This window comes from Trematomus bernacchii, unplaced genomic scaffold (assembly GCF_902827165.1).
Source record: "Trematomus bernacchii unplaced genomic scaffold, fTreBer1.1, whole genome shotgun sequence".
Classification (NCBI taxonomy): domain Eukaryota; kingdom Metazoa; phylum Chordata; class Actinopteri; order Perciformes; family Nototheniidae; genus Trematomus; species Trematomus bernacchii.
The window spans coordinates 46,739-287,500 of record NW_022987582.1 but is presented as its reverse complement, the minus strand read 5'-3'; the positions used below and the strand labels follow the sequence as shown (position 1 = coordinate 287,500).

Genomic DNA, 240,762 nt, shown 5'->3' with positions numbered 1-240,762 from the left:
AAAGCAAGGAATGAGATGGGATGGGATGACTGGAAAGAGATAGGTGAGATGGTCATGGAGACACAAGCCAATTACCATAGAAAAAACACGGTGATGCGATGGAAGAGAATGACTGACCAAAGATAACAGATTATCACCCCTATATAGGGTGTTGGGCGGCAGCGAGGCACAACAGTGGGACAGGAAGCGATAGGGGCATGTCACAGGAAAGGCAAACCCCTTTAATCAGACCCTGATTCAGTGACAGTGAGTGTGAAGACACATATTTGTGGCTGGTGAATCTTTGGGTTTGACTGACAGCTCCTCTTTATGACTCACTTACCCGGCTTTTCTACTGTCTCCTTATCCAGATTAGCATCCCCTCTACAGTGACCTGCTAAATCTGACTTTACCTCAGCATCTACTAACAAGTCTTCCTCCTTTTTGTCTGGCTGCTGGTGCTGATTTGGGGGCAGCCGGTCGTCTGTAATTGTTTTGAGCTGCTAAATTGCACCAGGAGGGATTGGATTACCTACCACCAGGGTAGTCCCCCCCTTCTTGTTTCCCCTGGATTACATCATGAGTTCAGGCTCCTTCATCTGTGAGTAAGCACATACCTCACAGTCACAGGGGAGGCCAGAAACATGTCTAATGTGTTACAACAAAAAGTTGGTTAATGGGATATATGGAGGAGGGCAGGAAGTGTCAACAGTCCTTCCTGCAGATGGTTTTCTATTCATCTCCAATGAAAAGATAAGAGATGTTAAGGACGGTTGATGGTGATCTAGTTTCTGTTTATGCATGCCGGTGTGTGAGATTGTATGTGTCTGTTCTTATTGTTCCTTTCTGGCCTAAACCCAGCCTTTTCAGTATTCAGATCATACACAATGAACTACCCAGAAGGAAATGAAATGTTATCCATATAAAACTCCCCTGGGTGTCTTATCTTCTGTGACAATGATTTATTCCAGTAATATCATGATCACAGCATTAACCTTGGCCAATTACAGTAACAAAATCGAGATAGATAAATAATATTCCGGCCACAGTCTGGGCTTCTTCTCTCAAAAGCTACGTACTGATTCATCTTCAAAGTGAAAACCATTTTTGCGTGACAAAGCAAGTCCTGTAAGTCGCCACTCAGGGAACACTTCTGCAGGTCAGATCAACATTGTAAAGCTCAATAGAGGTACAGTAAAGGCAGACATTGTGAGGTGCAATGCATGAGACTTTAATTGTACTTTATGGTGTGGTTGTACAGAACAAATTGGGGTCAGAATTTGATCCAGTGAACGCGGACAGTTCGGCCTCTCTCTTGTACGTTTAGGTCAAAACCTCATTTAATGACTTTGTGCGGTTCCCTGGCTTTTCGACCCATCTGAAACAGCTGACACAAGGCAGTTAGGTGGGTGTGTGAGTTTTGAGGTGAGGCAGTGAATGGCACATGCAGACAAGGAGAGGTGACTCTGTGTTTTTGGTAACTCCATTAAAGAGAACCCCTGGGAGGTTTGGACGACTGACAGCTGAGGTGGAGCCCAGGGCAGCCAGGCAGGAGGGAGAGTGTTTTCATGTGTTTATGTGTGTGTTTTCCTTCACTACTGGGACTTATATATATGGCTGCAGGGCTGTCTCTCAGATCTGCAGCTAAGTGTGACGGGGGTTCACTCAGGGGTATAGGAAAAGGCCCCGGGGACGACCTGTGGAATAACCCTGTTATCCTCCGGGGAGTGATCCTTTTGAGGTGCGGTCCCCCACCACCCTTCACCTTCAATGTGCCGAATCAGTGGAAGCCAGAAGCCCGGAGAGTATCCCTGACACTAATATGGAAAAAAGCCTGTTTGGAGCGAATATAAGGGCAAATATTATTCTTCCTGAGCGTAACCACGGCGAGCACCTCTGACCTGGCAGTGAAAGTGCTGAAACAAAAAGCCCAAAGACTTTTTCTGCCCCATCAAAGGAGAGCAGCATAAAATAAACATGGCCATCAGATTACCACGCTGAACACGGGGCCGCGTTAGCCCGCGCCGACTGCCCTGCTGCCCAACCCCATAGCTCTATGGGAGTTAAGTGTGGGGTCCGCTCAGTCAACACCATGACGCAAAATGGAACAAGCCTCTGACAGAAGCCCCGGGCTGATGGAATAAGGCCCCTACCCACAGGCCCACAGGCCCCCCGGCCCGAGAGAAACATACTGAGCGAGTACGAGAGAGGCAGGAAAGCGGGAGGAAAGAAGACGAAAGGAGGGAAAAGGTAGATGAGGACATTTTTTGAAAAGAGGAAAAAGACCACCAGTTCCAAATTTGGTGGCACTGGTCCTGACCCAAACTGAAAAGCACACACATTACATACACATACACAACGCTCTGCTGCCCCTGAGAAGCAGCAGGCCAAGACAGAAAGCCGCCAGTGGAGAGAAGGCCGGGGCAGGGCAGGGCAAGGCGGGTGCAGTGGTTGGTGGTGGTGGTTGTAGCTGCCAGTGAGACTGTGAGGCTTAGCTGGCTAGTTATACTAACAGTGGACAGCCTCAGCCCGGTGGATCTGACCTTACAGGGCTTCTTTTATATCCCCGCGTGTGCCTGGGTGCATTTGTTTGTAGGGGAATGCATGTGTGCACCCAAAAGAAAGTGTGTTTGTGTGTGCATTTCTCGTTCAAGTGACGTAACCAGGAAAACAGATCTGTCCCTTGAGGAGGACCAAGGCTTTTCTCTCGACCTTTGAGTCATCTGACTGAGGCCCCGTGGTCCATTTCATCCACAAGGCTCCCCATCTCCAAACTCAGCCACAGTCTGTCGTCTGTCTGCATCTGACTGATTTCCCTCACGGCACCTATGACCTTCTAACCACTCTTCTCAAACCTCTCGTAGATTCCTACACCCCCTGTCTGTCTTTTGGTCTGTCTATGACCTAACAGAGATTCCTCTGCTCCATTGTTTCCTTCTTAGCCTGAACACAGGACTGAGCCCGGAGTCATGCACCATGTTCCACTAAAGCTTATTCTCCGGTGACTGTGATCCTTAAATATTCTAAAGCATCAGAATGAGATGTTTCTTTATTTGTTTGGAGCCAGACTCATAAAAAATAACACAGCCCCCCCACGATTTAGTCCCCACTGGTATGAAAACCAGATTCTGTTATGTTTTGGTAATTATGACTCCTTTGGACCCACATACTTTCCCCGAATATCCTGATAAAACATGTCTCACAGCTACTGTTCCATCAGTAGCCCTACAGTCATGGTATTCTGCTCTTTCCCCTGACGTATGACTTGAAAAACCTCCTTATACTTCGGGCTTTCGGATGACGCAGGGCTCAGGTAAAGTGTTACCAGATTACAAATAGATCCTGAGGCCGTTCCAGGTTGTAGCTGTTAGTGTTAAGTGTGAGAGCCATGGGCCCTTTCTGGTTCCTGAAAATGACTCCTGTGTGTAACAACAATGAACACAATCACTGTGGTCCACTGGGCCTCACACCAGCAGCATTGCATTACCGTGCTCGCCTCCCTACTGTTCTCCTTTTCTTTTCATCCTTCGCTCTTTTCTCCTCTGACTCAGCTGTTTTGTAGGAAACTCCGTCTCTTTGAAGAAGGGTAGAATCATTCATTACTCGACAGCAAGGAGAGAGACGCAGATGATAGGGAGAGAATAACTGCCCCATTGTCTTCACCCTCTCCACCCCTCCATCCAATGATAATTGTGTTGGGCTAATTACAGAGAGCTGCTACAACAGGTGTGGGACTCTGCACCTGGGTAAAGAAGTATACGTAGTGCGATTGTGTGTGTGGGGAAAGAGAAAGAAAGAGGATTGTGTGTTTGTATGACTACGCAATTCCTGGTGAAAGTGTGTATGTCATTTTGTGCGTGTCAGTGATTGAGATCACAGAAAAACCGTGTGTGTGTCACAAGCTTACAAAACCTTACATGGTACTTAATGGTACTCAGACATGGGTCACTGTATTGTATCACAGACTACTGTAATATCATACAATCACCATAGACCTACACCAGTGTAAACCCCATCTGTGGTTAATTATAAAGCTACAGACCACATCTGTTTGACATTACTGGAAAGTTGAAATTAGCACACAAACAGTCTCACTCTCACTCATACACCACATTGAATTTCAAATGAGAGTGATTACAATCACTTAATTGATAACTGTGACCACAGGGAGCCTCTTCTTATGAATCATAATCTATAAGCGGTCTTTGTTTTTGATGTCAGCACAGTAAGAAACTTGGGAGACAGAACCGGAGGCAACAGTGATGATGTAAGCAGGGGGTCTCTCACGGGACTAATGGGTTTTTTAGCTTTTTACCGTAAAGGAATTCAACTGAGAGGCTGACCAGAAGAAAGGAAGCCATTTGGTCGGGAGTATGATAAGTTGAGTTTGTGTAGACGTCATAGAGCTTCACTCTCAAAACAAAGTAAGCTGGGAACTGTTTTTTAAACAGGGCTGGTCGACTAGACGGGGAAATTGACTGAATGTTTCTAAATTGTAAGATTTCAAGTGAAGCTGTTACTCACTCCTGTTGATGATATCACCTGTCTGCTGTCTCATAACAGCCACTTTGTAATTTAGGCTTAATGAGCTAGGTTTTTTTATTGGGCCAAGGGATTGTCCCACATTAATGAAATCGGAAACCCTACTAATCAGACCACTTGTGTGTGTCACATCAAGAAAGGGAAATGAAAATATCCCCTGCTCTTGAGCCTGAGGCTTTGACCTTTACGACAGCTCACCTTGATAAAGGTAACCTTTGTGTGTGGTCGTCGCAGTCTCATTTGCTTGCTTGAGTCATGCCCCCTTTCCCAAATGCTACCATGATTACAGGAAATGAATGAGAGTGAGACTTCAAATCAGACGATAATGTAGCAATTCTACCTGCAGACTCATCATTTTACGTCAAAGGGGAATGCATGCTGCATCGCCACCGTGTGGAATATTCCTTTGGTGTTAAAGTTGATGCCAGTGCCAAGCCCAAGGGGCCCTGCTGTGGGAAACAAGCTTGTCAAGGATCACACGGAAACTGTAGGCCTTTAGGACTAGAATTTTATTAAAAACAAGTAGTTTAAAAACATGCATGGAAGCCAAGTAAAACAGTCACGTAAAGCATAACATCGTGTGGCCCCACAGACACGGGGTTTCACTCCTTGATTTAAAATAAAATCTATAAAGACATACCAAAGCCAATACAATTATTTTACTTGAACATTTCTAAATGGATAAATGCATTGATACGGAAATGTCATGAAAATCAACAACCAGCTAACAAAATGCAGACAACATGTCCAGTTTGCATTTTTTTTCTCACTGTGTACATTTTGCTGTTTCTTCTGATTTCCTTTTCACTTTGTGGACAAATATGGGCTTCTTTAAAGCCGAGTCCTCTGATTGGCAGGTAGCTCATCCTGGTCAAGTCCCCACAAGAAGGTGCGGAGACGTGTCACTTCCTTGTGGAGCTCAGGGCTCGGGATTGGCTGGGAGAGGTCGAGGTGTGGAGTCTCATTTGGCAGGATTAGAGGAGGATGGTCCAAAAAGCTCTCAAAGATGTCTAGATGAGAACAAGAAAAGAAAGAATTGACTCAACAGAAAATGTCAATGGTTGGATTCTCACTGTTTTTTTGTTTTGTATATTACCTCCACTCAGTTCTGTGCCTGGCAGAGGGGCCCAGGATGCCGGTGGGGCTCTGGTTGGACCCAGCTTGTAATGGGTGAGCAGGTGGTGCAACTGGGAAGGGCTTAACAAGACATGATCCTCCTGTAGACTGGTCCAGGATGACTGGAAGAAAAGAGGTTATAGTCACTAAATAAGACTTCTTGGGCGGGAAGGCTTTCTGATCATGAAGCTGTATTACCTGGATAAGTCGAGTCTTGGGTATGCACAGGAAGTTGACTGTGACTGACAGTTTCTTCATGAACTCAGAGGCTATGTCTCCTAATCCCGCCCCCTGTAGCCAGTCCAGAACCAGGTCCAAGTTTGTACGGATCTGGACCGCTCTTGACCAAGAAAACAGACCATCTTCAGAGAACAGAGAGAAAATAATTTGTTTCAGAGAACGCTTAAACAGGGGCTCTGACCCTTAAATTAGACCTCCTTTTTTGAAAGAAGAAACAACACAATCTTCCTTTTACAAATGAAAAGTTTAATTTATAAATGAAAGACCAAGCTCAATGTTTCAAATGTTATGTCTTCTTTTAGGTGTATTTAACAAAACAACTTGGTTAGGTTTGAGAAAAGATAATTGTTCGGGTTTAAAAGCAATAATTCTTCACGTAACACAACTTCACGTAACACAACTTCACGTAACACAACTTCACGTAACGCAACTTCACTTACTGTAACGCAAATTCAGGTAACACACCTTCACGTAACAGAAATTCACGTAGCGCAATTTTACGCAACATATCTTCACGTAACAAAACTTCATGTAGGACAACATTGTGAAACACAACCTCACGTAACAGAAATTCACGTAGCGCAACTTTACGCAACATATCTTCACGTAACAAAACTTCATGTAGGACAACATTGTGAAACACAACTTCACGTAACACAACCTCACGTAACGCAACTTCACGAAACGCAATTTCACGAAACGCAATTTCACGAAACGCAACCTCACGTAACGCAACTTCACGTAACGCAACTTCACGTAACGCAACTTCACGTAACGCAACTTCACGAAACGCAACTTCACGTAACGCAACTTCACGTAACGCAACTTCACGTAACGCAACTTCACGTAACGCAACTTCACGTAACGCAACTTCACGTAACGCAACTTCGCGTAACGCAACTTTGCGTAATGCAACTTCGCGTAACGCAACTTTGCGTAACGCAACTTCACGTAATGCAACTTCACGTAATGCAACTTCACGTAACGCAACTTCGTGTAACGCAACTTCGCGTAACGCAACTTCGTGTAACGCAACCTCACGTAACGCAACCTCACGTAATGCAACCTCACGTAACGCAACCTCACGTACGCAACCTCACGTACGCAACCTCACGTACGCAACCTCACGTACGCAACCTCACATACGCAACCTCACGTACGCAACCTCACGTACTCAACCTCACGTACTCAACCTCACGTAACAGAAATTCACGTAGCGCAACTTTACGCAACATATCTTCACGTAACAAAACGTCATGTAGGACAACATTGTGAAACACAACTTCACGTAACACAACCTCACGTAACGCAACTTCACGAAACGCAACTTCACGAAACGCAACTTCACGAAACGCAACTTCACGTAACGCAACTTCGCGTGACGCAACCTCACGTAACGCAACTTCAAGAAACGCAACTTCACAAAACGCAACTTCACGAAACGCAACCTCACGTAACGCAACCTCACGTAACGCAACCTCACGTAACGCAACTTCACGTAACGCAACTTCACGTAACGCAACTTCACGTAACGCAACTTCAAGTAACGCAACCTCACGTAACGCAACCTCGCCTTTTTTTGTTGTTGCACCAATCATAATCATCATCAGACTACTAACTTTGAATCTTATCCACATGCGCTCCTGTTACATTTCAACAGCCTCACTTCAGCCTGAGCCCTCTCACCTCTCTCTAGTAAAGTGTTGAGCAGGGAGGTGTTGGTGAAGAAGAAGAGGTAGCCAAAGGTTTGGGAGGTGAGAGGTGGGGAAAGACACGCCTCCCGCGACAGCATCAGGGAACAGCGGTACACTTCCACCAGCCCGGCAACTTTGGGTGGTAAAGCAGACACGTCATCCTCCTCTCCTTCACCTCCTTCTTTCTCTCCTCCCTCTGCAGCCCGAGCTTCATCCTTCCCCTTCTCCTCCCTGGAGAATGGGTTGGATTCAAGGAGAGCTGGAAGAAGTGAGTACAGTGTCTTTGTGGACAGAAAAGAGAAAAGATTAGTTACTGTACTGTGTTCAGGAAAATAAAACAAATATATATATTTCGCCTGAATGTAGAAGGCAACAGACTATATTGGGGTAAAATATGATAAAGATTGATAGAGGAAGTTCCACCATCGTCGTGCAGGTTAACAAATGTCTATAGGATGGATTGCCTTAAAATGTTGAAAGTCATGGGGTCAGGGTCAAGTCACTCTTCACCATATGTACTGCCATTTCATCCCTGCACGTTGTGCATACTGCATTTTTTTATTAGATGACCACTGTGTGGCTTTTGTAACCCTCTGTAACGTGACATAGCTTTTCATGGTGAAAAATGTATTGAATGCTGTTGGATGGTTTCAAACAAAGTGGATCTGGTGAATTAAGTGTCAGCTTGTTGGGAATGTATAGTGTTAAGATCAAAACCCTTTTAAAATAGCATTACCTTTTCATCTGTAGGCTTGTAGGGCATGTTCAAAGCCCATTTTTAGTCACAAGTGATTGGTGTAAAAGTCCAAGTCCAAGTGTTTTTTGATTTTATCAACTAGAGTCTAAAGTCATCAAATGTGTTACTTAAGTCCACACCTTTGGTTTAAGGTGATAACAGTGAAAAGAGTGACAAAATGAAGTATACTTAAATCAGACATTATGTTTATAAAATACAGTCTATTTTCAAGTGTGCTGTAGAGTCACAATATTCTCCCAGAATGCAAATCACAAAGGGAAGGGAGGAGCTCCTCACAGCTTGAAATTATTAAAATTAATTGTGGTAGGTGGTGACAGGGCCCCCAATAACAAAATATCAATGAATTGTTTGTCTAATATGTAAGTGCTTCGTTAGACATTTCGTTGTCTCTTTGTGAAGTTGAATTGGCAGTGGTATTCCTGGTGTCACACGCATAAAGCCTTACAGTATGTTTATAAGTATACTATTGGCTCAAACAGCATAGTAACAATAACAACAGTGGGTTACTTTTCAACTGTACCTTGGTGAGGTGATACACACACTGTTGGAAGGTGTGCATAATGACGTCATCCAGCTGCGCCAGAGCTTCTGAGCAGGTGTCCATGTCAGCTGTCAAAACTGGGTCCCCCGGGGCTTTAAAGAAAAGATCGGTAAGAACAATAAAGATTTTGTGCCCAATTTAATCTGTCCATCTTTGTCAAAGTTATTAGGTCATTCATTAAAAGGACATACTTCTTAAGGTATTTTTTGACATGAATAAGTGATTTACATTTTATTTAAATCACTCTCACCTTCAAACTCCCACTCTTTCTCCATGGTTTCAACTTTGACCTGGAAGAAGTTTAGGAGCTCTGTGGCATTTGACATCCAGAACATCAGGGGTCGAAGGTCAGACGAGAGTTTCTGAACATTGGGCGTGCTGATCTCACATTCTTGCTCTGTGGAACTGGACACATTTGCACAATGCTAAAGTTATGTGAGCTGTAAAATAATTGTGAGCATTCTCCTGTCAGTGTTGTGTTTATGCTTTAAAACAGAAAGACACCATACTGCGTGTAAAAATAGCTGGAGTATTTATAACTCGGCAATATTTGAGCCAATGTTCACCATCACCGTCTTGCAATGCTTTCATCATACCACAAAAATGTGCCAAAGACATAACAGCTCACGCACAAATGTATCAAGAATCACTCAGCAGATGATCTCTAAACAGACGAATATGACATGGAACAAAAATGTCCTTACTTTTGTGTGGGATGCTTATCGCCAAACTCCTTAATGTTGTCCTGTAAGAGACAGACAGAACAGAGGACAGACATCGCGGGTGAGTGTGGGGGTGGAGTGGAGTCTAGCCTGCAGCCAGGACAATTACAGCACATTTTCCAGCAGGAGGGCAGTGACATCAGCTCATCCTCACTCCTCTCCACGACATAGCAGGCCCCAATGAACGGCACATGTCTGTCTGCTGGTTTTTCTGTCTGATCTCAATCTGTCTACATGAGGTTTTCTGACAAGCTGGTTTAAGAAGGACATATTCTCAATAAAACTGTCCCAAAAATTGTTCAATGCTACACGTTGCTCCACAGATTGAACCTAAACTAACATAAAATATATTTTGAAATTGTAGCTTTAAAAAATGGATATGTTGAGCTGTGTGGTTAGAAACATGGCAATCACAGTCAGTCCAGCTTTAAATATTTAAACTACTTAATGGAGTGACATTGATAGTTCCTAGTACCACCATTAGATGATTTGATTCAGACATTTACTTCTTATATTGTAGTAGCTATGCTGAGCCCCTGACCTTTAATCTAGCACCATCATCAGGTCAACATTAAAATATGTCCAAAACTTTGAGCATATAGATGTAGCATCTAGCTAAAAGCATAGCTGTGGCTGAGTACGTTTATTTTGTATTTATTGGACATTGTTACGCCTTTATTATAGAGCAACAGAAAGCAACTCAGAAATGAGCTCATAAAGAGAGAGGGCGCAAAGCTGAAGGTTGTGTTGGTTGTTGTGGTTCATGGTTGGCACAATATCTCCAAGGCCAGCAGGGCCCCCGACAAATACTTTTTAATTAAAGATTTAGAGCTGTGTTTTTTTCTTTTTACTTACCCAGACAATTTCTTTAATTAGATTGGCTGACTTGAGTAATATCTGTGGTGTGAGCGCGGGGTCCAGGTGTTTGGAGGCATGATCGATCATGATTGACAGGAGATAAGCAGGAGCTAAAGGCCCACCTCCAGAGTCTGGGGAGGAATTGTTGGAGATTATCTCCTAAGAGAAAAGTGAGGAACAAAACAAACATGTCATCACCGCCATTTCTCTTCGATAACAGTTACATCGATTTTAAGACTTGATCTTCCTGTCTCACCTGTAACAGAGCATCTGTGTGACGGGGATGGAACTTAAGCACCGCCTCAGTAGAACCAAGGTACTGCCTCAAAGCTTCCTGTCGGTCCACCAACCCTGAGGGGCAGCAGGTGGTGGAGCCATCAGCCTGCCATGGCAAGGTCAATGCCAGCGGTGGAGCTGGACTCACCCGGGGGTCTCGGTACAGGAAAAGGAAGTGGTTCCCGAGTCCAATCACATCCCCAGGCTTTAAGACTGTCTCCCTGTAAAGAGCCACCCCGTTGTGTGTGACTGCGCCTCCTCTGAAGGGCCGCATCAGAGCTGTGATCAAATAAAGTAAGAATAAGGTTAGAGCTTCAACACACATTTGATATCATTATAAATTAATCAGAAAATTGTTTTCTAGATTACTCGTTGGTTTGGTCTACAATATGTCAGAAAATTGTGAAAAACGCATTCCAAGTTCCTAAAATCCAAGGGTATGTCTTCATTTCTTGTTTTCTCAGTCCAAAACCCAAAGCTGATTTTGTGATTTTATAAATTATCGAAATGGTTGGGATTATTTTTCTGTAGTTCTATTCATCGTTAAGGTAGACTTTGAAACAAGAAGTGCACCATGAATCTAAGATGTGATGTGGTTAGTAAGTGTTTTAGTACCTTGCCTGGTGGATGACTCAGGAACAGCTGAGTCTCTCCTGACCAACAAGTGTCTGGCCAAGATGTCCGGAGCAGACAGGAAGGTGTCCACCTTCAGAGGTCTCTTCCCCTTCCTCTCCCTCTCTCTGTCCTTCTCTCGCTCCCTCATCGTGGGCTTTCTTCCAAACATATGTGTATGTCCCGCCATGATGTACAAAACAAAATCCTAAACAAAACACAGTGGAGGGCAGAAGAAAGTCAGGGAGGTCTTTTATCTTTAAGTGCCATAGTTTATATCAATCTCCCATCTCAGAGATGTTGAGTTGAACAGAAGACGGTTGATAAGGTATGAAGTGTGTCACAGTTTTCTACAATGGAGACCTGTGTGAGCTACACAGAGGGGTTTTATGCTTTTCTTGGATACATTGTTGGGGCATTGTGTTGCTCTGATGATGTTTTGTGCAGGATGCTGAATGGGAGAGGCTTGTCGAGGGATGGAAACCCTGATGGTATGTGGCGATTACAGACATGCAGGTATGATGTCATGTACAGGGTGTGTGCACGCGTGTACATCTGCACAAATCCCCTGCCGGTCTGCATACGTGCACATCGATGTGTTTTTACGTTACTTTAGAGTATATTATGGAAATGTCCATCTGTGTGTGCCTGTGTTTATATTGTGTGTGTGTGTGTGTGTGTGTGTGTGTGTGTGTGTGTGTGTGTGTGTGTGTGTGTGTGTGTGTGTGTGTGTGTGTGTGTGTGTGTGTGTGTGTGTGTGTGTGTGTGTGTGTGTGTGTGTGTGTGTGTGTGTGTGTGTGATATCATCTGTCAGCGTGTCTCGCCTTGCTCTGATCGTAACCCTGCAGCAACAGAAAATAGGGCCGGTCTGTGGGTGGAAGGATCAAACTTTGTGACATCACTTCCAGGTCACAGCTGGAGTAATCCTTCTCGTCCTCCGCAGACTGGTTCGTCCATCCAACCTTCGCTTCAGCTTTTGAAGCTCTAATCTGAGGGGGAAATAATAGAAAGTGTGTTAAGACAAGATGGATAGAACATCATAGTTTGTTTGTTCTCCAACACATTATCGCCCTCACCTCTCCTTGCAGTGGGTGGATCATGCTCACAATGTTTTTCCTATCCTGAACTCCTCCGTTGTTGTTAGGACGGTTTCCACGTGGGTCATTGCCGACATGGTTGCCTTGGCGACGCCTCAGACTCAGGTTCATGTCACTGATGCTCCTCCTGAGCTCAGAGTTTCTAGCACGGTGACCTCGCTCGCTCTCCTCAGGTCCGCCTCCTGATGACTTCCTGCCCCGCCAGCGCACACCTGTTGCCCAGACAACCAGAGCATGGTTCAGTCTGACCCCGGGTCAAAGAGACCTGCAGCCTGTTGAGTCTTACACATACCTTGATATGTCTCTCCCTCCCTCTCACGCTCCTTCTCCCTCTCTCTCTCTTCTCTCTCATAGTCTTCCTTTCTCTGGATTTCAAAGCGCCGCTCGAACCCGTCCTTAGGCCGCCACATGTCCACTAATAACAAGGGACATTCCCACGGGGCAACGCTTCTCCGGCTCTCTGTCTCCCATTTGATAGCTCCATCTGGCTGCTGAATGGGCTTTCCAATGACATCACACAACAGGAAGTCCTCTGGGCTGTATTTCTGGAGAACTAGAAGGTAATGGAGGAAGGGAGGAGGAGAGGGGGGGGGGGGGTAATCATTTTTCCACAACACTGCTGTTTGTGTTTACATTAGGTCATTCCCAATTGGTTAAAAATATTTGAGCAAACAATTCCAAGTAATGGGGCTGCAGTGACGGTCAAAGTTTCCCTCCCTCGTACCTGCGTCATCTGTCTCCTCCCTCTCCCTCTCCGTGTACCGAGTGATGACCTGGGCGATGAGCTGCTTGGCTGTAGAGTTACTGTTGGCCAGCAGGGAGCGATAGTTGGCCCCACTGGAAAGGGCATCCCCATAGATCTTGATCAGGCCCGGGGCAGAGGAAGAGGCAGGGGGCAAGTAGTGGTGGGAGGAAGGAGCAGCTGAGTGAGCCCAAAGCTCTCTCTCCCTCTCCCCCACCGCCCGGTCCCTGTCGCTGTTTGAGCGCCCTCGCAGGAAGAGGTGGGAAAGCCGTTTTGTGCGGGACTGAGGCCCAGCAGGCCTCGGCCTGAGGAAGGCCGGGGAAGGAGATGGGGATGGGGTAGGGGAAGCCAGCGAGAGGGTGGAGTTAGAAAGGGAAGAGGAAGGAGCAGAGGGGGCCTCGTGGAGGGAGGCTGCGTCAGAGCTGGTGGTCGACCTGGGAACAACAGAGGAGGGGAAGACAGATGCAGGAGAGAGGAAGGAGAAAGGAAGGGACCAGTCAGCTGTGAATTATGACTGACTAAACAGGGACAAACAACAAGGACTAAAATAAAACAGGGAAGGGTTACAGGGTTGAGGGGATACTAATGACGTGGAAGTAAGATAAAAGCTGTTCATTCAATCAGGTACTGAATCTAACTAAACAAGTTTAAAATTCAGACTGACTTGACAGAGATAGCGCTGGGCCAGCGACCCCCAAGCTTGGCAAAGTGTTTCCTGGGCGAGTTGATCCACAGACCCACTGGGAAATGGAGCTTTCTGAAGCGAGGACTGCCAGACCCCTCCATCTGACAGAGGGAAAGACCCACAAATAGGAAATCTGCAGTTTTTAACTCAATAATCTGCAGTATGTCTAGATACTATAAATGTCCCGATTAATCTAATCTACTAAATCGGCCTCCACATTGTAGAGGAATGTGTGTCAGCAATGCCTGGATTGAAACAATATAACAATGGCATGATGTCACCATCCAAAAAATATCAACAGGATATCTACAGCAGGTTGTCAACATGGTGAAAAAAACAAAAATAAATAACATTAAAACACCCCAATCAGCCCCTGAAATTCATAGAGTGAATTCCCCATTCCCAAACAGGAAGCATCTTCGGTGGGACTCAGGACCAATTGTCGCACTAACTTGGAAATACCCACTGCAAAGGTCACTGCCTGTCCTATTCTTTGTGTTACTTCGATATATATGACCATCAAAATGTAGGTTCACATTTGATAACCTCTTTTAAAGGTTGATTACTGAGAGACTAGTTTTCATACTTTTTGATTCTAGACTGAAAAGACATGCATACTGTCCTAGATGTTGGATTATTTTGAAAACCATGAAATCAAAACACTACTAGACAGAAATACGATTGCTTTTAGTGGATAGATTTAGAATACACTTACCCACTGTTTCTTCTGATCCTTCTTTAGCGTGTTATGATGATTCTTCACCACCGAAATGCAAATACGCAGCTCAGTGTAATCTAATATCCTTGCATGTTTCCTTTTTCCCGTGATAAAATTCCATTTTCAAAAGGCCTGAACCTCGCACACATCAACATAAACATCTTCTATTCTTTATATACATAAGGCTAATGCAGTTCTCTTTACCTAAATACCTTTTTCTTTTTCTTTTCTCTCTAACTGGACACGATCGGTTCCCTCTGTCCCTCTAGCTCTCAGTCTCTCTGGGTCTATAGATAGAGAAACTGGCCCATTGTTCTAAGTGACAGAATTTCCTTCCTTTGCAGTGGACAACACCTATATCCTGACTGAGAGAGAGAGAGGGAGAGATTGGTAGAGAGCAGGATAAGGGTGAATTTACACACACATTTGGGCCTTTGCAACCTTTTAAGGAATTTTACATATACGTTATTAAATACCCGAAAGCATTTTAGAAATACACATTTTGGTCTGGATTAAAAATAAAAGTGTGGCCATTGTTTCATCCTCATGAAGTTTCATTATATTAAAAAAAATGTGCCCAAACAAGGTCTCAAAGCACAACATATTCTTAAGAATGTGGCCATTTAACCTGGTAAAGCGTTGATTTCTTTGTTTGGAAAAGATATTGGGATGCATCTCAAAACACACAGAGGGCCCAAGTTTTGCTGGAAAGAGGATGAAGGAAACACACAGAGTGAGACAGGAAGCTCGAGGCAGCGACAGAGACACCTGAAATCTTTGACCTTTTCTTGGACAGGAAGATGGTGATGATCGAAAAGAGACCGTCACTGTGTCCCAGTTCAAAGTATGATCTTCAAAAATCTGCATTTCTAGATCGCAAACATCAACAGAACAATCAATTACCCATTTCAAAGACTGCACTGCATCAAAGTTTCACTTTGGGAAAATAAAACATTAGTTCAAGTAAGAAGCAGACAATATGTGCAGTTGAAGCATCATATTGATACAGCACATTACAAGAAGTCAAACTGATATTGGCCTCCTGGTGAATCTTTGTTTCATGCAGAACAGGCAAACACAGTCTATATGTCTACTATGGTTATGTTGCCAAACATTATAAAGCAATTGTTGATCAAGGGAAAGTAAAACAAATGCTAAAATCATTACAGTTGAATTAGAATCGGAGGGATGAAACCCTCTTTAATGGTCACACATGCAGAGCACACAGCACACACAGTGACATTTGGCCTCTGCATTTAACCCATCCTAGTACCAGGAGTCTACTAGGAGCAGTGGGCAGCTATTGTACAGCGCCCGGGGAGCAATGGGAACGGGGGGGTTGTCCGGTGCCTTGCTCAAGGGCACCACGGCAGGGCCCAGGAGGTGAACTGGGACCTCTCCAAGTGCCCCTACTGACTGAGCCACTGCCGGACTAATTCACTGTAATAACCAAGCAAAGCCCAAAGATTAAAATGCATGTAATGGTGTATAGACTAAGCTAACTTTGTAACTAGGCATCTGTTTGACATGGCAAACAGGAGAAGTGTATTCAATCAACAGTCTACACTATAAAAGAGCAAAAGTATGTAACTACTAACCTTTAAAATGTAACACAACCACTTTATTAAATCATGGCTAAGAGAGAAACACCATTGCCTTCACACCTTTTACTCCAGACTTCTGTAATTTATGTATTTTTTGAGGATGTAATTGATTATGTTTTTAACTTTAACATTATCAATCTTTAACTTTTTTTAAACTAACCCTAGGTTGATCAGGTGTTGTAAATCAACAACCCTAAACCAACTGTATCGTTGCGCATACAGGTATATCACAATTGAAATGCTAGAGTGATGTATATTTAAAGTGGACCTATCATGCTATATTTAAATGATATATTGTAGGGCCATACCTATATAAGGTATATTTATACGTTTCTGTTAAAAATACCAAACAGATCATGCATTTTAGCCATGCCTCATTTCGCTCTATTTGCTGTTCTCCAGCCCTGTTTTTGTAGGGGGCTGATTCTGTGAGCTGCAGCTGACCACGCCCCCCTGCAGGAGAGGGGAGCGCACTCTGATCAAGTCAGAAGAGGGGGAGAAAAATAGATCTCCGTCCTCCGTGTTTTATTATAGCCTATTATTAGGCTGAGTCGTTATTCATTTATTTTAAAGCTCAATAAATAACAAAGAAGACCATTGACCGGCACTTTTCTAATTTTGTCCGGAAGATTTCAACTTTAACGGACATCTTGACCGGCGAAAGAAAACCTAACTGAAACTCTGCCGCACGGTCCCCTCGTTCCTTGGAAGAGGCGGAGAGGTGGGTGTTTGTCATCTGCTGGTGGACTAACCGGAGAGAATTACAGTGCTTGCCTCGACGGGGAGGGATTGCATTGAATTAAAGCAGCAGGAGCAAACGCTTGCCTCGGGGAGGGAGAAAAAAAGCCACAGCGGAGAATAAACAGAAGGGTAACCATGATAACCATGCGCGGGAAGTTTTCTTCGCTGCTTTTGTGGCAGACTACAGCGCCACTTTCGAGCGGCAATGGCCGGCCATGGCCCAACCCCACATTCCCCTGATAGGTGGAGAGTTGGCCCAATAGCCGTAGCGCCACCGTCCTGACGTCAGGACAGTGTTCAAATCTGGATCAGTTTTTATCAGATCCGTTGCAGCCCCTTTTAGAGATTTGGGTATGGAGGAAAATAGAGAGGGTTGTGTTTTCTGACACTTGGTGAGTTCCCTGGAACACCGGGGACACATATTCATGTATAAAAGATGTACAAAAGTGCATTTTGCATGATAGGTCCCCTTTAAGTTAATACTTGTAAGTAACATAATATAATAACTGGCCTATTTTGTCTCTGTTGAATTGGATTTGTGAAATGAACTAATGTTTGTAAAATAAGACAGGCTAGATTAGGTTCGTCATAGCTTAATATTGATAATTAATAAAAACATGTTTGTCAAACTTAAAGTTGAATTTAGGTTCATGTCCGGTCAGTCGATATCCCAGCATCCTTTGCGCGTCGACACGAAGGAGCGTATTCTTCCGGAGCCCACCGAGGACACATCGAGAAACCTCCCAAGGTTAGCAGCCGGTAACTTCCTAACTTTGTGTGCTGTTTACAAACGTTGCCTTTGATATTCAAAGGGTTTTCTGTTGAGTTCACCTACCGGAACTCACGGAACAAACAGACGTTCTCAAATGTGTTGGCTTACAGAGTCAAGAGTTAGCAACGACCTAACAACTAGCATTAGCTCACTGACAAAACTGTGTCAAACTATGCTAACTTGTATTCAAATAAATGTGACCGTGGAAAAAGTGTTTGTGTCAATAATCTTATCAGAGTTGAACTGTTATCATACATTCTGATTAAGGAACTAACAATGAGTAGCGTAGACAGAGATAACCTACATTTAACTTTGATCAGAATGCTATATTTAGCTTAGCATAGCCACATAACATTTAGTTGATGTGACACTGACAGCAGTGTTTACTAAACCTGTATCAGATGTGAGTTAATCCACCCTGTTTCTTTTTTCAGTATCGTTAAAACGTGAGATTGAAGCTCATAAAGATGGCTGATACTGTTGAGACAAAGATCCAGAACTACAGGACGGCTCCCTTTGACGCCAGATTCCCAAACACCAACCAGACCCGCAACTGCTACCAGAACTACTTGGGTGAGGACAAGGATCGATATGTTGGGATAACCCACTCATAACACTTATTTTGGACACAGTATTCAAAGACAGGGCAACATGCCTGCACACTTCATTCTGTCCACATCTTTGTACTTGTGCAATACTGTTTCTTAAACTACATGACATGTTTGTTAAAGCACAAACAAACAGAGAAACGCAGTTTATCTTTTAACACTGGTGCCCTAACAAAATGTGCTTTTATCTACAGTGAATATATTGTTATACCTTTGACATATTATGTTTAAACATAAAATGTATACAGTGTACCATAAGACAGCTAAGAGATAACAGAATCTTAAAAATCAGACGACAGCCGTAATTAATTATTAAAAATATTTGAATTTGAAAATTAAAATGTGATCTCCATTATGACATTGGTGGGATAAATACTGTAGTTTATCATGCCTTTTTACACCAGTCAATAAGGAAAGAAGTATTATGTTTAAGCTGTGTGCATATTTCTCTCTGCCTGTCATTGAAGTGTGAACATGTTGTTTTTTCCCCCTTTTAATCTCTAGGGCTTTTATTGTGTTTTAAGTGTGAACATTGTGTCAGATGAGTAACCTTGAACCCTTCTTTGTTTTTGCTCCAGACTTCCACAGGTGCACTAAGGCCCTCTCGGCAAAGGACCAGGATGTGGCTCCCTGTGATTGGTACCAGAGGGTTTACAAGAGCCTCTGTCCCACGAGCTGGGTAAGTTACATGTTTACAGCTCTGATAGTTCCCTCTGTATGTTCAAGAGTCCTCGTGTGTATTTTGAGACATATAAAGCTAAAACTATTACGTTTATATACTATATGTGTATTTCTGCATGCTGGTCTCTAAAAAGACATACAATGTGTGAATGGGATATGACTGGAAGCTGACACGCATGTGGTTCCAATGATCCCAATGGTATTGTGTGATCGTGTTAGTCCTCTTAGTTGGCTTTCATTAGTACCTGAGACATAATAAAAGGGCGATGGCCGTCATATTCTTCCATCACAATGCCCCTAGCCCTTATATACTTTCTAAAATATGTTTTTACAGATTCATGAGGAGAAAACTTAAGACACACTGCTAAGCTTCATATCCTGGCATATACTGTTGACCTTTAATTTCCCCCCATGGTGCCATGTCCACCTCGGATAAAAGACATCTCTTTGGTCTCAGGGTGAATGCATTTCACCCTTTTTATTTGCTTATTGTGTTTCTGTTCCCTCATATTTATGTTAACTATTGTTAACAACATAGTGCCACAGCTGTTGCATTGACAGCTTGTCTTTGCCTTTATTCTCAAGTTTCAGATAGCTTACTAGGGTGTTCCATTTAACATTGTACTTTTATTGAAATTGCTAAAACTACATTGATGATTGATCCAGAAAACTAACAACCATTTTTGAGACAATTAGCCAATGGTATCAGGTGCAACAGATGTAGATGTTACATTGAAAAGCGTACTGTTCCCAAGGTCAGGAACTCTATAAATCTTTGTTGTTGCTGTCTTTTTAAGAATCCCAATAAACTACTATGAATGTAAAACTGCAGTTCTGCTTGAACATTAGTTTGTGAGACTAATGTTTTCTTTAATTTCTCCCCCAGGTTGGCAGATGGGACGAGCAGATAGAGGGTGGAAGTTTCGCAGGGAAGATCTAAAATCAGCCGTTGGTGATCAGGACAGTCCCCTGCAGAACCTTCTGTTACCGCACCTTTACCCCTGTAGTGTGCCTAAGGACATTTTCAAACAGCTAACGCATTATCATCATTGATGTTAATGTTAACTTTAAATAGAAATACGCACAACTTTTTACCCTCCATGTTGAGGTCTTAAGTTTTTTCCGTGTCAATTTTAAACTTCTCTCTGGCTTTGCTTTATCAATAAATAAAGTGCAGATTGAAATAAAAGGATGTGTTAAATAACAGTTTCAGCACTTTGTCTTATTGGATTTACTTGTATGTCATTTCTACAACCACACACTTTTCCTATTAAGCAAGCCTTGTTATAAATTGTTCCTGTTCAGGGGTGGATTTAACCGTGGCCTTTTGGATTTTCAGCCTAACTTGCAGATGCATAACGTCTTTGGAATGCCAAACAAAATCTTCAGCTATCTTTATTTTTCAGTTTCATTATCTCTTCATCAAAGACTATATTTTACACCAACCATCAAGGGTTTTAGTTTTCTCTTAGACACCCTTCAGACCTGATTACTGTAAAGCTCAACATCACTAAAACAAGTTCTTCCAGAGGGTGGTAGTGTTGATAAACCAATGTTTGTTTTGATATCATTCTCTATTTCCACCACACTGTGGCGCAGTTGAGCTTTGTCTCTGTGCAACCATGAACGTTACAATCAAACTCATTGATGTAACTTGCAAATGTAAGTCCTCAAACCACAACAATTGTGTATTTCCTCAGAAGTGCATATTTAAAAGTGCATATAATTAACTTGACATCCTCTGCTTTCTCTAACAGAATAATGTAATGTCACAGATAGCCAATACAGATGTAGAGAATATTTAGCAAATGAACCAGTTAATAACAAGGTTAAAAACATTAGGGGGTCAGGGACGAATAGTCCGAGGGGGTCAGGGACGAATAGACGAATAGTCCAAAAATCAGCTCCTAAATTCTAACCCTATCGTCTATTCCTTGACCTCGGAGTGAAACGTCACGGGGTTAAGGGATAGTGGATAGGAGAATTCAAAAGGATTTAGGAGAAGAGACTGCGGTACTTTAGAGAATCCGACTGCACTTTCACTATCCGACGTGTTTATGATGCGCCAGCGGAGGTCATAAATGTGCGTCTGCTGCTGTGGGGAAACTATGGAAACTACAGTTTTCTATACAGCGGACTACAACATGGATGTTTAATAAGAACGAGGGACTACTGTAAACTCATCTAGAGACTCTGCACCGTGCTCTGATGCTGTTATGCTTTATGAACGGGGACAACAGAGAAACATATTCTTCATGACCAAAGTTGGAATTGAAATAAAAAAGGAAAGTGAAACTTATGCTTGTCACCCTCTCCCTCCGGTCCACATTAATACAAATGATCCCAATACGTATGATTGTATGAAAATATCTTAAAATCAATACAAATGCATTTATTATAAACGTTAGTCCTTAACATCTATCACTGTGTATATCACCATTCAAACATCTTTTAAAAGTTGAACAAACCCCACACAGCTCAGTAAAGACTGTGAAATGTTGACTTTATTTGATCATTTCAGTAAAAACTAACGTTCATATTTCTCTTTTTGATTATAATACTGATGAACGTTCAAAACAAAGCACTTTGGCAACTTACCACATACGTTTTAAAATGCTTAATAAGCACCGTAACTTTCATGATATAATGTCTCGTTCATAATCGGTTGTTTCCGTGAACGGCCGACTGTTGTGTGACGGCAAATGCCGCGGCCGCAAGGCATTGTGGGGCAGCATTTTCTCCTCTCCTCTCGGTGAGGGAGGTCCAGTGGTTCCTAAGCTAAAGGAGGTTATAAAGGAAGTTTGAAACCTCCTTTCCTTTCATTTAGAGAATTCGAACGGCACTTATCATGGCTGCCACTGAGGGACTTCCGGGTCATTTCACTCCGTTAGGAAGGTTCCTAAGCTAAATGGACTATTCGACTGCAGCCTGGGATTTCCCCTCCTCGACTCCTCGGTCCTCCGGTAGTGACCCGGAAATGAATTTCAGCGCGCCATGTTGAAGGACATCTCATTTATCTAAATGCACTTCGAGGACCGAGGATCGAGCGTCGAGGAGGCTCTCTGGAGGAGCTATAATCGAGGATACACCGATGGGTCCTCCACGGTTCCTCCGTGGATGCATTTCCGGCAACAGAGATGTTTTAAAGAATCGTGACGCACGGCCGGACTGATCTCAGCCAATGACAGCTCTGCATGCATCCCCTGGATATTATTTTATTAACTGCTTTTTTTACAGAGAGAACAGCTGTGAGGTCCGTGCAGAAAGCAGAGCAGTGTGTATAATATATGTCACTCAGTATAACAGGCCTACTCTATTTGCTTTAGTTTAGTAGATATCTACAAACAAAGAGTCGATATTTTTCTAAAACCATTTAGTGCTTCACATAATAAAATACACAACGGCTGTAGCCTGATTATATGCTTTAGGAGCTGTAGGTGTGTGTGTGGTACAGACAGTGTGTGCGTAGATACAGCGGACAGACAGGTCTCAGTTGGTTTGGTGTCCTCTGCTTACTTTTAATACTTGGCCCGTAATTTATTTTCCTCATTGTAGCGACCAGAGGGGAGAGGGGGGGGGGGTATATCCAGTCTCTGATAGTGTTACGTTATTATGAGAGTGCTCTCATACTTGTTTGATTCTGAAATTGTATATATTTATATAAATATATACATATATGTGCGTGTGTGTGTGTGTCCGCATCTGTAGCCTGTTATTGTCTCTTTATACCGCACTGTGAATGAATTAAAAGTAAATATATAAGTCATCATGAACACATCTGTCCATCAGACAGAGGGCTGCTGTGCCTCCTGGACGTCTCTTTAATATGGCCGCTCAGAGGAGAGGAGTTCTCATTTCTCTGACCGCCTGCTGCTTCCCTCCTCTCTCCTCGGCTCCTCCGCTCGCATCTCCTGTGGGCGGGACTAAGACACGAGGATAGGAGTCGAGAATAGGAGTCGAGGAGGGGAAATCCCAGAAATTAGATACGGCCATGGTTTCAAGGATTTAGTCTATACTTCCTGTTAAGTAATAAGACACAGCACCTACACAAACATCTGATTTAAAAAAGGCAGAATATATAAATCTTCCTAAAAAATAAATTAAAAAAAGGATCTCTGAACAACCCAAAAAAATATACAAAGGTTGTCTTTAAGGAAGTTGGTGATTCAGTACCTTGTGTTAACTTTGATCTTTATCAGGGTTTTAATACTTGCTCATTGTCACTGTTAACATGTTCACAGTAGGGGATTTTGACTTTTAGGGTGTCAAGTAACAAGCAGAGGTTAAATTCAATAAATAGCATATTGTTTTGGGTTGTTTGCAGTAAAAAATACTGACACTATTGACTAATCATCAGATCAACACATCTTCCACTGTTTGCCTCAGCTATGCTACAATACGCCCTGACACGCCAGAGAGGGTGTGTTCGCCTCTTCTGTTTTGATTTCCTCATCCAGATAAATTCCCCTGGTAGACAGTCATAGTGTGTGAAACTGTTACAAAAAGGGTTGATGAAAAAACTAGGAATTAAATAAGATGGCTAGAGTCACAAAAAATGTATCCTAAGTGCTTTTATTAACAGCCAAAATGCTGAAAGAACACAAAGTAACAAGGATCTACAGTCCAAAATACAAAGAAAAACCTCAATATATATGTACAGGTCGAAGAAATATCACTGGTACCTCTCTGCTCTACAGCCACAGTCAGACTAACTCCAAAACACTTGTGGCTAGAGGTTTATATATGTTAAGCCCCTCCTGATAGGACAATCAACTATGTATACCCTTAATTACTGTTATTCTTATCATCTACAAACGTATTCAAAATGTAGTTCAAACTAATTAAACACAATAAATCAAATAGGTCAACATATTCTACATTTCTGACCACAGAAGCCTTAAACAATAACACTTTTACACTTGGAAGAAAATTGTCACCCGTGCCCATGGCATACACTACATGGTATGCTCCAATTGAGCACAGGTGTTTCCACTGATTGAGCATCTACTTAAGGCTGCAGTTTTCTGTTGCTCTGTTTGGACTTCACAACCTTGAAAGAGAGGGTAAGCAGGTTACTTTGGCACAGCATTGTTATGTATGACTTCAAATAAAGCGGTCTTGAACAAATAATGACTTGGGTTTTATTTGACCAATGTCCAGCAAAGTTATTAATGTGTTTCCCTCAGTGTGCCTTTTACCATGCCCCTATGCCAACTGTGATGAAGGCGTCTTCTTCACAGAAACACAGCGCAAAACATAAAGCTGTTTATGTGACTTCTAGAGAGCTGTGGAAGTTATTGTAGGACTATTTCTGGTCAAGGTTAACGCGATTCAGTGTGATGGCATCTCAAAAGCACAAGGGGGCACTGCTGCATCAAATGTACATAAGAAACCCCTCCAGTAAACTGTCTGAATGCTCACTCCCTCTGTTGACCCTGAACCACCAGATTATCAGCAAAAAATGCATGTTTGTAATGTTTTATCCCAAACATGACCCCAAATATACCCAAAATGTCAAACTGATATAAAGAAAATGTGTTTACAAGTTGAAAAGAACTGTTGAAATATTTCTGTTTGCTGCAGTGAAGCAAACGTTAACCATGACTTGACTGTTAAACATTTTAATCTATGTGAGGAAATATTCAAAATGTATTTAGTGTACGGGAAAAATACGTTTTCTCTTTAAAGCTACCAAACAGAAAATGTCCAGGGGAAGTCAAAGGGTTAATAGATTATTTACATTTGTCAATACTTTATGTACTTTTCTGTTCAATCATTGTCCAAGCAAAACAAGTTGTAAATTGGCTGATATATACATTTTCTTTTTATGTAAACGCTTCAAAGAATATATAATGTGAAACCCTTCGTGTGAGCACTCATAATATGCATTTTTTGACTTTATGTTAAAGGCCCGGACACACCAGTCCGATTTTGGGAGTCAGAGGCCGTCAGAGGCCGTCGGAGCCGTCAGAGGCCGTCGGAGGCCGTCAGAGGCCGTCGGAGGCAGTCGGGCATCCGCGGCGCCCTACTCAGGTTTGTGTGTCCCGCACCGTCGGCGTCGGGAAAGTCATGTAAATTTCGCAAGAAGTGGCCATTATTCAGATAGTGTTTCTGTCTGCCCCTCTATTTTTTCTCCCATTATCCTCCACAATCTGCCTAGAAGTATTTTAACGTTGTAGCTGTTCAAGATGGTCATTTTAAAATGTGTTAAAAAATATACTGTTAGTAGTTAAACCAATAATAATGTGCGGCTGGCCGGCTACTACTGGCAGTTATGTAGGCACATTTTTTATTTTTTATTAACGCTGTGTGATTAAAAGAATAAACACAAATAGCAGGATAGGCAATACAAAACTTTATTTCGTACCTTGATACTACAGCCATTGATAACACAGCATTAGACATATTTGGCAAACTCTTTTTTTTATTGTATTGCACACTATTTTTATAGTATTGTAGTCGATTGTTGACATTGTACAGTTCTTTAGACATATTTGCTATATCTTATCCCACTGAAAAGGCACTGCACCGACACAGTTAAAATATTGGCATAGTTCAGTGAGAAAGACCCGAAAACGGTTGGCTAGGATGCCAAAGGCATTTTCTACCACCCTCCGAGCCCGCGACAGCCTGTAGTTGAAGATGCGTTGCTCTACAGCTAGCCTGCGGTTCGGATAGGGCTTCATCAGGTGCTCCTTCAGGGGAAATGCCTCATCTGCCACAATGGAGTAACAAACCGCCTGGCCAGACGCTGTGTTTGTTTGTTTATATCACTCAGTCTGTTCTTCTTCTCTTGGTGTATAAAAGGCAGTCTGTCTTCCGGTTGTTGCCTCTTTTGAATGACGAATACACACTACCGCTGCCTGCTGGTAAGGACAGTTATTGCCACTCGTCGACTGAAGTATTTGCGGTGTGTTCGTAGGCAGGCGGCGTAGCGGGCGACGTAGCCGACGCAGGCGACGTAGCCGACGCAGGCGACGAAGCCGACGCAGGCGACGAAGCTGACGTAAAAGTCGGGACGCCTTCGGTACGCGTTCTTTGGTCTCAGGTGGGTGTGTAGCGGCCTTAAGTCTATACCAGGGGTGGGCAAACTTTTTGGCTCGGGGGCCACTATGAGTTTTAAAATGTGTCAGACGGGCCGGGCCAGTAGCAGATCGGTGAAAAAATATTTAGCTGTCCACTCATTAAACACTCTGCACTCAATGTCGACTTTTCTTTTCTTTGGTCCACTCATTGTTACAGATGCAGGTTCAAAGGTGAATTATTGCGTCATCGTTTGCGTCATGACATAACCATTTACGTGCCTTTTTATGACCCACACGGCGTTTTACGTCGTTGATTTTCTCCGCAACACCGCTCACAACAACATCATTAGAGGACTGCGTCGGGTAGTTTTTAATCATACAAAGCTAGATTAAATTAAAGAACGACTTCTCCAACCATATACTTTTCTCCAGAGTGCTGTGGTTCATTGTTTATTAATGTGGTGCAGCTGCATTACTGCCTGCTGCAGTGCTGCTCGTCCACCGGAGTTTAGTCAACTGTTAACTCGTGGCAGCGGCCGCTGTAAAGTATTCACTGTCCGACTGTCACACAAGCAGCTGATAAATATCCGCCATCCCCATCAGTGAATGTGTTTCAGTCTGAATTGACGCTGTTTGGCATCACAACGCTGTTATGAAAGTTTCTCTGGCATTCTACAGGTGATGTTAGCATAGCAACCGAAGCTAATCAGACTATCTTGACTACTTGTTGCTATCATTTTGTGGCATAAGCCGTTTTCTACACGCATATTTTACCGGCGTAGTTTTCGTTATGATTTTACTTGTGATGGCCACATGTAGCCCATGTATTGATTCCATCCGATAGCTGCAATAATACAAAACAGGAAAACGTCTGCCTCTTCACAATGATCAATAACAGCGAACGGATGGTCATTAAAGTAAGGTAAAATAAACAGAATCACACTAAGCCTGGTTAGTGTTGCCTGACTTTATATAAGTGTTTTTAATAAGTGTGTGGTCGCGTTCTAGTCACTTTGCTCAGCGCTACTGCTTGGTACAACTTGTATTCGCTGTACTCGCCATGAACTGTTATTGCTCAGGTTAATCTCGACCCCCTCCAACGTAAACGTGACGTATTTGGTTCTTTGACCTTGCCGGGTTGCCGACTCCAGCAAAGGTCAATTGTGTCTTGAGTGCGCCATCTAGTGGGATCAACTGAAATGGCGGGTATTGCAGGAAAAAGGCAAAATGAATGCGGTCTTTACTATCATTTGGACAATTTTGTACCAATATTCAGCGGGCCGTATTAAAAAGCCCAACGGGCCGCATATGGCCCGCGGGCCTTAGTTTGCCCATGCCTGGTCTATACGATCCTGCAGTCCAGGAGAAAAAGTCAGATGAATTTGCATTAAGGGCGACATTTTTATGTTCGATTAAAACATTCGCCATAAGTCCACCACCCAAAGACGTGTTTAAACGTTCTGCAGGATGTGGTTTGTGTGTGGAAGACTGAGTGAGGCACTTCCTCACTTTCTCTCTCTGTGCCCTCTCTGTCTTTCTGTCTGTATCTGTGTTTGATTTTCACAGATGTCATATAATTTGATTTGCTCACTCAGGCAGGTCACCAGAAAAGATGCTGCGGGATCGGTTTCCTTGGCAACAGATCACAGGATCCAGATGGGATGCTGGGATAGAGAGATGCACTCTGAAGGAAAAAGTATGTCATCAAACGCATCAGGGCACTAAACCTGAACATCTGCACGTCCTTCTCTCCCTCTGTGAGTTCCTTTTTTTGTTTTGTTACAACAAAGTGTATAAAATGATGGCGATTCCACTATTACGTACAGAAAGGGAAGGAGCCACATGAAACCCAACCTGACGTTATTGATGCAGTCACTGTTACGACAGATTCCCTGTAATCTCTTTTCACAGAATATCAACTTCTTGATCAAACACATTACTGCTCACAGGCCTCAGGAAATGTTTGATATAGTTTGGCAGTAGATTTCTCAAAAAGATAAAATGACATTGAACATTATTATGCTCAAAAAGTTCACTCTGTGGTTTCGAGGTCAAAAGCTACCTGGCAGAATATGTAGTAAAAAAAAATGGGCTTCACTATAACCGGCGACAAAATTAGAGTAGTAAACACATTACTGCATCTATATAGCTCTAGTATACGGTTGGGTTGCAACCATTCTGAAATGTGTCATTCGGCATAATGAATACATTAATGCTTTAAGTTTTTTTTAGATCCTACAACTTCCACCACTGGTTGAGGATTGATCAGGCCTGAGGGCTTTGAATATCTCCAGGAAATAATTGTTTACTCTTTCCTGTTTTCACCAAAGTGGCTCATTTCCTGGCACGCATGACTCATGAGTCAATTGTCTGAATTCTGATTAAATGTGTTTCGTTTTTAGTCACATTGATCACAAAAGTTGAAATAGCTGTCACCAGAATGTGACCTCTATTTACCAGAATGTAATGTGAAAATACACTCCCCTCCATGAGGTCAGATGCGGTTTTAAAAACTCTAACTGGAAACACTTTATAGGAGAAGCATAAACGAGTAAGTAAATAAATAATAAAACAGTTTTTAGTTTGGATGTCAAAGCCAAAATGTATCTAGTTTGCACACATTAAGTTAAAGTGGACCTATCATGCTATATTTGAATAATATAGTGTAGGACCATACCTATATAAGGCATATTTATACTTTTTTTTTTTCAAAATACCAAACAGATCATGCATTTTAGCCATGCCTCATTTTGCTCAATTTGACCATTTCTAGCTCTGTTTTTGCAAGGGCAGATTCTGTGAGAACAGCACCATCTACTGGCCTGGCATATGTACTACAGCGTCTCCAGCGCTTTCGAACGGCAATGGCCGTGGCTGTCTCCTCCTGATTGGTGGAGTTGGCCCAATAGCCGTAGCGCCACCGTCCTGACGTCAGGACAGTGTTCAAATCTGGATCAGTTTTTATCAGATCCGTTGCAGCCCCTTTTTTAGAGATTTGGGTATGGATGAAAATAGAGGGGGTTGTGTTTTCTGACACTTGGTGAGTTCCCTGGAACACCGGGGACACATATTCATGTATAAAAGACGTACAAAAGTGCATTTTGCATGATAGGTCCCCTTTAAGGAATACATATTTGTGTCCGACATGGATTGTTATTTATATTCTACAGTTCACATAATTACATGCATGACAAAATACTAGAGAACCACCTTAAAGTGTTGAATTGAAAGGGTAGGTAAGACTTGAGTTTGATTGGGTAAAAAACCTAAACTCATAACTAATCCATCATCACTGCATATTTATTGCATTATAGCTGCTACTAAGGACACAGAGGCCATGTCCTCGAACTGGGAGCTAATTCCAGCTTTAAATATTTTAATTGACTACATTATGCAAAAATAATCCTTCTACAAATTTACAAATTGAATTTATTGTGTACCTGACTGACTGTAATATTTTTATGCTGGTACAGTATACAGTATAAACTGGGTCAGAAAATTCAGATTTGTGTATTACATTTCAAGATTACCAAACCACAGGGTATATTTTATAATCATGGTCTTACCCAGGATTGTTTGACCCTTTGAAAATTAATAAATACAGCTTTTTCTAAACTAGAACAAAATATCTTTATATTTTATGCTAAATGCTGAATTATCATACAAATCTGGGATCAAACTTGTGATCAAGCTTTCCAATTAAATGAAAACATGTAAAAAATACTAATAAAAAAAAAAAAAAGCATTCAAATGTGCACCCAGCCTGTTCACCAAGTGGATTTAGAAATGCCCTTGGCTCACTCGCATTTTTCTGGAGAACTTGTCAAATTCCAGACCGGGATTTAGGTGGGCTGTGAAGATTAGACATAGTTGATGAAGATTTAGTTGGTCTCCTCGTTTGTTTGCCACCCACTGAGCCGGTCTTATGATTTCTGCATGACCGGTCTTTGTATCTGAACTCCGTGCACATTGCCTTTTGTTCTCGCGCCCCCGGTGGGCAGCCGTCGGGCCAGCAGCAGCAGCAGCACAGAGCCTCCTTTCACCGGCACCGTTTGTTCCCCATCTCCGCTCCGTACTGTACGCTCGACCGAGCACGTCCACCCCCCCCCCCACACCCGGCACCCCCCAACCCCCTCATCTGAGCGGATATTGCATCTGCGCTGCTTTCACGGCCATTACGACATGAGAGCCCGAAGTTAATCAGCCGTTCTGGAAATTTTGCATGCGCTTTTTACGCACATGGGTATGACTGGGGAGCTTCCCTGCGCGTAATAGTTAAAAGAATAAGGCTGAGGCTGCAAGTGAACATGTACCACTTTTTATAAAGACAACAATGAAGGGGGGGCGAACATTTTTCTGAGCAAACACGTCTGATTGAAGATACAGAGGCTGACATTCACATAACGGTAAACAAACATTCATTTTAATAATGCGGTTTTGTCACTGTCAAACATGTGTTAATATTTTGATTATATTTCTATGTTATTATCACATGATTCGGGATTAAAGTAGCGTTCTGTACGTAATCAATCTTGTTTTAAACGAAATCCAGTTAATTAGAGCATCATCAAATAATATTGAAGTTTCTGCAGCCCATTGAGAAGGTGTTGTATTGATCAAAATGAGCAAAGCGACAGTAATTTAATTTGAACACAAGGAGTTACATCACTTTGTTCCTCATTTGATTTCATGATTAGTGAGAGCAGAAGAGGAGGGTGAACACGGAAGCAGAGGGTGGGGTTACTGTCATTTTGGATACTGACTCCTGTTGAATTCAGTGAGTGCCGAAAAGTGCTCCACTCTGCCTGATCCATTAGGTCTACTGGTCTATCGGTATGAACTTTATGAGAGTTCTTTAGATTGTTAAAACATGTGTTCTTTATCAAGTTACTGAATGTAATACATTATTCTTTTGTTTGTTTATTTTCAGGTTTTCTGAGGACTGTTTTCACAAAGGTGTGAGGTTGTGTGCATAAGGAATAAGAGGCATCCAAGAAGTTTTAAAAAAAACTTCCTGTAGTTTTCTTCATCTGAATCTTCTGTGAGCCGCAAAGATGGAGCGGATGCAGGACGAAAAGGTAACTGTTTCTTACTTCTATTGGTTCATGGGTTAGTGGTGTTCTGTTATTTTCCATGGGTTAGTGGTGTTCTGTTATTTTCCAAACTGTTTTACCTCTAAAATCCTGCACAGATGAGTTTGCCGTACATATTCTGAAGTATTCTTCTCGGGTACAAACACATTATAACAAGCTTTTTGTTATAATTCCCAGCAGTCCCAGAGGAAGAGCGCCAGTCCTTTTGGTTTGTTTCATTCTGAGCCTGTTTGGTGCCAAAACGTCCTCATTAAGAGTGTTTTTTAAAAGTAAGAGGAAAACCTGTATATTTCCATTCTGGCAGGGGCATGAAATGGGAGTGATATACGAGAATTCAGGAGATGACTAAGGCAGGGTGGCAAGTTTAGACTTGATCTGGTTTTGGTTCTTACTTCATCTGCATGTCCCTTAGAAAGGCATGAGGGAATCGTACCAGTCATATGAAGAAAGAACTGTAAAAGTGCAGCAAAGACTGACAACTTGCAACAGTCCAAATATAGTTAACACTTTAGTGATACCATGCTACACAGTTAGTGTTATCACTCAAATGGTGAACTTTGAATTGATTGCATTACATCTTTTAGTATTGTAAAGAGTATCTAAAAAGACCAAAATGTGCCTGCTATCTGCCCTCACAAACCTTCCCTGTGGTTTGGCTTTTGAAACAAGCAGTTACACACATTTCATGGCTGTTTCTTAAGGTGTACACATCATGTGTGTTGATGCAACTACCCCCCCACCAAGCCACAAAAAAGGCATGCACTCTAAAAAGTCATTCTTAAAAATTATAGCACAAAATTAGTGTAACCAAAAATGTAAAAAATAAAATAAATATCTTTCCTTTTTGATGAAATTATACTAATAAATGATACTGCAGAAAAGGTGAAATGGAACTGCTGCAAAAGTCACATTAATGATGAAGACACATACGAAAGTTCGATGCAATATTAAAACATAGGGAGAAAGAAAACTGACTTTCTAAAACGGCCATGCGAGATATTTTGAATAAACACAGAGAATGGGATGAAGATTAACACAAGTTAAATGTGTCATTTGAGTGTCGAAGAAAAGGTGTGTCAATAATGAGTCTTTCTTCCAGATTTCGAGAGCGATGATTAATAATGACACAATGAACCAAACCAAGTACATGAAAACACAACTTTATGAGAATTAAGCATTGGACAAATATAACCTTAATATTACATCCCTTTTAGAAGCGGTCTTTTAGCTTTTTATAATATTTCATGCTATTCATAAGCATCACGTCATTGAATTGTGCATGTACAAATATGTATATACTTTAACCACTTGTAAACGTAATTGTATTTGTATTGGTTATGGTAACATATTGATCATAACTTTTTTTAAAGCAGAATGTCATGTTGCTACAACAAAAAACTGTATATTGTAGTACACGGTTGCAGAAAATGATTATATGCTTGGCTTATACTCCTTAGTGTGCAATGTGAACAAATGCAGGAAATTGTGCAATTATTCACAGCATGCTGGTACAACCTCTTAATCTGCCGTATTCAATTCTTAAAGTACCTATAATGCACATTGCGCAGTGGGCCACTCCCTAATTAGAATAATTGTTCTAGCTAGAGGCTTAACAATGCGAATGTTTTGTCTAAGTCTTACTCAACATCAGCATGTCACTACAGATGCAATTGGCATGTCTACATCCACACACATTTGTACAACCACACCCCCACATGCAGTTATCCTCATCAAATCCCCTCTCGTGCACCCTCTACACCCCAGAGACCCCTCCAGGTCATCTGTGCCAAAAGTCAAACATGAAATGGAATTTGTTGTTATATGTTATATGTAATTATTTATCACTTTTGTGTTTCTCCCTTTAAATGTAACTGTTTTCTTTATTACCAGTCCTCTTTATTACCAGTCCTCTTTATTTCCCCTTCACTATCAAATAATCGTGCTTGCAGCACTTCCTGTGTGTCAAACCGTCAAGAAGTAGAAGTATACACAGAAGTATATTCGGCTTGATTTAGTGTAAGAATATGAGACAAGGCCATGATGTCCCAGAGAAACACGCAGTCACCTGATTACAACTGATTATCACTATCTGCTTATGTGTTGCTGTTCACGGAGTAATTTTTCAATTCCTCCTTTGTGTTTCATTCTGACCTGTGGGTGGGTTTACCTGATAGAAACAGATAGAAACATGATGTACTTAAAGCCCATTGTTGGTAGTTTTGTTATCAATAAGGAAGCCTGAGTTCTCAGCAAATCAAATAGTTGATCAGATTAAAGGACAGAGGGTTTGTTTCTAGAGGGGGAGACTCTTTCAACTGCCTCTTGATTTCCCTCAATGAACGTACTGTTTTGTGACGTTTGAGTTATCTGTGCAGATAGTTATATCATGTAAACATTGGGACAGAGCTCATTGTGCCTGTCTTTCTGTCTGTTTCCTGACTTAATTAGGATTACAAGTTGTGTAAAACAATGTATTAACTTGCATCATGAATTATTCACTCATGTTATAGTGTCGAAACAGGGGCGGATTTGGAAAACACTGGATGATTAAAATGGATTTCCTTTCATTAATGAGCCTGTCTGGACCAGTAGACTTGGAAAGCAAATAATGACCTTTGTAGAGGTTCCCAGAAAGCTGTTGTAATGCAGTTAACGTAAAGAGATGTAGTAACTAGGTTCCTTATTTGGCATGGTGCCGCCACATAGTAGACTTGGAACCACAACTTCACTTAAACCCACTCAGTTCTGCTCTGTTGGAATTGTAAAAAAATGCAAACTCCTACATGCCGTGCCACACGAGGGATTATTGTCAGGTGTATTAGCTTGTTATTATGAGCTAAGCCCACTTTAATTTGAACCCTGCAGGGAAAAGCACTCACAATAGGATTCATTTATTCTCTCGGGGTTTCTTTAGCTTCTTAGCTGAGAAATACCTCAGAGCTGCAAATCATGGATCCTGTGCAGTGTTGCGAAACCTAGCTTTCACAGTGCTGCAAGTGACAGAAAACTGAAAACAGGGACTCATTGTGTTTGTAGTTACCAGTGTCAATATAAACAACAGGAGCTTTGTAGAGCCAGGGACAGGACATGTCCACCACACAAACTGAGGGGGGGATTGTCCATAAACTCCATCCGCTCATTGTTTTAATCCTTCATATTGCTCATGACATTTTCTCTCTCAACAGCCGCCGAAGAAGGTGACCTTATACCTGCTCTTCAGCGTTTCAACAGCTGTCATCGGCTCGCTACAGTTTGGCTACAACACCGGGGTCATAAACGCACCAGAGCAGGTGTGTGTGTGTGTGTGTGTGTGTGTTGAATTGTGTAATAGACCTTTAATGTTTTATGACAGCGGGGACAACTATTATGAGAGAGATTAATAATAGATGCCATTTTATATCTTCTCCCTTTTTTGGGATATTAATATTGTAATAACTTAAATAGACACTTAACGCCAATTCTGGGCCTCGTTTTAGGACTTTCATGTTGCTGTTCGGATGTGGTTTTGCAAAGAGGCCTAGATACAGTTAGGGTGCTAGACATGATAAGACTGCTCTCATTTGTGACCACAACATTGCAAGGTGGCAATGCTAAAAGCTATACTGCCCTCATGTGGATGTGTCAAAAACTCCCAATGAAGCATGAGCTCTGACATCAGTTACACACAAAATGAATAGTTTTGATTGTGAACTTAGACAAACACCTACTTCGATGCAGCCATTCATCACTCTTTTTCTGTGGGTTGACAGAAACTGCGTAGGTTTTTCCAGAATGTGTCGATGGAGCGGCACGGGGAGCCCTTCAGCCCAGGAGCCAACACCATGGTGTGGAGCTTTGCAGTCGCCATCTTCAGCGTGGGAGGCATGGTCGGGTCCTTCTCTGTCGGAGCCGTTGTCACCAAATTTGGCAGGTAAGAACATCGGGAGTAAACAGTATGGTGCAGTAAATGGTTTCATGTATGATGACAGTTAATCAACCGAACCCTTACTAGTTTTTAAATACACCTTTCCTTATTGTAAACTCCACAACTTTTCTGCCCATCTCCGCTGCTACTGCACTGAAACTGTACTTTGAACACTTTAAATATATTATTGACTTTTTAAACTGTATACACCGGTTATCTAGGCCCTTTTTGTTTTGTTTTATGTATACATGTCACACTGTAGGACTGCGGGAAACGATATTTCGATATTTCTGGATGTATAACACATGTAGAATTTTTGACAATAAAGCTGACTTTGACAATTTAGTTTTAAAGCCTATCTTTGGTTTTGGACTGTTTGTTTGACAAAATCAGACGTGAAAACTTCTCCTATGAGTCTGTGAAATTGTGATGGAAAAGTTTGCATTATATTTAATTGGTCAACATAATCTGCAGTACTCACCCACTAACCATGTCCTTCTTCCCTCATTGTCTCTCTTCTTCAGGCGTAAGTCCATGCTATTTGCTAACATCCTGGCTATCATCGGGGGGGGTTTCATGGGACTGTCGGCCCTGGCTCGTTCTTACGAGATGGTCATCGTGGGCCGGTTGATCATCGGTGTGTTCTGCGGTCTCTGCACGGGGCTGACACCCATGTACGTGGGTGAGATTGCCCCCACTGCTCTCCGAGGAGCCTTCGGCACGCTGCATCAGCTGGGTGTGGTGATTGGCATCCTGGTGGCACAGGTATGATGTGGTGATTACGTTACTGAGATACTTTTGTTTTTTATTTAGTTTGTGCAAAAGCTCTGGATTTCTGCAGAAAAACGTGAACTTGTGAATCAGCTTTGCTTGAAGAATTCAAGCAAGTGCCTCAAAATCAAATAAATAAATCACACTTCACACTATTATTTTTCACCTCATAAATGTTTTTCAAAACTTTTATAAGAGTTAGATGCTGTCATGTGACCTACAGATCATCATAAGGACACATTACGGACAAGAAACAACATTATCAGCTCTCTTTTAGTACAAATATTGTTTTTAAATAATATTTTTAGTCTGTTGGGAAGCTGTACAATATATAAACGTATAATTAGCTAATAATATTACAAGCATCTTTTCAGATTATACTGTAGAAATAGAACATATCCCTTTTTAAAGTATTATTTTAACCATATTTTTCAGAGCATAGTATACTCAAATCTCTCCCATCTCTTAGTGTTTATTATAATATCAATGTAATATAATAAAACTAGGAACAGAAACTACTACAAAAAAGTGATTTGACTTTATCAAAGATTAAGCCATGCAAGTCTAAGTACACACGGCCGGTACAGTGAAACTGCAAATGGCTCATTAAATCTGGCTGTGTCTGCACAGTCCTGGAGAAGAGCTGCGAGGCTCAACTCATTATAAGTACTTCATCCCGTGTTATTGATGCATTTCAGGTCTTTGGTCTGGAGTTTCTGCTCGGCTCAGACTTTCTGTGGCCTCTGCTGCTGGCTCTCACCATCCTGCCGGCCATCGTGCAGAGCATCCTGCTGCCATTCTGTCCTGAAAGCCCCCGCTACCTGCTGATCGTCCTCAACCAGGAGGAGGAGGCCAGGAAAGGTCGGTTTTGAGACGTTATGCAAATAAGATTGCGACATCAGGTTTTAATGAGACTGAATTCAGAATTGCTCTTGAAATTTTAATGAACCTTAGATGAAGCGCGGCCCTGCGATTTATTAAAGTTTTACAACATAATGTTCTAAGACCCTTCCAGCCTTACTTTACACCATATTTGCACAATAATGTACTTACTCCCTCTCCTTTCATCCATCCCTTCTTCTCTCTGTAGCCATGGTGCGTCTGCGCGGCTGTGAGGATGTGAGCGATGATATTAATGAGATGAAGGAAGAAGGGAAGAAGATGGCCTTGGAGAAGAAAGTGACCATCCCTGAACTCTTCCGCTCCCCAAACTACCGCCAACCAATCATCATAGCCATAATCCTGCAGCTCTCCCAGCAGCTGTCTGGTATCAACGCTGTGAGTAAACACCATATCCTGTCAGGGAGCAGAGTGTTATAGATATCATTATATGATAAATGTCAGTCCATGTCATCACTTGCATAAATCTCTAAAGGAGCTGAAATGATACAAATGTGTCTGACACGCACATGACGAGAGACGCTACTCTGCCCCAGGCAATGTTCGATTGAGCGGAATAATTTAAGCCAGTGGGGTCATTGGTAAGAGACAAACAAAGTGGTATTTGATAGGTTTTTGTTAATAAGGTCATGTCACCAGGCTGACTGAGTGTGTTAGCGTCCCCCCCCCCTCTGACCTGACAATCAACAGTAAAGCTGCGGCAGCCCCCGGCTAAAGGCTGCAACATCGATTTAACTGACAGATATTCAACATTCATGACCCCGCCCACTCATCAGCAGCTAGTAGCACCAACTGTACTAAGCTCTATGTAATGGAACACATGACTAGGTGTAATGTGAAAGAGGTTGCTTGAAGTCACAAACCTGATGTAACTATAACCCAACTCTGCAAATCCTCGGAAGTTTACATAGCATTTTAGGGTCAGTTAGCTCACTATTTTTGTTTTATGGCCCACAACCTAAATCGAAAAGTACAAAAATCATCTGCTCCCAAATCCAAAACTTGAGAGCCATCAACTGTAGCCATATCTTTGATATCATGAGACCCCTCACACCACAGCCACCCTATTGTTCTCCACCCTCCCCTCAGGCAGGCTCAGAACCACATGGACCCACAGGCTAATAAAAAGCTTTTCCCCCAGAGCCGTGGACAGGCTGCTGAGCCCATTTCCCCAAAAACAACTAGCACCCTAAGAGCAATTCCTCACCTAACCTAAGTTGTAATGAAAAAGACTACCCTTATTTTTCTTTACTCATACTAATAACTCTTCGTCTTTCTCTCCTATTAGGTGTTCTATTATTCTACAGGTATATTTGACACAGCTGGTGTCACTCAACCCATCTACGCCACCATAGGAGCTGGAGTTGTCAACACCGTGTTTACTGTAGTTTCCGTAAGTGTCTGACTAAACATTTGTTCTTTAGATAAAAGGCGTGGTTTACATTATTATTAATAATTGTATTAACAATTTCTTTGTTTTAAATCCAGCTCTTCCTGGTTGAACGGGCGGGGCGAAGGACCTTGCATCTGATTGGTCTGGCAGGAATGGCTTTCTTTGCCCTCATTATGACGATCTCCCTGGTTTTGGTGGTAAGTGATGTTTGCTTGCTACCTCTTGTTCTGTGAGCTTAAGAAAACAACATCTTCTTGTACTCACTCTTTGTTTCTCTGTCTGAGCAGAAGACCCACCCGTCCCTGAGCTACCTGGCCATCGTGGCTGTGTTCGGCTTTGTTGCCAGTTTTGAGATGGGTCCAGGTCCAATCCCCTGGTTCATCGTGGCTGAGCTCTTCTCCCAGGGGCCCCGGCCTGCTGCCATGGCCGTCTCCGGTCTATCCAACTGGACCGCCAACTTCCTCGTGGGGCTGGGATTCCCTAAACTTGAGGTAAGGGAAACATTTACGTCTTTTACTTGTATTGACATCAAGATACACTTAATGTAGAGCCACCTAAGGTAAAAGTAGACATAATGCATAAGGGCTCATACCATGAAAATATATATTATTGGAGAAAATAATGAATACATAACATTTTTCATCACTAAAATATTGCAGGTGGTAGAGTTGGTAACTGGCAACAGTTATTAACAGATTATAGTGATGTAAAAACAAGAATATTTCCCTCTGATAGTATAATGGATTAGGAGAAGAAAGTACGTAAATCTCAAAAAGTACTTGAGTAAATGTACTTAGTTACTTCCCATCACTGCAAACATTTTCAGAAGTATGTGCAGTTTGAGTCATGTAGTTACACACCTCTCTCTCTTCCTCCCTCAGGAACTTTGTGGTCCTTACGTCTTCATCATCTTCATGGTCCTCCTCATCGTGTTCTTCATCTTCACCTTCCTGCGAGTACCTGAGACCAGAGGCAGGACCTTTGACGACATTGCTCAGGGATTCGCTGCCAGCGCAGGAAAACCCTCCGCGGTTCCTGAGCCGATGGCCGTCGGCCTGACCGAGGGAAAAGAAGGTCCTCCAACCTCCCCCACAAGCAAGGTCCCCATGGTGGATCTTCCTTAGAAAGAAGAAGTAAAAGAAATCCGGACACAACACAGACAAAAGGTTTTAAACACATAGATATAAGGAGCTATATTTCATAACACACAAACAGTGAAAAAGCAGTAAGGAAGGTTTCAAGCATTAAAGGTTCCCTCGTCACAAACATGCTTTAATAATTGACAGAATTCCCTGTAATCCTGTTTTAAACATGGGCCAAACTTAACTGAATTACTAGTACTTAATAATAGTTGACATTCCCATTGCCAGCCCCACGCATACTGCCATATAAGAGGATTAACATATGTTCAGCCTTAAGTCCCAGGTCTTCAGCTACCCCCATGTTAAAAGGTTGTGGGATTTGGGGGGGTTTATGTATTGAGGTCAAGCTTGAAAAGCTGGTTTTGGATCCTGGTAGTTTGACCCAAAAAAGAACGACTGACTTGCTGTCCTGTCTGCATGCCTGATGTGCCTTGCTGCCTGGGGGAGGGAGCCATGTTGTCTTAAGTAGACAGAATGAGTATAGAGGTGTTACAGCAGCCCCTCTCCCATTTAAGTGTGCAAAAAAGCACTATAAACTTAGAATAAAAATATTTAAGCATGTAGCAGAATATAAATATGTATTATCATCCTGTAGCACAACATCTCATGAGAGTAAAGGGTGTTTGTGTTGGTGTGTTGTTTGAAATTATAGAAATAATTAAGACAGGTCTGTACAGCTGTCTGTATGAACCACGTTGTTGAGGTGTAGGCTAACTGTCAGGCCTTAAAAAGTCTGCTCATAGGCTTTCTGCTCCTAAAAAACACAACCTAACCTGTTTTCAATGATTTCAGCCAGTATTTTGTAGTGCAGTCGTTTACAGTAAGCATTACAACCTTAGGATAAAAAACTCACGTGGCTACATTTATCATCACTGTACTTGAAACTCTCTTGACATCAGTATGAAGCAGTAACTTCTGCATCCTAGGCTAACAACATCATCATATTGCCATCTCTAAAATAGCGTTACATTAAATCAAGTGCTCATCAGTGTTATACAGTAATTTGTGGTAAATGTTTTGTATTGAAACACTTTAAAATCAACTGATAACAACAATACGCATCTAACATGAAAGATATTAGATATTGGAAAATATTACATTGATGATATTAACCAAGAGGTATAGTAATGTTGAGTAATAACACTAAATGAATTGTATTTATTTTAGTAGTTAACGCACAAAAAATGCCTTATTGATTGTTGTTCTTTCTAATTTTCTGAAATGATGTACATAAATATTGTAGAATCTTCAGTAACTGAATCAGGATAAACTATTACAACATAATATACATGCTTATATATGTTGTGTCAATGTTTGTACAGTTGTACTTCTTCTTGGATGCGCGCACACTCATATGGAAAACATTTTCAATGTTTGAGCTTAGCAGCATTTTATCTGCACTTTGGCAGTCGGACTACTTTGTAATAATTGTTTATATTGTGCGTTTCTCTGTAAATATAATGTATGCATTAGGATGTTTGGTTGTGCCTCATAATCCTGTCTAATCTGCTACATTTACTGATTTGTCTTGCACTGTCACTATGGTGGATGTCACTGTGTTGCTTAATGGTAATGGTAAGTCAGGAGTGTTAGAGCTTGAGTGTGCGTGAGAGTCACAGTATCATAATGTACGCCTGCAGTAATAATATTAGTGACTTGCTTTGAGAAACTAAAAAAGGAAATAAAGTTGTCCATCTTTAAGGGAATGTGTGACTTGAATTATGAGCATAAAAAGCCCTTTTTACTGTCTGTAATGCTCGAGTCAAAGCAATGAATGTTTAATGTGATTGCAATCTCTGTGCTAAAGTGAGAGTGTGATTACTGTGGCAACTCCATTTCCTTTTCTGCACCGCGGCTAAACCTCAGTCAGCTGTGCTGTTATACACTGTAGAGCTAACCAAACCTCAGAAACATTGAAATAAAGCCATAAGTTAAAGAACAGAGTTCTGTTTCTCTCTGCGGCTGCTGCTGCTGAACAGTTTGGTTTAAGAAGAAATGTATTCATGGTTGTGATGACGCTTTTAAGGAGTGAATGCGGGAGGAGCTTTGAGGTCAGATTTTGTCTTGGATCACACAGCTTCAAAAGCCAAACCAGAACACATGTAGAGACGCAAGATAATAATTACCTCAAAGAGGAATTCCCCTGAAAAGACGTACTAACATTGCTGCTTCTAAAATTACAGGTCGTGGCTGTTGTTTTATGAGGGAAGTGGTAAGTGAGATACTGTTCAATTCATTTCTTTAGGAAGGACACCAAAAGAAACTAATGTCTTAACAAAATGATTTATAATTGGTTCCTAGGGCACATGGTGACAAAATAACCGTACAAAACCTAAAGTTTACTGGAGCTGATGAGTCGAGTAATCAACTTTTTGGGGGGGTTTTGGACTGACGGAACACTTTTCTTTCCTAATATGTTACAAAGCTTCTATTGGATGCTATAGAAAATATGAGTTAGTTGCAGCCTTAATTTCCCAATAAGAGGAGTGGGAAAAAATATCACATTTGTGATGCTGGAACCAGTAGTGTTTGTCCATATTTCCTTTAAAGAAATGAAGTAATAGATTGAGCAAAAGTTAATGATAAACGGATGAATCAATCTTTCACTTCAGCTCTAAAAAAACAGACACTTTTTATATAAAGTGGCACAGGGAATATGTGCTTTCAGGACCAACTGAAAACTGATTACGAAGTTTTAAGTCCCGGCTTAATGACGGGAGGACCGGCGTGATCCATTTGCCTCTCCACTCTGCTTCTTGGAGCAAAGAGCCCAGGGTAAAGGCCCCCGGCTGGCTGGGAATGGGGCCATCTAATTGTGTCAAGCCAATAGGCAACATCTCCCTGCAAAAGTCTACTGAAGTCTCACTCAATGCAGTGAACTGGGGCATGAAAGCCCATCAACAAGCTGCAGTACTGCGGTCTGACCAGCGAGTGGCGTGCATGAGCCAGAGGGGCTCAGCTCTGTATTTGCATGCCTGTGTGTGAGTGCGTGTCTAGAAACTGTCTGGATGAGCAATCCTGGGAGGCGAGGAGTGTGTCGAGAGACGGAGGGGAAAGGAGGAGGAGGAGGGTGTTAGGAAGAGGCAGGGTGGAGGGCATCCAAAAATGTGTCCAAATGATATTCATTTTCCATAAAAGGTAGAACAGAGGGATCCAAAAACAAAAAAAGGAAAATAAATTGGGCACTCTCACATGCCACAGCTTGAAAAATGCAAGTTAGCACAGTGTCCAGATATTTGAGGGATGCCACAGTTTGATGCAGTCTGCCAGGCGGCCCGCTGAATTTGGTGTGAGGCGTTAGGGGAGAGCTGGAAGTGATGTCGTTAGACATGTCTAGACAGTTGTTTTAAAGACTGGACTAACTAGTTTATTAATTTTTCCACCTCCCTTTCCCATTGACACTTTTTCTTGTTAACTCTCTCTCCTTCTTTGTCTCTCTCTCGAATATAAAAAACTCTCACTCTCACTCTTTCTCTCTCCCCTCGTTTCTCTGACAACAGTGTTTTGTTTACTTCTCTGTTGGCACTGTGCTTATTGTATGTGCTGCTCTGTAAATATTTTTTGCCTTTCCTCATCCATCCTCCCCCTCTCTTTCTCTCTCTCCCTCTCTCAGATAAAGGGAGCAAATAGACTCCACCCCCTCTCTCACCCCCTGCTCCCTCTCTCTCTCTCGCTCACTCTGTCACACACACTCACTCTATCTACTTCTTTCATGCTCTCTCCCTCCCTCTCTCTGTCAGTGTCATTCTGTCGTGGAGATGTGGAGTGTCTTTCTGTCTCTCTGTCTGTTTTTCCAGCCTAACTCAGCTGAGGAAGGTAAGAATTTAACTTTTACTTTATTTTGAAAATTGCGTGTGTGTGTGTGTGTGTGTGTGTGTGAGTGTGTGTGTGTGTGTGTGTGTGTGCACGCGCAAGGGTAGCAGGACTGGGAGTTTGCACAGCGCTCCCATCATGTGCTCATAATAAGCCCACAAGTGAAGGATGGACACTTGGTATGCTTCTGTTAAAGAGCTCTAAGAATGTCGCTCTCTGGGAATGCTGGGTACTTTGGCAAATCTGTGAAACTGTGGCACGAAAGGCCCAAACACCACGAGAAAGTCTGATTCATTCTAAAATGTTATGGGACCCACCTACAGCTTGGGAGCCTCTGAATAATTACCACTTTTCCCCCTTACTACTACCGCCCTGTGTGCATTAGTTTGTGTGTGTTGTGTCTGAGTGCATCTGTATGTTTGCATGTGTTTATGCAGATGCTTGCGTGTGCCACTGTGGAAGCACTTCAGATAGGACTTAGTTGGCATGGAAGTGCCAGGTGCATGCCGCGGCCTAACAAGCTCTGCCAACAAAAGAATATGGAAATTAGGTGGGAGACAAATGAATAATAACTTGCATAACTTGTTTCTCTTTGCCTATGTATTTGGCACCCCCTCCCGGGCCTTCAAGTCACTCATAATCTCACAGATGTGACAGCACGAGACCCCTGTCCCCTCTCCGGTACTGTTATCAGTGCCCCTTATGTCTCCACAACCTCCTCAATGAATGTGTTTGCAGTTAACGATACACACTTTGTGGAAATGTCTTAAAAAGTGCAGGAGTGAGTGAGCGAGTCTGGAAAAGCTGAATTAACTCCATCTATTAAGTGGATGTTCAGATCAGAGTGGGCTGACATTAATTTGATGACTCAAACTGTCTTGAAGTGTGTATGTGTGTAGCTGTGTGAGTGTGTATTCTTATGTGTCTGCCTATACATAGCTCCTGCTCCTACATCCTCTATCCAACACTTGAGAGGGTTTCAGCAGTCAGCACGCAAATTATTTTCAAAGGAATTGACTGCACGATGGAAAGAGCTGCACCTGTTCACGCTCATCTCCCATTGGCTTTAGTTTACTGCGAGGTGTGTGTCAGTAATAGTCTATAACAGAGGTAACTTATATGTCAGCCTCATACCACAGATTTGAGCTGTGTTTGTAACAGATGGCCTGGACTAAGATGAGACAGAATGATAGAGAGGGAGAGAGGCGGCCCAGCGTTAGTGGCCTACTGACTCTGTTTGTGTAATTGAAATAGAGCTCCTCATAATACAGTATTAACCCAATAGCATGACCGTCCGTCCATATAAATCCACATAAATTGAAACATCTAGTTATGTCACGAAGGGAGCATCTGCCTCAGCTTTCACCGCTGTAGAAGTCTGTCTGGACTGACTAGCTATCTGATATGATTGCTGTCTGTCTTAAAATTGTTTATTGTCTGTCTACTGGATCCACCACTCACAACCTCCTTTCTTGTATGCTTTCACACCACAAACCATGAATAAGTTGAATTTTTGCTGTTAAGAGTATAAAAGATCTGCCGAGTGTTTGAGTGACAGGGTGCGATGTATCGCTCTAACTAGCTGCCTGTAAGTGTTGAAGCAGTCGCCCACATGCATTGTTGATATGAAGTACTGATATGAAACCACATGGTGCACCTCTTAATTGTTGGGTCAGTGTCTAGGATTGCATGTTCACATTGCATGTTCACATTGCATTAACACACCGCTCTGAAGGGAAGGGCTGTGCAGAAGGCACACCTGATGCCCCTCCAGCACTTCCCGTCATGGATGAGTAAATTAATAGTGATGCTCACTGAGCTATGCATATCCTCAAATTAACCTTGTATCATTAGTGGAGCTTATGTCATGCCCTGAAAAGGAAATTAAATTAGATTTCGCCAAAAGGCAACAGTCTGCACAAACTGTAGACTAAAATGTTTACCAGTTACAAAACTGATTTAATGTTGTATGACTTTCTCTGTATAAAAGTCTGGAGAAAAGTTGGTTGTGAAAAGTAGGCTACTGCACTTGAATTGACTCAGAGAGGATATTGTGCTTTTTTATATTAATTTAATTTATCTGATTTTGTAGTGTTATTAAACCAATGGTTTCCAGTGTTGGGCAAGCTAGCCAACCAATACATTAGTTAGCTTTTTTACACATAAGGCCATATTAATTGAAAAGGTTAACGTGCACTTTACTCATAACTAACGCTGAGCAGCAAAACTAAGTAACGCGTTACATTACTTGTTTTATAACTTCCGTTACTTCCCAGCACCGTAAATGATGTAAAATCACCTGTTGTGTAACAATTAAAAACAAAACACAAATATGTTGCTTTGAAACATAAAAACAAAGACATTGTGTTTTGACAAGTAGTCAAACAATTTTAAGATTCACTTACCATCCAGCAACTAGCCTAGTCCCGGTGACTGCACACACAAACCCCGAGGAGTCCGGACTTCAGCTTCACGGTTATACCGCCTTAAATGTTGAACAAACCTTGGTAAGTAATTCCTGACAGTAGGCATACCCGTGGCTAACGTTATTAAGAAAGCGAAGAACATATAAGTTATAACATATAAATAGGTAAACTGTATAATTACCAGGATTCGCATTTCGCAAGGTTTAGGCTGAAGCTAACCGTCTCAAGTGTCAAGTGTCAAGCCAGCACCACCGGAACCGTCTATCACCTGAAGGCAAAGAGGCCAAACTGATATTAAACACCACCAATACATTTTCAGGAAATTCAATTGGAAACGGAAGATAAAAAGACAGTGGTGTAACTCAAGTTCTGTAACAATTTCCCAAATTGGGATCAATAAAGTACCATCTTATCTTATCTTATCTTATTAGGTACACTTTTGAGGGACTTTGCTTGAGTATTTCAACTTTTTTCTACTTTGTACTTCTACCTAACTAGGGTCAATTGTGTACTTTTACTTCACTACATGTAGGCCTCTAAGTATACTCTAAAATGAATGTATTACCTAAGATTCACAAGCAAATGCAGGCAGCAGCAGACAAAGTAATTAAAATTGACTGCACCTTTACCAGCTTTGATAACACTTTAATGCATCAATAATTATAATTCAAACATATAATATTATTCTGAAATTGGCCAATCTGCATAATGGGTACTTTTACTTCGGGCACTTTAAGTATATTGGAATCTCATACTTTTGTACTTTTACTTGAGTTACATTTTGATTGCAGGAGTTTTACTTGTAACAGAGTAAACTACACTCTGGTAGTTCTACTTTTACTCAAGTAAAATATCTGCGTACCTCTTCCACCTCTGGAAAAAGAAAACAAAAAATCAGCTCTAAACCCACACAAGAATTATATTTTATCAGTTAAGGTAAAATATTTTGCATAGAGACTTTTGCATTTAATAGTGAAATATAGATCCACTATTGACAACAATATTTGAAAGTTTAAAAAAATCTGATTATGTATAGGCCTATTGGCTGCTAGTAAATGAAATAAAATACAAACATGAAACTTAAACAATGCTGATATTATATTTGTAGGTATCATTGCAACCATTGGCCTACTAAAAGTTGGCCTTTTCGGATTGAAAGATCAACCTCCTAGTGCTCTCTGGTGGACACACTTTGTTATGAAGGAACGGAGTTACCTCAAACCCATTTTGGCAGTACAAATTTTGAGCAATGTTGACATTCTCACTTTAAGGTCATTCAGACCATCCGTAGTGGCGTCGATTGTTTCTGGCTTACTGGATATGAATTAAGGCAGATTACTATCCTTGATCCTGGGTGTTGTAAGCCGCCTTCTCAGGACATGATGAATTAGAGAAAGTGTGATAAGAAAATAAATGGCATGCTTCTCACAGTGGGAGTGCAGCAGGACGGATGCCACTAACAGCCCTGAAAAGCTTCCTGTCTGTCCCTCCTGAATATGCACCGAGCTGCAGAAAGAGAGAAATCACATGCTGGTGTGAAGTGGAGTAGGCAGCATCCCCATAATTTACACAGCAAGACTACACTGTGACCAGGCGTTATTTTTAGCAGTGTTTTTTTGCATATAATTTTAAAAAGCAACATAATTTTCGAAGGGCCGTTGGGAACTCTATAATTCCTCAAATGACTCACATACGTATCTGCCATTTGAGATACCAGAGATTGACGCTTGATGCTTTGAGTCAGTCAGTGTCAAGGCAGATAGTGTCACAGACAATACGCCTGTGCAGACAGGCAATGAGTTTGGGCCAAAATGTAATTGAAAGATGAACATGTGGCATGGACTGCTGGGACACAGGAATGTAGTATGGCGTTTTGAATTTCATATTAAATCTGCACTTGGCAGTCTGCGTGTTGGCAAAGGACTAAACAGCGTTAGATCAAAGGTTGATTGTTAAAGGATCAGTATTCAGAATGACACAATGAGATTACAGTGAACTGATCTCCTCAGATTTACATTCCTTCTTCTTAGTGGCTGTTAAGGGTGGAGATGGTAATGAAAATATGTTTGTAGCAGGTTTTGTGACTGGAGAATTCAGTGGAACCGTTTGTATTTTTGGGCCTTAAGTTTTGATTTTATATTTCTGTTATGCACACATGACTTTTATCCAGCACATTTTTGTCTTATTACATTTGAGTTCTTTCTTCACAAATCCAAGCATTACTGGGTCTCAAATACATCACAAGTATGTGTCTAAAATGTTTTCCTGTAATCAAAGAAGAGAGTGATGTCAAGGAATGTACATGAACGTATTTGGGTAATATGTTTAATCGCAGATAATTACATGAGACTGATACCACTCTAACAACAACTGCACATAAAGAATGTAAACTGGAAAAAGATATAGCCTGACTATAACAAAATCTGCCTTCAGCTTTAATCCCCACTGATCAACATGTTGGATCTAATTTGTTTGTTTCGAAAATATTCTGGCACACGACACCCAGTTAAACTTCAAATGGTCGTTTTTACATTTCTGTATTTTTATATGGATAAACAAACAATCTGTAGCACGTTTATTTGTGAGCTTTTCATCCACAGGAAGATATTGTTACTTTGGACAGAACCCCCTGTTTCCAGTCTTTATGCTAGACTAAACTAATGTTCGCTTCATATTTCACCGACATGAGTGGTGTCCTCCTAAAATGAGTCCGAACTATTCTTTTCTTTTAAGCTCTTTTTTAAATGTGTTATTATGCCACAAAATGTCACTTCTTGTGAGTACAACCAAGTGTCAAAGAGAGTCTGTCTGAAAATGTGGGTTGAATGTTTATTTAAACAATGTTGCATCGCTCTCTAGGACCTTTTACTCTGCCTTCTGGGGTAGGCGTTTGTAAAAGCAAGGTCAGAAAACACGTCATACAAACTTGTTGTTTTATTAACCCGGCTGTATCTCATAGCAAAGAGATATTTCCCAAATATTCAATTATTTCTTTAAGATGCAGTTCCCCAGAACCACCCCCCCAGATGGTTAACATAATGATGTTATTTTGCAAAAGTCTTGTAATCAAAAGGAGATTCAGTTTTAGTGAATCGTCCTCCTACCTGTGCCTGTTGCTGCTTGTTTGTGCGACTCATTGCAGACGTTGCTCTGTCATCTAACCTAGCTTAAGTGCTGTTTGTTGCAGCTGCACTTTCATTCAGCTTAACCACCAGAGAATTTTTGATAACTCCCTTTGACATGTGCATGCTTATTTCTGGAATAGCGTTAATCCCCCTCTCTCCTCACTCCTCCACCCTCCTGCTGCCTCCCTGTCTTGGCGGATCACTCTCTCGCTGTGGTTGTTTGTAATGATGGTTTGGTGTGGGCCCTGTCCTCCACTGACTGTCTGTGAGTAGGAGCATCTGGAGAATATAAAGAATGGGTGGAGATGGGTGGAGATGGGTGGATAAGTGGACAAAAGACAAAACATGACCTGACTACTGCTGAGAACGCTTTCCTGCACTGTGGGAATTTTTTGTGTGTGTGTTCCTGTTACCCGCTGTTACCCGTGAGATCAGTGACTCTGTATAGTCTTTACTTTCATGTTAAGGCATATTACACTCTCACACCTCTCTGGCCTGCGTTAATATTAACACAGACATTTTTTGCTGGGTGTCAGTGAGGCTCTTTTGCCTAGAAAGTGTGCAGTAATGTAGCATACAGCCGTCGTCAAAGAGGCGTGATACGAGCAACAGCGCTACACTTTGCGTTGGAGAGTGTCGCTGCATGCATGGCCACACAGAGAGGCAAAGTGTTGGGCAAAGAGAGATGGATGGAGAGAGGGTCACTCAGCTGAAGTGAACACTCCAGCAGCGGAGAGGGGACAGTCGTGAACTAATGCAGGTCGCTGCTGCACAATGGAAGAGAGCATTTACACCCACGCCTCACACAGAGAGAGAGGGAGAACGTGTGAAAGTAGCACATTCATATGCACAAACACAATCCTATCACCCTCTTCTCATTCCTATCTCATACTCCTTTTTTTTATTCTATTGTCCACTCTTTTTCTCTCTCTGTATCAAAGCGTTTCCCAAACAAACAGCAGATCTGGCATCAATAATGGAGCACAGCGTATCTCCTTTATTTAACGTAGAGAAAGGCCTTCCCTGTTGTCACTTTTTAGATGAATAATACACACATGCAGAAAGGGCAGAGATGAAAGGGACAAGCGACAAGATGGAGGTAGAAAAAGGGGAAAGGTATTGAGTAAAGTGAGTAAAAGACCGGAGAGTATGAAGACGTGAAACATGGCGTGCATTAACACGGCACTCAAGTCCAGATTGCAGACTCAGCACTTCTCCAAACTGTCAGGGACAAACTTTGAGTGTCTCGGTCCTCAGATGGACCAATGACAGAGATGCTGGAGCGCAGTTGTTGTCGGAGCGAGAGTTAAATAAAGGAGCTTTTACTGCCAAGCGGACCTGCCAGGAAATGCCCCTCCATCTTTTGTTCAACTGTTTCTCGCACACACACACACACACACACACACACACACACACACACACACACACACACACACACACACACACACACACACACAATCTGGTCATGATGGCACGGCTCAAGCTAATCCTTGAAAGGTGTGTGTAACACGGCACTCTAACGCTTATCTTAGGATGTCTAGGTGAATTATTCAACCTACTAATGTCACGCAATGAGACGCGCATCAGAACATTCCTCCAACAGGGGCAACGTGAGGAACCGGGGTCCCCAAGGCCTCACAACAAGATGCTAAATAGTAGAGGCTTAAATATTAATGTCAAAATAGTTTGCTGTATATTATTTATGCATGACTCTGCCCCGAAGCTGAGGGTTAATTGAATTTGGAATGACACGTACTGTATGCCGTATCATTACTGTGTGTGTGTGTGTGTGTGTGTGTGTGTGTGTGTGTGTGTGTGTGTGTGTGTGTGTGTGTGTGTGTGTGTGTGTGTGTGTGTGTGTGTGTGTGTGTGTGTGTGTGTGTGTGTGTGTGTGTGTGTGTGTGTGTGTGTGTGTGTGTGTGTGTGTGTGTGTGTGTGTGTGTGTGTGTGTGTGTGTGTGTGTGTGTGTGTGTGTGTGTGTTTTCTTTCTTATCTGATATAAATAGGATGTTGCTTAATGAGGTCACAATGCATGATATATGAGTGCGTGCATTTCATACATGACATGTTCATACATAGAGATCATTTCTTATTTGATAAATGGAGAAGGATTTACGACATAAGACAGAGATCTTGAAAAGTGAGTCAATATGCCATTTCCATGTCATTGCACATGCTGACAGGTGTTTATATGATATTGTCCACCCTATTTATATTAATGAGGTTTGGTTAGAGAAACTCCTTTCTTTATGATGCAGTACAAAGTACATATTTCCTATAGTTGAATCACCACCTCTCTTACATTATAACCTTCATTAAAATGTATTGGTCGAGTGTTGTATTAGACTTCATTAGATTTAGCTAGGTGTAACTATTAAACTTCAACTGAGTATAATATTCTGCTACAGAAATGTCCTCAGACAAAGCAGGAAAGGTGTGTGCCACTAATGGAAATAACTGTTCTTCTGAAAGGCTATAGACATCATGTCTTGGTGGATTTACTCTTCTCCCTGTTGCTGATTCATCCTGATCGGCTCTGCAATTCCAGCCGCCAAGCTGTCCAGACATACGCTGCACTAAAAACTATTTATTCTGATGCTTACGGCCGCAGATAATCCGTAGCTGCCACAGTCCATTTGTATTATTTTCTCAACACAAATTATAGCACTCCAAAGTCCTGGAGGATTTAGATGAAAAATGTGTGAATTTATGAAGATTGACAATGGACAAGCTAGTGGGTGAAAACAGACTGGAGTGGAAGGGGGGGGGGGGGGGGAGTGCTTGTAAAAGGAAAAAAAGAGGATGGAAATGAAGGATTGAAGGACAGATTTGCAGGGTCTCCATCTGTGAGTATAATCCTAAAATAAAATCTGTTTACGGCACAGTCAGAGAACAGAGGGGTGGGGGAGAATTTATGTCATAGGCTACAAATGATATCCGTTGGATTTATTAGAAAAACAGAGAGATTTAGTTTGTCCGTGTCTGTGTGTCGAAAAACCTGTTCGCCTAAGACATAAAAAAGTCACGGGTGTTTTGGTGAAACAGGGGACTGTTTCAAATCCCCTCCTGTGTGTGTGATGATTATGTAGATCATATATTTGTGTCTCTCTTTGTCTGCTTGTCAGAGAAAGAATAAGAGATTCTTCTTCTCTCTGATGAACGATTGTGTGGCTTAAAATGGAAACAAAAGCATTCAAATTGTATGATGACAATGAAAATAATAATGTATCTGTAAACAGAGGCGGATGGATGCTTCCTGTCACAATGGAGTGTGTGTGTGCATGTGTGTGTGTCTCAACAGACATCAGACACTGTGTTTATCTCCATTAATTTCATCTGTGTGAGCATCCAAACCTGAAGTCTGATGTTTCCTCCACCTCTGTGTACACAGAAAATGTTTGGCATGCATTCAATCGGCGGCTCGTCAACATTACTGAGCGCCAGACTGAAGGAACGGCAGCCACCACGGTTTTGAAATACTAATGGGAAATTCAAGGGCTTCAGTTTCGTGTGGGTGGCTGCCATGTGTCAGCACGCAGCACTCAGCATTAAAGTCACTCTGTGTGTGTGATTTCTTTGCCAGCTTGCTGTTTTACAGCACTTAAATCTTAAAGCAAATTATGGGGAAAATACTCTCCGACAGAAATGTGGTGCTTTCATTCTCCATCACTGAAAAATAAACAACTGTCTGTTAAACCTGAAACAATAGGAAAACAAACGGTGAACACATCACTTGGTTCCCTTTGGGCCAAACTACTAAGAAGCATCAGCTTGCTAAGTTTTTATAAAATGTGACAGTAACTGTTATGGCCTTTTAAAGTTGGAAAATCTGACCTTTAATCATGGTGACCCATCAGGTCAATCCGTTCAACTCTTTAAACATCAGAACATTGTGCCAAAGTGCATCATCCCTCAGAATCACTTATTAGATGTGACGGAAGCACACAGTTGGAGCACCCTCCTGATTTTATTGCACGGGGGAGAAAAAACCTAACCCTTCAAACTGTTTGTGATATATTTAAAAAGAGACTTTTTGATTGTAATGCTCCTCCCCTCCCCCCCTTACAAAATACTTCACAAAGTTTGTCTCAACTTGAGCATCACTTGAGCACATTAATGTTTTAGCTCTTGATGGCATCACAGAATCATCACACAGTCTGTGATTCAAGCCTTGAGAGAATATCTAATGATTGCAAATTCTGTTTCACAGTCACTTATTTTTTAACACTCGGTCTGTTCACCCCCAAAACGAACATTTGTATATCAATTACTCACTCCATGTGACCTTGGATTTGTGATAAAAGCCACTTTTTACCAACAGCAAAGGCTTAGCAACAAATCTGTGTACAAACTCTAGCCAACTCATGCAGTGTAATCCAAGTCTCATGTATGCTCACCACTTCCCAAGCAATTTCCCTAAACCATACTATTAAAACACTAATCTGAGAAACTCACACCTTTGCAGGCAGCTGTGACACACATTGTTGGTCTGTTTTCTCACACCTTGTCTTTGTCTCTGCTTCCTCACCTGTCAGTGATGCTGCTGGACACAACAGAGTCTACCTCAGAGCTGGGCTGGACCACCTATCCAGACACGGGGGTAAGCAGGGAGCTCACTCTCTCAATGTGCTTTCCAGCTGCAGTTATGTTGGGGGGGGGGGCAATCAAATGTGGTGCACACATGTTACACATGGTTACGCTCTAAATGTGAGGTTATAACCACGTTGTTTTTTGGGCTTTGTGGTGGAAGTCTAACGAGGGATTAACACTTCAATACATCACAAAGTTTAACGGTTACTGTCCTGAGAGGATGGTAAGGAAGACATAATCTGCTGGTTATTTTTGTATCAATTAATTTGTCAGAAAATAGACAGATAATCCTACTAACAGTCCAAAACCCATTAATGTTAAGTTCAAAATACAGGAAAACATACACTGTTAAATGTAAGAAGCAGGAACCATCAAATGTTTGAGATCTTTATTTTAAAACGATTAATTTACCTGTTTAGTGATGAGGTTTTGTATAAGATTTGTTAAGAAAATATTTTGTTATGTACAATGGTTAAAGTTCTTGTTTTCAATTAGTTGGAAAATAGGATTACACATACTGTTTATTGTGTGTTTATTGTAAAGAAACAAAAAACCCTTTACCCTGCCAACAGATCTCTGTACTGAGTAGATATGTTGCTCCTGCTCCCACATGTCCTAAAGTCCTAAAATAGAGTACAGGCATTCACATGTCAAACCAAACACGATCGCTGTAGTCTGCCTCTTGCTTGCTGGCACATTTTCTAAGCTTGCATTGATTGAAATGATTCAAAATCACAGCAGGAATAAACAGCAGGTTCCCAATAAAGCTTCTCTGCTATTTGTGCTGCAGATAAGGAACGTTTGCAGACAGTTCCCAGCTTGAAGATGATGAATAAAGACATAAGTGTTTAGTTATGCCCTATGTTCGGGGGTTATAATCTTGCTGGATTTATGGCATCTGACATTGATCTGTGGCACAAACAGCTTCTGGCACACACAGCCTGAGAATGAGAAAGTCCCACCTTGCCTTCAAGACACCCTTGAAGTCTAAACTGCTTCTTCTTTTTTGGGTCTCCACTGTGTGCTTTCATCTGTGATGAGATTGCAGTGATTAAGCCCTAGATCCACTATTCTTGAGCTGCTTTTTATTTAAGGTTGTCTCGCCGCCTTGAGCTTTGTAAATATGTGCAGGTGTGTGTGGGGTTTCCATGTGTGAGTGCATGTGGGCTTGCGTGACTGTGCCAGGGTCAAGTCCCGGGTCAGTTAAATCCACTCATCTGTGAGTGATTGGGGCTCAGTTCTAATATGGCTCATAATTACACACACACATCGTCTTCATTGTCATCATCTTTGAGATAATCAGTGAAACTACATGTGAGAAACTGCAGAGCACTACTTGCTAATGTGCAGGAAATTCCTTTGCAGAAATATTCTACCGGTTCACAACAATATTATTCCAAGCCTCCATCCGTGTATGGACGTTATGTGCAAACTGATATTTAGAATAAGAGTACTATACAGTGAATGAAATGAAAACAAGTCAGGAGATCTTAACGCTACATTTATACATGCTAGTTTTGGCAAACAAGTGAGCAAGAATATAATGTTGGCAGCTCACAAAGAACAACCTAAAAATACAGCAGTCTCAAACCAACATCTGGCGAGCGAGCATAGACACTCACAACGAGCCTTTTATCTCACCTTACACTAAAGTTTAGCTTTATACGCTGCTATTATCACCCCAGTCTGGCCTCCATAATTGTACATGATGTTTCCCTAATTAGGGCCTCATGTGTGTTAGGAATTTGTGAACCATGATGGCAGCTGCTAATAAGAGGCCATCCATTTTTGTGTGTGTCAGGGAGTTTGTGTGTGTGTGCGTGCGTTTGTCGTGTGTGTGTGCGTGTTCGTAAGTCAAGGATTTGCATGAGTTTTTTTTGCTTTATGGTCCCTGAGAAGTGCTTCTGAGATGGAGATATGGTTATTTGACCCGGGGCATCAAGCTGAGAGAAGTAAAAAGACAGACCAAGAGAGGGGGGAGAGAAAGAGGGAGGTTAACTGTGTGTGTGTGAGTGCATGAGTGAGTGTGTGTGTGTGTTCTTTTTTTAACCCATTCCTCACTTTTCTCTTCACATCCCATCTTTTCCCGTTGCTTGAGGCTCTGTGGATATTCTTTTCTGCACTCTCCTCCTCCTGCTTCTTGCCGTCTTCCCATTCTTTTAATGTACCGACAGGCAGCCCCCTCTCCCTCTTTGTCTCTGCCTCTCTCTCTCCCTCTTTTAATCTTTCCTTCCTTTGCCCTTCACAGTCCCAGAGCCACTGGGTCTCTGCTTCATATACTTCCTTTTATCCCCCCAACTCAATCTCCACTTTGCCCCTTATTTCCCTTCAGTGTCAAACCAGCAGACTATAGACTTCTTACGGTAGTCTTTTTCTCCCTACCCTTCTTTTCACACACTACTCCTCCATTGTGTGTTTGCTTTGTGTTTGTGTGCACATGCATATGTCTTGGTCTATCTGTGCGTGCCTTTCTCTGCTTCTACGGGTTAGTGTGTGTGTGGGTGGGTGTGTGTGTGTGTGTCCAAGGCCTTACCCCTCCCAGTGCTCTGTCACTGGAGAGATTGCGTGGCTTTCTGGCATTTCAGTTCAAATCAAATCACGGGGATGAATCGTCCCTACTTTTTTTCTCATTTCTTTCCAACGCCACATCCACCCCTCCTCCTCAATCTGCCCCGTTTTTTTTCTTTCTTCATAAGGGAGGGAGAAAATGTGACTGGGAGCAATAGGGAGGGAGAGGTGGGGGAGGAGGAGGGGGGGGGGGGGGGAGGTGGTTGAGGTCAGAAAACAAATGAAAGCTGTGTTTTTTCACAAAGGTACAGTAGCAAACTGCACGCACCGCCCCACACAGATACTGGCAGATGTTCTACCTGAATTCTCCGATTTTTGCCAAGTCCCGGCTTTTTCGTTAAATCAGAACTGAGTTTATTGACAGGTTCGTTAACACGTACAAGGAATTTGCTTTGGTGTATGGTAATGCAACCATAAACAACATAAGGAAATATATTGTAGGTGACGGACAGAAAGAAATATAAAAGAAAAAAACGATTTAACATAATAAAAAAAAAAGAATTTTTACAAGTATTTACCCCAAATACAAAAATACAAAAGAAACAAAAGAACTTGGTACAGTGAATACATGACATTAAATGAAGCCCCCTGACACAAATTCACTCTCTGTTTACTATGCTCTGCCCGTCTGCATCCCTTCATCTCACCATGTGCTCTGTGTTTTCCCCTCCATACGATCCCCCTCATCCCCATGTCTGACAAAGAGTGAGTCACAGCCCTGGAGAGAGTAAACTGGCCTTTCCCTCCATGAGACTGACAGCGCCTCAGACTCTATCTATCTGCCCACTGATCTTATCATTATTCCGATTGGACAAAATATGAATGCTCTCTGTCGTGTGGGACGCTACAAAGGTTTTGTCCATATACTGGCTGTCAGAAGCACACAGAGAAAGAGACATGAGCATGCAGAGATGTACTAACATGCATAGAAACAGAAACACACACACACGCCAAATGCGCCCTGATATGGTTTCAGGACCTTTTGTCCTCCTGCCATTGTTACATGGAGAATAATGATGATGAAGCCTAATGCATAATTCCTCTGTGTTACAACAGAAAAGGCCCTGCTTGTCACTTAGGGCTACACAGGCTTAAAGCAGAGCCTTTTTATCCTTGGATGCACCGTACTGTATAATTGGTGAAACTAAACCCCTCTCCTACATTTACATTTTTGACTCAGCTGACACAGTTTCATTCAGATCCGTGTCTCTGCACTGCCTGTTTTTTTTTTTCACACCATGAAGCCACAAAACAAAGCCATTTGTGCATCTTCAAGTATTCAGATTCCCTAAAATACGACAAAATCTGCCCGTTTTATTTCACAACAGCTGCCGCAAGTGAGACACACAAGTGTCCGCCACCTGTCAAATGTGAACAATGATACACATGCAAATGCCAAACCAGTGCAAGAGAAAAATGTACCACATGTCACATTATCAAACAGAACTATTGATATTATAATACATTATTCTTCTTCTCTAACATATTGGAAAATGCCACTTCCTCGCACATCTAGGGTCTGGCCGTGCAAACAGTTTTCATTTTACTTGTTGGAAGAATTTGAAATAAGTGTCTCTGATATGTCCGCGTCCTTCCCAATATAAAGGAGGTGATTTTCATTGTGTTTGTAGTGTTCAAAGCTGTAGAAAAACCCTTTAAAGATAATTCAATACCAACATGTCTTTTCAGGAGTGTCCTTGTTACTCCGGATAACAAACAGAATGCATTGTGAACTGTTTTTATCTTGTGCCCTTGTCATGAAGAAATAGTCTTTTTGAAATGTGTCAACATGGCGTTCTGAGTATTATCTGGAGTCATCAGGACGCATTTTCTGAAGGACTCTTTGATGCTGAAATGTGTTCAGCTCTGAAGATGAAAACGTCCATCTGTTAGTCTCAGACCCAGCTGTAGTGTCTCAACAAATATTGGATGAATTTCCATCAAATTAAATAGAGACAATTTTCACTTATCCAATTAAGTATCTACTAAATTATTAGTGGCATTTAAGACAGAAATGAATGCTCTCTAGAATATGCGTCCCATCGGTCCCTATATGCGTAGGACTTTTTCTGACTGAAATGAGTTTTGTCTGTGTGTTAAACGTGTTTTGCTCCAAGTGAATTACTCAAGTGGTATAATTAACTACAGGGTTCATAATAATTGATTACCTAAATAGACAGTGGAAAGTCTATAGTGGATAACTAGGACATAGGGGTGACCTACATTCCCTAAAGAACAGCGTTTCACTCGTATATTCAATACCAATGTGCGTGTTACATCAAAACAAATCAAATACTCTATTATACTTATCTAACTAAGCACTAAGATGTCAAACAACAGCTGGTAATGTGGGTGCAAGGACAGGTCCCACATGTTAGCAACACCAGCAATATTTACCTTGTAGCATGTAAACAAGAGATAAGGAAGATTCATACCAATGGACACCCTATAAACACACCAGGGTTTTTACAGTTCACACAGGCTGATTCTAGCTCTCCCTGCCTAACATCATGTTTCTGTTTTACAAAGTAGAGTTTACACAAGCTCATAATATTGTTTCTGTGCCTCTCAGTGGGATGAAGTGAGTGTCCTGGACGACCGGGGGAAGCTCATACGAACATTCGAGGTCTGTAATGTCAACCAAAATCCCCGTGTGCAAGACAACTGGTTGGCCACGCCGTTCCTGTCCCGCCACTCGGCTCCACGGGTGTTTGTCACCCTGCGGTTCTCAGTGCGGGACTGTGCGAGCCTGCGATCACCGTCACCCACCTGCAGAGAGACCCTCACCCTGTATTACAAACAGGCCGACACCCAGAGAGAGCTGGAGAGGACCTGGGCCGCTGAGGTGACCAACATTTTGTATTATGTTGTTATTATTATTATTATGTACATAACATTTCTCTTTGGCATTTTTGGTTTTATTAAAGTTGAAAAAGCTAAAGTTACAGCAACATCAAATACTTTTCTTAAAGGTAGGGTAGGTAAGTTTGAGAAACCGGCTCGAGATCGCTAGAATTTGAAAATACACAACCGGAGAAAATCTGCCACTTCCTTACAGAGCCCCTCCTCCAACACACACGAACGCGCACATGACCAATGAGGGCACGAGATAAGTTTGTGCACAGATGGAAGGCTGACAGGCAGGTAGGCCATCCAGTTATTTTAGCCGGGCCGGCTAAAATGATTGGTCGTGCTTTTTACAGTACTACGGCTTCCACAGATGACATTTTTTTATGGATTTTTTGTCAAAGCACTTAAGATATTCATTGCTATCGGGATGTTAAGAGCATTCCATGGAATATAACAAAAAGTGTATCTCGAGCCGGTTTCTCAAACTTACCTACCCTACCTTTAAGTTTTAAAGGTGCAGCTCAGCATCCTCATTAGAATTAGTAAACAATCTAAATAACTCCTGTTATCTTCAGACACAGATATAAGGCAAAGTAACATACAATTTTCATTGATGTTAGACTCAAGTTACACCAACACAGCAAACCTTTCATCATCCCATGACAAGGAGTTATTGTCCAATCATCCTGATTATTGTGAAGCTTGTCAAGAAAAGCTGTTGAGATTGATGGCCTCTTTAAGCACATACTTGTTGAGCACTGTGGTTTACAAAATGCAAAAAACGTGCCGCTGTGGTCTCCAGAAATTGTCTTTCACTCCCACTAATTACATATTTAAGGCATGCATTATAAGACAGTGACCATTTAACACTCAGTGCAGGACTCAGTGTTTGGACTAGACTGTCCAAAGGTGTTTTATTTATTTATGTGTTGAGTTTTTTATATGGGCCTTTTTTTTACTCTGAAATTGTCTGAGCTGTGTGTGCAGTCGCAGGCACAGTGGGAGGTATGGTGTGTTTGTATAGATGAATGCATTTCTCCTGAGGGAAGCAAGATGCTTTTAAAAATGCAAATCAAAGCCTGATGAGGAATCAAAGGAGAGTCAGGAAGCACTGCAGCGCTGAAAGTCTTCATAGGGACTTTAGCGCAAACCCCCACTGGGACCTGCATACATCCAAGTCAACGTTTACTCTTCTCACGAAACAACTCTTTGCCTGGGAAAAATACAGCGAAACTCTGAGCTAGTTTTTAATCATGTCATTTTCTCTCTTGTTATTGCACGATATATTTCCAACCCTTATCCATCTATCAACGAGCTTATTTTAACCCCCATCATTTCCTCGTGTTTCCTTCCTGTGACCACACATTCTCTCCATGCCATTTAGTTTTTCTCTTGACCACTAATTATCTTTCTCTCCACCATCTGCTGTCCGCTATGTGATTTCCTCACCACAGCCGTCCAACGGGGAGAAGGAGAACAGGGAGGGCTGGGTGAAGATCGACACCATCGCCGCTGATAAGAGTTTCTCCAAAGTGGAGCCCAGCTCACCTCACCAGTATCAGCCCGACAGATACAGCCGCATCAACATGAAGACTCGCAGCTTTGCGCCGCTCACGCGCAATGGGTAATGTGCTGCTCATGTTTGACTAACATCATCACTCCTAAGGGTCTGAATGTCCTTCATCCTCTGACGTGACCTTTGTTTGCAGATTTGTCTTGGCTGTCGTCGACAGTGGAGCGTGTGTTTCTCTCATGGGGATGTCTGTCTTCTACCGGCGCTGTCCTGCCACAAGCATGTACTTGGCGTCGTACCCAGCGACCCCCTCAGGAGCCGAGCCGACGGCCTTAGTTCCCCTGAGCGGCACGTGTGTCCCCCACAGCAAGACCCAAGGAGGCACGCCCCCTCGAATGCACTGCAATGCTGAAGGGGAGTGGATGGTTCCTGTTGGAGGATGCGTGTGCGATGAAGGCTATGAGCAGAACCTCAATGGATCGGCCTGCTTGGGTAAGTTTGAGGAAAACAGCTTGATATGGAAGTGGATCATTTCAGCATCATGACCATTTATTTATGTATAGAAGCCACAGTATATCAGCCTTTTTCTAATGGTTTAAAAAACATTCCAGTTATTTTCTAATGCACCTCCATGATGTTAGGTGAGAGACATCAAATAGAAATGTCATGCAGCACCAACTGAGATATCCAGACTTGTGTCTCTACTTGGCTCCTACACTTCCCATCATGCAACTAGGTTAAGACTCAAGTTTATAATGCAGGTTTTCAACAATTATCATCTTCAAGTTCAAGCTGATACACACAGTGGTTAGGATGAACGACTGTAAGTCATTGATTTGTTTCTAGTTGAAAAGCAAATGCCCTAATATTCAACATAACCTGTTGCTAAATATTGTGGGATTCCCCTTTAAATGCACAAAGTTGTAACTTTGTTCTGGAGAACACATTTGATATAAAATGCCGAAAAGGTAATACCTGTGATCCGTCAACTTTTTGTGCCAATGTTTCTGTCAGTTCTCTTCTTGGTATTTGCTGAGATACGAAGTGTCTGGATCAATACTGGAAGGAGCTGCTGTCACTCTGATACACAACTGAGTTTGATGTAGAGACCAGAGGGAAACGAGGGCACGCAGGTCGAGTGGGGATCAGATAAGAAGGGAAGAGACAGTATTGTATCCATGCAGTGCCTTTGTGTTGATGTAACATTTGCATATACATTCTGTCATAAATAAAACAGACATGAAGTCGGCAATACAAAGCTGCTTTATGGTAATGTGCTGCTAACTTTACTGTAGATGAGAGGAGAGGAGAGAGGAGGGGAGGGGGAAAGAGGAGATAGGGTCAGCAATTGCAAAACTGCTCAAAATTGTTTTTACTTCTTAAAGTGGGTGTGAGTGTGGAAAAAAGTAGGAACAATTTGAGCGATGTCCAGATGGACAGCAAGGGATATGGGGAGAGTGCAGGAGGAGGGAGAGAGAAAGGGAGGGAAAGAGCCACAGTGAGAGGGACGTGACACATTTAGGTCATGGCGATGTAATGGCCACTCGTCTGTGAACAAGTGACAGAAACCGCAGGGGGAGAGAGAGGGGGAGTGGAGAGAAAAACAGGGAGAGGTGGAGGGAGAGTGAAAGATAGGAGGATGCAAGTTAATGACTTAAAGAACTGAGCGTTGCAAAAAATCCTGAGTGCGTACAAGTGTGTCCATTTGTGTGAACGTGTGAGGACGCACAAATGTTTCCTGCTGAGATGCTGATATGTTCGTTCCACATATGTCTGTAAATGCCGGGATTAAAGTGAAAAACTGAAGTCCACCAAGAATTTCAATGGCCATAATTGCTCCGCTCCCTCGCATTGGGGGCCCTCAAAGTCTAACTCCCTTCATCACAATTAATCCTCCAATCCTGCCAAGTCAGCTGTGAAATGTGTTCATGCTCTTTTGCTTTACATCTGCATTCTGCCCACCACTTCCGTTTGTCCGCATTTGATTGATATTTACTGACAAATCAACCCTGAAGACAGCTCATCTGCCAGAGCAAAGGCTTCCTCTGCCTGTGTATGAACGATCTGAAACATCGCTGCCCAAGCTGCTTCGGCTTTTTGTTCCAACTCTCCTTTGATTATGGTTTGTTGATCACTTCTCTGAATAATGACGTGGATTGGCATGATCACATTGTTGTCCTCTCTGGCTCCCCGGGATTATTAAGACAAGAGGCAGATGGTTAACTGGCGATGCAGTCAACAGGAATTATTAACAGTTTCCGATCCGTGTTCTCTCCGGAAAGTGGAGCACCAAATTTTCGTAACAACTTAAACCTGTACATTTTGTTCTTGTTTGAATTAAGCTACAAGGACATTTAATAACAGTACTACATTAGTAAATGAAAGATTGCACTGCACTGAACTGGTTGGAAACTATAATTACAGTCACATTCTGCACATTGTTTATCACTTCTGAGAATAAAAAACACTTTAAAAGGAAGTTAACTGACATTTAATTCCACTTAAAAGTGTGTCATCCTAACCTGCATGCATCTCATTATACACATTATTTAGCACATTAACCATTACCCTTTCAGAATGTATTTTCTGTCTTTGTATTGAGCATCTTGCTATTTAACTAAATCACTAGAGTGAGAATTAATGCTGTTTGATGTGACAAACTGCAGACAAATACATTACTGGAGATTCCTCCTCCTCTTGGTCTCATATGAAAAAGAAAATCACCGTTAAATGATTGCCTTTAACTACACACGGCTCTAATAGCTTTCTATTTTGAGAGGCGCATAATATATTTTTTATTTGTGAAAGTGGATTATCATGGCAAGGACTTAAGACTCTAAAACTGAAGAAATAAGGTTGTTGTGGTTTTGTCTTTTAAACTCCACCCTTTATCATTTGTTTTTGTTTTTTTAATCAAAATTAAGCTAAATGCTGATTGTTACATGCAGATGCTTGACATGTATACCCACTTAAAGGTGGGGTAGGTAAGTTTGAGAAACCGGCTCGAGATACACTTTTTGTTATATTCCATGGAATGCTCTTAACATCCCGATAGCAATGAATATCTTCAGTGCTTTGACAAAAAATCCATACAAAAATGTCATCTGTGGAAGCCGTAGTACTGTAAAAAGTACGACCAATCATTTTAGCCGGCCCGGCTAAAGTAACTGGATGGCCTACCTGCCTGTCAGCCTTCCATCTGTGCACAAACTTATCTCGTGCCCTCATTGGTCATGTGCGCATTCGTGTGTGTTGGAGGAGGGGCTCTATAAGGAAGTGGCAGATTTTCTCCGGTTGTGTATTTTCAAATTCTAGCGATCTCGAGCCGGTTTCTCCGAAATTACCTACCCTACCTTTAAACTAGTAAAAACATATGTAACTTTAACAGAAAAGTTTGTGTTCATGTTTGACCTTTTTGATCACTGTGAGATGATTGACAACCTTTTTTCGACTTAAAACATGTAATCACAACTTTTTTCACACGTTTTAAGTTCAGAGTATTTGATCTGTTTGAAAATTAATCACTTGAACTGACATCACCACTTGCGAAGAACTAGTGTGAAAGCTACATTTGCTTGTTAATCTACTACATGTGTGATGTCTTATTATTCTGATAACTCAGACTCACCAAAACAACACTTCACCATTTGGCCTGATGATGAATTAAATAGCAAACTGAATATCAAGAACTTACAAAAACACAGCTGGCATTTTCGCAGCAAGGCATGAAAAGATCATTCCTAGATTATTTATGAAGCTGTTTATCACAAGAAAGTCTAGAAAGAACATTGTGCTTCAGTATATTTGCTGTGACATTCAGAGCTCAGTCTTTGGATGAAAACTCGTATTCAGTCTCCTGAAAAAAGATAAGGACAGATGCAGACGACACACAGCAAATGTCTGATGTTTTCATCCTTTGACATTTGAATCCCACAAGGGAGACGAAGAGGCGAACAAGCGGAAACACGACTGAGCATGAGACACAATTACACCTGTTCAGCCAAACATGAAACAGTCCTTTAGTTTTGGGCTCCCGGAGCTGGTCCAAGCTGGCAGTACATCGTCCCCTCGTTGATTCATCTCAAACATTAAGCCACTGTCGAGGATTTGGGACAAGGATTAGTCCCGAATGTTCAAATGGGCTCTGAGTACATTTGGACCCGTGTTGGTATTTTTCTGTAGCGTGCCACTGGCAGTGAAATATTCATCATGTCAGTTTGTCCCGTTTTGTCACCCAGAATGCTCCCTCTTAGCACAGACACATCCACTAACCATCCTCAGGCGCATTATGTTAAAAAAAAAAACAGAAAATGTAGCCAAGGGGAAAGTAAAATTGCATTTAGGATATAGGAGTGTGATGGGGTTTGACCAAACAGCATGGATGTTTTACTCTGAGCAGACAGGACTTTTCTTCCACTCCTCTTCTTCTTCTTTCATATAAACACTTCAAGTTACTCTTCATCGTAGTAACCCACCATTATATGCCAAGTGGATACATGTTAGCCATGTTGTTGATAATCAGTTGCTTTTTCAGACAATCGATAATAAAAGTCAAGTTTGGAGCAAAACACAGTTCAGTGAAATGATCAATGGGATCCAGTATTGACTGTTTGGTGGACTGCGCTCTGGGGGATCAGCCGGGCGATGACATTGCATCTGGAATATATAACATGTTGGATAATCAGAGCAACTACTGCATTGATAATCAGCCTTTTAAATTGTATTTTATCAATCATTTTTGTTAGCCAATGTTGTGTATTCACATTCAATGTAATACTTTCTGTACGTTTTATTTCCCTACGTCATGTTAAAGGATGTTTCATTGAATGCTCTCCACTGCCAGAAACATAAATCTGGTCTTTTACAGTTATATATCAAATGACAATGTGCCAATGTGAAGGGTCACTTGTAGTCATGACGCGACAGAGAATTATCCCCCAGCTTCAGCTCAGCCGTTTAGCAGTCTGTCAACTTTACTGCTTTGATGCTCTCATAGCATCATTTCCAGCAGGAAGCAGCTGTTTTGAGCGAAAAAGCTCTAAAAACTCAGCGTACATCTGTTCTCGGCAGACAGCAGACACACACAGTTAGAGGTAGGGACTAGTGGAGCTAGTAGAAGCTAACGAGTCAAATATTCCTCGTGGGAAAAACCTAAAGAGAGTTAAAGAAAGAATGAATCTGGACTTACACAACACAGAGACACAACTCAACATATTATTAACTATTGATAGAATACAATGTTTCTCGGTAACTACTTGCTTATGTTTTATTTAAATGCAAAACTATAATGACGGATAAGGTCATGCAAACATCCATTTGAAAGAAAAAAACCTATATATATATACAGATACAATTAAAGCTCCACATGCTATTGTATAATGTGTCTTGTGTCATCTCTGAATTGTTAATTTTCAAGACTTCGATGGACAAAAAGCTGCCTCATGATCTTTTTGGACCTTGCAATATCCAGTGTGTGAACTACAATAATTATGTCCTTCACATGTTGTGGAATTTAATGTTGTGCACTCATTTTTCAATATATTTTGAGAAGAGGGAAAAGCTTCAGTATGGCTTATTGGCTACTGCTACTGGTTTATATGAGAATATCTAAGGATTGCTTGTTTTCACACATGGCTTTGTGCTGCTGAAGCCTACAGTGTATAATGAAAAGGACAATACTAGATGAACTCATACGATTCAGTGCCTATCGGTTGTTTTTGTCGGCAGTGAATGACAGGATGTAGATAAAGAGAGGAAGACATTTAACGTTGGAACCACGTGTACTCACATCTCAGTCTGGGCGCATCTGTGAGCGAGCTTATGTGTGTTTGTGTGTCCGAGAGAGAGGGAGATTATGCTGCGAGGCAAAAGAGGGAATGAACGCATGAAACAGGGAGAGAGAGAAAGAGAAAATTGGGTCAGTGATCTACAAACCAAAGTATTATGTTAACATCAAGGTACTCATCTCATTGCAGTTTTCTATTTCTCTTCATCTCAATGTTAGTTTCAATTGGATTTATGTTCTTCTCTCAACACATAGTAATTTGATTTGCAGGTAGACTTCTAGGCTAATCCTTTTTCACATGTAATCCTCTTAATAATAATAGTGTTATTTTTGTTTTTTCCATTTGTTTAATTTCCCCACTCTTAAAATTGTCATGTAACAACTACTGTAGGTACTTTCTGACTTTGGATATCAGTAGATTTGTCAGATTTGTTAGTAGAGTAAAGCACTTTGAATTGCTTTAAGTCTGAAATGTGCTATATAAATAAATGAACCTTTACCTTAGAGCTGTAATGTATTCATATTTTAATTTGACCATTTTCTCAATTTACCAATTTATTATTACGTTTTTTTAAACATTCCATAAAAAAAAGAACCGCTCATCTTAATAACCCAGAGCCAAGCATGACATCCTTAAAGAGGTGGTCTATTTGGCAGAACAACGGTCAAAACCCCTAAAATATTAGTTAACGATGATAAAGAACAGGAGAAAAAAGCAAATCATCCCATTTGAGAAGCTACGTTTTTGAGCCATGAATCTATTAAATATAGCTGCAGATGTATTTTTATGAGTAATCAGTCCTTTGTAGGTTTGTAATGTAAACAGGTTACATGTCATTCAATCACTGCCTCTTGGGTTTACTGATGTATGATGTAAAGGCATCTGTGTCTCTGCTCATAATGGTCCTGAATTGTCGACTTTACAGCTGGGAGATGGATGGTTGTAGGCGGAGGGGGGGATGGGGGTTGCAGATCAAGCAAGAGGGCAGAGGACTTGTGCTCTCATTGGCTGCTGTAATCAGGTGGATGAAGATGGAACGAGGAGGAGGAGGAGGGGGTTGAGTTGTTGCCGGAGCTCGTAGGGCGATGAGAGGCTTTGTAGCAAAGTCATGTTTCGTGTCAGAGCCGTCAGAGAACACGTCGGCTAATGTGCAGCAAGGACATCGAAGACGGAGGAAGAAGGATTTTCTGCTCTCCTCTTTCTATCTCTGTTTCTGCGTTTTTCACCCATCATCTGGCGCTCATATACATAATCCAACCGCTCATCCTACAACCGTCTTGGGCCATCCATCTCAATGTTCACTTCTTCCCCTATTCTCCCTCTGAGGTCTTTCAACATCCTTTTACTTCTCTCCGTCTCCCCCTTTTCCCCCTTCACACCTGTTTGAAAGCAAAGTCAGCTCCCTGAGACGAGTGAGAACACAGAAAGCCTTTTATATGTTTATTCTTTACCCTCTTTCACTTCTTTCCTCCTTATCTTCTACTCCGAAACACCATCGAGTATACACACATGCATCCACACACACATACAGTGTGTCAAATTCTATAAATCTTCTCGACAGGGTTATATAAACAAGGTACGGGGTTCACTCGCACTGACCTTAAGGAGCACACACAAACACACAGACATACCGGTAGATCCACTCTCATCCTTTAACGCTGTTTGAAAACATATGAGAGGATCCTTCTTTTAAGATGCTGGCTCAGGTGTTTCCTGTTGGGCCATTTTCACACTCAAAGATACAAGGAAGCCTCTCTGAATGAAAATATACACACTCACAAACTCCACATTTAGCTCATGGATAAAGGTACCTCTCTTTGAACGACGCAACCTTTAGTTGACACACACATCCACAAACACACATACACACACATTCACACACACACATAAAGGGCAGCAGACCCACAAAGAGGCAGGAGCAGCGACATGTAGTGTGTGTTTCCTCGACCTCAGCGCTCAGCTGTCCTGCTGTTGACATTAACAATCGCCGCGTTTCACAGATTTTTCCACGTTAAACACACCAGTTCAGTAAAACAGCCCGCAGGTTCAAATGGTATTTTCAATGTTTGTGTGTGTCAGAATTAGAATACTTTTATTAGTCCCACAGAGGGGACAGACAGCTTAATGTTACCTATGTTAAGAAAAAAGTACTAAGTTATGATATAATACAAATATAATATAACAAATAAAAGATATTAATGGCATATGTATATAATGTATATATTGCACATATAGCACATATTGCACATAGTATGATGGTATTGAACTACCTGTGTGTGTGTGTGTGTGTGTGTGTGTGTGTGTGTGTGTGTGTGTGTGTGTGTGTGTGTGTGTGTGTGTGTGTGTGTGTGTGTGTGTGTGTGTGTGTGTGTGTGTGTGTGTGTGTGTGTGTGTGTGTGTGTGTGTGTGTGTGTGTGTGTGTGTGTGTGTGTGTGTGTGTGTGTGTGTGTGTGTGTGTGTGTGTGTGTGTGTGTGTGTGTGTGTGTGTGTGTGTGTGTGTGTGTGTGTGTGTGTGTGTTCTTTCTTATTGAGTTTCTGCTCCAGTTCTTCCTCTATAAGGGAGAGGTTTCACAAATTCCACTCTACATTCCATTCCAATTATTATTTATTTAAATTCAATTGTTCTTCTTGTGTTGAGAAAATGCTCCCACCTCTAACAGATACAGTAGTTTGACATGTTGCTAGCTTAAGACTCACATTTAGTCTACAGATTTGAGAGTTATATACATCTTCTCACCTAAAACTCCACCAGAAAGTGGAAAGTGTTTTCTTCCAAAATGTCGGATTGCTTTGAAACAGTGATTCAGAGTCAGTGTGGTCATTTTGAACTTTTGTTTGTTGACCGGTGGTTTTGCTGATTTTGTGAGCCATTTCCTTTAAACTCAAGTAAATGACGGTGCTGGACAAAACCAACAACAAACAACAGGCCGCTTTGTTTTAAATGAACTTTTGACTCAGAGGGAAACAACCACAAGCCAACATGAAATTGATGCTCTGCATAAAAATAGTTTGGCGTATTTCACTTTGGGAACAAAGCAATAAAACAGGATCATGAAATACTGTTGTCTTATGTATTTCATGAAGTCCCAGTTTTTCTATATTGATTACTTCTGAGCCGAGTGCATTCTGCAGTAAGCTGAGAGCTGAAAGGGTTATTGGGTTCCTATGCGCTCAAAAAAGCATTTTTGGATCTAATTTAGATTAAGGACCGGGAAAATACTTTGTCAGGTGTTTTGTTAAGTTTGAATTGTAATAATACTATATTACTTTTTATTTTGTTTTCATTTTCCTTCTGTCAGACAATAAAATACCCGCTTTTGTGTTGCCACTTTTTCATTTTAGTTTTTGCTCTGCTACATTTTTCATTGTCAGACCGCTTCCTTTGCTCTTAGAGCTATTCATATCATAAACTGCACTGTAACTTTTATTCATGTATTTTTTTTCTTTTAATGTTTCTTTTATTATCTTTGCTTTTTAATGACTGTTTTTAAATGCCATTTTCTTAATGTCTTTCATTTTGTAAAGCACTTTGAATTACCTTGTGTTGAAAGGTGCTATATAAATAAACTTGCCTTGCCTAATGTGTTATTGTAGTTAAACCATTAGAGAGACAGTCTTATAACACCTTAGACACTGCTGTCTCTTTTGAGATAGTACAGAACACCAGTAACTCAGAGTGAACACTTAATTTATTTTTATTTTAAACTGAGGATGAAGCTCACCCCTTCCTGTGTGTGTTTGTGTCTCTGCAGCGTGTCCGGTGGGCTACTTCAAGTCCGTTTCGGGCTCCACTCCCTGCACGGTGTGTCCCCCCAACAGCAGAACCAGCCAGGAGGGGTCGAGTGTGTGTGAATGTCGCAGCGGCTTTTACCGGGGTGCCAAAGACGCCAACTCCTCTGCCTGCACAAGTGAGCTTTGTTTGTTTACGCCTGGCTCTCTGGGAGGTGTTCAAGGGGCCTCATTCCTCATTTGTCACTTTCCTCAGACTGTGAGAACCCAGATTCACAGTCAGTGACCAGGATCTTTTTTTATCACAATATAATGGAAACTGTTAAGTATTTAGTTTCCCTGCTCACTTAAATTATGTCACCGCTGAACTTAGTTTTTATAACGTTCTTTCCATTACTTAACTTGGTTAAATGTCTTTGCCAGCAAGCAGCTACTTTCATATCTTAAACTTTTTAGCAGATGCTTCCATCTAAGTGTCCGTCGGGTACATTATGTATGTTAAACTCCTCCCTCTCTCTCTGTGTCGTCTCCACAGCGCCTCCATCTGCTCCGGTCTCTATGTCCTGGGAGTATGAGAGCGCCGATGGCGGGGTGTCCCTAAGGTGGCGCCCTCCGGTTGACATGGGGGGCCGCAGCGAGGTGTGGTACGGGGTGGTGTGCCGCATCTGCCCCTCAGCCACCTTCACCAACCCCACGACCTGCTCCTGGTGTGGAGAGGGCGTAACTTTCAGCCCCACCCAGACTAACCTGAAACAAACTAAGGTCACCCTCAACAACCTGCTGACCAGAGTCACTTATCTCATACAGGTACCGTTGAAAACTGTCTGTTAAAGGCACTCATGGTTATCTGCTGTTAAGTTCTCTATGAGAGTAAGGTTTACAGTGATAACAGTTTCTCTCGTTTTGCTATTTGGGTTATTTTGAGTAAGATTGGACTACATCAATAAAGCAAATTGGAACATTTCTTCATTAACTCTCTGTGAAAAGAGAAACATTTCAAGGACTGCTCCTTTTAAAGGTCCTTGTGCAACAAACATCTATTATTTTCACCTAGCTCCTGGGTAACTAGAGTTTCACACAATGATTATTGAAACATTTCCCGGAGCCACAGAGCAGGCATGTCCTCTGTGTCGTATTATTCCATAAGCTCCACATCAATAAATACACATTTATTATTTAGCTTGGGGAAACCCGACTAAATCATAGCATATTTGTTATTCATAAAGGGCAGTTATTTCCTATTTACTGGGGTTTGTTTACTGGCCGACACAGCTGCATGTGTCAGGCTTTGTTTTCCAAGCACGTCCTAAATGTAAATAGTAAAAAGCTTTGTATGTCACGTCTGTGTGTTCCTCTTATTGACAGGTGCAATCCATGAATGAGGTGTCAGCTTTGAGTCCTTTTCCAGCTCGATACACAAGCATCAATTTCACTACGAGCCAGTCAGGTGAGCACGGGACATAAAAGGATGAAACAGATGAGATGAAAGAGAAGAGATGATCTGATGTTGATGTTTGTGTAGATACTGTGTGTGCGTGTGTTTGAAGCCTTTCTCTCTCCCTCTCTGTCTCTGTTTCTCTCTCTCTATCCCTCTCTGTACTCCATCTTTTGTCTTCCTGCTCTCTGGGCCGGGGGTTGCTCGAGGTTACAATATCCTGTCACATCCCATTTGATTCACTGCGGAGGAAGAAAGGGAGAAATGAGAGATGGGAAGACAAAAAGACAGACAGAAAGAGAGATGAAAGTAAATGAGTGGGAAGAGGAGAGGAGAATGGAGCATTGTGCTGAGAAAGTATACCACTATGAGATTGTCCAAAAAAGTTATCATGATCGATTAAAAAGTCTCCATTAACCTAAATTATCTAAAACATTCTGGTGGCTGCACTCATAGTTTATTGATTCAAATGAAAGGAATGCCGGAAAGTTTCCTTTAACTCCTCTTACCGGCCGGCACAATGACTGTAACTAGATCCTGCTCCATAAAGACTCCACTTTCATGCTCTACTAAATACACTTGACACATTCTGTAACACTGCCCCCCTCTGGTCACTATCCCTCCAACACAACTTCTGCTTTATTGTTGTGGGTTAATGAGGTTTAATGATCATTCATCACATCTCTCAGGGAAACCTTATTCTCATACATCTGTTCTTTCCCACAGTTCCCAGCACAGTTCCCATGATGCACCAGCTGAGCCGAGCCCCAGACTCCATCACTCTCTCGTGGCCTCAGCCGGACAGGCCGAATGGAGACATCCTGGAGTACCAGCTCAGATACTATGACAAGGTACATGCAAACATGGCGCACAACTGCATAAAGCCGGGACATATATGAGACTTAGCACTAAATGTCCCTCTCCTGTGTCCCCAGGGTTCAGATGTGGACAGTGCAGCGAGTGTGTACAGCGAGACCAACACGGTGACCGTCGGCTCTCTGATCCCCGGCTCCATCTACGCCTTCCAGATCAGAGCTCGAAATGAACGGGGCTACGGGCCCTACGGCAACACCATCTACTTCACCACGCTGCCTCTGGGTACTGCACTCCTTTATTGTAAAACCAATGAAGTACAGTAAGAGTGCTTTACTGCACTTAACACACAACTGAGCTGGTAGAATTGACCATATGAGACCTTAAAGGCACAATGCGTTTAATTTTCCTTAAAAAAACACTAGATTAAAATCAAAATAATCCGCTCCCTCATCACTTATGACGCTGAGACGCGTCCCTCTTCTCTTTTCATACCGCTGTGTTCGGGATGTTTCTTGGCAGTTGTTCTGCTTCTCGCTCTGTCACTGCTCCAGCTGCCGCTCCACGGCCTTTTCTTCCCTAGAGGTTTGTCCGGCCCCGGCTGACACGGAAATTGGGGTCGTCTGAGTTGGAAGCTGAGGAGGCTACATTAAATTCTCCTGTCTGCACACAAATACTTTGCCTATTAGCGCGCTAGACTAAATATTGCTAAACTCTAAGTGTTCTTTAGCTGGGGGGCATTTTTTTTTTTTTTTTAATGTTGTCTTTGTAACCGCGATGGACAAGTCTTACTCATTGTGCCTTTATTAGTGTTAGGAAGATCATAATTAAAAACTAAATATTATAAAAGTATGAGAAAGACTGTAGGAAATATTGCTAATAAACAGTTTAATGCAGAAGAAGCAAAGTCATGCATACTAACTTTCGTTTCAAACAATGTTCTCTAAAGTGGTTATACTATTTATATTTATGAGAAAGCCTCCTTAGTTCCATTCTGTTCAATTCAATCTGCTTTATTTCACTAGAGCAGGGGTCACCAACCTTTTTTAGGATGAGAGCTACTTTAAAAAAAATAAAACAAGTCGGGGGCTACTTTTACTCCTCTTTTTGTTGTTTTTTGCAGTGTATATATTTAGCACATTTTAACATTATTATATTCTTACCTTTAACCTTTGTGTGCTGTTTGGGTCTGTGGGACCCTTTTCAGTGTTTACTAAAATAAAATGTATGCAATTACATACATAAATAGGTTAAATTATTTTAACCTGCTTTATTTGGGGGTGGACCTCACCTCCTCTAGGGGGGTCCGGGGGCATGCTCCCCCGGGAAGATTTATTTTTAAATGTTGAAGTGAAATGCATCAATCTGGAGCACTTTGAGCACAACATGAATTGATGGATACAGCTCTCAACACTCAGATGAAAGAGAGCTGTATACTTTTCAATAATCCAAACATCTTTAGAATATGATCACAACCAATAACAAATCATTTAAACTTGTTTATTCTTATCTTATGTTACCTAGTTAGCATTCTTTCTTTCTATTTATGCATATTTTACTAATCACTCCCCTTTTAAACGTTTTACTGTCCTATAGTACACATTGGAATGATTTCTTACTTTATCTATATTAAATAGATAAAGGTGTGCTCTCTCTCTCTCTCTCTCTCGCTCTCGCTCTCTCTCTCTCCCTCTCTCTCTGTCTCGCTCACAGAGACTGAGTGCTCCTCCGTGGCGATGACGGCTTGCGTTAAAAAATAATAATAAACATATTTGTAAAGTGGGGGGACACAAACGGGATTTCGAAAAGTGGGGGGGACATGTCCCCCCTGTCCCCAGTGGAAATTACGCCATGCGTGTGTGTGCGTCAAGTGCAATAAATATATATGCAAGTTGCAACACACACAGAGTAAAGCTCTGCCCCTCATGTGCTGTATAGGCTGGCACGACTAGGCTGTTCAATGGGGCTGATGTGTTGTGTAGATTCTGCCAGAAGGAAAGGTCAAACTCCTTATGAAGCGGTGAGCTGCCGCTCCACATTGCTTTTCTTCCCGACTGCAACGCTGGTCCCGCAAATCAAGCAAGAACGTGATTGGTCGATATTCATTGTGGGGGTGGGGGGAGGAGGGGTGTTCGATAGATATAGAGTTGTAGTAAGTAGATAGAGTTCGCTATGATTGAGGTTTTGTTTATGCATAGGGTAGATTCTTTTAATTACATTTCCTTTTTTGTTTTGTGTATTTTTTACATTTTGGATTTGCTTGGCGAGCTATTTTTAGAACATGCCCCGCGGGCGACTCACGTTGCCCCTGCGGGCGACTAATATAAGTGCCCGCGGGCACCGTGTTGGCTACCCCTGCACCAGAGTAATCTACTCATTATCAAAACTGCTTCCCAGAAAACCCTTGGAGATTACCTCAAAGTTAAAAAAAAATCAAAGTAAAGTTACATTTCTAAATGTGGACTATTCTGTAGTTTAGAGCAATATTCAGATTGCACTTGAAATGAAATAGAAATGTCTGTTTTTAGTGTGTACTCATTAAAGTACATCTATTCAGTTACAGTAACAACCATGTTTTTAATTTTATACAGCTCTGGGATAACTTAAACAACACTGTGTTAATGATTCATCAGTAGCTGATAGTTTTCTCACTTCTTCTCCCACAGAGGAACATTCACACCAGATCAAGAATCGGCTTCCTCTGCTGGTCGGGTCAGTGATGGGTGGAGCAGCTTTTCTCCTGGTGGTGGCAGCGATCGTGGTTGTTGTGGTGTTTCGCAGGTATGTTGTCGATCCATTCGCATGATCAGACAAACAGTGTGATACATTTTTTTAATCATGGAAAATTTGAATTTTCTTTACCCATTGCAGTAAGAGGAGGGAGAGTCCGTACAGCGACAGACTCCAGAGGTACATCAGCAACAGAGGTGAGCACAATCATATTTAATTTAATTTAAAGAATGTGTTTGTAGCAGCCAAGTAATCGGATTTTTAGAGACTTAGTTCAGAAAACGTTTCATTTCAGGTGGAGTTAAGTATTATGTGGACCCATCCACTTATGAGGACCCCAGTGAGGCTGTCAAAGAGTTTGCCAGTGAGATCGATCCCACTCATGTAAAGATTGAGGAGGTGATTGGTGCAGGTAGGCATGATGCTGCTTTTTCTTTTATATCATTCTGTAGTTTTGTGATAGGTACTTTAATGTGTAATCTGTTCCACCTCCTCTCCACTCCAGCCCAGTTTGGGGAGGTTTCTCGGGGTCGCTACCGTCCAATGGGTCGCAGGGAGGTGCTGGTTGCAGTGAAGACTATCCGCTGGGGGGCGTCCGACAGAGAGAAAGGGATTTTCCTCAGTGAAGCAGGGGTCATGGGTCAGTTTGACCATCCGAACGTACTGAAGTTGGAGGGTGTGATCACTCATTCGGCTCCAGAGAGGATCATCACAGAGTTCATGGAGAATGGGCCATTGGATGCTTTCCTCAGGGTGAGACAATGACACACTCTCCCCATCTTTAGTATGTTGTATTGACCGCCGCACACATGTTAGTAATACCCAAAAATCTCCTCTTCTCCCATTCTCCTGTGCCCTGCCCTCCTCACTCTTTCAGGAGAACGAGGGCCAGTTCAGCGTCCTCCAGCTCATCGGGATGCTCAGAGGAGTCGGTGCAGGGATGCGTTACCTCTCTGAAAGAAACTTCGTCCACAGGGACTTGGCGGCTAGGAACGTGTTGGTCAACTCCAACCTGGTCTGTAAAGTGTCCGACTTTGGACTGTCCCGACTCATGAGGGGCATGGACCACAATATACCCACATACACTGCCTCACTGGTACGTATGTGAACATTTTTTATATATCTGTGTTGCATTATTTTGCAACATAGTTCACTTATTCCCTGTCTGGCTTCCCTCCATCAGGGCAGTAAGATCCCTGTGAGGTGGACGGCACCAGAAGCCTTTCAGCATCGCAAGTTCAGCTCGGCGAGTGACGCCTGGAGCTTCGGCATACTCATGTGGGAAGTGATGTCATACGGAGAGCGTCCATACTGGGACATGAGCAATCAAGAAGTGAGTATGTAGGAGAGGGTTGCCTCAGCAGAAGAACTCATATATTAGTGATGCAAATGCACTCAAATCCTTCGCCTAAGTGCAAGTTTAACTGCTACAGCATTATAACATGCCATTAAAAGACGAAGGGCGCGCTGGTTGCACCGACTATGAGTCGCCGGGTCCGGTTTGCAGCGAGCTCGAGACCTTTTTTTGCATGATATTCCCAGTCTGTAAAAAAGGCATTAAAATACCCCAAATATAATGAATACAAGTAAAAGTATGGCATTATATAACAGCTATTGAGCTGCAATCTGAGTAAATAAAGAATTTCACACTGGAAAAAATTTGATTTGTGTTTTTGTCCCATTGAATGTAATTATTAATTGATCAAAATGTAAAGTATGTAAACAAATATACAAAAAACGACTAATACAGCTATTTGGTTTAAAATAATTTTGAGCTAATAGAATGTACCAGTGCAAAAAAGGTAGACAGCTTCTTAATTAAATGTTCTTTACCACCATCCTCCCTCTCTTGATTTAACACACCCGTTTAAGTGGTGAGAAAATGCCAAGCAGCTTTTAATTTGCCTAATTTTCTCTTAGTCACTCTTTCATAGCCCTCAGCGGTCTGTGACCTTTCATGTAAGGGCAATTACATAAAAACTCCATCTGCCCTGCTTATCTGTAACGTCTCCCTGCCTCTCTCTGCAGGTGATGAAGGCAGTAGCAGACCAGTATCGCCTCCCTGCCCCCCACAACTGCCCCTCTGCCCTCCACTCCCTGATGCTCCAGTGTTGGCAGACGGAGCGAGGGGACCGGCCAGGCTTCGACACACTCCTCTCCTCCTTGGACCGCCTCATCAGGCACCCTGCCTCCCTTAAGGTGGAGCCAACTCGGTGAGACACCAGCTTCTGGCAAACACTTGACCAAAACACATCAGAGGCAGCAGCTGACAAACCGCCTGCTATATTTACAGATTCTGATGCTCTCGTTTTTGACATTTACCCCTTTTACAGAAGCTGCTCTCAGCCGCTGCTCAGCCCCACCCCCACAGACCTAACGTCAGTGTCGACAGTCAGTGATTGGCTGCTTGTGCTGAAGATGGAGAGATATCAGGATGAGTTTGATCAGGCAAACCTGGACACGTTAGACAGAGTCAGCAGGCTCAGCATAGAGTGAGTATAGATGGTTATCACTATGACATTAGGATAAGATGAAGCTAGTGACTGTGTGCTTTTATGTCTCACTGAAAATGATGTAGGTATTATGTTATTGCCCACAATGTGAACAACATTTTTCATGGCAGTGCTTAACTCATGAATGTCTGAAAGGTACAACCAAGAAATTGTTTCTTATCACTGTTTGAATCTGCACTACAATGCCAAAAGTGTTTTAAAGCACACTTCATTAGTAAAACTTATGTGAAGTATACACAATTTGAATATTGAATAGTTAAAGGCTTTAAAGGTCCTCCCTGGTAAATGTGATTAGAGAGGCAGTGCTGAAAACAGAATAATCAAACATAAATAGACAAATTACCGGAGAGTGCTGAGGCTGTTCTCTGGAGCTTAATTAAGTAAGTAAGTGAACCTCTTATGTATCTGGCACATATGAAAGTTCAGTAGTAAATGAAAACATTAAGATAAGCCAAAGTACTAAAGAAAACATTTTACAAAAGTCAGTATGAGTATCAATAAACGCCTGAGCTACCACAGGGTTTTATAGACATGCAACCCAACATGTCTGACCTTTAAATATCAGGTGGAGTTAACAACAAGTGTTGAACTAAACTCCCCGGTTCTTCTGCTCTCTCCTGCAGAGACATCCAGAACCTGGGGGTGAACCTGCTGGGACACCAGAGGAAGATCTTCAATGCAACCCAGCAGCTCAAAGCCTATCTGTCGCAGGGGCAGGTGGAGGTGTGACACGCACCGACAGTACAACCTGCGCCATGGATTTCTGCGCTTTTCCCAATCCTCTGCTTGTTGTGTCTGGTTTCATTCATTTTGGTTGAGCACATCTTCGGGCAAAACAAAAAAGAGAATCAGCTTTTGTTTGTAAGGAAAAGCATCAAGTGCCACTCTGTGTATTCTTCTACACTACATCCAACACTACAACCAGAAGTTGTGAAAAAGAGGATCGGACTTTCTGACAGACACTCACGACAAATGACAGAAGAGAGATGCACTATGGGAGCTGCAGTCCAGGTCAAAGTGGGGTTACGGAGTTTCTGAGGAGAAGGAGGACTTTGAAGATTCCTCAATATTTTTCACTAGAATTCACTTTATTGTTGTCTGCCTTCTTCTCTCCTCACCCATCTGCAGTCCTACCTCTCTCACCTACTCTTAAACTACTGTTCCTCCATGAAACCTTCAATTTTCCCGTCCTCATTGAATACAAAAGAATATTGAAATGTTTTTGTTAATATACTTATGGAGATCTCTCCACACAAAGAATTGCGTAAAGACAATCAAAGCCTTTTTCTAATATTTCTTGTGTTATTTGTAAAGTTGTATCACTTCCCTTCTCCTTAATCGCCAAATGCTAAAAGAAAACTGTTAGCAAGAAACAAAACAGTATACTACCTAGCAGCCTATGGTTTGCCCTATAAGGTATTACTTTTAGCTTTCAAAATGTACAGTTTGTTTAGTTGTTCAAACAAAATGTTTTTAACCACCTAGAGCCGAATATCCTGAGGTTAGATATGAGTCACTGCCATGAAATTGTAAAAACTAAAATGAAACAAAAAAAGCTTTTAAGAACTTTAAGCCATGTATTTCCTATTTTAATAGACATATCCAGTTTGTACAACTCACTCTCACTCTTTTGTCTCTCGGCGACAACAGAGCTCATGTACTGTAAAACTACAATCTTCACCTCAGCTGCAAACACAATGTCCATCTGCGATGAAGACAGAACCATGCAGCACCCACCTTTATGTGTACATTTCACACTCCACCTCCTTTTTGTTTGATTGCTAGAGTAAAGACACTGAGTCATTGAAGCGTTGTGAATGTGTGAAATGGGAAAGACGGACAAAATCGGATCTGATTAACACTTGAAGGAAGGAGGCGAAATGCTTTGTAAGTATACAGTCGTCTGTCTGTGCTGTAAATGAGGCTGTGTTAATGTTAATGTGTACATCAGGTTTATGCTGTACATCATGCTGTATGTGTGTGTGTGTGTGTGTGTGTGTGTGTGTGTGTGTGTGTGTGTGTGTGTGTGTGTGTGTGTGTGTGTGTGTGTGTGTGTGTGTGTGTGTGTGTGTGTGTGTGTGTGTGTGTGTGTGTGTGTGTGTGTGTGTGTGTGTGTGTGTGTGTGTGTGTGTGTGTGTGTGTGTGTGTGTGTGTGTTTGAGACAAGTGTGTCAGGCTACACACATTATTAGCAGTGTTTACTTGTTCACCACTATTCCATAATTGTGCAAATTTGTAAAATAAATGATATGATTTTATTTAATATTTTGCTACTTGTGTTATTTTGTGAGCAAGTTAAGTGTTTTACCAGCTACTCAAGTTTTTTTATTTAATGAGTATTTCATTAAGAGTTTGGGTAAATATGATTTAGACTTAGCCTAAGCTAGCATCATCATGTAGGGACAAACATTGAAAGAGATAAAATGTGAGATACATTTAGTTAATACCAAAGGGGAACAGGACGAAGAGCTAGCAGGCCTGTGAAACTGTACAGGTGTTTTGAGGTAAATGCTAATGTTTGCATGCTAACACAAGCTCACAATAACCATGCTAACCCTGCTTTTGTTTAGCAAACTCCTTATGTTCACTATCTTAGTTTAGCTAACATCTGGTTTTAAGTACTAGACACAAGGTACACTGAGGCTTATAAAAATGTAATTCGTTTTTAAGATATTTATGTATATTAAGTATGACCTGATGATGGCACTGTAAAAAGTTAAGTGATGCGCAAACGCACAGTCTTGATGATTCATCCTCTGGAGAACTTTAATTTCAGTTTACCAAATTAAAGTTATCCATCCGACAGCTTTAGAGACATTTCCCTAAAAACAAAAACAAAATCAACCTTATGGTGGCGTGACAAGTCCCAGCAAAGTCATTACACTTCATTCTCTGGTGACCATGTCTGTACTAATGTTTAAAGCAATCCATCGAGTAATCCAGTAGATGAGATATTTTCTCTCTGGACAAAAGTTGTGCCAGGCTCTTCCAAAAAGATGCCAAAAATAAGTCTTAATGGACCAGGCTCAGCACAACACACATTTTGAACACCTTAATTAAATATTAGTAATTGAGCCTTATCTAGTTAACCTTCCTTTGACTGATGGGTTGGTGCCTAAACACACAAACAAAAGGACAATGGTTCATAAATGTAATGTTATGTTTAATGAAAGTTTCATGTGGTTAAAATATAAATATATTTATGCAAGGTCAAAGTATTCAGCTACCACATCCATCCATGCCAACTTATCTCTATAGAGAAGAATATATGAACTTTTGCCCCAGTTTTAGCTTTAATGCAGCTACAAAGTAAATTACAATATTTTCACCTTGATGCGCTGATATCACCTTCACAAAGTTAAAGAGTGAACTTCCGGTGCTTCAGGTTTCACAGATCAGCAGATTTGAGTCAAATCTGAGTGTGGGATCTGCTGGGATCAGCAGCAGTCTAAGAACAGACACCGGTTTCCCGCATGCCCCGCTGTTGCTGATATCACAGCAGATCTGGACTGATAGCAAGTCGCTTACACGTTATTCTGCCACTCTGATGTGGCTGGCACAGTGCTGTATCTTTCTGTGTCAGACTGGAGGGTAGTCTCAATGACAGACTGCTACATTATTTCTACAAACGCGTGTAAACATTATTTAAAACTCTTGCAACTTTATTTTGATAACAGTCCCGATCAAGACGTATACAAACACAATACATTTCCAGTGGTTAAAAGTAATTCAGTACTTTTACAAATAGTAAACTACTACTTCAGGACAATACTGAAGTGCTTTTTAGAAACAAGTTGGTTTGCATAGCTAACAGGAAATATCCCTTTTACACTTGTGCCTTTTTGGACTCAGGGGAAGGAACTGAATACTTTATTCACCACTGAGAAATATGAGAGTTCACAAGACAGGCAATGTTCCATTTGATATCAAAGTGCAACCAGGAAAAGAAAATGCATTTTAAGATTGTGTCGCTTCGCAGAATATAAATTAATCTCACTTTAAATGTGCAAAAGGATACATTAAGAAACACTAAGACACTGAAAGTGTAAAGGTTAAGTCAAATTTTGGAATCAAAATAAAATAATACGTTATACACTGTTGACCATAAAGTTGGAATCATTTTGTTTTCAGACACATTCCTGTTTTAATTGTGGTTTAATTTTCGCTGTGATATGTTTGGAAGAGATTGATCAATAACGTTGTGTGAGGATATGCACTTTATCTATCAAGAATAAATCACATTGTCACAACCATTTCATGAGAAGAGATACAAAATATTTGATTCCAACTTTATGGGCAACAGTGTATGAATTATCATAATTTATATATTGTATTCTTATTGTATTCATATCATGATCATTATGTTAAGTCACTCTAAATAAGAGCATCTGTCAACTGTTATACATTTACCAGTGATGCCTGTAATCATTGTTTGCTGGGACTCAAATCAACAAAGTGTTGTGAAAGAAATGCTTGTACGTATTTCCAGAAACAGTAGAGACACAAACCACAAAATCATGTTTTTATGTTGTTATTGTTTCTTTATAAAGACATTAACAGAGTGGAGACCACTGGTCTTTATGACACTGCTTAAAGATGGTGCTCCCCGTCTGGTAAACAGCTATTAACTCCTCAACACTAAATGACGGCCACATCGGCAACCATTAGCAGGGCCTCCTATAGAGTCTCCCTAAATCCTGTTTATCCTTTGGCTGACCAGCCTGTTAGTCATGACCTATAAATGCTGCAGCAAAACACCTGCAACACTACATACCAGACAACCAGAGCTGTTGTACAAGTGGACTGATTCAGCAGTTTACAAATACTTCACGTTTGTGGAATCTAAATCTGTGATTGGGTTCAGTCGGGTTATAACTTTTAGAATAAAGGCTGATCATTTCACAAAAAAATACAATGCACTATTAGCTTTGTTTTCCGCCTTCAGAGGAAAAGTGACATGGTGTTTTCTAACCTTCAAACGACCATTATGGTCTTTGTAATGTGGCAATTACCGTGGTGGTCAACATGTTAAATCATTGTGAATGAAACTAGCTTGTTGTGCCTTTTCGTACAAGATGCAACATGTTCGAAAATCACACATCATGTTCAGATTTACTCCATCAAATAATCCCAGATTCACCTCGAGAAATCAACGAACTAATAGAACAGAAATTATGCAACTTGGCGTGTAAGCATTAGTATCAGGTTTAAATTACAAACACGGGTTCAAACATACAAGCTTGCGATTTCCAAACAGGTTCCTTTTAATGGTTCACTTGAAACAATGATTGCAATGTGTTGATAGTCAGGATTTAGCTGAATTTTCATAGCGGTCATGCAGGTTTTGGTGGTAGTTGGTGGAATGCGGACAGGCTTGGTGATTACAGAGATATATACTAGATCTAGGGACTGGACCATTGTCACTAGGCTTTTAAGGTGAAGGAATACAGCCATTTATTTCAGGTCAGCACGATAAAGGAGTTCCCAGTCAAACGGTGAGTTAAACCTTAAAGCGTAACTTTCACTGTGGGATTCCCAACCTGTGGTGAAAGTCTACCTGCTCATTATTGACACACTCTCTCTGTCTTACCTGTCCACTGTTCACTCACCCTCCCTCTACACCTATTCATTCTCAGACCTTCACAGCCTCCGCCCCCATGGCTGGGTTCATATATAATAATGTTAGTGATGCCAAATTCAGTTCTCCTCAGCGACATTTTACAGGTGTTGTGTCCAACTTTGACAGGGTGTTATGACTGAGGATTACCAGAAGCATAGGAGTAACATTTCTATTGTTTAAGGGTAAGACTGAGACATTTTCTTCCTTTTTAGTCCTTTATTTGTTCTATTTTTAAACAGTATAACTGAATACAATAATCAATTTCCAAGGACTCAATGATACCTATATGATAGTACACTATATTTCATTGTGATAGTTTTTTCAACTCACTGATTCTCTCTCTGTGTGTCCTAAACTCAACTTTCCTTTTTTTCCTCCAGTCGGACATCAGGTGTTAATGTCTCCGTCTATGGCGAGATCTGCTCCGAGCGAGCTCAACCATTGGTGGAGCCAGCTGAGGTTTCGCCTTCAAAACAAGAAAGGATGGAACGAGATGTTAGATGAGACGTTTATGCTCCACTCCAAATAGTAAGAGACTCAGATTAGACGCCTTTTCCAACTTCTTCCAACAATAAATTAGATTAAGTCTACATTGTTATATGCATGTGTCAAGCCAACCTGTTTAAATATATTATATGTGTTGTTTATCTTGTCCTTCTTTAGCATAAATGACATTCCTCTCTTCTATGCGGCTAAAAAGAACAGTGTTGGGTGCATCAGGAAACTGCTGAGTTGTGCATCCACCAACATTTTTGAGAGAGGTAAGGCCCTTTGCTGTAGGCTGTGATATTCAGGGCGGTGAAGCAGTAGTTGTAATGTGTGAAATTGTAATCCTTTCAAATCAGGAGCTCTTGGTGAGACAGCACTCCATGTTGCTGTGATGAGTGATAGCCTGGAAGCTGCCGTGGCTCTGATGGACGGAGCGCCTGAACTCATCAACGAGCCCATGACCTCCGAGCTCTTCCAAGGTTCACACTCATAAACTCACAGAAACAGCACAATCACATCTTATAGGTGCCTAACATATATTTGGAGATACAATAAAAGAGCTGTAGGAGAATGAGGGAACTTTAATCCATTGAATTCATTGCCTTTCCACATAACTTTTACACCACTTCAAATATGGATCTTTGTTGATTTATTTTTCATAATAACAAGAGCTTTTGTAAATGTATAATTATTTGATGTGAACATTTATATAAGCATCTAACTAATAAACATGCATCATTTAAAAAAAAAGTGAACACTTGACAGCCTCATCGTCCACTTTAAAAGACTAGGACATTATTTATTGTTACACACCTGGGATGGAAAGTTACTAAGTAAAACTACTTTAATTAGGTACATTTTGAAAGTAATGTATTGCTGTTTTATGCTACTTTATACTTCAACTCCACAACATTTTTAAGATAAATAGGCCTACTGTACGTTTCACTCATTTATCTGACAGCTTTATAATTTACTGTAGTTTATTAACTTTTGTTAAAGGTTATATTAAAGTAAGATTTTATGTTTGTTTTTCAAATATTACACCAGCTAAGCATGTACAAGTTGCAGAATAATTAAAAATAATTTTCTAAAAATACAATCGTGTATAAGACGTTGTCGAGAATGGTTTGTTTACCTCTGATATTTGGCGTGTGGTCGCCGCCGGTGCCGTTGCCAACGAGCCCCCCGAGCCAATATAGCATGACGACGACGGTTGGGTTGTGTCACGTGGTATCTCGGTGTAGTCATGGATGTATAATAAGAAGGTGTAGTCCGCGACCAAGTAGTTGCCAGTTAATGTGGAAAAAACGAACAATTGCTTAGTTTTAATGGTCGAAATCTCGGCTGAGGCGTCCATATGTCTTTTTGATCGATAAGCTAGCGCTAGAGTTTGATAGTTGGCTAACTTGGAATCTCCGCCAAAACTGTCCATGAAATATTCAGGTTTCATCAAACTGCCAACTACAGTGTTTTGACGTGAATTCAATAGACGATAGTGTAGAGTGCGCCATCTAGTGGTTGAATATTACTACTGTTATTAATTGCACATTAGTGAGCCTCACCTAAAAAAGAGGTGCAATAAATACCATTAAATGTACAGTGGACTAATGCACACTGCTCTCTGTCTCAGGTGTTACTCCTCTCCACATCGCTGTGGTGAATCAGAACATCAATCTGGTTCATCATCTAATCACTCGTGGGGGTGATGTGGCCACACCTCGAGTCACCGGTCTGTACTTCAGGAAAAGGATAGGAGGACTCATATACTATGGTAAATCAACAAACCTTTACAGCCCAATATTTCTCAAGACGAATATGCAGGCAGAAATGTATGTGTTAATGCCCACACAAGAGATGGTGTTTTTAAAGACGTTAATTTGGTTAACAGGTGAGCATATCCTGTCTTTTGCTGCCTGTGCTGGGAATGAGGACATCATCTCCATGTTAATCGATGCAGGGGCCAGCACCAGGGTCCAAGATTACCGTGGTATGAATTACATCCTCTTTTCGGAGTGTTATAGTATTAACATCTGTCTGATATTTTGATTATTAAACTCCTTCTGCTATCTCTTCTTGTCCACGTTTTCTGTATTTCCTTGTTTTTCGTCTAGGTAACACAGTGCTTCACATTTTGGTTCTGCAGCCCAACAAGACAATTGCGTGCCAGGCCATTGAACTGATAATGGCACGCGATGCAGAGCTGGACCAGTTACTGTCACTTGACATGGTGCCCAACTACCGAGGCCTTACACCTTTTAAACTGGCTGCCAGAGAGGGAAACACTGTGGTGAGTAAAGCCTGAGGGGGGTCACATGGTAAAAAACACATTTTTTTCTATTCTCACTGCTTTACTTTGCTCTTTTTCTCTCAGGCTTTTCAGCACCTGGTTAATAAAAGACGTGTAGTCCAGTGGAGTCTAGGCCCTCTGACCTCTAACCTGTATGACCTGTCGGAGATCGATTCATGGGCCGACAACATGTCAGTGCTGGAGCTCATTGTGGGCAGCCACCAGAGAGAGGTAAAACACAAGACGAAGTGTTTTGGTTAAAAAAAATGATGATGATGTATTGATGAGAAGAACATTAAAACATATGTTTTGTTCTCCAGGGCAGAAGGATACTGGAGCTGACCCCTGTGAGGCAGCTGGTTAGTCTGAAGTGGAACCTGTATGGAAAACATTACTTCAGGTAAAGATTGATGTCTAAAGTCAAATATCTGAAATGTACACATGTCCAGTCTTGTTTAACAATGTTTTTTTTCTGGTGTCAGGCTGCTGCTGTTACTGTATCTCCTGTACATCGGGACCTTCACACTGTGTTGTGCATACCGCCCTCTAAAGGACGCTCCGGAGAACTACTCAAATTCAGAGATGGACAAAACCATCCGGGTCCAGAAAACACTCCAGGTGTGTAAATTCAGAAATGTGATATTTCAGTGTGACCACATTCAGTTATGATATATAATATAATATATACAGGACCATAAAGATTTCTGGAATATTCCTAAATATTTGTAACTAACTACTGTATGCATACAGTAAGTACATGGTACTGTAGTTGACTTGATTACTTTTGATTTCATGCTACTGCATACTTTTTAAGGCGCTGTATATTAACATACATATCTTAATTTGAAACATTTTACTGGTAATACTTTTATACTTTCAGTTGTAATGAAGGATTTGTATACCTCACTTAAGTTAGACCTAGTTAATAGTTAGACCTATACACTTTTATATACGCTGTTCATACTTCCCTGTGTAAATGTCAAACTTTGCACCTGCATGTGCCGCATTGTCTGAAAATAATGTGCTTTTAATATTGACATATCTATGTCTCCTCACTCAGGAGAGTTATGTGACGCATGAGGACAACGTGCGGCTGGCGGGCGAGATAATCAGCCTCCTGGGAGCTTTTGTCATCCTGGTGCTGGAGGTGAAGTTATGAAACATGTTTTACATACTGTATGCATGTGTATTGCACTGCCACATCATCCTATATTCCCTCTTCCAACAGATCCCTGATATACTGAGAGTGGGGGCAAAGCGCTATTTTGGCCAGACAGCACTGGGAGGCCCCTTCCATGTTATCCTGTGAGTAGAAAACACGTATTTGCAGAAAATTAGCCAAACTGATCTGAAATACCCTTTAACCTCTCTGTTTTATTTTAACCAGTATCAGCTACGCGTGCCTGGTGGTGCTGCTGTGTGTGTTCAGAGCCTGCGAGGTGCAGGGAGAGGATGTGGTGATGTCGGTGTGTTTGGTCCTCGGCTGGAGCAACGTCATGTTCTTCGCCCGAGGTTTTGAAATGCTCGGCCCTTATGTCATCATGATACAGAAGGTAGGGCTCAGAAACAGTGGTGCATGCAATGGTAGCTCATGAGTCACGTAGTGTAGTAGTTTGTTACACACACTCACACACAGCTGTACTGAAATGTTTTGAAGCAGATGTGTTCATTTGTTGTTTTGGTTCTTGAGGTTAACCTATTTGTGTTTGCAGACTGACCTACCATGTGTCTCATTTCCCCCTAGATTATATTTGGAGACCTGACAAAGTTTATGTGGCTGAGTTTCATAGTCCTCATTGGTTTTTCCAGCTGTGAGTATATTCTGGGCGACATGCACAAACAAGTATTTAACCTTCACGAAGCTTGAAAGATAAGAAATGCTTGATATCAGATGATGTACACTCACATACTTTTTACATGTTTCTTCTCAGCCCTGTGGATGGTGTATATGACGCAGGAGCCTGACTCCATCCCTTCATATCGCTCCTTCCCCATCACCCTCTTCTCCCAGTTTGAGCTCAGCGTGGGCCTCATAGATCTGCCTGTAGACCACACCATCACCACCCCCCCGATCGTCCACGTCCTGCACTGCACCTTCTCTGTCGTCTCCTACATCCTCCTGCTAAATCTGCTGATAGCCATGATGAGTGACACACACTGGAGGGTGGCCCAGGAGAGAGACGAGCTCTGGAGGACTCAGGTAAACACACACACTCCCATGGACTACAATCTATAGACATAGACCTAAATGTATAAAATCATCTCATCATCACGTCCCTGTGCATCACTGTGTGTGTAACACTCTTTAATGGTGTTGTACAGGTGGTTGCCACGACTCTGATGCTGGAGAGGAAGCTGCCCCGCTGCCTTTGGCCTCGGCTCGGAGTATGTGGGCTCAACTACGGACTGAGGGAGTGCTGGTATCTCAGGTGAGACAGCAAAAAAACACCAGATAAAAAAAAGAAAATTCTGTAAAAGTAAAACGTATTACTAAATCTCTCAAAAGTCAGGACAGTGTGAGTCTGGTTTGATAAGATTTGCCTGACAATGACCTGATTGGTGCCCAAAAAACATGAATGTTCACAATTGAGTCCCGTCCTCTTCAAACCATCCAAAATAGTGACAGAAATCACATTACAGAAATGTCTCATGTGAGATTCATAAGAACCACAACTGTTGTTAGAAAAAAGTCAGTCCATGTGGGACCCTATTGGCTTTTATAAAAAACATAAAACGCTTTTTTTATGTTTCGAACACATAAAAAAGGGGTTGAAGTTCCTATACTCCACTGCCAACTCTTTACATACCTTTTCTTCATTCAGATAACAATATAAACAAATACTTTTGACAAAAGATGTTACAGTTTTTGACATTTACAATATTCTCTCCCAATTGTGAACCCACAGACTTCTTGCACAATTATTTAGCAACTTTCTTTAAATATGAAACACACCTAAATTACTATCATATCAATAGCAAAGATGTTGTTTTAAAAAACAAACAAATATATTGCATAATTTCAGTAACATGACATCAGCAAGAAATCTTTTTTAGGCTTACTATTTTGGCTCAAACTAATCATACAGATTGAAGTTTGTCCGCTGACCACAATCTAAGTCACCTTTAATGCTGTCATGTTGTGCTGTGAGTAAGAGGCACAACTCTCACTCACGTAGTTCTATTATTATCCCAACCCTCCACCAGCATAAAGACTAGGCAAGGCAAGGCAAGTTTATTTATATAGCACCTTTCAACACAAGGCAATTCAAAGTGCTTTACAAAAATGAAAGACATTAAGAAAATGGCATTTAAAAACAGTCATTAAAAAGCAAAGATAATAAAATAAACATTAAACGAAAAAAATACATGAATAAAAGTTACAGTGCAGTTTAAGATATGAATAGTTCAATTAAAAGCAGTGGCAAAAAGAAAAGTCTTCAGCCTGGATTTAAAAGTAGTAAGAGTTGCAGCGGACCTGCAGGTTTCTGGGAGTTTGTTCCAGATATTTGGAGCATAATAACTGAACGCTGCTTCTCCATGTTTAATTCTGACTCTGGGGACAGAAAGCTGACCAGTCCCTGAAGACCTGAGAGATCTGGATGGTTCATAATTTAGCAGGAGGTCAGAAATGTATTTTGGGCCTAAACCATTCAAAGCTTTATAAAGCAGCAGCAATATTTGGAAATCAATTATTTGACACACAGGAAGCGAGTGTAAAGACTTCAGAACAGGAGTGATGTGATCCACATACAACTACAACATCCAGTGCAATCCAATACAACAGCACTGCCACAACAGCTTTCAACATGTTATATCATGCAGGTTACCTAAAGGCATGCTACAGTATAGGGGCGCTTCACCTTTTACTCAGCCTGGCAGGTCTTTGATGGCTCTGGAGGAGCATGTTCAAGTCTGAGAAAATAAGATAATGATCAACAAGGAATGCTATCAGCTGCATTATGGGAAACATAGTTATGACTGGAGTTTTACCCATACTAGAGACCTTAGGATGTCTTCTGCTGTGTCATGTTAACCGTTCGTTCTATGAGATGTCTCTTCTTAGTCCTTCGACATAAAGGAGATGCAATTCTAAATACTGAATGGTTACCATGGTGAAAGTATTTCCCTTGAAGCAACTGTAACCAGTTTTCCCCTCTACCACGTCCACAGGGTTGAGGACAGAAATGACCCAATGTTGCAAAAGATGCGGCGGTACGTCAAGGCTTTCTCCAGAGAGGAGGAGAATGAAAAGGAGGGAATGGAAAAGACGGACACCATGACGGGGTCCATCTCAGGGACCCCTAAGCTCAGACCAAAACACAGAGGGGGGTTAAACAACAGGAAGTCTCTGACAGGATGGCAGATGATTCGCCACAGCACTTTGGGTTTGGAGATGGAGAAGGAGGATTCGGACGAGGACCAGGACATTAAATATGTTTAGAAAGACATTCTGCCTGAGCCTGAAGAGCGTTCTCCTGACCTTCATCTTAAAGTCCTGAACATATGAAGTACATATAAATGTGTCCATACTTGTACCTGCAGTATTATGCTTTAGAAAAGAATGTGTTATTTTTGTAGCAATGTAAAACATATGTAGCAGTAATATATGCTTAGCTCAAATAAAGTGAAACATAGACATTCAACTTATTATGTAGTTGCTTTTTATATGACAATAAAACCTTGTTGAAACAAACTCACTGGCCACAGTGAGTCATTTGAAGAAAAAGAACAGCAGATCATTAAATTATACAGTAAGACAACACAATGCTACACACAAATATAATATAATAGACTGACTATATCTCTTTTCAAGTGTTAAATATGAAACTATAATATTACAATCTTTCAATGCTGGTTATTACTCATTTGAAGTGAAGAAGACATGGTTTGAAATGTTACGGAGGAGTTGCTGCTTGTTGACAGGAAATTGGTTTCCTCATTAATTCGTAAAGAAAGAGCAGAAGTGGTCAGAGCTACTGCTGACAGATGAAGTAGGTGGAGCCCTTACAGGAATACTTCATCCAGTTTTTCTCTGCTGGTATATCACTGCTCAGGATCCCACAATCCCCCGCTGACCCACCATCCGCCCAATAACTGCAAACAAAAAAGAATAAGAATATTGACTCTTGCATAGTTGTCATTGGACATTGTGATTATTTGTTTTTAGTGCAGCAGAGAGTGAATATGTCTGTTTGTTATTGCAATACACAGTGTATGCACCCAGGGGCCTCTTTATTAGGAAACAGCTGTACAATCTAATGCAATCCATTAAAATGTAAAATGCCGTCTGGTCACTGCCGTAAACTACAGTGGTAAAGTAACTTAGCACATTTACTCAAGTACTGTACTTAAAGGTGGGGTAGGTAAGTTTGAGAAACCGGCTCGAGATCGCTAGAATTTGAAAATACACAGCCGGAGAAAATCTGCCACTTCCTTATAGAGCCCCTCCTCCAACACACACTGTGTTTGTGCACAGATGGAAGGCTGACAGGCAGGTAGGCCATCCAGTTATTTTAGCCGAGCCGGCTAAAATGATTGGTCGTGCTTTTTACAGTATTACGGCTTCCACAGATGAAATTTCTGTATGGATTTTTTGTCAAAGCACTTAAGATATTCATTGCTATCGGGATGTTAAGAGCATTCCATGGAATATAACAAAAAGTGTATCTCGAGCCGGTTTCTCAAACTTACCTACCCCACCTTTAAGTAAATGTTTGAGGTATTTGTACTATACTTGAGTATTTCCATTTTATGCTACTTTGTACTTTTACTCCACTTCATTTCAGAGGTAAATCGTTAACCACTACTTTTATTTAATATCTTTAGTTACTTTACAGATTGGGATAAATTATGTGAAATATAATCAACGCTTAAATAAGACTTTAGTTACACCTTGAGTAAATTCACAATACAAAGTTATTAAAACTAGCTGCACCTTTACCAGCTTTGATAAACAGATTAATGCATCAATAATTATAATCAAAACATATAGTATATATTATTCTGACATGTGCCGATATGCATAATGCATAAGAGTACTTTTACTTTTGGTACTTCAAGTTTATTTTTATGCTTTTCTACTTTTACTTGAGTAACATTTTGAATGCAGGACTTTTACCTGTAACAGAGTATTCCTGCATTCTGGTATTTTTACATTTACTCAAGTACAAGATCTGAGAACTTAGACTGAGACCCCAATAATTACCAGCCTAAATATAACCTTACTTCAGAATTTAAGGCAGTGCAGTTGTATTGGATTGCACTGGATCCTACGGATGTACCTAATAAAGTGGCCACTGAGTGTTTTGTTCTGAAAGAGTAAAATACCCATGTGCACAAAACAACAATATCCAGAGACCAAGAAAAAATGTGTTGAGATGATCAGTCAATTCACTAATTATCACCTCTCTGTCAGCTCAGTCTTGTCCTCCCAGGTCCATGTGGTTGCTGTTTGTCTCAGCCCGATCCAGTAACTCAATTTCCCCTTCTTGGTCAGATAGTACTACAAGAGAAAACACCACTGATGGTAAGAAAGGTGAACTGCATGTCTACACCTCATGGCCAGGTGAGGAAGTGACATAAGACCCACCTGGAGTCCCTTGTTGGCAATGACAGCCAGAGACCCTCCGTTGGAGCTGCAGTTCCTCTGGCTCTCCTCCCAGCTCAGCCTGAAGTTGGACAGGTAGAAACACGACGGGCCATAACGCAGCCAGCCGCCAGGGCACTGCCGACAGCTGGCATCTGGAGGGAGAGAGGCATCAGTGCAGAATACAAGTCAGAACAAAAGGTCATAGACTCAATTGCATAAATAATAAAGCAAAAAAAAAAAAAAAATAAGTAAAATAAAAGCAAAACAGAAATAAAATACAGTAAAACATGGACAATGATACTAGTGACAATTGAAAGTTAACCCAAATTAAAAGCCATATTAAATAGATAGGTTTTTAATTTGCTTTTAAACATTTCAAGGGAGTTTATTTATCCAAACACATTTTGTGTGCATGCATTTACCTATACATGTAGGTGTATGTAAACACAGGGCCATCAAGAGGTAACAATAAAGATGATCAAAGCTGAATTCTTGGTGAAAACAATTCAATTAAGCATTCTCAGCTCTATAAAAACTAGCACATGAACTAACTTCCTCTGAGGCCTATTTAAAAAACGATTTGGGCTACTGTGAAAGCAGAACTGCGGTGACCACTACCACAGTCAGTCTGGAGCCTGGGGTCATGTGTCTGTCATGTGTGTGCACCTGTCTGTACGCCAATAATCTCACATAGTACTGGACCCATCAGTCTGATTTTTTAATGTGCAGATTTATGATTGTTCGTTCAAGGACCTCTGGTGGTTAGGGTGATTCACACATTTTGAAAAACGTACTTTAAATGACTGTTGTATACTGTCTTTGACTTCTGACCCCTCAGGATTGGTTCTTTCAACATTTGCACACAAAGCTAATATAATTGTGATTCAGACATGAAAGCAGTAGATGCACCTGCACTCTTCTAGTTTTTCTTTCGGTTGATGAAGATGCTTCCCTGGCTTGCATAAGGTTTTGTTTTTGTCTAGTTGGCATCACACTCACGTTGGGGTTGCATCTCGGGGAAGAGAGCCTCGCAATTCTTGTGGCTGCATGTCAAATCAGAAGGACGACTCCTTGCATCTGCTGTAGTTCCCTCTCTCTCTGGACAGATGGTAGAGCCAGTTTGGACTGGAAAGCAGAGCACAGTGGGAGGAGTTTTAAAAGAAAGGAATGGTGCCCACAGGCTGCAGCAGTTAGATCAGACACACTTTATAATCCTTTTTGGTTTCTACGAGCAAAAAAGGAACCATGGCAAAGTGACTAACACATATATTTCTTTTAATTCTGAACTGCCAGTGAAACCATACATCCTTTCATAATCTGCTTTGGAGTTACAAACATAATCCAGCTGCAGCAGTTGTTTGTTTTTACAGTGCTGACATGATCCATGGCTGCAGATACTCACGTTTCACACTGAGTATGATGACGACCAGCAGCAGGATCAGGCAGATTATGGTGAGGAACAAACACGCAGCACGGTACAGACGTGAGTTCCCCTCCGTCGGTTTGCCTGAGGAGGAAGAAATCAGCCTGATGTTGGACAGATATTTCAGAATACGCACAAACACAAAAACACCATGAAGGCTCTGGCCTACCTTTTTCCTCCTGCAGTTCAACAGATAACTTGGACTCAGGTGACAACTTTTCACCGGCTCCATCTTTTTTATCCTGACCATAAATGCGGCAAAATTTGATATACATGGAGAAAAGTGTCCTGGGATTCTTGATGAAGCTTGTTGTCCTGCTCCGTCTGTCTGTTCTGCTGACTCACATCTGAGTGCAGCTTTAAGACGCCCCCCCCCTCCTTTGTCTAGTAGTAGCCATAGCAACATGACTTTCAGTGATATCTGAATTATTCATGGGGCACAGTGATCCGCTTGTCCTTCAGTTTCCAAAACTTGGACTGTATCTCTCTTTGTGTGAGAGATTGACTGTGCTTCCTGGAGACATTTTGTACTCTAAAACAAAAGATAGGACTGTTTTTTGAGGTCATCTCAGATGTATGGAGCACAGTTCCCAGACAGAACATAGTATGACTGATACAGATACATTTTATATATGTGATCAAAATGCAGAATTCCGAGGGGGAAACAAACCAGGCCACTAGTGGTGCACTCCAGTTTCTTGTGGACAAAATGAGAATTACAACAACAAAGATTTGCATCTCAGGGCTTCCATACCTTGATTTAGTGCTTTTTATTAATGTTTATTTTGCGTATTACTTTCTTTCTGTCTTTTTAAATTGTTGCGTTATCACAAAACAAATAGGAAAACAGTGTTTTGATTTCAACAGGTGCTTGTTAACATTGAGTTGCTGTTTCCTTACAAAAGACAGATTTGGGTTTAGTGAAGTGTACTTGTATTAAACAGATGGTTTTGCATTACAGAGATATCCCCCCTTATTGGATGAAGAATAGTTTGATTTCCACCACTTACAAATATGAATGTACTCTAATGCTCACAAACAACATGTTTAAAGAATCACAAAATGTAAATAAATTGTATTAGTTGTATTAGTAATTAAATGTTGTCATTATTTTCATAAATATCTACTTGCAAGTATATCATATTCACTCTGTCCAGATTAAAAGAGGTAAATTACCATCATACTTCAATAAATAAGAAATACTTTGAAAATAAAATAATATAACAATGGAACAATGGTAATTGATGATAACTCACTTACTAACTGAGCATTGACAGTTAATTGTCAACACATTTCCTATTTAATTATTTGAGACATTGTAAAAACAATGTCATTGGTTTCAATTCCTCAAAGGTGTTTTCCTCTTCTGTCGTGGTAATCTTTGGCTTATTTAGAAAAAACAAATGTTAACATGGGTGCTGGGAAATTGTGGGGGGCATTTTGAGCTACTTTAATTATAATATAATGTATATATATTACAATTAAATTGTTTGAAAATAAATACCAGCAGATCAATCGTCATTGAAAATACTTACTACATATTTCAACTTTGTTTTGTTATTCTGCTGCAAGTAAACAATACAAATATGTGAACATGTCCTTGATATCTCCACTTTTCTGTTTATCAGAGAAATGACCTTAACATGCCATCAAACCTTTTTTAGAATAACAACAATAAAAGAAAATAAGTTGGAATTTAACAATTACCCAGCTCGTCAAACATTCTTAAAAAGCCTCTACCAAGCTTTATTAAAAGTAAAACAATAACGGACATTATTTCTGTAATGAAAATGTAATCGTTGATCAAAGTTAAAACGTTTGTTCCACTAAATTTCTGCTGTGGTAAGCTTTCAAACCTTTCCTTCTGCTTTTTTATTGGTTTTCAGAGAAACACTCAAGTCATTATTATATAGGCTGCAGTTTTTCATGTACAGTAACAAAGAAACCACAATGACAAAAACACATTGGTGAAGAACCAGCAATATATTGAAGTTGATGCAACTCCCTGATATGTTGGTGTGTTTTACTTCAACATCAAATATAGAATGTGAGAAACATCATGGAGCAGTTTTAAAACAAAATGTGTTATGGAAGACCAATGAAGACCCTTTATTTTTAGTAAGTGGCTTTAAGGCACACTGAAACATGTTACATGTTACCTTTGGACGTAGCAGCTTCAAAACACCAACAATTTGTATTATAATATGTACCTGCTCGGGTCGTTTCTGCCCTTGGTTTAACGGGATCGCCACTGAATAAAGCTTCTGAATAGATATCTTCAGATGGACTTTGTAGTTTGGAGTAGTGGTCAGGTTCTGCTTCCTCTAAAGCCAGACAAAAATAAAGATAGACTCAATTGAACAGACAAAACCACCTGACATGTTTTTTAAATCTCAAATACATGTTGAACTAAAATATATGAAATGAAAATCTCTTAATATTATAGAGTTTTATTACACTTTTTTAAATGTATTTTTCATATAGAAAACAGGAACACTACAATACTGTGCATGCATCGTTTTTCATTTCTATATATTCCTTATTAGGCTTTTTTGGACTCTTAAGTGTTATCTGAATAAATAAAATATGTGTACCTTCAGTTTTGACCTCCAGCATCGGTTCACTTGCTCCTTCACCTTCCTCGTGTGTTTCCCCCTCGTTGGGGATCTCCTGCAGCTCCATGGCTCCTGTGGCTTCTGTTTCTCTAACTTTCGATATGCTGGAGAAGTTTCTCAGACCAGGCTAGTCATCTGACAACTGAGTTATGTAATCCTTTGTCATGCGGACACAAATGCAGATGAAACGCCTGTTGCTCAAAAAGTGTTGAGAAACCCAAACGCCCGAAACCTAAAAGTGTCCAGTGAGCATTACTCATCTGATCAGTAAAGACAAAATACTTTCCTCTATATGTGTGTTTCCCCTAAACCACATGCATTATGTGCAAAAGTGTTGTACTTATAAATAAATCATTTAAAAATGTTTTTCCAATTGACATCCAAACCGCAGACATTGCAGAATGACACACGTACAGAATCAGAAATGTATGCATTTTCATCTTTATTTTCCACAAAAGTTTATGATATTAATTTACAAAAAAACAACAAATATTTGCATTAAATACAGAGGACTGAGAAAGAATAAGAGAGATCCCTCAACGTAATTTCATTAACCTCCTTTTGCGATGCATTCATTCTTTCTAATCAACATAACTTGAAGTGTACTAAAATGCATTAAGCTCACCCAGAAATACTGACGACGGTAAACCCTACCAGCGACCACGTCTGCCCTGTGCCAAGCCTTTCTTTCACCATGTAGTTACTTATCAAAACTAATATAGAGAATAATAGTGGTGTGAAGCATTACAAACAGCCTTAACTCTTTATTTCTCAGACAGCCTCGTTCTCTCTCTCTCTCTCTCTCTCTTTCTCCAGTCTTTTGTCCTCACTCAGGCACCGTACACACTCTCATTACTGTAGGTCATGTAGAGAAACAGGTCCTCTTCATGGTGCTCCTGGGACACAACAACAAAAAAGGGGAAAATAAATAATTCAGCATGACAATGGCACTTAAGAATGCACACAGACTAACTAACACACTCAACATAACCTCATAATTGATTATTTAAAGAGTATTAGAAAATGCATTCTCAACTTACCTGTGTATAGACTTTTTGCACTACTTTTTATTTTGTATTTTTGTATTTCCTTATATATGTTGCATTGTTGGAGGAGCTCAGGTCAGAAGAATTTCATTGCCATTTCTACACTGTAGCTTTGTGCATATGACAGTAAAACCTTTGAATCTTGAATATGCACTTCTTCTTTTTTTAATTCACCCCAAATTTGAGATGACTGATCAAAATGTAGTCAAAAAGCTTTTTTCTGGCACCCAGAAAGCTTCAAGTTGAATTAGGATCAGGTCAGAATTTTCTCTTATTGTGCAAGAGGGTTACTGGCAGGCTAAACTTGACCTCAAGTCTCAGCAGATCTATTTAGCATGCGTGCGCGTGTGTGTGTTGGGGAAGCTCCTTGTGAACATGTGTGTGGACGGGTACAGTTACCTCATATACAGCAGAGAGAGGGGAGCTGGATGGGGGAAGGGAGTTGTTGACAAAGAAGAAGAGTGCCTCCTCCGGTCTCAAAGACACACGCTGACGGATCAAGAAGCACAACTGGCCCACTAAAAAAAGGAAGTCGAGAAAGAGAGGGAGATGCTCAGCAAGGGTGTCACTCAGTAGTTTCATTTCACATAAAGAGGAAGAAAACAGGCGACTCTGAGAAATGACCAGTACACTGTTCAGTCTTCTGACCAAAAAACAAAAAACAGGAATACTGCCAAGAGAAATCAAGACGTTAAATTCAATCAGAAAGACAGAAAAGCTAAAAAACCTTATTATGCAGTGACACTATCAGGCTGAATCATGAACAGTTTCCCTTAGTGCACCTATCAGATTTTCACAGCAAGACATTTTGACTTATAGCATGAGACACAGATGGAATTTTAACATTAACTATGGATTATTTCTCAGTAAAAGCGCAAGGGGACGAGATATTTTATCTTCACAATAAGATGAATGTGTTGTGCTATCATGGTAGAGAAGAGAAATATAGAGCGTGATTAAAAATACGGAATCTTATCATTTAAAAGAGATCAGACTCACACTTATTTATGCACCTTATGGTTTATGATACCCTTTATTTAGGATTGATTGATGTTTTTTGTGTTATTTGACCATATGCAATGTCAATTATTTTGGTATGTTGCAGTGCGAGTTTTTTACCTATGAAATCACCTGTGCTGAGTGTTTGCTATAAAAAAAGCTTTTATACATTTATGTGACCACCAAAACTGAAATGTATCCCGCCAAAGAGCTGGTGATTGCTGGATGTGATGAGTCATCTGAGAGATTTAACTGGGATTTTGAAGATTTTGCATGTGTTTGTGTGTTTCACCTGTTAAATCTGAGGGCACCAGGTATTTCTTCTTGTCCAGTTCAGGGGCTCGTGACCTCGGGGACTTCTCCACAATGATCTGGTTAAATAGAGCCAAAAGTAATCAGCCATATGCCAAAATCTAAACAACAACAAATACATTCATACTAATTTACAGTTGCAATCTGTTTAAGAATTCCTATACTTATTATTTTATTAGGATAACCGGCTTTAAATAGAGATCTTGGTTATTTTGTTGTACAAACATAACACCTCCTAACCCAGTTTAATTGATTGAAGGTCACTAACAGTAGATGCAACATGTTAACAGATGTCATACTGACCGGTATCTTGTCAGGATGCTTGGTCCGGACCCTCTCTCCCTCTGCTCTCCTCACCTCTAGAGGTACTGAGCGCTGGTACTGACTGCCCATCTGTAAACAAGGCAACAAACACAAGAAAACATGAATTCCCTCACAATGGCATTATTTACAAAGAATACAGAGCAATGGCTGACGTCACCAATCAGTGTATTCAGTCAACAAGTGATATGACCGCGTAAAGAGCACAGCATTGTTTGATGAATGATGACATCGGGCTTGATTTAATCACGTGTTTTGTGGAGGTCACATTAGGGGTGTGCACTTCTACCTCTGATATCTTTGAGCTTACTATTGTTTTCAAATGCTTTAAGGGTTAATCAGTTAATTGCTGAGGCATCAATTTGACAATTTACCTTTAATGTGTTAAGCTATTAGTCAAAGAAAAACAAAATGTATATATATCTTCATCAATTTAGAAACAATCTCTGAATTCAGTTTCTCAATTGAGAGTGTTTGCTGCTTTTATTTTTCATATATCAATTAGAATTGTATCATTTTATGTCTTTGGTGTTTTGGTCAAACAAAACTAAACATTTGAAGACAGATTGAATATGCCCATCAATATCAATATAAATGGGAACCCTTGTAAACCCAATAATAGTGCTCTTCAGAGGTGGTACTCTAATCTTTTACCTAAGTAAAAGTAGCAATACTAAATTGGAAAAATACTGTGTTACAAGTAAGTCCTGTAGTCAAAATACTCCATTACAAGTCAAGCCTACATTCTAAAGTAAAAGTACAGTTATTATCAAGAGAAAATGTACGTAAAGGATCAAAAGCAAAAGTAGTAATTCTGGAGAAAAAAGTCCTCCAAATGTGATATATATATATATATATGACATTATGACATTGTTCAAATTGTTGCACCAAGCCACATTTTGTAATATATTGAATAATCTTTTTGTGACTTGAACAGTTAGTCCAGTAGTTTGAATTTTAGAGATGGATTAAGTTGAAAGTGTATTACGTTTTTTAGTTTTTTTAGGAAAAATGTTCACATTTTCAAAGTTACTAAAGCTGTGTTAATAAATGTAGTTATGTCAAATTACATTATGTAAATATTCAAGTAAAGAACAAGTACTTCGAAATTGTACTTGAGTATATGTAGGCTACTTCGTTTCTTTCCACCACTGGTGCTCTTACATAACAAGAACCCCAACTATCCGCCACTGTTTACAACCTACGTTAAGCTAGGTGTGGGTAGAGGAAACAGCAGAATCGTGGCAGAGGCTGAAGAAACGGCACACTGTGTCGAGTAATAATCATTTTAACTGAATATTGAAAAATTAAACAATCATAGCTCTCTCCCTAGATTGTTGTGGTCACGATGTCAGTGTCTGCTATCAGGGTTGTTTTGGTCATCGTGAATTGAGGCCACGTCACTTTTAACAGCATCGAGATCAGCTGACTCGCCTTCCTTCCTACTGTATTACAATAACATAACCAAACTAACAAAGCAAATCGTTGGGATTGACTATGTGACAACGTCTCATCATATTTGTGTGTAATTTGTGTTTTTTATTTGCTAACTGAATACGAAATCAACCGTTTACTGTGCTATATAGCTATCAATGCTAACAGCTGCAGCTAACGCATCGAAGAAGACGTTACTGTTCACATACCTTTCAAAAAGACACACACAGGTTTCACTAAAAACACGATAAATCCAGATTCACTTTGCTGTTTCCTTTAGGTCGTCAAGTCTCTAAATGATTAGCTTAAGAAACGGTCATAACGCACAGAAATGCTATGGATACCAAAGATGTCGACTGATCTGCTCCTATTCTCCTGAACGAAAACAACAACAAATACTGCAGGGTACGCCCACCAACGATGTGACCAATCAGAGACGAGTGCGTTGATTGACAGTGGGAGTGTCCGTTTAGAGGACGGCAACGGTAGGATTGCAGTGCGTTTATTGGATGACTACTGTAGTCCCGTTTTCTAACTGACGGCAGAAATAAGCAAAAGCAAACCCTTGAAAATGGGCCAGGCCGACGTAGTGGTCACGCCCCAGCCAGGCGGCCGGCTACGTGCATTATCTGTACTGTTCTTTCTTCTGTAAACAGCTAGTTCAGACTGTTCTCTGCATTTTAGCCAAGGGGCAAACATATGCCAGGAATCAAGTTAATCCAGAACAAGGTTTCTTGTGAACGTGCAACAATGCTGCTGGTGTAAAATGTGTAGCCTACCAGCTTTGTCCAAAACAACTAGTTTCATGATGAAGACAATAATCCACAGCTCTCTTATTAAAGCATGTACTTTTCCAAACGTGATTTTATTCCTCCAATATGAATTATTATGAAATGTCCTCACCGTGTAAGATCTGTACATCTATGAATCGTCTAATACATTTTTGCATGATTTCTGCTAGGTCACCTTCATGCAGAGGCCAACTTTCTTAACAGAAATGCAACATACACTCAACTCTTTGTTCTCTTCAATATACACAAATAATAATAGATTTTTCAAACACAGCAAACTTTTTTTCTCTTTAAAAAAAAGGTGATATCCTTTTTTAAGCATTTTCTCTTAAAACACCAGTCTATTGATTTATTGCCGCACACACTTGTTGGTACTGTACTGTAGATAAAAGTCAATACAGTTACAATGTGCTAAATGTCTTTCAGGCAGGCCTCAGCATGTGCATTGAAGTCAATATCTTGTTCCGCTGAGTAAATCAAATGAGACCCAAAATGATATTGAGATGCATTCTACAACTGTTCAGTTGCTGCACTTTAGAGAAAAAATACAATGGCAGAAAAGCCCATCAGTAGCACTGAGTGTCCATAATAATTTCCAGCTACTCAAAGTCCTCTCCTTTGCGATTTATTCCAGGACGTCCCCTTGTCCAGTCCGAGTGTCCTGTTCAAACGGCAGCTGTGGCTGTTGTCAGTTTGATGGCATCTGAAAGGTTGCGTTGCTGGATATTAGAGTTGGTTATGGTTTCCAAATGTGAATCTGGAACCCATCCACGATGCCGATCGGACAGTCTGGTCCCCTCTACCCAATCTGGAAGGAAAAAAGGATCCAACAAAAAGTTAATTATTGTCTATTCTCTAATAATACCAGGCTGCATATATTGCACGAGTGAACCGTTTTTAAGGGAATGATGGGGGAAGTTAGATAGTGAAATAGTCTTACGGTCACTGCTTTGTTGATGCACTAGAATGATGTCCGCTTTTTCCAACGAAAGCTCATCAGGCTGATGGCCAACAATAGCCCGGATACACTGCATCTGTGTAAAATCTGTATGGACACAAGAGGAGAGAAGTCAGACCTACAATCAACAACTGGGCCTGCAAAGATTGCGCTGCACTGACATTTCCCCCACTCTAGTGTTATATTTATTTGTTATTAGCACATAGATTTTCATGGTATCATGTTATTCCCAAATTATATAAATACATACTGTCTGCCATTTTGATTCAGTCTCTGAATGTAGGTTTAAATTAGTTAAAATTCAAAACAATGTCAATGTTTTTGCTAAAAAAATACTAACAAAAATCTACAGTTAGTTTATTTTCATGTGACAACGCACTCACTGCTGAGGATGCTACATTATTATGAGTTTCAAGTGTTTGTAATCTAAATTTACAAGTCTCAGAGTATCACATTGAGTGTTTTTAATCAGGGAATGAGGTAGGAAGGAATTTAAGACAGAGCTTTTGAAAAACAGTGAGCTTTGCAATTTCTAAACCAAGTAGCATAGCTTCACCTTCTGCAGCAGAAAAGTCTATTTCAGGATGAGGCCGGGAGAGAGCTGATATCCAACGTAGCTTATCACTCCTGAAGGTAGAAAAAGCAAAGATGGGTGAGTCTTCTTCCATGTTTATGTTAACTTGATGACATGAGGACTGATATGTAGACATTCCCTGCCACTGTTTTAGTCTCTTACTCTTTGTCTGTCCGCACCAGAAGGGCTCTGTTTGTCATGTGCAGCCGGAACAGGTTCTTCTGGAGGGTGTGCAGTTTGACACGACAGTTCTCAGCACGCAGGTCAGATACGGGAGAGTGGTCTATAACTGTGAACCTTCCCCCTCTGGAAGCAGAAAACACAAAAGAGAAATTAGATGGCGGAAGGACTGACTGCGATAAGATTGAAGAAATGATAAAAGTCTGCGGATATGCAGGAAACAGGATGTAACAAATGGTAAATGACCTATTTAACCCTTACAGAATTGTTGACTCACTCTTTTTGAAGGGAAATCAGCAAATAGTCATTGAATAGGTGCACATAAATATTCCTCTCCGTTTCTTTTAGAGAGAAATCCATCAGCTCAGTGACCAGACCTTCACGCACCATCCTCCGAGACTGACTGATCAGAGGAAGAGTCTGTAACCACACAAACAAATAGGAAGTATTATAACTCAAGCTCCTTGTAGTCAGTTGTTTAATTGTCCTACATCAAACCATGACTGTTGATTTCAATTGAGCTTTTTCGATGAGAAATAAGTTAACTCCATCCACTGATGAAGACCATGGTGCAGTTGAAAGCTAGTAAGTGAGCCTTGACATACGATCATTTTGTGAGATAATTTTTATATTCCATAAAAAAATACAAAAAACTCAAGGAAATTACATTTGTATTGCTTGAAATGTTGGGTGAAATAAATTATTTGATACGAAAAGAGTTTTGAAATGATTGAAAAACATGAAATCAGTCATTTGCAAACATGATTAACAGCATGTTAATCACAATGTGACTTACCCTGCACTCAAAGCCCACTTTAGCACTGAGAGAGACCAGAGACTCAATGCTTTTCATCTGAGTGATGCTGTCGTTACTCTCTTGAATCAGCTAAGGAAGAGATATATGAAAGAGGCAGAGTTTTGTCACAAGGCAGTTCAAGATATCCAGGATAAAATGTAACATGTGCACAGAATAGGTATATTTATGTACCTTCTCCAGAAGTTTCAAAGCTTTGATGGCCTGTGTTGCCTCTGCAGTACCAGGAGTTGTTCTCTTCACAATGTTCTGTGGAAAAACAATGTGCGTGTGTTAAAGTCACATACAGGATTGAACATGTTGTGAACCATCAACATTGCTGTTAGAGAAATTCTCTCACACACATACACACGCACACGCACACACACACAAACTCACAATCACACATACACACCTGGACCAGCAGCCTAATTCTTATGATCCTCTGGAAGGGGAGGACGAGGAAGGAACGAAGAGGAAGTCTCTGGCAAACAGGACTCCTCTCTAATTTCTCCACTATCCGTCTGAACCCTGGATTCTCCTCCCTGAAAGAAAAAGTAAAATTGAATGTCTAGACAGATACAAACCCTACAGCCTGTAGCTGAACACAAACGCTTGACTGAGTGTCTTACATGAGTCTCTGGTAGGTGGCGTCCTGATAGGACTGGTTGGTGAGGTAGGGCACATAAACCAATTTGAAGCGCTGACAGTGCCATGCGATGATATCACACACGGTGAAGAGAAAGGTATCAGATTCAACACGCTCCTCCAGCTTTGATAAAAAACTAAAAGACAGACACAAATCATGAGTTAATTTCTTCAACATATTTGTAAAATCGTACCTGCACAACACAAGTAGTTTTGATAATATTCAGATACAGAACTATAAATAATGTTAAACATTTCTGACCTGTGGCTGATGGCCCGAACATCAGCGAGCCGGGAGAAGAGCCAGTTCCTATCCTGAGAGGCTAACAGCGTCCCTAACTGTTTGGACTTGACAAAATGTTCAACAACAATGTCCAAACTCCGGCAGTATGAGGCCTCCGAGGTCACCACTTCAAATCTCACCTAGAAGGGAAATAAATAAAAAAAAAGATCAAAGCGTTGAGTAAGAGCCGACTAGGTAAATCATATCGCTAATAAGCAGTGTCAGTTCTCTGAAGGCTGGGGCATTTTGACAAGGATGTGACTAAGTAGGGAGGTAGGTTTCGCAATGAGAAGAAGAGTTCAAGCCCAGACAGAGGAAAACAACCATAATGCCAGAGAAACACACTGGCACATTCATGAGTAAGACACTCATCTGCCAAAAATAAAGTGGATCACTGTGAGGGATATTCTGAAATGATGCAAGTACGAATATTTCACGTGAATTTTGTAGTATGAGAGGTTGGTTGATAAAAGAGAATGGCAGAGTAGTGTCATTTCCCAGAAGTTAAAATGAAATACAACAGACATCAGGAAGCTGCTGAAACGAAAGGACACCCTAAATTGCTTGGTACCTTGTAAACGAAAATTACAAGTGAGCTCATGAGTCTTTAAAACTAGAACTGATTAATTCAAGGTCATGAGATGAAAGAAAATCAGGGAGGATTCTACTGAATTTTAAGAAAAAAGTTGTGCCAGTAATTTTGCAGCAAATGAAACAGAACATTGACACAGATTTTTAACCTGATTTTTTGCTACACATGTAGCTGCTCTGATCAAAAGATACAATCTAATCAAAATCCTTTACAGATTAAAGGTGGGGTAGGTAATTTTGGAGAAACCAGCTCGAGATCGCTAGATTTTGAAAATACACAGCCGGAAGAAATCTGCTACTTCCTTACAGAGCCCCTCCTCCAACACACACGAACGTGCACATGACCAATGAGGGCACGAGATAAGTTTGTGCACAGATGGAAGGCTGACAGGCAGGTAGGACATCCAGTTACTTTAGCCGGCCCGGCTAAAATGATTGGTCGTACTTTTTACAGTACTACGGCTTCCACAGATGACATTTTTTTATGGATTTTTTGTCAAAGCACTTAAGATATTCATTGCTATCGGGATGTTAAGAGCATTCCATGGAATATAACAAAAAGTGTATCTCGAGCCGGTTTCTCAAACTTACCTATCCCACCTTTAAGGAAGAAGGAAGAAAAACTGTTGGTAAAGTGAAGATAATGAACTATATTAAATTAAATGCTTTGGAACGACCTGCCTGGAGAAAGAAGGCTTGCAAAATCAGTGACTTTGCCTAAATCACTTCTTTTTTAATTTGTATTTATTTGTAACAAGTTTTGTCCTGCTCTTGGCCTTGCTTTCTGATGTATTTTCTTATGAGTATCCTGGTTTTGCTTTTCCTTTGTTAAAAGGTGCCATATATTGAAAGTCTCGTGTGGGTGTTCTTATTATTGATAATTGCCTGAAGCGTTCTGACTGATTTCCTTGAGGTGGGAACCTTGATCCAGTCTCTTTCCAAAGAAACACAAATGCATGTCTTAGCTGGAATGAAAAGCACTGCCTGAAGTTACTGGCACGATGTCCTTCTCAATAAAAATGTAGGGCAAAACCCTTCTTACAAGGAAACGTTCTGCCACAAAATAGTGACTAAACTTTCAAATGCAGAGTAAGATTCGTTACCTCCTGTAGTCGTCTCTCGTCATCTGTGAGCTCCACCAGCTCAACGCTGTTCCTGACGCCCGGCAGCTCCCTCCACAGAGAGGCCGACTGAGACGACGACTGAGAGAGAGAGACGGAGAGACGAGGGGAGGAAGGCCTGCCTTCACTCTTCGGGGGCTCAGGGAGAGGCAAGCTTTGGACACTGGTGATGGAGTTTGAGTGGGACAAGGAGTGGGGATGCGGGACAGAAGGTAGGGGAGGAAGGGGTCTGCGGGCAGGAGGGGGGGAGGGAGGAGGGACGCCATCGGAGCGAGCCTGGCGCTGGATCTCAATGTTCTGGGCCGCCTCGTTGTACTGCTGGTATAACTGGGCCGCATCTGGGAGAAAGAGAGGATGTGAGACAGAGAAAAAAGCAGAAGAGAAGAGGGCACAACAGAGATAGACAGAGAACAAAATGGAAGAAAAGGAAAGAAGATAAATGCTTTAGCCAAGAGAAGCTGTTTGCATTCAACATTCCTTTTACACGTACTTTGCAGTAAATTTGCAGCAGCAGCTGTTTTCGCTTCAAGTGAAGAGCTACTAATACTTGCAGAAACCTGTCCCTGGCTTGCACAGACACACATTTATAAACAGCACGTACGCACACCCTCCTGCCCCATGTATCGCAATAAATATGAATCATAGGCTAAGCGACAAACTGCCATTTTAGAAAAAAAACTAATTATGAAATGGTGTCAACAGAAAACTGGTTTCCTTTGATTTTTGAATTTCATTTTCGTTCCAAGGCAACATGTTCAGGGTAAGAGATAAACAGTTTGTGAGCCTGCATTCACAGACGGAGATGAATCACACCAACTGAAGGGAAATGCTCAACTGCGTCATGCTTTTTCCCAACCACATCAGCCAGAAGAGATAACATCTGAAGACACGTCAATTTGCCGTGACCTTTTCTAATAATCAGTCTAAAAATGTAAGTTTGTGATAAATAATAAATAAGGCTAATTGAGAAAACAGCACAGCACATTTATGAGATAGCAGTTAAGAAACACAATGTGTGTGTTTGAGGTCCAAGGCAGACAATTATTATATTTTAAGCAGCATGACCTGATTGAAGAAAACATTTAAAAGATACTCACTGAAAATCTTTGAATTCCTTTTCCGTCTGTCGATTGTGTCCAAAACATTTCTACAGTGCAAAGAAAATAATGATAAGTTATTATCATGAAGACTGGTGGAAAGAAGTGACAGATATGCATGCTCCTTGTTTAAATAAATACATAAAATTGACATAATTTAAATATATCATTGTGACTCTAAGTTTTTAATATCAGGGACACTTAATCCAAATTAAAACAATTGAACACATCTTGTGCACTACTGTAGCTTAACACAGAGTGTGTGTGTGTGTGTGTGTGTGTGTGTGTGTGTGTGTGTGTGATTGTTTTACTTACCTCAGCTCTATTTCTCCCCAGCTTTTGCTTCGATCATCCTCATCATCTGGAATAAAAAAGTATCCATTTGTCGAAACGTTATACAACAGCATACTCATTGACTATGCTCCGATTCATTTACCACGAACTACAAGGACAATTTGGATGAATTAATAAGAAAAAAAGGTAATAAATTAAATAAATAATTAGTTCAGTTAGTATCCGTGCTTCAATAAGCTATAGAATAAGATTAGTTTGTTCCCATAAATCGAGCTTCTCGTGTTATGTCTCAAAGCAGAATCAACTCCAGCCTTATAGCTCATGCTTCTTATTTCCCTCCCTCTCCACCTCCACTTATCTCCGCCCACTACCTGAACTCTAACCACAACACTGTGACGCAGTTCCCAGTTTCATGTAATGTAATGAGACCAGATCAGTGCACTGATGTTGTCTTTTAGCAGATGTCTACATTAGATGTGGGGTTGTTTAGTGTGACGACAAAGTGTTGCAGGAAACTCTTAGACGGAAATGACTAGATTAAAGTCTCCCATCAAAGTCAGGAGGAAAAAACAAGTCTCTACAACATTTAAAAGATTCTCTGTCTAGCCTGAAGTATTTCGATTGAAATTGGATGATTTTTTTTTAAATGGTGAATGATGACAAAAAGAGAATTTGTCTCCCTCCTCCATCTTCTGTCTTTACCTGTTGTAGAGAAAATTCTGGTTCTGCGATCCCTTCCATTCTCGTCATCTCTTCTTTCAGTGGTTTTACGGATTCCCCTTCGTCTCAATCGAGCCTCGGGACCCAAAGCCAGAAAACTGCTGCTGCTCAGCCCAGCCCCCCCTACTTTCTTGGTCTTTGCCACCGCCTCTCCCTCTCCATTATCCCCCTCACCTTCCTCTCCCACCTCCTCTACAGTAACCCTCTCCTCAGTTTCCTCTCCCTGCCTTTCTTCTTCACTTTCCCTAATTTCCCCCTTTCCGTCTTCCCCCTCTCTGGAGATATCCAGGAGGTCAGATTCACTATCATAATTAAGAATAGGGCAGCTGTTAGGCTTGTACAGCGTGTTGCTCACAGTTAAATACATCATCTCCTCCTTATCTCTGCTTTCCATATCATCTGTAATAACGTCATCCCCTGCCTCTTCGCTAATGATCACCTCTACTGCTGCCTTTTCTAACTGAATGTGATCAGATGGCTCAGTTACTATGTCCATACTGGGATCCACCTTCCCTTCTTTGTCTGACAATGTGTCACCATGAGTGTATGCCGTTAAGTCACCATGAATATTTGTGAACTGGTCAGCATGCATGTCGGCTTGGTCTTGCCCCATACCTCTCAACTCCTCCGACGGCCCTTCCTCCTCCTGCTCTGTCTCCGAGTGCTGTTCGTCCGTACTCAACTGGATAACAGGCACACGTGCGGTCCCTTGTCCAACCTCCTCCTGTTGTTCCATGTTCTTGTTGTCTGCCTCCGGCTGGTTGACCCCTTGTTGTCCTGCTTCATCAATGGTATGTTCCTCCGAGTGTCCCAGGATCTCCCACAACACATTTTTAGCCCATTTAAGATGGGGGGCCTGGGAATGACGCTTGGGTTCCTCGGACATGCTCCATGCTCCGCTCATTCGGATGCGAATGGCCTCCACCTCTTCTGGACTCATTGCTCCGGTGTTAATCCCTTCCAAGATGGGTTGAATTTGTTCAAGATTCACCTGAGAAGCAACATTACCATAGGGATTACTGGGCACCTGCAAATCTAGCTCCTGCTCTTCTTCCACTCCCCCTTTATTTTTGCTTCTCCACTCTTGTAGGAGTTTTTCAGTCTGCGAGTCTTTTTTAACGGTCCCTATTTCTGCGTATGGGTGCTCTCCTTTGCTCTTTGTTTCCCCTCCAGTCTCTCTGTATCTGACATTCACTTCGGTTGTGTCTTCTGAGGCCGGCGTTTCCTCCCCTGGCACGTCACACTCACTCTTCCTCTTTGCTTGCTGGTTGTTGATGACTGTTTTTTCATCATTTCTACTCGGATGCAAGTCATCATCCTGTGTGGCCTCATTGCGACTCTCCATATTTGGGTTGTGTCTTTCGTCCCCTGCCATGTGATCATCTTGTGACGGGGACATCTTGCTGGTGTTTGACCTGGGCAAAGTTTGCCCAATCACACAGAAGACATACTTTTGCTTCTTCTTCTTCTTCTCCTCGTCTTCATCCACCCCCTCCTCCTCTCCCACTGTCCATCCCTTCTTATCTCCCCCCTCACGCATCTGGATGGCATCATGTGAACTTTCCAAGAATTCCCGACAGTCCTCAAACTCCTCTTCTTCGTCTTCCTCTCTCTCATCCTCGTCGTCTCCTCCGCTGGACAAGGTCACAAAGCCGTCCTCTCCTGACTGTATTCTGTCTCTCTCTCCGCTCCACCCCGTCTCACTATCTTTTTGGGCTCTGTCATTTCTCCCCCCCTCTTCCTCTCTGTCACTGTCCCCTGTGTTATCTGTCACGCTCTCTCCTTCTGCGTCTCTCCGCTGTCTTCCCTCTATCCCTCCATCACTGTCAGACATCCCCCTCTTATCTCTTTCTCTCCAGACTTCACCCACGTCCTCTCCATCTACACTAACACCCTCACTCCCCGTGTCCCCCCTGTTCCTACTGCTCCCTTCATTCCTTCCTCTATTACTGCTTTCGGGCAAGTATTTCTCACATGGTTCCTCTTTTACTCGCCGTCCCTCTCTTTCAGCCTGTGACTCGAAATGTCCATCTTCATATCTCCTCCTCTCTTTCCCCCTTTGCCTGTCTTCTAACTCGTCCTTCCTATTCTTGTCCTTCTCTGGCTCTAACCACAGCCTTCTTTGCCCCGTCATATCTCCCCTGTCTTTCTCTTGTCTCTCACTTCTTGTTTGCCTGCTTTGACTTCTTCCAGCACCTGTATGTCTTTGGTCTTCTGTGTCTCTGTCACTCTCTTTCCCTGACTCCTCATAACTGTCTCTGCCTCTCCTCTTTCTCATATCACTGTCCATGTCGCTGCTCCACTCCCCGCTGCTCTGGGCTCGTGGAGGCACCCTAGGGGCCGTCTCGTTCTGGGATCTACTTCTACTGCTTGTCGCATCATCCCGTCTCGGGTCAGCCTCTCTTTCCTTTGTTTCCCTGCCACGATCTCTGTATCTGTCCTCCTCTCTCCTGTCATCCTTCAAGTCTCTCACACTTTCTTTCCCTCTGTCTCCCTCCCTCTCCACTCTCCTGTCAGCCTCTCTGTATCTCTCTCTATCTTTTTCCCCTCCCTTCCTCCTGGTTCCATCCGCTTCTCTGTCCATGTATCTCTGCCTGTCCTCTTCCTTGGATCCTTGCCTGTCTTGATCTCTATCCCCCTGTTTCTTCCCGTTGTTGTCCCCCTCACTTCTGCTGTGTTGATATGTCAACTCCTGCCTGTCTTTGATCCTAACTCTCTCCTTCTTTCGCTCTCTCTCATCACTGTCTCCTTCACTCCTAGTGTCCCTCCTTCCCTCTCCCCTATCAGAGGGCATTTCTCTCTCTCTTCTCCTGTGTGCAGAATGCACCCTGACCTCCCTCTCTCCTGTGTTAGGCTCCAGCTTATCCCTTTTTCTAGCAGCATCCCTCTCTCTTCTGTCCCGTGAATTACCCCCTTCTCTTCTCCTGTCTTGAAAAACGACATCAGGCTCCGGATATCTTTTCATCTTTCGTGATCTATCATCTTCGACGGGTCTTCCTAAAGTGTTTGTTCCCTCTGCCTTTCCCCTGCTTCGGATATCATCTCTTTCCCTCTCCCTGTACCTCTCTCTCTGCTGTGTCCTTTCTCTTTCTCTCTCCCGGTCATCTGGCTCTACTCTTCTCGGCCCATCTCTCCGTCTTCTTTCCTCCCTCTCTTTGTCCAACTCCACGGTGGGTGCCATTCCTCTTCCGCGACCTGGACTGCTTTTTCTCATCCGGGGAAATGTGTCGCCTTTCTTCGTCCCCCTGTCTAGTTCTCTCAAACTCTCCTTCTCTAAATTTGACAGGGGCCTCCCATTTTTGCTTCCGTCGTCTTCCTGCCTCCTCACTCTTTCGGTCCTCTCTCTTTCTCCCTCTCTTGGCCTTGGTGCAGGAGCTCGGTCTCTTTCAGAGTATTTATCTCGTGGATCCATATCTTTGTATCTCGTTTTGTCCCTCATTTTCTCGGCCTCTCGCTCCCTCCTCCTATCTTCCTCCCGGTTGCTGTCTCTGTCTCTCTCTCTCTCCGACTGGGCAGTCATTGCTGGCCTTGGACTTGGATCGCGGGAGATTTTTCCACCTGGCTGAAGCTTGCGTTCAGATGTGTTGAGTTTAGTTAAAGTGTCAAAGGGCGTGCAGCTGGGCCTTTTAGTTCCCATTTTATGATTTGGAGGACCTAAAAGACAGCAACAGTCCACATCATCAATTAAGAAATCGACCTTTTATAAATGCATTCTAAACTCTGTAAATCATTCTGTTATTGGTTTAGCTTAAGTGCAGCATGTGTATACTGTATGTATGTATATATGTGTATGTATACAGAAAATGTGTATGTGTAGGTTGCATGTGTGTATATGCATGTGTGTATATGCATTTGTTTTACATGCATATATACTCATCCAACAATATGTCTGGCATATATTTGTGTGTATAAGGATCACTGGCAGTGATAGGGGATAGGGGATTACTTTAGTCGTTGTTATTGTTTGTCTGTGTTTTTCTTGTTTTGTTTTTTATTTTTCCTTTTGTACATACAATCAGCACAGACCAATCGCTCATTTGCATTGGCTTATTATGTTTACCATTACTATATGACAAACACTGCTTATTGATTGTCGAAACTAAATAAAAAGATTTCGACCTTTGAGAGTTAGATAACTTCAGGTATAGACAGATCAATGGAATGCAAGTCAAATAAGCAACATGGTCTACAAATGTATAGGTAATGTCACAGAATTGAGTACAAGTACTCTTAAAAACGAAATGTTCATTACTGCGCCATTTGACACATGCTGATAGCTGCCACAATGAAGCTGTGTTCTTTTACGTTATTTAGTCAAATACAATAAATATGGCAGAGTTATACTTTTACAGTAGAACAGTATTTCCAGAAAAAAAAAAAGTGGCACTCTCTTACAGTTCTCAAAGAATGCAGCACAGACTTGCAAAGCACAGCATACCAAGAGAAGTCTTTCAGAAAGTGAAGGCCTGTGACACATAGGCACGGCATGTAACATGTAAACCACAACTAAGCTGGACCTTACTCTAACTGTGCTCAAAACAGGAGCAAATTAAAGAAGAAGTGTCAATATAAAATCCATGATAAAGCCACTCACCTGAATGTAGTATCCTGGGGAGATCTGAGGTCTCCCCACTGGGTCCAGTTCAGCTCAAATGCATGGGATTGCACAACACACAATAAATGACACCTCACATTGTTTAGTTGACGATACAAATGTGCTCAAACTAATCAAAACTATATTTGTATCTCAATACTTTGACTCTTGTGAAACACTTAATGTTTACGCCTGAGCTCTCCTTACTTTTCCCTCTTGCTGCCTCGCTGTCTCTCCCCTCCTTCCTCAAATTCCCAAACAAGTCTGAACAGATTGACACTTATCTTTCCCCTCCTCCTTCTCTCTGTCTTGTCCTCTCAGTGGTTGCAGCTGAACAGAAAGATCTCTAATAAATCAACTTAAAGTCTCTCCACTGCTTTAGTTATTTCCCCTCCCTTCTACTGTCGATGTGGTCTCTTTTGTGGACCCCCCTGGCACATATAGTACATAACTCTCTCCTGCTCCATTCTTCTCTCGCGAAACACAGGAAGTATACCTCCTTGGTGTCTGTGTCTTGAAGCAGCGATTGGTTGATATGCAGTAGCAGGGTGTGTCTGAAGCAAACACACAGCCAGGTAAGGTAAGGGCTGTGAACATACAAGAGAGAGTGGGGGAGGGGAAACAGAAAGTAAGGATTAGAGCACACAGTTTGGTGGAGAGCTCAGTGAGGCCTATAAAAAAACATCCCTACATTCCCCTGAGAGGTAGTAAAGAGGGGAACGAAAGGGGAATACAAACACTAACTTATGATTTAAAACCAAAAAAACATTTAGAAGTCACAGAGGGAGAAACCAAGGGAGGGGCTTTAACAAGGGTGATCTGCGAATGATCTGTTTAACAATGACTGATTTACTTGTTTGATTGATTGCTGATCAAATGTTTACCAAATTTTAAAAAAGGACACCCAACTGATTGCTTTAACATTTACTTGTTTCTTTGTTTTGTGGCATTACTTTGACTTGACCTTCATCAGATGTGTACGTCCTACATGATTCAGATGTAGTACTCAGATGAATGCAAACTATAGCCTACCATATATATATATATATTTTATATTTTGGACCATTAACTAAACTAAACTTCTTTGCACGGAAGCAGGAACCAATCTTTAAACATTTTTTTTTAATTCCTTCAATATGTTGCTCTTATTTAGCACTGGGCCAGGAGGTGCAAACCTAATGTTGTTGTGCTTTAAAATGCCAATACCGTAAAATGAACTGAACTCTCTAACTGTCTCCTCTCTCATAAAGTAGGGATATTAATTTATGTTGAGGTTAAGAAGCCACACTGATGTAGGTCTAGACTCTAGGCAAATATGTTGCAATACAAACTAAAATATCTTTCCATTGATTTGTTCTTTTACTCTTTCTCAATGGAGAACATGTTGTATTGACTTTAAAGAGCAAACACACTGAGGAATGTTTATCATCTTTAATCTTATCCGCTTTTTTAAAGTCGAATGAGGCACTGTTGCAGGGAAATCAATCAGATCAAACTCCTTCCAGGTTAAAGGTTGTCTTGTATTCAAATACATTATCCTAGTTTGAAACGTTTAGGCACAGACTATAGATAACAAAATACTTGTTGCAATGTTTAGATGCTGCACATTAAAAAAGTAAATGAAAATACACTTTGGTCCAGACTGAAATATCTCAAAGTCCATTCATTGGATTGGCCTGGAATTGTGTACAGACATTGATAGTCAGAGAACACTGCTGACTGGTTATCCTCTGACTGGAACTGTATCCCCACCGTCAGGTAAATATTTCCTGTTATCCAGAGAGATATTTCAACATCTACCGCTTGAATAGAACAAGATCTTTGATCAGACAATCATGATTCCCAGACAATCTATTGGAGTGACTTCCTGACGTTTTGGTACAAATACTTGTGTTCCCCCAAGAAATATTAATAGCTTTGTTATTTTCTTACCTGTTCATTAAAGGGGACCTATCATGCAAAATGCACTTTTGTACGTCTTTTATACATGAATATGTGTCCCCGGTGTTCCAGGGAACTCACCAAGTGTCAGAAAACACAACCCTCTCTATTTTCCTCCATACCCAAATCTCTAAAAAAGGGGCTGCAACGGATCTGATAAAAACTGATCCAGATTTGAACACTGTCCTGATGTCAGGACAGTGGCGCTACGGCTATTGGGCCAACTCCACCAATCAGGAGGAGACAACCACGGCATTGTCGTTCGAAAGCGCTGGAGACGCTGTAGTACATATGCCAGGCCTCTAGATGGTGCTGTTCTCACTGAATCAGCCCTTGCAAAAACAGAGCTAACATTTTTCAAATTGAGCGAAATGAGGCATGGCTAAAATGCATGATCTGTTTGGTATTTTGAAAAAAAAAAGTATAAATATGCCTTATATAGGTATGGTCCTACACTATATTATTCAAATATAGCATGATAGGTCCACTTTAAGTTTATCTCACTTTTGTGTATAGTGCTGGATTTATTTTGGATTTAGTCAAATATTTGCATAAAGACCATGCAACAGTATGAATTACATACTAGATAGATAGATAGATAGATAGATAGATAGATAGATAGATACAGTGGCGACTGGTCATTAGGGGCAGGTGGGGCACAGCCCCACCTAGTGTCAGCAGAAAGTATTACAAATAATGATTACAAAAATGCAAAAAAATAAATAAAAAAATATATAAAATATATTTTAAGATCATGTTTAATCATCTGATTCGTCTGTACATTGCTGTTTTAGTCTGTGTTCTTCTAATTAGTGTGTCTACAGTCACAGTGTGTGCCTATTGAGCTGTTTAGAGCCATGTGGGACAAAACCTGATTATGCCCCTTCCTCTTGCTGTGAAGTGAACGGTGACTGTAAAAACTTCACTGCGCATGCTCAGAGTATTTTGTAATGTAATGTGTGTGGCAAAAAAATAATGACCAGAGGGGCACGGAGTTACCATCCCCACCATACGTCATCTCAAATCATTCAGAGCTGATTGGCTGTAAGTACGTGTGCCGCGAAAAGTGTGGTGCTTGAATAGGAGACGAGAGAGCTGCAGTGGCGCGTCCTAAAACCAGGAAGTAAGCACAAAAAAGCAATGAGATTTCTCCAGAGGATTTTAGAAAATCGCTCGAAATAAGATCTGTGGGAAACGTACCTGTTAGATAAATGCACGTTTTGATTAGCCGGATAACATCCACATGTCTACCCTACTTTTATAATTTTTTTATCATAAATCTATGGATTAGATTTATGATAGACTTTTGAAACTACAAGAACATAAGGAGGACTTTTACAAAAAAGTAATAGAAATGTTTGTCCAGAAGGATAGGCAAATGGACTTCATCTTCAAGTCAAGGTAAGACCGCCATTTTATTGACAATGGGATCTTACTAAGAGAGAACAATTCAATATTTAAATGATAAAATTACATTTTTTGGGTATCCTTTTGTTGAACTGTCTGTTTAAAATTAATCGAAGCATCAGACAAAAAAAGCTTTTGAAAATAATATTATATTTTGGTTTAGGTCAAAATATAATATTTGTAAACCTGAAGAGTCAGTGCCAGTGCCTCACCAGCCATGAACCTCACTGCACGTCACTGCAGAAGCTTATATATAGACATCTAAGTTTTTTGTGCCCCACCACTTTTGTACATATAAAAACGCCACTGGATAGATAGATAGATAGATAGATAGATAGATAGATAGATATATCACAGATATATAGATAGATAGATAGATAAGATAAGATAAGATTGAACTTTATTTATCCCTGTGAGGAAATTCAGGCGTTTATAGCAGCAACAGGGTCGGGGTGAAAAACAGGATTCAAACAAGGTAAAACATTAAGATAAAATACAATACAAATACAAATAATAATACTAAAATTACAAAATAAAGTGATAAAGTAACTGCTGAAACAAGATATCACAATAAAACAATAAAACGTTGAGCAGTTGAATGGACATATACATATTTGGATTGTCAACTATATTTACATAAGTGTGCACATTTTAGTGCAGGTTAAAGTCTTGTAAAAACAATGCAGGTTGTATGTATGTAAAATGTATATGGTAGAAAGATATAGATAGATAGATTGTCATGCTATTTTGGAATTACAATTTCCTTTTCAAATTTACATAATAAAGTAGCATATTGGCTTCCATAATATGGAGATGCAATTTATTACATGAGGGTTATTTGTAATGGTTTGTGCAGCGTTGACTGATACCATGCTAACTGCACAGACATCATGCCATTGCATCTTCCCGTTCCCAGCTCTGTGTGTCTGTCTGCTGTCAGCTGATGTGGGTGTGAGCAGGAATCAGCCGCAGCTCATTGGTCGCGCTTCATTTGCACGGTCACATGTGCGCGTGTGTTTAGTTTCACTTCCGCACTACTGCTGTGTATACCTCGTTAGCCTCTTGGATGCCCTTCTTTCACACATTTTTTAGAACAAGCGCGTTTAATATCGAGGAAAGAAAAAGCGTGCAGCTAAAAACGTTCCTTTTAGATGTGATGAGTTCATGCATATTTACTTTATTCTTTTCTGAATAACAACACAGCAGCTTTATTAAGTGAACCAGGAAGCGACGTTAGCGAGAGGAAGCTCATCAACGTTGGCTACATGTTTAAACAAAGCTGTAACTAACAAAGAAGCTGTGCCCGCTTGTTTACAGTAGAAGAAGTCATGAAGGTAGGTGCACTTTGTAGCCACAACTTAAACTTTGTTTATTTTTGGAGGCATCTTTGTAACGGACTGTGTTTCCTCTGAAAAGTTTTTGCCTCATGCGCACATCAACAGACATTTTGCATGCACATGACGTTATCTAAAATAGGTCGATTTACAACCTAATTACCAAATTCAGTTTATACTGTTCCTATACTACAGGGAGTTGTTGTCCAGGATTAAACAACAAGTTCCTTCCGTGTTGGTTTTTTGTCCAGGAAACAAATAAATGACCATGCCAACCAAGTAGTTCACCGGATTATTTTCAGTCTTTTTAAAACCGTGTAACATAGCTATTATAATTTCCCAGAACCCACGATAATATATTCAAATAGTTTGCACTATTACACAAACAGTGTAAACGTCAGTCAAATATAAGGTATGACAAATACGTGCAGTATACTTTTGCAAATATAATTGAAGAATAACTTGAAATGTTTCATCTGATTCTCAAAAGGTTGCCTATCAATCTTCTGTCAATTGACTAAATAAACTGCTATTTATAGTATAATGTTACTGTATTATAGTATAAAGCATGGCAACATACGTTCGAGTTTCCATTTTTTCAGATTTTATATTATCTAAAGCTTATTTCAAATGAATAATAACATTACATTACATGTCATTTGTTAGACGCTTTATCCAAAGCGACTTACATACATTCAGTACTGTGGACAATCCCCACAGGAGCAATTTGAGGTGAAGTGTCTTGCCCAGGGACACAACGACATGCTGACTGTGGGACTCGAACTTGTTATTCCCTGATTTGAAGTCCAGCACACTACCCACTGAGCCACAGCCACCCGCTGTCAAACAAATGTCAATAATTTCTCTCATGTGGACATCTGCCAGGTGGTGTACAGTCACGATGGAGGGCCCTTCCTGGTGTGGACCCTGGTGGTTCAGCTGGTGCTCTGTGGCAGTGGGGTCTACGCCACTGATGGCACAAAGAACTGTAAACTGTTAACAGAGTCTGCCTCAGAACGGGAAGTCCTCAATCGACTAGAGCCACTCGCCCATAAAAAGTAAGAAGTGACTCAACTGTAAACCGACACATCAAGCAACATCAATATGACTTTTTATATTTGTTGGATTGCCTGTAATCAATCAAACATTTAACTTCTTGAATATGCAAACCAATCATGTTAGAAACATTTGGACTGATTTATCCGTTTGAGATGTTATTAATTGTTTATTAAATGTTTTCTCATATTGACAGCTTTACAGCAGTGACCAATAATGGAACTGAGAGTTACACATACGTGTTCCAGTTGTGCGGGGACGTGGGGGGGATTCAAGGAGCTGGAGTTGTTCAGTTCGAAACCAAGAAGATGGAAAATAAACCGACAGTGATTGGCATGTATAATGCAACACAGGCCATTGGAGGAAGTAAGTCCCAAAACATAATAATTACACCCTTATTTACCCTGACTCTGTGTAAATGTTAACCATTTGTGAATTGGAAGGTTGGACAATTGCATTATGTTTGACCAGTGGCGGCGCCAGGGTATGGCTGGGGTAGGCTACAGCCATACCAAGAAATTGCTTAGCCCCACCTTAGCCCCACCACGAAAAATGATGTTAAAGTAAGCTAAATAAAGTCCGCCAACTCGCGCGGAGTAAATTGCACAGACAGCAGTTAGTAAGATTGATTTCAGTAGCCGGAAATACCGAAGACTAGAAACGGTTTTGAAAACTTTTGTCACGTAGTGATCGTCTTCTCAATAAAACATCTTTGATAATGTCTTCTGGCCAATCAGAATCACGATAAGGGCGTGGTGTTGTTACAGGAAGTCCCGACGGAGAATACTTTTGATGTAGTACATCTCTATATACATCGATACAACATTACGTGTTGATAGAAATCAACACGTAATGAAATAAGACCCCACGGTTTGATGATTGATAGGTGTGTGGGCTGTCTTTCATTTTGACACACAGAACAATGGGGGCTATCCACCCTTATCCACAATGTAATGTAATTCACACAGCCTCTTCCCTCTTCTCTCTGTGAGGAGCAGCAGGTTCAGCTTTCAGAACAAAGTAACCAAAAACTAAAATGGTAATCATTTTTTTAAATGTGTAGTAATAGATGTATTTATTTTTCTTCTCAAGACAGTACCAGAATGTGTATTTTATGTTAGTATTTCAAAAAATCTCCTGGGGGGAAATCCCCCAGACCCCCCTGCAGGGGTTGGGTCTTCAGCATGTCAACTCTTTCGCCTGTGGGGAAATTGCAGGATTGGCTCCAGGTCGCCCTTTTTATTTACTACAAGACAAATGTGCCTTTTTATTTCATACAGTTCAATTTGGATTGAGACAGGGAAATAATCTAAACCTCACGCGTGGCGTTTCACTGTCAATCGCTAGTGGCGATATAGCGTGTATGTAATTACATTGCAAATACTGATTTGAGCCCCACCACTGTATGGGTTAGCCCTACCATAGATTACCCAACAAAAATACTCTGGAGCCGCCACTGTGTTTGACACAATATATGAGCATATGACCAAAAAATGCTTAAGATTTGTTTACTCATGGGATAAACCATATTTATTTGGGTGATTTAGGTCTGCATTCTCTGTTTTGACACTTTGCTGCCCTTGCAGGTGACTGGGTGATGTTGTTCTACAGAAATGGTGAAAGCTATGATGGCCACTGCTCCAAGGAAATGAGAAAAGCCATGATCATGATCTCTTGTAACAGGGGAATAAGTTCGGTAAAAAAAATGCAAATTTGTACATCACCAGATATGTGAGAAATGCTTTGCACTATGTTTAAAACACAAATGCCGGGATCGGGGTGGCTATTTATTAGGTATCCATTGGATACATGATCAAGGAAGACATAAACACATACTCCACACAGACTTATAATGCTATGGCACAGCGTTTTACAACTGCTGCAGTACCCTTTGTCTTACTGAAATGAAGAGTGGCTGCGTTTCTCACACAGCGCTACCAATTGGTCTGAAAATTGCCTAATGTTATGCTCCATTTCTCTTTTTTTTTTTATTGTGTGAGACTTGTAGGCTATTTACCTTTGTGTGTCTTTTACCATCTCACACCCAGGACCAGATGAAGGTGGTGCTGGAAGTCAGGCAGAGGACGCAGGACTGTTTCTACCTGTTTGAGCTGGACTCCAGTGCAGTGTGCCCCTCTCTTGAGTCCCACCTCAGCACTGGCTCCATAATACTCATCATGTGCGTAAATACACTCTGTAATGACACAAAACCCTAATGTCAAAGCATGTAATATTATGAATGAATAGTAATTATAGGCCCTCTCTTCTTCCAGTGGTTTCTGTCTTCTTTCTGTGTATCTCCTCGGAGGATTTCTCTACCAGCGACTGATTGTTGGAGCCAAAGGAATGGAGCAATTCCCAAATTATGCTTTTTGGCTGGAGGTTGGCAATATGACAGCGGTAAGCCTACTATGATTGATACATAACGTAATTAAAAGGAAAGTTTGCCACCTTTTTATGGGGAGTTTGAAGTCAATTGAAGCAACACATTTCTTACTGTGTGTTATATTGACTGAGAGAATATTTATGTGCCTACATGTCCAAGAATGCATTGCGTTCAGGTATCCTTTGCCTGTACAGCTTTGCAGGCTATATCCTTGTCTAACAGCTAATGCAGACATAGCTCCGGTGTCTTTTGGCTGCATTGCTATGGACGTATACTCCAGCTAGAATACATTTGGCTGAATATCCTAGTCACCCAAAACACTGTTAAATATATCCTTGTCTATAACATCCTTTGCACATTCATCTGTCAGTAACATAGCCAGTCTGCATTGCAAGGGGAAAATGGATGTTATATTTCAAAGCGGCCTTAAGTGCATTCGTGCTCCCTGTCTGGACGGAGACAGAGACAAGAAATCCAAACTGAAATAGCATGCAGTTCTTCCTTGCGTCCAACTACGTAGCATTCATGTCAAATGACGTAGTTGCAGTTGCAAACGTGGATTTCCCAATCAATTAAGCATGTTGAGAAACGTGTTTCTTCAATCGACTTCATTTACCCTCACCACCTATTGAAAATCCATATAAAATGTGGCAAATGTTCCCTTTTTAAAAGATCAGGCTCATGTGACTTATTTTGTTTTAATTCATAAACTTTACCCCCCCATACAGGATGGTTGTGACTTTGTGTGCCGGTCACAAAATCGTGAGGAAGCCCCCGCTTACAGAGGAGTGGCAACAGAGCCTTTAGAAGAGGAGCCAGAGGAGCGAGACGACTACTTACTGCCTATGTGACCTCCATATGTCAGGAATGGGACAGACATGTTCACTATGTGACACGGCGTACTTTTTCTCAAGTTTCAGGTTGTTGGTAGACACAAGTCTTGTTTTCTCTTGTGCTGGTTTAGGTTAGGACCTGTCAACACTTTGCTTGTATTCCAAACCTGTGCCTAAGGCAACTACAGTGTGATCTGCTTGTCACTTAGGAGGGCATGTTATTAATTGGGCGGACATACATGTCTGCTCTTACTTCCCCATGCATTTCATTCAGCTGTTTGCTGTCAAACAAATGAATGATTCATCCAAGATTACAAAGTGACAATAAAGATTAACTCTTCAATGGAAATTTGGCACAAAAGGGAGAAGTTAAGAATTCGGGTTTCTGATTTGAACTCAATTACATATTGCTCATCTTTTCCCGCTTAGCTAATGATTGTTGTTCGAAGTTGGTGCAGGTTGCAGCAAGCTGTTTTTTTATGCGTCATGGTTCTGCACTGACAGTTGCAGGTTACAAAACAAGTGCTTTTGCTTGTGTCATTTGGCTTTAATCAGTTTGTTTTTGTGTTTTAAAAGTAATATGAGAATGCAAGTGTTTAATGTTTAGTTCTGTTACTATGCTCACACCCTTGCTTAAGAGGTAGAAATCACTGCAGAAACCATAGCTTGACTGAATTTGAGTTTTAGTTTGGCATTTTCTTTTCTTGCACATTTTGGCGAAAATATACCACATCATTGCTAATGTGTACCTAACATGTTCAGTATTTCCAGCTTTCTGACTGACATCTAGGCTGACTTACATCTTCCATTTTTATCAGAAAGGTCAACAATTTAGTTAAGTTGATGTGTTAAACTTACAAGTTTGGTGTTTGAAGCAATGCATCCTGCTAATTTATCAGTGAATTGTATCTTAAATCACTATTGTAGGCCTGTTAATGCTACTACACAGTGATGGATATTTGGAAGGTTATGAATTCTGCTTTTCATAATGTATGATTTGAAAAAAGTATGGTTTATATCTACTTGTATTTTCATAGTAATATAACATTTGCAGTAAAGGAACAATATTCATACTCGCAAGATATTTAATTAGGAAACGTATGTTTGGTTAACGGCAAATGCACAAACACTAACAACGACAACAATATTTTAGGAGGATAGATCTGCAATGTAAGCATTTTCTATACACCTTCTTTATTCAAGTTTTTTTATGGTTGTAAAAATGTTACAGCTCTGAGGATAAAATGATAGGTTAGTTATGTCGAAATGATGTTAAAGTTTCAGTTGTGAATTAACTTACTATATTATTGTGAATGAGTGAGAGTTTGTTTGTTGGATTTTGTTTATTTTTTCATGATTTGCTTTTTTGTGTTTATTAGCCTTTTTTTTGCTTAGTTTGGTGAAGTCTGGTGGAAATGGTCACTCCTGTGGATGTAGTGAAATTACCAACCTCAAGATTAACATAAAGCTGTTTTGGTTCAAGCATGATTTCAAACCACCAAGCTTTCTGTTTGTTTCTTCATTTCACCAAAAATGAAAGTAGCTTATGTGTGCCCCTTGTAGTGGTGAAGTAAGTACACACCCAAGTGCACTCACCTCTGGAGATGTAATGAATGTAAAATGTTTTAATAAAAACATTTCATGCACAGATCTTTTTTTATTAGTTTATATTTTAATGGACCTCGTGTTTAAGTTTTTAATTGCTAAAGTTGAGTAGCGTTTTGATTACAGATCTTCTTTTGGCAGATGTTTTGGTGAACACCATATTGCGAGAATTGTTTTGTTTGGGTATTATTTTGGGGAAATCCTCATGGAAGTATTTTAACCTTCACAGTCTATGATTATAACCAGGAGTGGAAAGTAACGAAGAACATTTACTCAAATATTGTACTTAGGTACTTTTTAGGCATATTTGTACTTTACTTGAGTATTTCCATTTAATGCTACTTTATACTTTTACTTCACCACATTTCAGGCAAATATTGAACTTTTTAGTACATAAACAGTTACTTTTTACTTTATAAATATGCAAATATGCTAATGTAGTATAATGCAGTACTGTACTACACATCTACACAGCAATTTAAAAATCAAAATTTGGTCCACATCAAAAAGTGTAATGCTCTTACAAGTATAAAAGCAGGATCATATAATAATCAGTATAATAAGAAACTTTGTAAAGATCCATTCTGCATAAAGAGTACTTTTACATTTGATGCTTAAAGTACATTTAGCTCATAATAATTGTGTACTTCATATTATTCTTAGATGGGACATAGTGCATAATGACTACTTTTACTTGTACATTTTGTATGCTAATACCTTTGTACTTATACTTAAGTAAAGCATCTGAGTAATTCTTACAACACTCATAACTCTTATAGTTGTGTAATGAATCCATGTAATCACTGTGCTTGTTATTGTGTGTTTATGAGCTCTACAGCCGCCGGTACATGTGGTGGCAGTATGCTTTAGGTGACGTTTGATTTATCCACCACCACACAAAGAAGAAAAAGAAAAGGACTGTGAGGGGCGGGGTTTCGTTGGAGGCAAAAACTAGCGATCGTTGAATGCAGTTAAAACCAAGATTGCAAAAATAAACTCATGGGCATAAAAGTGTGAAAAGAACAGGAATACCAAGGAGAGGTAAACACACAAGCACGCTGGAAAACACTAATCTTTGACTTTTGGAATGATGATAGCCAGTTAGTGCTAGCTTTCTGCTGCATTGAGAAGCTAGTTTTGCTAGTTAGTTAGCCTATCTAGCTTATGGTAAACTAACGCTGCAGCTTTACTTCTTTGCACCAAACTAATTGCTTTCCAACTACATTTATTATTTATGCACTCGGTTTTTGTTCTAACCCGGATATGTGTGTTTTATTTACGGTATGTCAGACTTTTGCTAAGAGATGGATAGGCTAACTTGTAAAGTCCATTGTAGTTAGCAACAGCTGGCTAGCTCCTTTCTTGGTGTTTTGAGCTTTCCTCCATGTTGTTCTTTATCTCGCACTCATTTATCATGTTGACAGCTCGTTTTCTAATGAAAATACCTACATGCTAATTTGTGTGACTACCAATGGCATAGTAGTAACGTCTGGCAATCTCGTTATCAGTTAAAAAACTGTTAGACAGGGGTCCTCGGAAAGAAGAACTTCAGTAACCCTGAATAAAAACAATCCGAGTGCTGGTTATTATGAGGGTGAAACGTTACTGCAGCAGCTCTCTGGAGGACTGTTCTGTTTGATGTCAACACTGACTGTAAGACATTTGAAACATACTGAGTCAGTAAGCAGTTCACTTTTTAGTTAAAAATAAATAAATACAAGTTGTTCTTGCTTCTGTTCAGAATATAGCAGTTTGTTTCAAATATGTATTTATGTATGGATGTTGCAACTATACAGAGCTTTAGCAATCCTGTATGTAATTATGGTCATGCTAATAAAGCTATTGAATTGAATAAGAATGATTCAAGTTTTAATATGGGCATTTATTTATGTGCCCCCCAACAATTGCATGTTTAACTATGGTTAATGCTAAAATCTTATATGTTTGTTATATTGCAACCAGGCAAATTCTGATATTAATACAGACACTTATTTAGTACAAATATTTTTGCTCACTTTTAATGAGTTGCTTCTGTGTTTTGAGTAGCAACAATGGATGCAGGTGAAGACCAAAACACGGGCACCACCAATGGAAATCCACAGACAACCGGGAACTCTCGTGCGCCCCAGATAGCCCACATGTCTCTATATGAGAGGCAGGCTGTGCAGGTGTGAAACACGTCTTACTATGTTTGATGAAAAGAAACATGTTTGTTGTCTTGAATTAAAAACAATATATAAATGTAATAAATACTTCTGTTTAGTATACATCTTATATCTCTGTGTCTGTGTGTATGTTTGTTTGTTTAGGCTCTCCAAGCACTGCAAAGACAGCCAAATGCAGCTCAGTACTTCCAGCAGCTCATGCTGCAGCAGCAGATTAACAGTGCCCAACTCCACAACTTGGCCGCCGTGCAACAGGTAACCCGAATTATTACATATAAAGGAAATCAGTACAAATGCATGATAACCAGAAGAATAACATTATGTATCTCATTGAACCAGGCGACACTTGCAGCCAGTCGTCAGTCCAACACCCCAAGTAACAGCATGTCGCAGGCAAACACCTCTGTAAGTTTCGTTGTAAGTGGCTTGCATTTATAAATACATACAGAGTTTTTTTGGAATATTAAGTTAGGTTTGATAAACATGTCTAATTTTGTTCTTGTCCTACCAGGTCAACCTAAGTACCACATCTGCAGGAGGAAACGTGACTAATCCCCGTCCCCACGGCCCGGCCACTTCCGCAACAACAACAACGACAACAACTCTCAACCAGTCAGTGCTGCTGGGTGGAAACTCAGGTCAAGGACAGATGTATCTGAGGGTGAGTTAAAAAATTGTCTGCGCTGTGTCCATTTTTGAGTAATCACTATTAAATGAATGCATATTTGACAAGGTTAACAATCTCTTTTGCTCTTTGAATAGGTCAATCGCTCTCTCAGGGCTCCTCTCGCCTCTCAGCTCATCTTCATGCCTGGTGGTACTGCGACAGCTACTGTAGCCACAGTTGCCCAGACACAGCCCCAACAGCAGCAGCAGCAGCAGCAGCAGCAGCAGCAGCAACAACAACAACAACAACAACAACCACAACAACAACAGCAGCAGCAGCATGAAGTTGCTCCTGCCCAGTCGGACAATGACCAGGTTTGAGCACCTTTACCCACTGTACCTGTAAAGTGTATTTTCAGAGGCATGACTTGTCATGGGAGTGCTATTTAACACCACCAAGCACAACCCTGCCACTTTTCTCAAATACAATTTTCTCCTTTCTTTATCTTACAGGTGCAGAATCTAGCCCTACACTGCGCCTCCACTCACAGAGGAGTTGCTGTCAAGTGTGAGCTTCCGGAGAGGAAAGATGTAGCTTTCAGTCAGCAGCAGCAGCAGACTTTTGCCCAGACAGTTCAGCTGCAGCAAGTGCAACCACAGCATCAGCAACACATGGCCAAAACCAACTTTGCTCAGCAGACCACTGCTATGCATTTAAAGGCCGGTACTCCTGCTGCTTCTGTGGCTCCTTCCTCCACCTCCTCCCAAGCACTCCCTCTCTCCCAACTCCTCCTGTCCTCTTCTGCCACCCCCATGATCCTGGTGCCCACCTCAAATGTTCCTACCACCACCCAAGGTTACTCTATCGGCACAGTAACCCAGAAAGCCAACATTAACACGCAGACTCTGGTGGTGCAGCCCCTACAGCAGGCCTGCACTCCTGCAGAAAAAGGACCAGTGCCAATCCAGCCCAAGACAGTTCAGGGACATCGCTTACCTGTGCAGATGTCTCCTCGACACCCACATCACATCCTCCCAGCACCACCTCACAACAGTCACAACCCTCCACACATCCCTGTGCAGCTTGTGGGAGCCAGGCAGGGCTTAGCAGGAAACGCCCAGGCTGTGGCCCTGGCACAGGCCCGATGCAGCATGGCCCAGGAGAGTACGCCTGCTGGGAATGTCAACAACAGCACTATGGTAAGATCCACCAATGAAAGGACGTACTTTTGCGACACTGACACTTCTTTGGTTTGGTTTCATTTAACACAAACAGTAACATTTATTTCAACTGCAAAAAGCAACTACAATTTGATAAAAATAGTAATGTTGGGCTTTACCAGTAATAGAACAGAAATTGTGAAAGACATGCCATCGAAATGTCATTATAAAGCCAAGCTGATACATTTTCAATTTGCATCTATCATATTGGATTGTTAATCATTGAATCAGTCCATATCATTGTATTAACTCTCCTTGTGCTATAAATTGTAACCCCCCCCCCCATCATTAGATAAAGCCTGCGATTGGCTCTTTGAAGAGAAAATCTGACTGTGATGCATCAAATGACATGGCGACAGAATCTTTTAACTCTCCACCCATGAAAGATGCTGCTCCTCCGTTATCCCCTGCCCCAACAAAGGACTCGGGTATGTCTGGTTTTCATCTCCAATTCAAGCATATAGCATTAGGAGCAATCCTAAAAAGTGTAACTAAGTCTATAAATCAGGTTGAACGCTCATCATTTTCCCTGTTTAATTCAATCCTCGCTAGCTCCTCCTGCAGCAGCTGCCTTCTCATGTCCTCCCACCCTGTCCTTGCCTCTGCCCTTGTCAAGAGTCGGGCACGGGGACAAAGACAGAGCGCCTGTTCCCCAAGCTGTGGTCAAACCTCAAGTCCTCACCCACCTCATCGAGGGCTTTGTCATCCAGGAGGGAGCTGAGCCCTTCCCCGTAAGTGTGCACTGCTCTGAAAACATAGATTTCACTTTAAATCAGATCTTCTATTTGAAATACATGCACTATACACTATTTTCTGACATGGTTTCCTTACTTCCTGGCTTGTGTTTGATGTGACAGGTTGCTGGACTTCTCAAAGACAGAGATTTTGTCCTGGTTGGTCGCTCAGAGAATGGACCTCCATGTAAGTGATGGAATAAATTAAATTAAAGAATTAGACATGATAGCATGAAGTGCATCATCAGTATTTTCAAAATGTGTAACCGAGTTGTATCTCTTCTCTGCAGTGTTAAAGTGTGAGTACTGTGGAAGCCTCGCCCCAGCCAGCCAGTTCAAAGGATCAAAGAGGTTCTGTTCAAATACTTGTGCAAAGAGGTAGGATTTATTTTTACTTACCATTTTTGTTGTTATGTTGGTTTGATGTTTGGTAATGTCTTCATTCCTACAAAAACTCCACTGTGCTTTACATCAATGATAGTTTAACATAGCCAACATCTATACCAGGGGAAGCCGCTTAAGTAAAAGCTACAAAAGGACAAACATCTAAAAATGTCTTACAGAGTTTTGACTGTGCTCCTGGATCCACAGGTATAATGTGAGCTGCAGCCAACACTTCAAGACAAGCAGAGGGAGGAGTGGCGGAGGACTGCCTCCACCACCCCCCCCATCTGAGAGCGCTTCGAGGAGAAGGGGCCCGCCGCGCAGGAGCAGCTCTAATATCAACTGTGATCAATTATCAAGCAGGCATCTACCTGTTAAGGTAAGATCTGTAAAGGATGAGACCGCTGATATTCTTATTTTCATCATTGTTAAAGAATTGCATGAAAATAACAAAACCAGCAATGAATTAAGTTACCAAGTATTGCAAGTGAATCTAAAAACACTTTTGGTTATATTTACACTGTTGTCCATGACCTATTAAAAACCTGTTAATGAGCAAACATTTTTTGAATTAAATGACACGCACTGGCGTTTATTTTTGAGTCACACATACCGCTGCCACTGCTGAGATCTGATAAATGTGTACTGATAACCTGCTGAAAATAGTTCAGTTCGTTGCAGTATTTCCTCCTCTGTCTTTGAAAAGTTTGATACCTTTTTGTAGAGCGATAGGGAATTGTCCCCATTGGCAAAGTCAGTAGGGAAATCAGACAGTATTGATAGTATATGGAATTTCTTGAACAATGGCGGCCTTATGCTTTATATATCATGCAGTGGCATTATCCACAAATGCAGCTTACTCTCTGAATGAACCTCTTCTTTTGTTTGTCCGCTCTTTTCATTGTAGTTTCACTCAGAATCCAGTCGCTCGGAGGACTTGTCCAGCGACGGTGAAGAGGACGAGGACGATTCTCTTTCGCTGTCCCCAAGCTCCTCACACTCCTGCTCCAGAGCCGAGCGCAGTGCTCCTCCGTCTGACAGCTCGGCTCCTGGGAGCCTCCCACTAGAGGGGGCTAACTTCCTCTCTGCGACTCCTGGGCAGTGGAGTGTGGAGGAAGTCTGCAGGTTTATCTCTTCACTTCAAGGTTTGTGTTTGTTCTTTTTAGACTACAGTTTTGTATGCCCTAGCCATGCCTCTTCTTTGTACTGATCCTATACTTCCTGTGTGATTGTGTCCAGGCTGTGAAGAGTTGGCCGCACACTTTCTATCACAGGAAATAGACGGGCAGGCTCTGATGCTGCTGCGAGAGGACCATCTCATCTCCACCATGAATATTAAGCTCGGCCCCGCTCTCAAGATCTGTGCATCCATCAACACCCTGCGTGAGTGATGCAGGGACTTCTTCAGAGGGACACCAGGATTCCTCATTCATGACTTGTCCCTAGATTAAATACCTGGACCTCTTTTAGTAAAAGTTAAAAAGACTAAGATCCATGGGGACAGTGAGGATTTTTTTTTACAAAACAACGGTGCACCATCAGTCATGTGGAGACAGTTTGGATGGATAGTTTACTTTACGGACCTTGAATGTGCAAAAACATGTTTTATGTATTGTGTTATGTGTGAGTGGTGAGCATGGACAGTTTTGGGTATCTATGTGAGTCATGTTTGTCAGTTCTTTGTTTTATTCTGTCACAGTGAGTAGTCTTTTGTATGTATACTCTTATGAAACTGCCATGTGATAATTGGTGCTAGGTCATCTAACTAGGACAACATCTGCTGGTTTCTAAAAGAAAAGAAACGTTGCCTTCTGGATGTATTTCAAACGGTGCTTTAACTTTAGCGATATTATATATATATGTCCTTTTAGTAGTTATTTGTTTATTTACTGTAGATGTTCAATCCAGGCTCCAATCACACCGAGCATAGGACACTCATAAAGCCTGGGTGTATAATTAGTTATTTTTTACCAGTTATTAAAAGTTTAGTTTTGTATCTTTTACATTTTGTACTACAATCAAAATTATTTTTCCATGGATACGAAATAGTTTTAGTAGCTTTAATCAACCTAACTACCTGAAAATAGGTATTCCTCGTGGTCTGCTCTTTCAAGGGCTGAGTGGAAGCGCTCCGTGTACACGAATGCAGTACTGCCAATAAACAATACCTGAAAATGGAAATGGATGATTTGTATGAACTCCCTTTTAATGGTCACACATATACACAGCACCACACACACAGTGATATTTAGTGTCTGCATTTAACCCATCCTAGTATTAGGACGGTGCTGTAGTACCTGTTACTGGACCTGTGTGTGTTTAATACCTTTTGACTTAAAAAAACATTGTAGGACTTATATTATTTTATTCACATTTGATATTTGTAAACATTTTTGAGCTTATATCTTGCTCGTAGAGGTTCACATGACTTAAGCGTTAAGAGAAGACAGTGAGTGTAATATACATTATGTGCCCTTAATGTCCACATGTGCTAAATGATATTACATCTCTTAAAATACATTGGCTTTAAGTAACAAACGAGATCTATAAACTCATACACCAGTAGAAGTTTAGGCTGAAGCGGCCGTACATCAATCAAGTTTACATCTCTTTATTCCCTCGACAGATGAAGACACACATGAGGTCTTACTTAAAAGAAAATGAATGGTTCCCAAAAGAAAACAACTTATTTAGCATACCCTTTTTTGTTTCCTCTGTAAACCAGTAGTACGAGAATATATAGAATAATAGCTTTCAAGACCTCTTGACCACCGGAAATGTATTATTCTGTAGAAGTGCACCAGTGGGGTACCATCGGGGAGAATAGTGCAATTTAATTTGCTGGCACAAGTTATGATCAGAAAACAGTGTAGCTGTTGGTTTCCCCGTATCCTGCCTCCTGCAGGTACTGCTCAATGTTTACTGTCCCAGACGCCTTGAGGACTTTGTCCGAGGCACTTTTCTCTCCTGAGGCCAGCTTACGGCTCACCTCAGCCAGGGTGGGTCGCTCTTGTTCCTTCCACTGGCAACACGCCTTAATGATGGAGTGTCTGAGAGAGAGAGATTTACAGCACATCAGTTAAAGAGGGAAGCTCCACTTCAGGTTTGGTTGTGTGATCTGGTGCATGGAGTGGATACTTACAGTGCGTTGGAACATCCTGAAGGTTTTTTCAGACTTTTCCCTCGTTGATGAAACTGCAGAAGCTCATTAACTGAGATTTCGGCAAATGGAGCTTCACCTGGAAGGAAAAGAGGTGAATATAAGAGTGGGAGATGATATTAAGGTAAATGTATTTTCACATTGCATCATCAATGTATTGTGTTTTATAACAACTTTTCAAAAAAATCGTTACAAAAGCTGTTTTGGGATAAAATAGCTGCATGTGCGTATTTGGCTAATCTAACCAATGATGATACTTTATCACATTGATGGTTTTTTGTAGGTACATTATTTAAAAGGTTTTTTTTTTAAATTCAACTTACCCAATGTAGCCATCTCATACAGTAAGATGCCAAGTGACCAGCTGGAGAGGAAAACACAGACATTAGTTACACTCCAACATAAACTCAAAGGACATAAGTCAATAAATGATCTAGTGTTTTATGTTGCAACAGCAGCATCTGTCTTGTATTGGAAGATATGAACAAGAGACAATGCCAGAAATGAAAACAGAACAACTCACATGTCGCTGCTCGGCCCGGCTGTTCTCCGAGCTAACAGCTCTGGTGCGTGCCATTTCTTCATGCTGGAGTCCTCTTTCTTAGTTTCTCCCTGGTTCTTCCTTGTGTAGACGCCATGCAGGCCCCAAAGCTTGGCTGTGATATCCTTGGTGACCAGAACGCTGCGGGCACGAATTTGTCCGTGGAGTAGATCTTTGCTGTGAAGGAACTCCTGTTTGGGCAACACACAAGGGAAATCTCAGGATTAAAACACATAATCTGTGCAGTTTATTCCAGTTCAGTCACCTGTAAACCCTCAGGTAAGAGGAACAGGAAAACCAAAACCCTCACCATCCAAGTAAGTCAAGGAAATGCAACAATTGAACTATAAATAATAAATATTGTAAGAGTATCAGCTTATTGTAAAGCAGAGATTTGAGAGTCAAATATGAGGTCTGCGGGATGTTAGCATACTGACCAGAGCTGAGGCCACCTGAGTAGCCATGGTAAATATTCGTCTCTCAGTCATCTCACATGGAGGATCTGCATGTTCCTAAAAAAACACACAGAGAAGTTAGATTGCCATTCAAGGATGATAGATGAATTTACGTTGCTCAAATATATGGTTTATCAGTTTTTGTAGTATACCTGTCTGCATCGCCACAGGTAGCTGAGCAGGTCTCTGTTCTCCATCTCCTCCACAACTGTAACCAGTGGAGCTCGAAGTGAGACCACACCGAGAAGCTCCGGCAGGAAGGGGTGGGGTCCCAGTTGGGAGAGGAAGGACGCAAAGCCCAGGAAGTTGTGTCTCTCTGTGGCATCAGCAGAGTCTGTGAAGGGCAAGAATGAGAGGGATATGAGGGGTAAATAAACAATGCAGTAACAGAAATCATGTCCTCAAAATCAAATAAGACAATTAAGAGCTTATTTTGCATGTCATTTTAATCATCTCACCATTTAGGACTCTCAGCACCACGTTCCTGTCTTCCATCCGGGCCCTGTAGAGGGACACGGAGGAGTCGGAGCGCAGGGAGAAGGCCACGGTCAGAGGAGTGACCAGGTTGAAGGACTCGGGAAGCCTCTGGCGGGGCAACTCTCTGGGCTGGGCGATGGGAGTGAAACTGGGCTTGTAGGGCTGAGGTGGGGGGTTGGGCGGGAGTGGAAGAAAGGGTTTGTCCATAGCCACGGTGAGGTTTTTGGAGAGGTAATTGCTCGGGGGGTTGAAGGTGGAGTAGGAACTGGGCACATCCAGAGCGATACTTTCATGCTCCATGACATTGATACCTGGTGGAGCTACGGACAGAAAGTCAAGAGAGAAACACATTAAGTATCATTAGAGACAAGAGCAAGCATTTACATGAGAATAGGTAAATATAACAAATTATTTGTGAAGGACTGGAAAAAACGATGTTGTGTTATTAAATTGTGTTATACAGTGATGCCAAACTTAAAAACTTGTTATGGGTCCCTTTTATTACACCAACGATGCTGTTAAATGCATAAAAATGAAGGCGCAAAGATTAAAAGTTGAATGATTTGTAGAAACACCAAGTAAAACATTGATTCCAAGAGTTAGAAAAGCTATATTGTGTTATTTTTGTGACCACAGCTAGAAGTACATTTGACCACTGACAATGTGGAAAGACGAGTTGTGTCGTTTAATTTTGTAAAATTCTGGCAGCTTTATAATTTGGGGAATTGACAAAATGATAATTCAGTTTTATAGATTTTCTGCTGAAGAAAAGTATAGTTTAATGTGGGACAGTATAAAAGGTGATAAACAAAGAAAAGAAAACTGTTTATAATTAGGCCTACATCTTCCCTTGAACTAACAAAGTATGCCTGGAAGCTGACTGTTTGCTGGCAGTGTAGATCCAATTTAAAATGTGTGACATTGTGCTCTGTGATTTCATGTATATTTATACCATTACTAACAAACATATTGCTGTCTATTTCAGAGTCTTACCATCGATGCCATGCAGCACTCTCCTGGGAGTCGACTTTGAGCCCTGCGGACGGATGCGATCGACTTTCTCTGGACAAAAGTGCAGCAGGAAAATAAAAACCACAGTGACCAGGAAGATAGTCAGCAGCAAGATGGGCACAATGATCACCTCCTGCTCGTAAACACGGATCTCTGCAAACGGGAACAGACACAAAAAAACATCAAAGTCTGCTGTACAGTAATGTCAAAGTGGCCGGACCAGGTTATTGTCAACATTCCTCACAGTCTGTCTCAGCTGGGAAAACGTACCACAGATTGTATCTCCATGCGAGCAAAGCGAGTCTGCCTGTGATAATGAAGACATCCTGTCAAGAACAAAAAGAGTAATCAAACAAACGTCACTCAGTCATACTTTATATATAGTAGGTTACTTCCATATGCAAAAATACTTGCAATGGCTTAAACGTATTTTGTATTTAGAAAACAACACATAAGGTGACAGTCATGAAATCAAATCAAATCAAATCAAATCAGGTTTTATTTATATAGCACATTTAAAAGCGATTTTTGGTCGAGCCAAAGTGCTGTACATGTAATAAAAACACAGTACTACAAATCACAATAAACGACAATAAATTACAACAGATATATATAAAAAACAAAATACAAATAAAAACACAAGGAAAAGTCAGGTGTCATGCTCCGCTCTAACTAGAAAGCCAGAGAGAAGAAGTGTGTTTTTAGTGTAGATTTAAAAACCCCTAGGGTCTGGGCCGACCTCACATGGAGGGGCAGACTGTTCCAGAGCCTAGGGCCAGCTGAAAGCATGTCTCTGGCTGAATCTGTGGAAGAGTAACATGACTCTTGTAGGTATCCAGTATGTGAAGGTGTGTGAGCAAATGTGTAATTTAAGAGTTTGTAGGCCTATCACATTCTGAGGTGTGCTAAAACGGTTTCCTCCAGATACTTAGATTAATGGCTCTGACGCCTCACTAAATTGCTTTTGTTTAAATCATCTTCATTTGAAACTTATTTCAACACTTTTTTTCTGTTTTGGTCTTACATACAGACCTCAATCATTGGCAAATCAAAAAAATTAAGTATTAGAATATGAGCTTCAACAAAGCTGCATACAATAATAAAATAAATCATCTCATACTGAGGAATATGTGTGTTGTATATCTGAATTCAGAGCTGCTTTGTGTACAGGAACAGTAAACACTGCCAACATCATCATCCTTTTGCGTCAGATCCAAGCTAAGCTGTAAACCTGTTCATCTGCATTTTTAAAACCATAAATGTTAGCATTGCAGAACACGCCCTGAGGGTAAACATTAAAAGGCAAATGGAGCATCGGTTTGCACACACAAACTAGTAGTATATTACAATAATCAAAGAACTAGTGTACATAGAGAGAGAAACACAGCTTTTACTAGATTGATATCATGTATAAACCTTTACTTTACCTAACAGCTTAACGACATAATACAAACATGTAAAAAGCAGTGTAGGATAAAACACATGTAATGAATAAAATCCTTACCTCAGCTTCTTTAGATGTGTCTTATATCCCCAAATGAAATGAGTAATCCTTGTATTCCAGGCTCATGTTTTTCTCCTTCTCACAGTCAGACACTTTTCTTACATCCTCCCAGCTGAATGTGTTGTCCTGGTTCAGCCGCGCTGCTCAGATCTTAATTGTCTTATTTTTCTCAGGTGATTTGTCAAGCTCAGGGGATCAGTGCGCAGCCCTCTGTTTGCCTATGTTACACCTTGTGTGTGTTTTCGTAACTCCACCCTCTTCCCCTACTCCTTCTCCCTCTTCTCTCTCACTTACCTTTTCCTTCTTCCTCCTTTCTGTCACTCGGCCGTGTTTAAGAAGAGATACTTCACACTGATATCAGGTTTATGCCCTGCCTTTCTAAGAGTTCGCTCTACCACATTCTGTAATTAGCTTGTTTCAATGGAGTCGACATATGTCAGCTACTACTGGCCCTGCCTTCTCCTCTTTGTTTGGGAAAACTGGTCCTGTCACTTTGTCATGTTTAGGTCTTTCGTTACGCTTGTTTGGCTCTCATTGTACTGCTGAAACTTGTATGACAAGCTTTGCCAGCGCTGGAGTGTTTATCAAACTGCATTTATATCAAATCAAATCAAATCAAATCAGGTTTTATTTATATAGCACATTTAAAAGCGATTTTTGATCGAGCCAAAGTGCTGTACATGTAATAAAAACACATTACTACAAATCACAATAAACGACAATAAATTACAACAGATATATCTTAAAAAACAAAATAAAAATAAAACACACGGAAAAGTCAGGAGTCGTGCTCCGCTCTAACTAGAAAGCCAGAGAGAAGAAGTGTGTTTTTAGTTTTGATTTAAAAACCCCTAGGGTCTGGGCCGACCTCACATGGAGGGGCAGAGTGTTCCAGAGCCTAGGGCCAGCTGCTGCGAAGGCTCGGTGCCCTCGGGTTTTTAGCCTGGTCTTGGGCACTACCAGCAGGAGCTGGTCAGCAGACCTTAAAGCTCTGGCTGGGGTGTAGCGCTGGAGCAGTTCAGCTATATAGGCCGGAGCCAGCCAGGTTCATACATTAAGAGTGGAAAAGCAATCCCACATCCCACTCAAATTTTGCAAAAGTACCTAAACAACAATGTAACATTACTCAATTACAAGTAAAAGTCCTGCTTTAAAATGTTTTACTCAAGTAAGTAGCCTACAGAAGTTTTGTCGACAAAATGTGAAACTATACTCATTCTGCAAGGAAATTAACAGTGTACTGTAAGTGATGCATTATTATACATTAGGTTGTTTAAACTGATGCAACATTGTATTTAACTGTTACAGCTGAGTTAAGGGGGAGCTAGTTTTAACTGATTTTTTCCGATGGTTTTGGATGGATCCAGATAAATCTGAGGGATCATAAAAGCATGAATTGGAGATAAAAGTAAAAATATTAATGTTTTGCTACACAACTTTTTCTACATTTTTTGGTACTTTTGAAACATTGTTGATCTGTTTTCTGTATAATCTGATTGGTAGTAGATGAGCTACTTTACCTGACTGCATTTGTTGCCATCCCATGTGTAACACCTACAGTAAGTTTTGACATGTAATATTTATTTCATAACAAAGGTTCAACAATCCATTGTTTATCTATAACCACATCCTGTTTAATGTTTTAAGGCAGTGGAGTGTATCATAGTTATTATTGCCTTGTCTACCATAAACCAGACTAACAGACCGTCCCACTACCAGTAGAGCCACATCACTAGCAGGACTAAAAATGCATTTGTATTTAAAAACAAAAGATAATCTGGAAGTAGTCAATGTTATTTTTAATATGCACATTAATATTAGTACAATGTTATTTTACATTATATACACAACTATTTGTTATAAGGTATTTTGGAAATACACTGCCTGGTTTCAGAAGGCATAGACAGAAATATGCAATTTGAAAAATTAGGAAAAACCCAAAGAATTGTTAAAAAATAAGAATCTGTGATTATACCGACGGTGTTCAAAGGCAGTTTCTGTATCTCACAGCTTGGCAGTCGATTTGTCAGGCAGAGGTCCCAGCCACTTCTCCCCTTTATCAGAGAACAACATGAGAATGGGTAAGAATCCTAAACAGTTTCAGCTTGAAACAAAAGAGAAAGCCACATTTTCTAAAATTGTCAAAGGTTTGTCAGCCTTAATATAAAACTGTATATTTCCATAGAAAGTGGTGTTTATTTATCGGTGACTTATAGAGAGTGCAATGGTATATTAATGCCATGTCAAGTGTCACATCTTACATTTGTTTGCTATGAATGCAGAGTAGGACTCACCAATACAGTGGGCCAAGAGCTCAAATCTGTCAGATCCGAAGAACAGCTCTGGTTTTCCATTTAAGTGACACACCACAAGGGGGAAGCCAAATGCCTGGAAAGAGGAAATAGGAGAGAGTTTGGTCAACATTGCATTATAATGTGTGATCTCTCTTGCAAAAATATACAAGGTTAACTGAAGGACAACTGACCCCATAATCGAGGGCCTCCTCTGTTGCACTTTTCAGCTTCTCTCTGATCTCCTGTGAGTTGCACAGCTCCAGGGCTCTCTTAATCTCGCTGTCAGACAGTCCTGCTTTCATTGCTGCCTGAAAAATAAACGTGAAAACCACTGTGACGGCACTGAGCAGTACATCCTAAAGCTGGGGTAGGTAACTTTCTAGCTGTCATTGCTACTTGTATCCAAATACCTGAATGAGTTTACAGGCAGATACAATGTTTTTCTTTATTTTCAGAGCATTAGATTTATCGAGAATTTATTAAGAGAATTTAGATGCTTTTATGACAAAAATGCTTTTAAAATGAATAGTCTACCCTAGGTGTATCTTCTCAGATACAATGAGCATGGATATGTCGGTACCTCAGACAGTGATGCAGGCTCAGTGATGTCTCTGTCCTCATACCAGATCCTTCTCCACAGCTCCCTGGACACCCGCTCCACCCGCTCATCTCCACTCTTTTCCATCTCCTGTACAGCTGTCACAAACCGCATTGCATTCAACGAGCCTATGAGAAGGAAAACAGATGAAGACCTGACTGTGCTGCATTATTAGCTTTGCTTAATTAAGAAACAATACCACCACTGTCATGTGCAAATTAATCCAGCAGTGTTTAATCAATACACACCATGTACCTTTTTTGAACATGGCCTCAGGGACGTCAGCTGGAGGCTTCAGGGGAACATTAAAATACTCTGACAAGCGGTTCAGATCCTTGCCCATGTACAGTAATTTGTTTGGAACCAGACCAGGGGGCTTGTTACCTGTCATGAAAGAAAAATACTATATGTAACATAACAGCACCAACAGTGTTTGCACATATACAAGTCAAACTCAAAGTCCAAAAGCATTTATATTATAGGGCTATAATAGGTAATGCATTAAAGATTGTTTCACATTAATGTTGCAGCTGATAAAGGTTGAGCTCATTTAAACTACTTTATATACAGCTGGGTAGCCTGTGAATCCCCACTCTGCTATCTTGTCTTATCTTAACCTTTAATAATACATGATATTTTATTAGTTGATGTTATTTTGTAAAATGTCTGATACTAAAGTTGACAATTCATTAATGGAGTAAAGTTAGAAGAAAATGGAAATACTCGTAAAGTACAAGCACCTTAAATACTTGTTATCAGGAGCAGCACTTGAGTACTTTGTTACTTTGCACCACTGTTTATTTACCTGATCCTTGCATGACGCCACCCAGAAATGTAGGTCGCAGTCTGAGCTCTATGTTCCACACTTTTCTGTAGCGGCACATGACCTGTAAACACAAACATAAAAACGTGTCTTAATTCTTTTGTCGCTTCAATTGTCAAGCAAATCTGTTATCGAAACTGTACTCAAAGACGACACAAACCTCAAAGGCAAGCCAGGAGTAGGGAGAAACCACATCGAAAAACAACTCAATCACTTTCCTGGATGACATCTTCAGGTCTGCAGAGGATTGAGGCTCTCACAGTTTTTCACTTTGATTAAATATGAAGTTAACTGTTAACAGAAACCTTTTCTAGCTACCAGACTGTGCGACGCGAGGTGTGTCAAAGTTCAATAACTTGATACAGAGCTGCTCGGTTTTATAAAGCACTCTGTGGTGTTATGTCGAGTCAAATCACTACATATTCCCTCAACGGAAATTATTGAAACGAATACCATTTGTTTTATTAAAGCATATGAATTATATAGCTATAAAAAAGCAAAAGTTAGGTAGAGCTAAAGGCTTACAATGTATGACCGCCATGATTAAGTATAAAAGTACAACATTACTGCAAAAGTTCACATCACTGCCCTCTTCCGGAAGTAAATGTATATGTAGGCTAAATGCTTTGGTTACATATGAACATGATAGATACTCTTCCATCTTCCATCTTATCTCTTTTTAAATGTGGTTTTATTTTATATTTCATTTATTTTTGCTGTTATCCAAAGCGACTGACAATAAGTGCAATCAAACATGAAGATACAGACTACAAAGACATGTGTGTAGACTACAGTATGAATGATGTTGTGTATTTAAACACAAAGGTGGGAAGTAACTAAATACATTTACTCAAGTATTGTACTTAAATACAATTTTGAGATACTTGTACTTTACTTGAGTATTTCTATTTAATGCTACTTCATACTTCTACCCCACTTCAATTCAGAGGTAAATAGTCGCTTTTACTTCACTACGTTTATTTAAACCCTTTTGTTACTTTATAGATTTGGATTAATGATGTGAAATATAATCAACTGTTAAATAAGACTTTAGTTACACCTGGAGTAAATTCACAAGTTATCGTACAGTATACAAAGTAATTAAAACTAGCTGCACCTTTACCAGCTTTGATAACACTTTAATTCATCAGTAATTATAATAAATACAAATACAATAGGATTTGTATTTCAAGAGAAAATGAAGTCACCTGGAAGTTGTCAATGTTCTTTTTATTATGCACATCATTTATAGTACTTTGATATGTTACATTATGGTCACTAATATGTGTTATCAGAATCTATTGGGAAAACACTGCCTATTTTCAGAAGGCACAGAAATATGAAATTTGAAAAATAAAATACGTTATTGAAATACGAATATGGAAGCACCGCCATGGTGTTCAAAGGCATCTGTGTATCTCAAAGCTTGGCAGCTGGTTTGTCCGGCAGAGGTCCCAGCCACTTCTCCCCTGCAACAGAGAACAGCATGAGAATGGAGAAGAATCCTAAACAGCTTCAGTTTTAACCAAATGACAAAAGCCACCTACATCACAGTGTGTAAAGTTGTCAAATGTTTGTCAAAATCCCTTAAAATAAGTATATGCCAATGTCCTTTTAATCTTTAGTTTGTTGCTTCTACATTACATGTGCTTGTGATTGCTGCACAGTAGAATTTACCAATACAATGGGCCATGAGCTCAAATCGGTCAGACCCAAAGAACATCTCTGGTTTTCCATTTAAGTGACACACCACAAGGGGGAAGCCAAATGCCTGGAAAGAAGAAATAGGAGAGAGTTTGGTCATTCAGTTAATAATGTTGAATCTACATGAATGTTAAAGAAAAACTGAAGGAAAGCTGACCCCATAATCCAGGGCATTCTGTGTTGAGATTTTCAGCTTGTTTTTGATCTCCTTCGAGTTGGACAGCTCCAGTAATTCCTTAATCTCGCTGTCAGACAGTCCTGCTTTTATTCCTGCCTGCATAAACAAAACAACAACAAAAAACCAATGTGACTGCATCTATTTACTTCTGAAGTATGCATAGCATACCCTAGCTTTAATCTTCTCAGACAACAACAGACTAGACAAGATGGTACCTCAGACAGTGATGCAGGCTCGGTGATGTCTTTGTCCTCATACCAGATCCTTCTCCACAGCTCCCTGGACACCCGCTCCACCTGCTCGTCTCCACCCTTCCCCTTTTCTTGTACGGCTGTCACAAACCGCATTGCATTCAAAGAGCCTAGGAGAAGAAAACAGAAGAAGACATGGACGCTGTTGCATTACTAGCTTTGCCCAGTCAGAAGTAGTACCGCTCTTGTGCAAACACTGAATCCAGCCATGGTTTGAATTAATACACATCATGTACCTTTTTGGAACATGGCCTCAAAGGGGTCAGAGGGAGATCGCAGGGGAACATTAAAATACTCTGACAAGCGGTTCAGATCCTTGCCCATGTACAGGAATTTGTTTGGAACCAGACCAGGGGGCTTGTTACCTGTCAAGAAAGATACATATATTATGAAAAAAACGTTATTAACAGCATCTACATGAATATGAGTAAAAGTGCAAAATCATGTGTATACTAGGGCAATAATAAGTAATGCATTATAGATCACTCTAATGTTGCAGTTGGTAAAGGTGGAGCTCAATCACTTGTAGCTTGCCAGCTTATCCTAACTTTTTACAATACAATATACGTTTTATTTGTTGATTAGATTTTGCTTAATGAATCTGAGTCTTTAAAGCATCTCAAGTTAACTCAGATAAAACATACTTTATTAATCCACCAAGGGGATATTTTGCTTTGCTAGGTTGTGACTGCACTGCAACATATTTGATCTAATGAATTTTTGTCTAATTTATTTTTATTTATCATATTTATATATGTTTAGTAGCTTGTGGAAGTGCGCTCCAAAATATTTGTTGATCTTGTTTATTGGTATTTATTATTTTGATATTATTTATTTAAATGTAAATATATATTTATCATTTTTTTTAATTTTTTTTTATTGGTTTTTCAGTTGAATTATACATTCAGGGTAATCAACAGTTAAAAAGATACTGTTCAAATTATTATTTGTATTTGTTTTAAAGTTCAATAAATGGATGTTTTCAAAGTCAATGAATAATTGTATTTAATAATCGTGATATCAATTATAATTGACCAAAAATAATCGTGATTATGATTTTTGCCATAATCGCACAGCCCTAGTACAAATATCTCAACATTGCTATAGTAATTGAGTAAATGTACTTCGTTACTTTGCACCACTGTTTATTTACCTGATCCTTGCATGATGCCTCCCAAAAATGTAGGTCGCAGTTTGAGCTCGATGTTCCACACGGTTCTGTAGCGGCACATGACCTGTAAACACAAACACGTTTCTTTATTCATGTCTTTGGTCTAGTTTTTAACCAAGGCTGTGTGATCGAAACTTAAAAACAAACCTCAAAGCCAAGCCAGGAGTAGGGAGAAACCACATCGTAAAAAAACTCGATCACTTTCTTTGATGTCATCTTCAAGTCTGCAGAGGTTAGAGGCTTTCACTGTTGTCTTTGCTTAAATATAATGTCAAGTTATACATTAATAGAGTGTCAGTGCCCTGCTCAGTGTGTCAAAGTTCAATAACTCCACACAGGGCTGCCCAGTGTTATAAATGCTGTCTGGTCTGCACCGAGGATTATGTTATTTCTTCTTCGTTTGATTTTTACGACGGGTTGCATCCTGAATGCTGCACTCCTGCCACCTTCTGGAGTTAGCATAGTGCTACAGCAGAAATGCTCAACTTGCTTATGGGTTAAAAAAGGATTTATTAAACCAACAATTATTCTATTTTTTCGAAAATATTGAAAATCATTTAAAGGCCCATAACTGATCTATCTTTGAAATGTGATTTGATGATTATTTTAACTTTGTTAATGTAATTTATTCTCTCAATTACTTTGCTGCATTTAGCTTTCATGTAGGCTTTGGTTGAAATAATTGATACAGCATTCAAAATAGCTAGAGTCTCTTTCATCATTTCATTTAACCTTTCAGCTACAACAATAGCTTCTGTCAGGGCCTGAAAGAATTGCATGTTTAGGCTATTTTAGTGTGAAATACACATTTATGGGATCAGACTTGTAACAAAACTTGTACTACTCTTTAGCTTATTTGTTGTTTGCTGTATAGCTCGCAGTCTGATCCGACTTCACCTTGCACAGCCTGCAGGTCACCATGATAGCCTTCTCTCTGTTTGTTATATCCTAATTATCTCATCAAACACAGTCCTGTATTCACTCCTGATCCTGTTCGTCCCTATCTCTTTATTTCTTCCATCATGTACATTCTCTCTGATACATATTTTCTGAAACTTAAACACATGCTCTATATACTGACAATGATCATAATAAACAGTTCAATACCACATTTTGTCCAATGAGCTTGTTTCTTTTAGCTACAATTAAATGTATATTTTATCTATATTGTTATTATTTAATTATCTTTTATATAGCCCTAAAATATCTGATTACTTCTTCCATTACTGGTGGTATATTCTACCACACCTGTTCTGCTTGATTTCATTTTATTATAACTTGTTTGTTTCTTAATATGTCACAATCAATTATATTGCTACTATATTTTTATATTTACTGGTATCATTACACCTATCTTTATCATCAAAGTAATCGCTATCACTTCATTTACTTTCCTCTGCTGTTCCTCTCCCCTGCCCCCCCCCACCCCTCATTGAAGTAAAACTGTTTATTATAACAACCCACCAGTATAGACTTACAACATTTACTTAAGCCAGTTTTATTTCTTTAACATTTCATTTTAAAACATTGTAAATACTTTGTACAATATTACTGCTATAACAATAAAATAATTACATTCTCAGATATACTTTTTACTTTTACACTCTATTTACATTTAAGCCTCCCAGCAGGATAATAAAGTAGTAACCATATATATAATATTTTAAATCTTCTAATAGATATTTCCCTTTATGTGTCTTCTTGAGGACTGGCTTGATCTCTGATCTCAGACGGCCCCAGACTGTCAGCTGGCAGAGGACCTGGAGACCTGTCACTGAAAATAAAATAAAAACGGTTATCGGTTTCAACCATAAGTAATTCAAAAGACAACATTTTCACCTGTTTTCGTCACTCTTACCCATCTCCATCTTTCTCTGTCTGTAAAGGAAGATGGAAAATAACATTAGCACAAACCTTTCAATAAGTATTTATTCAGTAAAGCATCACATTTGTGAATTGTTACCTTGGGCCTCTGTGATGCACTACCTCCAATCCTCCTGGGCACCCCGAGGGTCTCGAAAGAGTGACTCCGCACTCTTATGGCTCTCTAATGACAGAAGAAAAATTGTAAATGTAAAATAGTATTGCCAAGTATGGGAGAGTACTGTTGAAATTAGAGGCCAACATTAACCTTGAAGTTTTCAATGAATCCTCCACTCCCCTCAGACACCACCCGAGGACCCTCTGAGGATGGGAGAGACGCTATTGATGGATCCCCCATCATGCACTGGGAACGAGTGCAGAGTTCAGCATGCAGGCTCTCCAGCAGCAATGAGCGAGTGCGGAGCTTTGTAGGAGAAGAGGGTCAGGAGAGCACACATTGCAGAGAGAAATCAGAGCTTGGCCATTCATAAGTAAAACATTAAAATATGTTTTGAATGCCTACCTCTAGTCTGCTGAATTGTTGCGCTTTATAGCATGAAATCTCTGCGTTGATGAGTTTCGTCAGAAGGAATTCTCTCAGCAAGGCACGCTAAAAACACAGGACAGAGGAAGATTTGTGTCTGTTTGTAAAGTCTGAATAAGGTGAAAGCAAAGGAAAAGATAAGGCTGCTGTGAAGTAATATTGAAGAAATTAAAACAGCTTTTCGGATGTTTTTATTGTTACTTACATCAGTGAAGATGGGAGGATCCGGAAGCACCGGACCAAACGGAGGAACATCCTCTCTGGCTGTGACGGACACCTGTGAAGGGAAAATATTTTGACTTATATATCAACTTGACTGCAATTAACTGATACTAGCTCAGCATTAGTGTGCATTTCTACTAATTAAAGTAATACAAAACATTAGCACATAATTGTGTTTGTCAACCGGAGAGCAGTGACAAGATTTTTTTTTATTGTCATATATTATTGATGAAGGATTAAAAAAAGGTTAATTGTTTATGTTAAAAAGACAAATATAAGCTTACATGTTAGATTGTTAGATTTTAAATCAATTTCCAGCATTGCTCAGGCCCAGTGTGCCTTATAATATTAGGAAACAATGTTCCCATCAATTAACTTATTAGAGGGATGATACATTTAACTTAGGTTTGTTTTTCACCCACCTCGTACGCAGTTTCACTCGTATCCTCCGTCCTCTTTATCCTCCGGACCACCAGGAAACAGTGTAGAAAGTGAGACTTGATAATGTCAGATAGAAAAGGGGACTGGCCTTCCTGGTAGACCAAAGCTACAATGTCGTTACCAATGTGCCTTTTTCTTTGTAACTGTGTAGAAAGAAAGATAATGTGTAATTGTTTTTGCACGAGTCCCAAAATAACCTCAGAAACTGCCCTGTGAATCATCAGGGTGATAACCGACCTGCTGCGGGTCACCGTCTGTGAAAGGCAGTTTAGTTGCGACATGGAACATGATTTCTCTCCCATGAAAGGAAGTGAAGATGGCCTCACTTCCTGTCTGACCATGACACACATCCAATCCTCCCCTGAACCTAAGGATAGTGAGGAGTATAAATCATGTGATATTATTCCTTACATGTGTCTGTGACTTAAGTTTTTCATTGCCATATCTACACTGTAGCTAATGTGCACATGACAATAAAGCCTTTAATCTTGAATCTTGTCATTCATGCGGCTTGACAACATCAACAAGCTACACTTTACCTGGTGAAGCCTTGCAGTTGAATGGTCTCTCCCAAAATAGAAAGGAGCTCTTTAAACTCTTCACTTTCCTCATTGTTACTGAGGATGTCCTCCTCATTGAACTACAGAGAGATGGATGTTTTTCGAAATGGTCGGTTACGATTTATGCAATATTTTATTTGTTATTTTAATGAATGCAGGATTTTTCTGCACAATTTCTTACCTGCCTGTCCCTTTGGTACAAAACCCCAAACTTGAAATTAGGAGACACTCTGTGTTCATCAAATGTAGTTATGAGTTCTGGAGCCTGAGGGATGAGTGGGAGGGAGAAGAGCTTTAAAAGGAGTTAAAATAACTGGTCATTTTATTGAAGTTATTCCGAGTATTAGAGTATTACCTTGAGGTAGCTGACAACTTCAAACTTTGAGACAGTCACTCTGTCACAGAGCATCTAGACAGAATACAATGTATTTTATAGACTTAAAATACTTCTGTACTCGGCTTAATATAAATACTTCAACCTTCCAACAATAAGTTTAATACCTTTGCTAATTCAACAGCAGATGGGATGTTGGGGAAAAGAGAGACAGAGAAAGCTCCATGCAGAGAGCACTCCTTCATTCTGTGAGACAAGAAACACAATCTCTGTTTTTGCCTAAAATGTTCGATTGCTTGGAATGAACAGTTAAAAGATTTAAATAAATTCAAATAAAGATTCAAAGACTTTGCTCACACATTATTCTGCGCAGTGAAGCACAAACAATGATGTAAAGTATCAAGTGGAGAGGGACTTTAAAGCATATGTAGGTCACTTTTATAAAATACATATTTGGGACATATTTGCTGGAACTATTACTATATCCTGAGAACAGTGCATGTGGCAGACATCTGTGAAAAAATCTGATAATCTGAAAAAGATCCTTTCTCTACCCCCATCAGTGTTGTGCATTAGAAGTGCATTAGAAGCACTGAGGGTAAAGAGAGGAACAAGTTATTTTTTTACCGGTTATCTGTCTCATGTACTGCCCTCAGGATATAGTGATAGTTTTAGCAATTTTATATATCCTAATACACATATGTTGTTATTGTATTGCAGCTTTCATCATACACAAATCGTATTTGGCCAAAATGGCTGAAGATGTCAACCTGAGTATCACCCGCAGCTTGCTCTCCTCTTCCTCCAAACACACAGAGAGAACCAGAGGCCCCAAAGCAGGATCCACTGCTGTGAATGAGTGATGGTACTAAGGGGGGGGGGGGGAAACATGAGAAAACATGATTTCAGGAATGATAACACTTTCCTAGATGCTTTAGATAGCTTACTCGTGAGCGGAAGAACTTGTGGTAGATTTTAGCCTCCCGATCTCTCTCCATGATGTCGTAGCACTCAGGGACGAAGCCATAGTGGGAGGAGGTGGGACTCACATCTACAAGCCTCTGCAGTGGGGGGTCTACCCAGTAGCCCCCTAGCTTCGGAGGGAGGATGAGCGGCAGGTCTGCACCTATCGTGAGAAGCTGAGACTAAAATAGACACAAAGGAGCACCTGATGATGATGAGGGTCTGTCGTTTCTGTTGTTAGGGAAAACAAATGTCATGGCGTTCATAGAAAGGTCAGTGTCAACACACACGGGATCACACCCGTATAGGGAGACCACTCTGTGCCTTTTCTATTCTCAGGTTGAAGACTCACCTTCAGAGGAAGAGGGAATTCACACCGCTGCTCATCGATCCTGCTGCCCTGATGGACGGGGGGAGTATTGATAAGATGATAAGAAACTTCTCTTGCTCAGACGCCACTGAACACTGCACAGGATCAATGGTGATGCAACTCACCTGCAGCTTTTCAATGATTTCAAACAGCTCTGTGTCCTGATATGAACAACAGGCAGCAGACGTCACACACAAATGCAGACGGAGAGAAAGGGAAGGAGAAATGTGGGGAGGAAGAGGAACATGACAAATTGTTCAGATTCAAATGGAAACTTGTCAGAAATGCCGTATTTTAGAACATATAAATGTATATAATTGAAATAGGATGCTGAACATTTTGATGGTATCACCCTCTGGTTGCTGCTGGCAGGGAGGAAAGGCTTTCTGTCACCGGCAGGAGAGTCCAGTAAGTTTTCCTCTGCAGTTTCAGGTCTGCAGCAACAGGTTCATTTACAAATCATCACTTCTCATTCAGCTCTTAATTTATACAATACATCTTGAATGTTGAAAACAGCCTCAATACGATGGAAAATAAAACCTTACCTCGTCTCATCCCCACATGTGAATCTGTCCACACTGTAAACAAGGAAGTGAGAACTACTCGGAGAAGAAAATGGAACATCTTACATAGACAGGGTTACTTTTTTTGTCTAACAAATATCAAATAATTACTGTTACTTAAACTATTCAGTCTACTATCTTTCAGTTTATGCAGCTAAATAAATGACAGTTTGAGACGAAGAATATTTTACTCACCCTCCATATGCTCCAAAAGTGAAACTTCTCTTTCTGGAGAAAGACATGTCATTCCTCTTTTCTCTCTCCATAGCTTTGGTGTCACTGTGAGTGTTTGCACATGACAGTTTGCTACCAAGTCAATCAGGGCTGGCTAAGGTTGAATTAATTCACTCTATCATTCTGCCACTCCTCCTCTGCCCCCTGCCTCTCGCTCATTTAAGCTTCCCTTTCCTCCCTCCGTCCTGCTGTCAGCCAGACGTTCAGCTGCAACTCGCTCATGGTCACAGGTGTAGCAGCTGCCATAAACTATAAAACTGACGAGCTGCTTCTTGACATCGATCCTCCTGCATGTGGATTTTCAGACTGACTGAACATAAAGATAGACTTGTAAATAAATAAATAAAAGGGTGAGACATTTTCTCCGGGACCTGTTACCCTTTGAGTCAGTAAGGATCATCAATTATTGACAGCACACACAGTGAGGGTGAGGAGATGGACAGCAGGGGAGGGTGAGGTAAACCTGAGGATAGGGAGAAAGAGAGTGAGAGTGAGAGTGAGGAGGTGTGCACATTTGAATGGTATCACAAATGATACAAATTACATTTCTGTGTCTTATGATAACAGTGTTTGCATGGATGATGAAAGAGGGAGTTAGATCTACAAAACCGATAAAAGTAACATTTTTAGAAAAAAGGGAATGATATAGGAAAAATGCAAAAAATGTTTTAATTTGAGCCCTTCTTTCAAACTTTAGGAAAAAGCTGTTTCATGATCATGTCTTTTGACCAGAGTTGGAAGCAGTACTTAGATAGTTTATAAAATACTCGTCAATATCCCAGATCTAAACTATATACTTAAATATAAGTGCACTGTTAGCCTTCGCTGTCTTTCTTATAATTAAATACCAAAACACCATGGCACAACATATGTTATATCTAGTTACTAGAAGTATGCATAGAATGATGGGTATAGTGCAAAAAAAGTAATTATCAGTAACGTGTATTTTATGTATTTCATTTGCAATTGCAGTGAATTACTGCTACCACAATAAAAAATAATGGGGCAATAAAACAACTTACAAATGTAGGGCTAACGTTGAGTCGTTCATGTGAGTCCCTCATTTGCACACTGAAATTACTCAACAAAACGCTATGATTACCTTGTTTTACAAAAAAATGGATGTCTTGGACTGTTGATTGGTACGGTACTACTGCAGAGCTCTTCACACTGACCTGGCCATTGTGGGGATAGGGTGGAAGACCAGATAATCCAGGAAGTAGCCGTGGGCCTTCAAATGTGGATTAGTTTCTTCAGAGACCCCTGAGACGAAGATTATCTTGTAGTGAGAAGGGACAGGAACGTGAATGGAGGTGGTGTCTGCATGTACATACATAAAGACACCAATTTCAAAAACCGTACTGACCTGCATCATGAAAATATTGAATCTGTGTGGGTTGAAATTCTTTTTGACAATGCTAAATCTGTAATAGTCGGGACAATCTATAGACCACCGGAACAGAGTGACTTTTATGATACATTAGATGGGTGTTTGGCTGATGTGGGGGATGTAGAGACAATTATTATTGGAGACTGGAACACGGATATGCAACGTAAAGACACGTCCGTCTTCAAGTCCTTCAGTAGGATTTGTGATCTGCACGGCTTCAGCCAGCTAATCACCCAACCCACCCGGGTATGTGAAACAACACAAACTACCATTGATCTCATTCTGATCTCTGACAGGTCCAGGATCTCCAGTAAAGGGGTTATAGCATGCGGTTTAAGTGATCATTATATGATATTCTGTACCCGCAAAAAGCTAAAACAAAAGGCCGGCTGTCACAAAACAGTCATATCTAGAGACCTCAAAAACTACTCTAGCGAGGCCTTTAACCTAGAACTGGAGAGCCTGGACTGGTCAGATGAGCTCAGTGGTACACAAGTTGAAGAAACATGGCTTGGTTTCAAAAACAAATTCTCTGCAATACTCAATGATTTGGCCCCCCTAAGAACAACCAGGGTAAAATTTCGCGCTGAGCCGTGGATGCACTCCGGCATACTGACCGCCATGAAAACCAGAGACAAAAAATGCTCTGAGTTTCATAAAAGTCAGTCAATGCTTTCCAAAAGCACGAGCAGTGAACTCCAGGCCCACGTGACTGAACTAAAAATTGAAAGAAACAGACTAAGAAATGACGTAAGCTCCATGATCAAAACTGCCAAAAAGAATTTCATCAATGACAAAACTGAGGAAAACAAAAATAAACCCCGTGAACTTTGGAAATTACTCAATAACCAGCTTGGCTGCAGTAAAAAACTCAAAACGAGATTTTCAAACGTAAACATAAAGACAGATAACAGGCTCATCACAGACAAACTGGATGTGGCCAAGTACTTGAACATTTTTTTCACAAACATAGCCACAACTCTTGTAAATAAATTACCCTCCCACTCAGGGCTTTTTGGAGTAGATCACATCATGACCTACTACAAAAACCTAGGGGTACGCAAAGATGATTTCAGTCTAGCAAGGGTAACAACAGCAGAGGTACTCATTAAACTGAGCGCCCTCAAACCTAACAAGGCCACTGGCCACGACAATATCCCCTCCAAATTCCTCAGAGACACAGCAACCGCCATCTCACCAGTCATAGCTCACATAATTAACCTCTCCATAAAACAGGGAAAAGTACCCAAAGACTTCAAAATTGCAAGAGTAACCCCCCTGCACAAAAAGGGCAGCAAATTGGACCCGGGCAACTACCGCCCTGTTTCTATACTTACCTCCATCTCGAAAGTCATGGAAAAAATAGTATATGAACAGGTCGAAAAGTACCTCGCAGAAAAGAAACTAATCTATGAATTTCAATCTGGCTTTAGAACATCCCACTCCACTGACACATGCCTTCTTTATTTGAACGACCACATCAAACAAGAGGTGGACGAGGGTAAATACTGCGGCATGGTGATGCTGGACCTACAAAAGGCTTTCGACACTGTCAATCACCCCATTCTGATTGACAAGCTAAAAGCAATTGGTTTTGATAAACTATCGGTGAGCTGGATGCAATCCTACCTGGAGGGGAGAGAACAGATGGTGGAGGTAAACGGTACTCTGTCCCCCCCCCCTCCCAGTGAGCTGTGGTGTTCCACAAGGAAGCATATTAGGTCCGTTACTGTTCCTAATTTATGCAAATGACATGTCATCAGCATGTGACTGCAACTTGTTCCTGTTCGCGGACGACTCAGCCCTGCTGGTCTCTGACAGGAGCAGATTGCAGGTTGAAAAAACCCTCAGCTCCGAGCTCGGCAGAATCTGCACCTGGCTCGCCGATAATAAATTATCATTACACCTGGGTAAAACAGAGTCCATTCTCTTCGGTTCGAAACATAATCTCAGCAAATCCGACGACTTCTCAGTTGCAGTGGGTGACATTATTGTCACAAGTAAGAAGGAAATTACATACCTAGGATCTATTCTTGAGGCAAACCTCTCCTGTGACAAAATGGCATCCAATGTAATAAAAAAAGTCAATCAAAGAACTAGATTCCTATACCGGATCTCCTCTCTGGTAAACAAAAACACCCTGAAAACTCTGGCAGGAGCACTCATTCAAGGGTACTATGACTATGCTTGCACGTCATGGTACCATAGCACCTCCAAGGCGCTAAAAATAAAACTTCAAACATCGCAAAATAAACTGGTCAGACTACTGCTTGACCTTTCATCTAGAACCCACCTCACCTCTGCCCACTTTGACAACCTAGGATGGCTTAGAGTAGACGACAGAGTACAGCTACTTGCAATGGGCCTGGTCTACAAGATCCACTACACCTCTATGGTACCCATGTACATGTCAAAATTCTTCCCAAAGGTCAAGGAATACCATGATCATAACACCAGAGGGAGCTCCACAAATCATGTAAAACCCAGATTTGGCACAAAAAAAGGGGAATACACGTTTCGCAATTATGCCACATCAAGGTGGAACGCTCTTCCCACAACTGTAAAGGAAAGTAAAACTATACTTACCTTCAAAACCTCTCTTAAAGAGCACCTTCGGGGGAAAGCATTGCAAAACTGGCCCCGGTAATGGTACAAATCTCAACCTGTCGTACAATGGACAGCTTCCCCCCCCCCCATCTATGTATATACTCGCATTTTAGACTCTGTTACTAACTGTATATCTGTAGACTTGGTATGTCTTAAATGTCCGGTTAGGATGTATTAGAACGAAATCTAAAATGAAAATTGTAAATAAGCCATCTGTATGTAAAAAACCACCTGTATGTAAATTGTAAATAAGCCATCTGTATGTCAAATAGGTCTTATATGTCTTAAATGATATGATGAATTGGAAATGGGGGACCCTGATGTAAACAAGACGAAAGTCTTTCTCTGGTCTGCATCCCCTTAACAATTGTATGTTTTGAGCTGTACTGTACTGTACCCAATATACAAGCTGTTAATAAACTTTTCAATCAATCAATCAATCAGACTGGTCGGACCATATTTACTCCCTGTTTAGATATTGCAAAGCAGGCCAAGCAGGATGTATAAACTGCAGTGCAAAATAACATATTGAAGAAGTGCATATATGTCGTTTGATATAGTTTGTGAGAATACATTTGTACTACTGGTGGCAGTAATAATAATGAAACCCCTTTGTAATCACCACTCACTAACATGTTGATTAGTTACTGTAATTTAATTGCACAGTTTTCTCTCAGTAACTGTAATAAATGGCTATATCATTCATTTTGTATTTTAATTAAGCAACTTGATTATATGTTATATGAACGATCGGATGTCACGTCTCAGCTGGTCCACCTTTAAGCACTTACATTTCTGAATGCATTTTCTAGATTTAATGGAAGTGTTTATTTGAGTGAAAGTATAGGGGTAATGGACGTTTTGGTTGTGTTTATAGTTCGTAATCCTCGCTGTTAGTAACTGTTACATATCCTGCATGTATATCTTTTCGCTTTTTAAATTACTTATTTGTATTTATAATTGCAAGTTACTGGACAGAAATGTCTGTATTAATTTTGTTTTGAACTGCTACACCCCTGTTAACCCTCACTCAGTGGTATACTTCAGATGACAGCTCAACCTGAGCTAGCCTACATGCCCGACCCAGCCGACTGCTAGAACCACAGAAAGCGTACATTTAATCAAGAGCTTCTCGTTTTATCTGTGCCATTATAGCCTATTTTCAATCTAATTATTACCAACATGTCTGCTCCGAAGAAGGGAGACTTGTCTTCAACCGAAAAGGAGTTGTTTCAGGTTATTACTGCAGGTAAGCCCCTTTCGGCTAACGCTAATCCCTGTAGAAACACACACTGGGTTAGCTCTTATTAGCTTGTATGATACATTATTATCCAGATTTCACGAAATAATGTCAGACTGACAATATTTGTGATCGGGGACTGGCTTTTTAACCATGGCAATTAACTTAGATATGAGTTTGCATGATATGCTTTGTAGTAGCTAAGGTTAGATAGCAGCTAGCTTGTAATGTGTAGCTTGTAGCACATGTCCACCTGAGTGAAAGGAACTTCCAGAAAACATGTATTTCTACTTTGTTTCTGTGAGATTCTTTGTACTATGTATGTTAAATGTAACAAGTGCATTATAACAGATGCATTCATGACCTAGATCTTTTAAATATATCTGCAGCAGCTGTACATACCGCTGTACAAACTTGGTGTTCGTATTTATACTTCAATAAAACTGAATCTTTTGCACTAAAGGAAATACTCAAGAGGCCTCGAGGCTGCTGGGCTGCAAGGATGTTCGAGTCAACTGCTTGGATGAGGTAACACATCTAAGTGTATCTTAGATTCAAACGTGTATCAAAACTCTGAAAAATATAATGCATACAAAAAATCCAAGAACTATAATAGAGAGATTACTCCCATTTATTTTAATTAATCATATCTTATTATACTTTTGATGTTTGAGACTTGAAGGGTTATTTGAGGCACACAAATCTAGACTTACATTGGACAGGAATTTACCTGCAGCAGTTTTTTTAACACATTTAAACAGTCCTCTAAAACTCCTCTATACTGCCAGTATCAACAGTGAAATGTTTGTTTATTCTCAAACTCAATAACAACCAACACTGCTAAGCTTTTATTTAGCTAATTGTTTTGGTTTTAACACAATTATTTGCTCAATCGACTTACCAGAAGCAACACGTAGTTATATTTTCTATAAAAAATAATTTTAAACCTCATTCTACCTGGCAGGTTTTATAAAGTGTACGTGGAATGAATACTTTTGACACCATTAACTTGCATTTCTTACTTGAATGTTATAATTTTAGCCAAAGTGTAAAATGTAGAAGGTAAAACATACTAGTCCCTCAGAATAGCTCTTCCTTTGTTTGATGACATATGTGAGGGACAAAAGGACTTGGAGGACGTCCTTCATGTCCTTCTTTCTTTCTGTCATTCTTTTGTGTCCACCTGTCAAAATCAGGTGTTTCAACGGATGTTCTCTTAAATAATGAAAGCTGTGTGAGTTTTCTACATGTTGTTATTCTCCTGTTTACATGAGAAAAAAGGATTTTAAATAATAAAAATGGAAACATTTGGGTGAAAAATGCCAAAATGTTTGGCAATGGTTTTGTTTGTAATAACCACAATTACTACACATTTCTAAGTTTTAAATATTTTTGCAACCTTTTTCATGTTCCTTGTGTAAAAGAGAAATTCATGTAAATGACACAGTGCCTGACAGCTTTGTTGTCCTTTCCACAGTATGGAATGACGCCTCTGATGCACGCTGCTTACAAAGGGAAAGCAGACATGTGTAAGTTGCTGCTGCAACACGGAGCGGATGTGAACTGCAATCAACATGAGCATGGTTACACAGCGCTGATGTTTGCTGGCCTGTCAGGTTAGAGTTAATTCTCACAGCCATATGATTCAAAATCTCATCTCTGTTGTTGTTTTGGAATGTTGCATTTGCTATTCTTCCTCTGTTGCTTTAGGAAAGACTGATATCACATGGATGATGCTGGACGCCGGGGCGGAAACAGACGTGGTCAACTCTGTTGGAAGGACCGCCGCACAAATGGCCGCTTTTGTCGGTACGTCTCTTTCACTCATTCTTCCCAGTGTTGTTAAGACACTTATTTTTCAGCCAGCAACATTTCCCCAATAATTTTGTTCTTTAATAAAATATTATTTATTATTATTATTATTTCATTTTTTTTATTTTTATTTTTTATTGGTTTTTCAGTTGAATTATACTTAAAGTTCAGGGTAATCAACTGTTAAAAACATACTGTTCACATTTTGTTTTTCAATAAATGGATGTTTTCAAAGTAAATGGATAATCGTTTTTAATAATCGTGATATCAATTATTGACCCAAATAATCGAGATTATGATTTTCGCCATAATCGAGCAGCCCTATGTAATCATGTGACAAACATTGCTTTCAAAGATTGAAAAGTGATCGGTCTCTTCTTTTCCGTCCTCAGGGCAACACGACTGTGTCACAGTGATCAACAACTTCTTCTCCCGTGCCAAGCTGGATTACTACTCCAAGCTCCAGGGTTTGGAGAAGGAACCCAAGCTGCCCTCCAAGCTGGCCGGACCCCTCCACAAGGTCATCATGAGCACCAACCTGAACCCCGTCAAGGTAGGACACTGCAGGACTGTTGTGTAGAATTGTATTGAAAATATGTTAAAAAGCAGACTGAAGAAATGATCTCCAATGCAGACTCTCCATCTAACAGCTTCCTCTTACAAACATGCCTTAGCTCCAGAGTCTAACAACGTTTTAGAGTGCAATGAGAAATTGGTAGAGAGCTCATTTGAATACTTAGTCAATCAAGAAACATCATCAGTGATCCAAAATTCTTTAAATAAAAAATTGTAACGAAACAGTCCTGATTATTCATTTTCAACGACATCCAAAATGGCCTAGAGATACAGTACCTTCCTCAAAGGTCTGGAAAAAAAACACACCAAGATGACACAGCAAACACACATCACATGGGATATTCTATTTTCTGAGAGGTAGATTTGGTTATAAGTAGAACTTGATAAGTATCCCTGATGGTTTGCAGATGGTGATGCTGGTGAAGGAGAACCCCCTGGTGGCGGAGCCGGAGGCTCTGGAGAAATGTCGCCGGGTGATGGAGCTCATCTGTGAGAAGTGCATCAAGCAGCAGGACATGAACGAGGTGCTGGCCATGAAGATGCACTACATCAGCTGCGTGCTGGGGAAGTGTGCCTCCTTCCTCAAGGACCGCGAGGACAAGCTGGACGGCCTCATCAAGAGGTGAAGCCAGGGGGGATGTTTACTAAGGACTGTGGCCCTTTTTAGCCAGATTGCACTTTTCATTGTTTACTAAAGGACCATATTGAGGTTTACCGTAGTCAGTATAATGACTGGAGATCTGTCTATTCCAGTATGACTTCTGTACGGTTAACATTAAACCCCAGGCTGAAAATGAATCTTACAAAATGTGTTGAAGTACTGTCTTTTCTCCTTGACCCCCCGTCCTGCAGTTTGCTGAAGGGTCGTGACAGCGATGGCTTCCCCCTATTCCAGGAGAAGTTTCTCAGAGAGTGCATCCGCAAGTTTCCCTTCTGTGACGCCACTCTCCTGCAGCAGCTGGTGCGGAGTATCGCCCCTGTGGAGATTGTGAGTCTGGATGAATGATAAAAGATTATTTTATTCAGCAACGTGTTCAAAGCCAGTATTTCTTTAAATCACAGTGGAAATGTAAGGCTTTCAGTTAAGATTTTGTGAAGGTTTGATGTGTTTAAATGGAGCTCTCTCTAGTTGTTAACAGAAAACTCCTTTATTTCAGACACACTTTACTTGGGAGACTCTTCCAAATATAAAACTAGTTTTATTTCTAGTTTGTTTAATTGTTTTTCTTCTCCATTTTCTTTCCTTTCGCTGACGCAGGGTAACGACCCCACAGCTCTGTCAGTGCTGACTCAGGCCATCACAGGTCAGGTCGGCTTCATGGACGCAGAGTTCTGTACCACCTGTGGAGAGAAGGGAGCGGAGAAGAGATGCTCCATCTGTAAAATGGTGAGTGTCAAAACAGCATTTTTTTGCATGTGTAAAATGTTCAGTGTTATACTTGTTAGATGCTTTCCCTCATCAATACACAGAGAAAAACAAAATGCACAAACTGTCAAAGTAAAGCTGTCTCGATGCTGGTGTTCATTCTCTCTTCCTTTTTGGTATTATTATCATTGCATCCCATGTTAAATTAAATGTCTAATTTGTTTATTTAGGTGATCTACTGTGACCAGGCCTGCCAGAAGATGCACTGGTTCACCCACAAGAAAGTGTGCAAGACGCTCAAAGAGCAGAGGGAGAAGCAGGAGGAAGAATCGGCCCAACTGAGGATGGAGCAGAGTAATGGTACTTCATCAACATCTGTCTAATAGACAAAATATGTCAAAGAATAAAACACTACAACAGTGTCAAACACATCCAAATAGTGTTTAATGGTAAGAGGTGATTCCTTCATAATTATGAGTAAGTAAAGAAGGACAGACAGTTAATTTAATCAGAAAATATCTGCAAAAGTGCAAAAGAAGCAGTAATAACTAATAATATAACTAGCTATATATAGAAAGAACTACAGGTTACCAACCAAAAAAACTCCTTCAGAATCAATTGGAATGAAAACCTGATTTTTAAATGAAATTCGAGTTTCTTCAGTCATTTATTTTCCATGTTACATATTGTCAGAATTAAGTAATGTTCATTATTCCAACATGAAGAGTGGGAATAGCTAAACTCAACCCCCGATGTCTTGATTTAGCATAAAAGCAGTTCAGAGCTAACAGAATTGTCTCTGTTTCAGAAGAGAGTGACGCCGTGCAGGAGGCCATGCAGGAGCTCTCAGTGGAGACCAACTGTGAGGTCCCCCCCTCAGAAACTTCAGACCCCGCTCCCATTGCTGCTGCTGACAACTGAGGAACATCAGGAAGCACATCCATACAACACAGACAGAGCAAACTGGCAGTGAGACTGAAAGCCAGACGAGGACTGATCCAGCAGGAGATAAGAACCCATATTTATTATCGACCTGAGACCGTCACAGGGCAGAGAGAAACTAACACACACAAGGAAGGTTTGTGCTACAGCGGTCATCTTAATGTAATTTTTATATGTTATTTTCCAGATATTGTCTTATGTGAATGTGAAAATGGCGTAGGCTGGTGTGTTTGTGGTCACTGGGAGGGAAGACATGAAGAGCTAATGGTTCACATGAATAATGGAAAGCATATTTCTGCCTTAAACTGTAGCATCCTGTGCAGGAGAGAAGTGACTGCGTAGCCAATCAGAGCTGTCGTTTGTTTGCAATATACCTAATTTTGTTATTTGGATATTTTTTTTGTACGGATAATGTTATGGGGGTGGATGGCATGGCTGCACTATATTGACCAAAAATGTATATTTTTTAAATGTAAACAACATGAATTTATTTTTTGTGCATGGTAAAGATGACGTTAATGCTCAGGATTTTCAAAACGGTAACAACATTGAAAGGGTTTTTTTCCCCTCCAAAATGCAGCAACATTCATTGATTAAACATTGTTGTACACAGCACAATAACACCACTACTATAGGATACTTTTTTTTGTGATACATTTCATTTATTGTGCAGCCTGAAACCGACAGACTTGATTTAATCAAACACCAGATCCAACAAGGCTTTGTTTGTCTTGAACTCTGATAATCTACAATATGTCAACCACTTGATCTGAGTCTCATTAAATAAAGACCAACTTCATCATGTCCATGTTGAGTGGTACACATACGATAATCAAATTCCTGTTTCCTTTTTTCTAACCATAACCTGTCTCCAGGCAGAATGCATTATTAAAGCAAGGTACACAATAATGAAGTCGTTTTCTAAAAGGTTCCAGAGGGCGAGAACACAATTACTTTAAATGATTTCTCCACCCACTGAGCATTGCACTCTGATAACATTATGGGAGTCACAATTGACAGTTTAAAAAAAACAGTTTGGTTCCTCCTAGTCAAAACCTGGGCGCCTACCTAACCCACAATGCAACTCAATCACTTACAGTAGAGAATTAGCCAATATTTTTTTTTGTGTCATTAGCCCTCCCATTTATACACGGATTTCATGCAGCTACACCAAGCCACAAAACGCTTTCCAATTGTTTTCACATTACATTTTCCCCAAGATCTGAGTGGAGTGGAGTTATATGAAGGGCTCGTATAACCACAGATCTTGGCACTGACAAACGTCCTCTCAGATGGAGGACTATGTTGCCCGTCTGCAGAAGGCCACAGACTGGAGGACACGATGACGCTCCTGGCTGTAAATCTGGAAGGACCTCCTCCTCTCCACAGACTTCACCTCTGACACAACAGAAAGAGACCGGACGACTGACAAACTTTCAGGGCAAAATATCACAAAACACACATGTACTTGCAGCTTCGCAGGTTAAATGCATTTTCCTCTGAATATTTTATACATCTTACGTTTTAAAACCTGGACAGAAGGCAAGCAGTGGATCACATGGGGGCGATACCCGGGTTCATGGGAGATGGGAATAAGAAAAAAAGCTGGAGAAAAGCCCTCACTTTAAAAGATTTCAACAAATTACAAATAAACGTTCAATTTAGTTTGTAATACTGTTGCTGTTGGTCCTCGTGTTGGCTGTTAAAAGCATAAACAAAGACCGTCTGAGGCTCGAAGCCACTCTGAATGAGTTTCATCACTGACTTGCAGTCTGCAGCTGCTTCACCCTCCTGAGCTCGTGCATCGTGTCCAGAAGCTGGAGACAGGTCAGATGATTCAGGGCCCCTGTATGAGATGCCAGGGAGATTCCATTAATATGGTATTTTTTTGTATCTTAGGTACACGTGGTGAACTAGTACTCAATGCTGAACTGTGTTGCATTCACCCAGTTGCAAAAAATAAGAATACATTCACAGCCAGTGAGCAGCCTTAAAGGTAGGGTAGGTAAGAATGGAGAAACCAGCTAGAGTGCGGTAGAATTTGAAAGTACCCAGCCGAAAAAAATCTGCCCCTTCCTTCAGACTTCCTTACAGAGCCCCTCCTCCAACACACACAAACGCGCACATGACCAAGGAGGTCCCGAGATAAGTTTGTGTACAGATGGAAGGCTGACAGGCAGGTAGGCCATCCAGTTATTTTAGCCGCGCCACGACTTCCACAGATGAAATGTTTGTATGTATTTATTGTCAAAACATTTAATGTATTCATTGCTATCGGGATGTTAAGAGCATTCCATGGAATATAACAAAAAGTGTTTCTGAAGGGAATTACCTACCCCACCTTTAAATTGTATGTGTTAAAGGAGCATGTATATATCTTGGGATTAAATATGTCCTCCTACAGTACAAAATCTGTATAGAATAGTACGGACCAAAAAATAAACCTCAGATTTTAGGCAATATTAAAATATCTTTAACCACATTTAAGGGTGTCTCATGATAAATGTTAGATGAGCCTGACAGTTATTTTCCCCGGCAAATTTTTCCTCTGTCTATCGAGGAAAGCAAACCAGCAACCTCCCAGTCAGAGGCCATTTTTTTACATTTCAAAATGACAGTATGTATATATATATTAATGTGTAATAATAGTGTTTGAGATAAATCAGTCAACCTCAGCCCCCTCCATTGTCCGTCCTCTGCATTTTCACACCTGTTGCTTGGAAACTCCTGTTGTGCTTGAAATCACAACAAACTAAAAAAGTGTTGTATTTCAAACTTTAAAATCACTTATATGTTTATTTTCTTGCATGGAGTATGGTAGATTTAGGTACATCTTGTTCATTTTGTAGGTGATTTAATATATGGATAATTCACCTGCAGGGAAGACACATATCCAGCAGAGAGCAGTGTTCACCAGGATTAACAGGCACCAACTTGTCGATGTCAATTTCTTTTTTGTATTCCTTGTTTATTCACATAAGGGTTCTCTACAATTGAAGCCCAAAACAATTTGTCTTTGGATCCAAGCTAAACATGTGATTGCATTGATACACACTTTCATACCGAGACAGGAGAAACCAGTTGCTGCAGTAAATCTTTCTTATGTGCACGTGTGCACAAACATAACTGTGTGATATGTAGGCCTACTTGTATAAGAAGCATGTGCGTGTATAAAAAACAGAGAGGAAAACTGAATTTCCCCCTCGGGGGATCAATAAATGTCCATCTTAATCTTAATCTTATGAATCCCTCTGTACTTTACTCACATATTAAAAAGAAAAACAGCTTTGTTAATAATGTTGGGAGACTGATTCACTAAGGGATTAATAAAGTCTTCTCTTTATCCATAAAAATACAATACAATTGATGATATTTTGTATTAGAAATCTGAATATGCAAAGTAACTAAATGTACAACATTTGCCGCTACAATATTTGAATTTAAAGTAGTAGCCTACTTACAATAAATACACTATAGTTACTGAGTTACTCTCCACCACTGGTTTGTATGAGGGATGCTAAAACATTTTTAAAAAGCAGTTGAAAATGTACCATAATTATTTTGGTGAGTAACTAAAGTGGTATGAGTAAAATACTAATAAAAAAGTATAATTAATTGTGACGTGTGAGACACAGTCCATTATATGTCTTCCGTTGGGATCTTTTCCAACTCTGTATCCTCCGTGACCTTTCCTTCTTGGCTTTGTTCCAGGTGTTGTGCATTCCTTTTGTTCCCCTCCGGTCGACCCTCGCCACACCTCCCGTTCCTGCATGTGGGCGCTTCCTGATCATGCACCAACTCCCGCCATGCTGCTTGTCAATATGCTATTAACCCAGCCACCTTTCATTTCCCATGAGGGTAAGGGGCTACCGAATTCCTGCTGATGAGTTTGGCTGCTGCTGAGGGCACACAAGAGAGAGCCTATCATATTCACTTTTATGCATTCATTTAACCCGGTCCCATAAGAAGAGGCTCAGAGGGGCGGTGAAGTGTAACTAGTCTTCTGAGAAGAGCTGGGAAGTGAATGATCCTTTGCTCCTGTTTGAGGACAAACAAAGGAGAGAGGAAACAATAACAGAATCAGTGAGGTTAAATGACGGACTAGCTTCACCTGCTCAGGAGATTTACATTTATTTAACTCACATATAAACTGCAGGGCAAAAAGTCAGTGGAAATTAACCACATTATTTTACTCAAGTACTGTACTTAAGTACATTTTGAGAGGTATTTGTACTTTACTTGAGTATTTTCATTTTATGTTACTTCTACTCCACTACATTCTGGTAGCAAACACAGCAGACACATTAATACATCACTTATCATTAACCAGTGATACAATAAACATTTTTCAAAAAAAGGCCACTTATGAGTACTTTTAGATTTGGTACTTAAGTATACTTTTCTGCTAATACCTTTGTACCTTTTCTCAAGTAAAATGTTGAATGCAGGGCTTTTACTTTTAACTTAGTAGTTCTACACTAAGGTATACTATCTGAGAACTTCTTCCTCCATTGCCAATAGTACGAGGTCCACTCAACTTTATACCAGAACAAGATTGTTGAACATCTCGTCCCAAAACTGTGAGCATTAATTCTGCCATTGGATGAGCCTTCATTAATCCATTGAAGCTTGCTGCAGTGGTTTGCTTTGATTCAGCCACAAAGCACACATGAGGTCAACCGCTGGTGTTGAATGATGAGTCCTGGATCCTAGTTGCTGTCTCAGTTCCTCTCAAAGGTGTTGGATGGGGTTTGAGGTCAGGGCTCTGTCAAGTTCTTTGACACCAAACTGAAAGAAAAACATGTATTTATGGAGCTGGCTTTGTTGCATGGAGGCACTGTCATTTTGAAGCAAGAAACAGCCAAACACAAACCACAAAAAAATGTCCCAGACTAAAAGTAGATACATGTAAGTTGACAGGTGTCCACATTTGTTGGCCATAGTGCATCACTAATTGGACCTAAATTCCTACTGACTGGTAATCCCTCCCACTTTCCTTCATTTACCATCTTTCTTTTTCTCCTCATTTCATTCTTCAACTTTTCCTTTTTTAATTCCTCCTTTTTGAATTGTTCCTTTCTTCTCTTCTTCCTACCTTGCTGTTTTCTTCATGTTGTATCTGCCTCTTATCTGAAGTATTTCTTTCTTTTCTTTCTGATCGGAATTGCAAAATTGGAGGTATGTGGACATTTTGTATCCCCACATACTTGATTAAAGAGTGATTACTTTCTCTTGGGAAAGGCAAGAATTGTCCTGAGGCCTACTCCACTCTCTATCCGGAAAAGAGACCACAGCCCAAAAAAAGTGCATGTGTGATAATAAAGCTAAGTGATCTGAGTAACTCCTCACGATGCCTCTTTTCAAATCACTAGACAGGACTGGATTGAATGTTCCCCACAAAGTAATTACACCTCTTCTGGTTTTTGTTCAGCGGACACACAAAGACTCCAGTTAGTCTGAGCACTTGAATCATTACATGTGCAACTGACAGGGAAGAGGCAGGCAGAGGGAGGGTGGCATAGACAGACAGTGTATTACACACAGACCATATCAGCTTTCATTCCTGAATAAAACACGAGAGAGGCAAGTCGCAACGTGGAGAAAACCAAACATAAACTAACCAGAAGGTAAAACCTGAGTGGGTACCATCAGCTGTGTACTCATATGTGGTTGTTACAGTAATGCTCCATCACTTCTGAATAACAAGCAGCTGTTGGTTGGATCACAGTCAAATAATGTTTGCAATGATGTCTATACATTATTCTAAACTAAGGACAACATGACAGATGCCAAAGAACTTAGACTTTTGACAATTTCAGAGGAAATTTAGCAACATTTCTCATTAATTGATCAACTTTTTGACCAGTCTTATTCTCTCTGCTGTTTGAGAAATGGCTTGCAGATGGAGAAGTCATCAGGTGCAAGAATGCAACAAAATGTCATCTTTTTCTTTCTTTCCCTCATTCTGTCCTCACTTTCCTTCTGCAGCTGATCTAAAAATACAATGTGAAGGTTCAAGGCTTTCACTTTACAGTACCTTCATTCGTCAAACTTTTAAATTACGATTTTGTACATCAACAGGTTTGTTTATCATCCAGCGGATCAAGAAACATCTTACATTTATCCGCCTTCTCGTTTTTCAAAGTGCTGCAGAATGCTAGATGAAACATACAACTTCACACACACACTTTCACACACACACACACACACACACACACACACACACACACACACACACACACACACACACACACACACACACACACACACACACACACACACACACACACACACACCTCACAGAGCAGCTGCAGCTTTGATTTGGAGTTTAGAGAGTGAGGGAACATTTAATTTCCTCTCAAATTAAACTAATTAAGGAAGGGATTCAAACAAGCAGGAACATTTTGGTCACAGCAACTCGACTACTGCCATGAAGATTTGTATATGAAATCCAGAAAGAAGACAAGAGTTAACATGCAGTGTTACAAACCAAACATAAACAAACCAAACTCAGCTTTCCATAGTTAAAAGGAACACCCAGAAAACTACAAATACAGTCCAAGAACAGCAGGAGTCACTGAAAGCAAAGTCTGTTTATAATAACATAAGCATAACAACAGCATCCTTGTAGAGCAACAGTACATATTACTTCAAAACCAGTTGGCCAAAGATTTGTGTAAACATGAAAGGAATCTTATTTAGGACAGTTTGGAAAGCTGGTGTTCAACTGCCAAATCTGTATAATATCCAGATCTGTATTCTTATTTTAAAACTAAAAAATATTTGAATTGCAATTTCTCCGTTTAGAATATATATATATATATATATATATATATATATATATATATTTACTTTTTTTTATGTGATTGATTCAAACTAATTCCAAAAATAAAGGAGTAAGCTTGTCACTGCCTTTAGGTCTTTAGGCCTATGTCTTTTTTTGATGAAGTTCGGTACAACAATTGAAAACAATGGAAATTATTCCAATATTTTATCCTTTTACTAAAGAAAAAAAACGTTCTCTTATCATTATATCACACATCAAAAACAAGTGTTAATGTGCCAATCACTCAGGCATCTAATCCCATCATCATCATTATCATCATCATGAATCCAGAAAAAAAGTTTAAACCCCTCAACCAAAAGCGAGTGGGCGAGGTTATCTTAAGAGCGTACATTTTTTTTGCAACCAATCACAGCCTCATAACAGAGACGCACCTGAGGAGCTGCCAAAGCGCGAGGCGGACCGGCTGTATAAAAGCTCGGGTCTCACATGTTCCTCCAGCATCATTCTCTCTCCAAGCGGACCTACATCTCTCCCTCTTCCCAGAGAGCAACCATGATGCACCTGAGCGCGTACGAGACGTCGTGCCATTCCTTGGTCGTACTTTGCATCTTGCTGAGGAGTTGCCATGCATTACAAAACGACGCCACGGAGCTCCTGTTATCGCACGTGAGCGCGCCGGTGCCGGAGGTTCAGAGCAATGTGACCCTGAACCGAGCCCGGACCGGCGGGAGAGGAGCGGGCAGCGCAGGGCAGGACAGAGGGGGTGAGAACCGGAGCCGCTTTATTATTTGTTTATTCCTCATAAACTGCAATCATATTTGTGTGTGTGTGTGAGTGTGTGTGTGTGTGTGTGTGTGTGTGTGTGTGTGTGTGTGTGTGTGTGTGTGTGTGTGTGTGTGTGTGTGTGTGTGTGTGTGTGGTAGCCTATTGATAACGTTTCAGTAACCTTGTTGTGCTCAAAGATAGCACTCTTTAGGAATATTGCCTTATATTGTTTCCTTTTATTTTCTGGTGTTATTTCTAATGTTGAGTTATTTGCATGACATTAAACAGTCTTGATATCTGAATAATGTCTTTCCAAGATATGCTATTAGATTACTCATCCAATAGCTCTCACCTTTAGACAAGAAAACCGAACTGGCAAATGCAACCATTTTCCATTTTTTCCATTCCACTTTCTGAATTTCTTAATTCGAGGCTGCATGCAGAAATAAACTCTTGATAAAGCTCATTAATCGCTTTTGTCTTTAGTGTCTACATCTCAATTATTCAAACAAGGGACCCTTTAATGCGGCACTTAATCCCGTTACCATGATACCTTGATACACCTAATATCAAATAGCTAATCTGCAAAAAGTAGCATACAGGCTATCAAATTAGTGCGGTATGAAACATTTAGAAAATATCAAAAAAAATTCTATACGGTAACAGTAAAGTTTAGATAGAGTCTTGTGCAGGGGGGTTGTGTCAAAGCACACACTGAGCTCATAAAGTTGGCTTTGGTCCAGGCAGGTATAGCCCACTGGGTGTCAGTGTGGCTGAATAGAGGTGTTCTCCCATGAAGCCTATTTTCGCTCTGAGGCATTCCCAGCAGCCAGTGGTGAAGGAAGGAGGGGAGCAAGGGAGTTCATTCATCAAACACTGTCACATGGGGGAGCGGGGGGGCATTGTCACTAAGCTGTATGAATGGACCTGAGCTTGTGTTACAGTGGTGGAGGGGCGAGCAGGGGGACAGTGTTTGTAGCCTGCAGCAGAATAATACATCCAGTCACAATCCACTGATATAAAAAGAGACTTTTTTTTCACATGCCAAAGTTCCTCTGCTTTTTGAAGCAAAGGTCAAAATGCTATTGTGGCCCTTGACTTTGCCAGAGGCTAAGAAGGGGCTCAAAGCCAAGATAATGTACAGGATAAAGGACTGGAAAGTGATCCATTATTGTCGTTATTAACGTTTCAATACCATGATGAAGTAATGACATGTATTCACTGGTGTGTTATTTTGTTGCCTCAATTAGTGCTCGGAAAACTGAATCTTACGTTAGAGCTGCAACAATTAGCCAATTCATGGAAATCAACTATCAAAAGATTCAAATTATTGTTTTGGTTGTGTTTAAGTCAACATTATCTAATTTCTGCATCTCAAATGTAAGGATTAGCTTATTTTCTTTTTCATACATATAGATTTTTGGAATGAAAAAACAAAACATTTGAAGATGTTACGTCAGGATGTGTGAACATTTAACACGCTTTTTTCACTACTCACTGCCTTTTTCTAGACAAAAAACAATTGTTAAATGCATGATTTAGAAATGTATCCAATATACATCCAGCTGTCAGATTCTCATAATTCTCATTGTGTCTTTCCACAGAGCGAGGCCAAATTGGATGCAGAGAGCTGAGGTCCACAAAGTACATCTCTGATGGCCACTGCACCAGCATCAACCCCATCAAGGAACTGGTGTGCGCTGGAGAGTGTCTCCCAGCTCAGATGCTTCAGAACTGGATTGGCGGCGCCTATGGCAGGAAGCTCTGGGGTCGTCGGAGCAGCAACCAGGACTGGCGGTGTGTCAACGACAAGACCCGCACCCAGCGCATCCAGCTGCAATGCCAGGATGGCAGCACAAGAACATACAAAATCACTGTTGTCACCTCCTGCAAGTGCAAGAGGTACTCGAGGATGCACAACGAGTCGGGCAACAAATTTGAGGCGCCGGCTTTGTTGCCACCGCAGCTCCTGCACAAGCACAAGTCCAAGAGCAAGAGGAGGCTGGGGAAGAACCGGCTGAGTGAGAACTGGCACGAAGCTGAGCCCTGAGACTCACTCTGAATCCTTATGACCCTACGGAGTTTTGTCTCTGTGACATTGAGACACTATGTCCAGAGTTTGTGGATTATCTCTCAATGTGACTGGGACTTAATTTAGGTGAAGCTGGTTCCCTACTATGATGGGAGAACTCCAAAAGGCATGCTAAGGACTTTTCTTGTTGTTATATCCAAAAGGTGAAAAGATAATGTGAACAGAACTGCAGTGCTTTCTGGAGTCCCAAGCTAACACACAATGTCCCTGAATGTAGCCATATGCATGCGTTCCTATATATTCAGTGTATGTGCAGATGGAGAGCTAAAGTTCAAGCACCAACACCAGTAAACACCAAACATCTCAAATAAAATTCAGTGTAAATACTTGTACATATATCAAATTCTTACTTGCCTTTTTAAGAATGGCCATGTGTATAAAATGTTACTTTGTAAGATTTATGATTTTTTGATGTAATATATTCTCTGTGACAACATATAATATGATTGCTTAATTGACTTCAGCATGTGGGTAAAACCTGGAAAAGCGTTGTCATCAATCAGTCTTGTAGTAACTTTATACAAAATAAATATCCCTTTTTGTATCACATGCATTGTTGTCTTTGGAGGCTTTACCAGGTATGACACTTCAGTTAACCATTATAACCCATGCAAAGCAATATGAAGTTCTTATGTAGGTGAAAATTAGAAGTACGGGGTGCGGGTGCTAGTGCCTGGAGCCTCGCAGAAACCAATGTGAGTTTGGAAAATTGCACATTATAAATCTATTCTTGTATACCTCAACAATGGAATTATGATCAGTAGAAATGGCCATGACATGGGACCTTTAAAATATATAATGTTGGTATTATGTTAAACTGCAGGAATGCTCAAATGCTGATAGTTGATAATTGAGTATTAATTGAATATGATTGATATACAAGTTATCGAGAGACATGAAACGACAACCTACCTACTGAAATCACGCGAGAACAAAAGCTGCTTGTTGTATCCATAGCAGCATGCCAACGCTTTTCCAGATTGCATTCACTTGAATTTGACCGGAAATGGAAAACATGTAACATTTAAAAATAAACTTCAATCTAAATTTAACTTTTCTTTTTCTTTTCATTACAATACAGTATGAAGAACTGGCAATATACTTGTAAATTGATATGAAGTTTCCTACGCACTCCCCATCTCAGGGGCAAGCATTTTACTATTCTGAAGAAAAAAGAAAAAAACGTAAAACTCTATGGTACTTAGTTATTCGCTTCTCTGGGGATCTAGGCCCTTTACTTTCTCACCTTTAAGACATCTGAAAACAGTTATGTTATAGACACATATGTCAGCCCAATGCCCATCTATGCACCTTAGAAGCTTTTTGGTAAAAGAAACTAACAAAACCTAGACTAAAGTCTTTGTTTTATTTTGAAAGCATTCACCGGAAACACTCCATTAAACGGTTCCAGCTTTACAGCGCTGTTTTTCTAAATATCCATCCACGTTGCCGCTATTTTGCCTCCCCGCCCCATCAGCGGGGAATGGACCGTTTTAGAAATTACCTGCCGTGACCCCTCACCCACCAGCTGATGGAGGATCACCACAAAAAGATGCAAAGCGATAGTTGTGACCCAGACAGGCCCACTCATCCCGGGAGTTTCCCAACCTGTGAGGCCGGGAGGAGCGACCACCAGCCGGCGGAACGCAGCGTGGACTTCCCGGTGTCAGTCGTTCTCCCTGCTGGAGGCACCGGGGAAAGAACCGGTCTACAGACACCGAAACAGTTCTGCCTGTTTATGGGTCGGCCGCTCATAAGCTACACCATACAGGCTTTCGAGAGGTAGGAGAATGAAAAGGCGTACATTTAAAATGTCATAATCCCTTTTTGTGAACATATGCAACCTGCAGGTAGGCTACAGGTGTAACGTTGGTGACAACAGGTCCTTCACTTTCTCTAACGGCCGGTGTGTGGAGTGTGTCTGTGTGTACCATTAGCTTAATGTAACTAAGTACATTTACTCAAGTAACTTTACTGTACTTGAGTACAAATAAGAGGTACTCATACTCTCTTTGCACACCACTTTCTATCCACTACAATTCGGAGTGAACATTATGCAAGTTTGTGCATGAAAAGTTGATCAAATATGATGTTTTGTCATAAATTAAACCCCCTTCATTTTCTGTTTTTATAAATGATATATGAACTAAATGTACATTACAATACACACATCAATACATACACAAATGTCTGTCTTAGGCTGATCCAGCAAATGTAACATGACAAATACTTAATCTTTGATGCACAAATCATATAGGCAAAGATTTGTAATAATCCTGGCACTGAGTTTCCAAAATGGCCTCATATACTCTGAGAGATTAGTGATACCTACCATGGGATGGACAACGCTCAGGATTGACACTTTTATGTAATTTTATGGTTTATATCTTCATATTGCCCATCTGCAGGTGGACTGAGAAAACCAGGGCAGCGTTATTCTTAAACATCAGATTCATGTTTATTATGTGCACTTCTAAAGTACGTCAGGATTTGTAAGGTGCTATGAAAATCAATCTTACTAGCCTACTTACTTTTGTTAAGGGTACTATTATCAATCTTATTTAACAATGTATCAAATCATTGATACATAATGATGAAGAGAGGATGGATGTTGACACTGTGTTATGATCATTGCCTGTCCTTCATTACAACATTACAATAACAACCGGTTTTATAATCAGATGTGTCTGCTCTTAGCTTTTTGACAGTGTTCACCTGTTGTCGGGAAATGAACTACTTCCTGCAACATCCTGGGTCTAGACAGCAGGATGCAGATGCTCCCTGCATCTGTGTGGCCTGAGTGCTTACAAGAAGTTCATAGGTCATCAGTGTCAGTACTGATTAGTGGTTGATTTGGATCCATAATCCAAGCTGGGTGATTTAAAAGTAGGGCTGCATGGGTCTGTAATTGGCTCTAGATGCATGATAATATATTATTATTTAACAATGTTGAGACTTTTTGATTATTTAGGCAACGTGGATGGATCCTACTCCTAGTCCTGGAAAAGACAACTTAAACTTAACTAATGTGCATTTAAAGAAAAGAGGAATAGTTTTGGCGAAAACTAAAAAGGTACCATGGGGTACAGGAATTAGTTTTGGTTTCATGACCCTGGTTCACGGAGGACACCAAAAAAGTCCTAGAAAGACAAGGTAAACTTAACTATGTGCATTTAAAAATAAAAAAGAGGAATAGTTTCGGCGAAAACTAAAAGGCACCATGGGGTCAGATTATAATTTTCCAAAGGGGGGTTCGTTCAGATGTGTGTATCTCACTGCACTGTAACTGTGATTCATGTATCTTTGCTTTTAAATTAGTGTTTTTAAATGCCATTTTATATCATTGCTTTTAAATGAGTGTTTTTAGATATCATTTCATAATATGTTTCTTAAATGCTATTAATGTCTTTCATTTTTGTAAAGCACTTTGAATTGCCTTGCCTTGCCTTGCCTTGCCTTGCCAAAATCATTTATTTAAAGAGTAGCTCAGCACTCTGGGAACTGCGCTAATTTGATTTCCCTCTCCTGTTTGTATGCTAAATATGATGTCAAAGCCAACAGACACTTAGCTTAGTTTAGTAGAACAACAAAACCACAACTTTTAAACACCTTTTGTATTGTACTTTTGCTGGTTTGAACTTTTTCTCAGTTGTATTTCTTATTTAAACCAAATATCTTTTGGGTTTGGAGTCGGACTCTTGGTTGGCCAATACAAGCATTTTCAACTTGAAACAGGCCTTTTCAACATTCTTCAGATGAAACAAGCAAATAAATCAATAGATTAGTTACAGCCATAATTCCTATATTTAAAAAAACTATAGTAGGTGTTATGTTCTGACTACCCTCCTTGGTTATTATGACTTCTCACCTGACAAAACAAACGTTGCTGAGTGAACTCTGTGTTTCGCAGGGTGTCATGGATCCAGAGCATTGTGGTCGTTGTTGCCAGAGAACACATGGACCTCATGACGGACATCGTCCAGCAGTTCCAGCACACGAAGGTTCGAGTGGTGCCAGGCGGCTCGACTCGCCACAGGTCGATATATAACGGAGTCCTGGCTCTGGGAGAGGAGGGGAGGCCGGTGCCGGACAAACCGAAGGTGGTCCTCATCCACGATGCTGTGCGGCCTTTTGTGGAGGAGGATTTTCTGTACAAGATAGCCATGGCTGCCAAGGAACAAGGAGTCAGTATGATAACAGCTAGTATATCTCACATAATATAAAAATGTATATGTTTGTGTTTTTGACTGTTGACACCTTTTTAAAGACAACAACTTGGACTTATGGAAACTGGAATTTATACGTTTTTACTATTTTAAGATGTTTTCTAAACCATTAGCTGGATTTACCAAGAAAGTAAAGAAATCAACATCTCAGTAAATCCTGGAAAAGTGGGCATTTATCACTATTTTTAGATATTTGAGACAAAATAGTCTACTATTTAAAAATTAAATCGTTAATCGTTAAATCGTGAAAATAATTGTTAGATGCAGCATGAAAACACATGCTGATTTTGAGCCCAGTTTCCAGATTGTGTCAGTGATTTTAAACCTTGCAGAGGTATCAAGAGGGTGTAGCATTTTTTCTTTTTCTTTCTACAGAAATCTATGGAAATTGGGCCTTTGCTCACTGCAATTAGTTCAATGCTGCCACGAGGAAGCATTTAAAGCTCAGTTAATGTCAGAACTTGGAAATTATCATAATTCAAATGATCTGCTACGCTCCTATATGTAAATATAGCTTGTAAATATGTAACCTTTATGGATAGCCTGTGTTTCCTCATCGTAATGCGTCTACGAATTGAGGAAACAACCCCAAAATGCCAGTAGTTCCTCATGCTTGGAAAGCGAAGTTAAACTAATTAAATCTCGACTGTAGCTCATTTCTTCATCTAATTTTTGCTGAAAACCAGAGAAGGTCAATTACAGAACAATTCAAACAAAATCCATCATAGTCAGCTGCAGTTTAAAGAATCAAAACTCGCACCTTATGGGATGACAAGTTACCAACTGCAGCACGTGTTATTTGTTTGTGCAAACCTGTGCTTCATCTTTCAATGTGCAGTGTGGACATAAATAAACCAAACACTAAAAGTACAACAATGTTTTCTTGTCAGCTTTTACCAAAGAAGACAAACAGTTCTTGTGATTACACCTTAAGGTCTTTCCATCTTTTTTGAGAAACTGTTTATCAGTTTGACAGATCCATCGCTCCCGGTGGTGAGGTTTATTTCATCAGTGATGGATGGAAAACATTCAGGCCGAAGTCACGCCCGCTGTGACGACCTTACTTGCAGATTAGTCTCATATTGATTCATGACTGAGACTCTGTTCAATGCAGGTCACAAAGGTTGTGAAGAAAGCAAGAGCTCCCTGACGTGAGGGCAACATTAATGGTGTGTTTGAGAGTGTGTGTGGGCTTCTTTGTGATGAACCTTCACAGCAGGCGGTCTGGTCTTCATTATCCTGCCAGTGTCCACGCTCATGGGAAGGAGCCCGTCTCCACTGAAAAGCAGCAGATTAATTTTGATTTTAACAGCATGTGTAACACACAGAACACATGTTTGCTTTCATTTCATTTGCGAGACGTTCCTCACGCACGGGCTCGCTGACCGTCAACTCTTAGAAACTGCCTTCCATCTATCATGCTGTCGGGAGAGAAAAATATTCTCTCAGAAATGTGGATTATTTTCTATTTCCAAGAAGTAAAAGCAGTGTGCACTACAGCTGTTAGGATGGATTTTATATTACTGTGTAATATGGCTGCTGACTCAAAGTATGACCGATGTGTTTCATGATTATATTATATGATATTGTGCAGGATTTTAGTCTTTCAAAAAACACTGCAGATTTGCAATTATTGATTATTTCCAGTATTGATTAATCTGCAAATCATTTCATAATATCTTTTTTTTATAAATGTATAAATAATTCAAATGTATTTTCCCATTATAGTCCATATTGATGTCTCAGGATGTCTTGTTGTATGATATCAACAGAGATACGCAGGAAATATCCATCTTTGAGAACTTTAAACAGGATATATGACATTTTTGAATGAAACATTTATTAAAATTATTATCAAGATAGGTACCGATTATTTTTCTCTCGATTGATTAATCCATTATTTGCTTAATGATTGCAGGTCTTCATTTATTGAAGCAAGTTTGTTATGTTTTTACCACAATTCCAACAAAAACTGGTAGAAAAACTAAGATAAATGAATTTTGACTTTCATAGTTTGTTTACTGTCAAACTTTATTAAAAAATAAATTGACAACATCAACATGTATGTGTTGTTAATAAAAGCTGATCTGTGAGCTGACTATCATAACACCCATCAAGCGCCAAGTCAGCAATATGTTTTAGATAATTGATTAAATCATTGTATATGAATACACAGATTGAGCTTGTTTAGTGATAAAATATCTATCTTTTATTGTATTTTAAACAAATACTAAATACTTGTTTTTTTTTCGCCCAGGCAGCAGGAGCTATCCGACCTCTCGTTTCCACGGTGATAGCCACCACATCAGAGGGCTACCTGGACCATTCTCTCGAGCGAGCAAAGTACAGAGCCAGTGAGATGCCTCAGGGATTCACATATGATGTCATCTATCAAGCCTATCAGAAGGTAGAGTCTGTCATTTCATTCACATTTAACACACACCAGGGTGTTCATCTGCTATTAACGTGGGTACAAGGGTGATGATGACAACAATTAGTGTAAACGGGATAAGAAAGAAAAAGAAACACAATGAGGACATGCCATTAAAGGTGCAATGTCTAATACCTGGCCAAATGCTCCAAACTAATAGGAGGCAGCATTCTCATCTACTATTGGATCCATACAATACAAGAGTATATTACATTTAAACCAAATTGCTGAAACTTTTACCTTGCTGTGTAGTGTCCGCACATAGTTTGTTAGCCATGTGTGCTGCTACAACCAGGGATAAGTTTTGATATTTGGTTTATTGGACTAAATCCAAACTGGCAGAAGCAAGAAAAGCAGAGGTAGTGCTGAACTGGCGGGGAGGTCAGGCACTGCCCGGGAATAAAAGAAAGTCCTGGCTGATTTTGTCACGGCCCAAACTGAAGGTCCGTTTCCTGAGGCTGTGGTACATTTTCCTCCTGGCGATGTAGTCTGCCCGTAGCATCATTTTCTTGCTTTTGCAACTTTGAATTTTATCCAATAAACAATATATGCAAGTATACACTGTTCCCTGTAACTTCTTCACGTTCTGTTAATGATTGATTGAATGTTTTAAACTAAAGCATCCAACTAATCTCAATTAAGCATGCTTCTTTGTTAGGTTGTTAAAGTTATGGCTGTAGCTAATACCCGCAGAATTGAAAAGTAGCAGAAACAACAAGCTTCAGAGAGGGGGGACAAATGAGAAAGCTAATACAATTTATATTCCCTTATTTTATTGCAGTTACTTGCTGTCCTCCTCAGTTTATTTTACTATTAGTACTTTGGACAATAAAACAATCTTATCTTCATCAATTACCAGGGGAAGAGCACATTGGTCACATTTGCCCATTAATGTAAAACCTTTATTACTGTTTTGTTTTGTTGTACATGCATTGTTAAATTGAAGAGCGTTGTATTCATTCTGTGCAACTGAAGAAGTTAGGCAGCACACTACGATTTTGAGTGGATTTCTGCAACTGCTATATATTTGCAAAATCAACACATAATATCACAGGTTGGAAAAATCCTGTTCTGCAGCGTTTTACCCACTCCTAAATTATTGCAGAAAAAATGGTTTTTAGTCTTATGAAATAACAGTCACATTCAGATGTATGCTCTAAAAAATTACACCATTTGGATAACAAAGGACTTAATGGTTCTCATACATCATAACAGGCCTTCACAGTCCCTCATTGTTCAGCCGATGTGCCAGAACCTGCAGGTTTTCCCTCTAAAAAGCTTGTGGCGTGGGTGCTATCATTTTCTCTTGGCCTCTGCTGCGTCTGGGAGAGAAACGACACGTTCATATTTTTCGCCACACTCCAGCAGATTAGTCTGGAACAAATGTGAACAAAGGCTTAGTTGGAAAAATGGAGAAAGAGCCCTAAAAATACATGGCACATTTAGGTGGAGTTGGATTAATGGTCTCAGCAGTTGAGTGAGTTTTAATCTGTGTACCTGAAAAATGGAAAGAATTTATCCGCTGACATAAACTGTAAATGCGTTGATTCTTTGCTGAAAGCAGAGGCTTATTGCTGAGACTTGGCAGGCTAATGCACGCAAACCTAATATTAAAACTAAAATTGTAGAAGTTGAGCTTATTTATTTGAGCTTGCTATTTCAAGCTTGACTTCATTAGATGGATATTCCGATAACCACGTCTCTGAAGGACGCAGCACATTTTGAGCCAAGAGCTAAAATATGCCTCAAGTTTTTTTCTTTACTATGTATAGATTGCTTTGGAAGCTCTCATGGATTTGATATAATAATATATTGAGCTCTCTTAAATGCTGCAGTGACAAGGGACCCCCTCTCTCTCTCCTTTTTGCTCTCCTGCTCGTCAACCTTTCAAAAAATAGGAAAAGTGTCAGGTTAGGACTGTAGGACATGCTCATGAAAAATCTCTGGGAGCTGCACATTTGTAGCTTGACATCTTTTGAGAGCAGAAGAACTTAGCACTGAAAAGACAAAGGGGGAGACACTTTATCCGGTCCCCAGTGAAAGCTTTTGTACCAGGAGATAATGCTAAAGGTAAAATTACCCCACGACGGATAGCGTATTCCTGCTGTTATTTCTCTCTTCGGTTCCAGCGTACATGGCATAAAAGACCCCTCTCAGTTATACCTTGACAAAATATTACCCAGCTATAATCTCGGGTAGCATGGATTTGTTTTAGCAGTCTTGTGGACTGAAATAAACTAAATTAGCTCATTGCCTCCAAACTTCCCCCTGATCTAAACCAGCTTAGTTTTCCCAGCGGTGAGTAAAAGCACAAATACCAAGTTCACTGGTACAAATCAAAGTACATGAATTAATCTTATTTAAACATTAAAGGTGGGGTAGGTAAGTTTGAGAAACCAGCTCGAGTGCGCTAGAATTTGAAAATACACAGCCGGAAAAAATCTGCCACTTCCTTACAGAGCCCCTCCTCCAACACACACGAACGCGCACATGACCAATGAGGGCACGAGATAAGTTTGTGCACAGATGGAAGGCTGACAGGCAGGTAGGCCATCCAGTCATTTTAGCCGGGCCGGCTAAAATGATTGGTCGTACTTTTTACAGTATTACGGCTTCCACAGATGACATTTTTTTATGGATTTTTTGTCAAAGCACTTAAAATATTCATTGCTATCGGGATGTTAAGAGCATTCCATGGAATATAACAAAAAGTGTATCTCGAGCCGGTTTCTCAAACTTACCTACCCCACCTTTAAATAAAGGCTTGAAAACTCGAATTATTTGTTAAACTTTCATATGGATTATTGTACCCTGAAAAAGTAAAGGTATACATTATTTTCCAACTTCTGTCCCAGATTCTGCATTAACATGCACCTCAAGATTTGCAGTCACCTGAAATAAATTCTAATCAGTTCTAATAGACTTTAATTTCTCTTGGCTCACAAATACATTTTTCATCCTTTATTTATTTCTTTTTTGTATTGACTTTCCGTGAATTAGGACAGAACTACCCTTCCTCCCATTTGTAGCACATGCAGCTACAGTCACGCATGTTTTTGTGTAACAGGTTACACATTATTTGAGCTGTTTTGTGCACAAAAGCATCACATTTTCATGTGTAGCATTCCCTTTGAATGAAATGTACTAGAGCCACATGTTCTTACCTACTAATGAGCATTGGAACAATAAGTTGAACAAGGGAAAATAAAGCACTAGATCAACAATGTCACATCTGTGCTGTGGAATAGGTGCAGTGAAGTTAAAGACCATTTTACAAGTTGCTGCTTTTATGATAAAACGTGTTAAACTACTATACTGAATGTTTGGAAATGTTTTTCAGCATCCAACACAAATACATTCCTATGGGTAAAACTGTTAGCCTTTAGATTGAGAAGTGAACAAGAATCAAGTGACCCACCAGGCTGTGGGAAACATTTGTCCATTTCTAGCATATGTAGGAAAAACATTGTGTAGCATCCAGAGTTATAGAAAAAACAACTTGCAGAATAACGTGAGAAAAGCTCTTATAACCTGATGAAAACAAATTCAGAGAGATAAGATATTTTAACAGTCCATTTGCCAAAGGAAACCATATCGCCTGAAGTGTCTGCTGAAAAATGTGGTGCTGCAGTATCATCCTATGAGCCTGTTTCTGTTCTGTTCAGACAGCAGCTGCAATCTCGATACAGAGTATGAAAGGTTTTGGACATATTGAGTGAAATATTTGCAGTAAGTTAAAGAAGAATTTGAGAACTCTCAAGGCGATGACAATATGTTGCACAGAACCCCGTCACATCAGGATTGTCTGCACAAAAGAGTTTTCTCTAACAACTGGTTAATCAGACCAGCATATTGTCTGCATTCTTGTAAATAACAATGTTAGGCAATAGTTAAAAGCAGGTGTTTTAAGTTGACTTTTTGGCCTCTTCTGAATGGCGATGTTTGTTGAAAGCTTCGGTGCTGAGGCACCATTGCACCAATCTGTCAAACTGGCACCTCATTTGAATGTTACATTTCTTACAATGAATTAACTGTTCAATTTTGTATGATTTCCACATGTACATGTAGACACTTCAAAATCTAAGTTGCAGACAGGTTTGAAGTTAAGCAAGGACATTCACATTTAATTTAGGTTATTTCCTGGGTTGTTCCCTTGCGGCGCCCACAGATCAAAAACTCAATCTCAAGATATTATTATCCATTCAGCTTCGATTGCCAAGAAATGATAGTACAACATTCAATTTCCCAAGTAAAGGACATGTTCCTCAGAGCATTATTCCCACTCACTTCAACAATCCACTGACTTTTAGTCTATTGCCACCATGAGGTTCGCATTTGTGGTTTTGAGGGGAATGTCTTGCCAACTGTTGGATGGATTGCCTTTAAATGTGTTGAAGACATTCACAGTCTTCACAGGGTGAATTGAAATAACTTAATAATCGCCAAACTTTCCTCTAGTGCCTTTTCAGATTAAGATCACTTCTCCTTCTCGTCAGCCTCAGCTGTGATAAGTGCTAAAAAGCAAATGTTAGATTTGTAACACACGTAAGTGAGACTAAACGGCAGCATGTGTTTAGCCTCACAGAACTAGCATGTTCAATATCAGTCTTTTTAGTTAATTTAATCTAGCCTAACACAATTGTTTTCACCTTCCAGTCTATTAAGAATACAATCGAGAATATATCCATCTATGTGTACAATTCTGACATCTATTCTTAAATACAAAGTGTATTATTATACCATAGATTCTCAATACATCTGTCAATGAGTTTGTTTATCTAACCAGGCTTACAGTTGGTTGCAGCCTGTGGTGCAGTTCCAACACTGCAGTGGTATAACATGGTGTACCACAGTTTCACATAGGGCTACTCAATTAATCGTTTTTTAATCGCAATTACGATTTTGGCTTGCAACGATTATGAAAACAACATAATCGAAATAAAACGATTATTATTATTATTTTTTTTTTATTGGTTTTTCAGTTGAATTATACTTAAAGTTCAGAGTAATTAACTGTTAAAAATATACTGTTCAGTTTGTTTTTTTCAATAGATTGATGTTTTCAAAGTAAATGGATAATCGTTTTTAATAATCGTGATATCAATTATTGACCCAAATAATCGAGATTATGATTTTTGCCATAATCGAGCAGCCCTAGTTTCACAGAGTGTGATGGAAATGTATTGTTGTCAACAATAGTCCACAGCTGCTCTTCTCTGTTGTGTCCTTCTGCAGTGCAGTGAGTCAGACTTTGAGTTTGGCACAGAGTGTCTCCATCTGGCTCTGCAGTACTCTGGCACCAACGCAAAGCTCATCCAGGGCCCGCCAACACTGTGGAAGGTGAGCTCTCCAGGGGGGTTGGGGATTGTTGATTTGGTGACATTTTGGTCCATGACAGATATATTCTCACCTATTGGAAATACTTTTTGGTTAAGGAGATCAGTGCCGGAGGTTTTAGCTTTTAATTAGGTTTTTTTGTTGTTTTTTCCTCCAAACATATAGTCCATTATCAACTGAGCTTTAGAGTAAAAGAGCAGCATTGTTTTTCGTGACTTAAAGCAAGAAATGGCACTTGCAGGGGATAAAGAAAATATAGTTTTTCCTGCCATACCTCCCCTTGCCTGTCAACAATCTTGCACCTCACTCCTATTATTAACCAAAGCTAGGCAACCATGCCCAGAGTATGGACCTTTTTGGCACAAGTAAAGATGGCGGGGGAACTCCAGTCTAAACTAAGGCTCCTGAGCTTCTAAAATGGTTCCTGGAAAAGTTCTTGCAGTGGATTCATGTTATTCGATTCTTTCATTTGACATTTTCTAGAGGCTTTGGGAGGCAATACTTTTCCAAAACTAAATACAAATAATAAAAACACATTTTTAAACAAAATGTGTTTCCTTTTTCCCTTGTCCTTAGACACTGTGAAAGCTATTGTCATGTCATCGTGTCACTTTTTTAACGAAAACCAAATGGAATTCCCTCCACCTTTGGTGTTTTAGTGTAGTGCTATATTTTTTGGAGGTAGATATCTTGTTAATATCCTGGCACACAAAACCAAAGCCATTGCCAGACACCTCCTATGGATACAAATGTTTTTACTATATTAGGGGCAACTGATCCATTAAACCCAGGTTTTTTTTCTCCTTCAGGTAACCTACAAACGAGATTTGGCTGCTGCAGAGTCCATTATCAAAGGTGAGTCACCTCCCGTCTTAATAACATAATGTATGTAGATTAAATGGTCAGAAAATAGTTTTAGTCTCTTTTTGTTGAATGAACCAAATTACCCCCTTACTGTACGAGAGCAGTGCATTCTTCAAAGCATTGTTCAGCTTGGTTAAAACTTGTTGGGTATAAAGAGTCTGGGAATACTACAAAAAGCAAGTCAGGACAAGGGATATTACCACAATCAGAGACAAGGAAATAAACACAGCCCCATATTTCACCCCCCCAGCACCTGGACCAACAGTTACCTGTTTGATGATGACATAAGGTGCCAGTGATAATTCCCAGGGCCTCTGATGTGAATGAATTCATTGTATGTTTTTTGGAAGAAAGTTCTCACATCTATCAGTATGAGAAACTGTTGTGTGTTTCACTTTGTGTGTCTTTGTGATTTTGTGGGCTGTATGTGAGTGCTTGTGTGTTAGTGCAGGCCTACACATGGCTGTATATCTTTAAGAAGTGTGCTTATTTGAACACTTTTTTAACTGATTTCTAAATGGATGGCTTTTTGAGTGAGGCAGCCCTTCTGGTCCTCAGGTTTTTGCAGCTCTGGCTGTTATATGTTGTTGAGATTGTTCATTTATGTTCTGTTTATTTACCATTACGTTCTTATTTCACCATAAAGGTGCTATTTTTTTGCCCCCCTGGTTCTGGAAGTAAACGTTTTTCTCGGTTAATTGAAACAGTATAACATATTTACAACTGTGTTAGAGAAGTGTTATTTCTGCATGTTCCAGGAGGTTTTGAGACAGTCTTTTGTCTTTCTCTTGCAGATACTCTATCGCGGTCGGCGTGTGTTATCACAGGTGGATCTGCACAAGCCGTCACACTGGCTGGTGCCCTCCAGAAAGCCGTTGGAGCTCTCAACATGGTAAGTGTGTGTCAGTCAAACCCAACTAAAAAGCGGCTATTTTGATGACAGCATTACTGAAGATCCCCATCAGTTTGCCATTTATATTTTCCTCAATCTCCCCGTCCCTGTACCCCCAATCCCCCACAAACTGAATGTGAGCTCCACTTGGGTGGGCCCGATGGTGAGACATGCTACCATCTGCGGTCCAACCTCTGATGGAGCTTGTCTGGGACATACACTGTCTGCTGCTTTCCTCCTCTTCATCTGCATCCTCCATCCCAACCTCCTCTTCTCACTCCCCTGCATGCAGTAGAGCAGATGGCGTTCATATTTCCTCTACAGTGGGAGTTTGCTTGATTAATAAAGTGTTTAGTGATGAGTTCTTACCCCCTCTTCCTCATCCTTCAACCACTTCTGCTCAGTCAGACTTGACAAGCTTCCAGTTTCGACCACAGATCATATCCCCCCCTTTCATTCCTAATGTTTTTTTTTGGGAGCATCACAGTCCCATGTTGCAAACATCCTCCTTTTAATTGGTAAAACTGTTCCTAATAGAAAATGGAAAACAGTAAACATATGCAAAACAGTGAAGAGTGACAGTCTGCTATATTAGATCGGACAGTACAGACCACACAGAGGTTCCACATGTAGAATGTTCTCCTTTACCACAACAACAGTTGGGTTTCCCTTGAGCTAGACACGTAACCATTAACTCAAGCAACCTTTCCTGCTTCTTTTTAAAGCTGGATGTCATAAACATGAGCTTTGTTAGCAAGCATGCTATGTTAGCAAAGCATAATGGGATTAAAGGTTTGGTCCAAGTCAACATTTTGTTTATATAGCTCAATATCACATATAACACATTTGCCTTAAAGGAATCTAAAATCTGTAATGTATACAACCCCCTCAATAAATCACTTGGTGATACAAATGGAAACGTTAAGTAGTGTTTTTGGATCGATATAAATGCATATCAATTGAAGGATAACGCATTCCCCTTTTTTAATTGAACTGTTTAATATACTTCGACATGAGTCTAGCACCAAACCTACGCCTTTTTAAGGGTTCTCTATTTTTTTTCAAACAAAGTTACAGATGTTGTACAGGTGTTCATGTGCTCATACTTTATGTGGCTGTCCTATTACTACTATCCAGAGCAAATCACCTATACATGGCTTCATATATAGAAACGTGGTTCCTCGATCATCTTCATGAAAGTATATATATATATATAAACATTCCCCCGGTGTAGGTGTTGACAGTGGAAAGGGCACGCTGCATTATGTCTTTCCATGTTCCAACGTGATCCAAACAGACCGTTCTCCTTTAAACTCGCTCCAAGTCCTTCATCTGCCGGTGTCAAATGGGCGGATCTGGCTGTCCCGCGCTGGCCTGGGCCCCAGAGACAGATTGGGGTCAGTGTCAGTCTCTGTGGATCGGCTGATTGGAGCCATTCCCCTCAGGTGGCCGGTGGGGATGTGTTTTTCCGGTGCGCGTGCTTCGGAATCAGATACATCCTTTTCAGGGAGTTCAGAAGGGAAGAAGAATGGAGGGGGAGATGAAAGCAAAGTTGAAGAAGCGGAAGATGAAGACTTACCTTTGTCCCAGTGCCATTACGTGGATCTAATACAGGGATAAGGAATGTTCGGCCGTGCAGATAAAAACTGACAGTATAGTAGTGTGTGTGTTTGTGTGTTTGTGTGCAGGTGAAGGAACTGGCAGCATCATGTGTGTGTACAGTATGAGGTAAACACTCACAGTAGGAATATGATTAATGTATCCCAGCAGGATCTTATCTGAAAGATCCATTTGATGCAGTTTGAATCCAGGTTACAGAGCAAAATGTAGTTGTCAGTTGATACATAAATCGTTTTAAAAACCAAACTTATTTTCAACACCTGGGTGCTAACATGCCTATTTTAGGGAAAAATGAAGCACAAAAATGATAGTAAATTGGTCAATTTCAGTTTTCTTTTCAACAACTTCCATGTCAGGTGACTCAAAACTCCTAATCAATACAGAGGGGCATTACTACACTTGAATAGGTAGACCTTTCTTTTTATTGGCTTTGTAATGTTTTTTCAGGGTTTTAACAGTGCATTATTTTAAATTAGACACTAAAATGACAACAAATCTGTCTCTTCATTAGTTGTTTAAAATTCATTATGCCTCAGGTATCTCACTGCTGTGCTGAGCTTTTTGTTTTTTTGTGACCTTAAAAGTGGTTTGGTCTTTGAGTGTCCACAGCTTCTTGGCTCTCCAGGCCATGACTACATTTATATAAACATCCCTACTTTGGGATTTCATGCCCAGCCTGGCTTAGATCATGTCATTTTTTGAAACCCTGCAAATCTACATTTTGAACTGAAATGATTTTCCTCCTGAAGCAATGGGCAGTTATCTTTCAACAGGGTTCCCGCGGGGTCTTAAAAAGTCTTACATTTGATAATCAGAATTTAAGGCCTTAAAAAGTCTTAAATATGATCCTAAAAATTTGAAAGTTCTTAAATATGATTTAAAACTTTAAAAGGTCTTAAAAATTATCGGATTTGAAAGGTAGGCTACTTCTGTGTTGCGATCACGTCTAAATGTGTTTTAGGGGAAATGTCCTGGCAGCAAAGTAACCAGTACGGTAATAGCCTTTCAGTTCCCCCAACAATATGTATTGAAATAAATCAACATGGAACCAGTAATCACTAACTTTGCATCCCCCCGGCCCCTTATCGGAGAACACCCAGCTAGTAACCTAGCAACCAAGCTTCAGCTAGCGAGAGCACGCTCGTGAACCGTTGCGCCGGTGTTGAATGCCCGCCGAGATATGCATGCACCTCGTGGGAGCGCACACAGCGTAAAGCAAAAACTCCCAGACATTTCAATGATTTGTACGGCAAAGTTAGGTTTGGAAACTATATAATTTCCTTTTTGGAGGGCATGCATAACACGGCATAACACCGGAGCCTCGCTGCGGGGAAACCTTTGCACGTTCCGAGTTTGTTCTAATCCCTCAAAATGACAGACTGCTTTCAGATTTTTCCATCATTGTTAAAAAAAATGACGGAAAATATTCGGTGCGAACACTGCCTCCGGGCGACGTTTGGGTCTACGTCAACCCTAAAAGTGGAGGTGCTGTGGACGCTAAATACCGTAGCTAAACACCAATCCTACAACAGCAACGATGAAAGACTGTAGCCAAGGGAGCAGAGCTCAGAAGATGGCTCTTGTCACACATACATACACAGAGACAGGGACGTGCACAGACATTTGGAGGGGCTATAGCTCTAAACTGGAAAAAGGGCCTCTCCCCCCCACCCCCGGAAATAAAACACAAGACCTTTTGAAAATGTTAACTTGTTTTTAATGTAAAAGGTTCATAACATAAAAACAAAACACTGTCATTGCAAGTGACACTCAGTTGACTTTTATGTCCACTGCTAAATTCGTTATTCAGGCCCCGTCGAGGGAGTTTACGGAGCAGAGTAAAAGACACAGCAAGACAGAAGCACAATAACAAGTATATTTAGGTGTTTTTTTTGTAAATAACCGACGGTGTCAAGAGGAAGTAAAGTCCCCTGATTTGTCCCTTATACTCTAACGCCAGGCAGGCATTTGGTGTGGTCACCATAGCCATATGAGGCCGGAGGGCTTTCCTTTGCCTCCAGCTGTCAGATTGTAAACAAAGTCACGTGACTGGGGGCCGATGACAGCGCTGAAAAGGTGTGTTTCCCGCAGCGAGACGCTACAATACTAATTGTGGGCTTATCATGTTGATTTGGCCACAATAGAAAAAAAATAAAAACTGCTCTCTCCAGAGGGGCAGGTCAGACAAAAATGGCAAACGGGCTGTTGCCCGGGCAACATTAGCCCGTACCTGTGCACGTCCCTGCACAGAGACATACACACACACACACACACTTTCACGGTTAGGCAGTTATTTTTTTCTGGTTTTTGGCTAACACAGTTCTGTGTGCTGTTATGTTCAGTCATCTTTCTTATGTTGAATGTGAATATATTTACTTTGAAAGTAATTATGGGACGTATTTCTTCTTTCATAGCAATTTTCCTTCATATTTTCTTGCTGTGAAATAGGTCTTAAATTCTATTCAAAGTGGTCTTAAAAAGTCTTACATTTGAGTTGGTGAAACCTGCAGGAACCCTGTTCAAGACCAATTAACCCTCAGACATATGTTTCCCCATAACCCTTTCACTTTTCCGATGACTTTCTGTTATTTTAATGGAATGAACAACTGTATCGCAATGCCAAACTCAGAGGCTGAATGTTTATTTCTGTGTTTATTTCCTGCATGTGTGACATTGTAGTACCAAGCTGTAATTTGAGTCACAACAACAAAGATGAATGTGGAACGGAACATGGCGTACATGGCGTGCTATCCGGTTGCCTTATGTATGCCAAGGCCAAAGTTAACTGAAAATATCAGGGCCTTAATGTCATGGTTCTTTGTGCAAAAAAGCTTTTACGATTCTTGGCTGTACGACGGCTTTTGACTCAATTTGTGGCCTAATGAAATTTAACTTGGCTTGTGTCAGATCGCCGTCCCCAGCTTTTGCATAAGGCAGAATTTGGATGCCAGTTCAGAAATATAAAGGAGCCCATAAACAGTTTTTTCCTTTTTAAATATGTTCCATTTGTTCTAATGAGCTTTTGATTACAGTTAATGGAAACAAGCCACAATCGCATATTTCTATTCTGTATTTAAATGTTTTTATAATCATAAAATCAGTCATGGCAGGAAAACAGTTGGGTGTACTCTTACACTAAATGACTAAAGAATTAGCTAAAACAAAAACCAGAAGCCTCGTGACCTTTTGAGCACTGAAGTCAAACAGTCAATGAATTTAAATGCATTACGACACCAGTACTGCGGCTCTTGCTTTAATCGTTATCAAGCAGATCCGGTAACAAGCAGAATATAAACAGAAGATTTAACATCAGGGTTATCTCCGTTTTACAGGAGCTGGCTGTCATCCCAGATCTGACGGGAGAAAATGGCGGGTATCTGTTAAAGGACTGGAACTTCATCCAGGTTTCTGTAAGTCCACATTTTAAGCACAACTTTCCAGAGAAATTAAAACTTGTCTGTTGAAATATTCATGATCTTTTCCTGCCAAACAAGGGTCTACGTTTTCTAAAAGCTTCTAGCAGACCTTGTTATCTTGCAGGTCATCATGGAGAAAAATGTAATCTTTGCTCCAACATTTCTTATCTTCTCAATTTCCTTGGTCTCCAGGTCAGTCGTTCTTGCCTGTCTGAAGTGGAGGCTTTACTGACAGATCTGGAGGCAGCGAAACAGGCTCTCCTCCACCCGCTAGTCGTTATTTTGGTAAGTCCGCACACTGACACTCAATTCATGGTTTTACAGAAAATACTTCAAGGGTATCGCAGCCTCACTGGCAACTCTGTAAGGCTGAGCCATGATCATTAGTACCAAATGTCATGGCAATTGATACAAATATTGTTGGTTCCTCTCAGAACCACATATGTGACCCTCATGGTGGCTTTTGAGGAAGGGTCAAGGCATCAGTAGAATGTGCGATGAATAACATGGCAATTTATCCAAATTGTTGTTGAGCTATTCCAATTTGGACCAAAGTGATAAACAGATAGTCATTGCAATCATTAGAGCCAAGCCTAGACTCCCTTAGATTTGAAGCACAGATATTTAAAGAGGTGAAGAAGAATAAATGCATATATTTGAGTAATTACAGGAACTATGCTGTATCCACTGCACAGGAACGTGACATGTGAAGTTATAAGGAGTACAGGATCATCATGTTGCCAGAACAAACAAAACTGGGTAAATCCTACTTATTACTTGTTTTTTCTTCTCTTCACTTGAAAAGGTATATAGATGAACAATAGACAGTCTAACAACATTGTTCACAACACATTAAGTTTTCACAGTCATCCTGGATGCTGTTGGTCTAACTTTTTTAAAAGGACTTATTTGACAGTTTATTGAATATAAGCCCAATAATAAGTCATTAACATGAGCAACTGCAGAAGAAATGCATCTACCTACTGAAACTGTGTTATAATGAAAAACTAAGTACACACTCAAGTTCTTGTTGGACCATTCATCCTAGCATATACATTTTCAGTCTTGCAAAGCTACCCTGTTAAGAGGCAAATTTACTTATAAATGCTTAGATTAACAAGTTTGATATTTTTTGTTTCCTGCCTTCCTATCCTTAAAAAAAAATCTCCAACGTGTTTAAAGAGCTACTGCGGGTCTGTGTTATCTCTAAGAGGCAGAGTAAAACATGTATCAGTATCATTTCCCACACTATGAATGAACTTTTCTTTTCATGTTGTGAATACAGACATCTGGCGCAGAACAGATTCAGTTTCTTTAAGAATCATGTACTACACAGGGAACCAAACCTTGTGTTTTTTTCTCCGCTTGTAAAAACGTCACCTGTAGTCCACCTCGGGTCCCCTGATGAGCTCTTTAGCTGTTTGGAAACCCAACACCTCCCAGGAGAGCGCTGCAACTCGCCTCGCTCACTGTTGGCCCGCTAACAGAGCAACACTGACCTGAGAGCTCACACAGAGCAAAGCCCAAAACAACTGATTAAATCCGATCCAAGAATCATCTAAATATTTGTAAAAGACCTGTTAATCCACTTTTTTTATTTGGTAAATTGAACCTCTTTGGCTAACACACAGAACAAGGGCCAAAACAACGGCAGGTAATAATAAGAAAATATACGTACAGATCGCTACCACAAAACTAAAGTCTAAATCACTGAAAATGTCACGCTGCATTACCTAACTGGAACCCCCGCTTGTATTTGTTGTAACAAGTTTTCACTTGAGATGGACACACACACACACACACACACACACACACACACACACACACACACACACACACACACACACACACACACACACACACACACACACACACACACACACACACACACACACACACACACACACACACACACACACACACACACACACACACTGAAGCTGGGTTTAAGGGGGATTGACTCCTTACAAAAGCATGTCAGAGTTCCCACAATTCCCACTGTCAACATGTTTCTATTCTCTATGATTTTGTTAAATTTAGATTTTCTATATTTGTCTTCTATTAAATTCCACAACGTTCAATATTGTTTTTCTTCAGTATTGTTCTTTACATCATATTTTTGTTCTCTTGTTCTCCGCTCCACTCAATTTTGGTCTATTCTATTCAGTTCTATTTAATCCTGCTACTGTTATATTCTACGTCTATTAATCTATTCTGTTCTACTGCTTTTAGTTGACTATATTTCCCTCTGTTCTGTTCTGCTTTAATATAGTCCACTCATATTGTGTTCGGTTCTATGCTACTCCTTAATTCCTGTCAAATTAGTTTTAGTTAAAACAAATAACAGCTGAAATTATTGATCAATCAATCGACAGAAACTAACAGCAATTTTGTTAGAATTCAAAAGTAATTTAAGTCAAACAGATTCTTAAATGTGAGGTTTTTAATTATCTGAGTAAATTGAATAATCTTTGCTCTATGAATGTTTGTTGACTGACATTGTATAATGTTGAGGAAATAATGGATAATAAAAACATTCATTAGTTGCAGCCCCACAAAGACTTTATTAAAAGCTACCATGTCTGTAACGTTTAACACAAAAAGCATTTAAAGGACAATGATCCATTACTATAACAGATCACACAGATGTTACTTTTCCCTCCCGTTATAAACTGATTTCATGCTCACGTCAGATAGTGTGTGAACTGTCTGGGAAGTTGTGACTAAACGTGAAGCAGCCTCTGAGTATCACGGTTATAAGTGATGAAGCTTAGCTCAGCACCAACGTGTTTTTCTTACCTTTGTTTTTGCAGGCGGCTGTTGTTAGGTTGCACACACACCCCGTTATTTATCACAGCTTTGATCACATGGTAGTGATCAGTGGCAGGATAATTGAGTTTGAAGTGTAGGTGGTAGCCTCGAGGGCAGAGAGGCAGACTGCGTGGTGGAGGTCACCGTTTCAATCCGTCTGTGAATATGAGGTGCTATAGCCTTGAGCATTGTATTCAAAGACAGAGCCCCATGTTGTTGATATTATCACCTTATGTCTCATGTTGTTAGTTTCATAAATATATGATTGATGTTGGTTCCAGGAGTTTTTTGTGTTATGTAGTAGACACTTTTCTCTTAGTAATTGGCGGTTAAAATCACATGTCGGGAGACCTCAAACATATTCCTGGATAACAGTTAAACCCCTTGGCAAACATTCTTAAGTTTTACACCACGTTGGCATTTAATTTGAAAAAGGAACTACGTTTTTATGGGCACAAACATCTTTCAGTTCTAAATTTGTGCGAAACCAATTGTTTAAAAACGTTTTGCTTTATACTTTTTGCTTTTAAGTGTTCAAACCATCATTGTTGTTGTTCATAGCGAGGACAGATATTAACTGCCAAAATAAAGAGGAGGTGATAGCACCATTTTATATCAAATCAAAATAACCACTTATTGACCTGCCTTGCATTCTTCCACTGACGTTTGTGGCCATCACCTACTTGCAACCACAGTGGTTATAAAAGCAACCACTTAGTATTCATCAGGGTATTACAGATAGCACCTGCAGCTCTCCTATAAAAAATAGAATAGACATTTCTTGTTGATGCATTTCATTCTGGTCTTTTGAGGTTACTGATAGAAGTACGTTTATTATATCCTTCTGCGGTGGACGTCTTTTGAGGCTATACAAAGCAATCAGGCTCTACTTATGATCGAATAACTCCACTCATGGTGAAAAAGACTGCTCATGTTTTAGATCACCCAAAACCTTAACTCTCTAGTAGGTACTTTTACATTTTTTTAATGGCATTTGTCGTTGTAAATGGCAATATAATGTATGTAATGTATAAAGTATTTTACATCTGAAGTATAAGGTTTACAAAGTAGAGATCTCTCTCTTGACACCCCCATAGACCCAGCCAGTGGCCAAAGGTACACATGAGTTCAACATGTTATTGTGTAACTGAATGAAGCAATTTCTCTTTTTTTTAAAAAACCTTTTTGGCTTTAAGAAAGTTACCAAAATGAAAGACACTTTGCTTAATTAATTCATGCCAAAGTGTTTGCAGATGTGTGGCAGTTTCTATTTTGGAACATATTATTCATATTGTTGGCATAAACATCACTGTGAGGGTTTCAGTCACCTCGTGAACTTCTGGCCTGGCGGTTTACTAGCTGCTAATGTGCTGAATAATCACTCTTCAAATTGAACCAGATGACAGCAAGCACCTGATTGATACTCGAGTATAAATGTAATAATTGCTCAATTAGAGCAGGCGTCTTGACACAATTCAACCGATTATCATAACTATAAACACGTCTCACTGCCGCAGTTTGTAAGGATATATGACAAATGAATTGCAATGAATACATCTTGGTTCAAATTTCTTGTCAGGGGAAGGGTTATGGTAATTAGCTAAGATTTGTATTAGGGATGACACAGTAATGTGAAACAATGTGTCTGGATTATGCTCCTCTAATTGGACAGAAAAACCCAGAGGCCCTGAAGATTTACAGCTTAATAAGAGAATCATTATATCTGGAGACAGGACTGTACATCAACCAACCTCTGTTTACTCTCACCACAGATCCAAGATCTTCCCTTGAACACATCCTTAAAAATCAGGCCAATTGAGTTGCAACATGTTGAAACGCCTGCTTGAACAATGAGCTGTTATTGCTCCCAAAAAGGTAAGAGATCACATTTTCTGATTTGGCACCGTTTCTTCTGTTTTGATAGGTGCTGTTGAGTGGTTCAGATGAGCTGTCCGTCAGTGGGAGAGCGGTGGAGCCAGAAGCTATCATGGACCTGGCCTCAGCAGCAAAGCTCCGAAATATTCTTCTCTATGGCATCCAGCTTCATCAGTCAAAGGTAAGCTCTTAATCTTTCCCTTTCTTTCTTTATGTCTTCCTGAAGTGAGCCCAGAGTTCCTGCGCTGTGAATACATATCTAAGAGAGGCCAAACAAAACAGAATGGAAAACGTCTTTTAGGTGTCTTGTTCCAGTGTCGTGCTTTTATGCTTAAGGCGAGGTTGCTGTCTTTTATCACATCTTTATACAGTATGTGATTGTGCACACTCACTTGGATGGGTGTGTCTTTTTTATGTGGCAACAGGAATAAATGTTTGCCCACTATTGTGATAAAGGATATCAACTTTTCACCTTCCGCTTTATGTGTTTTTCAACTGAACGCCACAGGGATGAAAAGGCTGCAGAGGTGCTTCAGGTGTAAAGCAGATTAATGACTGATCTGTAGTTTGAACCTCCACAGTTAAGCTGTGTGTAAAGTGAATCTTCTGCAATGCCCGCCATGTTTGCACAGCAGTCATCAAGGTGGATGCGGTTGGGCTGAAATCCATATAGCTGCTTAGTAAATGTAGGATTATATAAGGTAGAATTATTGATCCAGCACAGTGAGATATGTCAGGATTCATGCTACCAAAGCCGTCAAATTACAACATCAGTGCCAGATGTGCAGGGTTAACCAAAGACAAATGCTGAATATTCATGGTGATGTTGGCCTTAAATATGACATTCATCCTGATTTATGGTCAGGACTGACACAGCAATGTGATAAATTAGGTTTGTTGGCAGGAGCATGGCTTCACAAATCAATTTGTAAAAGCCTCTGTAGGGATGTCTGAGCAGTTCTGCTTTATTCCCTCCTGCTAAAGAGAACGGTGAGGCTGAAGGATGAGGCCTGGTCTTCTGTGGTCAGTTTGCATTGTTCGTCTTGGGGCCTTGACATCACAGTAATGCCTAATTAAAACAAGATGCTTTCATATTCTTGAGCAAAACATGAGATACGCTGCTGGGCCACATATGAGGTTGATTCCCCTATCGGATGTTGGACATCATGGTTTTCCATTGAATTATGGAACTGATGCTGTTAATTTGTCATCCTGCCTCGAAAGAGAAAAGGGGAAGGGAGTGAACGGAGATAATGCGTGTTTCAACATGACAAAATGCTTATCGCTGTGAGATAGTGGAACAGAAGAATACAGCCTTGTATAAATCATTGTTAGCTTTTTCGTTATAATGAGGATAATTCTACCCAGATGGCCTTATTCATACTTCGAGAGGTGCCTGCCAACACTGCGCCTGTCAGCCATACAGTAGAAATGAATATTGCACATCAATTCTCAGTTATATATCTGAGGGCAGACAATAATGCACACATAGTGAACATGTTCAGGCAATCACTTTGATTATTGAAAGATTAATACATCTGCATGGATTGCTTAAAAACTGATATTTTTTTCTATTTAGTTTTTGTACTCGGTGATTGTTGATTTCATTATCACATGAAATACAGCCCTATGAAAACATAAACATCTGAGATGCCATTGTTATTAAATAATCTGCCATATAACTGAGCGTCGGGCATAACTCGAGCATCTTTGCCATGAAATGAAACACTTTTAACATCCAGAGGGATTATGTCATTTTCAGAATGGTAGCTCACTTTGTTGTTTACCCCACAACAAAACAGCCTGCAATACATTTTCTGTTCCCTGCAAAGAAAGGTCAAGTTTTACTGTTTGGAAATCAAAAAAATATCTTAGTAAGGAAAAACACTGAAAGCATTACGTTCTGCTGCTGTTTCCAACATGTGTTCTTCCTGTGACATTTGACAGTGTACTCTACATCACATTTACTCAATTCATATTAATACGATTTTGCCTTAAATGCAGTTGTAAGTGAATTTCTTTCATGTGGCTATGTGCACGTGTGTGTGTACAGATTTAAATTGAAAAAGACCAAACTCTATTGCTGTCTCCATACAGTACTGTACAAAGCGGCTCGATGGTCCACATCACGACAATGTTGTGGTTTATCATGTTATCCAACATTGACCAAACAGGTGCAATCAAGTCAGTTTGTCAGTTAAACCTTTTTAAAGATGTATTATTGTAAACAGAGTAATGCCGGATTAAAGGTGAGGTAGGCTATGAACTTTAAAACTAAGTCTCAAAATGACTTCACCACATAACTAACTGTGGAGTTGAGCAGGGTGACGGAGACGCAAAGCAGCATGAGGCAGGGCAACACAACTGTCAGGGAAGTTGGCTAAACTACATTTGAACTGCAGATTTGAACCAAGCGCTGGTACAACCTCCTCTTCTGTTCAGTGTGAATGATTCCTGCCTGACAGCGCTGTCAGCAGCCGTTAGGAGAGGCACTCTGATGTGCGTTAGCTTTTTATAACTGTGACCAGGACGTCGCTTTTGCTTTCTCTGACTGTGGAAATTTGGTGTTTTCTCATCACAGAATGATCAAAGCTATTTGAATGTGGGCCAGGGAAAACAGTTAGTGTGCTGGTGTCCTGAACTGACACTAACACCAGAGGAGTGAAAAATATAGGCAAGGTGGGTTTAAGAAAAGACATCGGTAATAATCTTGAGTATTCATATGGATTGTGTCTCAATTAAATTACAATGTGTATGCTGCTCTTTCTGAAATGAGGTTTAAAGGGTTTAAAGTCATTACTGTGTACAAATGAAAAGAACAACCTTTGAGAACATCTTCACTCAGAGGAATTGCTGGATTCACCAACCTGTTGATAGAAAAATAAGGACATTTGGATAATACAATGTAAGCCTCTAAAAGTTCAAATGCATGAGCACATGGAATTGTTGTGTTGGTCCCAGAGAGGTTGGGAAAACGATCCACCTCATAGACCTTTTTATTGATGTCTTTTTGGATGAAAAGTGGATTCTCTCAAATGAGGCCTGGCCGTGGTTTCACATTATTCAGACTAACGCTGAACCACTGCTGCACAATACATCCAGCAGCGTGTTGCAATGCATGCCACTTCACTCCGTACAGAGGAGAGAGTGAAATGGAGTCACGGACAATGAACAGCAGTCTCACTAAAAGGACATGTGATCAAAGCACTTCTCAAGAGCCTTTTTCCATTTGTGTTGTTACCTCTCTGAGGATGCCTATCAGGTGGGATAATATGTGAAAACATCAAACCTAAAGAAGTTGGCTAAGGATATGCAGACACCGGATCCCCATAAACTGACACGATGTTGTGAATATGTATACGCCATCAGTGTCTGTAGTGGCGATAGGAAATGTCATTTGATCCCTCCTTGCACAGCGTCCTGGCGACTTGTCATCCGTTGAAAAGGGAGTTGTCAAGGTGATATATGGGTGTTGTAATCCCTGCAGTGAGAGCCCTGATGTTTACCCAACCCCATATTTCCTCCTCCTCAAAGAGCCCGGTCCGGGAATCCTAAACCTGAGGAGAGATTAGCTGGCCAGGAAGAAAAGAGAGGGAGAGAAAGAAGAGGAGGGAGGGGAAGTAGGAAGAAAAGAGGACTCTATAGGTCTATTCTCCTCCACCTGTTCAGATCTACGTCTGAAAGGCAGACATGTGAAACCGAACACAACCCAGTGAAGCTATTGCTGTGACACACTTGGAGTTGTACCCTCATCGGGTCAAGGGACATCAGGGAGACTGTCGCCGCTGTGGTTTAAACACACTCCATACTTTTCTCAGGCTTAATCCAACAGTTGTCTTCTTCTGAGCAAATGAGTAGTCATGATCGGCAGGCACAGCTTGAAATGAAAACAAGCAAGGGCCAGAAGGTTGTGCAAAAAGTACATTTTATCTGATTCAACACTGATTCATTTCAAGGCGTCACAAGACAACAAGTCTTAAAGTTTAAAAAATGTACAGAATGATCAGATTGAAGAGTTCACACTAATCTCTGTGAGGAGAAAAGTGAAGGAGTCCGTTTTTACAAGCTGAGGGGGACATGCATTTTGTACCATATATCATGCAAATCCATGCAATAGTTTTCAAGACATTCTACTGAAAGTCTCAAATGTCAACCTCATGGTGGTGCCAAAGATATTTGCTAAAACCTTTTGGAGAGATTTCAATGTATAAGTGAAAAATCTGACCTGCTGGTGGATCACCAAAGTCAGTATAATTCATCCTTTGTGGACCATGATTATATGTACAACATGTCATAGCAATCCATGGAATAGATTGAAAGTAAATGAACTGACATTTCCATTCCTGGAGCTGGCTAAAAAGAGTGTTAAAGTACGCCAAAGCTTATAAAGTCATAAACAATTAGGTTTGACTGCAAAGTTCCATAACTGAAAGCTGGTCCTTCAGTTGAGTCTCTTCAAATGAATTACACAGTCCTGGAGAAATCCCTAAATGAAGCGCCAAGGGAAAATGATTTCTCCAGAGGTCTTGGTCCACGCTTTTTTCTCACACTATATCTGTCAGTCGACATACGGAGCTTACCCTGCTCAGGTCCAACTGGGCAGACAGGTGAAACCCAACACACGCAACTGAAGCTTTTGCTGTGACACCCATGTATTCTCACCTTGGCGGGGTCAACGGAGATCAGGAGTCCTGCCTTCTTCGCTGTCTCAGCACCCTCCCGACCTTTCTCTGAGTCAATCCAACAATTGTCCTCGGATGAATAAGTGACGGGTGTTATATTTTTTGTGATTTAAAGAGTATTAGAACCTTTGACTCGGCCTGAGAGACTGTTATCATTCCAATGTCTAAAAATGTGAAGTTATCTTTTATTATGAGACAAAAATGATCACCAAATTGCTTGCATTGGCTCATTGACTAGACTAGTCTTGGAGCTGAGCGGACACTGTAACTGATAAAGAAAAAAAGCTTAACAAAACAAATATTTGATAAGTTCCTTTAGAAAACATTGCAGAAAGCAGCACAGATAAAAAAATGAAATGGAGTTGTTTTGCGTTTTTGGGAGGGCTGACAGATTTGGCTAGTCTTACTATTGATCCACTGCATGTTGCGTCCAACATCCACCCTGAGCCTTCACACAGTTTTCCCCTGCTGTTTGCCTAAGTACTTGTCTTTGGTCTGACAATTATGTCTTTAAACTTTATGTAAGATCCCCCAGGAAATGTGTATGAGAGCACTTGGCTCCCTTGCTGAAATCATGACATCTCCACACAGACAGAAGCCCGGGGATCACTCCCCTCCTTAGTGATGTATTTGTCGAGTGTTAGGGTCAGAGCCTATAAGAAACATGCACTGCCGCAACATGTGCAGGATATCAAGCCTGATCTTCCACGCACAGAGCTCTCCAGATGTCTGTCGGTATGTGTGAAACTTGACCGCCAGAGTTTGGCTCAAGGAATTAGACATACCAAAGCGATGTTTACTCGGCTTTGATTTCTGAGATTAAAAAGACCAGTGAGCACGCTGTTTGGGCTGATGTGACTTGACTCCAGCTCTTATGGACAATTCGGAAATGACATTCCCAGAGAGAATTTGTCTTTCAAACAGACGGTATGTTCTTATGCAGGATTAATGTAAGCCAGCTCTTCACAATTAGTTTGTAAACATTCAATCACTATGAGTAAGGGAAAAACATGCGTGTCTGTTTGTTTTGCCACTTGGTTTGGAGCTGTTTCTGACCACCCACAGTAGTCCTGGTTTGAGTTTTCCTTATATCATGGGTGAGCACGGCTCTGTAGGGATTACGCTTTCATTTAACAGGCCTCATCAAAGATTGTTTTTCTGGCGCTCACCTTCCTGTTCTGCCTCTGCTTTTATTTGCAGGGACCTCTTTGTACACATGCTTGGGGGGGGTGGAAAATGGCTGTGGAATAGCACAAAGTGTATTTAGACAAGGGAAAATACCACCAGATGCCCCACAATGCTGGTAGAACTTGAGCTAAGGCTGATAAATGTATCTGCTCCTCCAGTTACTCAGTGGACTTAAAGGAGAGGTGTCATGGCCATTTCCACTGATCATAATTCCATTGTTGAGGTATACTAAAATAGATTTATATTGTGCATTTTTCCAAACTCACATTGGTTTCTCCTACAGCATCTCTGTAAACTACTTGTATTTACTGAATTTCACTCTCTGCCTTTAACGGCTCGTTGTAGCTCCAATAGCTCCAGCCCCCACCCTCCCTGTGAGCACAGTGTGCTCTGATTGGTCGGGACGTTGTGAATCGCGTTGAGCTCCATGGAGGTGTTGTTTCCTTGTTTAGCGATACACAGCGAAACACAGCCAAACTCATCCTGAGCACACACAAACTCACAGCCAAAGTAAAAACAATAAGTGTGGCTTGATATTGAGTAAGAAAAAGGTTGATAAACGCTGTGAGAATGGGTCTGCAGAGAGCATTTTTGGGCATTTTGGGGAGGTATTTTCTGTGTTAGAGTTTTACTCGCTACAGGGTGTACTTTGAGGGTTTTGACTCTGCACACCGTTTACATGCATACAAACCTTCATAACACACAAGGGGACGGGTAATAACCGGAAAAGCATGACACCTCTCCTTTAACAATCAAATTCATTTTAATAATGGAACATTTTTAAACCTGCATTATCTACATACTGATGATTAGCTGCTCATGGCGACGTTTAGGGACTACCTAAAACCTTTAAAAGAATATTATGGCTTTCTAAAGGTTTCAAAGCCATGGACAGAGATATGGCCAATTATCTGTTGTGTTGATGGGTAGCTCCATCAATTAACCACGAGCCAAAATGTGTACATCTAACATCAAACTTTTAGTATTATGAAAGTTGCCAAAAAACAATTTATCGTGTAAATCTGATTTAATGAAATGTGCATTGTCTATCTATAGGCTATAATCTTTACAAAACTGAAATCATCGAAAAAACCCTCTATACAAATCAAGCCTCTGCTGCTATACTGAAGTCCCTTAATGCACAACCATGAATCAAGCTCTTGTTTGTTTGGCTTATGGCCAAACCTTTGGAACTTTTCTGTAGGTAATAACAACCAATTTGCTTGGAGGCCGGCAAAGAAACTGAAAAAGGACTGGTGAGTTTTGGGATTTGGGCATCATGGCTAAAATCAAATTTCCTGCTCTGATGGAAACACCTACTGGAGGTTCATAAAGCTTTAAATAACTAGATTGCAAAGTAGGATTCAAGAACTTAAGTCTGGTCTTGTATTTAATGTCTTTAAATGAATAGCACAGTCATGCATTCTCATATGAAAATGATTTTCCTTTACAATTTCTCGCAACGGTCCCTTTTTTGTTCTCACACTATATCTGTCAAGCCACACGGCCGGCTTTATCCCCCTGATGTTTAGTCTGCGGTACACTGATATTTTGACAGCAGTACAAAAACTCAGTGTTGCACCTATGTTTGTATGTTTGGCTTACGGCCTACTGCGATCGCAATCTTGTGCTTGTATTAAGGATGGAAGTGAAGGCACTATGTCTTGGCCAGATTGTGCGCTGCTGATAACCCGGCTTGTAATAAATGTCTTGTTCTGTGAAATACTCTTGCACCTGCACCTGACCTCAGATGGCCTGGGATATAGACGGTATTTGGCTCCCCTTAGTTTGGTGTAAGTGATACAGTGTGATAAGTAAATGAGGCATCCGTGGAGGGTGTGTGTGCTTTTGGGGCTCCTTCTCACCACATGTGGGATTTGGTATGTCCCAGTTCATAAATCCCACCCATGCCTTCATGCTTTCATACCTCCTCAACTAAAGAGCCATTGTTCTGCTCAATGTTTTGAGGTATGTCTTTCGGTGAGTTGAATTCAAACAAAGTTGTCTCTCATCAGACAAAAATGTCACTGAGGGGATGCAGTGGAAACACAGACCCCTCGTTGTCCCATTCTTAGCAGAGTTTTCCTTCCCTGAAGAGCAGAAAGGGAAGTTGTACATTAGAAGTGACTAACAAATTGCTATGTTTGCCCAATCGACGCCCCTAGACAGGATATTTTGGAAACCAGTGTTGAAAGAGGTTTACCAGTGTACCGTGAAAGGGTTGTGTGGCAGCAATTGTTCTCTCAATGGTGTCTGAAAAGCAGTTATCAATACAAAAGTTTTCCTTTTCTATGGAAAGTCTGAGGGAACTCACTAAAGTAGGGTGGGATACAGACTTTCATTTTCCTACGATCCCTTTCAGATGAAGTGAGGCAGAGTGGGAACGACACAGGTATCTAAAGTACAGACATTCAGGCAATGACACTAAATACCTCAAAACTCAATAAAACATTGTCAGAAGTATGAAATGTTCATGTCGCTGTCGTCTTTGTCAACTTCAGCTCTAAGTCTATTTATGGCTGTACTTACAGTTTAAGCATGATGTGTACTCTGAAGGTTGTTTAGTAACAGAGCTCAGCAGGAAATATTAAAACTGACTGGATCCCTGCTCTGAGGTTTTGTTCCTCTGATGACTTAAAATGTTTCTCAGGTGCCAACGAGGCTATTGGTCTTATTTTATTGATCCTGTCACACTTTATACAGTTCTCCAGTAAGTATTTTGCTCATTATAAAGTGAAGAATGGAAAGTTAACATTTGCAATACTGCAGTTAAGTCCTTTTTCCCTATTTTTCAACCGATCTGAAAGCATGCAAATCTCAATGAGTGGAAATAAAGGTTTCCACCAAGCAAAACAACTAACCAACCTTTATCATAAAACGGTTCCAAACGTAATGCTGTACAATTTTGAGGCACTATTTTCTTTTTCCTTTTGCCATTTATTTTTTATTTCCTGTCTTTTTAATTGAATCTTTCTTCAGATCTTACTTGAACACATCTATTAGCACAATAATCTATCAAACTAAAGGCAACATAACTCAGAAGATACCAAAATATGCCACATTATTCAGGCCAAACTAGATCATTTCTATGAAATACAAAGAACATTTTACAGTATTTTGCCTTGTTGTGTTGCACATTTTTCAATTGATTTAGATATTTTGAACACCATTTTACTATACTCATCAGGGTTCTTACGGTCATTAAAAACCTGGAAAAGTCATGGAAATTCAAAATGCTAATTCCAGGCCCTGGAAAAGTTATGGAAAACAATATTTTTCCCAAAGTTTTGGAAAAGTCATGGAAATTAAACTAAAGTTGCATCAAATATAATTTATATTTTATCTAATCGCCGAAATAGTAATACTATAATGATAATAAATACTGTATCGTATAGTAATGAAACGTAAAATGGCATTTAACTGACGAGGTATTTTGCTGGTGAGAGATTTTAGTGGCTTTAGCGTGTTGAAGCTAGTAAGCCTATTTGATTTGTTTTAGATAGGCACAACATGTTTCATATGCAGACCTTATTTTCCTCTTCCATGTTAAAATAAACCATTTTCAGTGGTACCGCTGAGAAAGAGTTATTTTTTTGGTCATGGAAAATTAGGTAAAGGTCATGGAGAAGTCATTGAAAATCATTGGTGAAAAAGTGTATGAACCCTGACTCAAGAAAAAGGATTTTCACAGAGCAGCAGAACTTACACTTTATACAATTAATACTTTTAATAATTTAATGAAATACTAAGCACAACACTTGCAATCTGAGTTTATTTTCTTTTTTTCTTCCTTCTTCTCAACACTAGAAATCAATAAAGCTTTACACCTGTCATGACGGCTGCAATGCTCTTCTTCACAATAAGTACTTTTATGTGTGATATTTCAGGACATTTCTTGGCTAAAACCAGTTCACCTCTCATTGTCACATTGACCTTCTGGCTCGGTCATAACGACCGCTTGCCGGGTAGCTCAATATTATCCAAACCCACAGAGCTTTATTTAAAATGTCAGTGAAGAACGTTTCCATCGTTTCTAAAGATACAAAACATGTCAGAATAAACTTTGGGGAAAGTGTTTTTAAAATGATGCGCTAGACCTCTTGGATATTTCCAGCCATCAATAACATGGAGACTTGGGTTTAAAGCTTCCCTCATATATCTCCAATGAAAAGCTGGAACAAGCAAGAACAGAAACAGTATAATACTGTCAGACTGGCGCAAATAAACTATCATGAATCTTAGAGCTGCTACAGGGGAAATAAAAAGGGTGACATTCAATGGTAAGAAGTTAAAGATTAAAATGTAGACTTGTATTTTAATTGTATAACTCAACTTAAGTCATTCTTCCACCATTTCTCATTTTATTTAATTAATCTCTTTAATATTTGGTTCTATAATCAGACTTGAACCGGCCAGTAATCGGACCTGTTGCCCTCTTTTCTCCTTGCAGTTTAGCCCCAAGCTACTGTCATGATACACAGAGGGGAGTGAGGGCAGCAGGAGCACAATACCTACTCAGGGACGAGCTGTCAGAAGCCCTGAAAGACTATCCGACCCCAGACCAAAAGACTGGGTGTTTTTAGCAGTATTGTATCTCTGGCATTCTACACGCGGGTCATTTAGGGAGAGTTTCTACAAGCAATTACTCCATCTATTATAGCTGCCGAAAATAAATGCTCTGTGAAGTTCAAATTAGTTGCGTTTAGCTTAAGGAGTCCTCGAGTGGGTAATGCTGTCTGACCTTGTTGCTAATAATGATACTGCCCTCAAGTGGATACTACAACTGTCGGGACTGCAACACCCTCCTTTCACAGGCGAGAATACAGTGACACTTAAAGAGGCCATAAACATTTCTAAATGTTCTTGGCCACCTTGGTTATGGTAGCTGGTGTGACTCTTACAACTCTTTCCAGTTCTCTTGGCTGGGGTCCTTTGCCAAGCTTTTCCGTAAGCTGTTTTTCAATTAGGACCCAGCGCTCTTGGCATTTCATGAAGGGAAAAGAAGTGGAAGCCCTTAGCAGGAGCAGCAGCGGCAGTCCTCAGGGCTGGGGATCTCGGAGGAATGACAGAGGCATACAAATTGTCACAGTTAAAGGTCCTAATTGCCTGAAACCTTTAGGCTTCAAAGCAGGCTCTTCTTGTGTGGCAGAAGTACTGCTGCGCGCTTCTCTCAGAAGGAAAGGTTGATTGCATCTGTGGCATTTAAGAGTAGGGAGTTTGAGGATTGCTTATTGTGTGGTCCGCTGATACTCTCCCCCCTCGTTCTTCCCCCGTTTGCTCTGCGTTTCAAAGAACTGTCGCCTCACCGCTTGTCAAAACCCTCCCTTTAAACGGTAAGCAAAAATAGAAGCTAATGATTGAAGTTCCATTCAGTAAACTTGCGGTCGCAGTATTGAATAACAAGGCTGTTGCATGTGTTTGTGCATTCATACACATGGGAGTGATTTAAAGCATTTTGCTTTTACTTACTGCCCAGTAGAATTATATTATAGTGCATTGTCCATGTTTTAAAACAATGCCGTCACTACATTTTAGAATATGACTTGTCTTCTTGAATACATTGTACATTCGTGGTCCACAAAGTAAAAATAAAAGTCTAAACAAACCTGAAGTCTGCAGACCTCTCTCCAACTATGACTTGTATCTTATGGAATGTTCCCCTTGGTACCCGTTCATTGTTTGCTAACAGTCTATATATATAAAGCTATATAAATGTCATCTCGGCCACCAAGGGATTGGACACATCAGTAATCGATGTAACAGAGGCTCTGCTGTCAGTGGAAAAAAAGTGTTGTGTTAAAAATGTAAATGTCTCTCTTTTCCATTAAACGTGACATAATTACTGATGATAGTCCTTCCACTAATGTGAATAAATGATGATACTTTTGGCTGCGAGTTGAAGTCTGGAAGGTGGAAAGTGGGGTTCCATTATGTATAATAATAGTAAAGTGAATCTTGGGAACTTTAATAATAGAATAAAATAAAATACCCTCCTGTGACTGCACATAGCTCATGAGGTACTTTCTGACTTTGGAACAAACAGTATGAATATTAGTTTGGCTCTGTAAACAGGTGAAGAATGCCTATTGCTCATCGGACAAATCTGTTTGTGGTCGTGATCTCCAAGACTGAGTTAAACTTCTTCATGTTTATTGTACATCTTCCGGCGCAGACTGAAAACTCATCTCTTTCGACTCCACTTCGAGCGATAGAATTACTAACAAAGAATTGCTAACAAAGCACTTATATACTAATAAAGGACTGGCTTATCTAAAGCCAGTTGAGTAGCATTTGAAATGTTTTAGCTTTATGAAACCTGATGTACTTATATGATTCTGTTTTCTTCAAGTTTGTATCTTGTTGGTCGAATGCACTTATTGTAAGTCGCTTTGGATAAAAGCGTCAGCTAAATGCAATGTAATGTAATGTAATGTAATCTTATGTCTGTCAAAACAACCAGCCATGTTTGTTTTAACGCTGCCCTAGCTGGAAATAGTCAGACTTGTGCGCAGTCTATGGCGCACGCTAGCTCCATTTCCATATTCTGCTGGAAAAGACACCAGGACAGAGTCAGTGAAAATGCTAGAGGACATGAGATCTGATGATGATGATGATGATGAAAAAAAAAATCTGGAGACAGGCAAATCCCTCCAGGATCTCATGCCAGGGTGCACATGTACGAGTAAAAACCCAGTCTGTCTCTCGTATGCGTGCCTGCTCTCTTATCTGTGTAAACACATGCATTCCCTCTCATGGATATTAGCGTACTCATAACAATGAGCCAGCGTGCTGCTCATTAGCCAGCTGCTTTATTCCTCCTGGATGGTCTTTCGTGGAAAGAGGAGATGCGAGCTCAACGGGGCGCCACCCCCGCCAGCGGCAGCAAAGCCCGGGTCAGGAGAGGTACCAGCTCTCGTCTGTCATGACTTACTTACTGGTTATCTTTTCCGGGGCGACAATCAATCAGTTAACATGCTACTCACACTAAAGCTATATAGATTTCATCCTTAAAGCAGTTAGATATGCAAATGTCTCAGAGTGTGTTCCTGTAAAGAAATCCTAGCCTTTTGTTTTGCTTTTTTTACGACCGCATTTGAGTGGCAGTTGTGACTACTCAAAGCTCCGCCACGAGTCAATGAAGAGCTCAGGTCGTATTTATGTTCTACTGTGCAGGCCCCTACTTGATTTAATAATGCTGTTTTATGAAGCATGATTCATATTTCAAAGGCTGCATATTTGGAGTGGAAATAATTCAACACTAGAGCTTAGACAGGCTTAAAACTTTGATCTTCCTTGGTGATCTTGACTTTCTTTTCTTTTTCTTTTCTTCTTTTCTCATGTGCAAATGTAAGTGTTTTTCTGTTCTGCCTGTAAGCAAAACAGACCAGTCTATAACAGAGTCATTTGCTGTGGTTTGATGACTGTCTTCAATATGCCCGAGACACCAGAGGCCTGTACTACGAATCCAGTTCAACATACCCTGGATGTGTTTGAGTTACCCGGCTTACCTAATCCAAAACAGACGCGCTCTCGCTAAGCGGTCCTACGACGCTGGTTATCAACTCGGTAACTCAAGCCCGGTGTGCCCTATCTAGTTATGTGCGCGTTCACATAAAAGGGGCGGGGTTAGCAACATGTGACCAATCACAAACATAGAGAAGCATACTGACAGCGCAGCATCATACTTCCAGAATGAAAAGTCAACTATAATATTAGACATATGAAGAAGTTAAACTTTAAACATCCATGACTTAAACACTTTATCCAGGATAAAAGCCACATAGCTGCACCTGCAAGGTGAATACAGCTGGTAAAAGAAAAAGTGTTTGAATGCGTACATTAACAGGTTTATTAAATCACTGCCCCGTCCAAGACACGAGTGGATCTGACTTTAATTACATTTGACTCGAGTGTTTCGTCAACTTAATGTGTTGCTTAAAATAATACTTCTGCATACAGTATGTGACACTGTGAGTGTTGCACGGCCAGATACGGCTCAAGAAGCTGACTCAGATAAGGAAATATATGATACATTATGATGTGATATGATATGAATGATAATGGGACACATCGACGTCTGCACTCACAGTGCCGCGGACTGTACTTAATGTTACTCTGATCCGGTTACTTATGTCGTGGCAGATATTTAAGTAAGCTTTCTTAACGCTAATGTTATAATAGTCAGATTGCTCTGAAGATGGGAGGGGATATTCTATTCATTTTCACATTCACACAGTCAGTTGATTTTTCCTTTATCCTGTAATATGACTTGATCGCTTTAAACTCCGCACACTGAGCTCTGATTGGTCAGCAGGCGGTGCTTTCACTGAGTTGATCTCTTATCCTGGAACCTAACCTGCTCCGGAGCAGGTTAGCCATTCAGCACAAGTTACCATGGAGATCTAGCCCGGTAAGAAGTGAACCAGCGTCGTAGGACCGGAAACCCAGAGTTTCCCCTGAAGTTAGCTCGCTCCGGCTTCGTAGTACAGGCCTCTGGAGTTCTCGTGACTTTCCCATCGAACTTGTCAATGCACTTGGGTAGTAACAGACCAGTGATCATGCTCATCACATTTATCTTCCCCGCGGCCTTTGAGCTCCTCTGAACACATGTAACATCTCAAATACTTTCCGTGCAAAGATGTAATTGCTTTTCGATAACAATTGGAGGAATGCTTTGATCTGATTGCTTATGGTGTAAACAATGAAAGATGCTATTAGATTAGTACTTGGATCTTTGATTTCTAGGAGCTCCTGGCTAATCATTGATGGAGCTACACATATAGTAAATGTGAAAAATGTTGTGCTATCAGCTGCTCTCTGCTGACTGCTTACAGATGTTGTGATTAAACCACAGAACAATGACTTGCGTACATCGTACAACCCCCCCAGAAAAACATAAAAGCCCCACCGTTTTTTCTTTCCCTTTTGATTCTTCAAAGATTTATCCAATCTTAGATCTAAAAGCATATTAAGAAAAGATTGTTGAAGCTGACACAGAATGCCTCTGGAGCTCATTCCAAATGATCATATTTGGATTTCATCATTTCTTTTTTTACTCTCTTTAATCAATGAGGAGGTTGGAGTTGCTGATCTGTACCCCAATCCCCCCTTCAGTTGGTTTAGTGTGGAGAATCCATGACATCTGACTCCCCCCTCGCTGGTTTTGATTAGAGAGGAGCACTCGGAGCTCTGATGCCGGGTCCCTCGCTCCCATTAACCACGGTCAGGCCCGATTCCACGCTCATCGCTCTCACACCTCGTCACATTCCCGTCCACATCCAGAACAAACTGTGCTAAGAGGAGCTGGCCGGTGAAGCTAGACATTGAGATAAAGAACACAGCAAAAGAAAGCTGATGTTTCTCCTGTTGATCTTTCACTCGGCTCCAAATGTGTTTAACTGCTGACACATAGTGTAGTTGTAACGCTAAATGCCTTTGGAAGCCAGATCTGAATATATGTTAAATGGGAAGTTCCAGATCACAAATCATGTTTTTTTTGTCGTGGGAAATGTTTTTAAAATAGTTTTATGTTCCTCTTTGTGGATGCTAGGAACAGCTTTGTGCGAAGCCATCTTAAATAGTTTGATTTCCCTCCAAGCTAACCTGCCCTTTGAGAGCTGGCTGATGAAGTTGGTTATAAACCCAAAACAGAAAGTGTTATTTGACAATAAATTAATTCACTTCAGATCCAATTCTGTTTTAAAGGATATTACGATTTATTACAACTTGGATCCTTTGTTTTTGTCTGTTTGATTACATTATACTTTCCAAAGTTGAAGGCCTTTTTCACAACAGACATTTAGATTTCTCTTGGCAGAACAAGTCATAAAAGCTTACTTCATATTAGGTGTTGCAGTTGTGAATCCTTGCTCACTGTCTCGGCTTACTTCAACACTGAAAAGAACAATCGTTAATGTCATTAGTAACACGTACGCACTTCCTGTATGACTTGGCCCTGAAGTCTTTTGCCAAAAATGTAAGATTATGAAAATATTGCGACAAAAGAAAAGTTGTACAGGTGGTTAAGAAAGAGAAAAAAACTGTCAAATGATTACCTGAACTGTCTGCTGAAAAATCCCTCACAGTTCAGTCTACCTGCATCACATTTGAACTGCTGTTCTTACATCATTTTATGTGCAGATTCAAACATTTCATTTCAATAGTGAACATGCCACCATATTGATTTGAAATGTATCGCGTGCTGTGAAAAACTAAAATATTGGCAGGCATAACAACAGTAACTAAGGGAAGGTAGGGCTTAGCAACCAATCAGGTTGGCCAAAACTATAAAAGTAAGATCAAGGATATACAATAGACTTATTCTTATTGCAGGAACCAAACTGTCCCAGGCCTTTATTTTGTCTCTTTTCTGTAGTTAAACATCCTTATTTGTGTTCTAAGTTGTATATAATATACCTTTTTAAACGTTTCTAGAAATGATTTTTTTTACATGTTCTCCTTCATGCATGCTGCTACATCAAAAGCAGTGTCATAAGCTTTTTTAAATTCCACGATGGATGACTGTAGAAGACCAGGTAGAGCATGAAGCATAAATCTACATGAGGAACAAGTTAGCTCCTTTTGCTTCAAGAAACTAAAGTTGCCGTAGACTGAGGAATGTTAGGGAGTGAAAATCATTAAAAGTGCATTTTGCAGGCAGTTTCCAGAACAAAAATAATAAGAAATTGATACAGAAAAGAGGAATCACCAAAGCAAAAACAACCACAACACTGGAGTTCGCACTGACTGAATGAGAGAACGTTTGGTCTCTCCGTGTGGTTTAGCATAGATCTGTCTGTAGGCCTTATTGGTTCACAAGCTTCAGAGGACTTGAAATCAACACACATTTGTGGTGTTTAATTCTGTGGAGTTGTTTATCGCCCCCTCCTTTGGGAAATTGCTTCCGCCTGTTGATTTGAAAGAACAGAAGTCACGGAAGATCCTCCACCAGATTTTGTGATTCTTACAATCAAACTAAATGTGATGAATTTTGATTGCTATTCATTATATGCTGTGTTTATTTGTCTTCACAGCTGACTCCAACTAGATTCTCCTCGATGAGGACAAACCTTTTAGGATTGTTAAATCCAGACAACAGCCAGCGTTATGGCAACATTTTTCTTAGTAAATAGTTGTAGTTAGTAAATTCAATCATTAAGTATAATTCTGAAATCGACCATTATGCATAATAATTGCTTATACTTTTGTAATTGGACTTAAGTAAGAGTTTGAAGGCAGGACTATTACCTGAGTAATTTTTCATTGTGGTATCGCTACTTATACTTAGTACACAATAAAAGAATACTTAGGTAAAGGTAAAATATCTGAGTACATCTTCGACCACCACAACCCAATGATGGTGTATCTCCTTCACATCAGGCCTATTCCTTACTTTTGCCATTACTATAAGTGGAACAACCTTTAAATTCCAGCCGGTTTGAACTGGCTGCTAACACTCACTAGATGCTGCTGGCGGTCCTGCTGGTTTACAAACATTAGGATGACTCAGATGGAGTCGTGACTAGTGGGAGGAAAGATAAACGTGAACAAATGTGAATCTGCTCTGGGATTTGTTGTTCTTATTGCAGGATCCTCTACTTCTGAGCTCACGAGAGTCAGTCATTTGATGTCATTTACCAGAGGGGCCCTCCCTGTCTCCCCTCCCTCCCTCCCTCTCTCTCTCAGGACACCCAGCGTTGGGAGAGGTCCGTGTCTAGGGTCGCTGAGATCACGTCAGCCCTGATCCGGGACAGGAGCCCCGCCCTGGTGGGACAGCTTCTGCAGGCATGAAGGGAAGCAGCATGGACAGAAAACCCCCTCACCATGACTCATGAACACTGCAGGGATAAGACAGTTGGCTTTATTTTAGCCTTCTTTACCAATTACAGCAAGTTTAAAGGGATACTCCCACCATTAAGTACAGCTGTTTCACAAAGCATGGGGACTTTCAGGACCACCTTAAAAGAGAAATGACAAAATTGAAGCAGAACAGTCCTAAGTGTGGGTCCCTTGGCTAGAGGGTCTAGAGACCATGTTTTTATAATCACCAGAAAGTGGAAAAATGATGTTTGTATGCGGTGTTCACAGAAGGCTTTAATGCAACCTGTGCCTCTTCAAGTTAAGAGAATGTGAAGCGTTTGGAGTTAATCTACTGTATTGTGACATGATAACTACTGCTTGTACCACTGGATAAAGTTGCTCATGACTGACACTAATATGTTATAAAATTGTTTGTATATATTTTTACTCCATAAAATCTGCTTATTTAAAACAATAAACAGTTGTTATTAATTACTCTAATGATGCCTTTGTATTCATGGTGGTAGGACCCTTAAATCAAAGCAACTATATGGAATACAGCCACACTTATTTTCATAATTTACACCTGTGCTCTTCCTCATTTGACAAGTAAAATTACTTTTGTGAAAATTTGCTCTCAACTTAAACTTTTGTGAATGAGGCTCTGGACTTATTCCAGTGATGCCTCTCCTCTCCTTTTGTGAGTAGCCCTCCTCTGGAGATCACCTGACCATTCTCCTGTCTCTGCTGACCCTCATCATCTTCATCTTCATCAGTCTCATTACACACAGAGGACAGCTTTCAGTCACTCTCTGCTAGGTGATTTATACTGCTAAGCTGTTGCAGCCAAACTCTTATTTACCTTTACTTACTAGAAATCTTCTTGCATATACTTTCTTGCCTTCTTAGTTTGTCATGGCCAAAACCAACAACAGCAATAGTTATCTAATGTTAAATATTAAGTTGCAGAATAACAGTGAAATATGTGTTCTCTGTTAGGCAAAGAAAGGACATTACAACAGAACTGTCCTCTGTAACGTTCCATCTCTGGTGAAGCATAACCAAATGTCTGGGAAAGTTGACCTTTTTGTTAAGTATTTTCCGTCCCCAGGATCGTGTATTTGTCACAGGAAAGGAGGGAAAACAGTTGTGCACATCAAAGAGTCTTAAAAGTGTTGATGCCGGAACATTCCTAAGATGACCACAAAGGCTTTGTCGCTCTGTGTACACTTCTCAAACTTCCAGAGCATCTCCAGTTTCCTGCCGTCCTCTGCAGCTCGGTGGAATTCCAAGTGTTGATAGAAAGCCGCCTCGGGCATCTTCAGATTCCTGTAATGAACTCCTCACACATACGCTTATATTTCAGGGATTTCTCGGAACCCACAGTGGCATATGATGAGCGCTGCAAGCAACTTATAATATAAAGTGATTGCAAGCATACATTTGTTGTTTTTGGTATTCACTCACATAGGATTCTTCTTATTTCATCTGAATATCCTGAAACTTTTATGAATGTATTTGATTTCTTATTCTCTTTTTCATTCCCTTTAAATGACTGGACAGAAAGATCAAGTATATTATAATATAAAATGTTTATTAAGGACTATTTTCAGTAGCCAATTAATAAACATGTGGTGCTCTAAAGTGAATTTGTGGAAGCAGGACAATGCAGAAAACCGGATGTTTCCTTTTGTTTTTTAACATAGGTGCATCAGCCAAAACAAAACACTGGGGGAGGCTCGGGTGAAACCGGTGTTGTGACTAGGACATCATTTAAAAACAGGTTTTAGGTTTCCAAGAAGTCTTGGTGTGATTCTTACAATTCACTGATACATTCAAATATATTTCTGGATGGAAGAATGTTGTCAATGCTATCCACTTGCCTGGATTAATGCACAGAGAGAGGTTGAAGTGAAGATGAGAGCATTATTTATTTATTGTACTACAGTGCCACCTGGTGGACATCATGGTTAATATATCTGGTGTAAGTTATATTCATTCTTTCTCCACCAGGTGGCTATATTGGATATGGGTCGGTCTGTACAGGGACTGCAAATTCTACTGCTCGTGTTTTTTTGGATAATGATTTGGTGAGATTGAGTCCAAAGCTACATATAATATGGATGCAACAGTATGCGTAGTAACTATACTGAATATTGTAGCACTTTTGAGTTCACGTGCTTCTCTTGTAAAACTCATTCCTGAATTAATTGGCTTTCAAATACTTGTGGGGCTAAAAGCAATCCGCCAATTAGGTTTTATCTTTTCATTTCATAAAAAATTGAAATACCATTAGTGTTAAGAATCACCGTGGGTCAACACACTTTCCAATAAAATACAGAATCATTTTACAGAAGGACAATTAATTGCAATGTTGAATATATATCAATGCATACATGTTCACAAAACGATTATTATTCGATGAGATTATAATAATAAGAGTTACCGTTCTTTTCTTTTTCTTTGTAAACCCGTCGGCCCCTGAAGCCTTCTGAGGTTTAATTTAGACTCTGGCGAGGTACAATGAGCGAAGTGTTTCAGAATGAGAGAAGAAAATGGTGCTTATAATTTAGTCTCTTCTGCTAACCGCTGCCGTGGGATTCTTTTTGATAAATCATTCGTTTGGGGTTGCTTTGCATTATAGACAATTGTTTCAAAACTGCAATAGAAACTTTTTCGCAGGAATTTCTGCCTCTGATTCAGGTTGTCACCCTCTCAAGGGATTTGCATGTGTATCTGCATTTAGAGATCATCCTATAGGTGCCTCTCTCTGAAATGACCTGCATATGCCAAATCCTCCTGTTATGGGCTAGCTTTTCTAGACCTGCAAACAGAGCCAAGAAGAGTTGCAGAAGTCTTCCCAGAGCACTTGAATTGCAACATGCTGAAAGATTATTATGTAATTTCATGCCGATGAGCCAAAAAAAGAACAGCCTACTCTTCTTTTAAATGCTATTGTTGTAGGTGCTGCTAAATGGTCCAGACCTGGATGTTGCAATGTCTTTACTCTGAGCCAACCTAGCTTAATGCTAACCAGAGCCGCGGGCCTTTGGATAATACCTCAGACCAGGTCCTGTTTAGATAGCGCCACAGCTGGTGGTGCAGGGAAGGAGACTGAAGCCAGATCCCACAGTTTGACTGTCTGTAGGTCTGCCAGACACAGACGGCACGTCGTCACCCCGACCAGCCAACCACAGCTCTGATTACGGCCTTGGAGTGTGTGCCTTTCCATACAAGCACATTCACTGTAGTTCTCTTGGGTTTGAAACCAATGTGACAACCCTACATTTAGATCCCTGAGTCCCCTGGCTTCATAGGCGAAGGATTCCCAAATCTGGATCACAATAAAAGCCGAACGTCTATGCCAGCAACGCCTAACTAACTGAGGAAAACCACAAAAAAGCACTTCTTCCTGGAGACTACAAAACAAACACAGCGAGAAGGTCAAAAGAGCAGACTAAGAATATGAGGACTTTGGACGGGTCAGGAAGCTCTGAGAGGTGGGATGCCAAGTACAATAACGCAGCCATGCATACAGGAGGGAAGGTGTCCAGGAATTTGACCTCATGAAGTCATTGTGAGCCCACATTGTCTGCTATCCTGGAGTCTGAAACTCATTCTGATGTTGTTGGACATCAATGGGATTTAGAGTCTGTTTGTGTCGATGTAGCACAAATGCTTTCTGGGTTTGATTTTCATGGATTCCCACCAATGCTAACAATGAAATGTTTGCAGTCTCTTCTGATTAAAGCGCCCCACAATTGTCCTCTGAATTCAGGGAGGAACATCTGTGGCAATGGTGCCATCTGGTGGAGATTATGCTTGTCTTTCATGGTGGATTTAAAACAAATACTCAACAGTCAAACCACAAAATCTAAGCAACTGTAGGCAAGATTTCAGACACACATTCAGACACAATTACTGCAATAATAGGTGCTGTAAAATTCAGATTGAACTTCCCCTTCATCAGACTACAACAACAGATGGATGTTGAAGCAAACAGTGCAGAGAAGCTGCAGTGTAAACATGTTGGAAATTAGTTTATAGAGAATTTGGGGGGGTTTAAGGAGTGATTCTGGTGGTCTGGAGGAGGTTTATAGAGCAAGTAAGTATGGGAAAATCCAAGAAGGGAGAAATGTAATGACACATGCTCCTCTTGCTTCACACCTCATGTAACATCCTGCTGTGAGTTTAAAAAAATGTTAACACTAAATGCACAATTACTTTTCATAAGTTTAGTTTATTAACCCAATAAAGGAGAAACAATACATATAAAAGGGGAAACACATAAATTACAGTAAATAGGAGGAAGGAATCCTTAAAGGCTTATTCAGAGTCCTTTCCTTTTCAAACAAAAAAAGAATGTCTATTACGAATCAAAACTAAACTAAGAAAGAAACACACAGTACAATGCATATCTATACACACGAAACAAGAGTAAGCTAAAATAACTAAAACACCTTTAGTGAAAATAAGCAAAGCAAAAGTCTGGGTCCGGTGTCTTTATAAAGTCACAAAATATGACCTAAAATCACGTTGTTTACTACGAATATTTTAGACTTTAAAAGTATATTTGGCTTCTTTGTATGTCAGTGATTTTGTCGAGTCCCCAAATCAAGATATCTCCACCACGAGACAAGCTAGAAGGAATTTTGGGGATTTGATGACACAATCACAGAATCCAGGAGTATATTTTTAATTTGCAATTATAATCATATAGCCTAATTTCTACTTTAAAGGGCCCATGTCATGCTTTTCTGGTTATTACCCGTCCCCTTGTGTGTTATGAAGGTTTTTATGCAAGAAAACGGTCTGCAGAGTCAAAAACCCTCAAAGTACACCCTGTAGCGAGTAAAACTCTAACACAGTCTATGCTGCCCCAAAACGCCTCGTTGGAGATTTCTCATTTTCCATTGTTTACTTCCTGGGTACTCTGACGTGTGAATACCCAGAGGCCACACCCTCTGCCAGCATTTCACGAAACAAAGCTTCCCAAACCTTTCAGGATTCATGCCGGATATGTACAGCGTAGGGCACTGAAGAACGATGCTGTTCCTACTTTGTTTGGACCAGCGGGAGATTTGGGTACACAACCTGTAAGTATTCATTGATGTTTGTGTATTTATGATGTTTAAAACAAACAAGGTATCTACCACGACTGTTTAAATGGGTAAACGTTTTTCGGGCTGCTAAGTTGGGATCGCGGAGAAATGCTCTCCGCAGACCCATTCTCACAGCGTTATAAACCTTTTTCTTACTCAATATCAAGCCACACTTATTGTTTTTACTTCGGCTGTGAGTGTTTGTGTGTGCTCAGGATGAGTTTCGCTTGTTCTCGCCGACCCGGAAGCCTGTCCGCTCCTCACAGCAACGAGCCTCGCAACTTCCCGACCAATCAGAGCACACTGGGCTCACAGGGAGGGGGGGGCAGGAGCTCCAACAAACCGTTTAGGACAGAGAGTGAATACCTGGTGAATACACATACTATACAGAGATGCTATGAGAAACCAATGTGAGTTTGGAAAATTGCACAGTATAAATCTATTTTAGTATACCTCAACAATGGAATTATGATCAGTAGAAATGGCCATGACATGGGCTCTTTAAGGCATAGGGTGAAATACTTGTTACAGTAGTGCAGAGTAGAAGATGGAATTAACACTGTTGGGAATAACTTTCATTTAGTATTGCGTGGTTGTGTGCAAATACCAAACAACTGTAGAAATCAAATATTTATTATTGTTCCGTATTCTTCGGCCCCCGTACACACACCCACATATTTATTCCATCCCCAACGAGCCAAATGAATTCCACATTTCTCCCCTCCTGAGCTGTCACGGCTCCACACACAGCTGAGGCTCTCCTTATAAATGAGACTCAGCAGGACTCTCGCTGACAGCTCCGTCTGAAACAACCGGCTGAAAATGGAGATTCAGTCGACCGGCCAGTCAGTTAGTCAGTGTGAAGCCTCATCGGCCCCGGGGCCTCCGTGTGGTGCGGTGGTGAACCACAGCTGTGTGGGTGCTGTCTTGTGTTGAGTGGCATTGTTGTGAAGATATGCTGCAGGTCGGAGCAAATGAAGGCAGGGTTTATTTAGTAGCTTCAAATGAAATGTTCTGCTGTCTGGTGGTGGTGGAGGAAGTATTATATTATTATATTACCCTTTTGTCTCATGAAGGGATACAACCATAAATGAAGTACTCCATTACAGTACATGTCACGGTCTTTCATTATGGTTTCTTACTTAATTCAAATGAAATAAACATTTACAGTAGAATCCACTTAAAAATACATGAGAATTATAGTAACTAGCACGCCAGACAAATATAGTAAGTACATGTAAAAAAGCACAGTACAGAAGTAAAACGTCTTTCAAAGTACAAATGACCATGTGAAATACCTCTAAACTAACTTACTTAAAGCAGAATTAATCTATTGTTGGCCACAAGAGGGCAGAATAACTACACATCAATATATTAGAAACAGAGCCCAGCAGACAGCATTATCTGTCATGTGTTTTTCTTTATAGCCACTTATATCAACCAGCCTTTTTTTTTTATATATATATACTTTTTTTTTATGTTAACCAACGTTTTGCTAACATTGTCTGTCCGCTGTTTGGTAATGCTTATTATCAACGCGTGGTTGCTAACAACAGTTGAGAGTTTTTTCCACAGCAGGGGATATTGTAAACGCCCAAACATCCCAGCTTCTACCTGGAAATGTGGACATACTCATATTCCTAAAAAGATAACCTGTCTGATGATGCTGAGTGAGTGAGTTAGTGAGTTTGAGTTGAGTTACTTGAAAAACTAAAGTGAAACTTGATTTATTTGATTGCAGGATCTGATTATTATATTTTTGACACTTTAAAATACTACTATCCAACTAAAATGCTGTACAAATCAGATTTATTATTTAATAAATTAAATTTTTTCAAGTAAAAAACATAAATAATTCAAAATAAATTTAAAAATAAATACATTTTCAAATGTTTTTTTCCCTTTATTTTTCAATATCGCGATAAATATCGTACCGTGGACTTGTTATCGCGATATTATCGTACCGTGAGTTTTTGGTACATCCCTAGTTATTTCACTTGAGGTAACTGAGATTTACTGGATTTGATGATTGCAGTCTGTATTTAATCATGATGATTCAGTAAATATATAACTCCCTATACCATAATGTCTGAGTCATCAGATAATCCACGTCCTGAACTGATTGATCCCAGCTCTGCTTAACCTTTAACATAAATCAGAGTCACAAAAACAAACAAGACTTTTTATTGCTTCATTGCAACTTGAATAACACTTTGGGCAGGGCTATCATACTGTGGTCATAGGGCACAATATCATGAGTGACACACTGCCTGCAAGGACAGGAAGTACAGTACACACCCTTCATGCTGTTATCAAGGCAATAATGTGTGCCTTCATGAAATTATCACCACTTCTTGCACACTCTTTATATCTGTACTAGCCAGATTGCATGCTGAAACTGCCCACTGTGTACACTGTGTCAGATACTCCACACACAAGCCTGAGCTGTCTGGCCTTTGAGTAACAGGATGTTAAACAGACTGTTGAAATCCATTGTTGCATCACACTCTATAATGAATCAAAGACCTACTTTAAACTAGAGTGTTACACAACAGAGCACAATGTGACAGACACGTTACTCTGCTTAAATGTCAAGTTCATTATGACTTGCTAGCTTAACACATAGCTATGACCAGTTTGATAACAAATAACCATTTGAGATAATTGATAAGCAATAGGAGTTCATACAATCACGCTCACTTGATTCAATATTTACACAGAAACAATGCTTTTACGTATTCTGACATACTTGAGATAATTTGCTCGTATTACTCATTGTAACAGACATCAGATAGGAATGTTTTGACTTCTTGTTTTAGGAGTCAGTCACACATTAACTTTCACAGCTCTGATCTCTGATCCATATTACATGCTGCGGGCAACATAGATTCATTATTTTAATTCGGTTGTCAGGTATTAAGCACACTTTGAAATAGTAAAAGACAATCAATAAAATATTAACAGGTTTTGATTTCACCATATGTGCTAGAGTGTGTGACTTTTCTGTCATAGTAAGCGGTCAATTTGGCCTTTATCATACCCTTGTACATCACTTTAGAAAAGTTGCTCTGATGTTATAAACAGCCATCCAACCACATATGTATATGCCAGTATGTTTTAAACAAATTTGGGATATGTATTTTGAATACAAACTTGTTTTTGTAGGAGCCAAGCTCAAACTACTAAAAAACACCCTTGCCAGAATGTATGCATTAACACAGCCACAATGAATGAAACTATAAAGGAATGAAGCCAATAATGTCCCTCGTTAGGCACATGGTTAAATAAGACCTATAGCGTACATTTGACACGAAGATTAATAATCTGCTGTTTAATCATGCAGTCATCTTTGAATAGTATACAACATTGTGCGTCAACATGGATAGTTACATGACAACAGCCCTGTATAACTACTCTGCAGGCGTTACATTCCCTATATTCTGCCTGAGGCGCCGTTTACACGAGGAGAAAACTGCTTGTATCTGCATAGTTTCGCGTGCGTATAGCCCTATTATTTACACGAGGCCGATAGAAACTGACCCCACAAACGATAACGGGTCCCAAGGTGGATAGATTTGCAAACAAAACGCTCTGGGGGGTCAACCGAGTCCGTGTAATCACCTCTATACGAATATTTCCTGAAAAAATAACGATAGCCCCACCTTTCCCCACCTCTCCTGCTCACTGCTGTAGCATGGCTGTGTTAATTAAACGCACAAGGGGTTCTTGAATGAAATAATATTATAAAAGGCAAACCAGAATTGTTAACGCCCAATATACTCCTTAAACTAAATAAACAGAGTCAGATTTCATGCATTGATCCATTATATTGACAAAGGAGGATCTCACCCGGTGTTTGTAGAGAATATAGGCTTGTTTGAGACGAGCTGCGGCTCGCCTCGAAAGTAGACGAGAATAGCCGATCGCAGCCGGGGGAGGTCTCAAAAAACTCGCCTGAAGTCGGACAGCTCGGAGTCGGCTTCTTCTTCTTCTTCTTCTTCTTCTTCTCTCGGTTTTTTGGCTGATTTCAAACAACTTTAAGGTGCATACCGCCACCTCCGGAGTCGGCTTGACTCGGTTTGCATTTATAAATGCACACGGCATCTATTGCACGTCTGTCCATCCTGGGAGAGGGATCCCTCCTCTGTTGCTCTCCCTGAGGTTTCTCCCATTTCCCCTTTAAACTGTGGGTTTTTCTCTGGAAGTTTTTCCTTGTATGATGTGAAACGTAAGGACAGAGGGTGTCGTATTGTCATACTGATATTCTGTACAAACTGTGAAGTCCACTGAGACAAATGTAACATTTGTGATATTGGGCTATATAAATAAACATTGATTGATTGATTGATAAAGAATGGACAAATGTGTTTAATCGTTAATGTCAGATATGTACTAAGTAAATACATTTGTTCCTGCTCAAGATTAGATTCAACTTTATTGATATTGCACAGATTACAGGTACTGAGACAACGAAATGCAGTTTAGCTTCTAACCAGGAGTGCAAAAAGCAGTAAAGTGAAAAGTAATGTACACAATCTACAGAATAAAATATAGAATGAATTGAATGATGAAAAAACAGTGAGGGGTATGAATACACTATATACACAGTAGCCTAGCCTAGTATGAACAGTGTGTTGTATGAATATGCTAAGATATATAAAGTATGACAACGGTAAGCAGTGCAAGTATAGTATAAAATATATAGATATTAATGTCATGATGATAAACATTGTGGAACAATGATGAAAAATGTGAATGGAAGTGGCGACGTAAAACTGACACAAAACAACAACACACTTTTGCCGAGCCAATGGAGAGTTTCATCTCCAGCACGGGGTAAAACCCACCAATGAGCGCTCAGCTCGAGATACCAGCGAGTCGTTTCCCATCAAGCATTTCGCTTCCGCAGCCCGGGGAGAGAAACTGCGCCGCCTCGCCGCGCCTCGCTCTCAAGTCTGCGGGCGTCTTTGTCCCGCGAGATTTCAACGTCTCATGTAGGCGAGCCTCCAGAGCAAGTCGGACAAAATGACTAACCATCATGCAACGCACGAGCAAGACGTTGATCGCAATTGCGCAGGTCTGCGCAGGTCTCGCTTGTCTCAAACAAGCCTAATCTCTCTGAGCGAGTCCTCTCCACGGAGACATGCTCCTCCTCCTGTCAGTAGCTACTGCTACTGACCATGCTACAGATATTAGTGCAAAAATATACAGCTCCTCTACCACAACCATCAGCAACAAGTGGACATGGAGAATTACATGAACTACATGTTGCTAAATCCACGGCGGGGCGTAAACAGAAGGGTAGCCATGGCAACATTGCTGCGGGGCTGCTGCGGAGTCTTCTTCACTGCTTTTGGTGTATTTTGTGGCGGAAGTTACAGCGCCACTTACAGTCCCGGCATATGTACTACAGCGTTTCCAGCGGTCTCGTTTGAACAGACACGTTAAATGAAACGAATGCATGTGAACGGAAGACTTTTTTGAATACGCATACTGTGCATAAACGCAAACGTTCCCGTGTGAGCGATACTGAGTCACTGCAGCATCCAGTCTGCCTTCAGCCCAACATGAGAGGACAAAAAGTGGAGCTACATGTATGCATGTTGATAGTTTGTTTAATGGATTTCATCTAAAGGGACAGAAACGAGGGGATATCGCTTGCTGAATTCAAGTTGCTATAGCGATAACCTTGAGTATACCAACAGTCGAGATAAAAAGCTGCCCCGTATTTGTTTGGAGCATGTGGTCAGTTATTACGAGATACACATTTAATGCTAACATAACAATACTTAATGATGGATATTTAAAAAATAAACCCGACTAATGTAATTTATTACAGTACTTTTCACCTCTGCATACAAAGTCTAACACTAGAAGACTTCCTGCTTTTGTAATTATTGTGAACTCATCCATTCAGCAGCACTGAGATCCAAACCTTGTCCACATTACCGGTGCCAAAGAAGTGGATTACATGTAAGAGAGTTTAGTAATAGGATGAATTGGTCCAAATTAGGCCCAACAATTATCTACAATTATGGCAGAGGGAGGACACGATGGCACATCAGAGCTGATTATTTGTGTTTGGAGGCAGCCGGGTGCTGTGGGTTAATGGGTGCTCCATCATCGCAGGAGAACAGGAGGGAATGACTCATCTGGAGGTGAAAGTGTGTCTGTGTGAGGTTTCTCCTTTGAGTTTATGCCAGAATAGGCTTTATAAATGGAGGATGTCCCAAAAGCACATAACATGAGACAGTATGGAGCATTAAAGTGAAGAAAGAATGTGAAAAACATTTATTCTGCAATATGTTTGAAAATGGAAACTGTAGAGAGACAAAGGGGGAGACATGAGCAAAGGAAGGAAAGAGGGATTCAAACAGGTTTAGGAAAGGAAGAAAAGAAAGAAAATAAACAAGTGAATTTAGGAAGGAAGGAGGGAAGTAGGAAGGAAGAAGTGTAAACATTCAAGATAAAACGAAGAAAGTGGACGTGTAGCGAACATTAATGATGAAAGAAAGAAGCCCCATTCAGCTACTGAACCACTCACTGATAGAAGATGAAATTAAGATTTAAAACACTGATGTCTTTTAAAACACTGAAATTGTGAAATATTTTCCTTCAACTTTCTTGCCAAAGAAGTTTATTGAATAGAGTTGAAACTCAGAAAGAGGAGCTGGTTGGAAGCAGCTGTGAGTTTGGACGTGGGTCCATGTTGCAGCTCTGTTTGAGTCAGGCGATGAAATATCAGCAGACCTCAGCGTCTCTTCTCTGCGTCCATTCTGGCTGCTTCTCTCTGCTTCTCTCTGCTTCTCTCTGCTTCTCTCTTCTTCTCTCTGCTTCTCTCTGCTTCTCTCTGCTTCTCTCTGCTTCTCTCTTCTTCTCTCTGCTTCTCTCTGCTTCTCTCTGCTCCACAACTCCTCCGGCGCCGTTCAATCACAGCCCACCTCCAGCAGGCGAGACAGGACGTCCATACATTACAGCTCACACCCACACAAACACTGTGGACTGCTGTTCCGGTCTGCAAAATAAATGAACTGCAACATTTCCATATGAATACATGTTTGATTAGCTTTGCTCTATTACTGTTGATCGGTTTAGTTTTATTCCAAAAGTTGAGCGAACCAGGCTCAATGCAAAGAATGAAATTAGAAGATGTTGAGTAATAAAAAATTGTGTGCTTAGTGTAAAAGCAAGATACTTGATATGTGAGTCATACCAAGTGTACTTTATTTTCTGTTGAAACTTTACCAGAGCTGCAGTGTCACAGGATCTGCCTCAGTTGGGTTATTTTGTTGCCATTTCTTCCCTGCAGCCACATTCCCACCTTCTCCACTGCACTGCAGAAATGTATCCCCCCCCCTGCTTCTCACCTTCTCCATCTCTCTCATTAGACTCACAGTATACCAGTACAGTTCCACACATACTTTGCCACATTGTAAATGTAGTGTTACACATGGCCTTTCCAGCCTTCTACCTGTCCCTTGTCACCTGTTGCCAGCCTCTAAGCCTGTTCCTGACCATAAATCTAGTTATTTTTTTCTTAATCCTACCTGCATGCCATGTGTGTGTTTGTCTGCATTTCAATCCTCTTCCTTGTGTCAATATAAGTTTGGTGACTGCCTGTGTACATCAGCTGGTTGGTAAACTTGCAGGAATGTGTGATAAAAGCTGCCTATTGAGGAGTCTCTAGACATGAAAATATGACATGTTACATTTAGTGTGATGTATAATAAAATAAAATGTATTTTCAAAAACAAAGTGCTTAACATGGCAGAAGAATCAGACCCTAAATAATACAAAAAATAAACAAGAATAAACCACTATAGCAATAAAACAGACATTTTACAAATAAAATATGTGAAATAATAAACAATATGCATTTGACTTAATAAAAAAGTATTGAGAAGTAATTTAAAAAGATGTCTCAGATGTTGTTTAAGCTTTTCAATGAATCCAGTCTCAAGCATTCATTTAAGAACTTGAAGTGAAGGCAGACAATAAAAGTCATATCAGTTTTTGAAACAAAAAAACCTCAACATGAGACAAGGCTGGGTGAAAATGTGAATGCCAAAACAAATTGAACTGAATTGCTGTGAATATAGACTCAAACTCTGCTGCCTTTTTCACTACACACACACACACACACACACACACACACACACACACACACACACACACACACACACATTCACAGACTAAGTACACCGTAGAGACAAATCCCCAGTTGATCGTTCCCATGAATCTGACTCAGGACTCCCCCCCCCACCCACCAGGCCCGAGCCTCAGCTCCCTCTGGGCCACGGTGAAGCATTGTAACTATTTTCTCCACAACGATAACCTCAAACACAACAACAGCAAGTTAGTCATCACGACCTGCCATAACATCTTGATTTGTGATAGTGTGGGAGCTGCAATGCATGCACGCACGCACGCACGCACGCACACAAACACACACAAACACACACACACACACACACACACACACACACACACACACACACACACACACACACACACACACACACACACACACACACACACACACACACACACACACACACACACACACACACACACACACACACACACACACACACACACACACACACACACAGAGATTTCAGCAGCAACCTTTGAGGGATCAACTCATCAGTTGTGAATGAAAAAAGACTCAGGGTTCTGGAAGCTCCCTCCGTCTTTCCCCCAAAAATGATTTATGAGGCCGAATCATTCACAGCGCTCACTTCCTGTCAGTGAAATCTCCAGACGTCCTCCTCTGTTTTATACTGTCACGTCCCATCTAGATGGCTGGCTGTGGAATTTAGTGCACGGCTGGATTACTCTTGTCTGCACATGTGTTTCGCTGCGGGAAGTTCTGATCCCGTTTGACCGTCCTCGTTCAGTTTTAACACCTATTTTTTCTTTTTTATGCTTAGCCTGACTTTGTGTTTTCTTTATATTTCTTAATCATGTCTTTGGCAGACAGTAAGGCATTCGTACTGACAGAAATACAGCGTCCTGTAAGACTCTCAGGCTCCTAAACTGTTTTGAAAAACGTTGGCTTTGAATTTTGGCCTAATCGGTATGTTTGACGACTTCCTGTTTCATTTAACAGCCTTCTGCTGAGACACTTGAAAATGCTGAAACACTTGTAGAAGAGTAGACAGTAGAGAGACAGAAAGTGGTCAGTAATATTTTAGTGACTTCAGCATTCATCCCGACTGAAAGATCCACTTTTACCCTTCTATTGCAAATTAAACTTCGGCCTCCAAGTAGCGACATGCTTGGATGATATTTATTGATATGCAACAGCCCCTTAGCGCCTAATTGGCTGTTTTGGAACTGACCCGACCTGCGATGGCTCCCTCAGCTGCCAGCACTCCTCCCAAAATGGCTGCCCCGACCACAAGCTTTCGGTTGGCCCAGCACTTTTCGTAGAGCTCGGCTGTAAATTTTATTTTTCCCTTCTCTCTCCTTCTCCTCTAACGTCTTCATTACCCAAGTCGTTTTGTCAGCACACCATTGAGCGTAACAGAATACCATACTGACCAACATTTAGGTCATTTCCTCCCCTTAAGAACAGATATTGCTCTGCCGCAAAGGTAGCCATGTTGCCAGATTGGAGGCCTGGGTTGCCAGATTGGGGACCCGGCTAATCTAATTAGAGAGTGAGGGAAAGAGGCCCGAGGGGCCTTCAGCAGTGGGACTCTAGCGGAGCCAGGACTGGTTCCCCCTTTTGAAAACTATGCACCGCAAAATACAATGTGGTAATGTCTGCGGGTCTAATTCTTCCGGAGGGGAGAGAGCCGGACTCTGTCCTGCAGACAGCCACATCCCTCGCTTCAGAGGGAGAGAAAAAGAGGGAAGAGGGGGAAAAAAAAGAAAGAAGGAGCAGAAGAAAGCGAGTCCGAGGATGATTTATGTCCTGCTGTGCAGACGCAGAAATAAATCCAGCGACCTAGCTCAGAGAGGGAAGCAGGCCATAAAGCACAGGATCAATTCAGAACTGGTTCCCTTTTTTGAAAAACCCCAAATGAGCTAAAGTCTCCTCCTATGTCAAAGCCAATCGCTTTGTTTTATGTCATCAAGGCCTTTTATGATAGTGTTTCCATTCTTAAGCGGGAGGTGTGGCCGACTGTCTGCCGATGACATACGAGCTTCAGTCTTCGGAGTGAACCCGGGGTCTCGGAGCTGATAATGAGGGTCTTGGTGGTGACCGTGGTGAAGGCTTTGTGGGAGGCCTCTTTTAAAAAGCAGTGCTAATTTGAGCCGTAGAAGTTATTGGGGTTATTGCTCCTCGCTTTACCTCCAGCTTTCAATGGTGCGTAGGACCTACATGGTGTCTTAGATGTCACACACATTTTCATGCACACGCACACACACATACGTGCACCTCCAGGTGGCCGAGAGCCGTGCATATATTTCACACCCACTCTGCTACGATCAATTTCACCTCCGTGCATGCGTCCAGTTAAGTGTGCAACTTTTACAAGGGAGAGAGGGATCAGTTTCAAACTCCCCCACAAATCCCAGCTTCTTCCCTTCTCTATTAAATGGACCTGATGTTGACCAGTAAAGTGATCGCTATGCTTATGTGCGACCTATGGAATCTGCTTTGGGGACACACAGGGGAAATATTTATTTGTTATATGTTATCCGAGTGACTAAAGTATGAAGTAAACTAGTACTTTTTAAAACAATAGTTAGACAATGTTTGACATAGAGAAAAAACATTTAAAAAATGCTTTTGCAGGAGGTTCTTCTGAAGATTAGCAGCAACAAAAGCAAAAATCGAATTTCTGACAGTATTATGAATACAGTCTCCCTTTAAAGGTCACAATAAACACTGATCATTAAAAAAAATATATAAGTAAATTACTCTTAGTGATTTTGATTGGAAGGTTGCATTAAAGTGGACCTATTATGCAATATTGGACAAATATATTGTAGGGCCATACCTATACAAAACATGTCTGTGAAGTTTTTTGCTTAAAATACCAAACAGATCACCCATTGTAGCCATGCCTCATACTGCTCATACCCCTCTTTTGCAGCCCTGTTAGAGAAACGCGGATTTTGGGTCCTTAGCTTGAAAACAAAAAAAAGAGGAGGCGGAGCTAATGCCTGATCAGAATTCTACCGGAGATAAAGTTAAATTCTGCTGTGATAAAACGCCATCCTGTTCTAAACCACATCAAGGATTATTTCTGAAACAGTATGGAGCTCAAATACTTTTTCTCTTGCTGGATTATCAAAAGGTGAGTTCCTTTTTTTATTTCCTGCTTTTTAAACACATGTGCTCTACAGTACAGGTTAGCTCTGAGTGTTAGCGAGGCTTGCTAATGTAAACAAAGACGAGATTACGTCCAAAATACGTCAGGCATTGTTTCTGATAGAAACTTTCTGTGGGTCCGCCGCCGATTTGACGTCATATTGGCAGCAAATCTGTATCCGCTAGTTGTACCCCCATTTTTAAAAGATTTGGGTACGGAGGAAAAGAGAAAGGGTTTTATTTTCTGACGCTGCGTGAGTTCCCTGACACACCGGGGACACATATTTATGTATAAAAGACATCACAAAGTGCATTTTGTATGATAGGTCCCCTTTAATTAAGCTTACATTTACAATAATCATTATGTATTGCAAATCTGAATTACTGCCTCGCGGTTGCATGGGTGATATTACTGCACTATATCTTTACACAGCATATTCTGCTATATTGGTGCTCTAAATGAGGTGGATAGAAACCTGTCAGATAAAAACATGTTCATCATGTATGACTAGTTGTATATATTTTCCAAATCTCAATTTCATTTGAATTTGTATTGTGAAGAATCACATAACCCTAGGAAAGTAGAAAAGGGAAAATAAATCAGGGAAGGGCCATTGGCTTGCCAAAAATGTGTTTCCCCTAAAGCATGCTTCCTCTTCTTCTTGCTGTTTTCAACACCATGGGAAATAAAATAAAAAAAACGTTTTTGAAACTTTTCACAAACATAGATCAAAGTGACTCCTACTGTAGATTATTCACAACATGCTGTTTCTGATCTTTTTTATTATTAACCACACATCAGATGATTCCGTCAGAAAGTTGTCAGTGTACAATGTTTTTGATATTAATGTACTTGTCATTAACTCTCATTATAATTTAATTGAGGGCCCAAGAGAAATCATGATTTTCATCATGATACAAACACCCGTTCTTCCTCTCTCCTCTTTCTCACATGTTGTAAATCCCGCACAATTCTTCCATCTCCTCTCCGTCTCTTTGACGAAGACTAATTGTGTTTTGTTGTGATTAAAGCCACCAGATGCTCTGAAAGAAACTGGCCAAAACCCTGTAAACTCACGGCTCTTTTTCTATCGCTGCTCTTTCTTGTGGAGAACAGCAGGAATGTCGGCCATCTTCCCATCCACACGCCACAACCAGCTTGTTTTTTAAAGAGTGTGTTTACAGTGAAACGTTCTGCTGATGTGGGATAGATTTATTACTTATTTACTCTCCGGCTTGGCCCGGGCCTTTTGTTGGTCCGTTTTCTGATCACTTTCGATGCCTCGTGCCAGACCACGAAGTGATGGCGGCATGTAAACACACCCAACACGAGCTGGATCCCAGGAATGTGTGTGTTAGTGGGTGTGAGAACGAGGCAAGGAAATTGTGTATACATACCCACGCCTGAGTGTGTGTGTAGATACTGTGTATGTTTGTATTTTGTGTGTGTTAAGCCTTTACGTATGTGTGTGTTAAATTACAAATGTTTGCTTATTTTTCTACAGGTGTGCACATATTTGTGTTTTTGCATTATGGAGGTAGATTTGTCCAGTAGTGATACTCAAATACTCAAGTACTTTTCTTATGTACAATTTTAAGGTACTTCAACTTAAGTTAAATGTCATGTTACTTTACAGCTTTACTGTTTATGTGTTAAGCCTCAGTATTAAGATTTTCCATAAAACAATATCACTTTCTGAAAGGGACCATTATGCCCAACGAAAACTTTACCTAGCCTAAGTTAAAAATGGAAATCCATTTTGCTGTCAACTCTTTCCTCCTTTAACTGTTTGTGTGTGTGTTTGTGTGTGTTTTCCCCCTCTCTTAGAGTTGTGTAATTAGTTGATTGTAATCAGCGTCTTATAAAGGATTAATCAGCTGGAAGATAAACACGACCCGGTTGAGTAACAATCCATTAAGAAGGAAAATGGAGCTGTGTGATCACAGCACATGGTTACAGCATTTACACTTACATCTGCACTTTTTAAAAATACCTCGGATGTTGTGATTAGAGATCCTTCTATTTTAAATCACAAGGAGTACAAAAAAACATGTGTGTAAATTATAAATTCAGAATGAAAATCATTGTGCATTACGCCCCCGTATAGGATAGGAAAACCAATCACGCAGAAAGTCTTTTTATATTCATATCAGGACCTTACGGCATCCTATAAAATGATGTTTCCATACACGGTTACATTTTGAACTGAGTTCTTGCTCTCTGAAATATTGACTGACTGTCCTGGTATTGGCTCACTGTCATGGCTTACTGGACACTTAAGTAGATCCGAGCCATTGATGTTATTACAAGTCTAAGTTATTGCTGTTAAAGAAGGATGATTCATTTTTGTACCCATACCAAGATTGTTGTGGATCGGTTAAGACAAGAAAAAGGATTTGTTTCAGTTTGTGAACCTTGGGCTGTCAGCACTGAAGCTTGTGCTAGTGGAAGGACTAGAAAGCAGTCCAAAAATCCTCTTTTGAAATGTTTATTCTCTCTTGTAAAACTACAGAGCATATAAGATGAAAAATGCATGCTGAAAAGCAACAACACATCATGCTAACATGTGGTGTACAGCAGAGCCTCGCAGTGAAAGGAGAGATTCATCTTCCTTAGTTACCAAGATGTTCACAATACATTTCATTTTGATATATAGGACTGTAAAAATATTGCATATATCATTTTTTTACTTTTAAAGAATGAATTGAAATAATTTGTCTAGTTCATACTTCTAACCAATTTCTAAAAACACGTTTCCAATAAACCAGAATTACATCTGAGGCCACGTGTAACGTGTAGTTTGTAACTCTCTTCCATTATTCAGTATTTAGTGTTTATAAATAGTTTTGGGCAACTTACCCAGAAAGTTTCTATTTATTAATGAACAATAAAAAATAAACAGCTGCAGCTGTTGTTTGTACACTTGGCAAATAGTTGTAATTGAAATGAGAGTTTATTTATTAAGAGCTTATTTATTCAGATCAGCACATTGTTTACCAAGCCAAGATCACAATAACACAAGTTTGTGTTAACATCTTACTCTTTGTCTGAAAGTACAATATTTAGATTTTACAGAAGATTTTTGTATTCAATTTAGTTTCAGGGATGCAAACTCATCAGGTAGGAAAAAGGTGACAAGGATCCGAGCCCCCCGACCCCACGGAATATCGGCTTTAAAATGAGGAATAACAGAGGATTTTAGCAGTCAGAACAACTAAAGCAGCAGTTAATAGAAACGCCAAAGAGTCACATCTAATAGAAATATATTTAAGCATTTATTTTAATTGTGTAGCAGTCAGTTTATAATTTTGGCAGGACTGTTGAGCATTTTGAAAATGTATTTTCATGCCTCTGTGCAAGGCTGTCTTTCTATCTGTATAGCCAGTGGTGTAAAGTAACTAAGTTCATAAACTCAAGTACTATACTTGGGTACAATTTTGAGATACTTGTACTTTATTTAAGTATTTCAATGTTTTGCTACTTTGTTCTTCTTCTCCTCTACAGTTCAGAGGTAAATGGTGTACTTTTCCTCCACTACATGTATTTAATACCTTTAGTTACTTTACAGATGTGGATGAATGATGTGAAATATAATCAAGTGTTAAATCAGACTTTAGTTCCACCTGGAGTAAATTCACAAGCTACCCTGCAGTATACAAAGTCATTCAAACTAGCTGCACCTTTACCAGCTTTGAGAACACTTTAATGATCAATCATTATAAAACATATCATATATATTATTCTGAAATGGACCAATCTGCACAATGACTACTTTTACTGTCGCTACTTTAACTATATTTTGATGATAATACTTTTCTACTTTTACTTGAGGAACATTTTGAATGCAGGACTTTTACTGTAACAGAGTATTCCTACACTCTGGTACTTCTACTTTTACTCAAGTACAAGATCTGAGTACTTCTACTTTTACTCAAGAACAAGATCTGAGTACTTCTACTTTTACTAAAGTACAAGACCTGAGTACTTCAACTTTTACTCAAGAACAAGATCTGAGTACTTCTACTTGTACTCAAGTACAAGACCTGAGTACTTCAACTTTTACTCAAGTACAAGATCTGAGTGCTTCTACTTTTACTCAAGTACAAGATACTTATACCACCTCCGTTTATAGGCTATGAAAGAAACTATTTGAAAACGAAGGCTAAAGCTAACGTTAGCAGATAGTGACAATGTATGCTAGTTAGCTAGCTCAACGATTCATTAAATAATATTGCGACAGAAACACTTTTCAGTGCACATCACGCTCTGCCGCTCAGGTCAGGGAGCTCTGCTCTGAACATCCCGTTCTAACCAGCGGTCCAGTCTGTGCCACAGTGACTTTGGACCGCACAGTTAATATTAACGAACGCACCGTAGGTAATGTAGCTGCTGAAGCTAGACCCTCATCCCGGAGCAGCAGAGCCTTATTATACATCCATGAGCAGAGCTGACAGGCAGGAAGACTTGTGCTCGCGCTTCATTATAATATATAAAAAAAGAACACCATGCGTGTCATGATGGCACATAACAGCTCGCGGCCGCAGATTACTCCGGGTCCCAGACCCCCCCCATACCCCAAAAATATTTTTATTGCAGATCTACATGAATCACACAAACGACCTATTTTGGAATCAAAACGGCGAATTTCGCCGAAAGGTGACAAGTTTGCATCCCTGTAGTTTACTCTGTTGTGTATAAAAAGTCAATGTATTAGTTATATTAGAACATCAGAGAATAAGTCAATAAGTGGTCTTATCCGAACGTTTTGTAAAACTTTAATCATGAACAAAAAAATTCAAATTCTTACAACAATCTCTATATGACATTATATATCCATTATTTGATTTATGTTCCTGTAATGTCTCTCGCTCATTGTTCTCTGATCACAGGAACATTATCAGCCTGTTCTTGAGTGTCATCTTAAACTCTTTAAAATGTGAATGTAAGTCAGTGTTATGGAACACTCTGATCTAAGTGCAGTCGTCCCACATAGGCTCCTGCTTCAGTCTCTTGTTTCACTCTTTCTTCCTGCTGGATGATGGACTGCACCAATTCGACTGTCGGATAAACTATCTGTAAAGTAATGAACCACAGTTCTTGACCAAGTGCCTTAGAGACTTTCAGCTCATTGTTTTAGTTTTTCACTCTCAGAAGGGTTGTTTCCAGGCAGCTGTTTTCCACTGAAATCTCTAATAAACCCACTGTAACTAACTGCTCAGGACTAAACAGCAGACAGAAAAAGTTAGTACAAAACTGAGATAAAAGACATTCATTATGCCAATTACGACCTTAAATGTATTATATAGCTCAGTGTTAGCTTTGCTAACTCTATAAGATTGTTGCAATCTCTCATTGGTTGAGAGCATTGCAGTTGTCGTTTCTCGAGTAATTGTCTCCTTATTAAGAATTGAGAGCAGCTCGATGCATTTATTCTCTTGTCCAATCAGAAAGAGATGATGCTCTTTCATTGGACTTAGAAGACCTGTACATTCCAAGATTTTTGATCCTTCCTTGACTTAATTTTACCTTAATGTTAGCAGATAGTGTTAATCAGATTCTTACCTTCTTAACTTTGAGCATTCAGAGATCTAGCTTGAATTAATGTTGATGAAGACATTTCCACTACACTATGCATCAGGGCATCTTCTCTGTCATGCTTCACATCTTTGTAAGCCGGGATCATCCAGTAATTGGCAATACAGAATGGTGAGTTAGGGAATGTCATTTTAAAGATAGATAGAAAGTCTATCTGTAGAAGCAAAACGCAAAAAACTGGAACAGACTTGGTGAACAAATCATGTGGCATACATTTCCACTAATGAGACAAAGAAACATCAGATCTATGGGGAGTTTCCATCAAGTTTTAACATGGATTTACATGCTTGAGGTTTGGATGCTGCTCTTTTAACTCTTGTCATCTCGTTCCATCCTTCCATCCATTAGCATGGGTTTAATGGCAACCGACTGAAGAACTACCACAACCAGCTGTTTATCTCGATTAACCAACTCCTAATATTAGTAATAATGGGCGGAAACATGCATTAATTAGCATCTTCTTTGGGTGGTTTTTTGACAGTGCTGTCAAATTTGGCAACATTTCGATGGAAACCTGGCTAATGGGAGAGCTAATGGGATGTTTTTGCAGTTCCTCTTGGTCACCAGTAGTGGCCAGTATTGGTCACGTGTTACTTGAGTAGAGGATTATCTGGCAGCAGGTTTGAGTTGCAGTAAATTGCTCAGAATAGATGACACAGGCGGTTGCATGATGGAGAACCTCTGTAATAGATCCGCATGATATTACTGCAGTGTGACTGTAGACCTTCTGTCCACATGAAAAGTTGAGGGTCCTTTGGGGTCACAGTTGGTCCGTAACATCCAACAGGAAGTCCCACCCCCTCCTCCTCCTCATTCTTGTCCTTTTGTTTTAATGAAGCCCCTGGGAGGTTCTGGAAAGCCCTGGAACTGAAAGCGGTCCATCCCGTCCAAACCGCCGCCTCCTCTTCAGTCCCAGCGAGCTTGGACCAAACCCTGCTCTGCCTCCTGCACACTGACCCGTCACCATGACAACTGCAAACAGGGCGGGACAGGGTCCTGCTGAAAACGGGGCTATGATTTCAACAGATGTCACGACACACTGGCAACAGAGACGCTCGGCTCTCTGGTTAGTTTATAGCGTGACACTCCGTGGATCTGATCCACAGGCAACACATTTTAGATATTAGCGGGGTTAGAGCTCCATACTTTGGTCATCATTCCTAACAGCTGGCTTGAGGTGTCACAACATAAAGTTCAGGATATTGACACTACACTGTTATACAGCCCTGTTGTCAAGACAAATGGGGGTATCTGCACCCATACAGCACGCCTCTGTATCCTCCTATTGTCCCGGCCATGCGTCATGATGTCCAGTGTCCTGATTGGGCGACGACATGGGATTGTTCTGGACCACAGTCGGGGGAAATGCTTGGGAACTCCACTTCCCAGCGTGAGAGGAGACGCAGAGCAGAACGGTTCCCCTGAGGCGTAGCCGGTGACCCCGCTGAGTGCAAAATATGCAGAGGTCACCCGATTCCTATTGGGCAAGAGCTAAATATGACTGACACCGAGCAGCAATAACCCTCGACTCCAGGGCTGCTGCGGAGACACGCTATTTATTTACAGGCACATAAATGTCAAGCAAACAATTCTGGATTTCAAACATGCCTTCATTAGAAAACAATCTGGGATGTAAAATGATGGGAGAAGGGAATTTCATCTTCATTTTAGCAGCAAGTAAAACAAGATATAGAAAGAAGAAGGAACTTTTTGTAGCTCTTGACACATCTGTAGCTGGATTTTAAATATATACATCTCAACGCTTGAAAGGAACTAAGTAGGCTACATTTACCATGGTCTACTGTACAAACTACAAATCTACTTTTACTGGAATTGAATATTAAAATGTTACTTTATTTCACAGCTGGAGTTACTTTACACGTTAAGATTTTGCAAACAAAACACAGGATCAATATATGAAATATATCAATGTGCCAATGATACAGAGTTTTCCAACAGAAACGTTTAAATACTACAACATACATATTAAAGCATCATGAATAATATGCCAACCTTAACCTAAAGTAACTTTAAGTACATTCGCTGGTAATACTTTTGTACCTGTGTATCTTGGGCAATAAATGTAAAATGCATTGTACTTAGCATTAATATAATATAGTAAACGTGCTCTCAGAAAAGGAATTATTCCAACCAAATTTCCTGTTTTTTACCTGATCTTTTTCATCAGTGAAATGTTTTGTTAAATATTTACTTACAGTTTTGGTTACTGAAGACATTTCATTATGACATTAATTAGGATTTTTATCCTAAGGAATGAGCTGTTTTTGTAATTGGTCATTAATGAGAACATTTTTATATTTTAATTTGCATTCACGTTTCCTGCACGAGCAGCATTTCAGGCTGAGCATGTTAAACCTTAATTTATTGTTGCATTAGAGGGATTCAAGCTGTACGTGAAGGCTTGTTAAGACACATAAACACATCCTCTTCATGGCCTGCCAGTAGAGGCCACTGTTCTCCTGCTGCACCTCCAGTGACCCCAGAGGAGCGGCAGCACCTTCAGCTCCGCAGGTCACAGGGTGGAGAGCTTCAGCAGCACAGACTATAGTTCCCTGTGTCTACTGTGCGAATGTTATTAATATACAACTGGTGATTAGATAAACCCCTGAGTGATGAAGCAACAAGGCCATAATAGGAAGGTTTAATGAGATTACTTTTCTGTCTATGTTTTTACTTCTGAATGGGTTTATCTTTGTTTTAACATTGCTCTGTAATTATATTTATTATTACTGTTAATCATATGAGTACTGTGGCTCTAGAAATACTACACAAAATCTGTGCAGCAGAGGACAGAAATCCAAATGGGTCTGTAAGGTTGAATTAAATTGAACATTTTAGAATGAAAAAAGACAAATCAAATTTGTTGATATCCAATTAGAATTAAAGATCTACTAATACTGTGGCTATGGACAAATCCAAAATATCCAATGTTTGGCTAAAATACAAATATAATGCACTCCACACCTTCACAGGTGTTTCCAGAAACTCTTTCTGAGCAAACATGTTCAGGCAGGTAGATAAAGGTGTGATTTGTCCCGCCCTAACAGGTGCAATAACGAGAACAAGGAGTGTGAGGGAGGTGTCAATCAAACACCACAGTCTTTAAAAGGTATTTTAATCATGTGAAATGAGAAGAAACTCCTGTGGAGGTGAACTGCGGGGGTGTAAACTCTGTGTGCTATTGGCGAAACGTTCAAATTTGCCTGGATAAAGCTGGAACCAAAGTACAGAAATCCCAGATCCCAGCCCTGTTTTAAAGAAATTATGTTTATACAGCCTAATACTTTTACAATTCAAAATTACAATGAGAAACACGATGTCTGGCTGGATTATGATCAGAGAACTGATACGAGAACTCTGACACCAGAGTCCTGCTTTCACATAACTTAAGGCAACAAAAGCTAGTGTTATGGGTTTAAGATGTTATGTCTCCAGTCTCTGCTTGTACTAAACCAGACCATATATCTAGTGCTGCCAGTGCCTTAACATAACCATGAAAAGGTTTAATAATGAAATTCATTACGTGCAGATATTGTGACTTTGAGAATTTTGGCCAAAAAATAAATGAAATACGTTATTAAGTAACATTTTACTAGCTTGGTTTGATTTCTGCAATTGCCAGATACGTTAATTCACAACTTTTCCACATTATGCTGATAAAAACATAACGGGGGCGACATTGTGTTTCCTTCAAACCGAGTTGCTGGTTTGAAACAGAATTTCTTGGACACGGCGCTGCAAATCAAAACACTATCACTGACCCACTGTGGTATAAACGAATGGCGGCACTTCAAACTGATGGCGCTGAGTCCGAATTAAGTGTTAATGAGACTCACCAGCCCCGACACATTGACTTAACATTAGTCAGAAAGCGGGCTGGTCCCCTGTACAGTAACCCAACGGAATAAATGCTCTGGGATTCATCCAGAAACTCCCAGGAACCTTAAGAGAGAAGGAAGCCGTAAAATCATAAAAGGTTGACTTCACTCTTCTGAATGATTCCACTTATTGGAACAGCATGTTAGAGCTGGACCATCAGAGTGATGCAATATGGCCAGAGCTCTTGCACAGCCATTGGACGGAGCCTTCATGGCAGTGTGTTGTGGAGCAGGAAGTTTAGCGTGCAGGAAGGGTTTGGTTAGATGTTCGGTAGGCGGGCGATCCATTCGAACAAATAAAAATCACTAATGGTGGCGTTCACAAATTGAGAAGTCTGGCACCCATTCCTACTCACTTGAAGATGGCGAGGAGTGTGAAAGAGGGCGTTTACAATTTCAGTCTGAAAGGAAACACTCTTAGCACTGTGGCTGGCTGGAGCCGGAGCCGCTTTTGGTTTTTGGCGGTTGCAACGGGTCCAGATCTAAATGGAGGTTTTAGTGTGGCGACCCCGGGCTGTTTGAGGTGTGGTCTGACTCCGTGCGAAGCCCTGCAAAGCATCAACTCACGTCTACTCAGGCTCCAATGCCTTCAAGCTGGAGATGGAGGGGAACCATCACACCAGGCAGCGCCAACCGCCCCCCATTATAGATGATGATCTCACTCCGGCTGTCCGTTGATATTACAGACACAGAAAATGGCCACCAAAGAGCTGCACTGCTCACTAAATGACTCTATTAGAGGAGGAAATCAGACTTTGAAGAGAAAGATATCATCAGTGTTGAACAAGAGCTGTTTTAGCTCTGAAATATCAACTTATAAGACAGAAAATGTGATGTTTTTGATGCCCCGTGATGTCTATTTTCCTTTTGAATTATTGGATGAAGATTATAATCAAGAATAATCTGTATTGTCTCTATTTATAGCAGTCAGATTTTAATTGAATTGAAGTGAAAGCACATCAAATTACAAAGAAATCCTACTGCAGGTTTTCCCAAGACAGTAGTAACAACCAAAATAAATTAGGATCTCATCTTAAACAAGAAAAGTGTGATAAAAAAAACCTTGATTCTCAATTGAAATACACCCTGTCAAACAGTGTTTAACATCATAAGCCAGACTTTGAAGAAGGACATCTTTACTTAGATTTAGTTGTTCAAGTTATTTAGTTATTATGCAAGTCTCTTCCAAATTGCAGGAAAGCAATCAAAAGCCTGGTTCTGTCAATCACAGGCCGCACGGAGTGAGCTTAAAAACAACAAATGCATTCGAAGCTGTCACCATTTTTCTTCATGCTTTCATGCAGTTACTCCCTGCTGTTCTCCTCATGTAATGGAGCTGTAAACGGAGACAACATTTACTGTCTGACTTTGTCATATATCACTGACATCCCGCTATGGACAATATTCCCGACAACTGCTGTACAGTAAATCTGCGGCTGGAGTTTGAAAGGAAACGAGCAGCGACGACAGTTTCCCCGCCGCCGCAGATGTTCATCTCAACACTGAAACACTGTCACTGTTTAAAGTTGTGGTATCAAACCGAGGAAGCATGTCATTTATCTCTGAAGATGATGTGCACACTCAAATATTCCACTAAAGTCACATCAGGAAAGATCCCAATGTTTAGAAAGTTTAAATTAATGAAGAAGGTAACCCAAAACAGTTAATACAACATTTGTATCTATTAGTTTAGAAAACTAATCAAAGTATTTCATTTTGCCCTTATCTTTGGTGATATCCTGAATAATTTACAGAGATATTTTTGTCCTAGTTTTTAGATAATATCCTATATAATTAAAAATATTCATGCCAGCAATATTTTTATATCACACGTCAGGTTTTTAAAGAAAGTGGAGATATTATATAATTTACATTTTCATTTAAGTTAGACTTTCACTCACTTTTAAGTATGAAAGATACATATCTGTTATATTATATACTGTGGTATTTGAGTTCAGACCAAAATCCTGCAGGTTTTAGTTTATTTATAAGAACATTATTTGTTACAACGCCGCCCATCTCATTTAGGATGTATTTGGTTCCTCATATAGTTTTACTGTACTTGGCTACATGCTTTATACATCATGAGAGAGCTCACTGAGAGTTATACACTCTGAAATGTTTCCATATTAGCAAAGAGAGAATCAGAAACCAAGAGGAAAATGTCTTATAATGATTACACACACACTGGGTCTTTTTAAACGCTCTTATTATATTCAGAGGCCGAGAGCGAGATCAAAGCTTTCTGCTTCGAAGCATTACGCATCGGGGGCTGTTACATTCAGGGCAGTGAGTGCAGTGACATTGGCAAAGAAATATTATCATACGGTTTCATACAGTTTATCCAAGACTGAACATCTTGAGCTATTATGCTTATTATCATTTGACTGAATTACATTTGCCATTAATGCTTCTCTTTACGTATCAAATCCAGGTTTTTCAAACACTTTTCACATTTTACTTTGGTTAAAACTGTATTGTAACCCCTATTTTAGCATCATATTATGGTTTATAATAAACTGCATTTTAGTTTTAATATACAGAGATTTATTCTGTATTATTTCATAAATGTATTAATATATCTTCCAACAATTTTAAAGTCTCTCAACTTAACATAATTTATATTATTACTTCTGTGTGTTATCACATTGTCATCTGTTGTTACACCAGTCACCACAGGAGGTCTATTTGTTGACAAATACATTAAGAATATGTGCTCAAATATTGTAGTGTATAACAAACCATTAATTAAATGTATATATACTGCATATTAATGAAAATATTAAGATTTAAAGTTTACTGCTTAAAGGATCTTCTAGGGACTCCTGTGACGCCTGAAAGCCAAGGCCGCACTACTTTTTGTAGTTTTATTGACTTTTGATTAAGCTGTTATAAGTATGGCATGACAGCAAAATACTAATTCCAGAAGTGCATGTTGCGTATTTTCAAAAGAAAGCCTAACCCAAATCATGCAGTAAAAAAACATGTAAAGTTAAACTTCATGTGAGAAAAGGACCAAAGTGGTATTGCATGTTTGTTTTGGTGACGGTGTCAGTGAGCTGCTGCGTCCTGCTGAGTGACGGACAGCCACAGGTGGTCTACCTTCACTTTCTGTCGACTGTGGTGAAACCGCCCGGCCTCGCCTTCAGAAACACACGGGCGGCGTTCCTCTACACTGACATATTTAATGAATTACACAACTATAACCCCTAATCTGTTTTTATTCTTCTCTTCATTTGACATGCTATCATATAAAAAGTTCAACAAATATGTCCTTTTGGAGGTTTTAGAAATATGTCATTGATGGTTTGTTCCAATATTCACAATATCTTCAAATGAGACTTTTTTCATGTCCAGATCAAATCTTTTTAAAGTGAAAGAATCCTCTGAAACAGCATTTACAACGTCATGGGACAATGAAACTCTTCAATGAATCCTAACTAATGTCATACATTTTGGGGTTAGCAGCTCTTAAGAGAACCAGTTGTATTCAGTGCTTGGGAAGAAAAACAGAACTAAATAAAAACGATATTCACAAGTTAAATTTGTAAAGAAAACAACATTTAATAGGTGTTTTGTTGAACCTCAAATTGCCGTGGTGACACCATGTATTTTCACAATTAAAGTCTAGTATTGGCCCGATATACGAGTGTATCCCACACACGCACATTTTCACACAGTGGTATATTTTGCCTCATACAGCCCACAAGGGGCAAAGACTAGGATTGACTGAGAAAACACTCACACCACAGGCCATCGGTGCTGTGAGACTACGACAGGATTGGAAACACGTGTGTATTAATACCTGCTCAAGGCCCTGAGCAAATATATAGCCCCAGCTAACCTGCTAATAGCCTTAATTTGTAAGGTAAACAGTAGAAGAGTTTGACACTCACTCACCTAAGGTGCTTTTCCTCTGCTGCGCTGCCTCTGCTGCCTGAGGAGGCTTTGGAGGGAATGGGGGTGAGGGGGGGGGGAGTGAAAGCGGCAAAGTTACAGCCTGCCTCCGCCATGATATCTGTTAAAGTCATTTTCTCTCAAAGAGGAATTAATTTCCTTTCTCAGGCGGCCCACAGCGCCTGTGGCACAGCCGGACCCCCAGAGTGTGGAGTTACTGTGACTGTCCATCTGCAAAACCATGAAAGCTCTGTGACAGGAATATATTTATATATTATTTATTAAATATGATATTCATTTGAGTCTGATATATGTACACTTTCATTTTGTGCGTGATATACTACAGTATTGGTCATATTGTTTCTTTGGATTTTAGATTGGGAAATATATGTTAGGTATTAATTGATCTTTAATTTTTAATAACATATAAACTACTTATTTACAATATCTTACTTACACTTTCTGTATAAATTATACAATTTAGTTATTTTAATTCAAAATACTAAAATAACATTTAAAACAATCCTCATAATTTAGTAAATTACTTACAGACTGTGTCTCGTATTAGAAGTTATAAAAAAGAGTTTGACGCCTGATAAGTCTGTTGCAGTTTTATATGAGCTAAAAATAATAATAATATTAACAAAAATAAATGTATAATAATAATATGAGAAAGAATAAAAGAAGCCAAAGCAAAGACTGTCTTCTTTTCCGGCTGCTTATCATTTTCTTCTTCTTCACTTCTGGAAAATGACACTTTTATGGCCAAACTGATTTAGTGAGACTTCAGTGTGAGGGCTGACAATGTGTGATTGTTTGATGTATGTTGAAGTTCTAAGTGGTTAAAATATTGTCTTAAACAAACTCATAAACCATTTCCGAGACATTTATTTGTAGTCACTCCCGACGCTACAAGATGTTACTGTCTGTGTGTACTCTTTAAAAATAATTATTAAAAGTGATTTAAGGTTTGGTTTCATTAAAAGAAAAGTCGGTTGAATGTTGCAACAGTAATTAATGGTATTTATTTTGAAGCCAACACATTTGGTGTTTGGGACGCTGTTTTGTAATCAAAGCTGTTATTTTAACTTCATGACCTCATATCGAAGGTCAGACCCGCGCCAGTAGTACTGTATACTTCGGTTTGACGATGTGAGGTGTTTCATTTCAAAATGAGATAAAAATCATGTGTACAAAAAGAAAAACCTCACTCTTAGAAAATGAATGGTTGCAATAAATTAAAATGAACTGTGGTTTTTAGTTAAGAGTAGTAGGTATAACCCCTATTTCAGACTGGATCCTGTTTTATTTAGTTGGAGAGTTAAATATACAGTGACTTAGTAAAAAAATAACAGGCTGACAAACCAATGTGCAGAGGAAACCGTTCAAGCTTCTTGCCTCTTTTCCACAAGACTAACAGTATTTTAACGGGTCAAAACTGACAAAGACAGGGCGACACACTGAGT

General features: G+C 40.4%; 17 protein-coding genes across 26 annotated transcripts; 9 read left to right on the top strand and 8 right to left on the bottom strand.

Annotated features, from left to right (window-relative positions):
- Positions 1-5,011: 5,011 nt before the first annotated feature.
- On the bottom strand, positions 5,012-14,867 carry rasip1 (Ras interacting protein 1). Of its 2 annotated transcripts, none has more exons than XM_034128117.1 (16): positions 14,577-14,867; positions 13,841-13,962; positions 13,159-13,610; positions 12,727-12,987; positions 12,444-12,646; positions 12,162-12,326; positions 11,341-11,545; positions 10,706-11,004; positions 10,447-10,608; positions 9,574-9,614; positions 9,120-9,274; positions 8,849-8,961; positions 7,564-7,852; positions 5,836-5,999; positions 5,618-5,759; positions 5,012-5,531 (listed from the first exon to the last, which is right to left on the bottom strand). In XM_034128117.1, exons 2-16 carry the CDS (start codon positions 13,960-13,962, stop codon positions 5,353-5,355), a joined length of 2,952 nt encoding a protein of 983 aa, XP_033984008.1. In that variant the 5' UTR covers positions 14,577-14,867; the 3' UTR covers positions 5,012-5,352. The 2 variants fall into 2 exon arrangements, with proteins under 2 accessions (XP_033984008.1, XP_033984006.1); XM_034128115.1 differs by having other exon boundaries at positions 12,414-12,646; positions 14,577-14,866.
- A 2,709-nt stretch (positions 14,868-17,576) lies between these two features.
- LOC117480054 (cytochrome c oxidase subunit 6B1) lies at positions 17,577-20,197 on the top strand. Its single transcript, XM_034127210.1, has 4 exons — positions 17,577-17,672; positions 18,131-18,269; positions 18,883-18,983; positions 19,872-20,197. Exons 2-4 carry the CDS (start codon positions 18,164-18,166, stop codon positions 19,923-19,925), a joined length of 261 nt encoding a protein of 86 aa, XP_033983101.1. The 5' UTR covers positions 17,577-17,672; positions 18,131-18,163; the 3' UTR covers positions 19,926-20,197.
- Positions 20,198-30,738: 10,541 nt separating this feature from the next.
- On the top strand, positions 30,739-41,154 carry slc2a3b (solute carrier family 2 member 3b). Its single transcript, XM_034127511.1, has 11 exons — positions 30,739-30,843; positions 30,941-31,088; positions 34,289-34,393; positions 34,853-35,013; positions 35,532-35,772; positions 36,477-36,639; positions 36,869-37,056; positions 37,967-38,071; positions 38,167-38,268; positions 38,359-38,562; positions 38,953-41,154. Exons 2-11 carry the CDS (start codon positions 31,065-31,067, stop codon positions 39,193-39,195), a joined length of 1,536 nt encoding a protein of 511 aa, XP_033983402.1. The 5' UTR covers positions 30,739-30,843; positions 30,941-31,064; the 3' UTR covers positions 39,196-41,154.
- A 1,744-nt stretch (positions 41,155-42,898) lies between these two features.
- On the top strand, positions 42,899-79,143 carry ephb6 (eph receptor B6). 2 transcript variants are annotated; one of them, XM_034127846.1, is made up of 19 exons: positions 42,899-43,029; positions 53,113-53,177; positions 58,308-58,580; positions 60,040-60,209; positions 60,295-60,590; positions 69,637-69,792; positions 70,149-70,420; positions 70,979-71,060; positions 71,775-71,899; positions 71,984-72,146; positions 74,528-74,642; positions 74,733-74,788; positions 74,887-75,003; positions 75,097-75,344; positions 75,469-75,687; positions 75,775-75,924; positions 76,629-76,804; positions 76,925-77,083; positions 77,728-79,143. In XM_034127846.1, the coding sequence occupies exons 1-19, from the start codon at positions 42,972-42,974 to the stop codon at positions 77,831-77,833; spliced, it is 3,006 nt and encodes a 1,001-aa protein (XP_033983737.1). In that variant the 5' UTR covers positions 42,899-42,971; the 3' UTR covers positions 77,834-79,143. The 2 variants fall into 2 exon arrangements, with proteins under 2 accessions (XP_033983737.1, XP_033983736.1); XM_034127845.1 differs by having other exon boundaries at positions 76,620-76,804.
- Positions 79,144-82,813: 3,670 nt separating this feature from the next.
- On the top strand, positions 82,814-90,275 carry trpv6 (transient receptor potential cation channel, subfamily V, member 6). The gene is made up of 17 exons (XM_034127442.1): positions 82,814-82,905; positions 83,104-83,251; positions 83,387-83,484; positions 83,569-83,691; positions 84,843-84,983; positions 85,101-85,199; positions 85,324-85,499; positions 85,584-85,730; positions 85,820-85,899; positions 85,982-86,117; positions 86,560-86,646; positions 86,728-86,804; positions 86,887-87,052; positions 87,244-87,310; positions 87,431-87,699; positions 87,822-87,928; positions 89,670-90,275. Exons 2-17 carry the CDS (start codon positions 83,121-83,123, stop codon positions 89,938-89,940), a joined length of 2,175 nt encoding a protein of 724 aa, XP_033983333.1. The 5' UTR covers positions 82,814-82,905; positions 83,104-83,120; the 3' UTR covers positions 89,941-90,275.
- si:dkey-26c10.5 (uncharacterized protein LOC563797 homolog) lies at positions 90,141-96,265 on the bottom strand. 2 transcript variants are annotated; one of them, XM_034127443.1, is made up of 7 exons: positions 96,106-96,265; positions 95,722-95,835; positions 93,491-93,595; positions 93,088-93,213; positions 92,089-92,240; positions 91,904-92,001; positions 90,141-90,593 (listed from the first exon to the last, which is right to left on the bottom strand). In XM_034127443.1, the coding sequence occupies exons 1-7, from the start codon at positions 96,191-96,193 to the stop codon at positions 90,473-90,475; spliced, it is 804 nt and encodes a 267-aa protein (XP_033983334.1). In that variant the 5' UTR covers positions 96,194-96,265; the 3' UTR covers positions 90,141-90,472. The 2 variants fall into 2 exon arrangements, with proteins under 2 accessions (XP_033983334.1, XP_033983335.1); XM_034127444.1 differs by lacking the exons at positions 95,722-95,835; positions 96,106-96,265 and adding an exon at positions 93,681-93,900.
- Positions 96,266-96,551: 286 nt separating this feature from the next.
- zgc:92606 (uncharacterized protein LOC100000242 homolog) lies at positions 96,552-100,650 on the bottom strand. Its single transcript, XM_034127446.1, has 5 exons — positions 100,448-100,650; positions 98,787-98,876; positions 98,464-98,542; positions 97,572-97,690; positions 96,552-97,022 (listed from the first exon to the last, which is right to left on the bottom strand). Exons 2-5 carry the CDS (start codon positions 98,874-98,876, stop codon positions 96,957-96,959), a joined length of 354 nt encoding a protein of 117 aa, XP_033983337.1. The 5' UTR covers positions 100,448-100,650; the 3' UTR covers positions 96,552-96,956.
- A 434-nt stretch (positions 100,651-101,084) lies between these two features.
- arhgef5 (Rho guanine nucleotide exchange factor (GEF) 5) lies at positions 101,085-113,363 on the bottom strand. Of its 2 annotated transcripts, none has more exons than XM_034127440.1 (15): positions 112,883-113,363; positions 108,271-111,942; positions 107,590-107,635; positions 107,275-107,324; positions 106,160-106,515; positions 104,445-104,605; positions 104,167-104,319; positions 103,950-104,079; positions 103,730-103,804; positions 103,538-103,627; positions 103,019-103,161; positions 102,724-102,867; positions 102,544-102,614; positions 101,970-102,074; positions 101,085-101,837 (listed from the first exon to the last, which is right to left on the bottom strand). In XM_034127440.1, exons 2-15 carry the CDS (start codon positions 111,923-111,925, stop codon positions 101,695-101,697), a joined length of 5,322 nt encoding a protein of 1,773 aa, XP_033983331.1. In that variant the 5' UTR covers positions 111,926-111,942; positions 112,883-113,363; the 3' UTR covers positions 101,085-101,694. The 2 variants fall into 2 exon arrangements, with proteins under 2 accessions (XP_033983331.1, XP_033983332.1); XM_034127441.1 differs by having other exon boundaries at positions 108,904-111,942; positions 112,883-113,362.
- Positions 113,364-117,251: 3,888 nt separating this feature from the next.
- m6pr (mannose-6-phosphate receptor (cation dependent)) lies at positions 117,252-123,489 on the top strand. Its single transcript, XM_034127439.1, has 7 exons — positions 117,252-117,564; positions 118,450-118,622; positions 118,817-118,986; positions 120,207-120,316; positions 120,669-120,799; positions 120,894-121,020; positions 121,735-123,489. Exons 1-7 carry the CDS (start codon positions 117,559-117,561, stop codon positions 121,855-121,857), a joined length of 840 nt encoding a protein of 279 aa, XP_033983330.1. The 5' UTR covers positions 117,252-117,558; the 3' UTR covers positions 121,858-123,489.
- Positions 123,490-124,360: 871 nt separating this feature from the next.
- On the top strand, positions 124,361-130,740 carry phc1 (polyhomeotic homolog 1). 2 transcript variants are annotated; one of them, XM_034127437.1, is made up of 14 exons: positions 124,361-124,485; positions 125,491-125,612; positions 125,754-125,864; positions 125,949-126,014; positions 126,121-126,270; positions 126,372-126,590; positions 126,729-127,415; positions 127,729-127,864; positions 127,989-128,167; positions 128,294-128,357; positions 128,461-128,548; positions 128,762-128,933; positions 129,462-129,699; positions 129,794-130,740. In XM_034127437.1, exons 2-14 carry the CDS (start codon positions 125,496-125,498, stop codon positions 129,943-129,945), a joined length of 2,379 nt encoding a protein of 792 aa, XP_033983328.1. In that variant the 5' UTR covers positions 124,361-124,485; positions 125,491-125,495; the 3' UTR covers positions 129,946-130,740. The 2 variants fall into 2 exon arrangements, with proteins under 2 accessions (XP_033983328.1, XP_033983326.1); XM_034127435.1 differs by having other exon boundaries at positions 125,949-126,026.
- Positions 130,741-130,905: 165 nt separating this feature from the next.
- styk1b (serine/threonine/tyrosine kinase 1b) lies at positions 130,906-136,090 on the bottom strand. The gene is made up of 10 exons (XM_034127438.1): positions 135,703-136,090; positions 134,469-134,524; positions 134,181-134,351; positions 133,169-133,507; positions 132,863-133,044; positions 132,693-132,767; positions 132,238-132,446; positions 132,038-132,078; positions 131,697-131,793; positions 130,906-131,604 (listed from the first exon to the last, which is right to left on the bottom strand). The coding sequence occupies exons 2-10, from the start codon at positions 134,521-134,523 to the stop codon at positions 131,412-131,414; spliced, it is 1,362 nt and encodes a 453-aa protein (XP_033983329.1). The 5' UTR covers position 134,524; positions 135,703-136,090; the 3' UTR covers positions 130,906-131,411.
- A 1,396-nt stretch (positions 136,091-137,486) lies between these two features.
- On the bottom strand, positions 137,487-139,862 carry LOC117480728 (glutathione S-transferase kappa 1-like). The gene is made up of 7 exons (XM_034128164.1): positions 139,578-139,862; positions 139,400-139,481; positions 138,850-138,978; positions 138,577-138,722; positions 138,188-138,304; positions 137,997-138,090; positions 137,487-137,756 (listed from the first exon to the last, which is right to left on the bottom strand). The coding sequence occupies exons 1-7, from the start codon at positions 139,644-139,646 to the stop codon at positions 137,707-137,709; spliced, it is 687 nt and encodes a 228-aa protein (XP_033984055.1). The 5' UTR covers positions 139,647-139,862; the 3' UTR covers positions 137,487-137,706.
- A 766-nt stretch (positions 139,863-140,628) lies between these two features.
- On the bottom strand, positions 140,629-143,084 carry LOC117480727 (glutathione S-transferase kappa 1-like). Its single transcript, XM_034128163.1, has 7 exons — positions 142,869-143,084; positions 142,704-142,785; positions 141,787-141,915; positions 141,515-141,660; positions 141,279-141,395; positions 141,095-141,188; positions 140,629-140,886 (listed from the first exon to the last, which is right to left on the bottom strand). Exons 1-7 carry the CDS (start codon positions 142,935-142,937, stop codon positions 140,837-140,839), a joined length of 687 nt encoding a protein of 228 aa, XP_033984054.1. The 5' UTR covers positions 142,938-143,084; the 3' UTR covers positions 140,629-140,836.
- Positions 143,085-144,263: 1,179 nt separating this feature from the next.
- On the bottom strand, positions 144,264-149,148 carry si:ch1073-90m23.1 (rap1 GTPase-activating protein 2). 2 transcript variants are annotated; one of them, XM_034127229.1, is made up of 19 exons: positions 148,777-149,148; positions 148,564-148,617; positions 148,371-148,452; positions 148,144-148,179; positions 148,001-148,048; positions 147,633-147,830; positions 147,456-147,553; positions 146,853-146,931; positions 146,707-146,760; positions 146,533-146,616; positions 146,331-146,431; positions 146,029-146,158; positions 145,773-145,934; positions 145,334-145,405; positions 145,108-145,194; positions 144,853-145,008; positions 144,685-144,768; positions 144,580-144,599; positions 144,264-144,495 (listed from the first exon to the last, which is right to left on the bottom strand). In XM_034127229.1, exons 1-19 carry the CDS (start codon positions 148,845-148,847, stop codon positions 144,411-144,413), a joined length of 1,701 nt encoding a protein of 566 aa, XP_033983120.1. In that variant the 5' UTR covers positions 148,848-149,148; the 3' UTR covers positions 144,264-144,410. The 2 variants fall into 2 exon arrangements, with proteins under 2 accessions (XP_033983120.1, XP_033983121.1); XM_034127230.1 differs by having other exon boundaries at positions 148,564-148,596; positions 148,777-149,146.
- Positions 149,149-153,845: 4,697 nt separating this feature from the next.
- Positions 153,846-159,580, top strand: ankmy2a (ankyrin repeat and MYND domain containing 2a). Of its 2 annotated transcripts, none has more exons than XM_034128155.1 (10): positions 153,846-154,061; positions 154,516-154,580; positions 155,530-155,668; positions 155,763-155,861; positions 156,257-156,417; positions 156,848-157,062; positions 157,293-157,428; positions 157,699-157,827; positions 158,037-158,166; positions 158,615-159,580. In XM_034128155.1, the coding sequence occupies exons 1-10, from the start codon at positions 153,995-153,997 to the stop codon at positions 158,725-158,727; spliced, it is 1,254 nt and encodes a 417-aa protein (XP_033984046.1). In that variant the 5' UTR covers positions 153,846-153,994; the 3' UTR covers positions 158,728-159,580. The 2 variants fall into 2 exon arrangements, with proteins under 2 accessions (XP_033984046.1, XP_033984048.1); XM_034128157.1 differs by having other exon boundaries at positions 153,995-154,061; positions 158,618-159,580.
- Positions 159,581-165,984: 6,404 nt separating this feature from the next.
- Positions 165,985-168,939, top strand: sostdc1a (sclerostin domain containing 1a). Its single transcript, XM_034127288.1, has 2 exons — positions 165,985-166,298; positions 167,905-168,939. Exons 1-2 carry the CDS (start codon positions 166,022-166,024, stop codon positions 168,348-168,350), a joined length of 723 nt encoding a protein of 240 aa, XP_033983179.1. The 5' UTR covers positions 165,985-166,021; the 3' UTR covers positions 168,351-168,939.
- Positions 168,940-169,837: 898 nt separating this feature from the next.
- Positions 169,838-210,034, top strand: crppa (CDP-L-ribitol pyrophosphorylase A). Of its 3 annotated transcripts, none has more exons than XM_034127243.1 (10): positions 169,838-170,174; positions 172,303-172,576; positions 174,876-175,025; positions 180,285-180,389; positions 181,196-181,241; positions 182,045-182,142; positions 187,095-187,172; positions 187,371-187,463; positions 191,914-192,045; positions 209,420-210,034. In XM_034127243.1, the coding sequence occupies exons 1-10, from the start codon at positions 169,924-169,926 to the stop codon at positions 209,522-209,524; spliced, it is 1,332 nt and encodes a 443-aa protein (XP_033983134.1). In that variant the 5' UTR covers positions 169,838-169,923; the 3' UTR covers positions 209,525-210,034. The 3 variants fall into 3 exon arrangements, with proteins under 3 accessions (XP_033983134.1, XP_033983136.1, XP_033983135.1); XM_034127245.1 differs by lacking the exons at positions 191,914-192,045; positions 209,420-210,034 and adding exons at positions 187,874-187,937; positions 191,762-191,821; XM_034127244.1 differs by lacking the exons at positions 191,914-192,045; positions 209,420-210,034 and adding an exon at positions 191,762-191,892.
- Positions 210,035-240,762: the final 30,728 nt, after the last annotated feature.

Bases quoted from the DNA above. Each gene is read 5' to 3' on its own strand.
- zgc:92606 (XM_034127446.1), bottom strand. From the start codon at position 98,876: ATGGGCAGTCAGTACCAGCGCTCAGTACCTCTAGAGGTGAGGAGAGCA. The intron at 98,543-98,786 runs GTCAGTATGACA...CTATTTAACCAG, and splicing joins AGCATCCTGACAAGATACCG to ATCATTGTGGAGAAGTCCCC. The intron at 97,023-97,571 runs GTAACTGTACCC...GTTGTGTCCCAG, and splicing joins CTCTCTCTGCTGTATATGAG to GAGCACCATGAAGAGGACCT.
- m6pr (XM_034127439.1), top strand. The intron at 120,317-120,668 runs GTAAAAAAAATG...TCTCACACCCAG, and splicing joins GTAACAGGGGAATAAGTTCG to GACCAGATGAAGGTGGTGCT. The intron at 121,021-121,734 runs GTAAGCCTACTA...CCCCCCATACAG, and splicing joins AGGTTGGCAATATGACAGCG to GATGGTTGTGACTTTGTGTG.
- rasip1 (XM_034128115.1), bottom strand. From the start codon at position 13,962: ATGGAGGGGTCTGGCAGTCCTCGCTTCAGAAAGCTCCATTTCCCAGTG. The intron at 13,611-13,840 runs GTCAGTCTGAAT...TGTTGTTCCCAG, and splicing joins CCCAGCGCTATCTCTGTCAA to GTCGACCACCAGCTCTGACG. The intron at 9,615-10,446 runs GTAAGTAAAAAG...TGTCTCTTACAG, and splicing joins TAATTAAAGAAATTGTCTGG to GACAACATTAAGGAGTTTGG.
- LOC117480054 (XM_034127210.1), top strand. From the start codon at position 18,164: ATGGCTGATACTGTTGAGACAAAGATCCAGAACTACAGGACGGCTCCC. The intron at 18,270-18,882 runs GTGAGGACAAGG...TTTTTGCTCCAG, and splicing joins CTGCTACCAGAACTACTTGG to ACTTCCACAGGTGCACTAAG. The intron at 18,984-19,871 runs GTAAGTTACATG...TTTCTCCCCCAG, and splicing joins GCCTCTGTCCCACGAGCTGG to GTTGGCAGATGGGACGAGCA.
- trpv6 (XM_034127442.1), top strand. From the start codon at position 83,121: ATGTCTCCGTCTATGGCGAGATCTGCTCCGAGCGAGCTCAACCATTGG. The intron at 83,692-84,842 runs GTTCACACTCAT...TCTCTGTCTCAG, and splicing joins GACCTCCGAGCTCTTCCAAG to GTGTTACTCCTCTCCACATC. The intron at 84,984-85,100 runs GTAAATCAACAA...TTTGGTTAACAG, and splicing joins AGGAGGACTCATATACTATG to GTGAGCATATCCTGTCTTTT.
- ephb6 (XM_034127845.1), top strand. From the start codon at position 42,972: ATGTGGAGTGTCTTTCTGTCTCTCTGTCTGTTTTTCCAGCCTAACTCA. The intron at 60,210-60,294 runs GTAATGTGCTGC...CTTTGTTTGCAG, and splicing joins GCGCCGCTCACGCGCAATGG to ATTTGTCTTGGCTGTCGTCG. The intron at 75,688-75,774 runs GTACGTATGTGA...TCCCTCCATCAG, and splicing joins CCACATACACTGCCTCACTG to GGCAGTAAGATCCCTGTGAG.
- LOC117480728 (XM_034128164.1), bottom strand. From the start codon at position 139,646: ATGTCATCCAGGAAAGTGATTGAGTTGTTTTTCGATGTGGTTTCTCCC. The intron at 138,305-138,576 runs GTACCGACATAT...TTTATTTTTCAG, and splicing joins AGCCTGCATCACTGTCTGAG to GCAGCAATGAAAGCAGGACT. The intron at 138,091-138,187 runs GTCAGTTGTCCT...TCCTCTTTCCAG, and splicing joins AGGAGGCCCTCGATTATGGG to GCATTTGGCTTCCCCCTTGT.
- sostdc1a (XM_034127288.1), top strand. From the start codon at position 166,022: ATGTTCCTCCAGCATCATTCTCTCTCCAAGCGGACCTACATCTCTCCC. The intron at 166,299-167,904 runs GTGAGAACCGGA...GTCTTTCCACAG, and splicing joins CGCAGGGCAGGACAGAGGGG to AGCGAGGCCAAATTGGATGC.
- si:ch1073-90m23.1 (XM_034127229.1), bottom strand. From the start codon at position 148,847: ATGGAGAGAGAAAAGAGGAATGACATGTCTTTCTCCAGAAAGAGAAGT. The intron at 146,159-146,330 runs GTAAAGTGTAGC...CACTATCCTTAG, and splicing joins CAACTGCAAGGCTTCACCAG to GTTCAGGGGAGGATTGGATG. The intron at 144,496-144,579 runs GTAAGAGTGACG...TTTTATTTTCAG, and splicing joins ACAGAGAAAGATGGAGATGG to TGACAGGTCTCCAGGTCCTC.
- LOC117480727 (XM_034128163.1), bottom strand. From the start codon at position 142,937: ATGACATCAAAGAAAGTGATCGAGTTTTTTTACGATGTGGTTTCTCCC. The intron at 142,786-142,868 runs GTTTGTTTTTAA...TTGTGTTTACAG, and splicing joins ACTCCTGGCTTGGCTTTGAG to GTCATGTGCCGCTACAGAAC. The intron at 140,887-141,094 runs GTAAATTCTACT...TCTCTGTTGCAG, and splicing joins GCTCATGGCCCATTGTATTG to GGGAGAAGTGGCTGGGACCT.
- phc1 (XM_034127435.1), top strand. From the start codon at position 125,496: ATGGATGCAGGTGAAGACCAAAACACGGGCACCACCAATGGAAATCCA. The intron at 125,613-125,753 runs GTGTGAAACACG...TTGTTTGTTTAG, and splicing joins ATGAGAGGCAGGCTGTGCAG to GCTCTCCAAGCACTGCAAAG. The intron at 128,358-128,460 runs GTAAGTGATGGA...TCTTCTCTGCAG, and splicing joins CTCAGAGAATGGACCTCCAT to TGTTAAAGTGTGAGTACTGT.
- styk1b (XM_034127438.1), bottom strand. From the start codon at position 134,523: ATGTCTTCATTATCACAGGCAGACTCGCTTTGCTCGCATGGAGATACA. The intron at 132,079-132,237 runs GTGAGTTGTTCT...TTTCCTCTCCAG, and splicing joins GCCGGGCCGAGCAGCGACAT to CTGGTCACTTGGCATCTTAC. The intron at 131,605-131,696 runs GTAAGTATCCAC...TCTCTCTCTCAG, and splicing joins TCAGGATGTTCCAACGCACT to ACACTCCATCATTAAGGCGT.
- arhgef5 (XM_034127440.1), bottom strand. From the start codon at position 111,925: ATGGGAACTAAAAGGCCCAGCTGCACGCCCTTTGACACTTTAACTAAA. The intron at 104,606-106,159 runs GTAACGAATCTT...TTTCCCTTCTAG, and splicing joins ACGAGAGACGACTACAGGAG to GTGAGATTTGAAGTGGTGAC. The intron at 102,868-103,018 runs GTGAGTCAACAA...TTCTGCTTCCAG, and splicing joins CTGATTTCCCTTCAAAAAGA to AGGGGGAAGGTTCACAGTTA.
- ankmy2a (XM_034128155.1), top strand. From the start codon at position 153,995: ATGTCTGCTCCGAAGAAGGGAGACTTGTCTTCAACCGAAAAGGAGTTG. The intron at 154,062-154,515 runs GTAAGCCCCTTT...TTTGCACTAAAG, and splicing joins GTTTCAGGTTATTACTGCAG to GAAATACTCAAGAGGCCTCG. The intron at 155,669-155,762 runs GTTAGAGTTAAT...CTGTTGCTTTAG, and splicing joins GATGTTTGCTGGCCTGTCAG to GAAAGACTGATATCACATGG.
- slc2a3b (XM_034127511.1), top strand. From the start codon at position 31,065: ATGGAGCGGATGCAGGACGAAAAG. The intron at 37,057-37,966 runs GTGAGTAAACAC...CTCTCCTATTAG, and splicing joins AGCTGTCTGGTATCAACGCT to GTGTTCTATTATTCTACAGG. The intron at 38,269-38,358 runs GTAAGTGATGTT...CTGTCTGAGCAG, and splicing joins CGATCTCCCTGGTTTTGGTG to AAGACCCACCCGTCCCTGAG.
- si:dkey-26c10.5 (XM_034127443.1), bottom strand. From the start codon at position 96,193: ATGGAGCTGCAGGAGATCCCCAACGAGGGGGAAACACACGAGGAAGGT. The intron at 92,241-93,087 runs GTGAGTGTGATG...CTCTCCCTCCAG, and splicing joins CCCCGAGATGCAACCCCAAC to ATGCCAGCTGTCGGCAGTGC. The intron at 90,594-91,903 runs GTGATAATTAGT...TTTTGTTTGCAG, and splicing joins AAGACTGAGCTGACAGAGAG to TTATTGGGCGGATGGTGGGT.
- crppa (XM_034127243.1), top strand. From the start codon at position 169,924: ATGGAGGATCACCACAAAAAGATGCAAAGCGATAGTTGTGACCCAGAC. The intron at 170,175-172,302 runs GTAGGAGAATGA...TGTGTTTCGCAG, and splicing joins ACCATACAGGCTTTCGAGAG to GGTGTCATGGATCCAGAGCA. The intron at 192,046-209,419 runs GTAAGCTCTTAA...TCTCTCTCTCAG, and splicing joins TCCAGCTTCATCAGTCAAAG to GACACCCAGCGTTGGGAGAG.